Below are 274,722 nucleotides of genomic sequence, written 5' to 3'. Positions count from 1 at the left end.
TCCATTCCCTAATCCTTCCAACCTCCACCCTACCCCCTGCCAAAAGTGAACCCTAGAATTTGGAATACTGTGAAATGTGATGTGTCTACCTCAGACTTTCCTGCAGGTCTTGAAGGGTCTGTAGTAATCAAGATAAATCCTTAAAGTGTGCTGAAGTCAGGAAGGGGACTTCCTCTGAGCACATCTGAGTACCCATTCTCTGACCCCAGAGGAGTTACTAGTGGAACCAGGTCATCACATGTAGTGTTTTTAGACACTCTGGGGCTGTCTGGAATGATTAATATTCAGCTTTGGCAAGAGCCTGAATTTAATAAAAATCGGTGTCTCTTCCTCTCCCCTGCATTTCCCAGGGGCAAGAAGTCAACCAAGCCTGAGACTCAAAATACCCTTGGTTTATGCTCTGACATTGAGCCCACCCTTGACGGTCTAGAAATCTGGACAGCACAGTTTAGGAGGGGGTTGAGACCTATCAGGGTATACAGCCTGAGGCAGTGGACACTAGCTCCAATCTGACCCAAGCTCTTCCCAAAGTCAGAAGGAAGCATAACTCCAGATATGGAGGGACCTATTTCCAACAAAGGTCTCTCCCTGATATAGAAACCCCCAATTCACTGGTGCTAATGGGAAGTATATCTGCTTTCTGGTAAGTAAGAATCTGTCTATAGGTATTCCTGGCTTCTTAAGCACATGCAGTTCCAAGACACCTACTGTCAGTTTGGGGATGTGGGAGAACAGAATACTGGCCACCCTCCCTGCAAAATTTATTAGGTAGACATTGAGCACTGCTGTGCAGCTAAAATAGCCCTTTACTGCCCTGAGTTCAGAGAAAACGGCAGTAGTCGAAGGGACTTCTGCTTGAAAACCAAGGAGAAACACCATAGAGGTATAGGTGTGGCCATCATCAGCTCCGAAAGTTGGGCAATGACCTTATCCTTGGATTTCTATCTTGGAAATGGGATGAGGTATTTACCCAGAAGCCAACATAAGCAAACTTTCACCCAGAGGTTAAACAGTCTGGTAAATATGTTAACAGGATAGTGGGAGAATCTGCCCAACTTGAATATGAAGAGTAGACGGGAATGTTTAACCCTATATTTTATTTCTGCCAATACACAGAACAAGGTTGGCAGGGAACCTACGGACGAATCCCTTTCACTCCGGGGAGAGAAGCAGCTACCCCATAAGCCCTGTAGTTTTTTTGAAATTTCAGAAACTCAGAGTGCCTTACAGGCCTTGAGGCCTTCTCCAGCCTGCCAGCCTATGCTTTGTGCCTGAGCCTCAAACTTTGGTGCTTAGCTGCTAAACTTGTAAGTGGGCTGGGGCCTCATGGAGAGAGACACCTGGTGGTGGCTGACTTGGGGCTTTTGGATTCCAGCCGGTTCAGACCTCTGGTTGATCCTAACTTCCCAGCACATCATACAACCTGAGTCAAAAGTCAGACAGCACCCTCTGCAAAGGACTAAAGTTAGACTTGGCCAAGCAGCTTCTGGCCTTAGTGGTCTCCTTTGTTGTTATTGTTGCTATTGTGTTTTAAGATAAGGTCTTTCTGTTTAGCCTTAGCTGTCCTGGAACTAATTATGTAGACCAAATTGGCCTCGAACTCACAGATATCCACCTGCTTCTGCTTTCCGAGTGCTGGGATTAAAGGTGTGCATCACTTGTCCAGTTCCTGGGAGTCTTATTTATGAGAGGCTGGTGGAGTGCATCAAAGAGACATGGCCGCATATATGCACCAAGCTCGCATATATACACAGGCACACGTATGTGTTCATAAGCAAACATATGATGTGGGATTCCCCTCTGTATGCTGTGAATGTTTTATTACCATTGGTTAATAAAGAAGCTGTTTCAGCAATGGCTTAGAGTAAAGCCAGGCAGGAAATATGAACAGAGATATATAGAAAGAGTAGGCGGAGCCAAAGAGACGCCATGTAGCTGCCGAAGGAGGACACGCTGGAACCTTACTACAGCCTCATGGCAATACACAGATTAATAGACATGAGCTAATTTAAGATATAAGAGTTAGTTAATTGAGCGGCCAGGAAACGAATGAGCAGCCTCTGCTTACAAACATAGACTCATGCACATATATATACATATGTACACCTAGCACACACATTGACACAGACAAGCATGTACACAGATACACAGACACATAGGTATACATGTGTAGATAGACACTTAGGCACACACAGGTATAAATGTGTGCACACACATGACTAGTGCATTCACCTTTATAGCACCCTCCCCTGCTGTTTTCATGGGTTCTTGCTGCCACACATGTGGGTGTCTGTCCAACCTCAGCGTCCTCTAGGGCTGAAGACACCTCCCAGGTGATGCTGCCTCTTTTGACTGTTTGTAGATCTGAAGTCGTTGTAACAGAGGGATGGTCTTAGCTACACAGGACAGAGATCTGGGCCTACGTCTACCAGTACCCAATCCCCCTTCTGTTCTTTGGCTCGGGACAATATATGACCAGTCCAGGACACAGTTGGCACTGCTATACCAAGTGGAAGGACAGTCGTCCTTAGAGACACGGTCTGTCTTTGGCCTTCTCTGACCTCCCTGCTGGCTGGCTATGCTCAGACACTCCCTAGAGCAGCACAGCTTCTCTATAACCCTGTTTGCTGACCCTACTTCTTGTTCCTTCCAGACCTGGGCAGTTCATCCTCCCAGATCTTATCCTAGCTCTTTTAACAAGGTCCAGCTTCTCTCCCTAGATTAATACTTGCCCTTTGGTGTAACACCAATATACCTAATACCAACCTGCTTCTGGAATTAGCAACCTGCCCCTAATGGTATTTATGCCAGAGATAGGCCCCCTCTGTCCTTCCCTCTCCCAGAGCTCAGCAGCATTCATAAGGAGATACAGGTTTGTGAACTGGGTGGTAACATACATTCATTCCATTTGCTTCATAGTTTTTTTTTTTTTTGATTTTTCAAGACAGGGTTGTAGCCCTGGCTCTCCTAAAACTTGCTTTCTGTGCCAGGATGGCCTAGAACTCACAGAGACCCACCTGTCTCTGCCTCCTGAGTCCTGGAATTAAAGGTGTGTGCCACCACCCACCACCTGGCTGGTTTATACTTTTTATCTGTCTGCCATGGTAGCACATGGGCACCAGGAAGTAATTTTTCTTCACAAATTAACCTTGCAGCTGTTTCTCTCTATTCGTGCTAGTGCCCCAAAGTCCAGCTTTCTAGAGGAGCTCACCAGGCAGGAACTTTCGGTGAGCCTCTGAGTTCCAAAATATTTAAATTCTTTAGATATTTTATGGATCACATAAACAGAGTTTTCCTCATGTTTCCTGCTGGAGCTATGTTTCTTTCCCCTGGGTAATCGTTGTTTTTCTGAAAAGCTACCTTTCTTCACACACCCAGATTCTTATTTCTGAGACTCATATAAGCATTTTGTTTGTCTGTCTGTCTGTTTGTTTGAGATGGGATCTCACTATGTAGCCCTGGCTATCTGGAAACTCACTATGTAGACCAGGCTGGCTTCAAACTCAGAAGAGATCCGCTTGCCTCTGCTTCCCCAGTTCTGAGAATGAAGGTGTGTGCTACTATGCCCAGCTGCTGTAAGCATTTTATTTTATTTATTCATTCGTTTGTTTGTTTGTTTATTTGTGTTTTGAGACAGAATTTCTCTGTGTTGCCCTGGCTGTCCTTGAACTCACTCTGTAGACCAGATTGGCCTCGAACTCAGAAATTTGCCTGCCTCTGCCTCCCAAGTGCTCCTAAGTGCGTGCGTCATCACTGACCGGCAGCATTTTAAAGTATTGTCTTTTATTTAATTATATGTGCATGTACATGTTTGTGCCAATGTGTATACATGTAGTGTGTGTATACCCCAACACTCATATGGCTGTCAGAGGACAATCTCAGGAGTCAGGTCTCTCTTTCCATCATGTATGTTAGTATTCAGGCATCTGCACTGGCCTGCCCCTGGGGTCCTGACAGGATGCGTCCTCAGCTGTAGTCACTAAGAGCACCTCCTGTGCACATTTGCTATGTTCCCTTGTAAAAGGTGGGCCTTGCCCATCTCCCGTCTCTTTCTCTCTCTTTCTCTTACACCACTCTTGTTCCCTGGGACTTGTCTTTGCCTCTTCTCTCTCCTCTTCCAATAAACCTCCTATGTGAGTCTTGTTGCGTCATGTAACTTCTCTTCGCAGAGTTTTTAAAATCACAACAATATGGGCCCTGTGACTGATTCCAGTCCTCAGGTTTGGGCTGCAGGTGCCTTTATAGGCTGAGCCGTTTTAAAGAGCCAATAGACTCTCATTTCACAAATAGTATCTCCCATGGTCACCATGCAGACTACACTTCAGTAGCCCCTCAAGTTCCTAGGGTTTCTTGATAACTGAGGAAAGGGTTTACTTGGCTTATACTTCAGCACTGGTGTTCATCACCGAAGGAAGTCAGGACAGGAACTCAAATAGGGCAGGATCCTGGAGTCAGGAGCTGATGCAGAGGCCATGGAGAGAAGCTGCTTACTGGCTTGTTTCCCCTGGCCCACTCAACCCACTTTCTTAGAGAACGCAGAGCCATCTGCCCAGGATGTCACCGCCCACCATGGGCAGGGCCCTCTCTCAATGATCACCAAATGAGAAAATGCCCTACAGGTGGATCTCATCGAGACATTTTCTCAACTGAGGTTCCTTCCTCTCTGATGACTCTAACTTGTGTCAAGTTGACACACAAAACCATCCAGTACATAATGAAAGAATATCTCAATAACTTAGTAAAGAAAATATGATCATCTCACCCAATGCAGAAAAAGCTTTGACTAGGGACTATAGAGAAATGGCTCCGTGGTTAAAAGTGTATACTGCTTTTGCAGAGAACCAAAGTTTGATTCCCAGCACCTATATTGAACAGCTCACAACTGTCTATAATTTTAGCCCCAGGGTGTCCAATTCCTCCGGGCTCTGAGGGCACCAACACTCACATGCACATACCAATACACAGACACATAAGACATGAGGTCTCTAGAGGAATACTCAGTGTAGGGGTCCCCAGTGATAATGGTTGCACAAGAGGTGAGTGTGCTTAAGGCTGTGCTTAAAATATCTACTAAAATAGTTTAAACTGAAGGAGGGGGGAAAGTTTAAATTGTACATTCTTTTTATATATAATTTACCATGATGAAAAACTCCAGTATTAAAGAAGCCAAGCGTACTGCTAGGTGTGATAGTGCATGGCTTCAATCCCAGCCCTCTGGATGCAGAGCCGGGGGGATATCCGTGTAGAGACCAGTCTGTTTACATAGTGAGTTCCACACCAGCTGGTTCTACACAGTAAGACCCCATCTCAAAGAAAAGGAGGAGGAGGAGGAGGAGGAGGAGGAAGAGGAAGAGGAGGAGGAAGAAGAGGAAGAGGAAGAGGAAGAAGAAGAAGAAGAAGAAGAAGAAGAAGAAGAAGAAGAAGAAGAAGAAGAAGAAGAAGAAGAAGAAGAAGAAGAAGAAGAAGAAAAAGAAGCCGGGCGGTGGTGGCGCACGCCTTTAATCCCAGCACTCGGGAGGCAGAGGCAGGCAGATCTCTGTGAGTTCGAGACCAGCCTGGTCTACAGAGCTAGTTCCAGGACAGGCTCCAAAGCCACAGAGAAACCCTGTCTCGAAAAACCAAAAAAAAAAAGAAGAAGAAAAAGAAAAAGAAGAAGGAAGAAGCCACTACAAGACATAAAATGTAAGAAAAAAAAAAGACATAAAATGTTCCACAGTGTGATTCCATTTATATATCTAGACCAGGTAAATCAGTACAAAGTCTCCTTTGGTATGGTAACATTGTAACATATTCATAGATATGAATAATTTGCATTGGTGTAAATCTTTATTTATTGATACAAGTTTAAGGTCAATTTTGTTTTAGTGATAGATGTAGTGGTGGCTCCCAGGCTGGCGAATGCAGTAAACACCACTGAAATGTGCACTTTAAAATAGTTAGTTTTATGTAAATTTCACATCCTCTTTTTTAGAATTTATTTTTTTTGAGACAAGGGCTTATTCTGTATCCCAGGCTGGCCTTAGATTTTATGTCCTTGGCTTCAGCCTCTTAAACGCAGGGATTACAGGCCTATGCCACCAAACTCAACCTTACCTCAATTTTTTAATAGAAAAAAAACCACAATAATAAAAATGGATAGTATCATTCAATGTCAGCATTAAACAATTAAAAAATAGAATTCTCAGTAGAATGAATACTTTAAAGTATCTATCTAATATTTAACTTTCGTGAGTACATATCACATCTATCCAAATCTTTAAAATTCAAGGCGTCTCCAGTCTCTGGAAATATGAAATACCATTGGAAACCTAGATCCTACAACTCAGTGTGACATCCACAGAATTACTCAAAACTGCATTTGGAATTTTTCAGGAACTAAATAAACTTGCCCTAAAAAATTACAAACTTATGAAATAAGAAGGTGTAAATAAAGCCAGTCATGGTGCATACACCTTTATTCTAGCACTTGGGAGGCAGAGGCAGGACATGATAGAAGCGGAGAACTATCTACATTCTGCAAATTGTCCTCTGACCTCCACATGCACATCATGGCACACACATACTAAGATACACACACGCACATGCACACGCATGTGCACACACACACACTAAATCAATGTAATAAAAATAATTTAAATGTGATTGAAGTTGGCTGTCTACGACCAATGAGAGTTCCACAATTCCATAGAAAAGAGGAAAAACTAGCAAGAGGTCGTGAGGGCATTTTCATGAAAGGGTGCCCCTGAACTTGGAACTGTCATGAATAGAGGCCCAGAATCAGTCGTTGGAGACACGAAAATAAAAGGCCAATAAAGGCTTAGATCACCCATCAATTGGTAAGGCCAAGCACTGTTGCTTGTCTGGGCTGTGGGGATCATGAGCAATGTAGGCAGGAGAGTCTGAGAGACACAACATAACAGGTCAAGCGCCCCTGCAAAACCTTATACTAGACAGTGTCCCAGCACATGAGTTGGCAATAACTCAGAGGTCATACGGGTGCTAAGTGAGCAAGGGGAAGATGGAAGGGAAACAGGGTTAGTGTCCACACCTAAAGCGATCCTTGTTGGCAGTCCACAGGGAACAGAGCACAGGAGTACCAGAGCAGGCAAGCAAACCCCCTCCCAAGGTAGAAGAAAGACTATCTGAGAACCCCTGGCACGTTTCCCAGAGGGACCCTATCCATGGACTACTTCTCCATGCAAGTGGCCACAGGGACCACGGCAGCCACATGCAGTCTCCTACTTGTCTAGCTGCAAAGTCCTGAGGTCATCATAACCTTTAGACTCCCACCAGGGCACAGCAAGAGGAGCTCAGACTGATAGATAGCTCAGAGCCTTAGAGGGTGGGTAAGGCATGGCCTGGAGGCCCAATACAAGCCTGAACATTGGATAAGAAGGGAACTAACCTTCCTGGAGTAGACCCTTGAGTGCCCACTACTGAGACTGAATGTAGTGGCTGTAAAAGTTGGCTAAGGAGTGCAGAGTGGTTCTCGACAAGGCAAGTTCTGTAATACAAAGATCTTTAAAAGTCGCAGGACATCTCACCGGGTTAGGGGCCAAATGGGGTGAGTGACCACACAACCAGTAGTGCATGCAGAAATGTGTGGAGGAGGGTGTTTCCACTCCTACCAGGAAACACAAACCTATCCTGGAAAAGGGAGTTGTCCCCTACCCCCACAGTGTTCTCAGTTTTTCTTCAAGGAGAGCTGCTGCCCTTGAATCGAAAGCGGTCAGGGTTCAGCAGCCAAGGCTAGATACCAGCAGGATGTGTAAGCCCCCAGGACTGCTTTCTTCTGATCTTTTCCTGTTGTTCATTTTGCTGTTTCTTCAAGACAGGCTTTCTTCATTATTACAAGTCTCCACTTCTCAATGAAAGCCCCTTGGCATTCCTGTGTCAATGAACATTATACACAAACCCTGTTTTTTCTCAGAGCAGAAGTTAAAAATTATTCAACGCAAAATTCCTGGGCCGTGGAGCAGCAGCAGTTGTACCAGGCAAAGGTTTCCACCACATTCCGTCGGGCCAGGCTGTGATAAGACAGCCCCGCTAGCCCACAAGGCACCTGAATCCCCAAGGACCAGGTAGGACTGAGACTCCACTGGAGTCTGTGGGGGAACTGGGAACAATAATCTGTGGATTGTAGTAACTTCTGTGCTTCCGAATGGTACCAAGGCCCTGCCCTGAAAGCTTTTCTTCCTGGCCCTGTTTGTAGATGTCAGTGTGGTCCGATGTCGGGGGGTGTTTTCCAGGGCATGGACTCAAGTCCATGTGAGCAGAGGTTCCTTCTGCAGAGGGCAATGGGGTCTTCTAGAAAGCTACAGCCACTTCCAGTGTGATTTAGGAGTGGGGATGAAGATCAGACTGTGATCTTGGATTATTTGGAAAGAGCCTGGCTATTTGGACAGTAAAGGATTATGTCTCTCTCACTCAAAGCCCTGGCCTGAGAAAGTTTCATAGAAAAACCATGAAGTAATTCTTTAGTTCCTAGGAGAAGTTAGCGGTCTTGAAACACTTGAGGTTTGTTTTATGGATCTTAAACTTCCTGTGAGAAAAGACGGTTGTGAAGATCCTCACCTGGTCCAATAGCATCCAGCCTCTACCTGGTACCCAGAGAGGAGTGCTTATGATCTATCTACTCCACTAACCAGGTCACACACGTACTTAACCTGGCCTTTAATCACAGGATCTGCGGAAAGCTAGGGTAAGATTGGGCGTCCCAGGTTTTCTCTATTAAAGTCGAAATTCAGACTAGCAGGGATCCAAAAGTCCAGGGTATTTCAAGAGTGGACGGCTCTTGGCCTCACATGCAAGGCTTCTGGGCACTGTGCCAGGAAGGTGGCATAGGGAGGCCAATGAACATGGGAAATTGAACCTCGTGAGCATACACCATAATGGGGAAACCCAGACAATATCAGCTAACAAGACAAGGTGAAGTGTAGAATGTGCAGCGTCCACTGTTAAAGAGTGGGGAAGGCGATTTAGAGACGCATCCCCAGAAAAAAGAACAGTTGTTCTCGGCCACGTTTCAGCAGGCCAAAGTCAGAGGTTATGGAAGCATTATTTCACCACTCTTGGGCCTCAGAGAGTTCACCAAAATAACTTTTACTTTCATTTTCTATTAGTATTATATGTGAATGTTGCTTGAGACAAAAATTCTGTAAGACTTAGACAAACACTTTCTCAGCCACACCCTATGCCTACCACAACTTCAGTGGGATTCACCGCCGCTTGCTCTGACAGGAGTAAAAGGTGCTACCCACTGACGTCAGCTGGGTGGGAGCGTGTTTGCCTTTCTCTTACCTCCTGTCTTGGCACTGAACACTTGAGTTTTCTATCTTTCCCATACTTATTCTAGGAGTTCAGTTAAACGGTTTTGTGACAACGAGATCTGCATTCAAGGGGCCTTTGGCTCCTGATACTTGTTCTAACCTGAACCCTTGTGCTATTTCCCATAGGGTTAATAATTGCCTTTCTCTTCCTTGCTTGCTTAATTTTAGTTTTCTCTGATCAAATTACTAATTCGTCTGTGCTGGGCCTTTCTGGGGAGAATTTCAGCCTGATCCTCCTGTGCCTGGGGTGGGGTTGGCACCCTCAGATGGCCTCGGATCTTCATCCTGAGGAACCCCCTTTCCTCCCTCGTCAGACTCCCTCGATCTGGAGCTCACATTTCTTGTGTTGTTCTTTGTCAAAGTGCCACAAAGTCCTTCTGTAGTAAGGATATCTTACTGTAGAAGTAAGATATAGGAAAAGTGTGGCTTTGAGGGTGCTATTCCATAATCTTTTTTTTTTTTTTGGTTTTTCGAGACAGGGTTTCTCTGTGGCTTTGGAGCCTGTCCTGGAACTAGGTCTTGTAGACCAGGCTGGTCTCGAACTCACAGAGATCCGCCTGCCTCTGCCTCCCAAGTGCTGGGATTAAAGGCGTGCACCACCACCGCCCAGCTACTATTCCATAATCTTATTACGATGATAGTTGTGCTGGGCCATCTGTGGCTGTGAACATTCTCCTGGTGTTCTCCAGGTCCTCTGTGGACACAGGCAATGACATTTTAATCCCTGGTTTTTAAATGAAACTTGGTTTTTGTTTTTTCCTCTGGAGTTTCTGGGGACTTTTCTTTTGTCGATATGGTTCTGACATTTCACAAATATGAAACTTCACATGGGTTAACTCTCTCCTCCCTTCTGCTAGGTGCCCAGCGGCTCCTCCAGCTTGTAATTCCCCATGCTCAGTTTCAGGTGTTTGTATTTTCTTGGTTGTTATTTGCTCTTTTTTTTTTTTTGATGTTTTTCGAAACAGGGTTTCTCTGTGGCTTTGGAGCCTCTCCTGGAACTAGCTATGTAGACCAGGCTGGTCTCGAACTCACAGAGATCCGCCTGCCTCTGCCTCCCGAGTGCTGGGATTAAAGGCGTGCGCCACCACCGCCCAGCTTGCTCTTATTTTTTAAACATTTATTTGTTTGTTTATTTGTGAGTGCATATGTACGGGCATGCATGTAAAGAGTGAAGGACCCTGTAGAGTATGTTCTTTCCACCACACGTGTCCCAGAGATTAAATTCAGATTGTCAGTCTTGGTGCCAGATGACTTATCTGGTGAGCCATCTTGCCAGCTCTGTCTGTTGGGGAGTGGGGCACCAAGTCTCACAAAGCCCAGGCTGGCCTTGAATTGAATACATAGCCAAGACTAGTCTTGAATTTGTGATCCTCCTGTCTACCTCCCAAATGCTGGAATGATAGGCTCACAGCACCACACCTGGCCTAGAGGGGTTTCCCTCTAGGAAACAGAGGGCCAATCTACCCCAAGGTTGTGAACCTTTGGTATCAGGGCCGATCCTATTAAGAGGAGCCCAGAATGCCTCATTTCACTTTTGTTGTGTCTGCTGACCAAAAGGAGAAGGAGCAAAGCAGTTTTTGCCGGAGATTCTGTTCAGGAAGGCCATCTGGTTTATCAGCCAAGAGTTGAGTGTTTGTAGACCTCAGTGTAGACCTTGGCTCCACCAGGAGCTCCCACAGTTGTCCTGGTAAGGTTTTCCAGGTCGGGTAAAGGTGGCCAGGCACCATGAGACCATGAGGACATCTCTGTAGCGTCCCATAGTGTCTGTTAGGAAGATGAGTGAGTGCCTTCAGCGTTAGTTGGGTATGTCTTAGCTGGAGCTGCCGTCTGTTAGGAAGATGAGTGAGTGCCTTCAGCGTTGGTTGGGTATGTCTTAGCTGGAGCTGCCGTCTGTTAGGAAGATGAGTGAGTGCCTTCAGCGTTGGTTGGGTATGTCTTAGCTGGAGCTGCTGTAACAGAACACCATACACTGGGGACTTAAGGAATAGTAGGTTGTTTCCTCATAGTCCTGGGAGCTACGAGCTGAGACCAAGACAGGGCTGTTTTCTAGGCCTCTCTTCCTGGTACATTTTCAAGTGTATGCACATGGTTTTCTTTTCTGTACCGGCCTTTCTGTGGTGTTTGTGTGGATGTTCCAATCTCTCTGAGGATCCCATTCAGACTAGCCAAGGGCTTCTCTGAGACCTCATCCTCCAACACACTCACATTCAGAGGTCCTGGGGCTGTGGCTAGGGCTGGTCAGTCTGCTAACCCTGATGTATTCTTCCCAATAGGCATTTTCTCATGGATGGATGTCACCTTTGCTGGCTGACCACTTCGAGACACCTGTCCAGCCTTATAGAGATCTATCTCCTCCAGCGTCCTTAGCTTTCCTGGGAAAGGAAGTCACTTCCAATCTTACATTTTAATATTTCACTTCCTCCTTCGTATGATTAAGCTATGGCCTTGAACCCAGCTACACAAAGTAGCCTGGCTGGCTGGGGTGTATGTGTGCTAAACTTTCTTTCCAAAGATAGCAAGAGCTTTGGTGCACACACACAACTCAATCTATTAATAGTTAGCTCCTGAGTTCCTATCTGGCCTGGATGTGGCAAATTTCTTGGGGTTTGCCCTTGTGGATGGGGAAAGGCGTATCCTAGAAGGTAGAATCTGGTTTTTGTTTTATGTGTCACCCTGGCTGGCTTGTAACTCACAATGTATACCAGGTTGTTTTGGAACTCACAGAAATCTATCCGTCTCTGCAACTGGAGCTAAAGGTGTGAGCTACTGCCCCACGTTGTCTTTCTTGGAAAAGGTGTTTTATTAATCTGTTCCACTTACTGAGTACTTGACACTGATGTCAGGGAAACTAAAATGTTCTCCCAAGAAACAATGCAAATAGTATAATGTGTGAAATGCCAGTGTCTCCTGCCCCCCTGCCCTCCTTTCCAAGGTCCCAACTATTTATCTCTTCATCCCCACCCCACTGAGCACAGCAGAGCAGACCTCGGCACTGTGCCCCTTCAAACTACCTTCTGTTGTCCTGTGAGGACAATGGATTTGTCCCTCAGACCCCAGAAGAGACGACCTTAAAGGGCATAACCACATAGCCCTTCAGCAGGTGCAATGCCTTCTGGGGGTCGCTTGTGTGCTGGTCTAGTATTATAGTCTCCACAAAGCCTCAGTAAAGCTATGTAACAAAGAAACTAGAACTCCATGAAGGATCCTAGCAGAAATAAATTTCTTACAGCCAAAAGCCACGTGGAACAGATACAGGAAAGACCCCAGGGTCCCCCACAGGTGCCTAAAACCAGACCACATAGAGTACTTGAAGGGAAGGAAACATCCAAAGAGGGCCTCTTGAGAGGCAGTATTCTGACAGAACTAGCTCCAGGAAGGAATGTTAGAGCTGGATGGTGAATGAAGGCAAGGTGAAGGGAGCATTGGGTGGGAAGGGGTCTTCTGAGACTTAGGAGAACAGGATGGAGGGTGGGAGTCTGCTTTACTAGTCTATGGTTGGCGATAACTGTAGCTGGAACCTTTACTGCAGAACTTTTAGCTGGTCAGTTTAACAGAAGCCTTCTCTCTGAATGAGTCCCTGAACCCCCTAGGCCTTGGGCCATCCAGGAGTCTGAGCCCAGGTCAGAGAGCAGGTTATTCCTATCTAGTCACTGCTACCTTGGATTCCTCTCCTGCCTCATCCTTACCTAGCCCTAGGTTATCTGAGAAGCCCCTAGATCCTCCTGCTCTTCTCACCGGGGGTCCAGTCACATGCTAGCTACCACCTTTCCCAGGATCTATCCATGCACACTCTTGCTCAGTGGTCTTGATTGACTGTGATTCTTACTTCATAAATGTTGTAGGAGGCCGCTTACTGGTTCCTGGCTGCCCAGCCCCAAAATAATCACACAGAAACTATATTATTTAAAACACTGCTTGGCCCATTAGCTCTAGCTTCTTATTGGCTAACTCTTACATCTTAATTTAACCCATTTCTATTAATCTGTGTATCGCCATGTGGCTGTGGCTTACTGGCTAAAGTTCCAGCATCTGTGTCCAGCAGGGCCACATGGCTTCTCTCTGACTCTGCCCTTCTTTCAGCATTACAGTCTGTCTTCCCCGCCTACCTAAGATCTGCCCTGCTATAGGTCCAAAGCAGTTTCATTATTCATTAATCGTAATCACAGCATACAGAGGGAAATCCCACATCACATAAAGGCCTGAACAAGTTTGTGTGGGTACAATGCCCTGAATTCTGTGTCTTTCTGTTCCTTGTTCCATGTTATTACCCTGGGTCACCTTGCTACACCTCCAGCTCCTTCCAAATCAGCAGCAGCAAGGTAGCATATGAAGCTACCATCCACTCATAGAGAAGACACCCATGACATAGGTTCCCATAAGGCCCTGCAGGAAGCCAGATGGTGGTATTGCAAGCCTTTAATCCTAGCACTTGGAAGGCAGAGACAGGCAGATCTCTATGAGTTCAAGGCCAGCCTGGTCTACAAAACAAGTTCCAGGACAGGCTCCAAAGCTACAGAGAAACCCTGTCTTAAGGGGAAAAAATACCCAGGAGATCCGGGCGGTGGTGGCGCATGCCTTTAATCCCAGCACTCGGGAGGCAGAGGCAGGTGGATCTCTGTGAGTTCAAGACCAGCCTGGTCTACAAGAGCTAGTTCCAGGACAGGCTCCAAAACCACAGAGAAACCCTGTCTCGAAAAACCAAAAAAAAAAAAAAAAAATACCCAGGAGGAAGTGACTGGCTTTTTGGAGTTCTTCTTAAATCAATGGCTTCATTCCCCTGACTGACCTGTATCTTAGCTTCAAATGACTTCCGTCTCTATTACTTGATACTTTCAAGTCATCTACTTGGTGGTCCTCCCTCCCAAAGTGGGTGTCCCCACAAGAGCCTCTACCCTCCCAAGGTCACTTTCTCTCCCCCTGACTGTTCTGCTAACTAGGCCAGAGGTTGCTGGCATTCTGAGGTGCTAAGTGCTTTGGATCCGGATTACATACACACATACACATATATCCACTTAGGAGGTCTTACCACCTCCCTAGGGAGTAGGGGTCAGGGTAGTCCCAAAAGTGCTGATAGATCACAGATTTCCACAGTGCAGGTTCTTATACTAGGCTCTTCTTGATCGGACACTGTCGATGTCTCATGCGTCCGAGCCTTCTGGAATTCTAACTGTGAAATGTGGGGTTATTGGTTATTTTTCATCCCTATCCATACCTTTTCTGTTGGCAGCTTTCATCCAGGTAACACTGCACAAGGACCAGATTTCTCAAAGCCCTGACTTCTAGAAATTTGGGGCTTATATTAAAAAAAAAAATCCTATCCTTTTGTTTCTTTTTGTTTCATTTTATTTCGGCATTGCTAGGGATTGAGCCCAGTGCGAGGCAAGCATTCTACCATAACCCCGGCCCTCAGTTTTGAATTTTGAAATTAAAAATGATTTCCTCCATCCAGGGGTCTGAGCCCAGGTCAGAGAGCTGGTCCTAGTGTTGTGTATGTAGCCTCTGGCTGCCTGATGATGCTGATGCCCGATACAGAGAGCCAGCAAGGCCAAGGGGAGGCAGTTGTCCACCAGTCTCTTAGCACCCTGGGGGACCCATGGGGGTGAGGGGCTGCTCAATCCTCTGCCTGTGGTGTAGAGCAGGTTTCAAAGGGTGAGCAAACTCTAAGAATCCTAGTGGGGTAGACTGCTTGCAGACTCATGAGGGACTTAGCCAGGATGTCTGTCCAATGACCTTGCCTTGGGGAGACCCTCAAAGTTCACACCAGAAGGATAGGCTAGGGCTGATGGGTTTTAGGAGAAAGCAGAAGCTACCGTGTGCAAGGTCAGAGAGCATGGGAGGTCAAGGATATTCTGACTGAAGGGGAGAAGGGTTTTAAAAGTCTGGAACTAAGCGGGGAATCTATCTGCAACCAAGTACCTGATGGCTCAGCTCATCCTGTCACTCTTTGGACAGAAAAAAGGAAAAAAAACACCAAGGTGGGTGGGTGGGGATGGAGGGCAGGCTGAGCAGTGAGCAGGTGGTCTCCCAGGCCCTCGCCGGGTCTGAAAGTAAGAGACTAATGAAAGAGGCCCCAGGACTGGAAGGGGCTGGTTGATACACACAGAAACCTGCCCGAAAAAGTAGGGTCTTGAGTAATGAATATTAAAATTCTCTAAGGTGAGAGCGGCAAAGAGCGCCAGTTGTTGGGTCAGGCGCCTGCGTGGCTGAAGGATCTGGCCACTCCCTGGGGTGGATTCTTATTTTGGTTGCACTCACTCAATCCAGTTCGCCTTCATTTGTCCGAGTTAATTGGACACAGGTGGGGATCTCAAGCAAACAAAGAAAGGCGCCGTCTCCTGGCTACGGAACCCTTACTCGCTGGCGCGGGCAGAAGCTGGTTAGCAGCCAGGAGACAGTCTAGAAACCCACCAGTGCTCGGCCAAGACTTGGCCACTCCCCATCTGTGGAGACCCCACAACCCTGTGCACAACAGTGAAAGAGCAGGCAATTGAGCGTGGGGCCGGAAGGGGTAGGGTGGCTAGCGGCCCCGGGCCTCCTTATTCGGTCAGGGTGCACCTGTTCAAGCCTCCCTAGCCCCGCCCAATCCTCGGTTTGCTGCTGATAATGGGTGGGGGTGCTCGGGAGCGCGGTCGCCTTCCGCTCCTCTGAATTTAGTTCGAGTTGGCTGGGAGCCACCTTTGCAGGAGGAAACCAGAAACGCCAGGTGCGCCTGACAAGACTGCCCCGCCTGCGGGGCCGTGGGCTGGTCTCTGTTAGGGGCCAGCCCTGGAGGGAGGGGCAGCGTTCTCTCTGGTGCACAGTGACCCTCACAAAGGTCTTCAGAGCTTGTGGCTCTGTTGGGAAAGAATAGAGACTAGCTAGGGGTCTTGGATTCCCGGCAGAAACAAGCGAGTGCCCTCCCGGAATTTGGAAGCCATGCAAGACCCTCTGTTGGTTCTGAAGTCACCTCAACCCTAGGAGCAGTTACTGGGCACAGTCACCAGTAGACTCACCCTTGCTGCACTCTGGTTCCCAAGGGTACAGCCCTCCCAGCTTCTCAGACAGTCGGTCTGGTCGACTACTGAGCTATTGTGGGGACTCCCCAACAGAGGTTTGGGGGTGTCTTCAACCCCACTTCACCTACCTCATGGCACACCCTTAGAGTGGTACCGCCTGTTTCTGCCACCCTTCAGGAGTGAGAGTCGCCCCAACTAGCTCCTGACCTGAAGAAAGGAGGGGCTCATGATGGGGGTCCCTGCCCTCAAGGGAACAGAAAGGCAGGCTCCCTTTTCTGGGGACTCCTCCTGTCCTTTTCCTGTTCTGGGCATTAGCCACCGGGTTCTTCCTGCACATGTTCACAGAACACATGTACACTTGCATACATAATCATGCATACTCAGACATAAACACCCTCCCTATGGCGAGTGTGTACGTGATCTGCAGTCTGAGTCAAGTGATATCACTTTAAAAACTCTGTCTCAGCACAGGTTCTCACAACTCACTTCCTGGTGCACCCTCCTTTGTGGGCTTTCTGCCTCCTGCTGGCCTAGGGCAAAGTCCTTGGAGCTCAGGAAAGGGCTAGGACAGCCACACAAACAAAAATCCAGGGGACAAGACTTTGTTTTCCTGTGATCCCTACAGGTCTGGGGGCCTCTTGGCCTGCCACTGACCTGTTCCAGTTGGAGGATTTGCCAATGTTTTCTTATTTCACCAGCTCTGCTTTCTCTAACGTGAGCTGGCAGGCTAGTGGAAACCCCTGGCAAGGCCCCATTCCTCCAGGAAACCCTCCAAGATTGCTTTCTGTATACCCAGGCAGTGAATATTAGCAATTTTATTCATTCCTGAGGACACAGAACTAGAGCAAGGATAGGAAATGGAGTGGGAGGTCAGCAAGAAGCTGCTGGAGGCCTTAGACGTAAATGCTGCAGCTGTGCATGTAGAAAGCCCTTTCCAGCCAGCCAGGGCTACTCAGAGAAACTCTGTGTCGGGGAGAGGAGGAAGCTGGGGGAGCCCTTCCAGGAACACAGAGAGGGTGGCCTCCTTACCTATAGCCAGCTCTCTGATATGTAGGTGTGGTTTCCAGGGTCTATGGAATGTGGAAAACTTTGCAGCAATTCAAAGGAAGATCTTTTATCCTAACAGACTGTGTTCTCCCTGAGCCCTGGTTGGAATGGCTGTGTCCTTCTGGGTGCACAGGAACCCTCACAAAGATCTTCAGAGCGTGTGACCCTGTTGGGGACCGATAGAGACTAGCTAGGGGCCTTGGATCCCCAGCAGGAGCAAGGGATAGCCTTCCCGGAATTTAGAACAAGCATCTGTTGGTTCTGAAGTCATCTCAACCCTAGGAGCAATTTCTGGGCATAGGGTGGTGCTTTACCAGTAGACTCCCCCTCATTTCATGGTGGCTCCCATGGGTGGGGCCCAAAACCCTCCCAGCTTACTGTTTAGTTGGCTTGATCAGATCACTGAACTATATAGTAGGGACTCCCAGGCAGAGGAAAAGGCGTCTAGTTCTGGGCTTTTTAGTGTTGAAATGTCTTCTGTAGGAGCTGGGAATGAAGGCCAGTGCTAGAAATTCTTGACAAACTCTAGGCCCTGGGTTCTGTCCCCACACCCAAAGACATCCTCTGCTGTTAGTACATGATGACATTGTTTGTTTGGTGTGTATAGTGTGATGTGTGCACATGTGTGTGTGAGCATATGAAAGCCAGAGGCTGACATTGGATCTCTTCAATTTCACTCTCAACAAACATCATAGTCTCACCCATTTAACTAAGCTGGTGATCTCCAGGGATTCTCTTGTTTCTGCCTCCCCCAGCCATGGGATTACAGACACATGCCTCAGTACCCAGCTTATTCGTGGGTACTGGGAATCTATCATCACAGTTATGTGGCAAACACTTTATTGAGCCATCTCCCCAGTACTGATGATTGCATTTGTAATGTGTTTTCTAGCAAATAAATAATGCCGGTTCAAATCCAGAAATAGCTGAGCGTTGTGGCACCTGCCTTTAATGCCATTGATCCCAGCATTTGAGAGTCAGAAACAAGACTATCTCTGTCAATTCCAGGGCAGCCTGGTCTATATAGTAAGTTCAAGGCCATCTGGGGCTACATAGTAAAACCCTGTCTCAAAACAAAACAGTAACCACAACAAAAATCCAGAAGCAGTAAGTTTGTGTCTCAGTTTTAGACAGCTTGCAAGCTCAAGCTCCCATGCTCTCCCCCACCACATATGTGTGTGTGTGTGTTGTTGTTTGGTGGTATGTACCAAACTAAGGGTTTTGCATATGTTAGGCAGGTGGCAGGCTCTTTGATGCACAACTACATCCTCAATTCCAGGTCTGTGGTTTCGAGAGAAAGGGCAAACAACTGTGTTCAATGTAAGGTAGTGAGCAACAGACACCTGGAGGGCAAGAGGAAGCCCTGCCTCAGTCTCCGGATCAGAAACTTATTTGCTCTGTTTTGAGGTGTGTCCCATTTCTGTTCCCAGCTGGTACAATCATAGACGATCTTTGATCTGAGCCATCCTGCTGGGCAAGGTTTATCAAAGCCTTGTTTAGAAATTTGTGTTAGTTTACCTGAGCTAATGGGAGTTCACCAGCTCCAGCTGGACAGGGAAGGAACCAGCATAGGACCAAACTAGACCCTCTGAATGTGGTGACAGTTGTATGACTGGGGCAGACTGAGGGGCCACTGGCAGTGGCACCAGGATTTGTCCCTACTGCTTGTATTGGCTTTTTGGGAACCCATTCTCTTTGGATGGACGCCTTGCTCAGCCTCGATAGAGTAGGGAGGGCCTTGGACCTTCCCCAAAGCAATGTGCCTTAACTTCTCTGAGGAGTGGATGGGGGTAGGGGAGGGGAGAAAGTGGAGGAAATGGGAGGAGGGGAGGGAGTGGGGACTGGGATTGGTTTGTAAAATGAAAAAAGATAGTTTTCTTTTTTAAAAAAATAAAAGAAAAAAATAAATTTGTGTTAAAGGGACATTTTAACTTTGGACACCTGCTGCTTCAATTGCTCAGAGTAGCTTTTTGCTTCTTACTCCCCACTTTACCTAGGGATTTCTCTTAGAAAAGGAAGAAGAAAGGAGAAAAGTATGGGTACCCCAAATGGCCCTTCTAGAAGCCTATATATAGGTGTTTTCTTGGTACAGATGCTGTGACCCTTTAATATAGTTCCTCGTGTCGTAGTGACCCCTAACCATAAAATTATTTTCATTGCTACTTCATAACTATAATTTTGCTACTGTTATGAATCGTAATGTAGATATCTATGCTTTCCAATGGTCTTAGGCAACCCCTGTGGAAGGGTTGTTCAACCTCAAAAGGGTTGAGACCCACGGGCTGAGAGCCAGGGCCCTAGAACAAACTTAGTTTTACCCTGGGTCCAGGCTACTGTATTAAAGAAGATCTTTAAGACTCCACCTCATGCTTCCTCCAGGGAACCTTCCATTGCACACCTTAGAATTGTCTCTACTGACTGCTAAGCTCTGTGAACCCCGAGTTCCTCCTTAGACACTGAGCCCTTCCTGAATAGATATGTGTTGTAATAAGGAGGGCTGCTTGTTTCGTTCCCAGCTGCTCAGCCTCGAAATAATCACACAGAAACTATATTATTTAAAACACTGCTTGGCCCATTAACTCTAACTTCTTATTGGCTAACACTTACATCTTAATTTAACCCATTTCTAGTAATCTGTGTTTACAGCCATGTGGCTGTGGCTTACCAGCTAAAGTTCCCAGTGTCTGTCTCTAGCAGGGCTACATGGCTTCTCCCTAACTCTGCCTCCTCTCTCTCAGCATTTAGTTTAGTTTTCCCGCCTATCTACCCTATCAGGCCAAACCAGTTTCTTTATTAACCAATGGTATTCATAGCATACAGAGGGGAATCCCACATCAGGTATGGTTTTTACTTTCAAGTGGTAGGTGGCTATCCCAGGCGTCCTGGGGAGAAGAGCACAGAAAGTATCACTTTGTGAAGATGATAAAGCCTGTAGGTCAGCAAGTGGACCCATCACTATCTTGTGCCTTTCATAATTCTGTTTCCCCTTCTCTGTCATCATTTAACAATAAAAGGAAGCAGCAAGCTAGAGCTAATGAGTAGGCACCCTACATACAGGTGTAGCTGCCTGTGTATAAACACAAGAATGTATGTCTTCACATTTACCAGTATGTACACAGTCATGTTCTCATGGTTATATTCTAGCACATACACACATTCTGCCATAAACCTGTTTACACACTCAAGTGCCTGCTCTCTCCATTCTTGAGAGCTGTCTCTACTACTTCCCCTGGGGTGCACACCAGGCTGCCATGACTTGGACCCCATGTTCTGTCTTTCTTGTGTCTTCAAACTTCAAAATGAGACTTCTTCCACCCGGTGACTGTAAAGTCACTGCCTCTCTTCCTGTTTCTCCCTCTTTATTGGACTTACAGTCCGATGCTCAATGTTCACACATAGTTTGAACAAAGGTGGCCTCATGATAGGGGGTCAGAGGGTTCTTCTCTCCACACACACTGGTTTCTCGAGATTCTTCCCCAACATTGTCTTGCTCTTTGGAGACACAGTTCTGTTGTTACTATAACATGGATCACAAGGCTGGCTTAGGATCTTCATTACCAGACGGCTCTGATTCCGTTAAACTTTGGGGTTTCCTATGGAACCCTCTTTCTTGGCCCTCCCAGACCATAGGATAAACCATGAGCAGGCACAGGTCTTCCTAGACAAGAAAGGCCCATGGGATGAAAAAAACAGTAGCAAGAACTATCTACACTTTTACTGTAGGAAGATGAGAATCGCAGGGGGTTCAGGGTCCCCTGGCTAGACACAAAAAGCCTTAATTGTATGTACTGTGACCTGTTCCTAGGACAGACTCAGCCCATAGAGATAGAGGCCGAAAAGTGTTGAGGCTGAGGGACACAAGGTGTTTTTCCCGGGTGATTAAAATGCCCTAGAAATAGATCTGGTTGTTACTGAAATGCTATGAATGTAGAAGTGTAATGAATTGTCCCCCTAAAATGGTTAATCTTATGTCATGTGAATTTAATTAGAGACAAACTCTACTGCAAAACACAGAAACTCATTCTCCCACCCCACAGGTCTCAGTCTGGGATCTAGGTGCAGTATGAAACTCCTCAAGCACCTGGCTCAAGTTCCCACACCAACAGTTTTTGCTGGTTAAGTTGCTTCAACTCTAAACCCTAGCCCTCCACCCAACCCTATCACCCTAGGCTTGATTCCTGTACTTGTCTGAGTAGTTGGCAGAGCAAAGCAGTCTTTTGTCTGATAGAAGGAAGCCAGTGAGTTGCCCATTCTGCTCCTGCACTCTGAAAAACAAGCCTTCTTGATGCTGGGGAGTTGCAGCCCCTGAGCACAATTAGACACCAAAAGCAAATGTGGAAATGGGTGGTGATTTTCTAACTCCGCCCATCCCTGGAGGCCTGGGTCTCTGTCTCCATGACACTTTCCTCTGGAGACCAATTACCAGCTGGAGACCCAGAGGTCTTGTTAAGAATCCAGAATTGTTGGGGGTGGGGGTGGGGAGTGGGGGATGGACCACAATCAAGTTAGAAAAAAATGACTGATTTAAGGCTCTGGGTGGCTGGGTGCCTGAAGGAACTGAGGGGCCTCACTTGGCCCACTGCCAGGAGCAAGGGGCCCAAAGGTGGGCAAAATAATTTTGTATGAGAGCCTTCCTTCTGCTTGGCCATAGCCCACAGTGGCCTCCTTTCTGTGCAGGGGTTGCATCAGACATTGCCCTAGGGGCCGAGCTAGAGGCTTAGGGAGTGCTGGTCTAGCTCTGTCACTAGGCACAGGGCTTTGGCTTTAAGTTGGGGCACCTGCTTAGTTTCCCCAGTTTGGCTACAGGAGGAGGCCTCAGCCTCTGGGGCTTGGGACCCTGCCTCCTGTGGGGTTTCTGGATGGTTCTGCCTCCCTCCTCTGCAACGCGATTTGAAAAGAGAGTTCTAACACAAAGCAGAGTTACTCTGGCTTCTCTGTCAGGTCTTCCAAAGCTCACACAACAGGAGCTAGTGTCTTTCATCTACCTGTACTAGCCCCAACCCCTACATCTGCTCCACCAGGGATCTGACTATAAAAAAACCCTCCCTATACCATCACAGGGACACCTTAGCTTCTGCTCAGCCTGGGCCTCCAGAAACCCCTCTCCTATTCTACTCCAGAAGTGTATCGACTCCAAGGGTACCTGGCACTTCTAGGCCCTGCCTCCCTCTTCCTCAGAAGTCATCCACCATGCTGACCCTCTAGGCTAGTGCCTCAGATCTTCCCAGATCCTGACCCATGAGAGAAGATGTCTTTACTCCTCTGGAAATGAAGACCGGCATGACCCATGGTGACTGACCTACCTGACCTCAGTTTGACTCCCGTCTGACCTCAGTGAGGCCTCACATGCCCCATGTTGTACCAATTACCTAGGACCTGGAATAAATATTCTAATCTGTACCTACAGCCTGCAGAGGCACCAAGGCGGAGTACTTCAAAGGCATAAGGAGAGTGGTGGAGGCGCTGGGATACCTGAGTTATAGGGAGTTAGTCACGGTGAGGAAGGGGTGGTACCGAGGGGAGGAATGGTTAGAGGGTAGGCCAGAAGAGCGGTTAGGTGCCAAGAGTTGCTGCATTGCTGCCACCTTCAATAAACACCCAGAGCTTCAGTAGGCTTGGGTAAAAGTGTCAGTGTGAATTTGGGAGCTTAGGAGTCCAGCAGAAGGATAGGCCAAGGTGTCTATTGCCCTCAACTAGTTAGTGCCTTGAGTACCTCCTGAGAGTTTGTAACTGGCACTGCCCTGGTTCTTTCTCCAGGAAGTCAACAGATCTCTGCTGCAGACATTTGACATAGGGTGTTAGGAGTCAGTGTGGTCACTAGGAAGCCATACAAAGAAAAGCAGGTACCAGGAGGCTCTATGCCCCAGCTAAGCAAGGCTTCCTGTTGACTCAAAGCAATAGGGCTGAGGGTAGTGAGGGCTAGCATACTGGCCTCCCTCCCTAAGCCTAGAGGTTTCATTGCAGGCCATAGTGTCCCATAGGACTGCCTGCCCACAGAGAGGGACCCCTATTATCAATTGGTTGGCTCTAACCTGGGCTCAAGAACCCATACCTTTCTCCTGAATCTAAGAATTTTCAAATTAAATGCTAATGCTGGTTCCAGGTGCTGCTTTTAGATGCAAATCTGCTCCCTGTACCGATGCTGTGCCCTGACAAAGCTTGGGTTTGAGGTAGAGCCAGAGGTGGGTGGGGAAAGCCAGACTCCAACAGCTGTGTCTGGATTCTCTGCAACTCTCTGTGTGGCAGTGCTACCAGAGTATAGACACCAGGAGATACAGTGTTTAGCACTCCCCATTGGTATACAGAGCTAGCCTTTCTGTATACTGATTGACACTGGCCAGATATGCCCACAGGATCTGGCCTCAGAAGTAAAGATAGGTCTCCTCTTCCAGCTCTGATCAAAACCTGAACAGCTTCCTACACTCTCAGGAGAAGTCTCAGCATCAAAGCTATTTGTTTGCATTTATTTATTTATGGTATTTTTTTTTTTAGATAAGAAGGTTTCAATATTTTGCCCAAGCTCGTGCCCAGCTCTTTGGTTCAAGGCATTCCACTGCCTCAGCTTCCTGAACATCTTGGTATATAAGCATGCACAACCACATCCAGCTCAAAGCCGCTTTTTGTTGTTGTGTTTCATTTTGAGGCCAAACTAACATCAAACTCACTCTCCTCAGTGCTAAGACTACAGACCAATAAGTCAGGCACGGCAGTACACAGCTGTAATCCTAGTATTTTATAGGTGGAGGCAGGGAGATCAAGAGTTCAAAGTCATCCTTAGCTACTTCCAGAGAGCAAGGCTGGTTTGAACTACATGAGACCCTGTCTCAAGATAAAAAAAGCAAAATCAGAGCCAATAAAAGATTGGCCTTGAATATGTTGTTGTTTTTTACAGCAACTTAGAGACGGGATCTGGTACGAGTCCCAGGTGAATTCAAAGCTGACACGGGTCCACCCGGAAGTAAACTCAGTTGTAGGAATCATTCTCTTTGGTGGGAGCCCTGAGTTGTAACTTTATGAGCACTCCTCCCAGGCTCCAATTTCTTAGTCCCACCTTGACTCCTGGCTACTCCAAATTAGCACAAAGCCCAGCCTGGCCTGGACCCATCTTGGGCCATGCACATAACTGCTCTGTAAGTACCACTTGAATTTAGGATGAAACTCAGTAGGAGGTCAAGAAACCCTGGAGGTCAGAGGCAGAAGGGTGGGACCAGATAGAGGTCAAGCTCTGAGCAGGGCTCCCCAAGCCAGACCCAAATAGGAAGTGGCCTGCCTATCCACTTCCCCTCCCTTCCCAGAGTCTCTCATGCCCTCCTCCACAAAGTCTACCCAAAGCTCTCCTGTGGAGGTCATCTGCTCTCAACGTGGCGATCCTGCCGAGTAATCACCCTAGCATCTTCTCTCATTCAACTGAAAGGCAACTTGACCTCCAACTGCTCAGAGACACCTTCATAGGGGCCACCACTCCCATTCCTCTCTCAGACTCCACATCCTCAGATTTGTGCCTTCCAGAAGTCTAGCTAACCTAAGGTGAGGAGTTAGGAGGGGAGGAGGCTGAGCTGAAGCCTGCTGAGACTGATTTGCCTCAGATTTCCATAGCTGTCTTGGTTCCACCAGCTGGGATTTCTCTACCCAGCTCCTCTTCTATTCCAAGCCCCAGAGAATTAGCCTCTCTGGAGGTCTGTTTCTTGCAAGTAGGTTTCAGGTGCCATGAGTCAGTTGAGCTTCAGGGCTGCTTGCTCAGAGTGATTACTAAGAGCCCATGATGCCAAGATCCCTGGAATTTTATATGAAGGGTCCTTGAGTTTCACTGAGTTTGGTATAGAGTTTGCTATAAAGGGTTTAGTCCAGAGGCATCTTGGATCCCAAACTTCACACTCATGTTCAAGAACCTAGCTGGCTGACTGTGATTGTCATCAATACCAGGCACTGAAGGACACACTAAAACACCATCTGAAAGCTGGTCCCTGTGCAGGGGAAAATAGTTTAACAGCAAATCCTTTTTTAAAAAAGGATGTGTTTATTTTTAGTCTGTGTTTATGTGCCTGCTTGTTTGTACGTCTACCATGTATGAGCAGGTGCCCAAGGAGGCCAGGAGAAGGCTCTCTTCCTTCAGCTCTCCAGATCCCATAGTTTCTTCTGTCTTCCTTGCAGTGCCATTACCTGCTTCCCAACCAAATGCTGGGATCCTTTACAGTACAGTACATCGTGAATGGACCTCAGTTCCTACTATCGATAGGAACCATCCAATGTGCAGCCTACTAACCACCAGGACCTCCTTTGCCCCATCAGAACCCACAGGAAGTCTGAGCTGAGACCTCTTAGCTGCCAGGCCAAAGGTGCCCAAATTTCCTCTTTCTGTGGTACTGGCATCCCATTGCAAATTATCTTCCATGGGGAGGCTTAGGAAAGCTGTGAGCCTGTGGCCAAGTGGACATCAGAAGCTGATTGGCTGGACTGAGAAGTCTGGATAGCTGACCACAGGCTGGGCCCCTGGAAAGCCGGACGGAGTTATGGAGAATTAAAGTGGATTTCAATGAACTGAGAAGAAATAAGTATACAGTCTTGTGTCAGGCAAATGCAGCAGAAGGCTGTGTCTAAGTGAATGTAGGGTTTCATCCTGTAGGTTCTTAGTTTTCTATTCATAGTTTCCTAAGATTTCAAATGATGCTATGGTTAGTATCACAACCCTCAGGGCGACCTGGGGAATGCACAGGAGAGTAGAGGTCTCAGACCGAGAGGGTAGCTATGTCAAGGCTGAGACAGACTGCAGGGCCTGGTTCAGTATCAACAGTCTGTTTTTGATCCTTGGACTGGCCCTGAAGCATGGATCACCAGAGGTGGAGGGAGGTAGCTCAAGATTTACTCAGGAGAGCAGGTGGGGACCCTTGCTCTTGGCTCCTCTGTTCTGTGTTGAGCCTAAGACCACATGATATACAAGCTCTAAGATGACTCAGCAGGGCTGTGTAGGGACCTTGTGTTAACAGGATGACCTTAAACCTTCATGCCCTGTATTTTCCATGGTCAAAGGGTCTTTGGGCCCTTGAGTGGATGGGCAGAGCAGCAGGAGACAAATGCATGGATAAAAAGTTTAACAAAGGCAGATCCTCTATGCAGCATCTGTGACTGGGCCACTTCCCAGATATGTCCACCTGTTAGTTCCTAACTCTTAGGAAAGAGCAGTATGTTGAGAAGGAAACACCAACATTCCCTAGAGCAATAGGAGAGCTCAGAGGCCCCCTCCCCCATGAGGCAGAGGGCCAGAGGCTGAGGTAACAGAGTTGGATCCACCTGGTTTAAGCTCCACGGTACGGGGTGCTGGCTTTAAGAGAGGCCCTACTTAGGGTTGGTCGGGTAGTTCTTAGCACCCACCCATATCTGCCCCAGGTGTTGGTGTGCAAGTTAGAAGAGCCAAAAGTCAATGAGACGGTTTCTAACTCACAAGGAAGAGAAGCCAGAAATGGACAAGCTGGCAGCTGTCTCTGAGCACATGACAGAGTCAGGGAACCTTGGAGCCTGCCCTGCCTGAGAGAATCCTAGCCTGAATGGAGACTCCAGGGCCTTCCTTTTCCCTGCCAGGTTGTCCCAAAGGGAAGGTGAGCCCCCAGCAGGACTTGGGACCCCTCCTCAGCTTGTTCTGGGTGCTGGCAAGGCTGGCAAACATGCAGGAAGTAGCCTGACTGCCAGCACAATAGGCCTTTGTTGTGTCTGCCCCACCCAAGGAGGCCTCAGCCAGGCCAGGGCTGAGGGACTGGGGGCTGGGTTCCTTCAGGCCAACTCCACCACCAGTCAGTCACTGATGTGGGGGTTTCTGCCACAGCTCTCAGACCAGCCCTTCGTCTGAGGAAGCCACAAAGGGGGAGCAGCCATGCCTCCCAGATCCCTAGAGAGCTTCCTTAAATACTCCTACCCATTATCCCTCTCCTGCTGCCATAGTAATGGTGCCCTGCCCAGCAGGTGGGCCAGACAGAACCTTTGTCATGTTTCACAGAGATTCTGACACCCAGTGCAGCTGGCATAAGACTGGCCTTGTGTGTTGTATGGAATGGCTCAACTAACTAGCTAGGCCGCAGTAGCTCTGCCCATTGTACCCCACATCCACTGACCTCCTCAATAGGAGGAATACACAGAAAGAGAACTCTACCGAGTCTGAGAACTGCTCTGAGAGACTTGGGGCAGATGTGAGTCCCAAGCCTTCCTCCCTATGCTTTTTCACATGGCACATGGTGGATCCTGCTACAGCTCAGACTGCCCATCCATTCAGGTGCTCAGAGCTGGCCATCAACACCTAGGCATCAGCAAGGTAGTAGGACCATTATTTTTTAAGATGGGAAAAGGATAGACGGGCCTTAGCTTACTGGATTCTCCCATGATGCTAGATCTGAACATTGATGATTACCCTCGGCTCCATCACTTCAAGCAGGAAGCTCTGCAGTGGGATGTCCTGAGGTGATCAGTTTTTTTTGTTGTTTGTTTGTTTTTGTTTTTTTCTCAAAACCCTGTGATACGATGTAGCAACCTTGCCTTCTCTAGACCAGTTGACTAGATATGATGTAGCAACCTTGCCTCCTCTAGACCAGTTGACTAGATAAGATGTAGCAACCTTGCCTTCCCTAGACCAGTTGACTAGATATGATGTAGCAACCTTGCCTTCTCTAGACCAGTTGACTAGATATGATGTAGCAACCTTGCCTTCTCTAGACCAGTTGACTAGATAAGATGTAGCAACCTTGCCTTTGCTAGACCAGTTGACTAGCACAGACACAGACGGCTCTGGTCATTTTATTCTATTTAGATATAAAGAAGGACAAGAGAACCATGAGTTCTACAGGAACAAGAAGCCAGTGGTTTCCAGGTGTTGGCACACACCTTTAATCCCAGCATTTGGAAGGCAGAGGCAAGTGGATCTCTGTGACTTAGAGGCCATCCTGGTCTACAGAGCTAGTTCTAGGACAGCCAAGGCTGTTACATGTGAAATGTTGTCTCAAAAAACACAAAAACAAAAACAAAACAAACAAAAAGCCAATCCAGACTTCTTAAGACAAACCAAGGAAAATATTTAAAGATAACTTTATTCCCTGGGAATAGTCACATCCAGGATCACCAGCCATTGAGTATAATTTCTGTGAAGGGCCCAGGCTAGAACAGACTATTTCCATCAGGGACCAAGAAAGCTAGAGGAATATCTGTAGAGGCTTTCATGCAGAGAGTTCCATCCCACCGCTCTGGCAGCTCCCTCGTAGAGCTGTTTTATTGCATCTCTGGTGAAAAACTGGTTGTCTCTCTACTTTGAGGCCAAGAGAGCCAACTACCCAGAGGTTTCTGAGTTTGTGTGGAAGGTGCTGACTCCCTGACAATGGATGTGAGAGGGAGCTGTGAAGACCTGAGCTTACAACCTGAGAGTTTTTTCCCTAATTCTCCGCCTGTGTAGAACTGCGATCTCTTGCCATCCTGGAAACGGAAAGAGTGGGAGGTTACACTAGATTTTCAGCATCCTGACCAAGGACAGACTGCATGTGTCTGTTAATCTTGGTAGCACACAGCTCCTAATGACTGTGGAAAGAACATTTATTCAGGACCCCACCCAGAGATAGATCCAGATGCCTGAGTACATGAGCAGGGATGGGGTGCATCTATCAAACTTTCTCCTTTTCATTTAGTCCTTTCAATCTCATCAGAAGATATCTATGTGTTCATATGACATTTAGGGTGCTCACCTATCCTGTGCCAACTTGAGACAGAGGGATATGTACCACAGCTCAGAGCTATTGGATTCAACAAGGACATGCCCCAGCAATGTCTTCAATAGACTTTAACTGGAGCATCTGACCAGAGATCAGAGCTTTTAGAGCTGAGCCCATAATAAAGTGGGACTCAGGGCTGCAGCCCACAGACACAGCAGGAGCATCTGGGGTTCAGGTTAGTATTTTAGTATTTATACTCTGTCACTGAGCCTGGGTAGTATAGCACTCCCTATATCAGAGACTAAGCTATGTAGATATAGCCTGGAAGGTCTTTACCTCAGGGTCCTGGCCTGATCCCAATCATATCCTAGGGCTCTGTGGATAGTGGCTGCCCTTATTGTTCCTGAGAGGTCTTTGTGTCTACCCATAATCTCAGCCCATCTCACCAGGCCAGTCTGGGATGACTGAGAGTCCTGTCAGGCAAGGGCAGGTAAACCTGAGTCAGGAAGTTAGCAAGGAACAGCCCTCTTGTTCCCGGGCCTATTGGCAAACATCCTTGGGTTTGGGGTCAGAAGGAAACGCTTTAGTCTTCCCAGAACACAGGTGCCAAGTATCCAAGAGCATCCTGACCCCATTCTTGTTCTCCAAACACAAATACTCAGGTTGTAAGCTCAGGTCCTCACATCAGGGTAAGCGAGGGTCCTGATAACTGAGAAGGAACATGCCTTCCACAGTCTGAAGAAGTGGGATTTAGGAAGTCAGAGGTCACTCATGCTGCATGGACAGCTTTTCTAGAATGGGAGAGAAATGTAGGCCAGGCTGTGACACTCCTATCCCCAGCATTACCCTTTGGTTGGGGTAGGCTGAGCTCAAGCGAGATGTCAAACCAGGCTGTCTAGGACAGATAGTAGACAGAATCATTGGTGTAAGTGGCTAGCCTGGTCCAGTGAAGGGCAATGCCCTAGCTCCAACATTTGGTGCTGGCAGCTACTACCTGACTTAGGCTATCCTCCCTGGCCACATTATCCCTGGAGAACAGTTTGCACCTGAAGGTTATACACAGGACAGAGCCAACAAACCTTACAAAGCTCCCTCTCCTCCTAGACATAGACAGATACTGAGTATCAGGGCTCAGGAGACAGTTCCTTCATAATTACGAGTTTCCAGCAGAGCGGCTGAGTTCGTTATGGAAAATAGTTGGGCCTCCTGGGATCTCTCTGCTGGTTTGCCTAATTGCTGGGGTCGTTTGTCGTTTCATTATAGGCCCTTCCCCTGAGAGTCCAAGAAACAAACATGTCTGGTAGAGTCATGGGGAACTCTCAGAAAGGGACTTAATGGTTTCATCCCTAGACTACACTGAGGTCAAACCCTCCCAGCCCCAGAACCAGAGACCATATGCCCTGCTAAGTTCTAACAAGAAACCTTGCACCTCTAGTCTGATGATTGTTGTTTTTGTTTTTTGAGACAGAGTTTCTTTGTGTAGCCCTGGCTGTCCTGTCCTGATGCTTTGTAGATCAGGCTGACCTTGAATCCAGAGATCTGCTTGCCTCTGTCTTCAGATTGCTGGGTTTAAAGGCATGAGCCACCATGCCTGGCACTAAAGATTCTATAGTCAGTGTCTGATCCAAATTAGGGTGCTTGGGGCTGCAACAGCTTTTGTACCAGGCTAGTTCTACTTCAAAGAAGGGTCTAGGAACACCTATGACCCCAGTATTTGTGTCGGTGGAGTTCTAAGGCAACCTGCTTATAGACAGGGGCTGGGAGAAAGCAGGTCCTTCAAGCTCTGGTCAGTAGTATATAATGAGATCCAGCCAGATATAGTAGCCACAGTTGAGTGTTGGGGCCTTGTGAGGTCTAGTGCATATATACAATATATGACCCCTACCTTTCCCCCCTTCTAAGGCAACCTACAATGCCTATGGATTTGGAAAATAGCTCCTGCCTACGGCTACTGCTGTGGCCTAGGCTTTAGTCATCAAGCTGCCCGTGCACCATGCCAGCCAGGCCCCACAGGGGCCTCCCTACCCTGGTTTTTGTTCAACCTGGGCTTGGCGGGCAAGGTGGGGGCAGGAATGTGTGGGCCTACCGCCCCCTTGCCTGCGTCACCAGAGCTGCCTCCCTCTCGTCCTATCGGAGCCCAGGGGACACACCTGTTGGGGGCCAGGAGCAGAGATTGGCTGGCCGGGAACAGACACCTGCATGGGGCGGGGTGAGGAGCTACATGTAAGGCGAGCCCAGGCCGCACTGTCCTTCCCCTTCCTGGCTGCGAGCTGTTTCTTTCCTCCCCATTGTCCCTGGATTGTCGGCCTGTGCCAGTCCACCGTGCAACCTAGTTTTCTTTGTGTTTGAGACTCACCTGAAGGGGAGACAGTCATTCTTTCCTGTGACTCCCCAGCTACAACGCCTGAGGCTGAATCCTGGCCGAGGGAAAGTTTGGGTTGACGCCAAAGCTGGGCGCCCAGCTCTATCCACCACCACGGCTGACAGGTATATGGGGTGGTGAATGCCTAGGCCTCTCCATATCCTTTATAAATCTCGGTTTACTTCCCACCTGGAGGGTCCTAGGCACAGGCACAGTGCTACTTCACTACTGGGGGTGGAGCGGCTTGCAGCTCTGCTCGGCAGCCAGCGGAGGATCCTGTCAGGAACCTGTTGGGGCAGGTAGGGGCGGCAGGCGGGAGGCCAGACAGGCCCGAGAATACCACTCTGTAGGGAGAGGTTGGAGGGCCCCTAAGTGACATGGCTGGATGAATGGTGGTGACAGATCTGCGGCTCGCAGATCAGCCTCTGTCTAGTGAGTTTCTGTGAATCGGTGGATGCAGAACAGAGCAGGCTTCCTTCCCAAAGAAGGAAGTGTCTCCTTCAGCCATGCCACAGCCGGGATTCAGATGTGGAGCCATCTTGGGCTAGGCTTGGGCACCTCCAGGGGTCCACAGGCTGCATCTTTATACCAGGTGGGTTCAAGCACCTGGGGGGCAGAAGGCAGACTCCTGCCATTCCTGGAAATAGATCCTTCTGGAATGTTCTTTCATAAAGCAGCCACTGCTGTTCCTGAGGTACTTTTTCCACCATGGTAGGCTGCCGCCTCAGAGGTGGGTACAGGGAAGGGTGCGGCTGGCGGGTATGAGAACCTCATCTCTGTTGTTGGGTTTCTGCGCCGGGAAGGGCTTGCTTTGCCAGCAGCCATGACCCGTGGTAAGAGATTGACTGAGACATTTAGGTTGGTGGCGATGTAAGATCAGAATTGGTCACTCTTAGACTCGGCTTTTTCTCGCTTGTTCATTTCTGGAGTGCCAAACAAAGCCGGGACCACACTGAAGGAGACAGAACAGGTTTTTCAAACCATTACTCAGGATCAAGGCCAAAGTCCATTTTTAAAATTTTTTTTTTTAACTTTAATGCCAAATAGCACGGCAGCCATGAATAGCCCATATAGGCGCCTGGTTTGAGGAACATTTAGCCTGTGCTATGGCATCCAGGCGTGCTCAGCTTTGAGTTTGTACCCAGACGGCCAGCTCTCTGAGTTTAAACTTAGGAGATAATAATGTTGAAGGGAAGTAAGGTTAATTTTCTTTAGACATAATATCGAGTATGTTGTTTTAACTGTTCTTGAACAAAATCCATAGAATGGTGAACATTTTAAGCCTTTTTTAGGCTGAGCATCCAGGAAAGCAGCACAGCTTTGTTTTGTTTTTCTGGTAACCCAGATAAAACGTTGGACCAATTGGCAGATTGTTGAATTAAACAAAATGTTTTGCATTTATGAAAATGCAAATGCGCCATAAAATATGGGTGGAGTCCTTTGTTAATTTTCAGGCACCTTGGTAATTTGCAAATACTTTATTTGCAAAAATCAGTTTGTCAGGATGTTCTCAGTGTGTTTAGGATCGCGTGAATGCTAGGAAGTTTTCCACTGCAGGAACTTGGCACTCAGGTGCAATGGACTTGAAGGGTTTGCTATACGACTGAGAAGGCTGGGGGACAATGCTGACCGCTGTGTGGACGAAATGGCGGCTTTGCCTTGAAGACACGTAGTTCCAACAGACGCTAAGAAGTAGCCTGAGTGTAGCCAAGACGAGCCTTTCCTGCCCCCGCCCCCCACAGCTACTGGCGTCTAAGTTTGGCTGATCTGCTGCAGGAGAGGTTGAATTTCAGAGCTTTGTTCTCTGGCCTCACCATTGATTAAGGCCCGTTGGGCGAGTTAACCAGAGACTCACTTTTTCACACTGGGATTGCATTCCTCTGCCACAAATCCCTAAACTTCTCTGTTCTTGCAGGTGGGGACAAAGGCAACCTGGAAAGGGGGTGGGATGTTTGCTGCAGAAGAGGCTTGGTGGCCCTGGGCTTCTTGATCCATTTCTCAATTTTCCTAAACTGAACCTAGTAGATGCTGATAACTAACTAGCTGTGGGGAGCATGATCTGAACCCCACTTCCCAGTTACAGCTGACCAGCTAGGTACCACACAGGGCTCCAAATAGTTTTAGCTTTTCGTTTCTTGACCTGTGGCTACAGTTCTGTCCTATTCTTGACTATCCCTTAGGACCCCTTGTTGAATAAAGCAGGGCCTCCCCCACACTCAGTGGTGCTTTGATACCAGGACACCCATTCCCAACTCACGACTTTTAGCATCTGTTCAGCCTTTAAGTTTCGCTGGACGCTCTGCATTTTGGGCGATGTCACACACGCACATACACATGCACACGCACACCCCACTGCTGTCTGGGCACCTGTCTCTGTACCTCTCAACCTGCTAGGCAAGAACAGGATTCAGTGCACAGAGGATGACTTGTCCATTTGGCTTATGGCCTGGCCAGCTTCATACTTGGCAGGGTCCCTAGCCTTTCATGTTCCCTGAAATGTGTTCCCACTGAGTAGTCAAAGACACGGGGGCACCACGCTCATTGTTAAATATCGTTCTGTTTTCCCAGTGTCTTTGACCAAACCAGAAGGGGGAAAAGGCAACACCCTTGACTCTCACCCTCATCCTGCTCCTACTCTCTTCCCCTTGTGACTCAGCAGCCACAAGAGCAACTGAAATCCACTTGGTTCTCTTGGTTTCCTAAAGAGAAAGAAAGAAAGAAAGAAAGAAAGAAAGAAAGAAAGAAAGAAAGAGGGAGAGAGGGAGGGAGAGAAAAGGAAGGAAGGGAGGGAGGGAGGGAGGGAGGGAGGGAGGGAGGGAGGGAGGGAAAAATAAATCCTCTTGCAACACTGATTTTTTTATGAGTCTGGTAGGATGGAGCTAAAAAAGCTCAGGAAAAGGGAAGCGTATCTGGGAGGTGTTTGAGAGCACAGGAAGCCTGGAAGTGAGATAGATACTTAGGACAGTTATCTCGAACTTTGAGAAATGTTGACTTTGGGGAGAGGAGCTGGAGAACCAGCAGCTGCCTGGAGGCAGTGAGGCCTTTGTTGTGACCCAAGGAATCAGTTCAGGGCCTGAGTCACCTGTATGGCCTTTGTGATGGAAGATACCAGAAGAATGTGAGAAGCTGCTTTGGCAGGCTCTCCAAACTTGGAAATACTTGTGTAAAGACAGAGATGGGATGAGGGGAGGCATAGACTGGATCTCTTTCAATCCCAAGAGTCCCTAGGGCAGATGCTCAGTCTCCTGGCTCTAAGTGGGGATTACAGACTTAGTCCTTAGCAACAGGAGGGTCAAAGAACACACCTATTCTAAACACCCCTATGCAGCTTGGCATTGCAGGCCTGTGGGTGTGATCGTTGTGTTTCTGTTGGGGATGCTGTTCCCATGTGCTTAAAGTGTCAGACCCCAGACCATCAGACAACAAATACCACCACCTGGTCCCTCATCCCAGTACCCTTCTTGGGCCCTGAGAAAGGCTGGACAGGAAAGTAAACAATGTCCTGGAGACAGAGGCCAATTGTCCAGTAGCTGAACCTCAAAATACGCCGTGGACCCTGATGAGACTGGTCCTGATGTTTAGGCTGTTCGCTGGTGGGTATACTTAGATGGAGAACCCATCCATGATCTGATCCTAACCCGGCCCTTGGTCACATGGAACTCTAGCCTGCCTCCTAGATCTGTGGGGGTGTCAACCTCTGGAAGAGACTCTTTGGCCCTCCCAAGTTCTCACCTTGGCCCCAAGCTAGTCCACTGTAGGCCACCATTTGTGACCGAGGCAGACAGAGGCCCCAGGGTTCATGAAACCCCATCCTAATTGTTTCCCATCACATTTCTCAGATTCTACTTCATGCTGTTTGGAGTTGGAAGGTGCTACAGGGTCAGCCCCTCTCTGACCTCCAGAACAAAGGGCGTTCTACTGTTGTCCTGGGGGGGCCCTGCCCATGGAACCTAGTCCTCTTCAACTCCCTGCCGGGCGGCCTCCATATCCAACTTGGGCAGCCGTGGCCATCTTACTGGGCAGCATTGGATAGTGTCTGATCTCTAATACTGCCTGGTAATGATGGTGGCGGAGCCCTGCGTGCAGCAATGGGGCCGCCTCCTGATCCCAGCCCCCAGGGGCTCTAGTTCCACACCTCATCTACCCTGCCCAGGATAGGGCTACGGGGCAGAAAGTTAACCTTGGCCATAGGGATTTTAGGGAGATCTTTCCCTAACCAGGCACCTCTGAGAGGCTCTTTGTGTCCTGAGATGAGGGGTTCACTATCATTGCCCTGGAGGTGCCCCCTCCCAGTGCTCTGGGGGCGAGGACACTCAGGTACCAGGGTCCTGCCTACAACACCCAGGCAGGTGCTGCCACCACACCTAGCAGGTGTGGGCTGGGTAGAACTGTAACAAAGCCTCTAACTAAAGCCCAACCTTGGCTCAGAGGGCCTCATGCCAAAATTTGCCTCACCTAGATCTGAGAGATGTGTGCTGACCCCTAGTGGGGCTACTTAGGCCTGGGTTGCCTTCCCTTCCTGCATCAAGTGGGCACTGACCTATAGACCAACAGCACCTCTAACATGGGTATCGACCCAGTGTGTCACAGTCCCCTTGCTTTGACAAACCAGACAGTATGAGTCAAGGTCAGCCTCTCTCTGCTGGCCTGCCCCAGTGCAAATATAATGCCTAGTTGTTCATGGCATCAGGTCTCTACTGGTCCTCCCTGAGGGTGGAAACCGCAAATCCTACTCTGCGCCTTCCTGCCAAAGCTCACCTGGGTCTCTGTGGGCATCTTACCGGACAGTGCTGGATTTTTTGGCTTGACTCTAACACTGTCTGGTAACGATGTTCAAAGGTGACCCACCACTCGCCGAAGACAGTCTGATGATGCTCTTGCCCTAGCTCCTGGACTCCAGATAGGTCAAGGCTAAGGATGTGCTGGGCTTGCAATGGGCCTGGTTCAGGTCTATAGCTCAGCAGTCAATGGAGGCTGGACTCTGCCCCAAGTGGGAATCCTTGTCTATTACTTGGGGCAAGGGCTGGTTTCACCATGCCAGGGGTCCTGGGGTAGAGGTAGCTTGACACTTATTCCTAGAGCAGCTATGCCCATCTTTGCCAACTCCCCTGTTGGCTAGATTTGGGGGTTCATTGATTCCTAGAGAGACTGTTGGGGTTGGTCAGGATGCTGGGCGAAACAAGGAGGCACGGTGGACGGCACTGTTTGCTTAAGGACTCTTAACCGTCAGGTGCCTATGGGACTAGTGGGCAAGGGCAAGTTCAGGGACCTGAGCCTCGCACAGCATTGTGATGTCACCAGCTGGTTCCTGATTAAAGACAAAGAATCTCCATTCCTTCCCAGTCCAGAAGAAGAACTTTGCCCCCAAACTCGAATCCAGGATTACTTCTTATCTTTCTTTATTTGAAGCCAGAGTACAGGGCCAGGGAACCCCACCCAGCATGAGACCAGGTGCCTCTCCCTGGGGAGAGGGGGTAGGAGTGGGGGTCTGTTTCAAGCCTCGATGTTACTCATTAACCGGAACCATTCAGAACACCAAAGAGGGCTGTGATGAGCATTTGCCAAATAAGAACAAGAAGTGAACAGATGACTCCCCTGGTGCACCCACAGATTCACACGCTGGGGGACCAGGCACTGGGCTGGGGCCTGGTAAGAAAGTCCTCAGAGTAACCCCAGGTCCTAGGGGGACCCAGCCACCCCCATAAATAGCCCTTGGATCAGCTCTGCAGAAAGGTGAGGGACCAGAGCAGTCAGGGACCGCACCCCACCCCACTTTCCCTTCGCAGGTACTGGATCAGAATTGACTGCCCAGATGGGAAGGCCCTTGCACAGTCCACTGCCTGCTGATGGATGTCTTACCAGACATGGTTAGATCTGGAAGCCTCTGTCTAATACTGTCTGGTAATGCCGTCCATCCATGGCCTTATCGCCGCTGGAGACGACATCCTCACCTCCTCAAGGCCACTGGAAAGAGAGCAAGGCCTGAGTGCGTTAGCACAACTGTCCAGGGCTGGGGCCATCACGCCCTTAGCCAAAGAGACCACAGTCTGAGCCTACAGGCCCCCTGGGCCTGACTACCTCCCTCCAACCCAGCCACAGAAGATGTATAACAAAGATGTGAGACCCCGAGGCCTCTGTGTCTGTCCTTTTCAGGAGTAGTCAGTGGAGTAGCTGTAGTCAGCCAGCACCTGCAGATTCTGCAGTACCTGTACTGTCAACACTGGCGTGCAGCCAGAGAAGACCCAAAGCCTTGGTTCTCAGTCCCCTCCCCGATGTCTCAGGTCACGGGGCCCAGGAGAACAGAAACGACTCTAATCACTGCCGAAATCCAGAGTGGAGAATAGGGGTACTGCCCAGGTGCCAGACCAGGTGAACGTGACCCTGTCCAGGGAATGTGTGGAAGGCTGCAGAGTCCTGCATTGCCATCTGCTCATGAGCCCTCTCTCTGCAGGCCACCTCCAGTTTTTAGGATCAGAGAGCCATCTTCAACCTAACTCTGGGTGCTGAATACCCCAATTTTAAAGACCCAGCTCCCCTAGCCCCGAGAATTTTCAAAAGGCTCTTTCTAAAACTGTCACTTCAGAATAATTCCCAACTCTTACATCATTTACTGAATGAGCAGCATGTATTTTGCTGTGATAAGAACTAGAACTGGCCAGGTGGTGGTGGCACACACCTTTAATCCCAGCACTTGGAAGGTAGAGACAGGCAGATTTCTGTGAGCACAAAGCCAGACTGTTCTACAAAGTGAGTTCCAGGACAGTCAGTACTATTGTACAAAGAAACCCTGTCTCAAAAAAAAAAAAAAACAAAAACCTCTTCTCAGACCCCACATAAACGTCCTTTACCTTGGCGCCTCGACTCATGCAAACCTGAAGCTGGCTAATACAGCCTGAGTCCAGCGCAGCTGACTCCTGCCCTCTAGAAAGGACCCAACATGTTCTTACAGGGTTCTTAGTACTGGTCAGCCCATTCTCTCCAGAGAATCATTATATGGAAATTGAGCTTCACCTCCCACAAAGCTTGCTGTACCCCAAGTGAGTAACTGGACCCTGCATTGAAGGTTGTTTCTATGTGGTTGAGGGGTTGTCTGTCTGTTGTGCTCCCTGTGATGGACAGTCTCCTTATTGTCCTCTCTCTAAGCATTGTAAACAAAAGGCAGGGAAAAAAATCTCTGTAAGACAATAAATTTTATGCTTTGTGAAATTATACTTTGATCATCTCATTTTAACCATACAAAACATTGTCAAGCAGCTTTGCAAAGGACCAGGCTGAGGAAACGGATTCCAATGGTCTGTGCTCCCACCGGAGAGAAGGCCTGCAGAAGTGACAAATAGGGCTCACTATACCCCACCATACACAAGCTGGCTCTGGTATGCAACATATATGCCAAAACATACCAAGGTCCAGTGATCCCTGGAAATGGGGCTTGTATCCCAGCCAAGAGTCGGCATTGGAGTGAGAAGTGGGTGTTGTTGTTTTGTGCAGTGCCAAGCCCAGGGTCTCATGAATGTAAAGCAATTATTCTACCACTGAAGTGAGAATTGGAAGTGCCCTTCACACCCCAGGGTCAGTGACTTCTGGCTACTTCTCCAGAGCCTCTCCAGGATTGGGTGTGCTACCTGCTCAGGCTGGGGACCACAAGCCCCAATAACTCAGCCCAGGTCTCGGCAGAAGTGCTATGTGTGCCAACACACCTGCAGCCCACCCTACTAATCTGGGGCAGAGGAGTTTCTTGGGCCAGCTCTGGGCTGACCACAAAGACTCCTGTCCCCAGCACAGCATAGGAAGGGCAGGATCCGTGACAGTAAGCAGTCCCACAAATAATGACATCTCATGGGGGCCACTCCTATTCCCACAGGAGTCTGGGCACAGCTGGGAGAAGATGCCCTGCCAGTTATGCCTAGCACAACCTCCTGCTCCCGCAGCTTAGACCGGGGAAGAGACCCCAAAGGAAGAGCCATATTAATAGAGCCTAGGGGTGGGTGCACAGCCTCTAAGGGGATGATGGAGCCGCTTAGCATGGGCAGAACCACAAAGAAACCTGAAAGCGAGGAGGGCTAGAGGGTAGCCTAAAACAACAGAAGTTGTTTTTCAAAATTTCCAAAATTCACCTCACCAAGGCCCTAAGGGGAGCCCCCATGTTTCCTCTTAGTTCACAGGTCCTGTGGCTTAGGACAAGATGATTCTCCCGAGATTCTAACTCAATTACATCTGTACAGACCTTTCTTTAGAAAATAGTCATGTCCATGGGCTCCAAGACACAAGATATGGTTTTGTATTTTGGAAGCACCATATATCCCATCAAACGCTGTAACCCTTACAAGACTCTGAACATGTGTGGTTCATATGGACCTCAGGAGGAAACTACAAATTGGCGCCAAGAACCAATGTGAGCCATGCTTGGTGTCAGAGCCTAGATTACTAGGTCTGGATTAAGGAGTCCCTGTGAATGCTCAGGATGATGCTGGAAGAATTCACGAGAGGATGCACAAAGAGGATGGTTCAGACATAAGGGGGGGGATGTCTATGCCTGACCCCTATTTATCCCCAGCATCCCCCCAGCCTCCTCAGACCAGTTTGACTTCCCTTCTGAAACTCTTGCTTTGCCCCCTCAGCTCACACAATGGCCCCTTTCACCATCCACCTGAAACTCTTGTTTACCTCTGGGCAGCTGCTGAATCATAGTTCCTGGGTAACAGTTGCCTGGAGACAGTTGCCAGGTCACCACTGTTGTATCCCAGCAAAGGGTTCCTAAGACCTTGCAGAGCAGGTAAGAGACACTGGCTGGTCACCAGCTGAGGGTCCTGACCAGGGCTGAGGCTGAGTGCTTGCCCTCCTGTACCCTGGTTATTTGCCCTTCCCAGAAGTAGACAAACAGGAGAGAGGACTGGCCAGAGACTGGGCAGCTTGGCTGAGCTCAGTCCTCTGCCGAGGCCACTCTCTCTCCAAACCCCAGTGTTTTAGCCAAGAGAGGAATGTCTTGTGGGGTGGGGCTGACCCATGTGGGTAACTCAAGCTCTGGGGAGGGCTGGGAGCCCTCAGGATGAGCTCTTTGCCTAGAGCCATGTCTGTCTCCCCAGAACTGACCCCTCAGAAGGGCCACCTCCTGAGATCCACAGAGAACGCATCCCCAGACAGTGAGCGCTGCTCGGGAGGCACCAGCCCTTCAGAAAATGTCAGCACCTTCTCAGAGCCCTGTGTTGCCAAACGTTGTGTCTGGGGAAAACTTCAGCAGAACACTGATGTGGTCATTTTCTTGGCCGTCTTCTTCAGGTTTAAACGCATCTCCTGCCCATTGTACCGGGGTGTGATTTCCTGCCGGTCTTTTTATCTGACCAGGTAAAATAGTTTATTTTAAATTTATTATAAAGACTCGAAGCTTCTGTCTAGCTCCTCACCTGGAGCTTTCCCCAAGACCCAGAACCACATGATTTGTTCCACTATTGAACAGCTTGCTTTCTGAAGTAGTAACTGACGCTCTTACTGTGAAACTTCCTTTCTGGATTCTGGGTCTGACCCTGAGAGAGACTCTGGAACGCACTAGACAGGGGCAGCTGCTGGCAGCGTCCCAGCTTAGATGCTGCCCTTCCTCTCTCGGGTAGACATTCCTACTCACCCAGTAGGGGTTTTAAGGAAAGTTTTTGTCATTTTGTGGGGGTTTTATTTGTTTATTCTTTTTTTTTTTTTTTTTTTTTTTTTTTTTTTGGTTTTTCGAGACAGGGTTTCTCTGTGGTTTTGGAGCCTGTCCTGGAACTAGCTCTGTAGACCAGGCTGGTCTCGAACTCACAGAGATCCGCCTACCTCTGCCTCCCGAGTGCTGGGATTAAAGGCGTGCGCCACCATCGCCCGGCTTGTTTATTCATTTTTGAAAGAAGCTCAGGCTGGTTTCCCACTTCCCTAGGTTCCTGGAGTTGGCACTCCAACGTGTGCCCTCCTCAAAGGGTAGAGGGCTCTGGTTGATCACAGGGCAACCCCGCCCTAACTCCAAATCATATGTCCAACTTCTTTTCTTTCCTAGTCTCTCAACAAGCTACAATGTTGAGTCTCTGTGGGTTTGTATTTGGTTTGATCCTTTTGGCCCTGTCCTCAGTTCTTTCTGGACAATTTCCTGGACTTAATTCTGACCTTTGTGTTTCATGTTTAATTCTCACAGGCTCCTTCCTATCCTGTTAGAATTCAGCACCTTTTTAGGAAACAGTATCTCTCCCACTCCCAAATACATTCTAGAAGAGAGTTAGAGTCCTTCAGTTTCCACATTCTTCTTCCTGTGTGAGTCTGTATGCTCCTCTTGTTCATACCTAGAAGACCTCCTAAGATCTCCCTGGGGTCAGGCAGCCTCTTATGCTGTAGACAATACTGGACACCAGTGTCTTAAGGTCCCATTTCCATAGCAGGTCCCCATGGCTCTGGGTTCTGGAAACGCACTGGAGTGCATAGGACTTCCCCAGTGATTGCAGACTGCACACCCACACCTCCTACCTCAGCCTCTTCCTGGAAGCTTTTCTAAGTGGGAATGGGTCTCCAGACACCCTGGATTCCCCCATTTGCAGTCTACCCTCTACAGAAGTATAAGGTTCTCTATCCAGGCTTTCTCTCCACCTTACCTACAGAACTTTTTGAAAATTTTTTCCTGTCTTGTCAGCTCAGGGGGCATGGAATTGGTAGACAACTTTCATCTGGTTGCTGTCCTTGGCTTTTCTTTGCTGTCAGTCACTCTATAGCCACAGACCTGTTTCCTCTTTAGAGCTGACCTTCTCCTATCCAAGGGCAGCAACTTGTCTTCCCCTCCCAGTCACAAGACTCTGTGTGCTGTCTCCTCACTCACTCCTGACCAACAAACTGGGTTTATTTCCTTAATGTGGGGCACAAAGATTCATCTAGGAATAGATTTTAAATGCCCTAAAATGTTCTAAGTATGGAAAATAGAGGAAAACGGCCTCGTCCAGGGCAGGAGTGGCAGGGAAAGAAAGGTGATGGTGGCTTTAAACAGGTTGTGTGATAGAACCAGGACTGAGCACCTGGGTAGCCATAACTGGTAGGAATTTTGATCCAGGCTAGGAGCCTTTTTGCCCTTCAAGCCTGCAGATGGGACACCTTACCAACAGCAAGACTGATGGGCACCCTATTTGCAGAAGACACAGAGGCCACACTCGTCGAGGTCGGGGCCGTCTCAACCGAAGAAGACTCACCCGGCGGAGACGGAATGCAAAGATGGCCTTGCACCGGAGGCCTCATGGCCATCACAGAGGTGGAAGTGAGCCACAAGCTGAAGGCACAGCCCAGGACATGGGGAGTCAGCCTTCCCCAGGCAGGGTGGGCCCAGCTGTCTGCCCCATCCGAGGGCTGGGATCTCAAGCTTCTCGAAGACCCCGAAGGGGTGTAGGGACTACATCTTCCTCAAAGGCTCATCGCCCTAGTGCCCTCAAGCCTGCAACACGCAGTCGTACAAGATTCATCCACTGCCGGGGTAAGCCCCCTCGGACACATGTCAGCTCCAAGAGACCCAAACGGTCCAGGATCCGTCGATGCCACACTCGGGCACCAGGTGAATGCAGAGTATCCCTGAGACTGGTTCCACATACTCTCAAGTCAGGACCTCCAGGGACAGCATTTTATAGGAAGGGAACTAGGCTTACACCAGGCCATGTCCAGTCAGCCAGCCAGGCTCTGAGAGAAGCTAGCAGGGGACAACATATAGGGACACTATGCTCAAGAATCTGCAGGTTCTACCTGTCCATGCCATTACAGGGAGCACTCCCTACCCCAACTCCACTTAGTGCAGCCTCTCATCTCTCCTGGTTGATCATAGACCCTTGGGTCACCCATGATGTCATCATAGACATTGTGACCCCTGCCCTCTGGAGACATACATCCCCACATCATGTCTGTAAGGGCTCCTGCCTCACACTCCAGCCCACTCCCTGCATGGAGCCGGCCCTGCTGGTAAGGAGGGTGGAGGTGGGGGTCACTCTTTTCATCCCCTCTGTAGTCTCTACACTACCTGGACTCTGTGTAATTTAAGGCTGGTGGAAACTGCCTCCTTTCACGGGTGCAATGACCCTCAGACCCCTCAGGCAGGTCTGTGTTGGGCCAAAGAGAGGTCCAGAGGGGTTGGGTTAGTTCCCAGCAGTTTCTGGCAGTGGCTGGGCTTGGGCAGATAGAGTGGGTACCTCCCCATTCCTCCACCTGACAGCACTGATCTCCAGGCTGGACCCATGAGAAACGGATGGCGAGCAGTGTCGAGGAGGGGCTCCGGCCTGAGCTAAGTGAGCTGGACCAAGATGCAGGTGGGGCCTCTGGCAGCTGGGAGGGGCAGGAAAAACCCCACTGAGCCAGAAGCCTGAGGCCTCTGACCACCTACCTGCCCACAGACCTCCTGGAGGAAGAAGAAGCCGCCAGATTCCCTTTGACCTCCCTGGAGGGGCTCTTTCTGGAAGGGGACAAGCAGCCCAGTCCAGGTCAGGGCCCTTTCTTTTACATCGGAGGCACCAACGGAGCATCAATGTGAGTGGACTTTGGGCAGCCCTGGTCTGCCTTCCGACCCCTGGTGTGGACTTAGCCCACGATGCTGCTATGGGGTGACCACTCCTGCCCTGTCTTCCTCAGACAACCGCAGCCGCCCCCCCAGTTACTAACGCCTTTTACCCCACAGAATCAGCAACTACTGTGAGAACAAGGGCTGGCAACGCACACAGGACAGCCGCTGTGAGGATTACAAGCTGAAGTGGTGTGAGATCAAGTCCAGGGACAACTACTGCAGCTTCCGGGAAGGTAGGGGACACCCTGAGGAAGCGGATGTGGCAGAGCAGCTTCAAGGCACCACCCACACAATCCTTTCTGTCCTGCCAGGCCAGCAGCTGCTGTTCCAGCTCCCCAACAATAAGCTGCTTACCACCAAGATCGGGTTGCTCAGTGCCCTGCGGGAGCATGGACGCACTTTGAGCAAAGCCAGGTTGCTGCCCAGTGCCCAATCCAAGTGAGCCCACCCCGCCCAACCCCAGGGGCGCACCCACTTCTACCTCCATCTTTAGGACCATTTTCCCCATTCTGTAAACTTTCCTCAGCAACCACTCTCCTTTCAATGTTCCTCCCCTCTCCCCGCTGGTCTACCAATCTGCTTCTCCTCCAGCACATGCCCACCATCCTTTGCTCAGATATCTTTGCTCTCTGCCCACAACAGCCACCCATGGACGTCCCTCTGCACTTATCCATTGCTCCACCCACTTAGCCAACATTTTGCTCCCACTCATTCTTATCCGCTCGGCCATATCCATCTGGTTTCCTCTAACCCTACCAAGCTGAACCTCAATGGTTCACTGATTACCTCCCCAGCCATTTACTCACCCAAATGTTTACTTAGAGATCTATCTTCTCATTCAACCAACTGCTCACTGTCAGCCCCCGAAGGTAGCGTTTAAACACAGCCATCTATAACACCATCTAGACATCTGTGTCTCCAGCTGTCTACTTCTTACTAACTTTGATCAGCAACTCGTCTGCCCGCCTACCCCCAGACCCATCTATACTCTCACTCTGCATATCCACCCACATCTACAAACATGCTGGAGGTAACTACTCAGACCAGGACGTATGTCCCTTTGGGAAAAGGATGTATCAGCCCTTGGGAGCTTACATGGCCCAGCCCAGGATGCCTTGGGCCACAGGGGTAGATAGCTGAGAGAGACCAGAACTGAGTTATCATAAAAGGCAGTTTGGGAGCTCAGATACATACTATGATTCTATGCCAGGCACAGTCTTGGCATTGGAAATCAACCCACATAGAAGAGAGCAATGGGGAGAGAGAAAGCAAGGAGATGGAATGGAGGAGCCACAGTGGGGCTAGCAGCCAGAGGCTGGCTGCCGCAGAGAAGCTGAGAGTATGAGACACATAAAAGGATATTCTGCAAGGACACGGTGTGAACAGAGGCCTTGCAAAGGAAATAGCTGGGGGACACCTGGTAGCCCCTTCCAGCTAGCCTACAGGTCAAACTACCAGATCACTGGCCAAGTTGAAGTCGGAGGACAGCCCTCCCATGTCTTCACCCCCCTGCTCTCCCAAGGGTTCTAAAAATGGACGAGTTTTTCCCAGAGACCTATCGGCTGGACATCAGGGACGAGAGACAGACTTTCTTCACGCTTTTTGATGGTGAGAGGCCCCTGGGTAGGGCCAGGCACTCTAAAAGGGTAGCCAAGATGAGGTTCGGAGCCCAGCAGGGTGGGCAGAGGGTTGGGCAAGGCCAGACCTGGAAAAAGTGGAATAGTTCTTGAGAGGAAAAGTGAAGCCAGGGCTTGGGACTTGGTGTTAAGCGGTTGGAAAAAGAGGGTGGTGGTAGCCTTAGTTAGGGGTAGGGGTGTGGCAGGGCCATAACCAGATTATGGGTATGATTAAGGTGAGACAAAGGAACCGCCCTCTAAACTGGGGCGAGGTAGCGAAATCAGGGTAGGACAAGGGTTGAAGCCAGTTGGAGCTGGTCGAAGTGGTCAGGGCTGAGGGGGCGGGGTAAAGAAAGGGAAGGTCAAGGCTGGGGTGTGGTCAGGGCCAGGGCAGGGTGAGGGATGGGAGGTGCAAGGAGCACTCAGGGCCAGAGGCTCAGGGGTTACTCCCTGCAGAAACCGAGATTTGGATCTGCAAGCCCACGGCCTCCAACCAGGGAAAGGGCATCTTTCTGATCAGGAGCCAGGAGGAGGCTGCTGCCCTGCAGGCCAAGACCCAGAGCATTGAGGACGACCCCATCTACCGCAAGATGCCCTTCCGTGCACCTCAGGCGCGGGTGGTGCAGAGGTGTGGGCGTGGATGCCAGGAAGGGCCTGGGTCCCAGACTAGTTGGTGCCTGGTGGTAGGAAACAGTGCTGCGGAGAAGCCCTCGGCCATTGTAGGCTGTAGCATCCAAACAACTTGCCTCCACATCTAGCCCTACAGCCTGCGCAGAGGAGGTGCCACGTTTTAGCTGGGGTGGCAGATAAGACTGCCCCTAAACACAGGCTCACTGGAGTGGGGGGGGGGGGCTCGTCAAGGAGGGTTTGGTCCCTATGTCCTCTGTCCTGTATCTGTCTTCCCTACTCTCCAGCCCAGCTACAACCTATCTGCAACACAGAGCTGACCAAGGGCCCATCTGCCTACAGTGGGGTCCAGATGCTCAGTTTCACATAGGACTAGGAGGGAAAATTCAGATCACCCTTAGAAAGGTCCCAGTAGTGCCTTACCCTCTGCCAGTATTTACCCTTTCTCTGGCCATGGCTGCTACTTGCTGCCTTGTTCCCCTTCTATAGGGCCCCCCCAAACACGCTCTCCCTACCTTAAGTCTTGAAGATCTGAAGACTATATGGAACACCCTCTCCCTTCCAAAGCCATTCACCGTTCAGGATCCAGAGTCAGCCTTCCTCCTCCAGATGGCCCTCCCCGCCACAAGGGCCCAATCTGCTCCCATAAACTTCCTAAGGGAGCTACACTTTAAGGTGGCCAGACACTTGCAGTAGATAGAAATTTGGTTATGAGGCCCTCTTCCCAATTCCTCTGACCAGTTCAAATTCGGAAATGTCCTCTGATCATGGACAACGTTCAGCTAGCTGTCATGTCTAGGACAGGAGGGAGGCAATGAGAAAATGGTTCTTGTGGGGATGACAGTTCTAGGCCAGCTGACCAAGCCACTCAGTCCCAGGTGCCCCTTATGGTACCCCCTAGATATATCCAGAACCCGTTGCTACTAGATGGGAAGAAGTTTGATGTGCGCTCCTACCTGCTCATCGCCTGTACCATGCCCTACATGGTCTTTTTTGGCCATGGCTATGCCCGCCTCACCCTCAGCCTGTATGACCCTCATTCCAGGGACCTCGGTGGTCACTTGACCAATCAGGTAAGAAACCCCTTATGGATAAAGCCCCTTTTCTATAGGCGTGGATGAGCTTAGAGAAACACTCTGATTGCTTGGGAGCACAGAGGAAGGGTCTGCCTGCCCAGGGTTGAGAGTGACTTAGTAGCCTTTGTCTAGCTTTTACCCCAACAGAGACTCAGGTGTCCTACAGAAGGACCTTAGAGCCAAAGGTAGAATGGGAGTCTCAAACAAGAGGTCCCTTGTTTAGGGTCTGTGGGGATTTTACGACTAGGAGGTGTGTGTGTGAGCATCTCAGAAGCACTTGTCATGGGAGACAGGAATGGAGCTTCTGTGAAGGTCAGAAGGTTAGGATAAAGCATCCATAGAGTGGTCTCTTCGGAGAGTGACCTCTAGGCTCTGCTTTTGCTGTAGTTCATGCAGAAGAAGAGTCCACTGTACATGCTTCTGAAAGAAGGCACTGTGTGGAGCATGGAGCACCTCAACCGATACATCAATGACAAGTTTAGAAAGACCAAGGGCCTCCCCAGAGACTGGGTCTTCACCACCTTCACGGTCAGTCTGGCTTCGAGTGGGGAATCTGTGTCCATGTTGCCCTTGGGTTGGGCGAGGCGCGTGGCTTTTCATGAGTCATTGAAGCTTATGTAGTTGTAGTAAAGTCATGTCTAATTGTTCTAGGTGTCATTTTCTTTTTTTTTTTTTTTTTGGTGTTTCGAGACAGGGTTTCTCTGTGGCTTTGGAGCCTGTCCTGGAACTAGCTCTGTAGACCAGGCTAGTCTCGAACTCACAGAGATCCACCTACCTCTGCCTCCCGAGTGCTGGGATTAAAGGCGTTCTAGGTGTCATTTTCAATATCACGTTGAAGAGGCAAAAGTAGACGTCCTTGTATTTCTTCTGATTTGAGGGAAAGTCTCACAAATTCCCTTCTCTCCCTAGTGTACTAAGTATTTTTTAAGAGTAAGATGCTGAGTAATATAAAATGCTGTTCCTATACTGATTAAGATGATCATGTATTATTTTTCCAACATTCTATTTGTGTGTATTGCATCGATTAACTTTCACTGCTCTTATGTATCCGGAATAAATTCTAGGTGGTAGTGGTATGTGATAATTCTAATATGCTTTTGAGTTTGATTTTATTGTATTTAAGTATTTTTGTGTCTGTGCTCATAAGTAATGCTGACCTATAGCTTTTCTTTAGTATTTTATCTGATTTTGATGTGAAAATGTATCATTTCCCTTTACTTGATGTCTTGATGTTTTATTCTGGCTCATAATTTTAGAAGTTTGAGGTCCATGATCAAATTGATGAAGAGGTGAGCAGGCTCTGACACATTCGCACCTGTGATGGTCTGCCCTGCTCAAACCTGAGAAACTGTAGTTGGAAATCCACAAAACTATGAAGCAAAAAGTCCTTACTCTTTGAAAGTAATTCTCTCAGGTATTTGTTATAATGAAAAAAACAAAAACAAAAAATTGGCACACCCTGTGAAGTAGCCTGGACTTTTCGTTGGAGCGAAGGTTTGTCATTAACACTGGTTTCCCATCACCCCTCAGTCTCACTTGGTTGATGTCGATTAAGATTTTCTATTGTTTGTTTTTAAATTTTGATATTTATTAGTTTTTCTGGTGATTTTTTTTGCAGTTCTCCTTGCTTATATAATATATTTAGTGCACAGATATTTACAGTGTTTCCTTAAATTCATTTTACTATGCTGGGCATGGTGGTGCACACCTTTCATCCCAATTAGGAGGCAGAGGCAAACATCTCTGTGAGTTCTAAGCCAGTCCAATCTATATGGCTTCAGGCCAATAAGGTCTACTGGGGGACAAAGGAAAAGGAGAGGAGAGAGAAGGATAAGGAGGAAGAGAAAGAAAGGGAGAGAGAAAGAAAGAAAGAAAGAAAGAAAGAAAGAAAGAAAGAAAGGGAGAAAGAAGAAAGGAAGGAAGAAAAAAAAGAAAGAAAGAGAAAGGAAATCAAGAAGAAGGAAGGAAAAGAAAGAAAAAGCCAGGAGCCAGGTGGGGTAGCACAATGCCTGTAATCCTACAATTTGGGAGTCAGAAGCAGGAGTTTCAATGACTCAACATATATTTAGCTACACAGAGAATTCAAAGATAGCCTGGTTTATATGAGATCCTGACTCAAACAAAACAAAACGCAGAGGACTAGGGTTATGCTCCGTGGTAGAGCATTTACTTAGCATGTACAAGAGCTCTGGGCTCTAACCTACCACACAAAAAATGAATGAACACTTTTTATCCCAATATATGTTGTATCTTTAAAATGTTCTTTGGAGGCTAGGGAGCTTGATCTGTGGTCAAGAGCACTTTATCTACAAGCATGAGTTAGAATCTCCAATATCCATGTAAAAAGCCGTATGTAGCTGTGCATGCCTGTGACCCAGCACTGAAGAGTGGAGGCAGTTAGAACCTGAGAGCTTGCTGGCTAGCCAGCCTAGCTGAAAAGGTAAGGTCCTAGTCTAGTGAGAAGCCCTGTCTCCAGGCAATAAGACATAGACTGATAAAGGAAGACACCCTAGGCTGCGCAGCCAAGGTCCAGAGAGCACACTCTGGAAGCATAGGCACAGGCATGCACTTTGGCACACTCACATGCACATACCACACACATTGTAATTCACACACAGGCAGGCACACATGCACACGCACATTCCTGCGCGTTTGAAAAGATCATATAACCCACTGTTCATTAGAAGGTTCTGTAAAGGTCTGTGGAGTCTAGGTTTTTGTTTTTTGTTTTGTTGTTGTTGTTTTGTTTTGTTTTGAAAGTCTCAATATGTAGCCTTGACTAGCCTGGAACTTATTATGTAGACCAGACTGGCTTCAAACCAGTAAGAGATAAGAGATTCGCCTACCTTTGCCTCCTGAGTGCTAGGATTAAAGGCATAGGCTACCACATTCAATGTTAAATACATTTTTAACATCCTTTTTGGGGTGCAGAGGAAGGTCACCGCCAAAGGATGACTTTCAGTAGCTCTTCCTCCACCATGTGGGTCCTGGGACGAAACTTGTGGTTAGGCTTGGCATCAAGCACCCTTGCTAGAGAAGCCACCTTACCTGCCCTTGTTTTATACATTATTGTATGTGTGTGAGTGCAGGCAAACACGTGCCGTGGTGAGAATGTTGAGGTCAGAGGGCAGCATCTTTCTTCCTCTGTGGGACCTGGGGACTGAGCTCATGTCCTGAGGCTGGTGTGACAAGTGTCCTTACCCACTGAGCCATCTTGTTGTCCACTGTGTGTGTGTGTGTGTGTGTGTGTGGTGTGATGTTGTATGTGCTGAGGCCACAGCAGGTTCTAGGAATCAAACTCAGGTCACCAGGCTTGCACAGCAAGCACCTTCATTGACTGAGCCATCTTACCAGTCCTGTGCAACCATTTGTTCATAGTATTGGTCAAGTCTTCTGCTTTTTAACCATCTATGTATGTAGTCCAATCGTTATCTATCTATCTATCTATCTATCTATCTATCTATCTATCTATCTATCTATCATCTCTATCTATCTATCATCTATCTATCTCTATCATCTATCATCTATGTACCTATTTATCTACCTATCTATTATTTATTTTGTCTTTTTGCAACAAGGTTTCTCTGTGTAGCCCTGGCTGTCCTGAAACTCACTCTGTAGACCAGGTTTGCTTCAAATTCACAGGAATCCACCTGCCTCTGCTTCCCAAGTGCTGGGATTGAAGATGCTGGCCTTCACTGCCTGGCACTGCTATTTTCTGTGTCTCATATGTCTTCTGTTTACTTCCCCAACTACCACCTCTTATTGGAGCAGATATATGCTTTCTAGTGTGTCTTTTAGTTGTAATCTTATTGTTTTCTTAGTGGTTGTATTTGAGATTACCATTAACATCTTAGTCATAATTATTCTGATTCACATAGTTAATTTCAATAACATAGAAAAACATGGTTCCTATTTTATAGCTCTATTCTCTATTGTGCTGACTTTAGATCTACTTCATTCAGTTGCCTTTTTAGGAAAATCAATTTCCGGTGGAAAAAAAACAGATATGCTGTCTTTTACTTAACGTAGTCACCTTTACTAGGGTTCTTATTTTTATTTCTTCATGCGAGTTCAAGTTACTGTTAGAAAGACTACAGGGCAGGCATGCCTCTGCTTTTCCTTATGTGGAAATGTCTTTTTGTTTATATGATTTTTGAGACTGGGTCTCACCGTGTAGACCAGGCTGGCCTCAAACTCACTGAGATCTGCCTGCCTCTGCCTCTTGAGTGCTGGTATTAAAGGTGTGGGAATGTCTTAATTTTTTCATTAAAAAAGAGATTTTAAAATGTTTATGTGTTTGAGTGCCTGCATGTATGTATGGGTACTACATATGTGCCTGGTGCTCACAGAAGCCAGAAGATGGCTTTGGATCCCTTGGGACTGGAGTGAGAGGAGACTGTGGACAGCCTTATGTGGACTCTGGAAACCTAAATGGGTCCTTTGCAAGAACAGTCAAGTGTTCTTAACAGCTGAGCCATTTCTCCAGTTCCTAATTTCCCTATTCTTGAAGTATGATTTTGTTGGGTAAACAAATCCTTTTTACTATTTGTATGTGCTGTGCATGTATGTGATGTCTGTACATGTAGCGCATGCATGTGGAGGCCTGTAGCAGATGCCTTGTGTCTGTCCTCGGTCACTCTCCACCTTTATTTTTGGGACAGGGTCTCTTATAAGAGAATCTGCCTGTATCACCACCAAGGACTAGGGCCACAGGCATGCAGTTGCCATGTTTGGCTATTTATATATTCTAGGGCACCGAAATCAGTCTGTGCTTGTACAGTAGATGGCACTTGACCAACTAAACATTTTTCTTTTTAGCCTCTGTAGATAGAATTCTTGGTTGGCAGTTTTTCCTTTTAGTGTTTGGAATATATCATTCCATTCGGGCCTCATGGTTTCTGATGAGAAAGTGACTATTAATCTTATTGAGTATCCCTTTTATGTGATGAATAGGTTCTCTCTTGCTAATTTCAACATTCTCTGTCTTTTTTATGATTTTTGTGTGTGCATGTGTGTCTGTGTATATGTTCATGCCTGTGGGTATGTGTGTGCAATTTTGGAGGTCAGAGGTCAACTTCAGGTGCTGTTCCCCAGATGGCATCCTCATTGTTAAAGACAGAGTCATGTCTTCGTTGAGTTGAAGTTTACTGAATCTGTTTGTCTCTGCTGTCCCAGCACAAGGGCTGCAAATAAGGAACCATCACACCAGCGAACATGGGTTCCGACTGAACTCAAGTCCTCATGCTTGTTAGCCTGGGCTTTGCTGACTGGGCTGCCTCCCAAGCCCCCTCTATCTTTTGAAAGTCTGCTTATGATTGTTGTTGTATGAACGGCGGGGCTGTGTCCCGCCACCCGGCTAGCTTTACCCGAAATAATTACACGGAAACTGTATTCTTTTAAACACCGCTTGGCCCATTAGTTCCAGCCTCTTATTGGCTAGCTCTTACATATTGATCTAACCCATTTCTAATATTCTGTGTAGCCCACGAGGTGGCTTACCAGGGAAGATCTTAACCTGCGTCTGTCTGGAGTGGGAGAATCATGGCGACTGCCTGACTCGGCTTCTTTCTCCCAGCCTTCTGTTCTGTTTTCTCTGCCTACCTAAGGGTTGGCCTATCAAATGGGCCTAGGCAGTTTCTTTATTAATAAGAAATCACTCCCACATCATATGATATGATAAGTCTATTAATTTATTCTTCTTAGACTTAATTGAACCATTTAAATTTAGAGATTAATGTTTTACATCAAATTTAGGAACCTTTCTGTCATTTCTTACAATTCCTTGCCCCTTTCCTTTCTTTCTGGGGTTCTCAGTACCTATACCTGCTGGGTTGATTCCTCTCCCCAAGCTTCTAACTAAAGCAACCTGAAGTACTATAATGTTCTCTGTTCTACCAGGGTTTTGTGTGTTCTAGCTGTCTCTCTGCTACGAGTTCTAATTTTCTTCACTTTTGTATCTCCTGGTACCTGCCTCACAGTATGGTTTTGCTGAATGTGTTCCTGTGAGCCTGTAACTCTGAGCATGTGAAAATGTGGGCAGTCAGAGCTACGCGGGTGAGAGGTGACTTCACCTGGGTCAACCCGCCACAGCCAGGATCTCTCCCTGCTTTGCCCACAGAAGCGGATGCAGCAGATCATGGCCCATTGCTTCCTGGCGGTCAAGTCCAAGCTGGAATGCAAGCTGGGTTACTTTGATCTCATTGGCTGTGATTTCCTGATTGATGAGAACTTCAAGGTGCTGTCTTGGGAAGATGAGGTCTGGTAGGCTGGCACAAGGAGGTAGGGCCCATCTGTACAATGACCGCGTAAGCAGGCCCAATGGGTGGGCTCAGCCCTAAAGACGGATGTGTCATAAAGCTCTCCTCCTACTGGAAATGAGCAGCCCTCAAGAGCAGTCTTAACTCCTTGAGCAAACATGGGGAAGAAAGCCATGGAAAGAAACAATCTGCCCAGAATCACATAGCTTGATAGGGACCAGAGAACAATCTTCTTACTGGCCAACTGGGCTGTGGGTGGATTAGGGATGCTGACCGCTGTCTGCCGCAGGTGTGGCTGCTGGAGATGAACTCCAATCCTGCCCTACATACCAACTGTGAAGTCCTGAAGGCGGTGATCCCTGGAGTGGTTATGGAGACTTTGGGTGAGCTCTGGGCAGCCCCTTGTCACAGCATTCCCATCTGCTTCTTTGTCCAGTTCTGGGTAACCCATCCAGCTTGCCTCCAAGTTCAGACTCTACAAGTCTGGTTTCCCAAGACCCCATAATCTGCAAAGCCCCCCAAGCCCTCTTTCTGCTCCAACGTCTCTGTCACCTGACCCACCTACGTCTAACCCTTCACGGACATGCTGGAGAAGTTGCCCTGCTCCAAACTGCCCTCTCACTCACCTTGTCCTCCTCACAGATCTAGCTCTTGAGACCTGCCAAAAGAGCTTGCATTGTCAGAAGATGCTGCCTCTGCTGTCACAGCGTCGCTTCGTGCTCCTTTACAACGGCGAGACTACGGACGTGTGGCCGCGCTTGGGGGGCTCGCGCCCCCTTGCCCGCCTGCCGCCGCCACCGCCACCGCCGCCGCTGCCTCCCAGGCCCTCCAGTGAGGCAGCGTCCTCTACACTGTCCTCAGCACGTGCCACAGCAGACCGTCCTGGAGCACGCAAGCCGGTGCCTTCCAGGGCTGCTCCCATATGCGCCTTCCACAAATCGCGGCTGCCTGACTCCAGCGGAGGGTCCAGAGGGGAGTCCGAGCCCTCTCTTTGTTCTGGATCCCCAGAAAACAGCAGGGACGCGACTGGGGAGCCCTCCCTGGGGCCGTCCGAGGAAGAGCGCGAGGAGGAACAGAGGAGCGCGAGCCACCGGGGCTCCTAGCCGCCACAAGCAACCAGCAACCCTGCTCGCGGCCGTGCCCTCTCCGGGACCTATAAAAGCTACTTTGTGACAAATGCGGCCTCCAGAAGCCGGTCCCACCTGGGCGCCCCAAGCCCTTCTGTCACCCTCCTCTCTTTGCTCCTCGGTTGTCGTTAGCGGAAGGAGAGGGAGCTGCATGCAGAATGGGAGTGCATCCTTCAGAAAGGGAAAAACTTCACTGACCTGTTTTTCCTTCTATGGGGCAGCCCACCAAATCCTGGGTTCCCACTTATTGCTCTTTCTCATCCTGTAAGATCCTCCTGAAACTCCATGGCCTTCACGACCTCTTCAGCCTGGCATTGGGACTCACCCTCTGTTCCCTGGAGTCCCCAGGAAAGGTCTCGGATGCCCATGGAACTCTGGAAGTCCTATCCTACCTCATTACTATTCTGGAGCAGTACCGGGATTCATTCTCATCCTGCCCACCATCTTTCTTCTGGCCTTTCAGACACTGTGGAACAGGGTCTACAGCCTCCTTCCCCACAAGGGCCTGGAGTTTGTCAGGGATGGGAGAGGTACAGAGGAGTTGGCCAAGACAGGGCAGTTCCCAGGAGAAGAAAGACAGACATTAAGCTGACATTCGTGATTGCTCTCCCTCCTCCCCTGCCACCCCCTGCAATAGTCATGTTCCTAGTTAGCGTGGAGGTTTGAAAGGAGACCTCTGATCACCTCACATTTTACACCAAAGTGGCCAGAATCCTGCCTTTAAGTCCCTGCAGCCAACTCCTGTCCCCTTAAGTTACCCCACCCCTACAAAACTCCAAAGACAACCTCCTACCAACTTGCAAAAGGACCTGCTCAGCTTGAATACTCTCTTGCATATCCTCTTCCTTGTTTTCCCTTCTGACCTTTAATTGGTCCCAAACATCAGGCTTAGCTCCATCACACGGGAGAAATGCCAGACAGGTCCCTGTTCTTTATTGAAGCAAAATCCCTCGGGAGGTAAGGGATCTTTCCTTGCACAACAGTCTAAACTGAGGCAGTTTCTAAGATGCAATGCCTGGCCACCAGTAGAGGGCTCTGTCAGCATACAGGGAAGTTCCCTTCCAGAAACTCCTCACAGTTGAACAACTGAGGCTCAGATCCCAAGGAAATTATAGAGACCCTACTTTAGCTTGTGAGCATCTCACACCTCTGCACACTCCCCACAGCCCTTCTCCATCCAGACTGCTTGCTCCACCCCAGATGCTCCAGTCTTGCTGTGGCCTAGGGCATGAGGTACAAGGTGTAGTACAAGCACACTTTTGTCTGTCGGTGACCAAGCCCAGCATCTTCTGTAACAGTCCAGGAAAAGCCTGTCCCTGGTCAGAGGGTCTCTGGTCTATTGGCTCTGAAGCCCACTGAAGCTAAGAAAATGGAAACCCAGCCTCCCCAGAGCTTAAGTGCACGTCTCGGTGAATCTACACCTGTTCCTGGGGTCAAGGTCACATTTTTGTTGGCAGCCATGGTGCTACTAGCCATGCCCCTTGGGGCCACCTGTCACTACATTCTCAACTTGTGCCTCCTCCAAGACTTAGGTTTCCCATAGCCTCTCCCCCTCCTCACAGTTCCCTGACCAAGTCAGAGCTGTATCCCCATCACTGGCGTGACAAATATTTCTGCTCTCAGCACCACATGGAGCTGCAGCCCTGCCCCTCCCCGGGGGGGGGGGTCATCTCATGTCAGTACGGGTGACAAAGCTCTCAGGAGGAAGATGCTTCCTCTGCTGTTGTGGGGACATGGAACCTCTACTGAGACCATGATGTAACAAATACTCGTTGGCAGTAGCCTGTCCTGCTGTGCCAACCACAGGCTCCCCAAGGGCTTGGGCTGTCTGCTACCCTTCATTCCTGGCAGCTGCAGAGCATGTCAAAGAAGAAGGGTTTCAGGGACCTCCTGCTGCTTACTCATTCCACGGGAATGATAAGCGATGGCCCCATCAACCTCCTCCAGGTCCTCCTCAACTCTTCACAGCCCACATGCAAGTCCCCCAGAGCCCTGAGCTCAGGACCTCATCAGACTCTGGGGAGAGAGGGGCTGTGGGGCATCTGAGCACCTGGCCACTTGGCAGCTTCAAGGTATTCTCTGATATTCAAACAATATGACAGGACTGGGGGTTAAGGAGCTGAATGATGGCATCAACTCTGGGCTGGCCCTGCAGAGCAACCGATTGCCACTGGGGTTGGTCACCCAAGAACGGGGCTCCTGACAGCTGAATATATCCTCCCTTCTAATCACTCCCTGTTCTCCTGAGAGAATCCTGAGACCCTCCTGCTGAAAGTGTCAAGAGTTTCCTTCAGAAGATGTGGGGAATTGAGCTACTCACAGCTCTGACCCAAGCACCCTGTGCCTTCTGTTGTCCCTGCAGTCAGACCTTTACTGCACACACGTGTGCACGCACATGCACACACACGCACACGCACGCACGCATAGGGTCTGGAACTTTCTGCATATTTTAGCTTCGGTCAGACAATAGTGGAACATCCTACATACCTACCCACTCTAGCCCCCCCCCATCTAAAAAGGGGCCCGAACAGATAGCCTGGTCTTCAGAAAGTCACCCTAATTCATGGAGCTTCTTGGGAAGATAGGGTAGGTAAGGGATGGATGTCTACCTTCTTTCTCCATTCAGCTGCTTCCCATAGGGGCTAGTGGCTGTATAAGGGACAGTCCCTGAAATGTGAGCCCAGCCCAATAGAAGACCTAGATGTAGAGGTACTACCTGGTCATGCCTCGGTAGCTAGGAGCAGTCATTACCCACCTGCCCCCCAAGGTCTCTGGACTGCTGTCTGGAGCTGGGGGAGGGGTTGTCGAGTTGTAAAAAGGAAGCGACCTCTCACTTTCCATGATACAGGTCCTTCTCTCAAGCTGGGGCACGTCTCACACTGAATAAAGTGTGGGCTCTCAGCAAGCGAGAGGGTGGAGGCTGGGCAGGAGTCACAGCTGTGGCCGGAAGCATTTCTGGGAACTGGGCCTGAGCGCTAGCTCTTTATCTGAGAACAAAACTTAAGAAATCAAGGCCAAGGGGTGTGTGTGTGCTGTGGTTTTCCGGAAGAAATGGAGAGTGGCTACTGTGGGGTAGGGGTTTCTGGGAATTGCAGTGAAACCTCCCTCCTGCTAGTCTAAGCCTAGCAGAGACACACCTCAGCTGCTGTGGCTGCCAGACTCTGCAAGTGGGTAAATGCCGTCCCTACTTCAGAAGGCAGGGTCTGGAATGGTCTCTGCTGGGGTGGCAGGAGGCTTCTGCAGCAGAGTCTTTTCAGCCTATCCTCTTCTCCACGTTTCTAGTACTCCTGGATTTTACACGCACCTGTTTGCAGTCATGGACTCTGTCCCTAATTGACTACAAACTCTCAGCCCTGGGGAACTGAACAGACCCTGCACAGCTCACGGGTTCTTGTGGAAATCCCCACATCTAACAGGCTGGCACAGTTCATCTTATGCCCCTGAGGTGAACATGAGAGGAATTGGGGGCGTTGCTGACTGCAGGGCAAGGGTACATGGGAGACTACCGCATACCTCACCCCACCCTGCATAATCTCCCGCCATCTCTATCACACCCATCAGTTACCCACGGAGGAGTTTCCAGAAGATAGTAGTCTGCACACGTCATGCTATTTGGGGATGCCCCCACCTGTGGCAGTTCCAGGGGAAGGCAGGACTGCCTATTGCTCAGAATCTAGGGGTGTGGTGTGATAGGCAAGCTAGGAGATGCCCCCAGCCTCCACCTCCCTTCCCAGGCTTACTCTAGACTTTGCAGATTGTGCCTGACTCCTAACCCACCCAAAAGGGGACAGAAGAGGCAGCTCCAGGCAATGAGGGTGCTGGTACATCCCCAAGAGACTTCATGTGGCCCTGAGCGCTGTGCGTTCTGATCCCAATGTCCTCCACTTCCATGGCAATTTTTCCATCTCCTCCTCCAGTCTCTTCCAGGTGCCTGTGTGTTGATGGGGCTGTTAGCATCAGAAGTTGCAGATACATCCCCCCACAATCCCAATTTACCTGCTGTGAGATAAAAGACAGACAGGAGACATTAAGTGGAAGGAGGAACAAGTAAGTGCCCAGGTGTGCAGATGCCTTAAGGGTGCTGTTACAATTCCTTCCCTCAGGCCTGCCACTCCCTGCATATCCATTCCAGGGTGGCCTTATTGAGTGTAGCTCTGGCTGTCCTGGTTACTTTGTAGACTATGCTGGCCTCGGACTCCCAAGATGGGCCTGCCTCTGCCTCCCGAGTGCTGGGATTAAAGATATGTGTCACTACACCTTGCTCTTACTGAATCTTTCTATGAGCAGCCCCTACAACTGCCAAGAGGCAGGAGAGATGTTTTGCTCGGAGGGCCTCAGAGCCAAAACTATGCACTGTGCACTCCAGAGAATTTGCCTCGTGCCAGGAAATGCTGATATGGAAACTGGCTAAAGCCTGATTTTTAAAGTCCTAAAGTGCCATCCAACCCAGTCTCCCAGGCATCCCAAAGGGCAGTATCCCGAAGACTACAGGCTCAGTACATGGTTGCCTAATATGGAACAGACAGAGGTGAGGGGAAGTGGTTCGGACAAGAAGCCAAGAGGAGGACTGGAGAGCTGGCTCAGCACCTGCTGCTCTCTCACGCCTGCGTTCAGTTCTTAGCACCTATGTGGTAGCTCACAACTATCAACTCCTGCTCCAGAGAGTTATACACGATGCAAAGAAACTTACGGAGGAATAAATAAAAAATAGAAGATGAAGCAAAGAAGGCAGGTATTCAGTATAGATTACCTCCTTCCAAAAGCCTCTCTAGTCTGATGGTCCCTCCTGAGGATTTGTGGCCAAGATTAACCTTGCCTTGTGCACCCACAACTACCACCCCAGAGAGAGCCCTGAGGGCAGGCTTCGGATGCCCCTCCCTTGAAAGATCATTCTAAAAGTCTTTATTACATTTTTGTAGACGCGTGTGTGCTTGTGTGGACACTCACAGGCATGTGGCATAGCGTACATTTGGAAGTCAGAGGACAACTTGTCAGGGTTGACAGATTCTATCATGTGGGGTCAAACTCATCAGGCTTAGAGGCAGGAGCCTTTGCCAAGATATTTCACTAGACCATCCTTTCCATTCTACGCCCTGGAAGTGACCATGGGCACAGGATGACAAGGGGTGTCCTCAAATGCAGCCCTGGGAACCTTACTTTCCTCTGTCCCTAGAACACAGTCACTCAGGTTACTAGAAAAATATTTATTGAAAACCACTTGTACAAGGTCTTGTCCTGAACACTCAGTGCTCTCTCTTGGAGAGCCTAAAGACCCCACTCCAACAGAGCTGACAAAAGAGGAAGGCAGCCACAGGACCCAAGTGGAGTCACTACTCTCTTCACCCCATCATCTTACACCCACTTCCACCATCGAGGGGAGCAGGGCCAGGCCCAGGGAAGGATGCACAGCAGAGCCCTTGCTCTCACCAAGGGTAGGTCTGGGCAAGTCTTAGAGGGTCTGGCTTGGAGTACAGAGGAAGAAGAGCCCTCATGGCCACCGGTCTCCCAGACGATTCTTTTCCTCCGTTTGCTCCCCACGCTCCTCCTCGGGGAACTGAAAGCTGCAAGCATCCTCAGCTGGTGGAAACTGCACCTCCAAGAGTGGCTGCGTCTCTGCAGTAAAAATGTGGTCAGCAAGTAGCCTGAGATGCATGTTCCCCTTCCCAGGGACACAACTGACCTCGGGCATATATGTGCTGCCTCCTCAGCTGCCATATGTGCAGGCAGAGCTGGACTATGATTAAGAAGAGAATGCAAACAGTCGTGGCCAGAAGGATGACAGCCAAATGACCATGTCGTTCAGTGGGCAGTGGTTCCGGGATGCACACAGCATTGTGAGTCTTGTTCCCAGGGAATATGGTGAGAAATCCAAACTGGGTACAGCTGGACACAGACACAGACACTGTCAGGCTTGGCTACCCAAGCAGTCACACTGGGACCGTTGGCCTCTGAGACGTTTGGGAGATGAATGGGGGCCTTTGAGGGTTTACAAGGGAGGGGTGGGAGAGGCTTCCTCAAGAGTGGGCCTAGGCTACTCATCCAGGACTTACTCTGCCCAAGGTCTGCAGCGGCCCTCACGGCCTGCGGAGAAGGTGCCCATGGCACAGTCAACACACTCGAAGCCAAACTTAATATTCCCTGTGGATAGACAGACAGACTATAAGGACTACTGAGGTTAAAGAAGAAGGAGTCAGCACGCTGGAGGCAGAGGCAGGCGGATCTCTGTGAGTTCGAGGCCAGCCTTGTCTACAAGAGCTAGTTCCAGGACAGAGAAACCCTGTCTCAAAAAAACAAAACAAACAAGCAAAAAAAGTCAGACTAGGGTCTATCAATCCACCGGATCTAATGTCTGCAGGACTAGAGGCTGGACAAGCAGTACTATGTACACCTATTCCAGAACTAGAATGATACATTGGTCCCTATGAAGATGGATAGGATTGGTGGAAAGACCTGGCCATAGTCAGAGTCATAGTCTGAGAGCAGACCAGCACCTGGGCAGTCCTCACAGCCTCTCACAGCCAGCCCTGAGAAGATAGCAACACCCTCATTATGATGGAAAATCCCAGGCTAATAGGAAGAATGGCTCAGGTACTCTGAGACCACTTGGCCCACCTATCCCTTCTAGAATCTAGAATGCAGATCCCTGTCTACCCAGAGTATATACCCATGCGCCCTGTAGGTGTAAGCATTCTTACATGCCTACACATGCTCACTGGGCATCCCTACCAGCTTGGCTCTAGATTAAACTCGTGGTTAGCTTGGGGATATCTCCCAGGGACGTACCATGAGGCTGCACCTTCTGGCCTGGTTGGCAGGGGTAGTGCTTGCAGGTCTTGCACTGAGGGTCTTCACAGTGGTACTCCGGCATGACACATATACAATCTCCTTCAGGACAGGTCTCCTTGTCTTGGCAAGAATAAGAGCCTCAGGAACTAGGCAGAGTTTCCCTCTTCAGAGCTCCTACTGGTCCTTCAAGTTCTTAGGGTGCTAGGCCTCCATCCTCAGTCAACCCCAGTGCAAGATCCTAGGCTTTGTCCAGCTCAGTGTTCCATCTTAGATGGCTGACCGCTAATATACATACCGCCCACTGTTCTGAAGTTATGGCTTCATACGTCCCATTTCATATGGGAGTCACCTGGGGCTTTCTAAGGTCCCTGGGCCCATGCTGCCTCAGGGTACTAGGAACACCTCAGCAGCTGCAGTCACTGCTGTCCACATTTCTTTCACAGACACATGGGTCCCCAGAGCTGCCTCTTTCTATATCAGAGGGATGGGGTTGAAGTGCTAAGATATTTTTCTTTGAGGGGTCTTCAGACTGCTCTACACGTTCTAGGTAACATAAACACTGGATAGGGCAGAGGACAATGTTGGGGCACCAACCCAGACAGAGCTAAGGTTTGACCCACCCAGCAGACCCTGAGATGGTCCTCTTTCCCAGATCCCTCTTGAAGAAGAAGTTTCCAGCCCCTGCTCCCACACTTCTGGTCTTGAGCAAGTGACTCATATGGACCCTCTACCTCCTTCTCAGTTCCAGACTCATGGTTCCAGACTCAGAAAGTCTTCCTACCCACCCTCCCTGTGTGAGAGCTGGGCAGGGCACTGGTGCACATCCTGGCTCCTGCTCCCCTCCTTGTCTTACCTGGAGCACACCGATTGCAACACCGTGTGTTGTTGCCAGTCCCACGCTGGAAGCTGCCAGGGCCACAGCTAGGCTCCTCAACCAGGCTCTGATGACCTAGGTCCAGCACCCAAATCAGTGAGACTCCACACACCATAGCCCATGCTCCCATAGTGTTTCTCCTGGGTCTTCTTCCTGTGGGTTGATTTTTAGTAGTCCCCAACCTGCTCCAGCATGCTTTGTCCCGCCCCTGCCTCAGTCCCCACCCCTCAGATTGGGCTCCAGACCAGCTCCACCTCCATCTTCCGGCAGGCATGTGGTGTTTGTAAAGGCCTCTGTAAAGTGTGCAACAAAGTCATATCATCTTCCTTGACACCTCCTGAACCCCAGCGAGCCTCTTCCAACTCCAGCAGACACACCCAGAACAGGCTACATTCACACAGGCTGCTTGTGGGTACCCTTTATTGTGTAAAACTCCTCCTTTCCACCCCAGAGAGCCAGTGAGGGGAGCCCAGAGCTTATATGCCTTTCAGAGAAAGTCGCCATAAGCTGGGCATTCCTAGAAGGCGCCTGAAGCCAAGAACAGTATGTCCTGCCCAGATCCAGCCTGGAAGTTCCAGCTTGGATCTCTTGGCTGTCTCTGGAGCCACTTTTGTTCACCTCCTCACACAATTCTAGATAACAAGGACTCCCTGATGGAGCCTTCTGGGCCTCTTCCTCATAGGGAGACTGTATTGTCTTTCTGAGCCTCATTTTCCTCGTGCAGTCACTAGCAGGTTCTGGAACCCTGCCTCTACAGGGAAGCCTTTCTGGATTGTTCAGCCCTACTTCCCACATCTTCCAGCTGAACCTAAGTGCAGGGAAACATGGTGAGGACTTTGGGGAGTGTTGGAGGTGAATATGGGCATCTCTGAATTTGTGGGTACCCACAAATGGAAGGTGTGGAGACCTCTGTGATTGTTGACACCCTTTTAAGATGCTGTTGGAGGAGGCTGAGGAAGTAGGAGATGTTACAAGTTACCAGCTGTGCAACTCCTACTGTTCTCCAGCCTCAGGTGTGTCAGCCTCCTGAGAGGCAGCTCTGGTCACTGCAGGGGTGGGGGAGGGGACTCTGGGTAGTCCACTCTGGGCCAGCCTTAGCAGAACCTCTCCTTCGAGAAACAGCTCCAGGCCAAGGAAGTGGGTCTGAGTCCAAGGGCAGAAGGGAAAGCGTGCCTTGGCTCCACATAAAGATACTGAGGGCAGTATTGCCTATGCTCCTAACCATTTAAAAAAATTACGGGAGCGCTCACTTTAGAAGCACATATACAGAAACTGGAACAATACAAAAATTAACATAGCCCCTGTGTAAGGATGACAGAAAAATCTGTGAATCATTCCATATTTGGGGCTGGACATAGTGGGACACACCTTTATTATGGCACTCAGGAGGCAGAGGCAGGTGGCTCTCTAAGTTTGAGGTCAGCCTGGACTATATAGTGAATAGGACAGCCAGAGTTATGGAGAGAGACCCTATCTCAAACAAACAAAAATCTAGAAGGTCAGTCATGACCACGCCTTCATAGTATTACCCCAAGCCTGGTGAGTTCACGGTATACACATGGAATCCCCTGCCAGCCATGATATTCTCACACTGGGGATCCCTGTTCTCTAGGCAATGGCCTCTTCCACGGGGGAAAGATAACAAAGCACTCACCTCCAAAACACTGCCATGCATTGTACCTTGAAGGTGTCCCTTGGGAATTTTTGCCTTGGTGTTGTATCCGAGCTCAGCCATGGGCAAGGTCTGCTTGACAGAGACTTGCAAGGCTACAAGCTGCTAATGAGCTTCATAGAGGTTCTTTCCAGGAGACAACCACACACAGATCACAAAGATAAAAAGACACAGGTCATATACCTAGGGAGATGTTTTCATGCAGATGACATCAGTAAATGTCAGCACCTATGTCAGACTTCCTGTCCTACCCACTTCTAGGTACCCACTGCAAGGAACTGCCAAGAACAAGCAGCTTCCATAACCAGACAGTGGGCAGAGGTGATTTTATCTGCTCGCTGCTATCTCCTTTATTTTATGTGCAGCTCCTTGTGTTTGTATTTCCATGTGGTTTGTTTCACAGGACTCGGTGAGGATGTTCCAGGCGGCAGAGGGTCCTGGCCGTTTGACCCTGTGGGGAACTCCCAGACTGAGATGGGGAGAGCAGCACAGGTAGTTGGGGAGTTTTTGAGATGAGGGGGGATAGAGAATATACTTTGGGATAGCATCAGAATGAAGAGAAAATAAACCCAGTATCTGTGCCAGTGAGGTCATGGGTATGTAACCCAGGAAGGGACCCAAGGAGCCCCCAAATGAGCAGGAGACCACATGAAAACTGGAGACCTGTGTCCAGTAAGGAGGGGGCATAGATATGGCCTGCCTAGACTGAGAATAAAACCTCTTTCCTATCAGCTCTAACCTCCCAAGCCCCATAGCATTCTTCCTCCCCACCCCTCCTCTCTAGGATGAACTTCTCTATGGGATGGGGGCTGCCAATTGGCCTATGGTTCCATCCCCTGGCTTCAGGTGTGGTTGGTTGTACAAGAACCCAGTGAAGGGCATTTAGTAGTTCAGTGGGTGTTTCCTTTGGCTGCGGGCAGCTGGATGTTGTCAGAGAATGGAGAGAGATGGGAAGGGAACCAGGATCAGAGATAGTTTTATCCAGCCAACCCATGGGGGTCTCAGTGACTTGGGCTATAAGTAATAGGGTGCCCCACCATGCAGATGAAGATCATCATATCTGGTCTGGAGGTGGTGGCGCACACCTTTTATGCCAGGACTTGGGAGGAAGAGGCAGGCGGATCTCTGAGTTCAAGGCCATCCTGATCTACAGAGTGAGTTCCAGAATAACCGGGGCTACACAGAGAAACCCTATCTCAAAACACAAAGAAACAAAAATACTATATCCGACCACAAGCAGATCAAGTAAAAGATGGGAGAGGTAACAAGGTGTTACTTTAATGCCAGGCCGGTGGCCTTGTGGTGGCAAAGGGTAGGAAACAAGGAAACAGTTATCTTTATAGCTCCTTATTGTTCCTATGCCTCCTCAAAGTGCAGCTGACACAGCCTGGCACCACCCCCTGCACCAGGATGTCTGGTGACTCCTTTCTTCTTTGGGGTTTTTTCTTTTCTTTTTTCTTTTTCTTCCTTTTTTTTTTTTTTTACTTTTATTTGAGACAGGGTCTCACTATGTAGCTCTGATCGACCTGGAACTTGCTATGTGGATTAGGCTGGCCTCGAACTCACAGAGATCCTCCTGCTTCTGCCTTCTCAATGTTGGGATTAAAGGCATACACCACCAAGCTTTGCCATCTAGTGACTTTTAACATCTATCACATGACACCAGTTTGGGCTCTCTGGTTTCACTTGCATGATCAGGCATGACCGCTTGACTATCTTCAAGAGCAGTTTGGCACCTTCTGCCTGGAGTTCATTGAGCTTTTGAGTCCCTGTGCTCTTTGAGCAACACAGCCGTTGCCGCTCCCAGAACTCCTTGTAGTAGAGCGCAGCATAAGACCCTGGGTCTTCAAAGTGTCCATATTCTTGTCAGAGAACATTTGTTTCTAGAGGAATAATCTCAAGACAGGCGAGGTTTGGCTCAAGAAGCAGACCACTTTTCCAACACAGCTGGCTGATTGGCTGCTACATGGAGCCATAGCCACCCATGTCCAGAGATTCTAAGGTAGGACCTAGGTAGTGCACAAGGACCACCAAACACTTCTCACCATCCATGTGGCTGGAGAGAAAGGATAACTCTGAGTTATCTGCCTGAGTCACAGAGGTCAAAAGGGGCACAATGGTTCATGAGCCCCTCTGGTGATCAGGATACTCAAGCTGTTTGCCAGAGCGCTTTCCTTTTGGCTAAGACTCTTAGGTCCCCTTAGAGCAGTGGTTCTCAACCTGTGAGCTGTGACCCCTTTGGTGAAACTCTGTCTCCAAAAACATTTACATTACAATTCATAGCAGTAACAAAATTACAGTTATGAAGTAGCAACAAAAATAATTTTATGGTGGGGGGGTCACTACAACACTAGGGTTGAAGCGTTAGGAAGGTTAAAAGCCGCTGCCTTGAAGCACAGACTCTGGACTGCTCACCAAGCTGCCAGTTGGCTCCCCTAGTACCATCCCCTTGGCACTTTATACCTCCCGTACTTCATACCCCTGTTCACACTGGAGAACACATGACTAAGTGTGAGTCTCTGAGCAGACCTTCACCTTGGCCTAAGACTCTTCCCCCACCAGAAGAGGATGCAACCTCAGCCCCCTAGTGCCAGTCACAGACTCACAGTTGCTAGCATGTTTATTGGTGGTACCACCAGGCAGGCAGTATGCATAGCATACATAGGAGAGCCCAAAGCCAGCCCGGCACCTAGAACGGTGTGGAGGGTACTGGCAGGCACCAGGATATAGGCTGTCCATGCTCCATCAAACCCATTCCTGAGGTGCTGTTCAGATTTTGGCCAGAGTAAAGTGTGTGTCAGCTTGTTCCTCCTGGATGGGGATCCTGAAGCTGTTTCCCCCTAGGAGAAGCAAAGAAGGAAGAAGCAGTGAGGAGATATATCTCATCCCTCTAGGAAGCAAGCTTTATTAAGTCCACAGCGGGTACTCACAGTAGGGTTTGGGAGCATCAGGCAACCTCCAAGCCCTTCGGAGAAGGTACAAGGCCAGCAGAACAGTCAAGGGAGCCAGCAGGCCCAGGCCTAGGCCTAGGAAACCAGTAAATACTGGGCCTATAAGGAGAGTCTAACTGAGTGAACTCACTCTCCCTCACCTCCTCTCCCCTCCCTTCACTGGGCCAGTGTCCCTTACCCCTAGGAGCCACCTGGGTGGATGTAGAGAACAACTGAGAAGTCCTGGGCCAGACTGTGGTGGACTGGACAGTGGTTGGCGTGACTGTAGAGCCCTGGGTCTCCCAGAGCACTGTGGCTGGGAGGCTTCTGTCCTCACAGACTGCGTCCAAGCTGGGACTGGCTGGGTGCCGGGTCTGTTTCCCAGATAGGGTGCAGCTGTGGGGTGAGGGTGTCCATTAGCTAGAGACAATGGTGGAAGTTGCACTGGGTCATCCTCAACTCTGCCAAGTCCTCCACCCCAAGCCATACATCTGTGTCTGTTTCTGTCCATCCCTGTCCTGCTTCTACATGAAGTTCTGCGCTCTCAAAACCCGCCCGGTACTTCTCCACCCCTCTGAAGAACCACAACTTGAGAGCAAACATGTTTCTACAGCCTGGACTAGAATCTCACATGTCCCCACTCCACTTCCAGGGCTCCCCACAGGGGCTGTGTTGAAGGGAAGATGTCAGAAGATCCCCTGGTCCGTGGATTTCTATTCTTTGAACTGGTCCGTCACATAGTCATCTAGGCACCAGCTCTTAAATGCCCAAACCTTTCTGATTCCATCCCTTCTACACCCCCAGTCCTCAGTGTTCCAGCCAGCCACAATACTCACTTAGTCCAGGGCTTGCAGGCCTGGTTGTTGCCTGGAGAAAAGTGACCAGGAGGACAGGGGACACAGTCTGCAGCAAAGACATAAGTCAACTCTCTGATGCTACTAAGGTGGGCCCTAGATGTTGAGGCTTCTGGAGGCGGGGCCTGAAGTGGGGGACAGTGTTAAGGCTCACTCTCCAGTGCCAGTGCATGGGAATCTTGGTCTCTGCAAGCTCCTTCCTTCCCATGTGCCTCCCACTGGCACTGACCCAAGTCTTGACATGACCCAATGGGAGAGGGGCTTTTGGCCAAGACTAGATGGCTGGGGGAAGTAACAATGTACCAAGTGGGAACACGGCTTGTTTTTATACTATTATCATGAAGGGCATCAACACACATGGATCCTGACCACCTCGCACACACCGGCCATGGACAGACATGAACCTGCCTGGTGTAGGAGGCCACCCTGAGGCTCACCAACTCCAAGTTTGTGGCTGCTGTCTTGCCGGGGCTGGGTGCCTGGCTTGCACTGGCAGACAGTATCCTGAGTCGGTGTGCAATTCTGCTTGAGTTCACTCCCACTTCCTAGGGAAGATGAAATAGAGACTGTGAATGCGGCTTAACTAGCCCTGACCAACGCACAAGGCAGGGTAAAATGGACTTGCCATCCCCAGTGGCGCAGGAACAAAGTTGAAGCTGAGGGAACTCTGCAGCCTGACTTCAGGCTTCTTCTCTCCTAAGACCCTCTCTCTGGCTACTCTGTTCTTCCTGGTCATAAAGCCCTGTAGAAAGCTACTGAGCTAGCACAGGGCAGCTGTGGCCTCCCTTTTCTACCCTTCCCCAACCTGTCTCCAGCCTAGAGCATCTGAATCAGAAAGGTACTCTCAACATCCACATCGGGCCTTACCCACTAGGACAGCTTGGGCAAGGCCCAGTTCCAAGAGGCCCTGGCTGAGCCTTCACCGCAGAGGACAGAAGTGTCCCCTGAGAAATTCCCTGGCTACTAAGGAACCCTTAGTGAACAGGATTCATCATGGCTTGGAGTTAGTTCTGAAATCATATGGGAAATATGGGCACCCATTGATGTAGCTGCTTCCTTGCTGGGCTGGACAGTGAGTCAGGGTAGGAGGAGCTCACGTTGGTTGCACTGTGTACACTGCTTGCAGCTTTCATAATTGACTGCCTCGTTGTAGAAGCCAGGTTCACACGGGTGGCATACAGTGTCCCTGTTGGCATCACAGCGGCTCACCATACCGTTGCCTGGAGTGGAGCCCAAAAAGTTAAACAGGTCAGCTAAGGCCCAGGACGGTGGAGACACAGCACCCTGACTCCTACAGAACCAGCCTTTTGGTTGGCTGTCTCAGACCTGGGAGCATCATCTGCTATCACCTGAATTCACTTACCCGTCCCGCCCCCTAGAATATCTCTACCTGTGTCTCCATCATTGTCCCCCAACAATCATCCCTCCCCCACTCCGCCACTACATCCCAAAGCAGAGCCGCTCACCTGGCTGGCACTCATGACAGCACCTGTGACCACTGGGGTATGTATCTTCAACACAGTTGAGCCTGAATGAAACCCCAAGTGTGAGTCCCAGGAGCAGAAGTGCTGTGGGCTGCTGGACCCACACATACATCCTTGTCTGGGCTCTGCCTTCACAGGAGTCTGGGGTTTTTCCTTGCAGGATGTGGCTATAAGGGCTATGGGGGAGGGGCGAGAGGAGTAGGCGGAGAGGCGGGAAGATAAGTGAGCATGTGTTCCAGTGTGTATGGCACAGGTGTAGAGTCCCGTAACGAGCTAGTGTTTGGGGCCACTGGGGTGAAGGGAGGTGCAGATACCCAACATACACATATGGAGGCACACAGAGAAACACATGCACACAGGCATTTTAAAAAAGGATTTTATTTTTAATTATGTGTTTTTTTCTTTTTTTGGGGGGGGCATATGTATATGGTAAGTATAAAACCCAAGGAGGTCAGAAGAGCTAGAGTTATAGGAAGTTGTGAGCCACCAGCGTGAAAACTAGGAACCGAACTTGGGTCCTCTGCAGGAACACTTGCTTTTACCACTGCGCATGGTACTTCACTCCTTTAATCCCAGCTCCGCCTCGTTCACACAGTAAATAAATTTCCAGGACAGGCAGTACTACATAAGAGAGACCTTGTCTCAAAAACAAAAACAACCAAAAGAGCAGTACAAGCTTAACTATTAAGTCATCTCTCCAGTGTGAACAGACTTTATTTCTTTTCTTTCTCCCCTTTCCCCCTTTTTTGTAGTACTGGGAACCTAAATTCTCTTACTTGCTAGGCAAGTGTTCTACTTCTACATCCATAGCCTTTTTCATGTTTTATTTTGAACAGTTTTACTAGGTTGTCCAGGCTGACATTTGAATTTATTCTGTAGCCCATGTTTCAATCTTTTCTTTCCTTCTTCCCTGCCCTCTCTTTCTTAATTTCAAGATTTAGTGCCAGGCAGTGGTGACGCACTTCTTTAATCCCAGCACTCAGGAGGTCTACAGAACAAGTTCCAGGACAACCAGTGCTATAGAGAAACCCTGTCTTGAAAAAACCAAAACAAAACAAAACAAAAAAGAAAAAGATTTAGTTCGAGACAGGGCTTCTCTGTAGCTTTGGTGCTCTTGTAGACCAGGCTGGCCTCAAACTCATAGAGATCTGCCTGCCTCTGCCTCCCGAGTGTTCGGATTAAAGGCGTGCGCCACCACCGCCCTGCCAAAAAGATTTAGTTTATTTTTAATTGTGTATAAGTGTGTATGTAGGAAATGTATGAACGTGGTACTGGCACCCAAAGAGGTCAGGTGTCTGATCCCCTGGAGCTGGAGTTATAGGCAGTTGTGAGCTTCCTGATATGGATATCAGGAACCAAATTTGGGTTCTGGCCTTGAACTTCTCATCCCTCATTCCCATCTCCCAAATGCTGGGATTACAGGTGTGTCACAGGCTCAACGGGCTTTCTTTTCTTACATAAAAACTACTGCACTGAAGGAGGAAATGGGTTAACTGGGAGGCACTGTCCTTATCATACACAAACTGTGACATGGCATAATTCTCAAATTAACTGGAAAGTTCCATGCTAGCTATGCATGTGGTGCACACCTGTAATCCCAGTCTTCAGGAAAGGCATGATGACTGCAAATTCCAGGCCAGTCTGGATTATAGATGAAGTCTGTTTTGTTTTTAGGTTTAAAAAAAGAAAGGTGCAGGGATAGTCCTGCTGCAGAACGAGACACCAGCCTGGGGCTGGAAATCCCCCACCCAAGATCATACGTGAAAGCAAAAGTCCCCAGCTCTCTTATGGAAACTTATAATGTGGAAGGTCGGGCTGGGCTAGCAAACAGGTGGAAGAAGCCAGAGTAGGCCAGACAGTGAAGGTCCTGGAGAGGAATCCTCGGGGCATCCTGGGCAGCACTCCCAGTCCTTCCCTAAGGAGAAAGGAAGGTAAATCTCACATTTGACACACTGTCTCTCCTGAGGTCAGGTAACACTAAGGTGGTCCTTCCTCCCCTCAGAACTCTGCTGTCCTTGGCTGTTAGACCTGGACAAGGGGCTTAGCATCGCACACAGGTAACCAGAGGTGCAGAGAAGACTAGATGTGCCCTGTATTCCTAGGGACTCCCTACAGAGGATCTGTACAGGACAGCAGGCCCCTTCTGCTTGGACCACACTGAAACTGAGTAGCTTCCATGTAACTGAGAAGATCACGGGCAGTGGCTGGTCTCACTGTGTCTCCTAATCACTACAGGGGAAACAGCTCTGGGATAAGGCACTAGGGGCTACAGTGGGGCCCTACTCGCCCCCTCAGGGCAACAAGGGACCTAAAGCAACTCCCAACAGGCTGCTGCCCCTTGAGTACCAGACTGGAAGCCATCAGACTCTCTAAAAGACCCGGTGCTTGCCAGGGGAGCACTACACCTTCATCTCAGCTGTGACACTCCAGGCCAAGGCCGTGAGCAGGAGCAGGAGGGTGATGAAGTCTGATAGTCTGCCGAGAAGTCCCTATTCCAAAGCAGTGTGTCCTACTCTTTGGGATACTCAGAGGCTGGGATCTGCTTGTGCACATGATCATTCTAAGTACTGAAGTCTCGTCTTTGCCTAGAAACAAGCTCAGGTACAACCACACTCCAATGACTATGAGGAAACTTTCTGGTAAGCCACAGCTTCGTGGCGATACACAGATTAATAGAAATGGGTTAATTTAAGATGTAAGAGCTAGTTAATAAGAAGCCTGAGCTAATAGGTCAAACAGTGTTGTAATCAATAAAGTTTCTGTGATAACCAACAAGCAGTCTTTGTTTACACACCACACAGAAGTAGGTTCCTATGTCATCAGGGTCATCTAGAGCAGGCCTAGGATTGTGACGAGCTATCAGCTGTCCTGACAAGCCCGCTCTGCCCCTGTTTAATACCAAGACAATGGCCCTGAGCACCAAAACAGATCTTCAAAAACACTGGCCCAGAACTTTGACCAGCTCAGACTCCATTGCTGATCCCAACCGCAAGGCCCAACTTGATCCCACACAGCCTTTCCCATGCATGAAACTCCATTACTCTTTCATGTCTTGCTTTCAGGTCCTGTTTTCACTTCTACCATGAGGAGAATCCATGTCTACTGAAAGCTAGACACCCATTTAATCAGTGTCCACCTCAAAGGTGTCTAGTGTAAACTACCTAGCCACGTTTTCTTTTTTCATCTAAAGAATGACAATGTATTGCTGGGCATTGGTGGCACATGCCTTTAATTTCAGCATTTGGGAAGTAGAGGCAGGTGGATCTCTGGATTCCAGAAAAGCCAGGGCTACATAAAGAAACCCTGTCTTGAAAAATAAACAAGAAAGCAAGCAAAAAGAAGAGGTGAGAAGAAGGTAATTCTATTTTTAAGGAATGATTCTTGTGATGACAAATATCTGCACTTTCTCATAGGGTGAGATAGGATCCTGCAAGGTTCAAGAGTTTGAGGAAGATCCCGCCCCAATGACCTACCAGACCTTACCAAGGAGGTAGCACCTGCAGAACTGTACGGCTGATTAATTCCAGAGAAATGTGATCTACTTTATGTTAATCTTTCAGTTTTCAAGGAAATTGCAAGAGTTGCATTTATTCCCCACAGTGTGGTGAGCCCACGGAGGGGCCCAGCCCAGAGCTCCTGGACCTGACGTGTAAAGCACCCTCAACTGAACCAACCACTCCAAGCAATTCTCAGAAGTAGAATGTAGCAATTGAGAGAGATTTAGCAAGCCAACGCAGCTCAGCCCATGACTGGTACAGAAGGGCTGCTGCCTCAGACACATGCTGGAGAGGACACATAGCCTAGTAAGCACATCTTTAATACGTCTGGGCCATGCTATGGCAGAAGCTGAACCAGAGCATATGGACACAGCAGAAGAAAGGAGGTTCTGGGACAGCACTTTTAGGGGTCATGGTAGCCCCCAGACACAGAGTAGGTAGCATTTCAAACCCACCCTGGGACCCAGTCAACCACAGGTCTCACTAGACCACAGGCCCCTTGAGGTGTAGGAAGGGTCAGACAGGAGACTGGCAGCCTGGCTCCGGCTGAGGGGCATGCTCAGAACTCCTCATGCACGTTGCGGGCATAGTCCATCAGCTTGCTGCCAGTGAAGAACTCGCTATACTTGAGGATCTCCTCAGGTTCCAGGTGGTGGTTCTGGTTCTCATCAGCAATGGCGATCATCTGCTTGGCTTCATTGAGGGCATTGTATTCGTTCATGGGGTCCATGTAGTTCTGTGAGATCCAGACATAAGTCAGCGGCCTATACCTGGCACCCTATCAACAGGGAGGCCCTGTGCTAGCCCAGAGGTCACTTCAGAAGTGGGGCTAGTATGTGCTTCCCATTCTGGTTCCATGCAAAAGGGGCCTTAGGAGTCCCTAACACAGAGTGGAGGATGTAGCTCTGAGATGGAACAATTATTTAGCATGGAATTCATCCTGAGCACCAAATCGAATTTCCAGATGCCTTCCACAGACTAGGGTGTTGCTTTCTAGAGGCTACAGGTTTCACAAGACTTTCCTATCTCTTGAATGCGAGTACTAATGCTGATGCCCCCGCCCCCCAATCTCATCATCATGTCAGCAAGCCCCCTTTTCTCTGGGACCTCACTATAGGATGAACCCACAGCCCCCAAACCCACACCCTTGCTCACCTCCAGCTCCTCCATGGTCACAATCCCATCATGGTTGGAATCAATCAGTTCCTCAAACTCTTTCTTCCTGTCTTTCACCCAATTGTCATCAATGTCTTGGCCTTGCTGGTTCTCAACAGTGCCCACGGGCAACGAGATGAATTCAGGCAGAGACAGCTGCTTATCGCCATCCTGGTCTGTAGATAAGGGTGGGGAGAGGTGGTGTTCAGCTTGGGCTTTACCTAAAACACCTCCTCAGAAACCAAAACAGGATAAGCCCCCCCCTACCCTGAAGCGCGGTGTCCCTTTCAGCAGTGCAGTGCTCCTAGCCCACTGGTCACCCTCAGGTCCAGAACAGTGTCACAGTGGGTGACAGGCCTTACCCAAGTCCCGAACAATCTCCTTCACCATGAACTTGAGCATGCCCCGGCTGTGCTCAGGGTGAAGGAATGAAAGGAACTCATCCTCAGTCAGCAGCAGGTCTGCAGGCGGATTGTCTGCCTGGTACCAGCGACCTTTGAGGTTCTCAAGGACTTCCTGTGCTGTGAGAGGCAGATTAGTGACTATTAGGCATGCTGGACACTAACGCAAGCACCCACAAGGTTTTACTTGAACTTAAGACGGTCGTCATCTTCTGGGCTCAAGACTAAGGGTGCTAGCCCACCACCCAGAAGAGTCTGGCCCTTGGGAGGAGACAAACAGGACCCCCGGACACTGCCCAAGCCGCCTTCCCTGCACGCTCCAAGTTGTTTATTCCTCATCAGAAACGGAAATTTCACCGAGACTGAGGCTGACTCACCCTTATTGACGTCTATAGGAACAAAGGTGTCATTTTTGTTCCTCTGTACGTTTTTATGTGCATTATCATTCGGAGAGTATAGAATGCAAAAAACCCAGTTTCTAGAAATGACTGCAGCAGTGAGCAAAGCTTCCCATGAACTCTAGAAATGATTGCCTATGCATCCTCTAATGTCTCCCATGTTCCCAGGGCAGAAATCAATTTTCCTCCATGTGGGATTCAAGACAGTCAGTGACTATGTACCATTGCCTATGCATCCTCTAATATCTCCCATGTTCCCAGGGCAGAAATCAATCTTTCTCCATCTGGGACTCAACAGTCAGTGACTATGTACCATTGCCTAGGCTTCCAAGTTGCGCAGCTCCAGGAACCCTAAGAATCGTTGCCTGAGTCTGACTCTGGCCACATCCTGACTGTAGCAGCCCCTCTATTAACCATTAAGTGCCTGGTCACCACAGACAGGCCAAATGGCCAAATGCACGGTATTTCCTGTGTTAATCTAACCTGACTAACAGGACTCACTTAAAAAATGATGGGGAGGGAGCTGGAGAGATGGCTCAGAGGTTAAGAGCATTGCCTGCTCTTTCAAAGGTCCTGAGTTCAATTCCCAGCAACCACATGGTGGCTCACAACCATCTGTAATGAGGTCTGGTGCCCTCTTCTGGCCTGCAGGTATACAGACAGATAGAATATTGTACACATAATAAATAAATAAATATTAAAAAAAATAATGGGGAATGGGATACATTGGCTCAGCCCTGTAGTCCCAGCTGCTTGGGAGGCTGAAGCAGGCAGCTCATTTGAATGATTATCTCATAAAGTAAAAATAAAGACAAAAAAGTGGTAGAAGGCAGACTTCTCTGCCAAGACTCCCACCATGCACTGAGGGAGACCTACTAGCATTATACAAAAGAGATTATAAAGCATAGGCCTCTCCTCTAGGATACTATCAAGGGCTTAGATCACCTCAGTCAAAGGCCCTTCAGTGGGTTGAGGACAGGATGTGAATACACAGGCTTTAACTGTTTTAATGATGAGTGTCCCTCACCGTCTAGGGCACTTGAATACATGATCCCAGTAATGCTACCTGGAGAGGTTTAGGAGGTGAGGCCTTGTTGGAGAAAGTACATTCCGAGGGGCAGGCTCTGAGTGCTTACAGTCTCTCACTTCCAACTCATGTGCCCTACTTCACGCTTGCAGTTCAAGATGTAAGCTTTTGGCTTCTTGCTCCTGCCACCATTCTGGACTCTAACCCTCTGGAACCATAAGTTTTTTGGTCATGGTACTCTATCACAGCAACAGAAAAGACTAATAGAGAAGTTGGCACCAGACAGAAGAGTGTTGCTGTAAAGAATCTGACCTGCTGGTTTTGAAGAATGAGAAGATCAGGGAATTTTGGACTCAGAAAGTGTGTGAATGCTATAAGCAGAGCTTACAGGGCCATGACAGTAGGAACCTGGAAGATGGTAGTGCTAGGAGCAAGGCTGTCTGTACAGGCCTAGCTCAAGAGGTTTCAAAGGGAAACAATATTAACAACTGGGCTAGAGGGCATTCTGGTAATATTTTGGCAAATAACCTGGCTGCCTTTTGCCAGATTTTACCCAAAGCTAAATTTAAAAGTAATGAAATAGAAGTTGAAGAGATTGTCCGGTGATTAAGAGCATGGATTACCTTTGCAGAGGACCCAGGTTCAATTCCTAGCATCCATATGGTACAATGGGGTAATCCTTTTGTATGATGTGAATATGTATTACTCTCATTGGTTAATAAAGCAAGCTGATTGGCCTATAGAAAGGCAGAATAAGGCTAGGCAGAACAGTCACACTGAAAATGTTAGGGGAAAGAAGAGAGGAGTCAGAGAGTGCCAGTTGTCACTAGCCACATGGCATACACAAATCAACAGAAACGGGTTACCTTAAATGCAAGAGCTAGTTAGTAAGAGCTTAAGCTATGGGCCGAGCATTTATATTCATATATTCAGCCTCTGAGTCGGTTATTTGGGACTGGGCAATCAGGACGGAGAAAACTCTGTTTACATATGGCGCCCAATGTGGGGTGGGGATCTACATAAGACCTGAGAAAGCTTTAAAAAGTATCTAAATAAAAACACAGCCACACTGGGCTTCCTAGTCTCTCATGCTGGCCACGTTACAGAGACACATCTCCAGACAACTGCCCTCGAGATGGAGCTGGCCACCAACCTCCATGAGCAAAGTGGCATAGTAGATGTCATAATCTCTCACAGGCCGCAGTGGAGAAAGGTGTCTCTCGGCTGCTGTCTTCAGACCTGGGCTGTGAGTGCCAGCTCGCTGCATGATGGATTTGAGGTTTTGTTCTCACAGACATAAAAGATTACAGATACACAGTAAGGACAGATTCAGGCAGAAAGAACCTCTAAAGGAGTTACAGTGCATTTAAAAATATATGTAGGCTTGGGAGAGAAAAGAAAAAGGGTAGAGAAGGTCCTTTAAAAAATGAAGTAGGGCTGGAGAGATGGCTCAGAGGTTAAGAGCATGCCTGCTCTTCCAAAGGTCCTGAGTTCAATTCCCAGCAACCACATGGTGGCTCACAACCATCTGTAAGGAGGTCTGGTGCCCTCTTCTGGCCTGCAAGCATACACACAGACAGAATATTGTATACATAATAAATAAATATAAAAAAAATTTAAAAAATAATTGAGTAATGGGCAGGGTGGTGGTGGCGCACGCCTTTAATCCCAGCACTCGGGAGGCAGAGGCCTCTGTGAGTTCGAGGCCAGCCTGGTCTAGAAGAGCTAGTTCCAGGACAGGAACCAAAAGCTACAGAAAAACCCTGTCTTGAAAATAAAAAAAATAAAAAATAAAAAAGTAAAGGGGCTGGAGAGATGGAGAGATGGCTTGGTGGTTAAGAGCACTGACTGCTCACCCATATGGCAGCTCACAACTATCTGTAAAAAAAAGTTTCAGGGGATCTGACACCTTCACGCCAATGCACATAAAATAAAGTTAAATAAATAATAAAAAAATTCTTTAAAAAATTTTGGCTGGCCGGGTGGTGGTGGCACACGCCTTTAATCCCAGCACTCGGGAGGCAGAGGCAGGCGGATCTCTGTGAGTTCGAGACCAGCCTGGTCTACAAGAGCTAGTTGCAGGACAGGCTCCAAAGCTACAGAGAAACCCTGTCTCGAAAAACCAAAAAAAAAAAAAAAAAAAAAAAAAATTTGGCTGCTAAGAGACCTTGGATTATGAAAACTGCTATATTAACCAATCCTATATATTTTTAAATTATTTTGAGTTCAAAATTTAAGTCAAAAGATGTGTTACTTTGGGGGAGAGGTTATGCTTTTGTTTCCATAGGAAATGAGAAGCTATGAAGTCACTCTAGGTTAAGAAAAATCAAATTTGAAAAAAAAAAAAAGAAAAATTAAGTTTGATTGAGAAAGACCCCCTGAAATCCTGACTACAGACTTGGAAAATAAACCGAGAGCAACTACAAGACACATGATGTGTATTTTACCTGCTCAACATATAACCAAAAAAGCATCTATGGCTCATTTGTGTACAATACACAGTCTATACGTACATTAATACAGACATGCATGTCACCTTTAAAAGTTTATGTATTTTTGGAACAAGTGGACCAGACAGCAATAAAAACGGCCCAGATGATCCAGCATCCAGAACAGCTTCAAGGCTGCTGAGATGCTCCATCCTCACACAACACCCCAGTCAGGACTGAACAATCATCCTCATTTTCTCAGGGTCACCATTACCAGTGCCCTCAATCAATAAGAAGTCTGGAAAACTATGCCCACTCTCCCAAAATATTGGTTATAAATGTTTGTTTTCATTTAAGGGGGTTTGTGTACAAACTGTTATTGGTCTTGTGGTGAGCCCACAAGTATTATACAGCAAATGTACAGCTGACAGATCATCAGACGATCACGGTCAGTGTACACATGCACTCCATCTGGAGAGCCCATTCTACAGAGCTGTGGGGGCATCTGTCCTTTGGATAAGTCACTGTCGGTTCTGTAAAATCTTGTGAGATCATGACGTTTCTCCCTCTTATAATATCCCAACAGTGTATCAGTGCATAAACCTGACTTTTCATTTTCCTGTAGGGCAACCAGATACCTCCCCCCACACCATGAAGCCATGGTGTGAAAAGGATTCGGACAGGCCCTTGTTCTCATGGCCAAAATCCACATAAAAATATTCCCCCGCAAACCGTCTTTATTGATAGTGGTCACTGAGGTCTTCTGCTGACTTATCAGGCTACTAATACTCTGTATTACCCTTCACTTTGGTCTCAACTAACACAGGATCATAACCCAGGAGATTAACTGCTTATACAGGAAAAAGGCCTGAGTCTCTAAAACTAGCTTCAGAGGGAAAAAATTCTCACCTGGGCACCCTGCTGGAGTCAAAAGCAGGGTCCCCAGAAGAGACTCCTAACTGAACCAGTTAGATGCTAATGCAAATCAAGCCCACAGGTCAGTATAGCTACCAAGGCTGTGCTCTCAGCAACAGGGGGACCTCTCAGCCATGACCCCTCTGAGATGTAAAGAGCTCCTTGCCAGACCCACCAGTTTCTTATGACTGTGAAAGTGCATGCTTGATACTCTTGTCACTGCCTATGGAATTGTTAACTTGTCTGTAAGCCTATATAAACTGAAAGCTTTGTGGAGATCACTCCTTTTTACCCTTTTCTACCCTTAGCTTTACCTTTGCCCTTATCCCTTACTCTCACCCTTATGTCTGATGCCCTGCTCTTAGCCCTTATGCTCATCTCCCCTAAGGAATAAAAACCTTTAGGAAAAGCGTGCCTAAGTCATCAGTTCATTCTCCCCTCAGATCCCATTCCCAAGCCAGTCCTGACTTGTCAGAGAAGTCCTACCCTGAACCCTGAGCGAGTGCTGAGGCTGGAACTCAGAGCTCCCGATAGGTCATAGTCAAGAAAAGACTAAATAAAAAAAAATTAAATTCAAAATCTCTTTCTAAAAGAAGAAACGGGGATATGATAGATATGATATAAAAATGTGGGGAAAAGGGTAGATTATTGAATCTACTTTAATCAAAAAACCAACTGTTAATCTCAAAATATTTTACATTGGTATAGATTTTGGTTTATTGATACGAATTTAAAGTTAATTTTGTTATACTGTATATATATTTCTACTCTTGCTTAAGATATTGTGTTTATACAGTTCATTTAAAAATGTAATATAGCCGGGTAGTGGTGACACACATCTTTAATCCCAGCACTCCGGAGACAGATACAGGTGGATCTCTGTGAGTTCGAGGCCAACCTGGTCTACAAGAGATAGTTCCAGGATAGGCTCCAAAACTACAGAGAAACCCTGTCTCAAAAAAACCAAAACTATATAATTAAGAAACACAGATTAATAGTCATCTGTAGTTGTCAAACAGAGTCAGTTAGGTTTTCTAGGTATACAAAGATATTTCAGATATATAGGTAATCATCAAGCACTTCAAAGACCTGCAGATTATGGCATTTAAAGTGCTTTAATAACTTGGACTTTTCACAATAGTGAGACACGTCTGCTCCTGGCAGCACCAGTTCACTTCAGAGAAGATGAAGGACATCAAAGAAACTCCATATGGAGTCTGTTTTCTTTAAGGCAAAAGCTAGCCACGTGGGCAAAGAGACTGCTCTTGTCTCAACTGCGGAGAGTTACTGTCCAAACTGGGGCAGCAGGACACAAAAAAGGTAACTGCCGAACTCTGCCAACATAAGGTAGGACAGTCCTTCAAAATCCCATGCTTCACAGAAAAGTCTGTCAGCTATGTTCCAACATAACAGAGAAACTTTGGATGACTGTCCAGGCAACGAGATGTCCCGTTCTCAGGTAACATTTCATCCTTCTGGGGTCTTTAGTTTTTTTTGTTTGAGGCAGGGTTTCTCTGTGTTTCCCTGGCTGCCCTGGAATAGATCAGGCTGGCCTCGAACTCATAGAGATCCACCGGCCCTTGCCTCCCAAATGCTGGGATTTAAGGTGCATGCCACCATGCCCAGCCCCTTTTGGGGTCTTTAATGGAGTTAAAGACTAGATATTCATAGTTATAATTTTTCTTAGTTATAACCAAAGGTCAATAAATAAGATATAAAACTTTAGGCTTGCCAAGATAAGATAGATAATAAAATAATTCTTAATAACTATTTTTGTTGTATATAACCTTACTATGCTAAAGTTAAAACTTTTCTTTTTAATTAGACAAAAAGGGGGAAGTTCTATGGGATAATCCTGCTGTATGATGTGAATATGTAGGCTAGGCAGAAAAGCCAAACTGAGCCGAGCGGTGGTGGAGCACGCCTGTAATCCCAGCACTCGGGAGGCAGAGGCAGGCGGATCTCTGTGAGTTCGAGACCAGCCTGGTCTACAAGAGCTAGTTCCAGAACAGGCTCCAAAGCTACAGAGAAACCCTGTCTCGAAAAACCAAAAAGAAAAAAAAAAAAGAGAAAAGCCAAACTGAAAATGTTGGAGAAAAAAGGGAAGAGTCAGAGAGATGCCAACCAGCTGCCAGGGAAGCAAGATGCTAGAGGACAGGTAAAACCATAAGCCATGTAGCAATACACAGGTAAACAGAAACAATATAATTTAAATGTAAGAGCTAGTTCATAATAAGCCTGAGCCACTGGCCGAGTATTTATATTCATATATTCAATCTCTGAGTCAGTCATGGGACTAGGCAGTCAGGACAGGAAGGCTCCATTCACAATATGGCAGCTCACAACTGCCTGCAACTCCTCTTCTAGCTCTCTTGAGCACCAAGAATGCACAGGTGCATATACATATATGCAGGCAAAACACTCATACATTAAAAAAAAAGTAATGGACTAATTAGTTTTCATAGAGTTTTTTGTTTGCTTTATTTTTTCAAGAAAGGATTTCTTTGTGTAACAGCTCTGGCTGTCCTGGAAATCACTTTGTAGACCAGGCTGGCTTCAAACTCACAGAGCTCTTCCTGCCTGTCTCCTAAGTGCTGTGATTAAAGATGTGTGTCACCATTGCCCAGCTTGGTGGAGATTTTAAGACAGGAAAATATTGAATCTGTGGTGTAGTTACTATACAAGTCTACAATGAAAAAGAACAAGTGGGGAAGAAATATAAAATGTAGTTTGGAGAAGAAGAGAAAGAACTAAGAAACTTAATGTCACAGCCAAGACATATACTGGAAGAGCTTGTAACTTGTTAAAGAGACTAGTGTCATTAAAGAGAGGCCTAATCTGCACTGGAACAAAGGGACTGGTGTCCGTAGTGGGAAAACCCCACTCAGCTAAGCTTCTAACTTATAAAGGGAAAAGGCCTAAGAAACTTTCTGCTCCTAGAAAGAGAAAATGAAAACTATTACTAATGCGGTTCAAGGGGGAACCATTCCAGGCTGGCAGCTGAACTTTGCAGTGTTAACCACATGGTACTTTAGCAACATAAGAGTCCAAGAGTGAAGAAGTGATGGAGTCTTCCTCTATACTCGCAGAAAGTTGCTGAAGCCAGGCAGCTTACGGCAGGGAGGTCCTTGCATGAAGGCCGAGAGGCCACTGAGTGAAATGTAAAAGTGAAACCTGGGTTGTAGTAGACACCCCAAGATGTTGACAATGCCAGACCTGTGGGGTGTCTGCCAAGGAGAGTTGCATACAAGCAGTTACACCAACCCAAGAGAGAGACATGTATGCTGCAGGCAGGAAAGCAGGAGGGACAGCATTATCTAAACCCTCTGATACTGGACATGGAGTTATAAGATTTGGTATCTGCCTTGCAGGATTTCAGTTTTACTTTGGTTCAGTATTTTTCACTATGCCCCCCTCCTGACTTTTGGAATAGTAATGTATATTCTGTACCATTAGATGTTAGAAGTATATAATTTGCTTTTTCTCAATTTTACAAGGCATTACAATCAACAGATTGCCTTGTGTCTCAGAAGAGATTCTGGACTTTTATGCAGTTCCCTATGGGTGTTAAGAGCACCTTGCTTGTAAAAAATGGGATTCATGTGACATTTCAGCTGATCTTGTTCAGTCAGCCCAGAAGAGAATGTGTGCTGGGACAGCCTATCTCCCGAGACCGTCTGTCTCACTGGGTACATAATTTCAGGAAGGAGTTCAGACCCATAGTCCCCAACACCCTCAACCCATCCGTATAAAGAGTTACAGCCAGCTTTTTCCTTTGGCAGACCCCTCGATTTGCCACACGAGAAAGGCTGCCTCTCATATTAATAAACATATATCATCCACTGAAGGTCAGACCCTGATTCTTTTCTGCCTTCTGTCCCTTTACCCTGCCTCAAAATCTAACAATGGGGAACTGGGCACAGAAGTGCACACTTTTAATCCTAGGGAGGCAGAAGAAGGTGGATCTCTGGGAGTTCGAGGCCAGCCATAGCTTGAGAGGCCCTCCTTGCTTAGTAAGCCTTCCTAGAGACCTTGAAAGATATACAGAAAGGTGCCCTGTGGTTTAGTCTTTGCCAAAATGCTTATGTGAAACACTGCAGCATCCTCCAAGTATCCCTCACCTCCTCCACATCCATGACATCTTTAGAATCCCACTCTGAGGGCTGGAGAGACAGCAAGGAGATAAAGACCACTGGTTGTTCTTCCAGAGGTCCTGAGTTCAATTCCTAGCAAGCACATGGTGGCTCACAACCATCTGTAATGAGATCTGGTGCCTTCTTATGGCCTGCAGGCATAAATGCAGACAGAATACTGTATATATAATGAATAAAAAAAATCTTAAAAAGAAAAAAAAAGAATTGTTTTTTGTTGTTGTTGTTGTTTTTGGTTTTTCAAAACAGGGTTTCTCCGTGTAGCCCTGACTGTCCAGGAACTCAGCAATCCAACTGCTTCTTGCCTTCCAAGTGTTGGGGCAAAAGGCATGCGCCACCACTGCCTGGCAGCTTTTTTTAATTATTTTAGATTTTATGAGTATAAATGTTTTGCCTGCATGTATGTGTATGTACCACATATGTGCCTGGTACCCTGGGTATCAAGATTCCCTTGCAACCAAAGTTACAGGTGGTTGTGAGCCACCATGTGGGTGTGGGGAATCGAACCCAGATCCACTGCAAAAGCAACAAACCCTCTTAAGCACTGAGCCAACTCTCCAGTTCCTGCCACCTTAAGATTTTTAAATAATCAACGGAATCGTAAGTTACTGTACATGAAAGATAAAGAAACAAAAATCATATAAAAAAAAGCTGTTTTCCTGTACGTGATGGTTTTTTTTATGAACACAGTTTGTTATGCGTACACATCAAAGCTGCTTTCCTGAAGAAGTCTTGGTGTTCTGTCTCTTTATCAGAACCTCAATCTTATGGTGTGGTCACGAGACTATGGGGCTGGGAAGTATACATAAGGTAGGTAGTGATTTTAATGAGAAGTGCCCCCCCCCATAGTCTAGGGTTTACAATCCTCAGTTGAAGTCACTGTTTGGGAAGGTCTAGGAGTAGAGGCCTTTCTAGAAGTAAATCACTGGGAGTGGGCTTTTGAGTCTTGCCTACTTCCAGTTCACTCTGTTTTACGCTTGTAGTTTAAGATGTGAGTTCTCAGCTTCCTGCTCCTGCCGCCATACTTCCTTCCTGCTGCTGGTATGGACTCTAACCCTCTGGAACCATAGGCCCAAATAAAGTCTAAGTTGCCTTTGGTAGTGTTTTAGCACAACAAAAACGTAGCTAATACACAGGCTCAAGAGAGTCAGATGTGGCTGAGTAGGGACCTCAGGCATGGAGATCTTTGATAGTGTAAGATCTAAACACCTCCAACTAAGTCATGAGGGCAGATCAAGCTCAGAGACACAGGAGTGGCGACATGTTTCACTCAGGATAGACACAAAGAGGCCAGAGTCAGACTACATTCCAAAGAAGTCACAGAGGTGAGGGTACCAAACACCCTGTAGTTCTGAAAGGTATCTTCAAAACAACCTGGACAGGCATATACTAGCCTCACTACAAGAAAAGGACGAGGACCTTCAAGAACCTCCAGCAGTCACCATGAAATGAAGGACAAGTAATGGAAACATAAAACAGAATAAAGGAGAGGAAAATCAGATAATCTCTTTGGGAGGGATTCTCCCAAATTCTACTTAGCCATGTAGAATTCCTCTCACCAACAATACTAGTACTGTGGAAACTAAGGCAGGAAAACTACTTTAAGTGCAAGGCTCTAACCTTCGGTGTGAGATCTTGCCAAAAAACAAAAACAAAAATGCTGGGCAGAAGCAGGCAGATCTCTGAGGTCAGCCTTTTCTACAATTCAAGTTCCTGGACAGTCATGGCTACACAAAAAAACCTTGTTTTGAAAAACAAAAAACAAATAAGCAAAACAACAATTTAAAAAAAAAAAAGGAAGAGGAAAAAATAGAAAAAAAAGGACAGAACTAAAATACTGGTCATCGTGGTAGTCAGTGTACGTGATCATGTGATCACGGCAGTAAAGGTTTCCAGCAGCTGTGCTGCTAGAAAGGCGTGAGGAGCTACTCTGTAGACCCTGGCCGCTATTGAGGTCAGCTGCACAAACAAACTGAGGAGGAAGAGCACAGGTGTGCAATGTGTACATCCGCCAAGAACTATATATAATGTGTCCAGCCCAGAAGTGGCAGCATTGGGAGTAAAAGGACCCGAGTCCTTACCCTCCACAGGCCAGATAAGGGCTGTAAATGAATCACCAGGAAATGAGGTGAAGGGGAAAAGGTCCAGGACTGGAGGCCGTAACAAGTAAGGTTCTTTAGTTATGCGTTATAAACCAGCCATCCAGACTTCCCTTCCTGACAAGCGCCCCTGAGGGCTTCCTATTACTCCCAGCTTCCTCTGAGTCCTGCTCCATGTCCCCAAGACCAGCACGTCTGCCCTCCAAGCCAGACTGTCCACATCTCCGTCTGGAAGTGATGTCACTCTTGAGGTCCCAGGGCACTGCTGAATGTTGTGGCTGTCACTGCCCAGCTCTGGTGTCTCAAGGCCTTGACAAAGGCTGCTCCCTCAACTAAAGTCTCTCTTACTCCCTGCCTCTACTTTAAAACACCAAACCCCAAGTTTCAAGCCAAGGTAGAGTCAGCCCCCAATTCTTAGCCAGTCCACCCAGGCCAGCAGTGACCCAGGATCCAGCACTTACTCTCCTCATCCACTTTGAGCTCTTCATGGTTCCTGATGGCGTCAGCAATTTCCTTCTCATTGTGGCCTTTGCTTGCCAAAAACTTCACTTTATATTCATCCCAGGACACACGGCCTAAAAAGAGATCACCCCGTCAATATACTTGACAAAGAAAGTTGGTCATGAAAAAAGTTATTTTAGGACATCTGCTAAAAATCCTTTGGCCACAGGCAGCCAGAGGGCAGAGGGTACAAACTCCTCTGTGCTGACTGCCTAGTACTAGGGGAGGCTGAAGACATATGCAGCTCCAGATATCTTGCCAGGGTGGCATTCGGGGCAGAGCAACCAGTATCCAGCTCTCAGCTTCGGTCGGTACCCTGTATCTCCTTCCTCACCAGCAGAGTCAACTCATACTTTTATCCCCCAGGGCCAAGAGAGATACTGGCAGGCAGCACATGGCATGGGAACCAGGGAGGCATCACAAACTTTTAAAAACTACTGGGTTTGTTGGCTTCTTGAGTAGGAGTAGTCTCAGTCTGTAGCCCAGACTAGCCCTGAACTCTTAGATTCCTGTTTCAGTCTCCTGAGCACTGAGACTGTTAACTAGGATCCGGCATTACTTTTAAATTAAAATACTTGGGTCACAGCTAAGGAAATGGCTGGGAAGTAAAGCATTTCCTGTGTAAGCATGAAGACCAGAATTTGAATCCTAACATCTATGTAAAAGCTGGGTGGATGTGGAGGTCCATCTATAATCCCAGCAGAGAGGCAGAGACAGGGAATCCCTGCATAAACTGGCTAGTTAGGCTAATAGAATCAGTGAGCTCTGGACTCAAAACACCCAATGCTAATTTCATTTCAGCCTTCACTGGCATACGCACGTATGCGCCCACCCCCACACAAGAATACACACACATCAGAATTTCACAAAGAAACCACTTAGGTCCGTGTGGTACCTGCTGTGCCCTTTGGTTTCAACAGGCACACAGCTACTGTCAGAAGCTAACTCATGCCTTGAGCATTCCAACTCTTCTGTCCCTTGGCCTGGGGACATCTTCAGGTCCTTCCCATAAGGCTGGGGTATCCTGGCTGACTCCACCCACTTCCCCTAGCTCTGCCACTTGGCTCACTGTACCGTCACCATCGGGGTCCACAGCCCTAAAGTGTAGTTTGTTTTCCTTCACAGCCTCCTGGAAGTGCTCTGCTGTTTTCTCCATAATCCAGTGCTGCATCTCCTTGGCGCTGATCCTCCGGTCGGTGTTCACATCTACCCTAGGAGCAGGTAATGGTAAGCATCAGACCAGGCTCTAGGACCTTCAACTAAGAGGCAAATGCTGCTAGTTCCGGGAACTCCACAGGGCTGTGAACCTGCCACAAAGAGCGGCTCTTCTCATTTGGAAGTGTCATAGAAAACCCAGAGGCTGGAGCTCACTAGGGGCCACCAAAGAAGACCAGGGGCCGTCAAAAAGACTGTAGGGGAGCAGTTAAGTCAGGAGCTGCTATTTGAGGACAGAATAAATCATCATCGGGAACAAACTCTCTCCCACTGGAGGTACAATGGGCAGAATCATAACCCTTCACTTAATCATTCATTAATAACTATTCATTAATTTATTAACAACCCATTTAATTAATTAATTAGGTTTGTCAGGGCAGGGTTTTTCTGTGTAGCCCTAGCTGTCCTGGAACTCACTCCGTAGAACAGGCTGGCCTCGAACTCACAGAGATCCACCTGCCTCTGCACCCCAAGTGCTGGAATTAAAGGCACTACCATAACAAGCTTATAACCCTTCTAATCATAGCACAGTCTTCATACTTTACATAAACACCTTTACATGCAACCAACGTATAGCAAAGCCCTTTGGGAAAACTGATATTTTGTCCAAGGACAGAACCAAGGTCTTGGTGAGAGAGACCTTGGGACTTGGGGAGAGATTGTAGGAATCCCTAAACACAGTTAGTAGAGGAAATGTCAGGAAGAGTCTGTGTCAGGGTCAGTGAAATGGTACAGTCTCTGTGAGGAAAAACACTTGCTACCAAGCCTGACAATCTCCTCATACACACACACACACACACACACACACACACACACACACACACACACACACAGCAAATAAGTAAGTAAATAAACAAATATGGACAGTCCTTATATGATGTGGGATTCACCTCTGTATGCTGTGAATATATTTTATTACCATTAGTTAATAAAGAAGCTGCTTTGGCCTATAGCAGGGCAGGAAACCCAAGCAGAGATGGAAGAGGAAAGAAGGAAAGACGCCATGCAGCTGCCAAAGAAGACGTCAAAACCTTGCCAGTAAGCCACAGCCTGGTGGCAATACACAGATTAATGGAAATGGGTTAATTCAAGATAGAAGAGCTAGCTAGGAATATGCCTGAGCCATTGGCCAGTGTTGTAATCAATATAGCTTTTGTGCGATTATTCGGGTCATGGTAGGTGGGAAATGAAAGCCCAGTCTCTGTTTACACTTATGAGCTAAGCTACTATGAAGTTCAGTTCAGTCTGCCCATCTGAACCCTAACTTGGAAAGATACAACTTTTCTTCTGTCTTTCTTTTGGATGCTCAGAATCTAAGTATGCTTTTGCTGATCCTTTGGGTTCCCATACTCTTTCTCTAAAGCACCTTACCTGCCTACTATGTGGCTGTCTGTTACCACGTGGTGCACCTCCTTGCCAGTAACTCAAAAGGCATGGCATCTTTCCTTCTCTCTTGTCTTCAGTCAACTGCTGAGACTTACAGCTTGCCTTCCCTGGGTTATTTTTCTTTTAGACTCTAATAAAATTGTCATCCATCTTCAAAAAATAAGTAAATGCAAAACTCAGTAAGAAAAGTAGGGGGTAAATGCTGCAATTTACCATATTTCAGTGTACATTTCTACCTCTGATCAAGATACTTATACACTGTTTACATTTGGAGGTCATTGTCCTCATTTATTGCACAGTTGTTTATTGTCTAAGTCTTTAAGTTAAATAGGTATTAAGAATTGAATAGATCAATAGTCATCTATGTTTGTCATACTTATCAGGTTCTTTAGATACTTATCAGGTTCTTTAGATACATAGAGATAATATTCTGTATGGATAGATAATCTTCAACCTCTTCAAAGAGCTGTAGAAAATGACATTTAAATAACTTAGAGTTCTGTTCTGTTGAAGTGAGACACAATCGCTCCTGGCAACACCGATCTATTTCCAAGAGAATGTTGAGCACCGAAGACACTCCACTTGGAGCTTGTCTTCTTCTTGGCAAAACTGGCCTTTGGGCAAGGAACTGCCCATACGTCAACCACTGACAAAATACATAGTATCCGGAAATGGATAAGCAGGACCGTCAAATCTTGCCAAGACAGGGTAAGATGGTTTTGAAAATTTTCTTGCCTTTGAAAATAGTCTGTCAGTTATTCTAGGCCTTAGCCAAAGTTGGTTGCCTCAATGTTGCAAATGAGACTTTGGGTAATTGCCCAGGTAGCCAGTTGTCTCTGTGATTTGTTGCATGTTTTGGAAGTTGCTTAACTGCACTTCCTAATCACTCAGGTAACATTATTTCCCTTCTTGGATCTTCGATGAGGTTGAAAACTAGGTAAGTGTAGTTACTTTCCTCTCATGTCTTGGCCAAGTTATTATACAAGACTTAAGCTAGTTAGAATAGGATATTTGTTCTTATTGTATATAATTTTGTATTAGGTTTAGAACTCTCTTAGTTAAACAAAAGGGGGAGGTGCTGCGGGAAGGTTTACAGCTAGTAACTACCCGTGTACTGAGGCGTGGCCTCATAGACTATTTACCCGGATATGGAAGCACGTCCATCCATCCTGTCTCTTGTCCCCCTGGTTCCCACTTGGCTAGTTCAGGTTGTTTTGGATCTCATCTCCATCTGCCTTCAAGCAGAGAATCCTGGTTTTGTAAGTTTTCCCCCTAAATAAATAACTGTCTATCTCCCAGTTCTGAGCCAGTGTGTGATTTCTTTTAAGTGCCCAATATCTCTGCCCATCAGGTAAAAGGCAGACACGGTTGCAGAAACCTTTCTCCTAGCACTGAGAAAGCAGAGATAAAGCGGATGTGATGGTGTGGTGTATATCTTTAGTCCCAGGGTTTGGGAGGCAGAGGCCAGCCTGGTCTACACAGTGAGCTCCAGGATAGTCAGGGCTACATAATAGAGAGACCCTGTCTTAAAACACACACACACAAAGCAAGCAAGCAAGCACACAGAAGCAAGAGGATCACTTGTGAGTCCAAGGCTAGCCAGGGATACACAGTAAGGTTTTATCTCAGAAAATAGAAAGGGAGGAGAGAGGGAGGCAGGAAGGGAGGAAAGGCACAAGAGCCTGTGTCCTCCTCCCCTCATCAGCTCTTGACCTATTATAGGTGTGTCAGATCTTTTTCCTGACAGCCCAGGGCCATTCCTACTCTACCTTGAACTATTATAACCTGCTGAGACCACTCCACTTTCCACTTGGCCTGACTTTATGTTTTTCAATTGATAAACCTATAGTTGGAACAGTAATGCACAGAATCCATGAGAGGGGGAGTGGGGGCAGAGGTCTACCTGTCCTGAGGTCTTTCTGGCCATGAGGACCTGAACATCAGTGTTGGCCCTACAAGTCCATCAAAGTACAAGGTGCTAAACAGAGCAGTGGTTCTCAACCTTCCTAATTCTGTGACCTTTCAACACAGTTCCTCATGTTGTGGTGAGCACCAACCATGAAATTACTTTTGTTGTTATCTCACAATTGTAATTTTGTTACTGTTAGAATCATAATATCAATATCTGTATTTTCCAACGGTCTTAGGCAACCCCCATGAAAGCGCCATTAGATCCCAAAGGGCTGGTGACCCACACGTTGAGAACCACTGTGCTAGAGGACCAGCTTATGACAAAGGGATTATCATCTCAAATGCTGTATCCTTCAACACACACTCATAGGGGACTCATGAGACACCTACTTGGAAAAGATGACCATCAGCTTCCTCCGGCTTCTTCTTGGCTCTGAGTCCTCATCAAACCCATCCATGTCCTTCCCCAGGAAAACTTCCTGGTGGAAGTCCCTGTTCAGGTGTCCGTCCATCTCCAGTTTCACCCCATTCAAATGGTCTGGGGGTAGGATCTCATTTTCCTCCCTGTTGGTCGCTCTTTCCCGGGTGGATGAGTGGTTGGCTGGTCTGGCAGCTGCATCCATCAGGAGGACAAGGCCCAAGAGCCAGAGGCCATGAGCAGCCAGACCACAGAGGGAACTCTGCCTGGACGTCATCGCCACCAGTCAGACCATGCGACTCCTGCAAGGTGTGAACCAGAAGTAGCAGTAAGGAAGAAAGGGAAACCACAGATCAAACTAGAGCCTGGGGTACGAAAGTTCTGAGTTACTAGCACTGCCAAGAAAGCCGAAGGCTGAGGGCAGGCTCAACCTGACAAAGACAAACCAGGCCAGGTGATGATGACACATCCCAGCACCTGGTGACTCTATGAGTTTGAGGTCGGCCTGGTTTACAGATCAAGTTTCAGGACAGCCAGGGCTACACAGAGAAAATATGCTACACAGAGAAAGAACATATTTATTTTATAACATGATTTAATAATCAGGATCAACCACATATTCAAGCAGGATATGATGGCATTCACCTTTAATCCCAGAACACAGGAGATAGTCACAGGTAGAACTTTGAGTTCAAGGCCAGTCTGGCCTACAGTGCTCTGAGCTAGCCATGGATAAACAGAAAGATTCTGCCTCAAAAATTCGTGCATATGGTGCTGGTATTGGTAGCTCAGTCCTGGGGGTTGATCCCCAGCACCACAGAAAAAGATGAAGAGGAAAAAAGGAAAAAAGAAAGGCAACAGGTGGTATTTTTACTTTTTAAAAAGAAACTGGAGGGATGTAACAGGAATGTTCTTTGGGCCACCAACCAGCTCCCAAATAAAGACAGAGAGACTTATTATCAATTAAGAATGCTCAGCCTTAGCATAGGCTTCTCCCACCAGCCCTTTTTAACTTAGTTTAACTTGTTTCTATTCATCTACATTTGGCTCAGGGCTTTTTACCTTTCTTTCATTCTGTATGTCCCACTGTGCTGCTTCCTCTGACCCCTGGCATCTCCCTGTTGTCTTTCTTTCTCCTGGATCCTAAATTCCTCCTCCCACTTCATCTCCCTGCCTGGAAGTTCCACCTATACTTCCTCCCTTGCTATTGGCCATTCAGCTTTTTATTAGACCAATCAAGTGCCTTAGGCAGGCAAGGTAAAACAGCAACACATCTTTACATAATTAAACAAATATTCAGCAACAGAGGAAGGCACTTGGCCAGGCTGAAGTCCCAACTCAGTTGTCACCACTTCCAGATGCTGATCTAGTCAGTATGTCACCTCTACATATCAACAGTACAACCTGCCAACAACACAGCAAGGCAAAACTGACCCCCTCCCTCCCTGGTTACTATTACAATGTTTAGTAGATAGCTGTGGTCACACACTCTCCAGAGCTTGGCTAAGTCTTCTGATCTCTTTGTGTCTGTTTCTTACTAATCACCCCCTACTTTCCACCTCAGTGTTTTGTGTGGAGTGGGGGCACACACTGTGTGCCGAACAACTGAAAACCAGTCATCAGCAAACACCTGCACCAACCCAACAGAGACTACACACATACATCCACACGTGTGCCTCCATCAACATGTATCACTTAGGAAACGCTAGGAAAGCTGAAATGTCCGTGAAGTCTTATTTTACCAGAACGTGGAAAACGCATTTACTTCTTCCCAGTCTATCTTCCTGCCAATTTGCTGGCCTTCCGGGTGCAGCCTGGTCCCACCTATGTGCAGTAGCTGTCTCCTGTTCTGCCCCTTGAAAGGACCTTGTCAGACTTAGCTTCTTTTTCCCAACACTGCCAAGCTATTAGAACCTAAAAGACATTCAATCAATGTTGTCTTCAGAGACACTAAATACTACTCAAAAGCATAGAGTAAATCCATTGGAACAGTACTTAAGATGTGCCCTGGGAAGTACAGCCTACCAAGAGCCAGGAGCTAAAGGAGACTGTTGTCACCCAAGGCAAGGAGCCCCGAGATATGGTTCTATTCCTGATGTCTCTACTCTTCTGGCCATGGAAACACCAGAACCAACACAACTTCCCCGGGTGTTAATTATACTTTGCTCCTTGAAGAACAAAGTTCTCAATTCTAACTATTCTGATAAACTATGTGGAACAGTCACTTATATATCATACATAAAAAGCAACCCAAAACAACCAGGACTCCATCAACTGACTTCCTCATACTGGTTCAGTTTTTTCCTTGCCAATGCTAGGCAAGAGTCCCCACTACTACCCCACAATGGTTATTTATCTTAATGCAAAAGTTTGCAGTATAGCTAAGCAAGTTGGGCAGCTGCTCTCTTCCTCCCCACCTAACCTGAAATCCCTAAATCAGGATTTCAAGGAGCTTCATCTTGTCATAGTCCCTATACAAATCAGCTCTCAGCAAGTGGTCAACAGAGAAGCTACTAAGACCTTCAGAGGTGACAACGGTACCTCCTGACCTGGCATCAACAGCAGTCCAGTGACACATATATCAAAGTAAGTCACAACTGTTCTATTTTATGATTAGCTGTTAATCTCTGTCTGGGCCTAATTTATAAGTTAAATGTTGCTGTAACTATAAACCTGAGTTTCCGATTTCAGGAACCCACAGAGTGGTTGGAGGAATATTTGTACTTCTTTGCCATCCTTACATACATTACAACTCTGATGAAACCAGGCATTTTTGTTGTTGTTGTTTGCTTGCTTTTGTTTTTGTTTGGGACAGGGTCTCACTATTGAGCCTTGTTTGGCTAGGAACTTGCCAAGTAGAGCAGGCTGGACTTGAAAGTGTTGTGCAAACTTCCTGCCCGTTGGGATTACAGGCAAGAGGATCAGAGTTCAAGGCCAGCAGCCTCAGCTAAATTCCAGCCAATCTGAGCTATGTGAGACCCGTCTCAAAACTCACAATAACAACAGCAAAAAGGAAAAAAAAAATCAAAAGAAAAAAAGACCATCACAATCTAAAAAACAGCTACATAATCTAAAACCGTCCAAAGGCTGTTGGAGGACTGGTGTCTTGGCCCAGTTAGTAGAGTATTTGCCCCGCATTTGTAAGGTCCTGGATTCGATCTCCTCCAGCAACACAAAATAAGGATGTAAATAAAAATAAATAAAAGCTCTGTCAATTTAGGAACTGCACTCAATAGTACCAAACAGAGCTACCACCAAAGCCGGGCCAGGTATGAAGGTTTTAGCACAGGCCTTCAATTTCCAACTCGTAGAACTAGAACTCATGGCGCACATTTTACCGAAGACAAAACCGGGATAGAGATGCTGGAACACAAGCTGAGGTCACAACGCCAGCCGGTAACACAGCCCGAGCCTCAGTCCCCCGCGGCTCCGTGAGTTCCGGAATAAGCAGGCGGGCAAGAGGGCGGGCGCACTCATAACAGGGCGACGGCGGGGTCAATCGGGATCAGACCCAAAGCGACCCGAACGGTGGACGCGTGGCCTTCCAAGCCCGCCCCTCACAAAGCAGCTTCAGGGACCCCTCACTCACCCCCGGCTTTCTGGAGCGCCGGGTCTAGGGAGCGCAGCTGGGCGCCCGCAAAGTCTTACGCGGACCTAGATTCAGGCCGCCGCCATCTTTCTTCCGGGAAGGGGCGAGTAAGACAACCGGGAACCGTGAGAGCGGGCACGGCCTCTGGAGCGAATCTCGGAGGCGCCATCTTTATTATGGGCGGAAGCAGCCTCCGAGAACCAACCAATAAAGCTGGCGCGCGAAGTCACGTGCCACGCATCCTTGACCCAGGCCTCGCCTTCCACGCCGCCCCGGCTGTCAGATTCAGGCACCCAGTAAGCGGGTTTCTCGGGGCTCCTCCTACCGCTACCAGGGCGAGCCCGCTACGCGGGTCTCCGAGCAGCGCAGGCGCCTTCCAGCCTCCGCGCTTGCGCACTCGGCGACCTCCCGCCCGCACCATGAAGGTACTCCGGCGGGCTTGGCGGCACCGGGTGGTGCTGGCCCTGAGCGGCCTGGCGTTTTGCAGCACCACGCTGTTGTATTTGGCGCGCTGTGCATCCGAGGGCGAGACGCCCGCAGCCGCCGGAGCCGCTCAGCCCCGCGCTAAGGCCTTCCTGGCGGTGCTAGTGGCTAGTGCGCCCCGCGCGGTGGAGCGTCGCAGCGCGGTGCGCAGCACGTGGCTGGCACAGGGGAGGCGCGGCGGCCCCAAGGACGTGTGGGCGCGCTTTGCTGTGGGCACCAGCGGCCTGGGCTCAGAGGAGCGGCGCACGCTGGAGCTCGAGCAAGCACAGCACGGGGACCTGCTGCTGCTGCCCTCCCTGCGCGACGCCTACGAGAACCTCACGGCCAAGGTCCTGGCCATGTTGACTTGGCTGGACGAGCACGTAGACTTCGAGTTCGTGCTCAAGGCGGATGACGACTCCTTTGCGCGCCTGGACGCCCTACTGGCAGAGCTACGCGCACGTGAGCCTGCACGCCGCCGTCGCCTCTACTGGGGCTTCTTTTCTGGGCGCGGGCGAGTCAAGCCCGGAGGTCGCTGGCGAGAAGCTGCCTGGCAACTCTGCGACTACTACCTGCCCTATGCTCTGGGCGGTGGGTACATCCTGTCATCGGACCTGGTGCATTACCTGCGCCTCAGCCGGGAATACCTGCGTGCATGGCACAGTGAAGATGTATCGCTGGGTGCTTGGCTGGCACCCGTGGATGTGCAGCGGGAACACGACCCGCGCTTCGACACAGAGTACAAATCACGGGGCTGCAGCAATCAGTACCTGGTGACACACAAACAGAGCCCGGAGGACATGCTGGAGAAGCAACAGATGCTGCTTCATGAGGGCCGATTGTGCAAGCAAGAGGTGCAATTGCGCCTCTCCTATGTCTATGATTGGTCAGCACCACCCTCCCAGTGCTGCCAGCGCAAGGAGGGCATTCCCTGATGTCACTGCATGTGCTAGGGCCTCTCCGGACCCAGGTCAAGCTGCCTGGACAATCTGGCCAATTGTCTGGGGTGAGCCTGGTTAATGCAATTACTGTTGAGGCCTTGGGACCTCAGTTCATTTACTGATGGCCAGAGGCAGCTAACAACATCTAGTCCGTTCCTTGGAGGGTATGCTCATTCGTGGTCTTGTGTAAGGCCTGCCCAGGGGTTGTATGGGTTTGTACATTGCATATGCACCCCACACACACCCCAGTGTAATGCCACCTATCAGCCATCTGGGGTGTGAGTGCAGGGGGCCTTCGCCCTTGATGAGTTTATAGTACTGCATTCTGTCCCTACTTGCGATGTGCAGCTCACTGCGCTTTTTCGCAGACTGTTGGATTCATCTGTGTATTGCCATCAAAGTGTTACTTGCCAAAATTGTCATTGTATCGTTTGGACAAAGTTCCATTCTGTTGTGTCTCCTGTTATGTACAAGTCTGAGATTTGACTTGATTTTCAAGTCAGCTAGCTTAGAGAGTATTTTGTCTCTGAAGATAGTTTGGTAAATGTAATTCCGTTTGCTTGAAAACTATTTATAAATATTGTAAATTTGTGTAGATAAGATTTTTAAGTTGAAAGCTTAACTTGTGTGGTGGTGCACAACTTTAATCCCAGCACTCAGGAGGCAGAGACAGTTAGGTCTCTGAGTTCAAGGCCAGCCTGCTCTGCGGAGAGAGCTCCAGGACAGTCAGGCCTACACAGAAAAACCCTGTCTCAACCTCCACACCACCCCCCAAAAATAATTTGAGTATGTGCAAGTCTTAATTTTTTTTAACTTTTTAAGAAAAATACTTTAATGTCAAAACTTGTATCTGTGTATTAATCTATCGACACCCTGAGTGGCCAACCAGTTGCTGGGCATATTTAAAACAGAAAATTATTTCAACTGTCCATTTCTCTTTCAGGTCTCCTAATAAGTCCCTTTGTTTTTGTTTTTCTGAATAGACCACTTTTAAGGCTTTTCAGAGAGCATGAGCTTATGACTTTAAGGCACTTGGCAACTAGGATGTCCACACAAAGTTTGTCTTTCAGATATGCTTGGTTTGTTCACACAAACATTCCTAACAATATCTAAGTTAAGGCAGAAGCAGGTGGATCTCTGGGAGTTCAAGGCCAATTTGGTCTGCCTATTGAGGAAACCTGTCTCAAAAAAGAAAAGAAAAAAACCCAGACGTCTCACCAAGCTGGGACCAGTTGTTTGGGCAGAAATGCTGCTGCAGGTTCCACTGAGGAATCTCCAGTGAATACATTTCTGAAGCGTGCTTGCTTGACCGCTGCCCACTGTGCCGTCCCGTCCTTCAGTTGTGGTAGACAGAGGATGGCACCAGTCAAAGTCCAGGAGATCCTTGAGAGCGTAAGCCAATGGCCAGCACTAACAGGCAGGCTTGAGGGGTCAAGCACCAGAGGTCACTGAGGCCAGGACCACAAAGAGAGTCTCGAGTCCTCTTGGTGTCAACACGAACTATAGAAGCCTCTCACAGGAACTGTGCGATCCTAGAGACCATTTCCAGACTTCTGATTTTTGTATCATTTCACTGGGTAGCCGCTTTGGACTAAGGGGTCATTGGCATACCATCCCCAGCTTGGGGTTATCTCATTAGCATATCACGACCTGTCCTGAATTAGGCTTGTATGTGGACTGCCAGGGGGCTTGCTTCTGAGGCCTGGGTCTTATCAAAGCTATCTGATGGCAAACTCAAACATATTATTTCAAGCTCCTATCTTTATAGTATGGGATCAAGTTTTGTGGCCTGTAAGGGTCAGATTAGGAGGCCTAATACACTTTCTGTAGTGATCCTGAAGAAGGGATGAGCTGGCCTGTCTAGACATTGTTCTTGTCTGTAAGATGCAATGGGGCTTAAAGGGGTCATGCCCTCTGTGGCAGCGTGAATAAGCCTGACCCACAAAGGTCCATAGGGAGTGGCACTATGAGGAGTTGTGGCCTTCTTGGAGAAGGTGTGACTTTGTTGGAGGAGGTGTGTCACGGGGGGGGGTGGAGGGGGGAGGACTTTGAGATTTCAGGAGCTCAAGCCAGTTCACTTCCTGCTGCCTGCAGATCAAGATGTAGAACTCTCAGCTACCTCTCCAGCACCCTGTCTGCCTGCATGCCACCATGCTTCCTGTCATGATGACAATGGACTAAACCTCTTAACTGTAAGCCAGCTCCAATTAAATGTTTTCCTTTATAAGAGTTGGTGTGGCCATGATGTCTCTTCACAGCAGTAAAACCCCTAAGACATCCTCACAAGACTGGTGGCTTCCTAGAGATGATGATAGCAGGACCAAGACTCATACCAACCATTTTCTCATGGGATGTTTCACCTGAACTTGGAATTGCTTGAGGATTGGTTAAATCTCTGTCCTTCAGATGAAGAGATGAGCTTGAAGGGCCATGAAGAGACTGAACAACACGGAGGGCCATGTGGCCATAGGTGACCAGGACCCAAGCTAAGTGCTCCAGATGACTGCACAGAAAACATGACACAGGTCCCAAAATAAAGGGTAAAAAGTCTATAGACTCTATGTAGGCTGTAGAGATGATTCAGTCAATAAAGTGCTTTCCACATAATTATGAAAACCAGAGTTTGACCTCTACCCCTAGCACTCATGTAAAAAGCCAGGTGTAGCTGTGGGCTTGTAACCCCATATGAGGGGAGGCAGAAATAAGAATGCTCCTGAGTCTTACTGGCCAGCCAGGCTACAAGTGATCCCTGGGTACCAGTATCAGACCCTCTCTCAAAACCAAAACAAGGTAGGCAGCTCCTGAGAAATACTCAAAGTTGACCTCTCTCTAGGCTCCATGCGTATGTGCACAAGCATGCGTGCACACACACAAATACTCATTTTTTTGCTAACCCTTCAGGGTGTTGTGTGATACTAGTCCAAGAACATAGACATCACCATGTCCATTAGGCACCACGAGGAAACATGAAAGAGATGAGCCCATGAAACAGCAAAGCCTTTAATAAATATCCACACAAGTGTGGTCGCTGATCCATCAGGGCTGTAGAACAAGGACTCTTGTTTCTCCTGGAAGCCCCGGGCAGGAGCAGAAGCAGAGTTTCTAAGCATAAAACCATGAACAGACCCAGAAATACAATTATCACATGTACTCACTCGTAAGTGGTTTTTAAACATAAAGCAAAGAAAACCAGCCCACAAGTCACAATCCCAGATAACCTAGACAGCAATGAGGACTCTAAGAGAGACATACATGGATCTAATCTACATGGGAAGTAGAATAAGACGGGGAGCATGGGGACTTTGGGAGAACATTGAAGCGGGGTGAGGGGAGGCAAGAAGGGGAGCAGAGAAAAATGTAGAGCTCAATAAATATCAATTTAAAAAAAAACCATGAACACCTATTGCCAACTCATAGTTACAATTTTCCACTGGTCAGGATTCAAAGATTAGGGGCTTTCCCTGTGTGTTCCGTCATTGTCAACTGACACAGAATGTAACCTTTTTAGTCCAGCCAATCAGATTCATTTGTTCTTTCTGTTGTCAGGAACAGATACAATGTTTTAGAGAATTAAGCATGCATGATAACTACTTCTGTTGCGTAAGGAGTTGGTCAGTTATTGGAGACTTCCCGCTCTACTATAAAACATAGAGGTAGTTTAACAAGTTGGAGAGCTCCTTTTCCAAGCATAGTTAAGTTGGTCTAAGAGCTGCCACCACCTCCTGACCACCAACTCCGTTGGTCTCTGCCTCTTTATCTCCTTTAAGTGACTCAGCCTGTCTGAGACAGTTTTTCTACAGTCCTTATAACTTGCATATGCTTGGGGAATGTAAGTGTTACAGCTCTAAGGGGAAAGGTTTCCCCAATGGAAGTGTTATAGCTCTGCTCAGGCAAGGGGAAGGTTTCCCCACCACAAGTGATATAGCTCTGCTGGGAAAGGTATCCTGACCATCAGGAGCCAAGAAATACCACAAAGTCATTCTGCACAACAAACTTCACACAAGAGATTTATTTGGAGGGAAAAACACAGGAGGGTGGCTGCCTCTGCTTGGATGAGCCAAAGATGATTTTTGTTTTATGTTTGAACAGGTAAAATATATACCACCTGTCTTTTAGTTTTTCTAGTTTATTTCTTTATGTTTATTTTTTAGGGAGTCACCACCAATTAAATCTGATCTCTGTTAATCTGGAAAGAACCCATAGCCTTTCATTTTCTGTGGAAACAAAAGCATAACCTCTGTCCCAACACAACACATTTTCTGACTTCCATTTTGAAGTTAAGACATTTTTGAAATATATAGGTTGGTTTAATTTAGCAGTTTCCATATCCAATGTCTCTCCACAGCTATTGTTTTTTGTACACATAGCATTTAAAATTTTAAAGTTAATAAGGCACCATATAGGATCCAGACTCCATGTGTATATTCCCATCCTTATGTGGCTTATTCTTTTTATATTACTTTATTTGTTCTTTAAAGACTTTGCTCTATTATTTATAAACTATTTACTTTTTATAACTGTTTATACCCATTTTTTTCTTTCTTACATCTATGCACATTTTTTAAACACACTAACCTGTTTAGAGGGTTTTTTTTTTCCCAACTGGATCAGGAATTACTGTGCATCAGTAAGCTTTCCTGTCTGCATGAGAAAAACCTTAAATCCACCATGTGGCTTAGCTCTTGGTGCACTGGAGACTCACGCACCCAGGCAGCTTCCAGGAGATGTATTTCTGTATCAGAGCTGGCATGAAAAACAGAAGACTAGGAAGTCACATTGGGCTCCGTTTTTGTGTGTTTAGAATCTTTTAAAAGATTTCTCAGGTCTTATGTGGATATATGTTGCTGGATGTTGGTTGCTATTTGTAAGAAGATTTTTCTGTCCCACCTGCCAGCTCCCAAATAACCACACAGAGACTTATTATTAATTATGAAAGCTTGATCTAGCTGGGCAGTGGTGGTGCAGCTCTTTAATCCCAGCACTCGAGAGGCAGAGGCAGGCGGATCTCTGTGAGTTCGAGGCCAGCCTGGTCTACAAGAGCTAGTCCCAGGACAGGCTCCAAAGCTACAGAGAAACCCTGTCTTGGGGGGGGGGGACTCGGTCTATAGCTTAGGCTTCTTCCTCCCTTTCTCCCTTCCTTGCTTCCTTTCTTCCTTCTTTCCTCTCTTTCTTCCTTTCCTTCTGTCCTTCTTTCTTTCTTTCTTTCTTTCATCTATCCATGTTTCTTTATTCTTCTCTCTTCAACCCACCATTTCTCATTGTTCCCACCCTTACCAATATTTCCAGTTATATATATCCTATTTTGGAGGTGTCTTTTTTATTGTTTTTATTGAGCTATACATTTTTCTGCACTTCCCTCCCTTCACCCCCTCTCCCCTTCTACCTTCTCTCATAGTTCACATGCTCCGAATTTACTCAGAAGATTTTGTCTTTTTCTCCTTCCTATTTAGATCTTAGGGTCTTCTTTGTTGTCTAGGTTCTCTGGGGTTGTGGATTGTAAGTTAGTTTTTCTTATATTTTGTCTTTCTGGGTCTGAGTTACCTCACTCAATATGGTTTTTTTTTCTACATCTATCCACTTACCAGCAAATTTCGAGATGTCACTATTTTTTACCTCTGAGTAGTACTCCACTGTGTAAATTTATCCATTCTTTGGTTGAGGGGCATCTAGGTTCTGGATATTACAAATAATGCTGTTTATGAACATAGTTGAGCACATATCCTTGTGGTATAAATGAGCTTCCTTTGGGTATATACCCAAAAATAGCATTGCTGGGTCTTGAGGTAGATTGTTTCCTAATTTTCTGAAAAATCACCATACTGATTTTCAAAGGGGCTGTACAAGTTTGCATTCCCACCAGCAATGCAGGAATGTTCCCCTTACCTCACATCCTCTCCAGCATAAGCTGTCATTAGTGTTTTTCATCTTGGCCATTCTGACAGATGTAAGATGGAATCTCAGAGTTGTTCTGATTTGCATTTCTCTGATAAGGGTGCTGAACATTTTCTTAGGTGTCTTTCAGTCATTTGAGATTCTTCTGTTGAGAGTTCTTTTTTTAGGTCTGTACCCCATTTTTTATTGAATTATTTGTTCTTTTGATGTCAAGTTTCTCCAGTTCTTTGTATATTGGAGATCAGTCCTCTGATGTGGGGTTGATGAAGATCTTTTCCATTCTGTAGGCTGTTAGGCTTGCTTCTAACTAGCGCTTATAACTTAAATTAGCCTATTTCTATTATTTTACTTTCTGCCTTGTAGCTTTATTACCTTTACTCTGAACTGCTCCTGCTGCTTCCCTGCTCCCTCTGTGTCTGGCTGGTGACTTCTTCTCCCCAGTGTCCTATGTGCCTAAAATTCTGTAATTGGCCATTTTTATTAAACCAATCAGAAGGCACCTTGACAAAGACACATCTTCACAGTGTACAAAAAGCTTAACCACCCAGCACTTGGGAGGCAGAGGCAGGCGGATCTCTGTGAGTTCGAGACCAGCCTGGTCTACAAGAGCTAGTTCCAGGACAGGCTCCAAAACCACAGAGAAACCCTGTCTCAAAAACAAAACAAAACAAAACAAAACAAAAAAAAAAAAAAAAACCTTAACCAATTTCCTTGCTGTAAGTCCCTTGAGGCATGAAAGTGGCCAGGCCACTCCCCTGAGAATCTTCAATCACTAGGTTCTACCCACAGAACACTCTAACTGCTCTAATAGCCAGACCCAGCCCCCACCCTACAGAGTAAAAAGTCCAAGCTCGGGACTTGAAATCCCACCATTTCCTGCTCTGGAAAGTCCCCACACAGAAGAAATTCTATATAAACCCTGTCTTCTGCTCAGCTCTCCGCTGCTTTTCACCCATGCAGAGGCAATCACTTTCCTGAGTTTTTCCCTCCCAATAAATCTCTTGTGTGAGGATTGTTGTGCAGTGTGATTTTTGTGGTATTCCTTGACTTTCTAGTCCCAGGATACCTTTCCCCTCAGAGCTGTAACACTTACACTTGCAGGGTGCAATGTTTCATCTCCTTTCAGAACATTCTGTGTTTTAAAGAGCTCCCCTCCAAATTGAATGTTATAAATCAGAGGAAACTGTTTAAGTGTTGCAGATCAGATGAAAAGGTATTCTGGCAGTTGGGAGCCAAGGAATACCACAAAGTCATTATATGCAAGCATCACAGTACAGCTCTGTTTTGGAGAAAGTTTCCACAATACAAGTGTAACAACAACTCTGCTCCAGTGGGGAAAGGTTTTCCCAGAGAAAGTGTTACAGCTCTGCTCCACTGTTGTTACAGCTGGACTCTGCCCTGGCAAAAATGCCACACTTCACAACAAACCTCAATCAAGAGACTTATTAGGAGGGAAAAATACAGGAGGGTAGCTGCCTTTGCTAGCGTGAGAAGCAGCAGCAAACTGAATACAGAATACTTAACCACTGAGCTCTTAACCACTGAGCCATCTCTCCAGCCCAACATGCTCAATTTTCAGTGATGACAACTTCTACCACTGCGCAAACAAATGATCCAAAACACTTTTATATCTAAACTTGCTCTTTCTTCCTCTATTTCTTCTTATTTACACTTGTCTGGGGTAACTCTTACATACAGATGTTTATCGTCCAAGAGGGACCCCCCCCCCCACCTCTAACCAACAGCCTGTCCTAACAGGGCCTGGAAATTGCCCAGTATCAAGTTGGATGCATGGTACCAATGAGAGGTAAAGAGCAGAGTAGCAAAATGTAGATTAATAGAAACAGGTTAATTTAAATTACAAGAGCTAGTTGAAAACAAGTCTAAGCTAAGGTCAAGTTTTCATAATTAATAATAAGTTTCTGTGTCATTATTTGGAGGTTCAAAGAAAATCTGACAAGAAAGCTTGTTACATTTGGTGTCCAATGTGGAGGCCTGGTTCATATATCCAAACTTAGGGTCTGAGAAAGCTGAACAAATCCCCAGGGATGGAGTCTGCTGCTTCTGGCATAGAGGCGTGACTCCTTTAAGAGGCCCAGCTGTGCATCTGAGCACTTGAATGGCACACTATTAGACAGAATGGGAGATTAGTTAGAAACACCTGCCTCAGCATAGGCTCAGAACCTTCCCAGAGCTGGGGCAGATATACGTGGCTCCAGGCCAGGGCCTGTAGGCATAAGACTCAGCTCTCACAGACCTGAAGAGGTTGGAGCCATGTGCTAAGTGGAGCCACAAGCAAAAAGTCAGGTCCAGACTGAGAAAACCTCTGAACAGGTACAGTATGCTTGAAAATGTGCTTAGATGCTGAAGAAAGACAAGAAAATGGGTGTAGATAGTCAAAGAAAAGTAAATAAATAGTTTGAAAAAATAAAGTCTTTGAAGAGAGAATACAGTAGTGTAAGGAGAATAACTCATGTACACTTGGGAAATATTATAATGCAGCCTGTCTGGATCCTATATAGTGATTTGTTGACTCTGAATTTTTTAATGCAGCTGCTGAGAGATATTGGATTATGGAAAAAACTACTAAATTAAGCTAGCCTATACATTTTAAAGATGTCTTAAGAGTGGAAGTCAGGAAATGTGTTGGGGGAGGGGTCATGCTTTTGTTTCTACAAAAAACAAAAAGCTATGTATTTCTTCATAATTAATAAGGAACAGATTTGACCAGGGGAGAACTCCTGAAAATCTTGGCTGCAGATATGAAGAAAGAAATAAAGAAAGACTACAAGACAGGTGACACACACACACACACACATACACGTATACATCTGATCCCTCTACAGCTCTGAGACTGGAGGAGACATGATAAATCTTGTTAGCTACAGAATCCTCATGATTTATAATTACATCCCACCTTTTCATATGGCATGGCTTGAGATTTATATTACAATCTGGTTATACAGTCCAAACTTATAAAGTTGACAGATGTCTTTTACCTGCTCAAGCATAGAAAAGAGAACCATCTTTAGCTTATTTGTGCACACCAGAGATTACATACTCGTGTTAAAGCAGATGTTACCTTTAAAAGGGTTCATGTTTTCAAAACAAAAGGACCAGACATCAATGAAGACAGGACAAGTAGCACTGATGATCCAGCCTCTCAGAATGCCTCTGTTGCAAGCTGTTAGATGAGATGGTCCAGCCTCATAGACTTCTTGATTTAGGACTTCAGGTAAGCTCTGCACTTTCCCATCACACCAAGACGGGACAACAGTTAGCTCTCCCAGGACTTGACCGTTATCTTAATTTTCTCAGGGTCCCCTAAAGATGCTGTCACCTCCAGACAACAGGAAGTAATTTTAAGAACACAATGTCCACATTCTCAAGAGGTGGGGTGGGTGGAATTCGGTCATACAGAATATGGTCTCTGTCAGTTCTATAGATAGGTCTGCTCCTGGAAGCACCAATTCTTCTCTCTCTCTCTCTCTCTCTTTCTCTCTCTCTCTCTCTCTCTCTCTTTTTTTTTTTTTTTAAAAAAAAGCTATTGTTATAAAGTATTTAAGATAATTTAAAAATATAGTTTAGTAGTTAGTCATCTATAACAATCAAACTTGTAGTCATGTTAGGTATGTTTTCAGGGTCAAACAGATATATTTTAGATAGGTAGATGATCTTCAAATACTTCAGAGACATACAGAATATGGCATTTATGATGTTTTCATAACATAAGGCTTTTCATGACAGTGAGACAGGTCTGCTCCTGGCAGCACCAATCTACTTAAAAATAAAAAAAAAAGATGGGCATCGAAGAACCTCTATATGGAGTTTACGTTCACCAAGGCAAAGTTAGCCTCTGGGCAAGAAACTTCCCTTGCCTCAACTGCTGAGAGTATGTGTGTAAACTGGACAAAAGAAGGCAACCAAATTTTGCCAAGAAAAGATAGGACAGTTCTTCAAAATTCTTGCTTCACAGAAAAGTCTGTCAGATATCCGAGGTCAGTAGGCTACGGATGGATTCCCCAATGTTGCAGAGGAACCTTAGGTGACTGCCCAAGCAGTTAGCTGTCTCTGTCAGTTCTATAGTTAGGAAAATTGTTTGCTTTGCACTTCCTGTTTACTCAGGTAATATCATATCCTTATCAGGTCTTTGATGGGAGTGAAGACTAGATGTTTATACCATGTTCTTTGTTACCAAATTCAGAAAAGAAACTTACAAGAGAGATGTTTATAAGGTTGAGAAATATAAAAGCTTAAATTGTTTATCTTAGAAAATGTTTTAGGGTCTAAAATGAAATTTTTAGGTTGGTAATACAAGTTATGATATAAAGTGATTTAGCTATAAAACTCTGGGCTCACCAAGATAGGATAGATAATAGAGTAGTTTCTCTGAATTTGCCAAATATAAGGAGACTGGACATTGTAAATGTAATCCTTACTTGCTAATTGTTCTTATTGTATACGGTTCTACTGTTAGAGTTAAAACCTTTCCTTTTTATTTAAACAAAAAGGGGGAAATGTTGTGGGATATTCATACACTGTGAAGATGTGTCATTGTGTTTGGCTTACTAAAAGATGAACAGCCAATAGCTAGGCAGGAGAGATTAGCTGGAACTTCCAGGCAGAGAGAGAAACTGAGATGATGAATCCAGGTGCATGGATTTTGCCCACAAGATGCAGAACAAGTTGGATAAATGGTATTGATGAGAGGTAAAAAGCCACATAGCAAAATACAGATTAATAGAAAGAGGTTAATTTAAGTTATAAGAACTAGTTGAAAACTAGGCTAAGCTAGGTTCAAGCTTCCATAATTAGTAGTAATTCTCCGTGTCATTATTTGGCAGGCCAAAGAAAATCCAATGAGTTTTAGAGATGGGGATTGGTGGAATTTCAAGTTCTAAGTTTGGGCTTTTTTACTCTGTAGGATGAGGGCTGGGTTTGGCCATTAGAGTAGATAAGAATGTTCTGTGGTTAGAGGACCTCAGGGGAGGGGCCTGGCCACTTGTTTGCTTTATGGGGTTTACAGTGCCTTCTCCACCTGAGAGCCCAGTTCATTCAACACCAGCATTTCTACGTCTCTATCTTTACTTCATTCCTTCTCTCCATTCCTAGCCAGGTCCAGTCCCTGGAGCAGAGCAAGGATTTGCCATTCCTTCTTGAGCTGGTAAGACAAGGGAAGTTGAGAAAGGAGGTGAAATAACAGGACGTTAAAAGGAAGGTAAGTGGTGCCAGAGAAACTTCCAGGAATCCAGCTAAGACCCCGAGGAAAAGTGGAGAGGGTGCCTGAACTGGCCATCTACCATAATCAGATTGGTGACCACCCTAATTGTCATCACAGACCCATTATCAAGTAACTGATGGAAGCAGAGGAAGAGATGCATAGCCAAGCAATGGGCCGAGCTCTGAGATCCTCCTAAAAAAAGGAAGGAGGGATTGTGCAAACCAGGGGGGTTAAGGAACCCACAAAGACAGCTGACCTAAGATCATGGGAACACATGGACTCTGAACCAACAGTTAGGGAACCTGCATGGGACCAACCTAGGCCCTCTACATGTGTATGACAGTTGTGTAGCTTGGTCTGTTTGTAAGCAGTGAGATCAGGACCTGTCCCTGGCACTTAGCTGGCTTTTGGGAACCTTATTCTCCATGCTGCATCTCCTTGCCCAGCCTTTATACAGGGAGAGGGGTTCAGTCCTACCTCAACTTGATAAGCCATGCTATATTCAAGCCCATGGGAGGCCTGCCCCTTTCTGAATAGAGACAAGGAGGAATGGGTGGATGGAGAGGTGGGTAGATGGGAGTCAGGGGGAGCAGATGGGAGGAGAGGAGGGAGGGTAAACTGGATGTATGTAAAATAAAGGGGAAAATGCTAATTTTAAAAAGGAGGTGAAATATTCCACCCTGCAACAAAGACAGGGAATGTTCTAAGGGGAAGTAAACACTTCATCCTGCAGGGAACTCTGGGAAGCTCAGGATGAGAAGAACTCAAGGGTTTCAGGAAGTTTCTGAAACGGACTAGATTCAGTTGGCTCCTCTCTTGCCAAGCAAGCATAAGGAGCAAGGATGCTGACCTTTAAAGATACCTTTAAAGAAGCTGAGCTACCTGGAAGAGTCGCAAATCAAATGGCCTGAAAGGAACACTAACTTGTTGAGCTACCTGCATGCTGTGGAGTATACTCCAGGTTCCCAGCTTGTTACGCATGCTAGAAGAGGCTTTCAGTGATACAGCCGCCTTTGATCCATTTCTGCTCCAGTAAATAACCCCAATGAAACCCACTGGTTCATCAAGCTGGACTTTGGTGGTATCCTTCCTTCTATCTGGGTGAATAAACATTCACTTACATCTTCCCAGGAAGTGCCACACAATACCAGGCTTGGACATTCTTCACCCTTAGGTGAACACAGAGCTTTTTGAGAAGTCAGAGGTTCTGTCATGTGTCTCCTTCTTTCTGGGACTCTTTTGCCCTGGCAGCCCATTTTCTGGAGAAAACTACCTTCCCTGCGTCTCACTTTCAGCTCTGTCCCTCAAGTGCTCACCAGTCCCTGGCTCTGACATCTCTCAGTCACCATCACCCCCTGCTACATTGTACATCCTACTGAAATAATTATTCCTGGATCCCTGCCTGTCTTACTTAGGGTCAGTACTGCTTTGATGAAACACCATGACCAAAAAGCAAGTTGAAAATAAAGTAATTTGAATGATAATGGCCTCATAGGATCATAAGGACTAATTATCGGGAGGCTTGGCCTTTTTGGAACATGTTACTGGAGGAAGTGTGTCACTGGGGGCAGGCTTTGAGGACTCAGAAGTTCCAGCCAGTCTCTTCCTGCTGCCTTGGATTCCAGATGTAGAACTCTCAGCTACCTCTCCAGCAACATGCACACCTGCATGTCATCATGTTTCCCATCACAATGACAATGGATTAAACCTCTGAACTGTAAGCCAGCCCCGATTAAATGTTTTCCTTTGTAAGAGTTGCCTTGTTATAGTGTCTCTTCATAGCAATTGAAACCCCAAGGCAGGGAGGAGAAGGTTTATCTGGCTTACACTTCCTTAACACTATTCATCATCAGAGGAAGTCGAAACAGGAACTCAAACAGAACAGGTACCTGGAAGCAGGAGGTGGTAGAGGCCATGGAGGGGAGATGCTTACTGGCTTGCTCCCATGGCTTGCTCAGCCTGCTTCCTTATAAAATCCAGGACCACCAGTCCAGGGATGGCATCACCCACAATGGGCTGGGCCCTCCTCCATCAATCACTAATTAAGAAAATGCCTTACAGCCTGATCTTATGGAAGCAACGTCTCAACTGAAGTTCCCTCCTTTTCAGTGACTCTAACTTGTGTGAAGCTGACATCAAACTAGTTAGCACACTATCTCATCATAGGCACGCTCTAGGGTTGCTCCCATGGGTCTCCCACATACACACACCCCTTGAAATTTCCCGTGGCAGGTGAGGGAGGCATGAAAATGAGTGGCTAGAACCAGAGTCCTTAGGGGAAGCAAGGGATGGCAAGTGTCAAAGTACCCAGAAGATCTGGCCCATCTGAGCCTCATCCATGGCTCATCTCCTAGTTCGCCTCAGGCCCCTGCATAAGGTGTGACCATCAACAAGACTTGTAGTGTGGCCTTAGCAGTATTCCCGTGGACTATAGTACCCTTCTCTGATGGAGTTATAAAGGAAAAATACTGTTTTGGGCCTTTCCAACAACACTGTGTCGCTCATCTCAGCCAAACTTGCTTTGGTAATGAATGCTGCTCCAGGTTGGGGAGAAGCCAGGAGTTGCGGTGTGTGGCCCTATCAGTCAGCTTCATACTGTAGAATAAATACTTTAGGTAGCCACTGCTTTTCCGAGGCCAGGCCTGGTGCAACAGCAGGCCAAATGAGCCTACATCAAACTCTGCCTTTCCACTGAGCCAGGATCTGACCATGCTCGGTGACCCAAGAAGAAGGAAACCTAAGAGGCAGCTGTTCCTTCCTCTGGCGTCTGAGGGTCTCAAGCTGGCCCGGCCTTTACTGTTGGCTGTTCCTACAGCCTCCCACTTCTGATCCTGAGAGGAGATGAGGGATGGCCAGTGATAGCTCGAGTCCCTGTGGTGGTGGCAGGTCACTCTTGCCCCCCAGCATACCAGATGCGCCCTACTCCAGCCCTGGCAGCCCTGCACTAGAGGAAGAATCCTGAACCCCCTGTAAATGCGTTGAAGAGTTGGACATCAGTGTTCCTGTGGCCAGGACAGGCCTAGGGGATGCCACTATGACCTCTGGGCCACTAGGGAGGTGTCTGGAAAGGCCAGGAGGTGATTGGAGCTTTAGGGGATTGTACTGCTTAGGAGAGATACTTCAGTGGCAGAAATGGCTCCTACACTTGGCTTCCTGTTTACTCCAGTTCTGGCTGCCACCTATCACCAGGTCTCAGCAGGGTTGGCTTAGGGATGTGCTGCTGGGCTGGGGCTGCATGCTTGCATGCTGACTATTGCAAAACTGATGTTATCTCCTGGAAGAACCTGTGAGTCACTGCCCCAGAGCAAGGGGCTGTGCCCCAAATTCTCTCAAACAAAGACCCTTTGTCCCTAAACCCTCCCATCCAGGCCCACATGAACAACCACCAGACATACAGGCAGACAGACGTGCCAATAGAGGTAGCCAGCACAGGTAGAATTAAGACTGTTTTCCATCCCTGAGTGTGTTTCTCGGCCCACCTGCCTCAGCTCTCAGAACTAAGCTATGGAAGATCTGGGGCTGGCTGCAGGAGGTCCCTTCAACAAGGCCCTGAAAGAATAGGGCCATAAGGTCTTAGAGCCCACAGTGACCTCAACTGGGAACCCACGGGCAGAATGGCCACACCCAGTCAGTGAGCAGTGGCCCCCATAATCTTGTGTTCTGCTCTAAGATGCAGTTTGCCTTGGATTCTTCAGTTTGTCTGAGACCAATGCTCTGGGGGCAAGACAGAGTCCACACAAGGCTCTCCCAGTGCTACCCAAGGACCTTCTTCCCAGGCCAGGAGTGAGGTGGGAAGCCTCAAACACCAGGGATGTGCTCACAGTAAGCTAGTGTGAGACCCTGAGCAGCCACGCATCCCATCTTGGAATCCCTAGCTGACCGTGGCAGGACTAACGCCACTGGGTCTTACCCAATGACCAGATCTATGTTCACTCCTGAGTCTGACCACTTGCCTGGAGAGAGCTCCAGTCATCTGGACACCATCCCCATGCCTACTTGGTAGAGGTCTAGTCGATCTGGCTCCTCCTGGATCCAGGGAAGGAGTACCTCCAGAGAGACTCCCCACATGCCAGCCAGGTGCCCTTGGCTCTCTGCAGAATATATAAACTGGACTGCTTCCAAACTTAGGGGGCCCAGCAGGTGGCAAGTTACCCAAGGGGCCCTTAGAGTAGACCCACTCAAAAGCCAAGCCTGCCTGGCTATACATATAAGGTCAGTATGAGCAGGCCTCTTCTGTATGTTGAACCCCCCAAAGCAGAGCACAGGGTGGGTATATGTGGGGACTGGAACCATCAAAGCTATGCAACACCTAAAACATAGGTCCTAGAGCCTAAGCCTTGTTCATGGCCAGAGCCCCTGTCTCTGCCTACCCCTTCCAACTCTTAGCCTGAGATGCACCCTAAGAGGACTCTCCAGCCACCCTGGGCATGAGAACCACATTCTTATTTGTGCTTAAGCCCAGGACAGGATGCCAAGGATACAAAACAACGTACTTCCAACACCAGAGTGGACACTGATCCTAGGAGGGCTGGCCAGGTCTAACCAGGCTATGACCCAAGATCAAATTCAGAAAGGTTTCGGATCAAGCACTTCCATGGATATGACTTTCCAGGACAGTCAGGAGCCCTTTGCAGTGGCTCATACCCCAGCTCCAAGTCCCAGCATGGCAGGCACAAGTGTCAGACTGAGCTTGTGGGAAGTCAGCCTACCAAAGGGGCTAGCAAGGCCAGCCAGCACCTCTAGCTGCTCTAAAACAATGGCTTGGGATCAGGAGCAAACCAAGGCTGCCCAGCACAGCTATGCCCATGCTTTCTTTGTCCTCAGACAAAGATGGGACATATCTAGACGCTCGGGCCATTTCATAAACCAGTTCAAAATGGGAGAATGTAGAAAATAAATTACCTTCCCCTGAGCTCTCCCCACTCTTGAGACCCTCAAGGTAGCCCCCACCTGAATATCATAGCAGTTGCAGATGGTCTGTCTTCCATAGCATGCCATGCTCAGGCTGGGCAGCCATGCTAGGTTGTCTTCCCTGTATCTCTGAGATATCAGAGCCTAGTACCATGTGAATCTTGAGAAAACCATATGGTACAGCTGGGTACAAGCCTGGCTGCTTGTCTTTTGGGCAGGTTGCATGGGATTTTCTGTCCACGTTGGAGCCTTCCACTAATCCCGAGACACCCACTCAGTTGCTCTTGGGCCCCCAGCCGCTGGGGCTCATCTGGAGACAGCACATTCCAAGGAAATTACAGGTAAGTGGCTAATGACCTCCGATTAGGGGCAGGAATGGGGAGAAAGAGCAGACAGACAGACGCAGGTGGAGTCAGGCGCAGAGACAAGGCCCACCCTGATCCTGGCCACCTGCCCAGGCATTGCTCTGTGGAGCTGGCCCCCGATCAGTGTCTCCTCATCTCTCATCTCCATCCGTCTCTTTGTGGGGCCCTAAGTTCCATTCTGTGAGTCTCCATCCTGGGCATCACAGACCCTGCAGCAGCCAACAAGACCAAAGGACAAAGCTGTGAGACCTTTACCTTGGGCAGGGAGGCCCTATATGTGGTTCAGGAGAGCCTGTCTGGTGCTGCCCACCATGCTGGGTGGTTGGCTTCGAGCCTCAGTCTGATCTGCACAAGGTAATAGCTGCTATTAGTGGAACAGAGAAATTACAGGCCTAGCCATGCAGAGAAGCAGCCCCTGAAAACCCTAATAATGTAAATGAGATGTTTATGGATCTGCAGAGGGGTAGATATCCAAACCATACTTCTGTCCCATCCCCTTCCTAGTCCCTCCTTTGCCTCTCACAGAACCTTGGCCCTTAGTATCAGTATCTCCACTGATATGCCCTGAAAGGTCACTCTGTGTGCAAACTATCTCCCTGCCATAGATGGAGGCCCTGCTCCTCCTGGGATGAGAATGCATGGATGTCCCAGTCCAACGGGCTGGGGCTCTGGAAGGAAAACTAGAGAGCTCCGGTTCTTGGTCCAGCAGGTAGGCTGCCTAACAAGGTTACAGAGAGCAGGAAAAAAAGAGGGCTCCCGAAACCCGGATATTTCAATCTGACCTGGACTCTCAAGCCTGTCGGGATCTCGGTAATTGGCAAGTGGGAGGACAGTCACTCCTTCCACACTTGGGCCCCTTTCTATTTACTCAGTAGACCCTGCTTATGCTCCGTGTGGACCCTAGCAGGCTTTGCACCATCCCCCATCAAAGCAGAAGGCACAGAAGCTAGGTCATGTGAAAAACAGACCTCTCCAGACAGCCCCCGCCCCTGACGCCACATGAGGGTTGGGAGTGAGGGTCTGGAAGAAAGGTGGGGATGGGTCAGTGGCCAAGCCTATTACCACACAGACTGGCGCCACCCACACCACCTCCGTGCCTGGCTTGATCTGCCTCACTGCCCAGCAAGACCCCAAGGAAGGGCCCTCCTATGGTACCTCAAGGACAGTCAAGGCCTTGGGTGAGAGATTGCCCACAGACCTGTGAGCAGACTCCTCATCTCTCAGTCGTATACTTCCCTTTGGGAGGTCATTCCTCGGCCAGGGAAACTCTCCCCTGCTCAGTCTTGAAGACAGAATGCTGATGGCCTGAGAAGGTTTTGTCTTGAGAAAGTCAGGAGCTGGAAGCACCACCTTCTGATGGCCCAGGTGCCAACTAGAGATGCTATCTTGGAAGCTCAACAAGCTGGGACACCCTGACACTAATTTATATTCTTTGACAGGAGTTTGCCAGAGCCAAAGTAGTGCAGGGATAGAGGGATCTCATTAATCACTGACTCCTACCTTGAGGACTGCAGTGGACAGGCTGCTAGGTCTGCCCTGCACACCATCTGTGGGCTCTGATCTTTAGGGAGTGGTGGCCTTCACTGAGTAAAGTGAAAGTGGCAAGAAAGGGAACTCCTGCCTTAGCCTGGACAGGCTTCCCTACCCCAAACTTTGTCTTAATCACACTTGGGTTTGCAGGTGCTCTCCAACACGGCACACCTAAGAAGTGGGCAGTCTTGTATGCTGCTTATATAGCCTTGCTCCCGTCAGCAACCCCAACAGTTTGTGGGCCCCTCCTCATAGGGTGCAGGCCTCACAGGGCCCTTGTGCTGACTAGTTTTTGGTTTTTTCCTTTTTGTTTTTGTCAACTTGACAAAGGCTAGAGTTAAATAAGAGAAACTCGATTGAGAAAATGTCTCCATAAGATTGGCCCGGCCACATATGGTGGCACACACCTTTAGTCCCAACACTTGGGAGGCAAAGGCAGGCAGATCTCTCTGAATTTCAGGTCAGCTGGTTCTACACAGAGTTGGGGGACAGCCAGGGCTACACAGAGAAGTCCTGCCTTTAAAAAAAAAAAAGCAGGCTGAGCAAACCGCGAGGAACAAGTCAACCAGCAGCACTCTTCCTGCCTCAAGTTTCTGCCCCGGCTTCCCTCAGTGATGGAGTGTGTGGTCTGAGACTTTTATGTTGAAATAGACCCTTTCCTCTTCAACTTTCTTTTGGTTATAGTGTTTCATCACAGCAATCGATGCCCTAAGACAGAAATTGGTACTGTGAGTGATATTCTGTTTGAGAGACCTGACTATGTGTTTTAGGAAAGACTGTGGAAGGACTTTGGAACTTGGGGCTAGAAAAGCCATTGAGTGCCCTGAGCTTAGTGAGCTACCGTAACTTACAGATGATGGAGATGTCTGGCTTGTAAAGTTTCAGAGGGAAGTCTGAACATCCCTTAAGCCTACTTATCAGAGCTATTTGCTATTTTGAATTAAGAATCTGTGGTCTGGTCAGCTAGGGCTGTTATCTTTCCTCACTGGGATAACTGACACAGGTCAGCTGGGGCTAAAGGATCAGCTGTGATTAAGAGACCACATTACTGAGGGAAAACCTTTCTGAAAGTATTTCCTCAGGGTCGGCACACAGAAGCTCTGATCCCAGAAGCAGCCAAGTCTAGCAGGTGAACTTGGTAATATATAAGAGTTTCGCCAGGTGATATTGGTTATGAAGGCATGAAGGCCGGGCACCCTGAAAGGTCAGGAGAGGCCACTGGTGAAAATGCAGCCTCAGGACTGAAGGGGTCATGAGAGGTTGAGGATTGGAACATGCAGCTGCCCGGAGAGCCCAGGAGAGGCTGCTAATGAGGTACAGCCCAGCTCCAGCAGAGAACCCAGCATTCGGGAGACACCAGGGCCACAGGATAATCACCACGGGTAGCAACAGGTGTGGAGGCCAGCCTGAGCCTGTGAAACAAGCCACGTGTGCTAAGGATGGCAAAACCAGAAGGGGACTTGCCAAGACCCTTCACAGATATGAAGCACTGAACTTTTTATACTCTTGGACTTTGCTTTGACTGTACCCTAGTTCTTTTCTCTTGAAATAACAAAGTATTTAACTTGCTTTTTGATTTTACAGAAACCCACAATTATGAGGTCTTGAGTATTTTAGAGAAATTTTGAACTCTTTTTAAAAAATGTATACAGTGTTCTGCCAGCATGGATGCCTACACACCAGAAGAGGGTACCAGATCTCATTATGGGTGGTTGTGAGCCACCATGTGGTTGCTGGGAATTGAACTCAGGACCTCTGGAAGAGCAGTCAGTGCTCTTAACCTCTGAACCACCTCTCCAGTCCCCCAAAAATTTGAACTTTAAAAGAGACTTTGAATTTTTGTTTTGTTTTTTGAGACAGGGTTTCTCTGTGTATCCCTGGCTGTCCTCAAACTCAGAGATCACCTGTCTCTGCCTCAAGGTCAACTCAGTCTCCAGCTCACGAAGATTTGCTGGCTTCCCCCATCTTCCCGCTCACTGGCTGGAAATCTGTCTAGAGACCTTGTGAGGGGTTTCACTCTGGTCCCTCTTTGTGGCTACACTCCGCTCTGGGATCGCATTCCGACAATCTCCTGCTTGCTGTACATCTCCCGTACCAACACAATAACCAGACAGCACCCAGAGTGATGGAGAAATCCGGAGCTCTTTATTGTCATGACAATTATTAATTGGGGAGCAGTCCTTTGTAGTTCTTCCTCAATCATCGTGTCTTCAGCTCCCCTACATACCCAAAAGCAGTCCAGAGAAACTGGAGCTGTTCTGGATGGTGAGGACGGCCCCAGAACTGTTGTCCACGAACACGGAGACATACTGTCCAGACTGAAGACATTACAGTGGGCATCGTTACAAGCGGGTGGCCCCAGCCCAGAGGTTTACCCATCCATGGGGATAGCATTTGGAGCCAATACTCCCGCCCACACAGATCTAAATCCTCCTGAACAGGCAGCACCCTCCTGGGCACAAGGGTTCACAGGTCCTGAGCAACTACTTGCACAAGGCTGTAAGACCCTCCCAGGCTAGAAGCCCACCCGCCTGTTCCCTGAGCCTACACCCTTACCTGTAGCTGCAACAGCCCCTGAACCTGCACTGTGAAGACCCTGCTGTTGCTCTCCAGGCCTGATACAGCCTCCAGGGACCTAGGCATAGCACCAAAGGGCAACAGTGTAGGGGCCACTGGCCCATGGTGCTCATATACCCCTCAAGGTGGCTACTTTTGATCTCAGTCCAAGGACAGACCCCAGAGGACCACTGTGGGCAGCAGGACTCACGTGTGTTGATGACACAGGGACTCAATACAGATGAGGACACGGATAGTGTCCCGGGTACGCAACCGGCCTCTGCCCTGTAGCTCACTGTGGTCTGTGGAGAGAGCGGTAGATGGGGGGCCTTCTGGACACTGCCTAGAACAGACTCAAGTGTCTGCCGGGGGGAGGGACCCATCACCCATACTGCACACACAAGCTGGCTCACCAATGTGCAGGGTGGCAGAAAACTGGAAGATGGCAGAGACTGGTGCTGTGAATCGGCCCAAGGCCAGGCTCAGGCCAGATCCCCGCAGGAAGGCACCCTGGGCAGTAGGCTGTAGAGATTGGGAGGTCACTGGCTGGATTTCAGGGCCTGGACCCTCACTATAAATACTCTAGCCAAGGGAAGTAGCTATAGCTCAACTCCATATGGGTCTTTTCTGAGCCGCGTTCTCTTTGTGGAAAGGACAGGCCTGATCTGTGTGTCTACACCCATGTGGGCCTTAGAGCAACGGTTCTAGGTTCCAGGGAGTAAACAGGACCCCAAAAGCTATCATAGGAAGTGGCAACTCTAGGCCCCACTTCTGACTTAGTATAAGGTGAGGAACATTCAGACTCCTAACTGGCACGTGTCCAGTGGTGTCTGAGGGCCCATCTTGCCAGTAGGTGCCCACCCCTATAACCCATCTCCTTGGTTTAGAATCCCCAAAGATGAAAGGACTACTTTGGCCCAGGCCCCACTCACGGTCTGGAATCCTTGCAGCTCCACCAGTGTCTTCTTGTCCACCAGCACAGGACCTTTCAAGCGGCAGTGGAAGGCCTCAACCACCAGCTGATGGCTGGGTTCTTGGGGTAACAATGTATCTGGTAGCCCTGAGAATCGAAGTTTCGTGGCCTCTGTGGGGAGGGCCACTGTGGGTCAGGCCCCTTCTAGCCCTGAAAGAGCCTCCTGGCTTCTGAAAGAGGTAGGGTGCAGGACACAGTCTTACCTTTCAGCATCTCCTGAAATTCCTGCAGCAGGACCTCTGGGGTGACTTCCATACCAGGGGAACCAGGGGGACCAGGAGGGCCAGGGGGTCCCGGGGGCCCTGGGAGACCCGAGAGGCCTCGCTAGAAGAGGTAACAAAGTGAATCTAAGTAGGACCACTAGTCACCCCTTTCCCTGGGCTTAGAACTTGAAGGGAACCCACAAAGACAGCTTCCACAGCAGCTCAGGGGCTTACCGACTTCTTATTCCGGCTACGGCACCGTTTCCTAGTGGTCCCATCATCTGGCCGGCGGACAAAGTTCAGCCATGTCATGTGGGCATCTGAGAGTTCAGGTCCAGAGACCTCTGGTGGCTGAAAATCCAGAGGAGCAAGGCTAGTGTATTGACTACCAGGCCCTTGGTCTCTGTCCTGACATACTCCAAAGATATTTATGAACGACAGGTTAGTAGGGGAGAATTTGGGTACACAATAAGATGTCACAGCATAACTCAAGCCACAGTCTGAAGAGACTATCCCTGGTGATCAAAATCTGGATGTCCCCATGGGTAGGGGATGGGGGAAGGCAAGGTGAGGTTTGCTGCCTCTGAAAAAGCAAGAACCTGATGTTAGGAAGGACAAACACTGCTTCCCCCTTTGGTGCCACCCAGGGACAGAGGCAAGAACATCTAAATACACCACAATTCTCTACCCAGATCTGACCCCCTGGAACTTACAAGGGCAAAGGCTACAGGGAGATGTGGAACAAGACCACCCCCAGCACAAACCTATCTAATGAGGACTACTTAGGACTGCAGGAACTCCCACATAAGGGGCCACACTCTCCCTTTTGCTTGCCCAGGAACCAGCGTATGGCTTACACTCCCTCAGTTCTGCTTAGCCTAGTTGGAAAATGGGCCCTTAGGCTTGAGATGGGTTGATGTGGGCTGAGAGGCAACCAGAGAGACACCCTAGGAAGGAGAGATGCAAGGGTCAAAGATTCAGAGCCAGAAGGTTCCTGTTTGAGTAATGGCTGTTTCCCTTCCTGTCCTGGAGGCCCCTAGGATGGCAGCAGTAGAGGCTTTGAGACTAATGCTCAGGAGAGATCCCTGTCCCTAGAGGACTCAAAGGACAGGGCACGTTCTTGCATGCAAGAAGCCCCAGCAGATGGGACTACCACAGGACCCCTGGAAAGCACAGGGGACAGGCTGGTCAGGCTGCTGCCTGTATCAGGTGCCTCATTTACCAGTCTGCCTAAAGTCCTTCCCCCACCCTCACCTGAAACGGCAATTATACCTAATGGCATCCGATTACTGAAAAGCATCCTGAGGCTTCAAACAGTTAACTGTAGCCCCACCAGGCATGGTAGAGGGGGCTCCCCACAGGCCAGCCTTTGTGCTGTCTGCAGCAAACTCTAAGCCAGGACCAGCAGTCAAGGTCTCAGGCAGTGCTCAGGTTCTTCCCCAGGGAGAACAGGAGCAGAGCTGTTGAGGTAGGGGATAGTCTAAGCTTTGAAGCTGTACTAATGAGCCCACATGCGCCCCAGCACGCACCTACCTTGAAGAAGCCTGGCAATCCCTCGCGGTTGGGTGTGGTGATATTAGGGGACTCCACACGAATGGCCAGCTGCCGTGACCCCGCTCCTGCAGTCTGCAGCCAGAGGAGGGCTGCTGTGGCCCAAGCCCAGGCCCACATGGCTCGGTTTCCACAGGCAAAGGCTTACGGATAGGAGGCCGGGCCAGTGTTCTCATGGGGGCGGCCGCATTCAAAGCCCCTGCGCGGGGGCGAGGCCCAAAAACGAGCCCGGCTGCCGCTGGTGCACGTCTGCAGGATGAGCCAGAGCGCAGCAGAGAGCTACTGTCTCCACCAACCTCCCCTCCTGCATAGTACCCTTGCCGGTGCCCCACCACCAAATGAGCCCTCCCTCCTTTCTAAGCCTCTCAGGCTGCAAGGGGAGGGTTCACACAAGGCTCATCCACTGCCTGGAAGGCGGGGCAGGGCAAGGGCGGGACCCCCGTGACCAGTGATTCAATCACCCCTTTTAAAGAAGTAGGGAGGAGCAGGGCTGCATCTCCCCTGCACAAGCAGTTCCCTGGTCTCTTTTCAGCAAGATTTTTATTTAGTTAAGCTAGAGGTGGGGTAGGAGTGCTGTCAGCATCAACGCTGTGGCATCTTTCATACCTTCAGGGCTCACTGTGATTCCCAAGTGATTCATTCACTTTAGGAAGCTTTCTACAAATCTCCCAAACCTCCTCACACACCCCTCATTCACCAGATGCAGCCCCTACTCTAAACCTGCAACACAGGGCACTGGAGGAGAGCATCTCCACCACCTGGTTGCCTGCCCCTCCCAGCCAGTGATCCTCCTCTACTTCCATGAGGCCTACCAGGCTGATCTCTGCAAAAGCAGAGCAAGTAGAGGCTGCTGGTCTAATTTGTCTACACCAGTCACGGGGTGAACCTCTACCGTCTGTCCCCAGGCCTCTCTCCTAAGTTAGCACAGGCACAGGTCATCTGACTAGTGGAATTTCCCCCTCTAGTACGTGTGATACAGTGGCAGGTTCCCAGAGGAAGAGGTCTTCTGAATCACCTTCAGGCTGCAAGTTGGTTAGCTGAGGCCAAGCCAAGTCAATGGTACCTTCGCCTCAGTGACTATGAGGTAGTGGCCCTTTTGAGACTCGGCCAGGATTCCCAAGAGCCAGTTGACCTCCCACTGGTAAAAGCTGTGGCTAAGAGCAGTCACAGCCAGTGGATCTAACTGCTCTATAAAGAAACAGGAGCTGCATCCCCAACACACACTGGTTCCAGTGGGTTTGGGTCCTGGTAATCAGAACAGAATGTTCTAGAAGAGAGCCCCCTCAACTCCCACACCAAAAAAAAAAAAAAAAAAAGGCGAAAGGTGGCCAAGCAAGCAAACCCAGCTCCAGGCCACACCCAGTCAGAGAAGCCTCACAAAGCTAGGGTTTACAGCTCCCAGGCAAATCGTCCTCCCCAGGAACAGCAGAGGTTAATCCTGAAGTGTTGCACACACACACTGTCAATGCCTCGAGCCCTCAAAAGTGCCGCTGGCCCTCATATTTATTGGTGAGATTACTCTGGATGATGAGGAAGGACCAGCATTCGAACCTGCTGATGACCCATACCTAGTATATACCTGTATGTCAAGGAAGACAGCTCTCCTGGTTCACCTATACCCTGGTGGCCTAACCCTTCTCAGTGTGACTGGTAATGGGATTCCCCAACTCTGCCTTGCAGTTTATAAGCAGGTAGGCTAGGAGGCACGACTTGGCCTATCACAGGGATACCACAGTAAGGACTTCCTTGGAAAATAACCAAAAGTATTCTACTTTGGTTTACAAAGACCCTGACCAAGATGACCAAAGCAACTTCTGGCTCTCAACCCCCAAGCCCTGGAGAAAACAGCTTGACAGGAACCCACCGGCTCACTACACAAGGAGACTCCACCCTCCTACCCATTCTCTACAAACCCTGGAGAAAACAGCTTGACAGGAACCCACCGGCTCACTACACAAGGAGACTGCGCCCTCCTGCCCATTCTCTAACGACATGTCCAAAGGTCAGCCAGGCCTATAATCCCAGTACCTAGGAGGCGGCCTCTGCTACATAGTAAATTCAGGCCAGCCTGAGCTACATGAAACCCTATTAAAAAAGAAATTCCCAAAGGTTACCTGGGAATTGTTTTTTTCTCAGGAGAGGAACAAGAGATAGCAGAGCTGAGCTGTTTCCTCCCAAGGTATGGCTCCCTAAATATCAACAGGATGTGAGCTTTAGGAGAGGCTTTTCACCTGTACCAGGATCTAATGGAAGGCAGTCCAGAATGCCAACTTGCCTCTCCAGTGACTACTGCCAAGAAGGGCAACACACAAACAAGGCTAGACATGCTTGATCCAATGGAATAAAGGCCATCTTTTATTTGGGGTCAGTGCAGGAACTCACTGTGGATACAGGGTCCTCTAGCACTCAAAGGAGCTGGGAGAAGGGCAAAGTCTTGGGGCTAATCTATCAAGCCTTCTCAGCAGGAGCCTGCTACACTGAGTGCGACACCTTGTGGTCAGAGATAGGCTGACTTCTTACTTCTACTTTAAGAACAGCACTAAGATTTTCTTTCATTCTGGGCTGCCAAGAACTGAGATTTCAGCCAAAGAGCGGTGGCGCCAGATCTCTGAGCTTGAGGGCAGCCTGGTCTACAGAGTGAATTCCAGGACAGCCAGGGCTACACAAAGAAACCCTGTCTCAGAAATAAATAATAATAAAATTAAGATTTCACACACAGACAACACTACATGTTAAGTAAACTAACATTCTGCCTTATAAGAACTTCAGGAAACAAGGCAACTTTGGAACTGATGTTAAACAGTTACCCAGGTGCAACAGAGTACTACACAGCCAGGGAAGAACTGAGATCTAGTGCTAAAGGAAGTTCAAGTCTACAGGGCTCCACCTACTGCCACCACGCCATGCATAGACACATCTCAGCCAATAGCCGCAGGTTTCACAGGCCCAGGCCCAGGCCCAGCCATGGATTATCAATCCACCTTTTGGCAACAGCGACATACCCCTCCCCCAAGCCAGGTGTTACTCTTGCTCAGTCTGCCAGGGAAGAACATTAACACTGGTAGCATAGCGTTTAAGAATGAAGGTATAACTAAAACCTTTTCAGCAGAGGGCATATACTAATCGCAAATTACAGAACTAAACCAAAACGATCACGCAGGTTACACTTCAGCTTCACCACTGGTCTCTAAAATGAGGTTGGTTTAGGAGTCTCTTTGGGTCCCCTGGTGACGGCTGATGTCCTATACAATGTCACTGCCTCCATCTGGTCCCTTACAGATGTCAGCTTTCCATACAACTACTGCAGATACATTAAACACAAACATTAAAAAGGTAAGATGTTGGCCATAAGGGAGAGTCAAGCGTCTACGGCAAGAAGGGACAGGTATTAAGGCTGACAGTAATACCAGGACCATCCCCCACCGGCCCAAGCCTTCACTGGAGTCCTCAGCCACTGTTTGTGGTCAGGGAGAGCAAGCTGACTCTTCTACCTTAACAACAGCACAAGCATTTTCTAAAAGTTTTTCCCATTCATATGCAGAGTTTTACAATGAGGCCAAATCACTTCTCTCCTAGACCCCAACTAGGGCTGTTACCCCACTCAGCCCCACTGGAGGTTTGCAGCACTGGCCCCATCATGAAGCCTTCAGCTCCTCCACTAAGAACACACACAGAGTATTTATTCGATAGGCATTAAAGTTTTATATTTTTTAAGTGACGAAATCTAATAAAATGGAAAACAAAACAAAAAAACCAGGTTTACTAAACAGGTCCAAAAGACAACACAGGAGATAAGCAATAAAACCAAAGCGTGAGTGGCCCTTGTCCACATCAGCCTCTGGAGGGAGGTAAGAATCTCCAATCTCCATATCACACATTTTGGTTTTTGCTTTCTTTTTAAGGTTTTTAAAAAGTGAAGCCCAGGAGTCCAGCAGGCCATCCTGTGCTCAGCAGCATGTCCATTCCGCCTGCACCAAGCTCTGGCCCCTGCGTCCCTCAGCAGCAACTGTCAACTGCGGCTCTTGAGCCTCACTCCTGTGCTATGCTTCTCAGCACATACTTGACCGTGTAGGCAAAGGCCGCAAACCCAACTATAACAAACAAGTTCGCCAAAGCGCCGCCCAAGAGTCCATGATGCCTGTTGGCCTGTGGGAGCCCAGCGAGGTTCGGGCCGGCAGCAGGTGCATGCCCATTGAGGAGCTGGATCCCGTTCTGGCCACGGTGCATCTCCCCATCAGGAACCACGTCTGGCAAGGGAAGGTTCTGGGGCCTGCTACTTAGTTCATCTTGTGCTTTCTGTTTCTGTTTAATTTCCTGAGAGAAAAACACAAGAACCCTCAGTTGTCTTAACAAACCTATTCCTTTGGGAGCAGCACTCGAGTTTTTATGAACCCAGAGTTACCACCCAAAACACAGGTCTGCATTCCCCTGCAGCAGATCCTAACCCAATAGAGGACAGTTCCTAGTCCCAACTTTACAGGTGAAAAAAAAACCAAGATATCAAAATTACTATTCTGTGCCTGCACCAGGAGTAACAATGAGCCATCAAGTATTACACCACTGTCCAGCCTGGTGCTTCTGCTCACTGTCATGGTCTCAACTCCAGGCCAAATCAGGAAACACTTATCTCCACATGGCATAGTACATACCCACGTGGATCACCTGAGGGACGGCCGCTGATTGGCAACTTTCATGCCTCTGTAAGGACAGACTCAGTCCCCAACACTTACACATCTCTCTGGGCCTCTCCCATCCCTGGGCTCTGTCTATCCTACACTGTAAGGTCCTGGAGAAGAGCCAGCTCTGTCACCCAAAAATGTGGAGGCTATCAACACAGACCCCTCTATGTCCTGCAACAACATGGAGGGCTGCAATTTCTCTACGTCTACAGGGAAACAGCAGTAGGCACATAGACTCAGATTTTCTTTGGAAACAATTAAATCATAAGTGTTTTAACATAGGGGAAGACAAAAACTGAGTTCCAACTTTTGCTTTCTTACCTCCACAACTTCAGGAAATAATTCACAAAAGACTTTATCTTTTAAATTAAACACTAAACTCTGTGCTGCCAGCTGTCTTTTCTAGGAAGAAAGAGAAAGGAAATATCAGCCAGAAAGCTAATTTTAATTTTTCTGTTGTTTTGTTTTTTGAGGCAGGATTTTTCTGTGTAGTCCTGGCTGTCCTGTAACTCACTCTGTAGACCAGGCTATCCTCAAACCCAGAGATCCACCTGCCTCTGCCTCCCAAGAGCTGGGATTAAAGGCGTGCGCCACTACTGCCTAGCTAATTTTAATTTAAAAAAAGTAGTAGTAGTTCTTGCTGGGCATTGTATGCCTTTAATCCTAGAAGAGGTAGGTGGATCTCTCTGAGTTTGAGGCCAGCCTGGTCGACAAAGGGAGTTCCAGGATAGCCAGAGTAGTTACATGGAGAAGCCCTGTCTGGGGGTAAAAAAATAAATAAAATAAAATTCTTAGAAAAGAGATAGATATGATGGTGCACACCTGTGATCCCAGAATTCAGGAGACTGAGGTAAGAGGATCATTACAAGCCGGGCGGTGGTGGCGCACGCCTTTAATCCCAGGACTTGGGAGGCAGAGGAGGATCTTTGTGAGTTCGAGGCCAGCCTGGTCTAAAAGAGCTATTTCCAGGACAGGCACCAAAAACTACAGAGAAACCCTGTCTCGAAAATCCAAAAAAAAAAAAAAAAAAAAAAAGGTCACTACAGATTCAGTAACAGCCTGCCCTACACAGTGAGTTCCAGACCACCATATGCTAAGAATGAGACCCTAATGGCAAACAAAACCTCAAAACAGACTCCTGCAGAGCCAAGGATTATAGAAAGCATCCAAAATGCCTTCTCCTCTCAAAAACTATGTCTTATGAAGGCTTATATATCTTTTTGTTATCAATTAACATCACACGATCATGATTCCTATCATCTAAACAGAGAACTGAAATGAGCCCCTTCAAGTCTTACAAAGTCTCCTGAGTGTCAGGGATTCTTAGTATGGACAAAAGCAGAGCTGGAGACAGAGATGGGCAGTGAGGCCATGGGCCATGTTCTAAGGCAGCCAAAGGAGAACTTTCTACAATGTGGCCAGGAACAGGGCAGAACCAGGATGAGAGATTGGAGGCCACGGTGCCACAAGGCCCCAGGCGAGGTGCTGCCACACCTCACCGTGAAGTCCGATGTCTCTATGCTGCCCAGGGTTGGGCCCTTCTCCACCATGAAGCTCAGAAGCCCTGTTAAAATGGTGGAGACAGACCACGCCGGATTCCATGTGTCTGGGTGGAAATCTGTGATGGAGAGACACAGCCTGAAAGAAAACGACTTTTGTAAGGAAGAATGTACATTTCCTATGACCACAGACAGCTCAAAGCACTGCATCACCAGGAAGCTTACCTTGTGTTGCACTTAAACCTTCCATTGGGGGTTATCATGTAAATACTTGGAGGTTTAAATGGAAATTCTCTGGGAAAAATTAGTTTTCCATGATAATAGCCACCTATATCAAAAGAAAAATAGGCTTATTAGCCTTGTCAAGAGCCAGTGTGACTGCTTCTCAACTCTCACCACCTTATCCAGTTCCCAGCTCTCTCCATGCTGACTCACAGACTCAACCCACTACCACAGCCTGCCCCCCAGCTTCTGACTCTCCGTCCATTACAACTGTGCCCACAGGAGTCTGTAACGATCACTTGCCCCACTACAGCTACAGAACACCCCTTCTCTCTCCAGACTCTTCATGTTCCTCCCTTACTGAGAACTGAGACTCCTCCACTGTTTCATTTGGTTCCTAGCAAATATATTCCTAGCACCAGCATTTGTGTGCAGGAAGAAAAAAAGACCCACTTGCATTTCAAAGAAAAGGGTCACATGAATAGATGTCAGGCATGAGCTGGGTGAAAGAGGAATCTATATGATATAACATAGTGCAAATTATATAGGAAAACAGCAAGCTACTGGACATCAGTTAACTACTTGCGTTAAAGAACACATAAATGAGCTGGGCATGGTGATGCACACCTTTAATCCCAGCATTTGGGAGGCAGAGGCAGGTGGATCTCTATGAGCTTCAGGCTAGCCTGGTCTACAAAGCAAGTTCTCAAACAAACAAACAAAAAAAAAAGCCAAAAACAAAAAACAAAACAAAACGCATAAATGAAGGCTAGAGAGATGGATCAACATTTAGGAGCCTGCTACACAAACATGAAGAGTTTGGATTCTAGAACCCATGAAACAAGATGGTCCCATGCATGGCTACAACTCTAACAATGAGGGTGAGGATACTGGAGCTTGTTGGCTGCAAGTCCAGGTTCACTGCTTCAACGGAACAGGGACACCTGACACCCTCCTCTAGCTTAGCACACATATGTGCACACCCCTACTCCCACCCTCACTGAAATATGATTCTTTGTGTATAAATACACATTATTGATTGATTGGTCGTGCTGGGGATTAGACCTAGGGCCTTGCACATGCTAAGCACTCTACCACTGATCTCTATCCCTAATTCCAAGACACAGGTTAAAAAATACTCATTGTGGACAGGTCTCACCTCAAAGCATTAAGATATGCCTGCTAGAGGAATGCTTTTACCAAAATGACTACAGCAAGACAGACCCTCTCCCCTGCAACCAAAGTCAGTTCTTGCCATGGAACACAATCAGCAAAAGGCTCCTCTACAAACCTAACCAACAGCACAGAGAGAAGTCTATGATGAATGGGCCACAAGTATAACCTTGGCCAAAGTCCAGGGACAGAAACCCAGACAACAAAGCAGATCTATACTATTTTGTCAGGCTTTGTTTCCCTACTGGTTTGTGCTCTGCCCACATCGACTGACCTGGTGATATGCACTGTTTCTGGGCTCTACATCATGCTCTACCATCTGTTTTCCTGCACCACTGCTTGCTCCTCACTGCTAGACCCACATAATGTACGGGGAAAAAGTGGCTCTTCCACTTAATTCTTCTTTCAAAACATTTTTATTTTTTTGGAATCTACTTTAGGTCCTCTGTCCTTTCATGTAAATTTTAGAGTGAGTCCTAACATTCCTAAAACACAAATAAGATCACATTAAATCCACAATTAGTGGTAAATTAGCAAACTTTCCACAGGAAGTCATGTTTTTACTCTTAGGATGGGTGTGTCCAAGAGTACTAGGAACAGGACAGTCACCGAGCTCAAAATGAGGAGCTGCAGAGGAGCCATTAGAAAGGCCAGGATACCTCACACATAAAGAGGAAGAGCACAGGAAGTGGCCATCAACAGTACCATATACTAGAGGATAAAAACTAAGGACTAGCTGGTTGGTGGTGGTGCACGCCTTTAACTCTGTGAGTTTGAGGCCAGCCTGGTCTACAGAGTGAGTTCCAGGACAGGCTCCAAAGTTTTACAGAGAAACCCTGTCTCGAAATACAAAAACAAAAACAACAACAAAAAAGAAACAAACAAACAAACAAAAGACTGAGGAAATCCCTTAGGCAAGACAATTTAGAGGATTCCTTATAGACTCTTGGAGAATATTATCTACAGCTACCAATGGTTAAGTCTGATTGAGTAGCGACAGCTGAAGAGAGGCAGTAAAGAGGGGATGACAAGGGCTCAGTAAATCGGCAGCCTGAGGGACAGGACCCACAGAACAACACAGAAAAGGATAAGGAGATGGAAGAACAGAGGACACCAGCATTAATGGATAAGACACTAGAGTTATAGGTTAGGAAATAGGAACAGCTGAAAGCAAAGTGACAAGATCAGGGTTAAGTCTCCAAGACTCTGCTCATATACCCTTCAGGGCGACACTCTTCTTTCCCCGTGTCCAGTCCATCCATTCCACATCAACAAACCTTGGCTGACCGAGTGCTAGGTAAGGTCTTGTCACACAGTGTTCAAATGCTCACAATTTAAAAACAGAATGGAGAGGTTCAGAACTTAGGAGCACCTATTGCCTTTGCAGAGGCCTTGAGGCTTGTTTCCAAGCATCCATACGGCTACTGGAACTGTCTGTAACTCTAGCTACAGAGGATCCAACACCTCTATTGACCTCTACAAGCTCCTACATACACATATTTAAAAATTCAAAACAACAGCCAGGCTTTAGTGGTGCATGCATTTAATCCCAGCACTCGGGAGCCAAAGGCAGGTGGATTTCTGTGAATGTAAGGTCAGCCTGATCTACAGAGCAAGTTTCAGGACAGGCTCCAAAGCTACACAGATAAACCCTAGTCTCAAAAAAACAAACAAAACTTAAAAACAAATACCAAAAACCAAAATAACTTCAAAACTTAAAATAATTCAAGCACATCAAACACACAAAGTGTTTTCATATTATTTTTACCAATTGTTTGGAAGCCCATCTTTCACATCTGTTAGGGACTAACCAAAAGAAGTATCAAGGGCTCTTCAAGACAAATAGCCTGTATGCCTCCCCTATTTCACCTACACCCTGCTGCTCTAAGGCTCAGACAAGTTTCTGGTGTTTGGCACTGCAAACACCATCATCATGACATGCACACACATTTATCTCCACCCCGCCCCCATAGACCCTGCACTCATTATCCAAAACAAATCAACCCAAAACTTAGGATCCCTGGGTCAAAGGAAAACCTGTTAAAAAAAGTATCACTCAGGGCTGGAGAGATGGCTCAGTGGTTAAGAACACTGGCTGTTCTTCCAGAGGACATGAGTTCAATTCCCAGCACCCACATGGTGGCTCACAGTCATCTGTAAGAAGAGGTCTGACCCCCTCTTCTGTAGGCACCAGGCACACATGTGGTACACAGACATATAGGTAAGCAAATACCCATATACACAAAATAAAATAAAATAAAAAGTCTTTTTTTTTTTTTTTTTGGTTTTTTTCGAGACAGGGTTTCTCTGTGGTTTTGGAGCCTGTCCTGGAACTAGCTCTTGTAGGCCAGGCTGGTCTCGAACTCACAGAGATCCGCCTGCCTCTGCCTCCCAAGTGCTGGGATTAAAGGCGTGCGCCACCACCGCCCGGCCAAAATAAAAAGTCTTTTCCCCATCTCTAATCAACATAAGAGGCTGGGGAAATGCAGGTGATTAATTACAAACAGTCCAGAAATACCAAAATGAACAAATATTTCTAGGACTTACAGAAATACTAGAATGAGGTTCAGGTAAATCTGATTTAACTACTATATATCCAAACAGAAAGACTTATTTACATTGACAGGAATGATTCATGTGTTTTTCTACTCACCTTCATAAGGAGTCATCTCAGGACCTCGGACAACATAATGCCTGAGAGAGAGAAGCAAATTACTGGATGTGTAAACCACATAACTCCCTAAAACTATAAAGTTCTCACAAAAGGCTTTACACTGATGTTTGGGGTAATACCCACCACTCTAAACAAAAATGGGACAGACACACACATCATGGCTCATGCTAAATCCTTCTCTCCTAGGAGTTTGGTGTTTCACTGGGTGGCAGGCACAGGAGCCTAATGGCCACTCAAACAGAGACTGGCACCAAGTGTCTGACTGTCCAAGCTCACTGTTGGGAGCTAAGGGTGCTCTGAGCAAACACCCAGCGCCAGGAATCTAGTTGCTTCTTTCTGCATTCCTGTTCACTTCACCTCATCTACCGCTTCCCTTTGATGCTTTTGGGTTTTTTCATTCTAGCAGATCTTAAGTGAGAGCCGGTGAGGTGGACTAGCGGGTAAAGCACACACCACCAATCAGACGACCTGAGTTCAGTCCTAGGATCCCCTATGGTGGAAGAAAAGAGCTGACTCCCAAAACTGTCTTCTGACCTCCGCATATACGTGGTGGCACACATGCACCCACTCCACAAACACAAAAAACATAATTAAAAAAAAAAACATTAAGCCGGGCGGTGGTGGCGCACGCCTTTAATCCCAGCACTCGGGAGGCAGAGGCAGGCGGATCTCTGTGAGTTCGAGACCAGCCTGGTCTACAGAGCTAGTTCCAGGACAGGCTCCAAAGCCACAGAGAAACCCTGTCTCGAAAAATCAAAAAAAAAAAAAAAACAAAAAAAACAAAAAAAACCATTAATTTCAATCTCAAGCAAGTCCTTCCTAGAACATCATCAAATCAAAGGGTGAACCTAGAGCCCTCTAACCAGCACATAATAAAGGAGTTTCCCACAAACCGGGAAAAGGTAAGCAAGCCCCTCAATGAAACTAGTCCCCAAACCAGCCAACTATATCCTAAGGACCACATCTGACTTTCACTGGAACAGGGTTAATTCTGACGCCACCAAAGAGGCCTCTCATGTATTTCTTCTGTTAACAACTTCCAATCTGCAAAATACTTTTTATTTTTAATTCAGGAAAATCTTCTCAAGATTTTGAAACCTCTAAAAGTATTAATGTTTTTGTTTTTCAAGACAGGGTTTCTGTGTAGCCCTGGTTGTCCTCAAACTCATAGATCTACCTGCCTCTGCCTCCCGAGTGCTGGGATTAAAGACATGTGCTACCACTGCCCAGCAGGAATACAGAATCTTACCATTCAAGAATATTTGAAGGGAGGGGCTCAGCACAGATGTAAGGCACCGGGTCTTTCTTAATTCGAAGGTAGTCCTGTTTCAACCTTTGTGTTGCTGTTGTTGGAGCTCTCTTATTGCTGTTATTGCTCATCTATTCAAAAGAAAAAGAAAAGCCATCTCTATTTACAGAGAACAGAAGAACATAGATGACCACTTCTGCTTCCTTCCTGCAGCCCACCAACCACACCCTCCCCCAGTCTCTTCTTTGTACCCCTACTACCATCACCACTTTCATTTATGCAACATACCAAGTGTCCAATACAGACGTAAGGTAGAAAGAACCATGAAGCTGCATTTTATCCTCAAAGAATTTACAGACTGATTCACTCAAGTGGGATCTGGGTAGGCATGAAGTCAGGCTGCACCGGCTCCAAAGAGCAACTCTTCATGTCCTTTAACTCTGCTCACCAACACCTCAGTAGTGGGCATTTCACAACAGGAAAGAAACGGGCCCTCTCCTGGCTTCGAAGCCTGTTTTTTATCATTGCTCACAAGTAACACCAGTGGGAACAAAGAAATGATGTGATGCTTTCAGAGAATTAGATACATGTACTAGGCAGAAGAGAAGGCAAGTTCAGGGGAGCACACTGGTTACCATGTCAGGCAGGAGCTCAAACACAGCGAAGGACAAAGAACAAGATTAGCCAGAGAGACAAAGCCAAATTTCCAGAATCCCAAGAGTTTTAGACTCCAGCCCTAGGGTATACATGGTGGTTTGCGTAAGAATGGCCCCCACAGGCCCACTGCAAGTGGCACTATTAGCAGGTGTGGCCTTGCTGGAGGAAGTGGATCACTGCGGGGACAAGCTTTAAGTCTCAGATGCTCAAGCTAGGCCTAGAGAGGCATTCCCTTCTGCTGCCTGTGGATATAGATGTAGAACTCTCAGCTCCTTCTCCAGCACCATGTCTGTCTGCACGCCACCATGTTTCCCACCATGACAATAGACAAAACCTCTGAAACTGTAAGCCAGCCCCAATTAAATGTTTTGTTTAAAAGAGTCATCATGGTCATAGGGTCTCTTCACAGCAATAGAAACCCTAAGATAGTAGGTCAGGAACTTCTACTAGTAAGGTCTCTCTGGGGCCTCAACACAAGGCAGCAGTGAAGGACACACAGGCAGTGAGACCACAACAATGCTAAGAAGGGACTAGGGCTTTTGAGATGTCTCAGTGAGCAGGTAAAGGTGCATGCCAAACAAGACTGATGATGGCGTTCTGCTGTGTGATGATGCTCTTGTACACTGCAATGATTTGGCACTGGATTGCCCCCCCCATTGGTTTAATAAAATGCTGACTGGCCAGTAGCCATGCAAAAAGTATAGGTGGAAGAAGCAGATTAGAATTCTGGGAAGAGGAAAAGCAGAGATGCAGTCACAAGTCAGAGACAGAGGAAGCAAGATGAGAATGCCATACTGAGAAAAGATACCAAGTCACATGGCTAAACATAGACAAGAATTATAGGTTAATTTAAGTTGTAAGAGCTAGTTATTTTTTTCTTTTGGTTTTTCAAGACAGGGTTTCTCTGTAGCTTTGGGGCCTGTCCTGGAACTCACTCTGTAGACCAGGCTGGCCTTGAACTCACAGAGATCTGCCTGCCTTTGCCTCCTGAGTGTTGGAATTAAAGGCATGTGCCACCACTGCCCAGCTAAGAGCTAGTTAATAAAAAGCCTGAGCTAACAGGCCAAACAGTTTATAATTAATATAAGCCTCTGGGTGTTTCTTGGGACTGAATAGGCTGCGAGACCCAGCAGGACAAAAACTTACATCTAGAGTTTGATCATCAGAATCCAGATAGTGGAAGAAAAAGAACTATCTGCTTCAAGATGTCCTCTGACCTTCACAAACAAGCCCACATACATGCACACTCATGCACAAGCATGCATGCGTCCACAAACAATAAATATATATAACATAAAAACTTTTACACATCACAGCACTTGGGAAGCGAAAGCAGGTAAAACTCTTCAGTTTGAAGCCAGCCCAGTCTACATAGTGAGACTCTGTCTCAGAAAAAAAAAGAACTGAATGAGGGATTCAGACCACTTAGCTCTACTCCAGAAGGAGGCAGTGATGGAGGGAATAGTGTTTCCACTGCCAGAGGTGTCAGAAGAGCTCCTACTTGTTCTCTTTTCTCATGATTTAAGACAGAAACAAACACACTAACACAATCTACAACTAAAAATAAAGTCTGAATACTACTAGTCTAAAATACAATTGAGGGGCCACTTGGGGATATACAAATTAGAGAGGAGATAACAGGCTGGTGATATGGTTCAGTGGATAAAGATACTTGTTGCCAAGTTTGATGACCTGAATTCAATTCCCAGGACCTGTATGACAGGAGAGAACTATTACACGCTGTTCTCTGACCTGCATGCACAGGCTGCAGCATACACCTCCCCACTACCAAACATAAATAAATATATTTATTTTAAGTTCAGATGAAAAAAGCAGGAAATGAGCTTGGCTACAAAAAGAGCAAGCTGGACATGGGCAGTTACAGATGGCCATATCTTGTGATACTAAAAATCCAGGTTTGCCCAGCACAGCCTCCACTTCTTCCTACCGCTATCCCTAAACCATTTCAGAGTGCTGTCTGGTCACTTCAACCATGACCTAGACATCAGCAAACATCAAACATCAAAGCTGTGATCTCCCCATTCTGACCTTCCAAACTAGATAAATCTAAAGTCAACCCTATCCTAGTCTTGTATGACTATTCATAGCAGACAGCCACACGTTCTTTCACTCTCTTCAGTATTTGCATACTACTTGAGAGTTATCGACTTTTAGCCCTTTGGCCTGGCTAATTTCTTGGTAGACACAATCACCTCAGACCTCTGCATTTGCCTCCTCTACGAGTATTAATACCTCAGGACAACCAGGGCTTGGTATGTACTTACTCTCTACCCTCAGGGCCTGCAGAGGGATAGTTCAGCCAGGGTATCCACCACAATCCTCTCATGTGGCTTCTCATTTGGGGAAGTGGGGGATGAACCCTAGTCCACGTTTTACTTGTTCACTTCCTTCCAATTCCAACAACCATAATGCAGAAACACATTACTTTCCTGTCAACCACAAAAACCGCCAATCTCTTCACACTTCAGCTCATCGTGTGCACCAACTCAAGGCAGCTTAACCATCCACTCCCCACCAGAGACAGCACAGAACGGCAGCAGCTTCTTTATCTGCCACACCCCTAGACAGCCCATCTAGACCCAGCTCTCAGCACCTGAGACAGCCCAACCTTCACAGCCCAGTTTGGACTGGTAGGAAACACACCTACATCCATCAGGGTCCTCACTGACTTCCCTAGTCAAATAAACACCTCCTTGTCTGTTGTCAACCACACAACCACACCACCACCACCACCACCACCACCACCCCCATGGTCTAAGAGTATAGTGCACAGAACCTTTCTGGCAGAATCAAGGGCTTTTGCCTGATGCTTCCAAGAATGCTCACACCAGGAACAAGGTTACAGTCCAGCATGGCCAAGAAATGCTTCCAGAAAGCATTGTCCCCAAGTTCTTGGCTTCAGAAGCCATGTGGGCCAGAGAGCTCAACTTGCCCAGCACCTAGTAAGAAACAAAGCAATAGCCAATGATCCACAAGCAGAACCACAAGACTTGTTCTTTCTCTTATGTTCACCCTTGAAGTTAATACTCCAACAATATACAAAATTATTTCAGTGGGTAATTCCAAAACAACTGATTTAGATTCAGCTAAGTGATCAGATAGGATGCATAACCAAAGTCAGTGGACACACAGGAAACTAGCAAGGTTAGTTGCGCCAGGCTACAAATGTAACTCAGTTGGTTAAGTGCTTGCCTAGCATGCATGAAGCCCTGTGTTTGATTCCTGCACCACAATAAACAGGGCATGGTGGTGCACACCTGTACTCCCACAACTGGACAGGTAGAGGTAAAGAATCGTAAGTTCAAAGTCAGCCTAGGCTATATAGCTTAGAATACCATAAGATCCTGTCTCTTAAAAAAGAAAAAAAGTCAGGTGTGGTAACACACATCTTTAATCCTGGCACTTGGGAGGCATAGACTGGCAGATCTCTGTGAGTTTGAGGCCAGCCTGATCTACAGAGTGAGGTCCAGGATAGCCAGAGCTACTAAAAATAAATAAATATCAAAACCAAAACTGAAAACCAATCCTATCTAGTCAGTCACAAGACCAAGGTCCCTCTCATACTTGTGGGGTTTTTTTGTTTTTGGTTTCAGGGGACGCTGAGACAAGGTCTCACTGTATTGCTCTGGCTGTCCTGTCCTGGAATTCACCTTGTAGACCAGACTGGCCTCAAGCTTGAAGATTCCCCCTGCCTCTGCTCCCTCAAGCGTTGATATTAACCGAATGTGTCACTATGACTGGTTTAAACTTTTTTTTCTTTGCCTTTTCAGCACTGGAAATTAACCTCACAGGAGCAAGGGAGGCAAGAGTTCTATCACTGAGCTGCATGCCCAGCTTCAAACTTGCTTTTAGACACAAAATCATACTTATGACTCCTACTAACTATGACTAACTACTCCTCCTTTATCTCATTCAGAACAACACTTTCTTTCGTGATTCTCCTAAGGGACTGCAGGTGACAGGAAGCAGCCAGTCACTAGCAAGGTAAGTCTTTTTGCTCCCACATCACTGTGTCTCTTGGACAACTCTCCCACACCAGTACAGACAGGTCAGGCGGTGGTGTGGAATGAGACCTTGGCCTGACACACCCAAGGCCAGGCCAGGGTTTCCAGGGAGCCAGGGGCTCACAGCAGCAGCCCAACTGCCACTTTCCCACACACACCTGAGAGGGGGCTGACACTGAGTTCAGGAACACAGGGATGTGCAGCCGAATGAGTGCGAGTTCTAGCACCTAGACCTAGCTCTGCTGGAAGCTCATACACAGGACTTTCCAATTAAATAAAATCCTAACATTCTTTTTCTTTTTTTTTTTGCTTAAGCTAAATTATTTCACACGCCTGGAATGAATAAAGCCTTGTACCACTGCTTACAAAAAAGGCTACTTTTCTGCACTTGTTAGCTTACAATAAGGCCTTGCCTTATCTCTTCCTAGCTGTCTATCTGGGTCGGAGAACTGGACTAAGCGATTAGGAGGCGAGGTCATCGGTTGAGGGTCTGCAGTTGGTGAAAGTAAACAGTCCCCACTGCCCTCACCCCGCCGCACAGGGCAGGGTCTCTTGTTCGGAGCCCAAGTCCCACTCTTATTTTCCCGTGTTCTGTTACTTCCAAGGGCATAACGGTGGCCACGCTCGCTTCTGTTGGGGTTTACTAAGCAAGTCTGAGGTTCTAACGGCTGCCACTCCACCGCTCGAACTTCCCGGAAACGCTTTTAAAGATCGACCCAGGCTACTCCTGGAAGTATTTATTCCGAGTGCTCCAACCAACAGGCCTCTCCGTAGGAGATGGTGCCGCGTGGCAAACCCCATCTCTTCCCTGCCCAAGGCACCAACCCCCAGCCGGGAACCCCAGGGCGCCCTCAGTCACCGACCTCGGGTCCGCGAAGGGACGCTCCGGTCCGGGTCGGGGCACAGCAGGCGACGTAACGAACCGGACCCGCCGTGCGGAGTCCCCCGAGTCCCCGCCCGCCGCTGCGGCCGGCTCCGGCGGGGCGAACGAGCGGGCCCGAGGACCCGCGCAGCCCGCGAGCGAGCGCCCAGCACCTCTCCCTGAGGCCGCCGCCGCGTTCAGCTTCGCCGTGGTCGACGCCAGAGCAGGGTGCGGAAGAGTGGGGGCCGTTCTGGGAGCCGCACCCGCACTGGGACTCGGCCCCACCGCACCTGCCGCAGCTTCTCGGCTGCTACCGCCGCTCGGCTTCCAAGATGGCCGCTCGAGGAGGGGGGGTGGCCGGGGCGCCGCTTCCGCTTCCGGTGCGCCGTTTGCGAGGGGAAGCGCTTCTCTAGGCAGCTCGGTGAAGGGCTCTACTGTCCGTCCCCGGGTGTCCCGGGCGTCTCCTCTCTGTCTGGGAGTAAGTACGTCCCGCCGCTGCGCAAAGGGTTGCTGGCGCGTGCGCACTGGGAAATAGCTGGGACGGGGCGGGGCGAGGGGTGGGGGCAGGGCGAGGGGTGGGGCGGGGCGAGGGGTGGGGGCGGGGCGAGGGGTGGGGGCGGGGCCGAGGCGGGGACGGACGTGGCTCCTTTCTGTCTCAGAGACTTGGGCTGGTTTCCTGTCTCATCCAGGACGCTCCCTGGACAGGATACTGGCTGGCTGGCACCCCAGGAACAATAAATGGCTGCAGGAATCCCCGCAGTGCTCCCGTCCCCCAAATCTCGGGCCAGTCCGGGACGGGGACCTGTGAGTTCACCACGATCTGAGACTGCCACCGGTCACCTTCTGCGTGAGGATCCACTCGTCTGCTCTTAACGCCAGGGTTCCGGGCTTAAAAGTCATCCCGCTTGCTCTCGCTACCCCTCTAGCCCTGAAGATCCTTGTGTACAGCGCAACTCATGGTCACAGGCAGAGCCACCCCGCGACAGCCTCCTAGCCCTGAGGACAGCCGTCCTCGTAAAAAATAGTTCCTGTGTTTTTGTACCAAGCTTTCCATCCAGCTCATGAATACCGTCATTATGCTCGAGGACATTTCTCTAAGACATGTTTTCCTCTCCCACGGTCTCCTTCCTGGCCCAGGGGAGGGGAGGTGTCACAGCTTGGTCACTTAGCCAGATTATCTGGCTGGGGCTGAGGCATGAGACTGCCAGTGAGAATGTTCTGGATACAAGTTCGGATCCTGGCAGCTGGAGAAGCTAGGTAAAGAGGCTGATAGATGTCCAGACTTCCTAGTCCCTCATGCTCACCTTCCTGCCTCACCATTGCATTCCTGGGATGCTCAAGTTTGTTCCTAGGTTGGTGACATATTTGTCACACACATCCCATGTTCTTGACCCAGCACCTTCCCATTCCATTTGCTTGTGAACCCAGTGTGTGTAGGTTCCAGGAAACCAAGCTGGATATGGCAAGTGTTGGGACTCCACCTTGCAGGGCAAGGAAGGGCTGGGATCTGGAGAAAAGGACCTAGATGGTCTCACATCCTCTTTGGTCACTTGAGAAGGAGCTGAAGACTGGACTAAGTGTCCAGTCCTTGGGGTGTCCTCAAGCTGTTCCAGGGATGCAAGTTTGGGCTGCGAAGAAGCAGCAGTCATTGGCAGTGCCTGGCCAACCAGATATGTAGGGCAGAACTGCTGTTCAACTTTAAGGTCTTGTCCTTCACCGCGACCCTAACTGCTCCTGGGCATCCGCAGTGGGCTCACTGATTATTGACAATGGGTGGCTGAGATTCAGCACCATGAGTCCAGTAGTGGCCATTGATTCACAGGTCAGGTGGTAGATGAGCCCACCCACCTGAGTTGTGATCTGGGCTGCTGCAGCTCTGGAGAGTTATCTTTGGGAGATCCGTGGCTTCTCCCACTGTCAGACTCAGAAAGCACATCAGCACAGACTGCCTCTTCCTTCCCCAAGGTTCTGTGGTCCCTAATCAAGGTAATTTAAGCCACTTTTGTTGTTTTGTAGACAAGCCTGTCATGCATTTTCTTAATTTGTGAGTGATGTGGGAGGGCCTAGGCCATTGTGGGTGGGTTCACCCCTGGGCTGGTGGTCCTCGGTTCTATAAGAAAGATGCTGGGCAGAGTGATGATTGCCTTTAATCCCAGCACTTGGGAGGCAGAGGCAGGTAGATCTGAGTTCCAGGCCAGCCTACAGAGTCAGAGTGAGGTCCAAGACAGCCAGGGTTACTCAGAGAAACCTTATCTGAACAAAGAAAGAGAAAGCTGAGCAAGCCGTAAGGAGCAAAGCAGTAAGCAGAATCTTCTGTGGCCTCTGCATCAGCTCCTGCCTCCAGGTTCCTGTCCAGTTTGAGTTCCTGCCCTGACTTCCTTCAGTGATGAACAGTGATGTGGAAGTGTATACCAAATAAGTCCTCTAGTTGTGGTTTGAATAGCAATGACCCCATAGGTTCATATATTTGAATGATTGGTCACTAGGGAGTGGCACTATTAGGAGGTGTGTCCTTGTTGGGGTAGATGTGACTTAGTTGGAAAAAGTGTGTCACTGGGGGTGGACTTTGGGTTTTCAAATGTTCAAGCCAGACCCAGTGTCTTTCTGTATGTCTCTCTGTTTCTGTCTCTGTCTCTGTCTCTCTCTCTTCCTGCTGCCTGCCAATCCAGATGTAGAATTCTTGGCTCCTTCTCCAGCACCACGTCTGCCTGCATACCGCCATTACTGTGGTCATGGTGTCTCATCACAGCAATAAAAACTCTAACTAGGACACCTTTCCTCACCAAATTGCTTTTTTTTTCCTGGTGTTTCATTACAGTCATAGTAACCCTAAAATAATTCGAATGCAAACAACAGCCAGAGTTTGGGCCGTAGCTATTCTCCGACCCGCTTGTTCTTGTTGGAAGCACTAACATACCTACCAGGGTAGCGTGACTACCTAGTGTTCTCAATCACCCGAGTCATCTCTCCAACCCCTTTCGGTATCTCTCAAAAAGTAGTTAGTGAATAGTGACCACAGGGGCCTCTTGTCGATCGATAAGAGGGGACATTCTTATGCTACTCCAGCCTGCCTCCCCTTCACAGGACCAGGAGCACCTAGGGAAGCGAGTGTGGGACAGGCCAAGAAGAAGGAAAGACACATACTCTGAGGCCCAGATCAAGTGTAAAACATGAAGCTGAACTTCATGGTGCCAGAACATTAGCTGTTCCTTCAGGCTTTCCCAGGTAGGCGTGGAAAGGGGCTGAATTAGAGGCCAGTCAGTGTTCCTTCATTCTTCTCCTCCTCCCTCCCTCCCTCCCTCCCTCCCTCCCTCCCTCCCTCCCTCCCCCCTCCCTCCCTCCTTTCCTGTCTGTTTGTCTGTCTATCTATCTATCTATCTATCTATCTATCTATCTATCTATCTATCTATCTATCTGCCTTCCTTTCTTCCTTTTTCCAGCCCCAGAAATACTGGGAGATATGAGTTACTCTAGTTCAGACAACTTAACCCAGGCTCTTCTCCTGCTGCTGAATGTCCATTCCCACTCCTCCCAAGGAACACTGCTTAGGTGTGGGATGTCACTGCCCACAGTACTATCTGCCTGGTCTGTTCCTGCCAGAACCTAATTAAGTCAGTATCCTAGGGGATGCCACTCCTGGGTGCCCTGGGGGTGCTCTGCTGGCAGCTTGTGCTTCTATTAAAGCAGTATTGGAGCTACCCAGTCACCATGGCAGTGCCCATGCACTCTGAGTGCTAACTCTCCCCATCTGTCACTCTATGCGACATGAACCCACACTGGTGGAGGTCTGGGTATTGTCAGTCTTGGGTATGGGCTCCCTAACATTTATTTCAGCCTGGGATGTCTTCCTGGGTTTGGTCTCAGATGATACCTCATGATGTAATTTCTCCTAATCCCTGTACCTAGTCAGGACTTCTCAGATCTCTCAGTGTCACTGCTAAAGGAACAACCAGACACTACTAGGAGCCCAGGCTTATGAGGTAAAAGGGAATTTTATAGGTCAGTCGTAAGCTCGGTTGTAGGGCACCTCAGGAAGAAGGGCCAAGTAGAATTCCAGGTAAGGAGTGGCTATGAGCCTGTCATGAGGACATGTGACCCTAGAAACTGCCAGGCTGGGGACTTGACCTCAACTCTGAAGTTATGAGAGTCAACGGGTCCAGCTTCTAAAAAAATTCTTCTCTCTTTTTAGAAGGGGAACAGACTTCTGTCTTCATTGGACACACAGGGACACTGAAGTCACATAGTGCTGGATCACCCTGATCCATGTCATGGGGAACCCTACAATGATCTACCCTGCCTCCAGAACAAATGCCATGCCCCAACATCTGAAAGTACGTGATGCATTTGCCTGGGAGAACATCTATGCTCTCACAAATTCAACCTTAGTGAGGGCTGGGACTCAAGGAGGTGAGGGTGCTGGCATGCTGCTGTGCTTCAGCAGGCTTTTCTAGCAAGGAGAAACAGTGGGCTGTGTCTGACCTAACCCTGTGTACCCTCGGTGTGATAGTATCAGTGACGACTGCGTCTACTGTGAATGCTCCTCAGGTATACCGGCTGGTCAGGAATGGTATCATTTCTACTACACGGACATCTCGGTCCTATTCCCCTCTGCCTGGGAGTGACCTGGTGACCACTTTGTCTTGTCCTGTCACTGTGACAGTGAGGATGGCTGCGATGGGTAAGCAGGGAATGATTGGTGGGCTGCCCCCCTCTATCCCATCAGCAGAGTGGCCTTATCCTGGGGTCAGGAGTTAGCTGTCCAAGGCTGGCTACAGACAACTCATTGCACAACAGACAGGCCATGGCCCCTCAGGGCACACATGCCAGGGTAGAAAGTCCCACCACCAGACCTGTGGTAACTGCTGTACCACAGGTACAGGGTGCTGGGCTGCAGGGCCCCTGCCACCATAAATGGTGAGTGCTAATCCCCAGCAGACATCTGGACGTAAATATAAAGTGAGTTGGGCAGGTGTCCTCAACATCTCTTTCTTGGCTTCCCCAGGGATCAGCCTAGTCCTCGGGGATAAAAGGCAAGATCATCTCCTTCTTGGAAGGATTTCAGACCTTGGAGACTGGAATCAAGGACATGGTTCACAACTACATGCACCCTTCTAGAATGCAGTGGCTTCGGTTTCTGACCAGGGACACAGAATACCATTGGAATTTGAGAGGTAAGCAAGGTTATTGGGCTTCCTGTCCAACCCAGGCACTGGGGTAAGGCAGGGCCTCAAGATGCAGTGAGCAGAATTGAAGCCCCTTTTCCCCAAGACAAGGTGCATTGGCTTGGAAGTCCCTTTGGCCTCTGCATGGATGGTGCTAAGGGCATAGATACTGAACTGCTGTATAACACCCCAGACCTCATGTAGGTGAATGGGTGGCAAAGAGAGTCCCTGAACCGTGTGTGGGTAGGGCCCACAGCTTAAGGTCTTGCTGTCTCTTCAGGCATGCCTGGTGGCCTGCTTCAGCAGCTTGTGATGGAGATCTGCTCCAGCTAGAGCCCAGCTCTGCAGCCACAAATGACACCCAGCCTGGGGTGAGCCTGTCATCTCCTTTGGGATTGCTGGAGGTCTCTGAGGCAGTGACTCCTAATGGGCCCTCTCTTAACAACCCCTCAGGTCACTGCTCCTATCCAGCCTACCATGACCTGGAAACCCAACCCACTGGTTTTCTTGTATTTCCCACTGCCCTGGGCCTTGCAGGCCGGAGAGGATAATGGAATTGGAAGTTAGGCATTAGTTCCCCAAAGCCCTACAGGATGACCACTGGTCCCCTCCCTCCCAGGGTGTCTTTTTTTTATTTATTAAAAATTTCCCCCTCTTCCCATTTCCCTCCCCCTCCCTTTCCAGTCCTAAGAGAAGTCAGGGTGCCCTGCCCTGTGGTGTCTTTGTACAGATTCTTTGCAGGAACCTCCAGGTAACCTTCAGCCAAGTCTACTGTGAGTCTCAAGGAGCATGTGGGGCTGGTGCTGAAGCAGGGAGCGTGTAGCTCTGCAAGTCCCTGTGCTGTGCTGTGCTGTGCTCAGAGAGTAAGAGACCCATGGAGCTAAGGCTAGAGCAAGAACCGGAGGTGGGCGCACCCCCCAGGGACACATCCTGCCTCTCTTCTGCCAACCTCCTTATACTTCTGCTACCCTTGAAGCAGTGTGGTCAAGGTGAACATTCTCTATCAGGAGCTTAAATACCATATTGTGGATGAAGCAACAGTATACTCTGAATGGTTAGAGAGACATAGGACGAGGGCTGGGTAGAGGCAGTCCCCTCCACATTCCTGTGTATAGGTGGGATACAGGAGTTCCTGCTGGACTTACTGCCCATCTGCCCATAGGTTCCACAGCCGTTGTGCCATGGGCAGCCTCTGGAGACTGTGGTTCAGCGTATCTGTCTTGTCCCTGCTGGAGCTGCTACTGGATGTCACTGCCCTTGCCCGGCTTCTACTGGGTTTTCATTGGCTCTGCTGGGGGAACCTGTCCTAGCTGGGAGTCAATACTGCTTCAGGCAGTCCCACACCATATCAGAGGCCAGCCAGAGACCTCCACCCCAAGCTTCAGGGGATGATGCCAGAGGCCCAGAAGGAGATAACCCCACAGAGATGCTCTCAGGGTCTTTGGGGGAAGTTTCAGTGTAAGAATTCGGCTAAATTCCAGGCCCTTGAGATTTTGTTTGTTTTTCAAGAAACGATTTCTCTGTAGCCCTGGCTATCCTGATACTTGCTCCTCCGTATAGACCAAGCTGGCCTCGAACCCTAGATCCACCTGCCTCTGCCTCCCAAGTGCTAGGATTAGAGGAATGTGCCACCGCTGCCTAACTGATTTTTGAGACAGAGTTTCTCTGTGTAGTCCTGGAATGAGATATGTAGACCAGACTGGCCTCAAACTCCAAGATTCCCCTACCTCTGCCCCCCAAGTTCTGGGATTAAAGGCATGCACCACCATCCCTGGCACTATCTTGAGATCTTGACAACTGAAGTAACCCCAACAGAGCTATCTGATCCCTCGGTCTAATGTTGGGAGCTGTAGTAGCAGTGAGCTCCCTAGTTGCCCAGAGTGTACCAGACTAGCCATTTGAGGATCCAGAAAGCAGTACCATCTGACCTATGCAGAAACCAAGTATATCCAACACACTAGGGACTCTCTACCCACCTATCCCACCAGGCAGTGGCCTATTGGGTTGAAGGGGATCCCAAGACATGGCTGGGTAGTATCCCCTCTCTAGACTCCTGGACTCTGGATATGGGCATGCGTGTAGAGGTACTTCTACACAGTGGAATCTATTTGGTTGTCACATTTGTCTGTGCGTGTTTCTGACACATGTCTATATACATACATATATACACACATACATACACATGTGTATATGAATGTGTGTGTATATATGTATATACGCATATCAGACAGTGCCTGTACTGGTTTTAAGGTAGCCTATAGGTAAGCAGGAATAAAGGTAAATCCAAGCCAAGACACCCACTGACCTTGGGCTGCTCTACAGTAATGTCAGCCGTTCCCTCTACTGTCTTATGCATAGATGTGTCTCCCCAGTCACCTATGTCAGAGTGAGCTGCAAACCTCAGAGTCTAACTCAATGCCGCCTTGAAATGGAGCGCAGCAAACACACTGCAGTGAGGGACACTGGGGGCAGATCGGGGACACAGTCTAATTCAGAGAAGGACAGAGAGGAGAGGCCAGGGAACAGGGGCTAAGGATGTCAGGTGTCAGTTTTTCCCAAAGCACCAGGCCCCTGGTGGCTGGGTTATATCCTCTTGGGAAGGGGCAACGTTGCGACTCCGCTTCAGGCTGCTCCCAGACAAACCTTCAGCTGAGAAAGAGCCAAGCAAGGCTTGATACAGCAACGAGCAGGCAGTGGATGCAAGCGGCAGAGGTTTATTAAGTGAGAGTGATCAGAGCAGGAAGGAAGTGGGATCCTGCCAGCCCCGAGGTGGCAGGGTAGGTGGTGGGCAGAGCTCAAGCAGGAGGAAGAAGCCGATTCTGCTCTTTAGGGCCGCAGCCATCAAGCAAGGGAGTCAGAGGCCCTGATCCAGTGCCTACCTTACTGCCCATGGATGCTCCCAGGACAGTATTTGCATAGTGACCTAGCCAAGGGCTCCATAGTATGCAGAAGGGCCCAGCCTCTATCCTGGAACTCCTCCAGAGAAAAGGAAATTGAAGGCATTGGTGGGCCCCCCAAAGAAGGGACCACTGGACTTATCAGAGGCCCAGCCCAAGGACTGAAGCTTGGGGTCGGGGCAGGGGACATCTATGTGGGCCTCTCCAGCCGCAGGAAGAGCTGGGATCAGGATGGTCCTTGAGAGTCCACAGAAAAAAAGACGCAGACAAAGTCAGAATGAGGTCGCTGTAGAAAATCCTCTCAGTCAGTAACAAAGGACATTGGGCACACGGTGGAAAGTGCCAGTTGCTTTAGTTAGGCGTGGGCTCTGGCCCAGGTAAACCAGACAGTGCCTCTGGAGAAGGCAGGGATGGAGTTAGGCCCTCAGGCACCAGGACCCAAGTGGCCAGCCACGTGGCCTTGGGACGCCTGCGTCCAGCCTGGGTGGAAGGCCTGGGCCAAAGTTCCACCTCCCAGCACCGTCAAAGCCCGACCTGGATGCTGGGGTCACTGAGCGAGGTACTCAGGTTGATTCCCTGGGTGGGCTGCCAACTCCTGCCAGAGAAGGTGCTGGTGGCCAGCCACCAGCCCCAGGCTGGAGGGAGGGCTCTGGGGGTATGTAGGAAGGACCTAGCTAGCAGGTCAGTGTTCTGGGGCAGTAAACATAGGGGCACAAGGTGAACTAGGCCCTGAGGGCAGAGGGGTATAAGGTGACATGGACCTCAAGAGTGGTTTGTCCCATGGACAGCCCAGACCCCTGAAGAAAGGACCACCTGAAGACAGAGGTTCCCCAGGTGAGATGAGGGGCAACAGATGATGCAGCACCCCATCCCCCAAAAGTGGGGCTTCAAAAAATTCAGTGCTTGGGTCCCTGTCCTCTGGCTGAGCATTAAAGTTGCCAGAAGGAGGGACGAGCAGGAAAGTGGGGACTCCAGAAATGCCAAGGTACTGGGCTGTAGGGATGGGCCCACAGTTGTCACAGGCAGGGCTGTGGCTAGATGAGGGGCTAGGGTCTTCAGGGACATGCAGGACTTCTGGGCCGGGTAGGCTGGGGTCAAAGTAGGGGTCCCTCAGCTGCCCGGCCTGCCAGGCCCTAGCTTTCCTCCAAGTGGAGGCCAATGAACTCCTGGATGCACCTGCGGTACTGCAGCTCGGTAGGACTGCTTCCTGGCAGGGGGCCTGGCTGGCCAGGGGCTGCCTCAGCTTCTCTCATCTCCTCAGCCATGCGGGCCAGGCGGAGTCTGGGGGTGGGGAACAGTGTGAGGTGACTCTGTCCCCATGTAGTCGGTGTCCCTTTGACAGTGACTACATCCCCAGGACCCTGCCCGACTCACAGTGTGACAATGTCAGCGTTCGCTGCTTGAATTGCAATGGTCAGCGGATCCTGCTGCTCCTGGTCCAGGGCATGCTGGTCAGCCCCCCGCTTCAGGAATAGACAGACCTGGCTGAGGGTAGAGGAGCTTATTGAGAAGGCCCCAAGGCGAGGGGATACTGGTAGCACGAGAGAGACCCATGGAACTCACCCAGTGCGGCCCAAGAGTGTAGCATGGTGCAAGGGTGCCCGGCCAAGGCTGTCTCTTTGGTTCACATCAGCCCCATTTTGCAGAAGGAACTCGCAGACAATCAAGGAACCCTAGGGATCCAGGGAAATCACACTGACCTCCTGCCATGAGCACCCCCAAAACAGGACCAAGCCTGTCTCTTGAACAACAGAATGCACGTGTAGGCATGCAGTCTTGTGTGCAGACGCCCGCCTGTGCTCACCCCTAACACAGCTTGTACCAGTGGCGTCTTGCCCTCATCTGCTGCATCAGCCCAGTTGACTTCAGCTCCGTGGGCCAGTGCTGCAGCCAGTGCAGGGAGATCGCGAGTCCGTGCTGCTTGGTGTGCCAGTAGCCCAGGGTGCAGTTCACGCACATCTGCCAGGCTCCAGGCCTCCGAGTCTCCATCTGCCTCACTGTTGGACTCCTCAGACTCAGCACCCTCTGCGGGAGGGCACAGGATAGGGAGCTGAGGCTCTCAAAGGTGCTAGGATGATGGGCTATATGGAGGCAGGGAGACACCTACCTTCCTCGGTGACACTGTCCACCACAGAACCTGTGCCGAAGGCCAGGACATCTGAACTGCCATCAGAGCTGCCTCCAAGACCACTGTCACTGCTTAGACCTGCAGGACCACAGGAAGGGAATCTTTAGCACTGGGGGGTCCCAGAACACGGGAAGAAAGCTGGAGCCCGACCCACCCTTCAGTGGATTCTCCCCTTCAGGAGCAGGACTAGCCCTTACTAGGGAACACCAGGGGATATTGCCCAGGCTGAAAGGAAAGGAAAGGAAACCAAACAATAGCTCAGAGGGACAGGGGGAGCCCTCTATGTCCAGTACAACCCCGAGTGCCCCCTCCCAACCCTCTAGGCTTTAAGGTCTTCACCCTGAAGTCACAGATTGGGCAGCAAAGGAAGGAGCCTGAGAGCCTGGCTTACAGCCAGTACTACAGCGCCATCTGCTGTCATCATTCAATCTCATTCGTGCAGGAACATAATTGTTCCCTACCTACATTCACATCTGTGTGCATAGACCGACCCCACACTTCACACTATTTTTCCTGAGTCTTACAAACGTACCCAGGCTGACCTTGAACTCACTATGTAGCATAGGATGGCCTTGAATGCATTACAATCCTCCTGCCTCTGCCTGTGCGTGCTAGGGTTATAGGTATAAACCATCATTCCTGGCTTCCACATGGTACTCTTGACAGTTGTGTTCTCAGGCCTAGGTTGGTGGTCAAGATAACTCCAGCCCAATGGTTCTCAACTTTCCTAATGTTGCAATCCTTTAATACAATTCCTCATATTGTAGGGATCCCCAACCATAGAATTATCTTGTTGCTATTTCATAATTGTAATTTTGCTACTGTTATGCATTGTAATGTAAATATCTTATATGCAGGATATCTGATATGCAACCCCAAAAAGGGGTCAAGACCCACAGGTTGCGGGGACTGGAGAGATGGCTCAGTGGTTAAGAGCACTAACTGCTCTTCCAGAGGACCTGAGTTCAATTCCCAGCAACCACATGGTGGCTCACAACCATCTGTAATGAGATCTGGCGCCCTCCTCTGGCATACATGTAGGCAGAGTGTTGTATACATAATAAATAAATAAATCTTAAAAAAAAAAAGACCCACAGGTTGAGAACTGCTCTCTAGACCCTTTGGATATTTTTCCAGTCTTTTTTTTTAATTTATTTATTTATTAAGGATTTCTGCCTCCTCCCCACCACCGCCTCCCATTTCCCTCCCCCTTATTTTTCCAGTCTTAACCCTTCTGTGGCATCACCACCCTGTCCCAGTCTCTTCTTCAGGTTCTTAAGCAGGTATCATCCACATTGTCCACACTCCAGAGGAGCCTCAACTGGGGTGTGGCTCTTGAGGGACACAGAGAACATGGGAAGGGAATCTGTCCCAGCACTCACTGCGTGGACCAGCCCCAGCAGCCCCTGCATCAAAGTAGGAGAAGAGGGAGTCCAGCTCATCTGGGCAGAAGAGGGAGTCTCGGCGGAACTTGCGCTCCACAGTGCCAGCTGCAGGAAACAAGGCACATGTTCAGATGGAGAAACAGAGACCTGGGATGGGAAGGCCTCGGGTTATTTAGAGTCAGTCGGAGCTCTGAGGTGCTCCTATAAAGCCCTGCCTCCAGCCTACCCAACCCCACTGTAATAGAGGGTTGGTGGCTCCCCCCAGGGCTGCATCGAGCCTGTTCCCAAACCTGCCCAAGTACATGAGCTCAGGTGCAGCTGCTGGCAGCCCTCCCACCTGAGGACAAAGCAGCGATGGAGGGCAGGACAGGCTCAAGCCGGACCTTGCGGCGGGTAGTAGGGGCGTGGGGGGAGCTTTGAGGGCGCTGGCACTTCTGTGCCCTCCAGCGTCTTGGGGCTTCTCGGGTTGGTGCAGAGGTCAGCTTCCTCAGAAACTTCTTTTCAACATATTTGTCCTTAATCCATGCCTCTTTGTCCTGTCTGGACCAGAGGTGAACATGAGACAGCATCCATAGGCTGGGGCTCCCATGGCCGAGCTGGCTGTCCCCACCTTACCTGGAACTGCTGGCTGTGGGTTTTCTAATGCCTGGGCCCTCACACTGGGCCTCATAGATCTGGTTCATGGTACTATTTCCAAGCTCACACATCAGCTGTGGGATGCAGTGTATGTGGATGTTAGTCCAAGTTCAAAGACCTAGATCCCACCCCTGCCTCTCTAAGGCTCCAGTGGGCTTCGTCTTCAGGAGCCCTTTCACATACCTTTAGCAGCTCTGGCTCCCAGGAATCCAGTGTCAGGGACCGTACCTTAGAGCAGTGAACACCCAAGCTCCTGGAAAGAAAGGGATAGAGATGGACAGAGGCATGACTATCCAGAACCTCAGTCAGCCCTGTCTAGCCAGAGTCGAGAAGGACTACCTGTGGATGCCGGAGCACTCAATACAGAGCAGCACACCCAGGTTGATGCTGGCCCAGCGAGGGTCTGGCTGGCCACAGTCGCCACACTGGCTGTTGCCAGCCACGCTCTGAACACGCTGTAGCACGCTCTCGCCCTTGACTCCACGTTCCCGAGAGTCCGTGGTGGAATCAATGCTGCTTGTTGACGGTGATGCTGTGCGGTCCAGCCTCTGGTGAATGGTGGGAGGAGCCACTCAGCCCTTCAGGAGCTTGTCTCAACTCCCCAGAAGAACCCCAGTTAAGAAGAGTCAGCATAGACTGGGGCCCCTCAAACACAATTTCTGCATGCGTGTACACGTGCAAACACTGCACATGCACACACTAGCTGCACAGGCATGAACGTAGCCTACAGGACTGTTCTGGGGACACACAGATAGGCACAGGTGGGAGGAGAGAAGCAGCGCACCTCACTATAGCAGCTGTCTGGACTTTCCCGGTAGGCAGAGGCAATGCTGGCCTGCACAGCTTGAACCCAAGCCTGTCTCAGCTTCTCAGAGTCAGCCTGTAGCATACAGCTCCTACAGGGAGGAGCTGGTCAGCCTGGGTAAGCAGGGCTTTCCCCGACCCTTCCCGGGACTGGGCTTCCTCACTTGGTAGGTGACACAACTTCAAAGCAGAACCTCCGCTCAATGTCCTCACACGGCTTCACGGAGCATAGACGCAGGTCGTCAACCACCACAGTCAGCGCATCCTGTCGGCGGTACAAGCTTACTACTCTCATGTCCACCTTCTCCTTTATCTTAGACTCAAGCAGTGTGTTTCTAACTCCCTGCTCCCCTGACCTTTTGCACTTTGGTGCCTGTCTGGGTCCTCAGCCCTGTGCCAACATCCACTAAGGAGCCCAACCCATAGTCTAGATGGGAAGGAGTCTGGCCAAGGGTGGCCCTGTCCCCCAGCACACCTTGAGTTTCTTCTGGTAGACCAGCTGGCTGTTCTGAATGGAGAACCATCGTCTAGGTGAAGAAAAAGGGGAGACAAGCGGTTAGGCAGAGCTAGCTCCATGGCTACTCCACCCTCAGCCCTGCCTGAGAGGGGTCCTTACCGGTTCCACGTCTTGAAGGCATTGCTGGCTCTCTTAAAGAGGTAGCCCTCCATTACCACGCCACTTGGTGCATCCACATCAAACTCCACTTTTGGCTCATCGTAGGAAAAGTCCTAAGGGTAGAGCTGGCCCTCGGGCAGTGCCCATCCTTGAAGGGTCCCACCCCCTCTCAGGCATCCCCCAAAGTAAAGCTAAGGTGAGGCACATGCTTGGGGAACCTCTGCCCGCCACAATTTCCTGACCAAGCAAGGCCCTTTGTCTAAAGACCCTACGGGAAGATCCCTTGTGTTCACAGCTGGTCCTGAGTACTCCGGCCCCCACGACTAGGCTTGCAGAAACAAGCAGGCTATGATCAGGAAGGAAACTGCACTCCCTGTCTACCCCCCACCCCATCCTGAGTGTTTCATGCACTTCGCCAGCTGGGCCTTCTCCAGCTGCCTGACAGAGCTCCATTCAGAAGCCAGAGAGCCTTGGGTGTCCTGTGTGTCCTGCTCTCTGCCAGGCCAGGCCAGCAGAGAGCCTTGGGTGTCTGTGTGTCCTGCTGTCTGCCAGGCCAGGCCAGTAGAGAGCCTTGGGTGTCTGTGTATCCTGTCATCTGACAGGCCAGGCCAGCAGAGAGCCTTGGGTGTCTGTGTGTCCTGCTGTCTACCAGGCCAGGCCAGTAGAGGGAAGAAGGCCTTACCACCTGCTCTCGGCCTGAGCAGGGGAAGGAAGACACACTGCCACCACTCCTGTAGGAGGACTGGCCAGATTCATCTTGCTGGTGCTACCAACTAGCTGGCCTACAGGCTCCTCCCAAAGGGCAGCAGGAGCACTGAGATGGGGAGGTGTACTCAGTGTTAAAAGACCCCAGAAAGAGAGCATCTGAATAGCTCCATGAGTCTATCCCAGAGTGCAACTCTCTTACCTGCAGCAGTGTCTGAGGTCCAAGCAGGAGGGAGGAGAAAAGAGAAGAAAAAGGGAGATCCAGTGAATGATGACGCTGTTCCCCAACACTGCCAGGCTCTTTTATCCCACCTGCAACCAATCTCTGCCCGGGGGTGGGGGGATGATGGATGGGACCACTGTCCAGCAGTTGAGCAAAGGCTCCAGAAGGAACCCATGATTAGTTATAGGGGTACCCACAGCCTCTAAGGCAGTGGTTCTCAATCTGTGGGTCATTACCCCTTTGGAGGTTGTATATCCTGCTTATCAGATATTTACATTACAGTTTACAACAGTAGCAAAATTACAGTTACGAAGTAGCAACAAAATAACTTTGTGGTTGAGAGTGAGCCATAAACACGAGGAAGGTTGAGAACCACTGTTCTAAGGAGTGAAGTTCCAGGTCCCAGCTCTGGCCCTTCCGTACATATATCAGGCTCACTCTATCAGAGAGTCAGCCTGCAGCAGACATCTTTGTCGGGAGGTGCTGGTCAGTCTGGGTAAGCTGGGCTTTCCCCAGCTTAAAGACTGCGCCCCTCCCTCTGCTGCAGACTAAGACAGCAATTGTTAAAGGCCTACTGGGTAATAAATGGACAGTCTTGGGACGAGGGGTGGAGTTGGTGGATGTATCTACTGGAGACCCAGGTCAGAGCTGTGGAGTGGTGATGAGGGAGTAACGCCCTTGACTGACATCCCTGCCTGTTCAGGGAGAGAGGGCTGCAGTGCCTCACCCGTTGCTGAATGGCAGCATGCTTGCGTTCCATCTCACGCTTCTCCACGGCAGAGTCGATCACAAGCTGGTCCAGCTGTGGGGAGGGCATCACAGAAAGGCAGTAGACCCCTTCCCAAGACCTGAACCAGGAGCCCCCCCAAAAGCTCAGACCCCGAGTCACTCGTGTAGGCTCACCTCGGATGCCAGCTTCTTCATATAGGGGTCCAGCTGGTGGAGAAGACTGTATCCCTGCTGGAAGAAACTGTACTGGGCATGCATAAAAGACAGCATCTGTAGGTGAGAGCAGAGCCCAAGTGAGGCCCGGATCCCGTCGTTCAAACCTTGCCCATGGGTACCTCCCCACACACGCACTCACAGAATCTAAGATCTCAAACTTCTTCTTGGCCTGGAGGACGTTGATCTGGCAGAGGAAGAGCAAGCAGACGAGGTGTCAGAGCCCAGAAGCCCATGGTCATCTATCTGGACTGCTTATAGTTCTAAGACCCCCAGGTAGTTTTTAGGTCTCTGTATGTTATTAGCTCCATCTTCCCCTGGGTCCAGTCTTTCCCCTTGTCTGAATATGAGGTCGCATCTGGATGAAACCAAGAATCATCATCCTTGCTCATATCCCTAGAGGTTTCCTGTATAAGGTCAAGGCATTCACCCCCTACTGCTTACCCTGCCTCCAGGCCTTTGCAGGATATCATCCCTACCCACGGGAGAAGATACACCTCTGTTGCCCCACAGCTAACCTGGAGCACGTAGTCCAACGCCAAGTGGCGGAAGCACTTCCGGGTGAGAGTGAGGGCACCTGTGGCCTCCTCTACTTCATGGGGCCGGTGCCTTGGGGCTTGGGCATTCCTCACCAAGGACAACTCCATGTCCTCCCGCACTTTGTCAAACTGCTTCTTTGTCTCTTTGAACTTGCGCACATCCCTAGGTGCCAGCCGATACGGGTGCCAAGAATCAGAGGTCAGAATGAGAGTGAGTGCACAGTAAATTTCAGATATCCTGGGACCCCCCACTGGCTCCTGAGAAGGATCTTTTTTCTTAACTCCCTATCCGGGACTCTGTCTTATTTTTCCCTCCCTCTTCTCCGACCTAGGACCTCCAAACCTTCACAAGTTTACTCTACATCCTGATACAGCCTAGACCCCAAGCTTATCCCCGCCTCCAGACCCATGTGGCAAATGTCAGCCTAGGGTACGAGGATAAACTGCTTCCTCCACCCTGTCCCATCTGCCCCATCTCCTAGCCTTTGCCCCTGTAGGTTGAACCTCCTGTAAGAGGGCAAAGCCCTCTCACAGCCTGAAGCCTTGGCCAAGGACCTGCTGCCCTTCTTATTTTATCCGGAAGATGGAATATGGAAGTCAGCATCCACCATGGCGCTTGGCTATAGGGCTAGGAGTTTGGCTGGTGGCTCTGGTCACTCACTCTTTGACAAAGTTGTGGAGCTGCTGCCGCACCGACCTCTGGGCCTGGTCAAACAGGATCTGGGATGGAGGCAGGGTGGGGGTTATTAGGGTCACTGTTGACTGACAGGATAAAGACAAAGTCCAGTCCCCTACCAGGTGAGAACTGGGATCCCTGCCCATCTCTTTCTGGGCCCCAGTGCCCTCTACAAAGGACACTAGCTACGGAGCTTGTCATGTACCAGGGGGGCCTCTTGGGAGCCAGGGGTAACAGCTGTAGCCACCTGCTCATCTTTCCACCTGGCTCTTCGCCAGTCTGGAGGTCAATATGATGGCAGGCAGGCCTCTAAACTCCACCCTCACCATCTGCATGGGCTACTTCAGGCCCACTGCTATCAGCAAGAAGGACTCAGTCAGAGCAGAGAGTTCCGGTAGGTCCTGGCCTGGGCAAGGTGGTAGCTGACTGCTGGTAACCCTCCATACATACCCCTGACCCACAGGGAGGAGGGATGAGCCAAGCCAGGGGTAGAGAGACAGACTAGCAGCTGCAAGGATGAGCCATCCCAAGCTGGTTTATGTCTGAGCTTTTCCTGGTCTGGCCAAGTAGGAACCCCTGTTTAGTCTGAGACTCTGACTCCCAGGCCATGGTTTACCCCGACTCCACTGAGACTTGGCCTGTTCTTTTTGTCTATTCACATTAGTACTGGGGCTTTATGAGTCTACCAAGCCCTGCCTGGAAGGCAGTGAGGCTGTCACCCAGAAATAAGTTGGACCAGGGCCAGGGGTAAGCTCTGCCCAGCTTTGGAGAGAGAAGAAACTATCAAGGTTTCCTCACCTCAAGACACTGCTGCCCTCAGGTTTGAACTGTGTGCTGCCTCCTCTGCCCCAGGATTTAGTCTAGCCACAGCCAAAGACAGAGCAGTTCCCCTGGAAATATCCCTCACATTGCAGTGACTCATAGACTTGGAGTGGCTACGATTTCCTTAGATTAAACGAGCGGAACATAGCCTTTCTCACTCAGGGCCACCAGTTCAACGCCCTGAGAGCCAGTCAGCTTTGCTCTGGTCTAGGTAGGGTCTTCAGGAAAGGAAGTGAGGTGTGAACTCAGATGGAAGCGGAGACCCCACCTGCCCCTTGGAGCTCACCGTGTGATAGTTGACCATCTCCTGCAGGCTGTCTCCAAACCTCTGCAGGCATTCCTGAAGAAAAGCATGGGGAAGACCACACTGAGGTGAGCAGTGGGGCTGAGGCCATACTAAGCTGTATATGTAGCATCTCCTTCAAGTCCATAAAGACTCCTCCCTGCCCACGGGTTAGGTGTACCGAAGCAGAGTGCAGACACCCAGTGTTCGTGATCCAGACACCCTTTGGGGGGCTTCCTCCCCTCCCCCAGCCCCATCTTGGCCCCTCACCGAAATGACGGTGTCACCCTGGCACTGCAGGGACAGGTCTCGGACGCCGCTCACGAAGAGCCTGTTGGTGGTAACATAAGCCTTGCCAGCTTCGATCATGCCGCTGCACAGTTTGACCAGCTGCAAGTGGTACAGAGTGGGCAGGATGAGGGCTTGAGAGTTTCTCTAAGCTGGTCACTCAGATCGGCCACAAGGCCAGGCCATACAGGATACACTTCCAGCCATGGGCAGCCAAAATTCAGTTCAGGCCCATTAGCATCCAGACATAGCTGCCTGCTGAGCCTCAGCTCTGGACTGAAGAAACCACAGCAGAGCATACAGGGCTAGAGTATGGCCCCACAGGGTCAGAGGGTCAGGCAGCACATAGCCCCTGCCTCCCCAGCTGTGATGCTTGCTCCTTTCCCCCTTCCCTTCCTTATCCTTGGCCCCTACCCCAGTCACACTAGGCACAGCAAGGACAGCAGCTGTATCCCAACCAATAGGCATCTCCAACATAGGCAGATATATAGACTGGGCTTGAAGTGGGCCAATAATGTTGGGCCCTTTATGGACCACCAGGTCTGTCTCTTACCTTGTCCAGTTTAGCTTCGATCTCAACCACATCAGTTTCTACCTCATCAATGGTTGCCCTACAACAAGAATTGGGCAGTTAGGTCAACTGGAGTTTCATCTCCTGTTGCGTCTCCCCAGGGGTTTTGCTGCCAGAAGGGGGCTCCAGGAAACTGAGACTGAGAGGGGCAAGCACCTGCCTGATGGACAGAACTGGGACCCAGGTCCAATACTTTGGAGCTACCCAGAGTCCACCAGACAGGCTGAAGCCACCTAGCCATATCACATGGGCTATCATGTGTCTCTCTCTCTCTCTCTCTCTCTCTCTCTCTCTCTCTCTCTCTCACACACACACACACACACACACACACACATACACACACACACACCCTACAGTAAGCAAGCATAGCTGTGATGTTGGTGCCCATGACAGTCCTCTCTGGGGGGCTCAGAGTTGAACTTGGATACCACTTGGATAGCCAGCCCCTCCTCAACTGAAAAGAGTCTGTCCCCTCACTTCTTTGGCCCAGCTCCAGGCCACTTTGGCCTGCAGCTAAATGACACTAAGGAAGACTGGTTCTGAACCAACAGCTAAAGGACAACTCCTCAAACCAGCAAGGGACAGGCCTTCCATCTCCCTCAACCTCAAGACTCCATCTAGCTCAGTTCAGCCAGCAGGAGAGGTTCTTTAGAACCCATTCCCACCAATCCAGCCTGATAAAAAAAGATATGCCCTGGGGAGGGAGGAGTTAATGGTGACATCACCAGGAGAAGCCAGGGAGAATCCCGGAAGCCAAAGACAGATGGACCAGTCACGTGACCCCCCCCCAAACTCCAACTTGGGAACAGGAAATAAGGAAATAAGGGCAGGCTCCCAGCAGTCCCCACCTCAAACAATCAGCTCAGCTGGTGAGCTATGCCCTTCTGGCCTGTGTGGGAACATAATAGGCCAAGGGTTTAGACAGACCACTGACTTGGGGTGGGCTACCAGAGGGGACATATAGCCATATAGTTTTGCAGCTCCTTACCCCTTTCTGCCCTACTCTCTAGAAGGATAAAGAGAAAGATCTGTTCTAGGGTTTCTCCTGAGTAAAGGGCTTGAGAAACACACAGGACATAATTCAGTGTGGCCTCAATTAGGACCCTCAAAGGGTCTGGGCATCAGCCTCATCCCTTCTTGAGGGATAAGGCACCATGAATCCTAAAGCAGAGAAGAGGCAAGAATAGAGCTGCAGCAGCTGATTAAATCGTTGGCAGCATGCCTCCAAAGGATACCCCATGGCCTGCCCTGCTTAGGGAAAATGCCCTTTAGCTATGAGCCTAACACAGGCCACTACAGGAGGCTCTGGTCCAGAAGGCTGGCTACTATGGGAGTCAGAAGTTCCCAGAACACAGATGTAACTATCTGCATAGGAGAGCACAATTCAGGACACCCCCAAGCAGGCCCGACAGCCCAGACAGCTGCATGGAGAATTGCAGCTGGCCAGGGAGCCAGGAACTGGGAGGAGCTGCACCAGGAGCTGACATATGTACTCCCAGGGACGTGGGAACATGGTGGGCACTTAGCAGAGGCTCAGGGAGCCAGCACTCTGTCCTAGGAGTCTCTCAGCACTCCCTTGCTCAGCCAAGGACCTGAGGCATCCTCCTCCTGCCCTATGCCTGTCTGGCCAGCCAGGGACTTCCTCAGCAGCTTAGAGGTTGGGGAGGAGCCCCCTCACCAAAGCCATGACTCAGCGCTTGAAGCCCCACCCAGGGCAGGGCTTGCAACCAAGGCTGGGCGGCTTCTCTTCCGGGGCTCCCCTGCACCCCCACCCACAGCTTCAGGGACTATGAGACATTCCTAAGGCTGCTGTCATAAGCCCTTATCCTAGGCTAAGAGCCCCAAAACAAAATTCCCACCATTTCCAGGTTAGGGTCTAGGCTTCACCTCACTTCCACATCCTTCTGCCAGGCGCACCCTGCCCTACCTAAAGGTTCTTGGCCAGAAAGATCAAGTTATAACCTTAGTAACACCTTAGAGTAGACAAGGTACTCTTCAAATCCATCAAATCACAGCCCACCCAAAACCACCGAGCCAGGTTTCCATGGCACCAGAACCAAAGTCCAGAAAGTCATCTCCCACAACACCCCCTACACATGCACCAAAAGAAGCGATGTTAAGCCTAGCCAGCTGCCACACCTACTGCAGCCCACAAGTCCAACTGGCTGGCTATAGCAGAGAAACCCCAGAAGTGAATGGATTTCTGCTAAGGCCCAAACCCCTCCACAAGGCAGAGTGGAGCCAGAGCTTCTCAGAAAGGGGTCAGGGGGCTTCAGCTGAGGCCAAGTGCCTAACACTGAGGCCTTGGCCATGCTTCCTATCAGGCCTGGATACAGAATTGTGGGGTATCTGAGTCACTCGATCATTCAGCGATAGAAAATAGGAACGCAGAGATGAAGATTGCTTCAAGTTCCCTGCCTACAGTCAGCGGACACTCTTGGCTAACTAATGCACCAAGGCTCCTGAGGTGTTTCTTGTTGACTCTCTTGCATGGTGGTTTTGAAAAGAGCTGAACTGCATGTACAAATGTGGTCAAGCACATATGTGCAAAGGCACACATACATATTTATACGTAAATATGCATGCATGCACGCATGTAGTAGCACTGGGCACACAGACATGTGTGTTCCATGTACACGGTGAACACATGTGCATGGGCATATGCACCCATGTTAAAACACACACCTGCATGGCAAACATGGTTCGTGAATCCACAGAGAGGTGGCACACGCACATACATGTGTGCACCCTCACCAGGCTATGTGTATGCATCAAGCACACCAACCCCGTGTTGCAGCTCACCTACACATTCATGTGCATGGTCTGGCACCTCCTCAAAGGAGGGGCAGAGTGGCAGAACATGTTCCCCTGTGTATATGCACACACAGAGGTAGGGGACCTCATGAAGGTATACAATTTCAAACGACACACAGGAGGTACTCCATTACTGTTTGCCAAATGTCAACCAATGAAACAGATGTATATCTGTGTGGCCATGTGGTTCACACAGACGTGCACGACTGTATGTCCAGAAACAATAAAAGAAACAAACTCATAAGTGAACAAGGTCCATACCCTCCCACCTAAGCCTGACTTCCTCGTCCCCACAACCCCCACCCCTCCAGGAGCCCGGGTCACTCATACCACCCTTCTTCACTTTCACCAGGGTGTCCATCTCAGGCTCTGATTGCTCCAGCTGGCTGCACCCATACACTGCTCTGGACATATGGGCCAAGACAGAAACCAGGGACAGGCGAAGCAGGGCGCTAGACAATCCTAGCCAGAACTGGACTACAGGGCCCACGGGGAGCTCAGTACTAGTGACATACGAAAGCACAAACACAAAGGAGAGTGGACGGTTCTAGAGGTGGCACTGAACGCAAATGCCCGGTGGTACACGGCTGCCCAAGGCAGTCAGAGCACTCACCCCCCGCGCGGGAGGTGATCAGCACAGACAGGGGCGTCTTTTGTTCCGGTCCCCCGAGGCCGGAGGCGGAGCTGCGCGGCTTGGGGACCGCGACTCCGGCTCCGGCAGGTTTATCCAGGCCAGGTCTTCTGCTCCGTCCAGGTGGACTCGGACCGGTCACGATGCTGGGCATCCCTTCCCCGCCCCCGGCACAAAGGCGGCTCCCCATCCCTGACCGTGCCCTATCCCAGGCCCACAGCACACCTAAAGCGCGGCGAGTCCTTGATGCATTCCTCGAACTCTACCGTCATGGCTGCGGCGAGCGGCGCTCACTGAACCGAGGACCACGACGCGTCGAGCGGCATCCCCGGCCAGTGGACGGTCCGTCGCGCCCGCGCAGCGCTCCGCGCCCGCCCGCCCGCCCGCCTCGGAATGAGGCCGGCGCGCCGCTGCCCCGCCCCGCCTGTCACCGCCGGGGAGCGTCGCCAAAGTCCGCCGCCGTCTGCACCACCCGCTGTCACCTCCAGGGAGCGTCGCTAAATGCGCCGCTGCACCCCGTTGCCTGTCACCGTCCTCTGTCCTCAGCCACCGGGGTCAAGCAGCTGGGCCGGCCGCGGCGGTTAGGATTCGGAGAGGTCGGCCCGGCTGCGAGAAAGGGAAGGGCGCGGTTGTCTCACTTCGGGCATCCCTGTCTTGGTTAAACTCAGGAAATTTACAAAACAACATTTGGGAGCGCTTGGTCAGAACGCGGAGACAGACACATTCCGGGAGGACGGGACGGTGGCGGGGAGATCGGGAGTGAAGGGGTGAACAAATTAAGGAGGACACTCGTGCTGAAACAACCCGTCGCCGCGCCCAGTGAGGCAGAGGACAGTGAGCCCCTTCGGGCCCGGAGGACGGCACTTCGCACCCGCTCCCTAAGCTTGGCCCCGCCTCCGTTGCTCGGTCCCGGAGGCCGGGCGGGGTGAGCCGAGTGAGTGCGCAGGCGCCTCGCGGCGGGGCAGGGCGGACCGCGGGCCACGTGCAACCGCCCCGCCCACCAGCTACTCCACCATGGGTTCCTGCGGGACTGTGGGTCCTGTGCGCGCGCGCTACCTCGTGTTCTTCCAGTATTTGGGCACGGACTTCAAGTACGTTTCCCTGTCATCACCTTCAGTGTCTCCACTCGGGCTCGCAGGAGGTTCGCGAGACGCCCGTAGGGGCCGAGACTCCAGGCGGGACAGCTCCCGCAGACGCTACCGATAACTCCCTGCTGTATCTCTCCGCAGTGGGGTCGCGGCCGTGAGGGGTAACCATCGCGCTGTTGGGGTGCAGAACTTCCTGGAGGTGAGCTGTTTTTTCTTGGGGACAATGGGGGGAGAAGCAGCCGACAGCCCCAATCCCGGCCCGCACCCACTCCTGCATGCCCGCACCCTGTCCCTGCAGGAGGCCGCCAAGCGCCTGAACTCCGTTGAGCCCATCAGGTTTACTATCTCCAGCCGCACTGATGCCGGAGTGCATGCCCTGAGCAACGCGGCGCACCTGGACATCTGTCGCCGCTCAGGCCTGCCGCCTTACTCCCCGGAGGTCGTGACCCAGGCCCTCAACACCCACCTGAAGCACCGCGACATTCGGTGAGCCGGGGATTGAGTATGGTTCTGGTCTTTATTCTTTACTAATGTACCTCACACCCCACTGTGAGGAAGTCTGAGGTCCAGAGCGACGTTGTATTCTGGGCAACTTAGAGGTGAGTGGGAGATTTCCCGGGATGAGCCAGATCTGTTTGCCACAGCGTACTGAAGGCCTTCCGAGTGCCCAATGACTTCCATGCTCGCCGTGCAGCCACCTCCAGAACCTACCTATACCGTCTGGCCACGGGCTGCTCCTGGCCTGATCAGCTGCCCGTGTTTGAGCAGAATGTATGCTGGGCTCTCCAGACAAAGTGAGTGAACCAAGAACGGTAAGAAATGGTTCACCAGCATCTGGCTGGGCCCTCCTCGATGCTTATCTGCCTCTGCAGGTGCCTGGATGTGGCTGCCATGCAGGAGGCTGCCCAGCACCTCGTCGGGACACATGATTTCAGTGCTTTCCAGTCTGCCGGCAGCCCAACCACAAATCCCGTGCGCACACTACGAAGAGTCTCTGTGTCTTCTGGTCCAGCCAGCCTATTTGCCCTCCCCCAGGAGAGCAGGTGAGAAGTGTGCTTTGCACTATTGTCTGCTGCTGGTCTAGAGGCCACCAGGGTTAAATTAGACCTCATAATAATCCCATAAAAGTGGGATGATGCCCTGGGTGGTGGTGGTGCACTCCTTTGATCCCAGCACTTGGGAGGCAGAGGCAGGCTGATCTCTGTGAATTAGAGGCCAGCTCCATTTACAGATCTAGTTCCTAGACAGCCAGAGCTACAAAGAGAAACCCTGTCTTGAAAAAAACAAAACAGTAAAAACAGCAGGCTGATGCTAAACTGGTATACTGGTCATCCATAAGGCCTAGAGGGTGGAAGGTGCTGGCCACTTAAGAGATGAACCAGTAGCTTTCCTGTCTGGCTGGGTCTGAGGACCCTGCCATGCCCACAGCTCTCTATAGCAGATGGATTTGGCAGTCATTGAAAAGGTTTCATTGGAGTAGTAGTTCCAGTCTAATTTGACAGACTGCATAAGTTCTCTGCCTCAAGCACTGCCTAGTGGACTTCCCACCGGGAACCAACTGCTGACCTTGAGAACGCTGCAGCTAAAGCCAGCCCCCAGGGGAGGGTTCCTGTCCTACCTCCACACCCATACTGTGGCCTTTCCACATGAAGGAAATCTCAAAGCAATTACTGTCTCCTGTGCACAGGCTGATGACTGTTACATAGTTGTCTGCTTATATAGACTCCAGGAAAAGTCGTGCAATACCCACTCGATCTCTGGAACTGGTGGTCAACTAGGCAAGAACCCACGCTGGATGGATGAGCCTTTAAACCAGAACTTCAATCTTTATCTTGCCTGAGGCCACATGTTGGGCTAGGATGGCTGGGGCTGGCCTGTAGCTTGGACATCAAAGCCCTCTGTGTTCCTAGGAAGCTGCAGTTCTGGACGCTGGAGTTTGAAAGCCAGTCTTTCCTGTATCGACAGGTAGGCTGTACTAGACCCTCCCAAGGTGCATCAGATAGACACCTGTGACCATCTCAGCTCTCTGCTGCAGGTACGGAGGATGACAGCTGTGCTGGTGGCTGTGGGGCAAGGGACTCTGACACCTACACAGGTGAAAGCCATTCTGGAGAGTCAAGATCCCTTGGGCAAGTATCAGACTCGAGTTGCCCCTGCCCGTGGCTTGTTCTTGAAGTCAGTGCTATATGATGATTTCGGTAAGAGGGGATGGGATGGGAAAGACCTGGGTCCTCACTGAGGGGAGGGGCCTTTTAGAGGCAGTCAGACCCCCCTCCCCCCACCGTACTAGATGAGAATCCAAGCACCTAGTGGGGAAATCAGTGACAGTGGGAGAAAGGACTTCATTTGGGGACCAGTGACCAAAAAGCGTGGTGGCCTGGGTTGGGTGGTCCACAGGTGGGGTCTCTGGTTACAACTGTAGGAGTTCTGCTCTGACCGAGGGTCTATCTATAGGTCCTACATCCTGAGTCCTGTAAGGTCCAATGTGGAAACCAGCTGACTGTACCCTCAGTGGAGGTGAAGAGCCATACAGCAGCCTTACTCAGTGTTTACTGCACTCAGAAGAGACTAACCCACAGCTCTGTGGGGCTCTGGTAGTCCTGCCTACCTTCCTGCAGCTCCCACCTCCCCAGTCTTTCCACCATGGACATCACTTTGTCACTAATGATGGGGTGCCAGGCAGGAAACAGCTGCAAGCACCCAAGTAGCTTCTGTTTTCCTGGGAGCCCCATCCTCTAGGGATAAGGGAGTAGGAATAAAAGGCATAGAGTAAAAAAGGCCTGTTTATTACTGTAGCCAGCCTGTGACTCTGATCTTGGCCCTAGGACAGAATCTGTCTCAGGGCACCCACTTCCTAAAGCCAAAGTCCTGTTCCTTCTGCTGGGCAAACAGGAGACAGAGTGGTGGGTTACTGAGGTTGCAGGTCAGCTGGGCGCCTGGGGAAGGCCATTCTTGAGCAGTGCTGTGAGGAAGCTTCCCAGCTCTTCATCCTAGAAGAAAGGAAGCACAGTTACCCACGGACAGCCTAATGCCAAGGAAGTGAGGCCCCAGGCAAACCACTGACACCCATCCTTACCTGGTAGGTCCAGGAGACCAATAGCACCTTAGTACCAGGGTCCTCCGAGTGAGCAGCAGCCTGGATAAGAATGGACTCCACAGTCACAGAGCCATCAGGGAGGTGCTGTACACAGTGGTCCTTGAGGGTGCTGTAGAGAGGCATAGTAAGATCCCTGCCTCACCCTGCCTGTAGGGGTGGGGGCAAGGCCAGGGCGCACCTCTTGAGGTGACTGTACACACGTAGGGCTGTTTCTTGTTCTTTGCGTGTGTCCTGGAGGTGCACACGACAGGTAAAGCGCAGTTGGTGCTCAGCCAGGCCCAACTCTTTGAGGGCTTGCTCTGAGGATACCAGCCGGAAACTCTGTGGGGCAAGGGCAAGCTGGTCAGAGGAAGTAATGAATGCTACCCCCCCATCACTCTTTACACACTTACACTGTCTTTCATAATTAGTGTGCCATGCAAGAGCCGAGGCTTTTTGGCCTCAGGGAGCAGTCCTGTGAGGAAAGGAATACTGCAGTCAACACAAGCACCAATCACCTGCCTCCCTCGGCCCGTGTCCCAGTCTCCCCTTCATACCCTGCACCATCTCCCGCTTCAGCAGCCCCAGGGAGATGCCTACAGGAATGCTGGGGCTTGTGGGCAGCGTCACTGTCTCGCCATTGGCTGGCATGTAGCAGCTGACTCCTGAGGAGAGTGATACAGAGTCTCAGTCTAGGCTGGCAGCCTTGCCTGTACCATCCCACAGGCCATCCCTGCCCACCAGCTGCCTACGAAATTCCTGCTCAATCTTCTGCCTCAAGAACTCCATCTTCTTGGCCTCGCCATGCACCAGCAGCACACTCTCCGGCTCTGCTTGTCCCACCAGTTGCATGATACCCTTGGCATCAGCGTGGGCACTGAATGACATGTATTCCACTTGCATCTTTACTTCCAGCTGTGGTGTCACAAGATGCAGGCAGTTAGCAGCAGCAGTAAAAGCCTGGGAGCCTTGCTGAGCCCAGGACAGGGAGGTACTCACCACCTGACGCCCTTCCATCTCCAGTTTTCGTTGCCCACTAAGGATCTTGTGGCCCACAGTGCCTTGCACACAGTAGCCAGGCATGATGACCTGAAAGCAGAGGTGGCCTCCCAACATAAACATTTCCTCTTGGGACAACCCCTGACCTGAATACTCAGTCTGGGCTGCTGCTGGTAGAACACAGCAGCAGCAAAGTCATTATGGGATTAAAAAACAAAGTTCAAGGGCCAGTCCTTCTGTACTCCAGTTCCCTAAGACAAGCCCCATCCACTCTGGGAATTGGCCCCAAGCCCTCACCATGTTCTTCTCATTTCCTGCCCACTTTCGGAAGATCTGCAGAGATTGGCCAGCATGCAGCATCCCAGGTGTGGCAAACACAACCTGCAGGATTGACAAGGGTCAGAAGAGTAGACCTTTCCTCCCAGGGCTGCAATAAGCACCAGGTTATTTCAGGAAAGAGGCTCTTTCCTGAAACCCCACGGGCAGGGATCCTTGAAGGCCAGATGAGGAAAAGCTGCATTGGTAGGGCCTTACCATGGGACCTGGGTTGTCAGCAAATGTCCGGTCAAAGGCTTTGATGTGCTTAAATTCAAACATGTTCCTCTGGACAAAAGTCTTACGTATCTTCTGGTTGGTCCAGGTGATGAAGAGCTTATAGTAGTGGTTGGCCTTCTCTGTCAGGCCCGTAGAGAAGTAGATGGGCACCTTCAGGTTCATGCGTTCCCTGTGTGTCCACCAGCCCAGTCAGTGCAGGGAGGACAGAGTTAGCCTGCAACTTGTAGCCCTGTGCCTTCGACTGCTATGGCCAGGGCTGAGTTCAATGTCCCTTGAACTGAACCCTGTGCTGTCTCTACCCTGATGACCACCAGGCCAGACCTCTCAGCTTATATCCTATAAAACAAACATGGGAGTGGAAGGGGTCCCCAGAGCTCATGTAAGGAGATCAGTAGTCTATCCAGTGACAAATACAGCCCACAGCTAATGGTTCAAATGTGATGTCCCAGTACATGCACAGTTCCACCCAGGACAGCAGGGCAAACAGTACTGTATCCTGGACATACAGTACCCAGTGGTAGTCACTGCTGCCTTGACTTCTCCACAGTTCCACTGTGCCTGGCAGTAAGAGGAATCGTCTATGCAGAGCCTGTTCCATGCCTTCCTGCCCACCCTGGAATATTCCTGTTTGTACCTACCAGAAGGTCTCCAGCAGGATGCACAGCTCTTGTGCCCGGCCCAGTGCAAACACAGGGATCAGCACCTGAGGGCAGGTGAGGCTGATTCAGGTGGGAGCCACTGGCCACACTACCCTTCCCTGAACACAGCAAGTAGCAAGATGCTCACTATATACACCCTTGCTGGCAGGCTGAATGACAGCGTTCAGATAGCATTACTGCAAAGGGATAGCCAGACATTTAAGAACTACAGGGTTTTACACACACACACACATGCCACACGTAGAGACAGCAGGAACTATGAGAGGCTCCTGAACAGCCGTTCATGGGATACAAACATGAGGGAATAGAAGACTCTGGAATCTGTCATCTCAGCACCAAATAAACAGTAACCCCCACACCCAGAGACCCTGACCACACGGAGAGCAGTAAAGCCTGCTGGAGACCATACTGTGTGGCCAGAGCAGGCACACACCCAGAGTTGGCTACAGTCAGTACCTTTCCACCACGCTCCACAGTCTCATGAACTTTCTTCAGGAAATCTCGCTCTCTGCAGCGTTTGGAATCCCGGATAGTTGTGGCATACGTGGATTCTGTGATTAGCAAGTTGGGGCGACACTTGTCAATCCATGCAGCCCTACAACAGAGATAGAAATAGGCATAGTGGGTTGCTCATGGCTGCAGAACTGGAAGCAAAGTGGACTGTAGCCCCAACACAGCACATCTCTAGATCACCGTGACATGAGCCCTCTACACGGCCCGTCAAACATCGTGACAGCATACTCTTAGGGAGACAACAGGAGAAAAGAGTCTCTAGCCCAGATTTCCACAGGTACTTCCATAATGCATGGGAGGACCACGGAGGTGCTGAGCATTTAAATGCCCACTATGATGCCTCTTAGATTCCAGGAAGTTCCCACGGGGTGAAAGACAGGCCTACTCACCCCAAATGCCGGTCTGGGGTCATGTTATAATCACCCTGGCAAAGAAAATGACAATGAGGAAGGTGTCTTTCTACCCCAGCAGCTTCACTCAAGCCAAGTACTTATACTGACCGTGTAGACCACAGACTCTGAGCCCACTTTAATCTGGAACATGGCTGCCCCCAGTACATGGCCTGCATAGTATGCTTTGATTTCCAGTTCATCATCCACCTGCAGAAGAAAAAATGGTCTCAGGCCTGCAAGGCAGGGAGGAAGCAGGAAGTAGATGATTACCTTAAGCCTATCAGTCCATTCCAGGTTCTCACAAGAAGTCTGGGGCTTAACCAAAAGCAACTACTCCTAGGGGTGGTAGCACAGTAAAAACAAAACCAGGTAAGTAAGGATCTAGAAGCCACTCCTCAACTAGACTAAGTATAGATAAAGCCACAAACACTACAAAAAAGAAATTCTAAAACTAGGAACTACAGTAACCCAAATTAATTCAGTAGGTATGCACACCTTTAATACCAACACTTGGGAAGCAGAGGCAGGTAGATCATGGCCAGCCTGGTCTACAAAGCGAGTTCCAGGACAGCCAGTGCTACACAGAGGAACCCTGTCTTAAAAAACAAACAAACAACAACAACAAAAAAAACCCAACAACAACAACAAAAAAAAAAAACCAACAAAAAAATTCAATAGGTCGAGATGGGTATTGTGGTACAAGCCTGTAATCCCAGCACTCTGAAAGCTAGGCAGGATAGTATGAGTTCAAGGCCAGTCTGAACTACACAGCAAAGTCCTACCTCAAAGAAAGAAAAGAACTGAAATAGGATTTAAAACAGTGAATAAAGTCAAGAGAATAAATGACTAAAATGTTGAGGAACTGCACATGGTTGCATACTATTGTTATCTCAGTTCTTGAGTTCTTGGAAGGCTGAAGCAGGAGGATGGAGAGTTTGAAGTCAGCCTGGGCTGTGCAGTGAGACTGCTTCAAGAAAACCTTTTTTTTTAATCCAGTATGAAGCATAACACAAAGAGGGCAATGGAAGATTACAGTGAAAAGATCTAAAGTTAAGTTACTCAGAGCCCAGGAACACAGGCAGCAAGAATCAGATATCAAGCTCCTGTACTATGCCAGAAAGTGGACTCAGTTTGTCCTGCATTTCAAAGCTGGTGGGGAGTGTCTTTTTTGTATTTGTGGAAGAGGCAGTAAAACCATGAGATGTCACAGCATAAACTGCAGGGTGGCTGAAGAGTAGACTGACCAAGGTCCATCACAGCACAACCTGCCAAGGCCAAGGGAAAGCAGCCTAAACAAAAGGAGCAGAGAGTATCCCAAATGATACGGGTAAGATAACTATCATCCTGGAACTCTGCATCTCATGAAAAATGATCATGGAAGAGCTTCAGGGAAGACAAGACCACAGGAAGCAGAAGAAAGGGGGCTATGTTGGAGGGCATGTTCTGAACATTCCCTCCAGATTGAAACATTTGCTCCAGGAAAGATGAGCAGGCTCAGAGCCTCGGGGGGTAAAGAGGAGGTAATGAAGGATCACATTCTAAAAGAAGACAAACTTGGAAGAGTCTTTAAACTCCCCACCAACAGTGTAAATGGGAGTCAATAGTTGCTGGAATTAGAGACTCACACTTTAATCCCAGCACTCGGGAGACAGGGATAGATAGCACGTCTCTAACTTCCAGCCAGTGTTTTTGGGGTACCGGCCCTCAGGGCATGTGGAAGCTGACAAGCTGGAAGAGGCTGCTTGCTCTCTTGCTCTGGCTCTTGTTTGGCATGAGGGGAGACCGGGAACGGTGGAGAGACAGCATGGGATCAGCGGCGGTTTAGTCTTTCTCTGTATTTTGTGAGTTAATAAATCAGTTTTATTTACCTCTGTGTGTTCACACATTACCGGTCTACATAGAGAGTTCCAAGACAGACAGGACTACATAGAGACACCCTGTATCAAAGAACAAACAGACAAACAAAAACAAAAAAACACAGAAATCCCAGATGGATGAAAGAACAGAACCCAGTTTCTAAAATTCCAGCTGGCCAGCCCTCCAAAGGTGAAGCTGCCTGGCCCTCAGCAGCATGCAGCTAGCCAGGCGGGTAGCAGGAACGCAGCCCGCAGCTCCATCAACAGCCCCCCATAATAAAAACTCTATTAAAAAGTTTATCTACCTACCTATCTGCTTCCCCACCTAATATCCTGGTTGCATTTTTTTTGTCAACTTGACCTGAGCTAGTCATCTGAAAACCCTGTTTCAAAAAACCATGTGGGTGCTGGGAATCAAACCCAGGTTCTGTGGAAGATCAGCCAGTGCTCTCTTACACTGAACCTTCTCTCTAACCCCACCATGCACTTGACTAATGACTGAAGTGGGATGGGTCAGCCCACTACGGGTAGTGCCACTCCTGGGTTGTATTAAGAAAACAGGCAGCCAGGCAATGGCGGCACATACCTTTAATCAGAGCACTCCAGAGACAGGGGGATCTCTGTGAGTTTGAGGTCAGCCTGGTCTACAAAGTGAGTTCCAGGACAGGCTCCAAAGCTACAGAGAAACCCTGTCTCAAAAAAAAGGATGGATGGTAACATATAGAGCAAACAAAAATTCTAATAAGAAACAGACAAATCCACAATTTCTGGAGAATTTTGCTAAATTAAACCAGTCAACCAGTCACTTGACCCATACATATATTACCGTCTGGTACTGGGTACTCAACCAGACAGGTCCATCTTGTCCTGTCTCTGCCTCCTTATCAAATGACAGGCCAAGATATCCAACGAGCTGCATACACCTCAGATCCCCCCTTGGGAGGGGAGAGGACAGGCTGGCTTATGGAACATTGCTTGGGCAGAGCCAGGTGGGAAAAAGCCTTGATCACATAGCTCTGTGCACAGACATACAGACACACCACATATATGGCTAGACACTCGCCCATTGCTGTGTCTTGGTGACAGAACAGTGAGTTGAGGTGGCCTGGGACCAAGGCCCTACGGCCTTTCAGACTACATGGAGAAAGGGCCAGGGATCCTGACCTGAACCGTCTGGTGCAGGTGAACGGCTACCACCTTCTTCATACAATCTTTGATCATCTGAGAAGTGAAGAAATTTGCCTCGCCCTTCTTGTCCACTGCGATCTTGCGGTAGTCTTCCAACAGGATGGGGCAGATGGCCTGGGTGGGGTGGGTCATATAGATGGGCCCATCATAGCCCACCATCTCACTGAAGTAAGGCAGTGCCCCACAGTGGTCCAGGTGGAAATGGCTGGGGGAATGCGACACTAGTCAGCCTGGAGCCGCTCTCCCAGCCAGCCCACTTCTCAGCCCTGTGCTCATGGTCCACTCATTGACCTAACACAGATCACTATCATAAGATCTAAGATATATATCACTATCATATAGATCACTATCGTAAGTACAAGAGTCAGAAATGAATAAAGCACAAAATCTACAGTGTCCCAAATGAGCAGTCTAAACACCCAGCAAAGCAATATGAAAATTAGTAATTAAACCTGAATCGGAATAGGCATGGTGTACATGTATGTAATCTGAGCATTGGGAAGTGTAGGCAGCAGTAGGAGTTCAAGCCAGCCTCTGCTACAGGAGACTCTGCCTTAAAACAACAATAACAAAAAAAGCAGTCAGGTAGCGGTGGTGCACACCTTTAATCCCAGAACTCAGGAGGCAGAGGCAGGCAGATCTCTGTGAGTTTGAGCCCAGCCTGGTCTACACAGCAAGTCCCAGGGCAGCCAATGCTATACAGAGAAACCCTGTCTCAAAAACAAAAACAAAGCAGCCAGGCAGTGGTGGTACAGGCCTTTAATCCTAACACTTGGGAGAGCTCTCAGTTTGAGGCCAGCCTGGCCTACATAGTGAGATCTGGGACAGCTGGAGCTAGTGAGACCATCTTAAAAACAAATCTTAAATAAATAAATCAATCAGGTGTTGGCAATTGAAACAAACAATAACAAAGGGTTGGGAGATCACTCAGTTGGTAAAGTGTCTGCCTCATAAACAAAGGACCTGAGTTTGATTCCTAGCACCCATATAAAAAGCACATGTGCTTACACTACCAGTGCTGGGGAGGTGAAGGCAGGTACATCCCTAGGGCTTGCTGGCAGCATTCCTGACCTAATTAGTGAACTCAGGTCTAGTAAGAGAGATTATCTCAAAAAAACAAACAAACAAACCCCACAAGGGCTAGCCAGGCATGGTGGTGCACACCTTTAATCCCAGAACCCAGGAGGCAGATCTCTGAGTTTGAAGCCAGCCTTGTCTACATAGAGAGTTCCAGGACAATTAGGGCTGACACACAGAAAAACCCTGTCTTGGGAAAAGAAGAAAAAACAAAAACAAAAAACAAAACCACAGGGGGAAATAACACGTGAGATTGTCTCTAGCCTCCTATAAATACATACACAAACACACCATCTGAATCAGACAGCGACAAGTTGGTAAGTAAATAAAAGGCAGGCCAGCAAACACCACACAAGGAAAAGGGCGACTATCTGTCCTAGTGGAGGCAAGAGAGAACTGAGTCAGCTCAGGGCAAAGCCTGGGAATACCCTTCCAGAAAGAGTGGGCCCGTCAACCCAAAGCAGGCAGGTAGTGAGTGATCCATGTCTAGAAGGGACCAAACACTAGAGCCTGAGTTACCAGGACACAGCTTACCAAGTCAGGCTGCTGTAGGCCAAAGGACACCCTGGCTAATGGCTGCAGGGTGGGTGTTGAGAGGGAAGCACTACAGTCAGAGGGCCCACTCGACTATGAGTGACAACAGGGACTGCGGAAGGGATGGGCCCGGGAGCACCTGGCAGTCATCTAGACAGACATGAATATGGGAGCCCAGGAGGATAGAAAGATGTCTACCCTTGCTTAGCTCTACCAGAAAGAGGTAGTAGCAATCAGGGGCTAGGACATCAGTAACAGACAGTAAGCAACAGGAATTAGCACTCTTGTGACAGCAAAAGAAACAAGAGAAAACAAAGCTTGGGAAACCAGAGTTAGAGGCTGGAAGGGGAGCAGAGCAGAAATATAGCAGATGTACTTAGCTAGTCAAACGGGAGGAACTAGTGAGAGGGTGTGATCACGGCTGCCGGGTGCTGCTGGGAAAAAGTCTCATGGGGTCTTCTAGGCCCCACACTTGGAAGGTGAAGGGCGCATCTTGGCACTGGCTACCCCGGCTAGGTCTGTACTTCCTAGGCTTTAATTCATGAGACTCAAGGGCACAGACTGCATGCACAATCACCTTCCTGGCTCTGAGGCAATAACGGCCACTTTGCAGAGTGAGCCACAGTGCAGCTTGGCTATTAGCTCTACAATAGGGTATAAGGAAGGACATCACAATCCTGAAGAACCTACCTGATGATTACGCAGTCTAGAAAGTCAGTCAGCCGGCCACTCTGGGTGATGTAGGAAAAGTCTGGGAATCGCCTCTGATGAGACAAGAGAAGAGTTGGAACACAGCAGGCTACCCAGGGTCTCCACAAAGCAGGAGTGATGCACCCCAGGGAGTGACCCCAGCAAACCCTTACATCAGTGGGTTTACTACTGGCTATTTGTAACCTTGTGGAAAGGTCAAGCTACTAGCTGACCTCACAAACAAACAGCAAGTAGTTAAGCCCAAAAGATCTCAGCTGGCCCTACTTTTCAAGCATCATGTGACAGGGTCACCTGTCCCCACCCAGCATAGGTATATCTGTCCAGCAATGCCCCCACTGCCCACCTGCTCCATTTGTCCCCACTCTAAGGTCCCAGGAGTCACACGGCTAGCTAGAACATGACTAGAAAGTAGGTTGTGGCCCTTGCTGCCCTCTGAACCCCCCAAAGTACTCACATCATCATTGTAGCCCATGTGCATCCCACAGTCCAACATGACATTCTTGCCGGAAATGGAGACCAAGATGCAGCTGCGGCCCACATCCTGGCCAGCCCCTGCTCAAGAAGGGCAGGTAAGAGACAAGGCCAATGTCCCTCCCTCTTTTTCCCCAAGTTTCCTTCCCACACTATTGAAAGGACTGACCCCAACTGAACTCTGCAGGCCCTAACACACATGGAAACAGGCCCTTTCCCACGCAGGTACGGGGACCGTACAGTGGGGAGATACTCCCTTCACCACACTTTTCTGCACAGCTCAAAGCTCTAACAAACCACTAGCAGAACAGTAAGCACTGGCTGTGGTCCCCAACACTGAACAGAAGCAGCCACTACTCTGTGGAATATCACCGCTGTTTCCCCAGACCTTAGTCCAGGCTGCAAATCAATGAGACTTTCTTCTCTTGCATTTCTTCCTGAAGAGGCTGAGGCCTGGATCCTGAGTTTTAGTGTTGCATGGGGCCATACCCATAGGGCCTCAGTCCAGTCATAAAGAATCATGACTCTGACCAATAACTGGCCCCGGCACAGACAGCCCACTTTAGTCAGTGGGTAGCATAGGCCCCACACCACTGATCCCCTAGCTCAGCCTCAATGGGAGTTCCTCCCATGGTCTTGATGACTAAGTAACCTTCCCAACCATTCAGCCCACGATCCTGACCACACTGGACACAGCTATCTCCCCCACTTAGTTGTTATCTCCTTCGAATCTGGGTTCATAAGGAAAGATAAGATCCAAGTCTCAATAGGGGTCTGAGAACAACTGATAGTCTTGTTCCCATCTTGGATCCTAGAGTCTCCATCTGCCGACTTCAGGCACCAAGCGCTATCAGTACCACAAACATCAGCCATGGTCCAGTCTGTTTTCCTTTTGTAGCCAGCCACAATGAGGCTGGGGAGGAGTTGGTCTCAGGTTCTCCTGCAGGCCCATTTCTACCTCCTCAAGATGTGTAACCCCTGAGGGAAAGATCTCCCCCCCCCCACCAAGACAGGGTTTCTCTGTAGCTTTGGAGCCTGTCCTGGAACTAGCTCTTATAGACCAGGTTGGTGTCAAACTCAGAGAGATCTGCCTGTCTCTGCCTCCCGAGTGCTGTGATTAAAGGCATGCGCCACCACCGCCCTGCTGAGGGAAAGATCTTAGGGTCCCTCCCCTTAATACCTCCAGCCCTGAAGTTGTCCTAGGCCCTGAGGCCCTTGAAACATTTATAGCAGGGGAATGGCTGCCCCCTTACAGGGAAAACCTGACACCACAGGAATCCACAGTCACACAAAGAATGCTGCCAGAATATGCTTTTTGGAATTATAAAGCCCGGTTCTTGGGCATTGGCAAATGTTCTTCCCAAAGCCACTTATGATTCCAGGAAAGAACAGACGCCTATACTGCAGAGATGTCAGGCATCGGAAGAGACAAAACTGAGAAGAAAACAACGGATACTACCTTGTCCGTACATCTCTGCACAGTGCAGACTTACATCCTAGGGGAACGAGGCAATTAAGCATGGAGTATTTTAGGTGGAGATTAAACAACTATGCCAAAAATGTCATAACTGTGGCAGGAAACAAAATAAAAATTTCCCAGTGGGGGGCAGGAGTCAGGGAGCCGGGTCTATGAATATGCTTGATCTTGTCTGATCATGTAATCTAGTTAGTACTTAGATGGGATGGGGTAGTCAGGATGAGAGGTTGGTCCTGATGAGGTCCTAATGATGCAGCGAATTGGGGAGACGAAGTTCTAACCAAGATGACCTAGGGATATGGATCATAGAATGAGCAGGTGCTTCCAGCACCCTGGCAACACATGCATGAAGAAAAGCCCAAGGACATTCAGGGAGGTTCTGGAATCCCAGGTTTCAAATGGTTGTTTCCTCTTACACATCATACATTGCTGTTAAGACTTTTAGGAGCCTAGGTTTTTATTTTCTACGATGAACAAACATACTTTCTAAAATTCGGGATAAACCAGACACAAAGACTGAACTGAAGGGTGATAGCAAGCAACCTGGGCACCATAAGCAGGTCGGGGAGGTGAAAAGAAATTCAAAAGTGAGAAGAAGCCCGAGCGCAGGAGTCTTGAAGCAGCAATACACACGCAGAACAGAAAAATCTCCGGACGAGTTCTGGGGCTGAATTTAACACCACTGACAAGCTAAATACAAAGGCAATCAATGCCTGCCCGAGACCCATTTCACCTCACAGCCACCTTGAGCTTCAGGGTCTCCTTTACGTCTCGCCGCTAGAAGCCTAAGTCAGAAGCTGGGCCTCCGTAACTAATATCGGACCCTAGGACCAGAAATCAACCCCATCTCTCCAACCCCGAGACAGGCAGACATTGGGCGCACAGCTGATGGAGGGCTGATGGCTGGCTGTATTGCTAGACTGCTATGTGGGGACCGGCCCGACTCGCCGGACGCCGCAGAAAACGATCAGACCTGGACTCACCCAAGGGCGTGACTCTTATTTCAGGCATCGTTCCCACAGTCCGCGTGCACCGCCCGCAGGGAGGCCTTAGAGCTCCGCGAGCGCGGCTCGGCGTCCACAACAGGCAGCCGCGACTCCCACACACACACACTGCGCAGGCGCAACCGACAAGACGCCGGCTTCCTGTCCTCGCGCCGGAAACGCGGGCCGGTCCGTCGGGTTCTAATTGGACGACCAGCAACCAATTGGGATGGCGCGGCAGCGAAGGGCGGGGTAGGGGCTGAGCCCCTGGGGCTGCAACTCAGCACTTGTGCCCAACCGCAGTCTTCGAGCTGCCTCCTAACAGGCTGCGGGCGTGGGACAAGCATGGGGACGCCTACCTGACACGATCCAGGCCGCGGAGTGCATCTCCATAGACAGCCGGAAGGGACTCTCAAAGACTTGGCTCCCACAGCAGCCTCATTGTAGCTTTCGTCAACCCTCTCCATCACCGGCCTCGGTCCCCCGCCACAGGAACCCGACCCAGGTGAGATTTGCGGGCCTCTCTGAACGGCCCTAGCTCCCTACTACTCCTGGGTGTGTTTGCTGTGTGCTTGTTTATGGGGCCTCCTGCCGGGCTATCCACCCTATCTAGCTTAGATGTGCCCTGCTTCACCTTCCGGAAACTGATGAGTCTCCCTCCCTTCCTGTTCTTTCCAATGTACCACGGACAGCTCTAAGGGGCTACCTGGCTTCTGATATAGGCTCTGGGCAAGAAGGCCTGGCTGTAGGATTGTTAGATGACCAAGAGATGAACTGTAGGGCGCCTCAAAGACTGTCTGCTCAGTGGGCAGTGCAGACGCTAAGAGAGGGGTGTGTGGCAAGACTCTGGCTGTCGCCATCTTTCTAAGGCTGTCCCTGACACCTGAACACAAGGTGAGTCCATTTCCGGGCTCAGGGTCTGGAACTTGTGCCGGGCATCCAGTCCAACCCATGGGGCCATATCACCGCTCTGACAGCCTCGCTCATGGACCGGGAGACATGCAGACCACATTCCCAGAACTGAAGGACTGAGTCATAGGACTGTGTGAAGGAAAAAAAAAACTTGCACACAGATACCCCTGATAAGGATGGGGGTTTTTTGCTTTGTTTTGTTTGCGGGGAGTGGGGGGCTGATGGTACAGCGGTTAGGGCAGGGATCCAGCACTAAGGGACATAGGAACAGCCAGAACTGGTGGTGAGTATTCATGCAGGACGTAGGTGAGATGCGACCATGTCTCACAGGGCTGGTCCTAGACACCAAGACAAGGTTCTTAGGGTACGAGGGAAGGTGGAGGCTGGATGCTTGGAGTTATCCATTCAAAGTATGAGCACAAAAGGAGCATGGGGCACAGGCTTGTAGTTCTAGCTACTCAGGAAGCAGGAAGATTGAAAGTTAAAGGCCTAGTCAGGTGTGGTAACACATGCTTTTAATCCCAGCACTTGGGAGGCAGAAGCAGGCAGATCTGGATTCAAGGCCAGCCTGATCTACACAGTGAGGTCCAGGACAGCCAGGCTAAAATAAAATAAAAGATTAAAAAAAGTAAGTTAAAGGCTTGCTTGCTTAGGTTATTCCCTGCCCAGCATACAAGAAGCTCTTAAGCTCAGTCCCCACACCTGAAGATAAATGTGGGAACTATAATGTTTGTGGGGTGACTATAAAAATGCCTGCAGAATCCAGAGCCCCGCCTTACCTTAAGGCCTCTGTCCTGGATCCCTTTCAGAATGTTCTCTGAAGCTGGTGGGAGGACTGAGAGCAATCCTTCAGGTGTGGTAAGACCTTTGCCCGAGCTACCCTGTTGTTTAGGGATTGCATACCATTTCAAGAGCAGGAGCGTCCATCTGCCTGTCTAGCAGATGCCAGCCCACAGCCTCCGCTTTAATTTGGGGACTAAAACCTTGATCAAGGGAAGGAAAGCCCTGTTCAGCCACCCTTCCCACTCTCCACGGGGAAGAATCGCTTTTTTGGAGTCCCAGTTTTTGTTTTGGTACAACTTCCCACCAGAATGCTGCCCTGATATGGTGAAGTCCAGGTGTGGCTAGGAGGACTATGCCTACCTTTTGGAAACATTCCTCTAATGTGTGGAACAGGTGCTCTAGGAAGAGAAGAAACAGAAAAGCAAGAAGCAGTAGGAGCTGCAAACAGTGTGGCCACGGAGTCTCAGGTCAGGAACTGACCAAATTACTAGCTGAAGGGCAAGGAACAGCTATGTCAAGATCTGTGGGTACAGGATCCATCAAGGGCACAACAAGGTCAGATTGGCTTACAGGAGAGCTTTCAGCTCCTGAGGAAGGCACTCAGGTAAAGGGGTGATTCTCAGCAAGCCGTTTCAGCACCTCACTTCTTTCAAGTCTTCCCAACCCCTTCTTGAGAAAATGAGCCACGCTGAGATAGGCCAGCATGATGACTACACATTCTGTGTAAAACTATTTCAGCTCAATAGAAGATGGGTGACCCAGAGTCAGATTTCAACCTCAAAGTCGTCCTGATCAGCTTCAAGCAGTGTCTTACTGAAGATGGACAAGTGCTGCTGGACCATTACATCACCAGCTGGAAGGGGCTAGTCAGGTGCGTTTCCACGTGGAACCCCTGCATCCCACAGGGCACAGGGACGTGGGCACAGTTAGCAGACAGTTTCCATAGCCTTCCTGCCCCGGCCTCCAGACACATCCAAGGTAAGGTCTCCTGCACTACAGGCTGGTTGGCCCTCTAGGTAGGGCCTCACACTTATACTTCCTTGCACAGGTTTCTGAACAGCCTGGGTGCCGTCTTCTCATTCATCTCCAAGGACGTGGTCTCAAAGCTGCAGATAATGGAAGGTCTGAGGAACAGCCCACAGTATGAGCACTACACCAGCTTACAGTCCATGGTCGCCTACGAGGTGGGCAACAAGCTGATAGACCTAGATCGCCACTCGCGGCCCCGATACCCTAACTCGGGCTGCCGGACTGTGCTGCGCCTGCACCGTGCTCTGCGCTGGCTGCAGCTGTTCCTCGAAGGCCTGCGCACCAGTCCTGAGGATGCTCGTACCTCCACGCTCTGCAGTGATGCCTATAACACCACATTGGCTGCCTATCACTCATGGCTCATACGTCAAGCTGTCACTGTGGCCTTCTGCGCCCTGCCCACACGCAAGGTCTTCCTCGAGGCCATGAATGTGGGCTCCCCTGAGCAAGCAGTGGAGATGCTGGGAGAGGCCCTACCCTTCATTGAGAATGTGTATGACATCTCCCAGAAGCTCTACGCTGAGCACTCCCTGCTAGACCTGCCCTAAGGGTGCTTCCCCTACTCAGAACTGGGCTTGGGCAACCTGGGGCCTCTCCCACAGCAGTGCTTTCTGGATGCTGCTGTCCCTCTGAAAGCTGGGCTTGTCGAGGGCCACGGGCTGTGAAGAGAAAGGCAGCGGCAGCTGAGCCAAGTGAGGTGGGTGGTAGCTGTGCTCTTGGTCCAGGACAAGACCATTGAACTCCATTTTCGTCCTCTGCTTCAGTTATGTGTGTGTTCAGTCAGGCCTCATTGAAGTTGGATGGCCCATGGAGATGATGGGGGAGGAGGGCCGTGTTCTACCTCCCATGTGTGGGATCTGGAGGTTCTGTCTCCCCCACAGTCAATATGCCCGGCTGGTGCGTAACCTACCTAAGACATGGCATCCGTGCCAGACACACAGCCCTGGGCCTGCATGCCTGGGTCCCCTTCATATTCCAGAAGCTGTCCTTGGGTAAGATGAGGCTCCTTTGGCAGTGACGTGAATACCAAAGACCCCTTTCCTTGCCGTTCACCTGCCTCCTTGTTAGCCTCTCTGAGTATTAAACAGGCCCTTGTCTCCTTGGACATGGAAACCATTAAAACTGCTAGCTGAGACTTCCCCTGGAAAGCGTGCTCCTGTCAGTGCAGCCTGCTTCACAGCTTCTGCAATAAGTATCAGCCTTCAGAAGGTGGCCTCCCCCAAGACTCTAAAATAAAATGTCAGTACGAATTGGCCAAACTACACCGCTCTCTAGCCAGCTTGCTGCTCCTGTCACCATGGTACTCAGGTGACTTAGATAGGACATGACTTGTAGAAGGGGTTAGGCCCCCTTGTCTAGCTGACAGATGGCCATACCCAGCATGGTTGACACCCAGTGCATAAGACCCTAACCTCTCTCTCCCACGGGGTCTTAATGTTAAACCCTAGGACAGTGTCCCCAGTGTAGGTGATGTCTATAAATGCAAGCTTTAGGACCTACCCCTTTCCTCAAGAACTATGATATATGTAGTACTTACAACATAAATAAATTACACCTACATGATTGGGTATGGCATTCTAGGATGGGTCACAGGTGTGCCAGGTGCCTGATTACATGGGGAAGAACCTAAAAGTACCTACCCATACGGGTGGGGAGGGAGTTAACCCTAGGGACCAGACGGACTGAGGGCTCAAAGGGCAATGTGAACCAGGAAAGCATGGAACATGTCTAGCCAGCAGCCAGAACCACAGAAACTGCCATGCATTTGTCCTTGGTGTATCTTAGCTTGATCACACACATACGCTGAGATCTGTATTATCTCCATTTTACAGGCAAGAACAGAAACACTTGGGTCATTCACCTTGAGGGGCTAGACTGAGAAAGGTCTGTGTGACAAAGCTGGAGAAAACTAGAGCTACTTTCTACACGATAGCCACCTAAATAGCGGGTACATGATGAGTGGTGTCTTCCTGGTACTCCACCGTACCCAACTCATCTGCTTAGGCTGTGTGTTTTCCAGCTATGTCTAAGAACCTGAGACCACACAGTGCTAGCCAAAGCTGATGACTTCCAGAGACTGAGGCTGGAGAGGTGGCTCAGTGGTTAAGAGCACTGGCTGCTCTTCCAGAGGACCTATGTTCATCTCCCAGCACCCACATGGCGGCTCATAGCTGTCTGCAATTACAGTTTCAGGGGATTCAGCACTCTCACACAGACGCATATGTAGGTAAACACCAATGCAAATGAATCATCAAAAAGATTTCAAGAGACTGGCCAGAAAAGAAGGATATAATAGCAGATATATGTGTCACATACAGATTCATAGTGTACATGTGCTTTGTGGACATCCTCACAGGGCAGCAGGGAAATGCAAAGGTAATTTCCATAACATCTGCTGGATGCCATACGACATTGAGATTACCCAGGCACCTATTCAAACAAGAATCAACAGCCTCCCCCATGTTCGGATGCCGGAAACCTGCTGTGTTAGCAATAGCTCCCTCACACCCAGACTAAGTGGGGATATCTTAGCTAGGGTTACTATTCTGGGATGAAACACTATGACCAAGGCAACTTGGGAAGGAAAGGGTTTATTTAAAAGGCTTACACTTCACTTTCACCTCACCATTCATCGAAGGAAGTCAGGGTAGGAACCTGGAGGCAGAAACTGATGCAGGGGCCATGGAGGGGTGCTGCTTACTGGCTTGCTCAGCCTGCTTTCTTAAAGAATCCAGGACCACCAGCCCAAGGATGACACCACCTACAGTGAGCTGGTCCTCCCCCCAACAATTGCTAATTGAGAAAATGCTCTCAAGCCAGATTATATGGAGGAATTGATGCTCCTTCCTTTCAGCTTGTGTCAAACTGACATAAAACTAGCCAGAAGAAGGGAAGCGTCTAAGAAGGACCCACTGACTGCATACAGACACACACCTGGCCCTAGCAGCTGCAGGAACCTATTTGTTTATGGCCTCTTCTCATTTTCATGGGCCAGCTGTGAGCACTCTGCTGCGGGAGGTATCTACATGCCTGCCAAAGCAGGAGTGCTTACTCCAAGGATCAGCAGAAAGGGCGAGGGTCTCTACAGCTCTCAGAACCCCAGCAGGAAAGCTGGGACCCCCAGTGAGTCTGCCCCAGGACCGAGGCAGGTTAGTACACCCAGGAAACTCAGCTCCAGCTCTCCCTACCCCACCTGAAGGTTGGGGCCCTGGCTAACCAGCTGTCTACTGTCATTGTTGAGGGGCTTCCTCTGCAGCCCCTGCCTATTGACAGTACTGCCTCAAGTCAGAAGCCAGAAGATAAAATGTGTCTCTGTGCCTACAAGTATAAGCCTAGTGCCACCCTTATTCCAGTCAAGGGAAACCCTGGGACCCTGAATGCTTGCTTCTCCACCTTCCCCTTTACAGTCTGTGCGGCTGCTCTAGGAAAGAAGGGCACCGAGGGGCTTGGGCATAGGCAAGTGACAAGAGCACAGTCGGTGGTCACAGTTGGCATGCTGGGGCTCTCTTGGACAGACAGCGCATTAATGCTATGAAGATGAGTCCAGTATGCACAAACTATCAGGTCTGAGCTATTGAGCATATCACCGGAGCCCCTTGGGGGCTTGGCAGCCAAGCACATAAGTTTTGCTAAACAAATTCTCTGCTCTCTCCCCCTGGACTCAGTATATCTGGGGCTCCAGCACACCCCACAGTCTCTACTGGAAGTCTCTACCTACCATGCCACACCTGGTTGTTCTGTGCCTCAGCCTGGCTGCTCTCCCGGGCCTTGGGATGGGGGCCTCCTTGTGCTTGGCACAGCAATTCAAAGCTAAAGGGGACTACATACTTGGTGGGCTATTTCCCCTGGGCTTAACTGAGGAGGACACACTCCACCAGAGAACACAACCCAATAGCATCTTGTGCACCAGGTATGGAGGCTAGTAGCTGAGGTGGGGGTGGGCTTAAGGCTTGGCAGCCATGGGTCTGTGGTACTCCCAAGCTGGGGGTAAGGTGGTGAGCACCTGCAATCCCATGTGGCTTCAGGTTCTCACCCCTTGGTCTGTTTCTGGTCATGGCTATGAAGATGGCTGTGGAGGAGATCAACAATGGATCTGCCTTGCTCCCTGGGTTGCGCCTGGGTTATGACCTATTTGACACATGCTCGGAGCCGGTAGTCACCATGAAGCCCAGTCTCATGTTCATGGCAAAGGTGGGCAGTCACAGCATTGCTGCCTACTGCAACTACACACAGTACCAGCCGCGTGTGCTGGCTGTCATTGGGCCCCACTCGTCAGAGCTTGCCCTGATTACAGGCAAGTTCTTCAGCTTCTTCCTCATGCCACAGGTGAGCCCGCACCCTTTGCCTCCCCTCAACCAACTGTGTCCTTGAGCTCTCACAGCAGGAGGTGCTTCTCCATCACCACAGGTCAGCTACAGTGCCAGCATGGATCGGCTCAGTGACCGGGAAACATTCCCATCCTTCTTCCGCACAGTGCCCAATGACCGTGTGCAGCTGCAGGCTGTTGTGGCTCTGCTGCTGAATTTCAGCTGGAACTGGGTGGCTGCCTTAGGTAGTGATGATGACTATGGTCGGGAAGGTCTGAGCATCTTCTCTAGCCTGGCCAATCCACGAGGTATCTGTATCGCCCACGAGGGCCTGGTGCCACTGCACGCCACCAGTAATCAACAGCTGGGCAAGGTGTTTGATGTACTACAACAAGTGAACCAAAGCAACGTGCAAGTGGTGGTGCTGTTTGCCTCCCCCCGTGCTGTCTACTCCCTTTTTAGCTACGGCATCCGTCAGGGCCTCTCACCCAAGGTATGGGTGGCTAGTGAGTCCTGGCTGACCTCTGACATGGTCACGACACTACCCAATGTTGCCCATGTGGGCACTGTACTTGGGTTTCTGCAGCGAGGTGCCGAGCTGCCGGAATTCTCCCATTATGTGGAGACCCACCTTGCCCTGGCTGCCGACCCAACATTCTGTGCCTCACTGAATGCTGAACTGGACCTGGAGGAGGGGGTGATGGGACAACGCTGTCCACAGTGTGAGCACGTCAGGCTGCAGAACCTGACATCTGGACTGCTGCAGAACCTATCAACAGGGCAGTTGCACCACCAGATTTTTGCAACCTATGCAGCTGTGTACAGTGTGGCCCAGGCCCTTCACAACACCCTACAGTGCAATGCCTCAAGTTGCCCCGCATCGGAGCCTGTTCAACCCTGGCAGGTGAGGGTAGGGTTTTTGCTGGGTCTATGTCTGTTCATTCAGGAATACTGAACCAACAGGCAGAGAGAGCTAAATCCTGTCTTAACTGGAGAGGCTCATGGGTCAGCCTTACCCCCACCCCAACCCACAGCTCCTGGAGAACATGTACAACATGAGTTTCCGTGCTCGGAACCTGACACTGCAGTTTGACGATAAAGGGAACGTAGACATGGAGTATGACCTGAAGATGTGGGTGTGGCAGAGCCCTACACCTGTGCTGCACACCGTGGGAACCTTCAATGGCACCCTTCAGCTGCAGCACTCCGAGATGTACTGGCCAGGGAACCAGGTAAGGACAAGATAGGAGGAAGCCATGGTGGGTATAGGCTTGGGGTTGTCTGTGCTAGCCAAGGGAGCCTAACCCAAAGCTCCATGTCCAGGTGCCAGTGTCCCAGTGCTCCCGGCAGTGCAAAGAAGGCCAGGTGCGCAGAGTAAAGGGCTTCCATTCCTGCTGCTATGACTGTGAGGACTGCAAAGCAGGCAGCTACCAGAAGCATCCAGGTGAGCCTCCTTCCCTAGACAGTCCACACAGCTGAGCTGGGGGCAGAGGCCTGGCAAGGGCCTCCCCTCCAGGCTAATGCTGAAGGCAAGCGCCTGTCGGGGGCTGGGCTGGGGAATTCTGTCTCCCATCACCAGACCCTACGTCGCTTTTTTTCTTTCTTTTACTATAGATGACTTCGCCTGTACTCCATGTAATCAGGATGAGTGGTCCCCAGAGAAAAGCACAGGCTGCTTACCTCGTAGGCCTAAATTCCTGGCTTGGGGAGAACCAACTGTGTTGTTACTACTCCTGCTGCTTTGCCTGGTGCTAGGCCTAGCACTCGCCTCCCTGGGGCTTTTCATCCACCACTGGGACAGCCCTCTTGTTCAGGCCTCAGGTGGGTCACGGTTCTGCTTTGGCCTGGTCTGCCTAGGCCTCTTCTGCCTCAGTGTCCTTCTATTCCCAGGACGGCCAAGCCCTGCCAGCTGCCTTGCTCAACAGCCACTGGCTCACCTTCCTCTCACAGGCTGCCTAAGCACACTCTTCCTGCAAGCAGCGGAGATCTTTGTGGAATCTGAGCTGCCACTGAGCTGGGCAAACTGGCTATGCAGCTGCCTTCGGGGACCCTGGGCTTGGCTGGTGGTACTGCTGGCCATTCTTGTGGAGGCAGCACTATGTGCCTGGTACCTGACATCTTTCCCACCAGAGATGGTGACAGACTGGGTGGTGCTGCCCACAGAGGTTCTGGAGCATTGCCGCACGCGTTCCTGGGTCAGCCTAGGCTTGGTACACATCACCAATGCAATGCTGGCCTTCCTCTGCTTCCTGGGCACTTTCTTAGTACAGAGCCAGCCTGGCCGCTACAACCGTGCCCGTGGTCTCACCTTCGCCATGCTAGCTTATTTCATCATCTGGGTCTCTTTTGTGCCCCTCCTGGCCAATGTGCAGGTGACTTATCAGCCAGCTGTGCAGATGGGTGCCATTCTGTTCTGTGCCCTGGGCATCCTGGCCACCTTCCACCTACCCAAATGTTATGTGCTTCTGTGGCTGCCAAAGCTCAACACCCAGGAGTTCTTCCTGGGAGGAGGCCCCAAGGAGGCAGCAGATGGGAGCAACAGTGGGGGTGACAGTTCAGGGGCACAGTGAGTGAACCCTGACCCAGTGACCTCTCCTTTAGTAAGCCCAGCCGACAACCCCCAGATAGTACCTCAACCTGAGACTTGAGCCGCTTAACTACAGACTGACTCCAAGTCATCCACTGACCTTAGTCCCGCAGTGACCCCCTCCTCAGACCTGCAGTGTGCAAGATGGATCCTATAATCCCACCTGTTCCCCAAAGGCAAGATCATCCTTGATCCTGTTACGCCCTACCTAAGGTCTGCCCAGGTGACTGAGATCCATTATCTTAGAAGCAGCCCACAGAGTGTTCTTTGGGACTCCATAGCCATGTCTTGATTTTAAAAATAACCCAAGCAGACCCTGGGAGGCGAGAACATACTGCTTTCTTGAACATGCCCAGCCTAGGGCCCTCAGCACCTTGATCAGGCATCCTGGAAACAGAAGGCTGGGCATATGTAATGTGCTGGAACAAAACAAGAAAGCCAGCAGGCAGAGGGCACTCAAGAGGTAGGCAGACAACATCCAGCCTCCTCTTCCCTTCCTGATCTAGACCTAAGCCGGTAGGAAAGAACCAAGTCACTACTAGCACCTTGGACAGAGCATAAGCAAGGGTCAGGGTCAGCACCATGGCCAGCACCAGCCACCCAGGACCCCTGGAGTCCTCCTGGTACCAAGGACAGAAAAGTTGCCTCCAAGACCCCTGGATCCCTGTTACTGGCCAGCACCAGAGACAGAGTCACATGACCAAGTGGGAAGAGACTCCAGGCAGGCTCAGAACTGAGTCAGTTCTGGAATGGCCCCGACACCTGAATACGGAAGCAGCTTAGCTGGAGAAAAGAGAAGCAGGCCACACATTAATCCCATAAAATTAAACGCTTTTTAGTGTTTAAAATAGCATTTACACAGAAGCAGCATTTACACAAAAGCAGCATTTACACGTGAACTACCCAGCTGCTCAGACTTCGACACGGTATCTACAGTGCAGATGTGTGGGGCTACCATGCCAAGATGGCAGTGGCACATGCTGGTGGACAGCCACCAGGGTAGCAATGACAGGACAGGACCCCATCTCTGTAGCTATTGTGTGCGCTATCACCGTGTAAAGGTGCCTGGCCTCTCTCGTCTCCTGTACTAAGCATCCTCCACGTACTCCCAGTACAAACTGTTGTCATGGGCTGAGTACCAAGCGGGGGGAAAGGGACATGCACCTGCCCCCATTGGGTAACCAGCTGCCACCCTCAGAGCAGGCAGGCTAGCAATAAATAAATAAGTTAGACCCCACGTAGGCAGCCAGAGAGGTTTAAAGGCTCTGTCTAACCCCTCAAGAACCCTCCCTTGGCCTGACAGATGAGGCCCATGAACTCAATGAGAGTCAGTCTGGGCCACTGTGCACAGTTCTGGGAGAATTGAGGGGGGGGGCGTGCACAGAGCCCAAGAGAGTCTTTCTTATCCTAAATGGAGGTCATTTCCAAAAAAGGAACCAGGAGGTGGTCCCTGAGACTTGTGCTGAGGACCTAAAGACAGACATCTCCTCACAAGACTCTACTTGAGCTGCACCACACAGCAGGCAGGATGCCAAGTCCATATCCTAGTATGGCTGCTGCTCTCAGCCCTTCCTCTGCAGCCTGCTCCCTCTGCCCTGGCCCAGACCCCGCAGCTGATCTATCCTTGCTGGCCACCACTAAGGCAAGTCCACAGAGATCCTGGCACAGCAGGACCACAGACTCTTGCCACAGGCAGCACTGAAAACTCTGGTTGATGGTCACATAATGTCCACAAAGAACTCACAGGGGTTTCCCATGGCCTTTTGGAAGGACTGGCGGCTACCTGTAAGTTCTGGAGGAACAGCAGCCAGCTCCCGGACAGGTGGCCCTCCAGGTGGCCCGCCCACTACTGCATAGGCCTTTGTCAGGGGGTGAAGTGGGGGGAGCCCTGGGGCAACAGCTGAGGCCTGACTTCGAGGGCTACTGCCACGGCTAAGCTGGCTGACAGGACGCTCCCACCAGCCAGTGCTACCAGACCCACTTGGTGCTGTGTGATCTGATTCGCTGCCGCTGCCCCCAGCTCCGGCTGCCCGGCGCTCCTCTCGGCCTGGGGTCCGATGGCTGCTCCTTGTGGACCCACTGCTCTTGCTTCCTGGGAGAAGGGAAGGGACCACAGAGTCAGCACTAGGCCTGGCCATTTCCAGGACCACCAGCTGCTCCCAGACAGCCAGGGCAGAACCTGGTGAGCCTGGGGTAGTAGGGGAATGGCAGCCATGCAGATACCAGGAGCAGATGAGAGGCAAGGAGCTAGGGGCAGTTGCAGACAGGAGGGATAATGAGGGCCAGCTTGGCACCCCAAACCTAACCCCAATGCTTGAACCAAGGTTGATTTTGATGTTACAGCTGAGAAACTGAGACACCAGTGAAGGCCCTGTGTGCCCGGCATTCCCATTAGCCATCCTGGGATCACCACCCGAAGACCCACTGACCACCCAACCCCAGGGCCCTGGTCAGCTAATTTTCTTAGCTTCTGTCCTGAAAGTGGTGGGAACCTGAGAACACGTGCTGGCTGGGGACATGCTGAGAGGGACACAGGGGGACCTGGCTTACCGGCCCGAGGGTCCACTCTGCTAGTCCTTCAGTCTAAGGCTTGCTCAGCACAAAGCAAGGGATAGCACAAGTCACACACCAGTCCAGTGCTCACCAATGGTCAACTAGGACTATTGTGGGCCAAGCTGAGCTTGGGTGCATGCAAGGGCCTATCCAGGGTCAGTAGTCACTCAACAGCTTCCCCTAGGGCATTGCCACCCTCCGGCCCAACCTCTCCTTTCTCCCATCCTATGTTCTCAAAGATGACTGTCTTAAGTTTTTTTCCAGACCCTGTAGAATGGCTGCTGTGCCCCCACTCTGCCTAAGGCTCTACTTCAGCGCACCTCCTCCTCAGGGACACCCACCCTCCCTAAGATGATACACTCTCATGGCACTCTGCTGGGCTACAGGTACCACAACTGATAAAGCCCATGCCTTCCTTAGCTTGGGGCCTTAAGAGTAAGAGTAACCCTACTCGATGCCCTTGGCTACTCTCGCCCTCATTCTTGCCACATCATCTCCTGGCCTCTTGCCTCTGCCACCTGGAATACCAGGCCTGTTCCCACCAGGCAGTCTTCCTAGTCCCAAAGGCCTCTACCCACAGAACCAAAGTGAGTCCCCACATCAGCCCCCTCCCTGCCCCACACTGACTCCTGAAATGGGACCCACCAGGACCCAAACACACAGCAGGAGCACAGAGGACAGCAGCAAGGCCAGGCAGAGCCAGGGAGTGGGAGTGGAGGAGGGGCTGGCATGACTCTCACCTTCACTCTGCTGACTCCCGGCACTGCCACTGCCGTAGCTGAAGCCAGGGTCCTGGTAAGCAGGCGGGAAGCAGGGCGGGGGCCCTGGGTACTGGTAGGGGTAGCCTTGACCCAAAGGCCAGGGCACAGATGGGTGGGGCAGTGGGGCCAGTGTGTCCTGATCTGAGGCTCCACTGGAGCCACTGTTGAGGTTCAGGGATGCAAGGTCTGGCAGGAAGGGAGGGATGGGTAAGCGAGGGCAAATGGATGAGCCCCACAAAAAACCCCACCCAGTGACTCCCCTACTCACTACTGCACAGGTCCCCAAAGACATAGTAGCATTGCTCAGAGAAGGTGATCTTGTTGACCGTGTGCCGCAAGAAGCCGTGCTTCAGCATGCTGCTGGCATACTTCCTCGCCTCCCTGCGTTCTTTGAAGCCCTCCACGTGTGTGTACAGCCAGTCCACCACGTCCGCCCCTGGCCACAGGCCCATGAAAGTCAGGGTAGCTGAGTCCTGGGAAGCCTCACCAGAAAGAACAGACTGGGCCCTTCCCATACAGCCAGGGACTCACCAATGACAGCATTGGCAATAGTGATCTTAAGCCACATACGGTCCCGGATCTCCAGCCCTGAGTCCGGCAGCTGCATGACCCGGACAATGGCACTCATGTCGCTCTTCACAGTCAGTGGAGCCTCCTCCAGCTCTGCAAGGCACCGTTCTCTGAGCCCAGGCAGGCAACCAGCACGCAGGGGCTGAGCTCCGTGAGGTTGGGAGCAGGGGACAGGATCAAACATTTATCTCCCACTCTTAAGTGGTATCTCATCAAGATGTGAGCTGAAACTGGGATATTCTCCCAGTCCCACAGTCCAAGACTTCTGGGCAAGCCAGTCCCTTTCCCTCCCCCAGGGACACCTTCCTGGGGAGCTCAAGCTGTTAGTTATGTTAGGCAGCAGGAAAGCAAGGCGGAGGCTACCATGTGTCCTCCCAATCCGCAACACAGGCCTGGCGGATCCTTCAGTGCATCCAGATGGCCAGTATGGCTGGGCTATGAGATATGTACACGTATCCTGGTGTACACATTTGTGAAGGTGTTGGGGGCAGACACATTATATACAATGGGCCCCAGGAAGAGCTCTGGTGAACCCTTGTCCTTCAGCCTCAGTTTCCTGCCGGGGCTCGTGTAAGCTGCCACTTACGTGGGGCGCCAGGCACTGAGCTGGTTAGTGAGGAAGAGCTGGTGCGAGTGATGGCACTGGAGCAGGGACTCGTACCATAGCGGGGCAGAGCACCCGTCAGCGCTGCTGTGTGGGACAGCCAGGCGGCCGGGTCGATAGGTCGCACTGGGTCAGCTGCACAGTTACCGCATGGCAACAGATGACAGATGATAGAGGCAGAGAAGAAAGACCCTTCAGACTGGGCCTAGGAACCCTACCCTACCCCACCCCTCCATGGGGTCACTAACCCCTTGGGATGGTGAAGTAGCTCCGAGGGGTTGGGTCCCAGCACTTGGCCACCGTGAGGCTGATGGGCCTGTATGTAAAGTTCGGCAGATCACATGGGTGAGGCCCACACAACCCCTCCCATCCCATGCCCTTCCCATCCCCACACGGATCCCCCCTCACCCCGTCTGGGATACGATCTCCCGAAGTACCCGCACAGCGTCATCGTTGCTCATGTTCTCAAAGTTGACATCATTTACCTGCGGGGTTTGTGGGGTCAGGGAGTGGTGGTGGGAGGGGGTGCATCTTACCCCCACAGTCCCCACATGGCTCCCACCTGCAGCAGCATGTCGCCTGGCTCAATGCGGCCATCAGCAGCCACAGCCCCGCCCTTCATGATGGATCCGATGTAGATGCCGCCATCACCCCGGTCGTTGCTCTGGCCCACGATGCTGATGCCCAGGAAGTGGTGCCTCTCTGCAGGAGGGGCCGTGAGCAGGCCCCAAAGGCTCCTAGGCTTGCACCCACCCCCACCAAGCACCCACCAGCCCAGAAGGCCTCACCCATGTTGAGAGTGACGGTGATGATGTTCAGGGACATGGTGGAGTCGGTGATGCTGCTGAAGGAGGATGCCTGTGAAGGGACCCAATGAGGGGCTGTGTGCACACCATCGGAGCAGACACCCCACCCACCTGCTGCCTACCCGGTCTGTCTGCCTCAAGCGCTGCTTCCGCCGCCGACATTTGTGCTTGCGAATTAGCCGAGAGGAGGTGCTCTGCTCTGTAGAGCTACTCAGCCTGGAGCAGGAGACCAGAGGCGGGAACGAGAACCAGAAGTCAGATAAGCACGAGGCACAAATACGCACAGCCAGCCAGCACTCACAGGCATGAATCTCTCCAGCACACACAGACATATGCACATGCCACCTACCGGCTTGTGTTGTCCTCTTCATCTGAGTCAATAAAGCTGCTAGATTCAAGCTCACTGCTCAGTACGGTGGATGCACTATCTGGAGGCAGTCCCAGATCCCGTCGCCGGTCCCCCCTCGGATGCCCGTTGGTCCGGGCAGCTGTAGGGACAGTGGGGTGGGAGCTGATTGTGGGACTTCAGTCAGCAGTCACAGAATGAGGATGGCCTGTGCATTTCAAGCTTAATGCAGGGACTCTGAGGCCACAGAGGGTAGAAATACCAAGTTGGGATCTCTACCAAGCGATACCAAAGGAAGTTTGGGGTCCAGATCTGGGCAGGCACAGCCACAGTACCCTCATCACGGTTTCGACGTCGGGCGCGCTCCCGCCGATGACTGACCATAGACTCTGTGCCTGTCTCGTTGTCCATCCCATCACGGCTACTGGCAACATTTGGACTGCACAGATGAGAAGCAGGTAGAATTGGGCAGACCAAGTTGCTGGGAGCCAGTATCTCAAATGTTTCCTAGTCCCCAACCCACCACATAGGACCCCAATTCTAGAAGGTCCCTCCATCCAGCTGGAGTCCCTTCCTCTGTTCTCAGCTTCACCCTTCCCAGGTGGGTCTTGGGTAGCAAGTACCCAGCAGTGGCAGGTTTCCGCCCTGCTAGGGGCCTTACTGGAAGGAGGGGGGCCTGGAGTCCCCAATGCCGCCTGTCCTCTCAAGGGGTGGGGGCAGGTCCGTGTGGCTGTCAGTGCCCTGGGACCCTGCATCCGAGTGAGCGCCCTCAGCCAGGACCAGCTGTGGAGGGAGAGTGAGGCCTTGGATGCTCATCTGCTTCACGACCACCCCCACAGATACCCAGGGCAGATGACAGCCACCACCCTACCTTTGTCCAGTTACCCGCATCATTCTTGTGGGGCCACCCCTAGACTCACCCAGGAAACCACCCGGCCATTGAAGCAGGGCAACTTGGCATTGTCATCGAAGATCTCCTCCTTCACCACCCTATAGGCAAACAAGACCCTGAGGTTACCTCACCTCAGACCACCAAGAACACTATGACATCTCCTACCCTTGGGCCCGGCAATGGGGTACCTGCCAGGCCACAGATGTTATAACTGAGGGTTTACATAATGCATTCTACTTTTAGCAACTCTGTTGCTCTCCATTGGCCGCAGGCAGCGGACCCTCAGCACTGGGGTAGACAGATGTAAAGGGGTCACGGAAGGGCAGGCTAGGACTCCTGCTCACTTCCAGATCAGCCTCTAGCCCTAAACAAGGTTAAGAGTTCCTGAGAAAGACCCTAATTCTTCGGCTTCCTTGGCCCCAGGATTTCCCTCAGACCTGTCTCTAGTTATAGATTTCTGGCATGGGGACCCAACAGTTGCCTCACCACAACATATAACACTGGAGGCTCCTTTGGGGCCTGTTCTCAGCCTCCTTATTTTAGGGAGTAGCCCTACCCATCCAGGTGCCTGGGACAGCCTATGGTCCACTAGCTTCTGTGCTCATCAGCCCAGCACACACCCTCCGCCCGCCACTCTGGAACAGTCATAAGCTCTAGTCAGTAGGATGTGCATCTCATGGGACCCCGAAGTTCCTTCCACATCCTCCAGCCAAGAGCAGGGCCTCAACCACAGCAAGGCACAAAGACTCCCTTGTACAGACGTGAGAGAGCCCAAGGATATCAGCTCCTGCTGCCCTCAAAGTTGTCTCCCAAACAGAAAGAGTGTGCCCCACGCACAGCATTAGTCCCAACTCTCAGAGGAGAAGGTTGGTTTCTATCTGGGGAAGGGCATTCAGGGACAGAGCTAACCAGTCCATGGCTGTATCTGACCACACCCATCCCTGCTTGTCTTAATGCTGAACTAAAAAAGAGCCAGCCTCACCTAAGCAGGACACAAAGGGTCAGGGAATGAGGACTGGGAAGGAAGCCAGAAAGCCTGGGGTCAGTGTTCAAAAGGCATGATCGGCAGCCGGACAGGTCAGAAGGGGCAGCTGTGAAGGAACAGGCCTCCACCTACATCCTCAGGCCCTAGATTCCCAGCCCCTCACCCTCATCCCAGTGCTCAGCTCCACCCAGCACAGTGGGATTTTCCACACCCAAAACTTGAGTTCAATGGAGTTGGGAAACCAGACTGGTCCTGAAAGTGCACCTGGCAGGAAACAGGCTTGTGGCTTAATGGGCCCAATGCCAGGGGCAGGGCCACCTCTGCCTACTACTCTAGGTCCCCTGGTCAGCAGTAGGTTGTAGGAAGCCCTAGCAGATCAACTTCCCATCCTCTCCAGGGGACACTTGCTGGGTAGAGACCTAGGGCTGCGGGGATGGCAGAGGCAGGGCAGCCTGAAAGTGAAAGTGAATTCGGACCACTTTTCTAGTCTCCACTACTTCCCTGTGCCTACGAGCTCTAAACTAACAATGCAGGACCCAACAGCAGATACAATCGCTCCTCAGAACCCCTAATGTCTGCTGCCACCAATCACAAGTCACAGCTCTGGGGCTGGCTCCACTTACAAGCCTGAGCCAAGGCAGCCACAAGAGAGGCTGTCATCACAGGAAGACCTGGGCTGCCCAGGGTGGGGTGAAGTTTCTCTTGAGGATGGCAGGGCTCTGCCTGTGGTAGCTGATGGACCAGGGCCTGCAGAAAGCCTGCTATCTCTGAGTAACATGACAGCAAGAGACACCCAGACAGAAATCCTTACCTTAGCCCCCAACCTCAGCCCCAGTGGACCCATCAACAGCCTTCCTTTCCCCTGCCACACCCAAGTTTTAACCCTCTCTGACTCACACATGAAGAGACATATGAGCAACTTCTATCACCACAGTAGGGCCTACCTGGATCCCCAGCAAACACTGTGTCCCATCCTGAGCAGCTAGAGCCTAGTCAGCCAGACCCTTAAGGCTACATGGCCAGCTTGAAGTCTTTGTGCCTTCCAATTCCCACCAAGACACTCTTCTCCATACCTTCCCAGCCTGAGCAACCCAAGTTCTGCTTTCTGCCTAGTGGTCAGGTCAAGAAGAAATGAGAGGCTGGCACTTGCCCCAGATCCCACAGATAACCCTGGTCCTTCCCCACTCTGGGCGAGGCAAGGGGTAAACATCAAAATGCCCACGGTAGAGACAGGCACCACAGGTATGTGATGCTGCCCACACTACAGAATAGCCGCCTGGGCACTCTATAACAAGAACAGACGAGGCACAGTCAAACCTCTGTACCATCCTGAGCCTTGAGTGCCTAACCTCTCGGGAGGAAAACTGACCTCGGTGTGTCTCCACTGACTCTCTGTACTCAGGACATTCCTGCAGGCATTTTGCCATAACCTCAGAATTCCTAGACAGATCCTTACGGTCACTGGGCTCTGCCTGTCACCCCCAGAGACCTACCCCAAGGAGGAATCTGCTCTAAGGTAGGATCTTTGGTGCCCAGCACAGCTTGGCCAAAAAGGACCTACGGTTCCTGGAGGTCACAATAACACATAGACAAACTCTAGTGACACAGCCCTGAGATAGCCTCTTTCCAGTTCCCATACACACAGCCAGCCAACACTGGCAGAGCAGGCAGGCATAGGCCATGGTGATACCTTGAGCTTCAGGGGTTATATGCATGTCACTGGGAACGAGGATCCAACTCCTGCCAAGTATTGGTGTGGACTGGGCTCATGGCCTAAGGAGTCTTACTACCCATGGCCTTGAACTGACCATCGCTGGCCACTCTGCTAATAACCCATCCCATGAGCACTGAGCCCCAGAACATGGAGCCCCTCCCACAGGTCAGGGAATGCATTACCATTACCTAGACTCTCACAAACAAACACTAGAGAAGACACAGAACACAGAGAGTCTAAATCGCTAACCCCAGGCAGCCCTACCAGGCACAGGGAGCCCTCACAACATCTGCAAACAGGCAGCGGATCCTAGAGCCCATGGGCTCCCAGCCCTTACCCTTGCCTGCCTCTCCCCAGCTCAGGTACCTCTAACTCAGAGATCGAAATGCTGGGGCCACTGTCAGGCAGATGAGCTCAATATCATACCAGGCAAGCTGGCAACAGCAATACATTCCTAGGAGCAGGGACCAAGAGCCAAATGAACTCACTCCGCTGCCATAGACCAGACCCTCCATTGTCACCAGATCAAGCACCAGACACTTGCACAGGACCCACCAGAAGCCTAGAAGTCCGGCTACTAAACCTTGGTGGTTCAGAGTCAGAACAACCACAAGCTGCCCAAGTAGGCATGAAACAAAGACCTTTACCTTATTGGCTAGAGATACCTGTTAGGAATTGAACCCTGCCAGGGCAGACTCTCTTTGGTTTGGAAGGGGGGCAGACAACCTAGACTCATGAGGACACTCCTCACAGACTCTATTCTGAGGCCACCTGCCCAGCTCAGCTACCCCTGCTGAGCTTCCCTCTCCCAACATTAAGCTACTTTATCCCAGTATCCTTGGAGTTCTGTAGGTAGCACTCAGGCAGGGAAATGAGGAATGCAGTTGTGTGGGGGGAGGGGCTGCCTTTCCAGGCTCCCAAGGCCACTGTGTTGCCAGAGTTCCAGGTCACAGTCAGGATGAGGCCTATGGATGAGTTGTTTGTGTCTTTGTGTCCTCCTAGCCCAGACTCTTCCTCTTAGCTGCTCTGCCTCCTAGTCCTTCTACACATCCAGGACACCCAACTTGTACCTCTGAGCTCTCTGCTAGCTGGCTCTGTACCACATACCCCAGCCACTCCCAATGCACCCAAAGGAACTCCTGCTTCAGTCCCCAGACCTGCAGCCCCACCTCCTCCACAGTGAGGGCACCCGCAGGTCCTCCTGCACTTGAACAAGCTCAGTCGGGACCCGTGTGAGCTGATGCTGGGTTACTACACTTAGCACACCCTACCCAACATGGATATCGGAGCAGAGGAATGGGTACCCTCAAGAGACACCCAGAACATACAGCAGAAAACAACCCAGGTCTGGGTCTGTCTGCTCCTACCACTCATACCCCAGGAGCAGACAGAACATTTGTGACTTTGGTGATAAATTTAATCCAGAGATGCCCTGTCCCTATGGGCAGAGACCACAGAGGTGGCCCAGCCAGGAGAGCTGGGGAGGCCCAATCTCCAGAGCACAACCCTCCAGCCTCCAGGCAGATGGGGAGCACCAGCCTTCAAGTTGTGGGGGACACACTCCCCTCTGCTTTTTTTCTAGGTGGTTGGGGCACAGGGAATGGGTATGCAAGAGACTTCAGTTGTCCAAACCAGCTTTAGCCCTGCCTAGATGCACAGGGTCAGAGAGAGGTCCCTGCCCAGGGACCCTGCAACCACGGAACCCAGGAAACAGTCTCAATGTCAAAGCCCTAAGATGCAGCCACACAAGGGCACCAAGCACACCTGCTCCACCCACAGGGCCTGAGCATGCATGTCCCTGCCTTGAGCCCTGCCAAGCCACGGACTCAGGTTTCTGTGGTTGTGCCCTGTCAGACCTCTGTTAAACTGCCAGTCCCTGGCTCACTGTCCCAGAGGCCCAGCTCAGCTCAAGTAGGAAGTCCCTTTCCTGAGACAGCCGCCACATCAGTGCAGCTAGGAAACACACTCACTACCTTAGAAGCCGGCTCGAGTCAGAATACTCCCAGGAACGCAAATGCTGTGTGTGGTTCAGAAAGGACAGAGGCACAGGAGCCTGGAACTGAGGGGGCAGGCTACTGTGACCCTTGACCTCTGTCTTGACACGGGGACTTTAGAGGGGCTACAAGGAGTCTGTTTTCAGGCTTCAGAAACTTTTCTAAGCTCTAAAAAACAGATGGGTGCCTATGACTCACCCATTCCAAACTACTCAATTTCAACTGGAGGATCCACTGGGAGCCACAAACCTCCAACCCTTCCCCTCGATTCCAGCCCCCATAAACTGCACACCCTCCTGGGCAGCCATGAGCCCTGGGTCTCCACCCACAGAGGAGGGAATGCAACAGGCTCTGTGCTTGACCGGAGATAAGGGGGACGGGTGGCTTTGAGGGTGGCCTTCAGCACCCAACCTGGACCAGCTGGGCACAGGGGCATCACTGGATGACGGTCAGGAAGCCTGGGCCCTCGCCTGTCCACCAAACAGCACTCTGTGGCCTACCTAGAGGGTAGTCAAGGACTCGGATCCCCAGCTCGCCACGGACAGGTGAGTACACACACCAAGGGTCACCAAGACTCTACCTACACCTGCTGTCGAAGCGCGGCAGGGTGACGGTCGCCGGGGGCGCTCTCTGACGTCCCCAGACCCGTGAGCCCTGTCCGCGCAGACAGGTGCCAGCCCGTGCCCGCGCCGGGGGGGCCCGGGCAGTCACCGCACACGCGCGGGAAAGGGCCAGCACTCCCGCCCAGGCCGCGCGGCCCACTGACCCGAAGTCCTGGTCCATAGACTTGAAGAAGAATTTGTAGGCGTGCACCGGCCGGTTGCTGAGCACGTTCTTGAAGTCAGCCAGCGTGACGCGCTCCGGAGCCACGGGCAGCTTGACCAGGTACGGCGTCTCTTCCTCGTCCATGTGGTAGATGATCTTGGTCTCCGCCATGGCGCGGCAGCGGCGACGCGGAACCCGCGCAGCGTCAGGGCCCGGCTCACCTCTCGGACGCGGGGCGCCCTCCCAAACCGCCGGCCCGCGCCCCGCCCGGCCGCCCCGCGGCCCCTGTGCGCGCCCGCCCCGCCCGGTCCCGGCTCGCACCCGTTCCCCGCCTGTTGTCCCGCGGCCCGCGGCCGCCCATCCGCTGCCAGCCCCGGAGCGGGCGCGAGGAAAAGCAGCTCCGAGGGTTACTGCCGCCCACCGCCCCCTCGGGCTGCTCCAAGAACCGCCTGGTGGGGTTGAGCCCGCGGCCACCGGAGGGCGCGCCAGAGCCGGTGACGTCACTGGACGCCTGCAGCGCGAGCGGGGCGGGGCTACGCACGCGCAGGTCGGGTTCGGGGCGGGGCGGGGCTGCGGCTGGCTCACGGGCGGGGTAACCGGGACGGGACCCGGCGGGTTCTGGAAGCCTAGCTGGTTTGCAGTACGATAGGGCAGAACTCTGAGTTCTCCTCTCGCCAGGAGCCGAAAGCCCTGCGCTCCCAATAGGCAGAAATCCGTGCGGCGTCTGGGTCTGGGATGTGTGTGCAAATGGGCACACTCAGCCCCAGGAAGGCAGAGGAACCCTGAAGAGGTTGCACCCTTTGAGCCAATAAGATCTGCCAGGGAGCAGAGGAGAGTCGTCCTGCTGGGGTGGTCTGGTTCTCCCGACCCAATCCCAGTGCCCGGAATCCGGAGGCGCTGGCCACTCTGGAGGCTTCCGGTCGCTCCACAAGAAACTGAAGATACCTGTGTCTAGCCCTAGACAGCGAGAACCTTACTGCGCCCCATGCTAATGCCGAACTCAGTTCTTATGCCTATTGCCTTATTGGATTTCCCAAGAAACTTAAATGAGTAAATACTAGTGGGGACACAGATGTGTGCACAGAGATGTCCAGGCGAGGCCCAGGCTGCGACTGAAGCCAAAGGGATTTTTGCCTTGGACATTGTAGAAAAAAAAAAAAAAAGAAGGTGTCCTCCCCAGGCCCAGGAAGACGGGGATGCCCCTCTCATCCTGTAGAGTTGAGCCACTTACTGCCTTGCTAGCCTGAAGCTACTTTAGGCCTACTCCAAGATGACCTAAAGTCCTTCGCCAGCCAGTAAGAAGAGTAGAATAATGCACAGGATACTGGTCAGTGATGGAGACAAGGGGTGCCTATTGTAACCTGGGACCATTCACAGACACTATGCCAGCACAAGGAAAGACCCCGCCGCTGGGACAGAAGGCAGTGGATGCATACTAAAGGCCTCTGAAGTCAGCCTAGGCAGAGTCCTTGGGAGTAATCCCTTACTCCACAGGGGCCTGCTACCCTGGGAACCCTTTTCCCAGCAGTTGGTCCTCTTCTTTGAATCTCTACAGAAGTAACCTGAAGGAGCCAGGCAAAATGGCTTCAGCGGGTCTGCTCAAGGGAGAAGGAAAACAGTTCTATTCTGGGGTGCACCTCAGGCTAGACACACGATACTGCCAATCTATTTATTGGTCAGTAGCACTCATAATCAAGGGTCCCCACTGCCCAGCTGCTCTTGTTCCCACCTGACACCCCAAATTATAGGAGGAACTAGAAGCCAGAGGCCTGGTAGGAGTCATGGTACTCATGTTGATGCTGATAGGGGCAGGTTGGGTCACTGTGGAAGAGGTGGGTGTGAGGCCAGAACCTGTGCCATTCTAGGAGGGGTCTTCTCTAGTGGCGGTGTGACCACTGATGGGACCAGAGGCCACTAGCGTGAGGTATTTCCTCAAGCCACACCCCAACAGGTCACTGAGGTCCTTGTGGGTGATTGCCATCCCTTCCTGTCCTCACTGTTCTTGGGAGAGCATTGGAGGGGAGCAAGAGTTAATAGGAACAAAAAGATGGCTCAGCTACTTAAGGTGCCCACTGCTAAGTCTGATGACTTGAGTGTGAACCCCAGGACCCACATAGTGTAGGCTGAAGACCACCTGAGGAAGGAGAGGATAGATTTCTGCGAGTCATCCTCTGACCCCCATGTTCATACCATTCATCTATCTACAAACATTCACACAATGTAGATGAAAAGAAACGATAAAGCAGGATATGACAACATGTGCTTTAATCCAGTCCCAGCACTAGGGAAGCAGACGCAGATGGATCTCTGTGAGTTCCAGACCAGGCTATATAGTGAGACCTTGTCTCAAAACAAACATCTGGGCCTCCATGAGCACTGTGCGCACATGTGGTACACAGACAGACATACAAGCAAGCAAAACACCTATATACATAAAATAATAAATTTTTAAAAATTTAAGATATATATATATATATATAATTTATTTTATGTGCAATGGTGTTTTGACTGCATGTATGTCTGTGTAAGGGTATTGGGTACAATGGAACTGGAGTTACAGAAAGTTATGAACTGCCACGTGGGTGCTGGGAATTGAGCCTGGGTCCTCTGGAAGAGCAGTCGTTGTTTCTAAATGCTGAGCCAAATGTATACAGCATTCCTTCCATGTATGCCTGCAGGCCAGAAGAGGGCACCAGACCCCATTACAAATGGTTGTGAACCACCATATGGTTGCTGGAAATTAAACTCAGGCCCTTTGGAAGAACAGGCAATGCTCTTAACCTCTGAGCCATCTCTCCAGCCCCTAGCTTTAATTTTTTTAATTTTTTAAAAAGATTGAGGGGGCACTCGGGAGGCAGAGGCAGGCGGATCTCTGTGAGTTCGAGACCAGCCTGGTCTACAGAGCTAGTTCCAGGACAGGCTCCAAAGCCACAGAGAAACCCTGTCTCGAAAACAAAAACAAAAACAAAAAAAAAAAAGATTGAGGGGGGCAGCTGGAAAGGTGACTCAGAGGTTAAGAGCACTGGCTTCTCTTCCAAAGGTCCCGAGTTCAATTCCTAGCAACCACATGGTGGTTCACAAACATCTATAATGAGATCTGCTGCCCTCTTCTGGCCTGCAGACATGTGTGCAGACAGAGCACTGGGTACAAAAGAAAGAAAGAAAGAAAGAAAGAAAGAAAGAAAGAAAGAAAGAAAGAAAGAAATTTTTTAAAGCATTCATTTTTTTATTCGTTTAAGTAATTCCACAGTAAATCATTCTTAACAATAACATTCTAATAATTTCTTTTTTTGTTTGTTTTTGAGGAAAGAAATTTTTATGAGAGAGAGAGAGAGGAAAGGATCATGTGTCCTCTCTTAGCTGCTTTTCTTTTTTTTTCTTCTTTATAGATTTATTTATTTATTTATTAAGTATACAGTGGTCTGCCTGCCTGCATGCCTGCAGGCTAGAAGAGGGAACAAGATCTCATTACAGATGGTTGTGAGTCACCATGTGGTTGCTGGGAATTGAACTCAGGAACTTTGGAAGAGCAGGCAGTGCTCTTAACCTCTGAGTCATCTCTCCAGCCCTCTTAGCTGCTTTTCTACCTCTGCTTCTACTGAGGTCCCACAGCCAGTGCCCAGTCATGATTAGTCCCAGGAGACCAGTACCTGAAAACCAATACCTGCTCCTGTTGGCCAAGCGCTGCCTCTTGGGGCTCTTTCTGCCCAAATCTCCTCAGACCTGTATCCTTGGAGAGCCTGCCTGTCTATCTTTGTTCTTCTTTTTACTCCATCTTAGCATCTGCTTCTCAAAGGACTGGGCCAACACCATTTCCTTCTATGTCCTATCTCCCCCTCTGCCATTGTATACTCCCCTGTCTTTCCTGTCCACACAGGACTTGGAAAAGGGATTGAAAGTCCTTCGCCATGAAAAACGGGTTCTTGTGTCACAGGATATCTGATCCTAGGAGAACTTAGTCATAGAGCTTCCACTCAAGGGGGTAGGGAAGGATAGCAGAACTCATGTGAAGGTTATGAGCACCCTGGGGGTTCCCAAGACCCGGATAAGTCCTCCCTGAACAGAAGGGGAACAGCAGGGCCAAGACTGAGAATCAGATGTGTTCTTTATTATGACATGAAAACTTCCCCAGTAGGAGCTGCTTGGTGTGGCAGCGCAGGCCACTCGGAACCTTCTCCCCCATCTTCAGCCAAAGCAGAGGACAAGTAGAGCCCCAGCAAAGGGGGATGTGGAGCCCAAGAGCCACACGGTACTCAGTAACTGCTGGTGCGACTCTTGGAAGGGATCTGAAGCAGAACAGGGGCAATGGGCCAGCTCCAAGTGGAGGGTCCGTGACTCAGAACATGTGACAGCAGGGCTCTGAGTGATGCATAGGCGTAGTACAGTCCAGAAAGTTCCTAGGGGCTCCCCAAGACAATGGTTAACATGTTGAACAGTGACTAGGAGTTTAAATGTCTTCCTGACCCTAGCAGGAAGAAGCCACGAGAGACTGTGCATTTAGTGGACGTTGTGTCAAAGTTGGGAGTACAGGTGACTGAAAGGCAGCAACCATACTATACCAGCGTCTCGAGGGAACCCACAGTTGCTCACCAAGGTGAGGGTGATCAGCAACCATACTATACCAGCGTCTCGAGGGAACCCACAGTTGTGCACCAAGGTGAGGGGTGATTCTTGGAAGAACAAAGTGCAGGCAGCTGCTCGGCCAAATTCAGGCCAAGTTTCTACGAAAGCGGGACCAGCCGCCAAGAAGAAGCCGGGAGTGCCACAGGAGGGTCAGGGAGACATCCTTTGGTATAGAGCTGCTGGCCCAGCCAGAAGCTCAGGATCCTTTTATTTGCAGTACTCCTTCCTGAACTCTGGAAGCCAAGAAAATGGCTAGTATCTGCTCTCTGTTCCTTAGCCCCAGTGGGAAAGTCAGGGAAGATATTTGGCGTGACTTCCCAAAGCCTTCTCAGAGAAGATAGTAGGAGTCTCCTATCTACAGGGTCCTGTAGAGTCATGTGTGGGATGGGGTGTTGGGTTCTCCCTTAACTGCTCACCTTTATCCAGATCCACATTCTTGGCAGGCAGGGGACTGTGGGCCAGCTCAGCCCTCTCCTTCAGGATGTTGTTTTTGTAATCTGGTTAGAAGAAAAGAGTTAAGTCCCATCCAAAAATGTACTTCTCCTGGACCCTTGTGGCCCTCACTCCTACCTAGCTGGATGTCCTCAGTCCTATAAGGGGCTTGGTCCCTTGTGGCCGCAGCAAACTCCATCATGTTCACATCCTTCCTAAAGGGAGATGGCAGGTTAGGAGGCCAGGGCAGGGCAGGTCCGGGAGAAGGCTTGGGCAAGCAAACTCACCCCTTGGATTTCCCAGCATTTTTGTCCGAGGTCTCGCATCCTGTGAAGAGAGGAGTATTTAGTCAGTCTCACTATCCTCCCTTAACCTGGGCCCCTCTGTTCCAAGGGTCCCACCTCACCTCCGCGGTGACGATGGCGTGTCGCCAGGACTACAGTGATGAGCAGCAAGATGAAGAGCAGCAGGGTGGCCAACACATAGCCCAATTGCTGGAAGAAGTGTGCGTGGCTCTCTGGGACAATGACGTTGATGACGCTGTGGCCTCGGGATCTACTTACCAGTGTGGGATCTACAGATAAGTAGCAAGCATCAGAAATCTTATGTATGGCATGCTGTGCGTGGTGGCGCATGCTTTAAATCCCAGCACTCAGCTGACAGAGGCAGGCGGATCTCTGTGAGCTCGAGACCAGCCTGGTCTACAAGAGCTAGTTCTAGGACAGGCTCCAAAGCAACAGAGAAACCCTGTCTCAAAACACACACACACACACACACACACACAAAAGCAAAGAGAGAGAGAGAGAGAGAGAGAGAGAGAGAGAGAGAGAGAGAGAGAGAGAGGAGAAAGAAACTCTCCGCGGTACCCTCAGCACCCTAGGTCGGTCACACTAGGGCCCCTTCTTGGGGCCAGCAGGCTACAACACACCTGGGCTAGGAGCAGTGTTGTGGCCAGACCCATTACCGGGAGAGGCAGGAGCAGGTGGCTCAAAGGCAGCCTCAGTGACCTGTAGGTGGAAGACTCTGCGCTCGTGCAGGCCGCAGTAGTGGTGGTGCAGGTGGCAAGAATAGATGCCCTCATCAGCCGGCTCGAGCGCATCTATGCGTAGGGAGAAGTCGCCGCGTGCAAAAGCGTCGGCGTTTACTGCCACGCGATCACGCAGGAAGGATGGTCCGTAGGCGCGGCGCTCGCCAGATGCGTACAGGTCAAGCAGGCGGTCAGCTCGGTCGTGCGACACCCCAGGCAGCTGTCGGTCCCAATGCACCACCTGCTGCGCCTCCTCTAAGTGGCGGTCCGTCCACAAGTGCGCACGGTTCACGCAAGTCAGCAGTGCCGGCGCGCCGCGGGTCACCACCATCACTTCCTTCTCGCCGTCCCAGTACGCGCGAGCTAACAGGGCTGAGGACGCATTGAGAGAGGCAGCCAGATCACGGCACGGTAGAAGTGAGGAAGGGGAAAGACCGGCTGCGGCAGGGATGGGAGTAGCAAAGGAGGGTGAGGGGCGCACTCACGATCGTCGGTGACTTCGAGGCGCACGGCCAGGCTCTCGTAGAGGTGACAGTAGTGGTGGTGCAAGTTGCAGGTATACACCCCTTCGTCTCCCTCCTCCACAGCTGCTCCCCAGAAGATAACCTCAGCGTGTGGGACCCATCCTCCTCCATAGTCCCTCCCCTAAAATGGTTCTGTCCCCTGCATGGCCCCGCCCCTCCGAGTTTCCACCCTTTCACAGGCCTCGCCTCGTCTAAGGTATGTGTCCGCCCCCCTGCCAAGGTTTCAACTCTTGCCAAAGTTTCAGCCCCACCACGGTTCCACAGCGTACCACGGATGAGCAGTGAGAAGTTGCCGTCGTGGAAGGCAGAAGGCGACAGCAGCAGGCGGCCGTGGTCGCGCGGCTCGTACACGCGCTGTTCACCCGCCGAGTACATATCCACGAGTCGGCGCCCTTGGCTGCCCGGGACGCCGCTGAGGTCCCAGTGGACCACGCGCTGGCGGTCGTGCAGCCGGTCTTGGGTCCACACCATGCGCGGGCTCTGGCAGCGCAGCACCGCCTGGGTCCCAGCTGCCCAGCTCACCACGGACTCGGACACCACAGAGCTGCTGGCTGCTGCGGTACCTGAGGACCCTTGTCAGGAAGGAGGAGTCAGCGGCAGAATGGGTTGGGTGAGAAGGGGACCCTAAAGGGGCCTGGCCCAGAGCTGTGTAGGGGATACTAACCTGAGTACAGAAGGACAGCGGGGCCTGTAGGAGAGGAGGAATAAAGCTGTCGGCATTCTTCGCCTTTGATCCCAGGACCCACAAGCTGGAAGGCCACTTGACTTGGGGCCTCCTGGCATTGTGTTGCCATGATGCCCACTTAACCAGTTCTGGCAGGAAGCTGCAGGTTACACCCTTAGTGTCACATTCCTGGCTATACTGACAGCTTTGCTAAGTGAGAAATCAGACACCTGGCCGTGAGCTGCAGGGAACTGCTCTAGCATGGCACCGGGACAACCAGCAGTAATATCTGCGTCTGTGCCGGACCTTTAGGACCCAGTCAGACTCAGTCATCCATAGTCCTGTCCTACACCCCTTCCAGGCGGTACTGCGGTGCCAGTCTGGACCCCTGCTACAGTCCCAACAGGTAACACAGAGAGCAAATCCCGATCTGCCACCACTGGCCCCAGAGATTGCTGTGGGAAGTGGCGTAAGAGCCAAAGTTCTAGGGAAAATGTGCCTGGTCAGCAGGCCAGAGTGGGCAGGCCTGGGGGCCCTGAGGAAGGGGTTGGAGCAGACTCTGTGAGTCCCTTAGCTGTCAGCCCCACTAACTCCCCTCCCCACATCTGGGAGGACTGCGCCCTGAGCAGCTGACCCTGAAGTCACACAGCGGGCGCAGGAAGCACCCTTGGCTACATCCTCCCCATTTGGGCCCTCTGGGATTTCTGTGAGAGTACATGAAGGTTTCATGAATTGAAGGTGAACTGCTGTTTTGAGGCACCCAGCCCAGTCTCTTTGCTTTGATGAGTGTTCCCTACTCCTCCCAGCCTCAACACAGACAGCTCATCCACTCACTGTCCCATGCCCAGTCCCACCCTCTCTCACACTCACTCTGAAGAAGCACCAGTTTCCACAGCAAGACACAGGACAGTCGTTCCATGGCTCCTGCAGGGACCGCGCTGTGCTTTGTCTTACTCGGCTCTAAGTCTCCAGAAAAACAGCCGACCCCCTCCCTGCCAGCACCCGCTGACATCACGGAGCTGTGGGCCGGGTCTGTGTCCCGCCCACTGCGCCGCTCTACTGCTTGGCCTCCCCCAACCTCAGCTGGCCTGTAGTGTCGCAGCCACCCCGTCCAGGCCCAGAAGGTGGGAGGGTCCGAGTAGATGCTCTCGGCCAGTCGCTGGTCAGTCCTGGGGAGGGGCAGATGAAGAGGCCTGAGTGTGAGGATTCCTGAGGCCATGTGGGTGCCAAGCATCTGGTAAACTTTCTGAACTGCAGCAGAACTCGTGTCTGGATGTGCATGGTCTGCATCCTCTCCCATGTCATTAGCCAGGCCAGGGAACCCGGGCTGTTTTCTCCATTCTTATATTCTCCCTGCCAGATCAGGCGGTTCTTCCAGCTCCAATTCAGATGAGGGTGATTTTACTATGCCCTTCCCTGGCACCATGGTGGGCTACCTGGGGACAACACGATGGCACTATGGGTACCGTTATCTTTTAGGATCGACAACAACTAATCATCCAGGCAGGCACAGTGGCCCACACCTTTAATTCTAGCACTTGGGAGGCAGAGGCAGGTGGATCTCTATGAGTTTGAAGCCAACCTGGTCCTCCTAGTGAATTCCAGAGCAATCATGGCTACACACAGTGAGACCCTGTCTCAAACAAAACGAAGAACAGCCAACCAGGGAGATGACTGGTAGGACATCTGGACACCGAGGACAGAGTGCCCGTGAGGTCAGATTTTCCTCATGGCCTGATGATGGGGGCTGTCCACATTCATAAGGCAAACCCAGTCCTGAAACTAGGACTGGATTACTATGATCTGGGAAACCTCCACTTGGAGGAAAGGGGAGTGGAACGCTCCCAACAGAAAGCATAAATTTGAAACCCTGGGAAAACAAAGTCATATAAACAAATGGGAAATAACAGAGCAGCACTGTGTACCAGCCCACTCCTACTAGTTAAGCAAACCTCAGAACAAGAAAGGAAAAGAATCCAAAAGACCTCAGAAGCCCTTAAGCAGGCTAAGCCACTTCTTTAGATAGTAATCGGTACAGGCCCTATCCCTGGGGGCTGGGGTGGGGACCCCAAGTCCTCAGACAAGCCAGAACCTCAGCCTAGCTGGCTCTTGGAGAGGAGGGGGAAACAGGGAGGACCAGCAGTGAGGTTATAGAAAGTCTCTCAGGACTTAAGGGAGCCACCCAGGATCTGGGCCAGGCAGAGCACGAAGTTGGCCCCCAGCTCTTCCCTGGGCCTTTTATTCTGGAAAAACAAGTCCCACCCAGCAGGCCATCTCCCAATCCTCCTGTTCTGGCCTTCCCTTCTGTTTTTCTAAGTGGTGTTGATATCTGTCTCTACCCCACACTCTGGGGGATTGACTTCTGATGTATCTGTCTCCCCTCCCCACTCTCCCATGGTTGTCCCAGGCTGTCCTGTTTCTCTCCACGGAGGCAGAGTATTCAGGAATTGATGGAAGGACACAGGGGTGGCCCAGGCCTAGGAGGAGTCTGGGGCACCTGTTCTACACCTCGGCTCAGATCTTCCCTGTGCAGACTCCTGGCCTCAGGGCTCCACTTGAGGTTTGGGGAACTCTCAAACTACAAATCCCAATAGCTTACTTCCAGGTCACAGGCCAGATGCTGGTATCTATGGGAGCCTTGAGCCCACACGGGAACAGATGACCCTTGGCCAACACCTTCTTCCCCCATCCTATCCTCTACTGTAGGCCAGAGGAGCCTAGATGGACAGCAGAAGTCTGTTTGCCCTCCTCCCAGCCCCCACCACCACATCCTTAAGCAGGAAATAACCACAGACAAGAACTGGAGCCAAGCAGGCAGCCTGGGCTGCTAACCAAGCCACCTGCCCCTCCCACAGCCAAAGGCCTGAGCCACTCCAGCTCCTTCCCAGTCTGTACTGTGGAGCCCCCAGCTCCCTGCCCCTTGTTTCCCAGTCCCACCTACAATCTTTGTCCCTCTAGAAAAAGAACAGACCAGGACAAAGCAAAACCACGGACCTCATAGTACTTTGGCCAAGCCTCAGCCAACCCAGAACCCTAGACCTATCTCCCTTTCTTTTAGGGGTGTGGCCAGCCAAGGGGTATCAGCCAGCCCACTAGGCACAAAGACTAAGAATCTGATGCTGGCTCCTATTCTTGGTGACTCGGACATTCCAGGCAGCCCGGCTCATTGGGAAGAAAAACCACAGAACCAGAGATTCAGTCAGCCTCGGCTCCCCCGCCACAGGCTTCTTGTGGTCCCGAGGAATATATTCAGACCAGACACAGGCACAAACCGAGAGCTGCTTATGCATCCACTGTTGCTCGTCATAAAGACCCATATCGGTCTTCATTTATCCAGCATTACTGTACACCCACCGTGTGCCAAGCACTCAAGATTCGGTGCTGAACTAGATGGATGTACCAGTCTGCCCTGTGGACAGACCAGCACACTTATCTTTTATAATCTATTAATTAGTTAATTGATTAATTAATTTAAGACATAGCCCTGGCTGCCATGGAACTCACTATATAAACCAGACTAGACCCGAACCTACAGAGATCCACCTGCCTCTGCACACCAAGTGCTAGGATGATACATACTGCACACCTCCAGTTTATGATCATTTACAAATATTTATATGTGGAGGCTGGAGAGATGGCTCAGCGGTTAAGAGCACTGGATGTTCTTCCAGAGATCTGAGTTCAATTCCCAGCAACCACATGGTGGCTCACAACCATCTGTAATGAGATATGGCGCCATCTTCTGGCCTGCAGGCATACTGCAGACCAAACACTATATACATAATAAATACATCTAAAAATTATGTATTTTTTGTGTATGGGTATCTCACCTGCACGACTGTGTACTACCTGAAGTGCACTCTGAGGCCAGAAGAGGGCATCAGATCCTCTGGAACTGGAGCTACAAGTAGTAGCCACCTTTAGGGGCTGGGAATTAAACCTGGGTTCTCTGTAAGAGAAACCAGGTCTCTTAACCACTAGGTCATCTCTCCAGCCCCTGATGATCACTTCTAAATGACAGAGGTGGGATGGGCATGGTGGCACATGCCTCGTACCACAGCGTTCAAGAGGTGAGGCAGGAGGATCACCATCAGTAAGAACCTGTTTTAAAATAAATGTAACAAAAACAAGTCTGGGCCATCTGACTAGATTGGCCTGATGGCACACAAAATTACTAAAGTGGTTTTTAGAACTGCCTCAGACAGACAAGACCTGGAGAAAACGGTCCCTATCAAATCCTCACGGTGAGTAAAAGTCCAAGAATTCCCAAAACTATGGCCATTTGGGGTCTGCACCATGGAGGCCTCTGTGTAAGTGTGAGTGTGAGCAGCACAGTCAGATGCACACTAGATTAGGCTGCATAACATTAAAAAGTGAAAGAATGTCCCGCCAGGTGGTGGTGGCACACACCTTTAATCCCAGCACTCAGGAGGCAGAGGCAGGTCGATCTCTGAGAATTTGAGCCCAGCCTGGTCTACAGAGCAAGTTCCAGGACAGGCTCCAAAGCTACACAGAGAAACCCTGTCTCCAAAAACTAAAGAAAAAAAATGAGAGAATGTCCCTGCTCTAGTGGCAAAGCCACCAGAACAGGTACAGGGAGCTAGTCCCTCCAATCCAGGGGAGCAGCTCCCTAGAACTAAGAATCCCACTGGGCCCGGCAGTGGTGGCACATGCCTTTAATCCCAGCACTCGAGAGGCAGAGACAGGAAGATCTCTGTGACTCTGAGGTCAGCCTGGTCTGCAGAACAAGTTCCAGGACAAGCCCCAAAGCTACAAAGAAACCCTGTCTGCACGGGGTGGGCAACAGGCCTAAGGGTGGCCTTTGGGAGCTGAGATAGTCCTAGACCACAGCCAAGACAAAAATGTCTTCATTCCTACAGCGTGGAGGAAGCAGATTCTGTAGGCGGTTTAGAAGTGGGCCACCAGTCTTTGGAGATTCTCTGACATCAAGCTTTTGAGACTTTTGAGCAGGGCTAGACCATGGAGCTCTGATGTAATAGATGTGACTTTTTACACAGCAGCAAGGAACCAACCCAACTCCATGGTAGCACTGTTCATTTCATAAAGAATGATTCGCCGGTGTCCATAGCCCCTGGTTTCTCAGTAAGGGCTGGGTATGATGTATGATGGGGGCCAACAAGGACAAACTGATGGGCCAGAAGTCCATCTGGATCTGTGTGGACCCCTCATGTCCAAGAGGTGGGGGATATGGTCCTGGTGCACTCAGACCATAACAACCACCATTCTACCCTCAGCCTGGTGAGAGAGATTTCTGTGAAGCAGTTGAAACCAAGCCCTTGCACATCAAAGCAGGCAGTTCACCACAAACTGTACCCTTGGAATGTGTTCTGAGTTCTGACCCACTTTCTAGAAATAGTCACTTGCATGTCTGTTGGTTCTCCTAGGGTCCAGAGGGTTTGTCCCACTGTGCTTCCTACACCGCAGGCAGAGTGCGCTGTGGACCCCGTTCTAAAGGCCTGGTTATGTCTTTGGGAGGGAATGCCAGTTACTAGGGCTCTGTTATCCTGGAGAGATCCAGAAGCCACTGGGAGAGAATCGACACAGTAAGAACCTGGGACTATAAAAACGAAACATAGAAATGTTATTTAACAGACCATTCTATACTTCTTTGTTGTTATTTTGTTTTGTTTTAATTATTTTTAAAGAGATTTATTTATTATATATACAGGGTTTAGACATGCAGAGCACCAAATCTCATTACAGACGGTTGTGAGCCACTATGTGGGTGCTGGGCACTATGTGGGTGCTGGGAATTAAACTCAGAACCTCTGGAAGAGCAATCAGTGCTCTTAACCTCCAAGTCATCTCTCCAGCCTCTTGTTTTTTGAGACGGGTTTTTCTCTGTGTAACAGTGCTGGCTGTCCTTTGTAGATCACTGTGTAGATCAGGTTGGCCTCAAACTCACAGAGATCTGTCTGCCTCTGCCTCCCAAGTGCTGGCATTAAAGGTGTGTGCAACTGTGCCTGCCTGAGTGAGATGCTGTTATTTATGCTCAAGACCAAAGGTTCCACCAGTTAAGACAGTCCCTGCTATTACCCAGTAGTTTCTGCCTTAGTTTCCTCTGCCCTGTAAGCCAGTGAGGTCAGCGGATGGTGCGCCAGCATTGAGTGCAGGCAACTATGCTTCCACTGCCTCCTGCTGCGAAATATATATCCACACGGAATCGCCAGATGTTTTAAAAACGTTTATTTATATGGGCGTTTTGTCTGCATGTGTGTATGTGCACCCCATGTATGCCTGGTGCCTGTGGAGGCCACAAGAGGGTGGCAGATCTCCTGGAATGGAATTACAGACCTTTGTGAGGCACCATGTGGGCACTGGGAATTGGACTGAGGTCCTCTGGAAGAGCAGCCAGTGTTCTTCACTGCCAAGCCATCTCTCCAGTCCCCATTAGTTGTGTTATTGTTGTGTCAGGTATGATGGCATACACATTTAATCCCTGCACACAGGAGGCAAATCCAGCCTGGTTCGCATAGTCGGTGACAAAGCAGCCAAAGTTACAAACAAAAAGCAAAAATCCAGGCTCGGTGACACAAGCCTAGCATTTGGGAGTATGAGGCAAATCTTTGTGAGCTGGAGGGCAGCCTGGACCACATGGCAGGTTATTTTCTTGGCATTATAGATTGAACTTCAAACATGTTCCAAAAGCACTTGAATACCGACACCCCACCAATCCATCAATTTGTTTTATTTGTGTGTATGCGGTGATGTCTATGTCATGCTGTACACGTCACAATGTCCATGCGATCAGAGAGAACTGTGGGGTCTGGGAATGGAACTCAGATTTTCAGCGTTGGTGATAAGCACCTTCACCTTGTGAGCTGTCTTGCTGGCACAGTCCATCAATTTTAAAGTAGAGGACAACATTTGAGAACTGTTATTTTCCCACCATGGGTAAGTTCCAGGGATCATTAGACTCGTATGGCAAGCATTTTACCCACTATGTCGTCCATCTCTGCCGCCTGCCCGCCCTGAGACGGGGTCTTGCTATGCTGTGTGACACTGACTGGCCTGGCCTTTGCTGTGTAGACCAGGATAGTCTTGAATTTCAGGTGATTCTCCTGCCACTGCCTACCGAGTGCTGGAATTACAATTATGTGCCACAATGCCCAGCCCCAAATCTTTGTTGTTTTTGAGACAGGGTCTCTCTATGTCATCTTGGATGGAACTCATATGTGGTGGCACAAACCATTAATAACAGCACTTGGAAAGCAGAGGTAGGCGATCTCTGTGGGTTCAAGGCCAGCCTGGGCTAAAACCCTGTCTCAAAAAACAAAGCCAAAAAAAAGATAGGGTCTCTTCTAAGCAGTTTGGCCTTGAACTTCCTCTTTTGTTTGTTTGGGGCTTGTTTTGTTTCGGTTTGGTTTTTGAGACGTGGCTTCTCTGTGTAGACCTGGCTGTCCTGGAACTGACTCTGTAGACCAGGCTGTCCCAGAACTCAGAGATCTACCTGTCTCTGAGTGCTAGGATTAAAGGCTTGTACCATCACACTGGACACTGAAGTTCTACTCCATCCCTTGAGTACTGAGTCTCAGATCCATGGTTTTGTGTTTGTCTGGCAAGCACCTACCAACTGATCCACACCTTCAGCCTGTACTGGAGTTTGCTGTGCTAGGGATCAGTACTGTTCCTCCAAACCCCAAGCTGACAGTTTATAAGACCCATCCCTCCCTAGGGTTCTTGACCTGAGACCCTGTAGCCCTACACTTAGGACTGATCAGTTCTGCTAGGGAAAGTAGATTGAAGGAAAAAAAAATCCAGGCAACTGCTGTGGAATTTGGAATATTACTTTAACTATAGAAAGGTGTATTGCATTTATTTGCTATGTAAAGATGTGTTGCTATTTCACCTTGCCTGCCTAAGGCACCTGATTGATATAATAAAAAGCTGAACAGCCAATAGCTAAGCAGTAGTGGGGTAGCCGGGCTGGCAGGTGGAGAGAATAAGGAGGAGGAATCTAGGCTCGGGGCAGGGAGGAAGAAAAAGGGGGATGTCATGGGTTGGGATATTGCTCTTGTACACTGTAAAGATTTGTCACTCATATTGGTTTAATAAAACGGTGATTGGCCAATAGCCAGGCAGGCATTATAGGCAGGGCTACCAGACTAGGAGAATTCTGGGAAGAGAAAAAGCAGAGACGCAGTTGCCAGCCAGACGCAGGGGAAGCAAGCGGAGAATGCCTTGCTGAGAAAAAGTACCAAGCAACATGGCTAAATAGAAATAAGAATTATGGGTTAATTTAAGTTGTAAGAGCTAGTTAGTAATAAGCCTGAGCAATAGGCCAAATAGTTTACAATTAATATAAGCCTCTGTGTGTTTATTTGGGACTGAATGGCTGTGGGATTGGGCAGGCAGAAACTTCCATCTATAATAGCAGATGCTAGCCAGCCATGGAAGAAGCAGGGAAATAGAACACATAGAACAAAAGGTAAAAAACCCTAAGGCAAAACAGATGAAGAAAAACAGGCTAAATCATGAGCTAAGGCTGATCATTCATAACTAATAAAAGTTTCCAGCCGGGCAGTGGTGGCACACACTTTTAATCCCAGCACTCGGGAGGCAGAGGCAGGCGGATCTCTGGGAGTTCGAAGCCAGCCTGGTCTACAAGAGCTAGTTCCAGGGCAGGCACCAAAGCTACAGAGAAACCCTGTCTCGAAAAACCAAAAAAAAAAAAAAAAAAAAAGTTTCCGTGTCATTTGAGGGCTGGTGGTCAAAGAAAGCCTGCTACAGCCATCAACCTAAGTCCTAGACAAAGGTCTATTTTCTCACCTTCTATCCCTAATCCTTGTCCTTGCCAGGACAGCCCAAGCCATGGACTAACTCAATGGGACCATCCTCCTAGTTCTACTCTATATAGAGCATATTGTCCTTGCCAGTCACATACTTAGCTGACAGTGGGAAGTAAAACCCACGGGAAGGTCAGACTTGCTTCAAACAACTGTATGGTGCCCTACACTGGAGCGTCTGAGTTGGCAGTGCCCTGACCAAAGTCCCTTAGCAGAGCTAGGAATTTGTGTATGTGGAGACCTGCACATTCACTAGTTAGGAGACACATTAGGTACTCAAATATACTCTCTGTGCAGGCATGTGTTGGGGATAAAGTCACAAAAGGCCACCCCGAGGTAGCTATAAGCTTTTAGTCTTGGTACAAAAGATAGGATACCCACCATGGGCTAAAGACTACTCTTAGCAACATTGACCTGGCTGGAATATAAACCCTGACTATGTTAGGAGAGACCAGGTTGACCAGTTAGGAGCAGAACCAAATCACAGGCCTTCCTTCACAGCATCTTCCCAGACAGGAAGATATCAGAAAGGGCTATGCATTCCAAAAGGCAGAAGGCAGGGAGGAGGCCTTACAGGAAAGGATGGCCACTTGTGGCCTTGGAGGAGCTGCAAAGATAAAAATATAACCCTCAAATTGTCTGCTGAGATCTCAAATGTGTAAAGTCTTCCAAAGCATGGGCATGGTGGAGATTGGACACGGCTGACTCCCACATCGACACCAGCATAGGCAACAAGAAACCACCCTCAGATTCACTCAGAAACACTGGTGGAATCGTGTGGTAGTGTATTCCTGTCATGTTGGAGTCCAGCAATAACTGTTGTCTCTAATCCCCATTCTAACAACCAAAAACATCTCCAGATATGATTCAGGCAATATTAGGAACCACTGCCCAGCTTGGCAGTGGTGGTGCACGCTTTTAAGCACTTGGGAGGCAGAGGCAGGTGGATCTCTGTGAGTTCGAGGTCAATCTGGTCTACAAGATCGAGTTCCAGGACAGCTAGGGCTGTTACACAGAGAAACCCTGTGGTGGTGGTGGGGATCCACTGCCCTTGGGCCAAACATTGTGTGGCATGGCTTTAACCTCAGTACTCAGGAGCCAGAATCAGATGGATCTCTGAATTTGAGGCCAGCCAGGTCTACATAGTGAGTCCCAGGACAGCTATTAGAGACCCTGTCTCAAAACACACACACACACACACACACACACACACACACACACACACACCAATCAAAAAGCCATTATTTTGTAGGAACCATGAGGTGAAGTAGCCAGGGCCTCTTTTTTTTCTATAGCTGACATATTGGGTGGAAGCTCGCATGGTAGCTGAACCACCTGGGTCTCCTTCCCTACAGGCCTCTCTGCTAAGGATCTGGAAGCTTAGATCCAGTGAAACAAAACCCCATTTCTCCTCTAAAAGGAAGTGTGGGGTGAGCCACAGGGCAGCCCTTGGGCAGGGCTGGAAGGAAATACCAGAAGCAGCTGTGGATAGCCAAAATTGCCAGCAGAAGGCAGGGGCTGCAGGGTTTAACTTGGCCAGAACTGGCTCAAAGAGGGCATGTTCCCCTTCACCAAGGTTCAATCTTGGAGGCCCTGGCCCTAGCACCCCTGTTCCACTGCCCACAGGAAGCCGGATTCAGGAAGAATATCACAGCTGGAGTCCTGAAAGGAGCTTTTAGCCAGCTGCTCTGGTCCTTTGCCAGGGTCTATGGGATGCCAAGAGTCTGACTACTGCCCCCTTATGGTCACTAGTAGAACAGCTACATTAGAGGTTTTTAGCACTCTGTCCAATCACTTTCAGCAGAGACCGCAAGACCCATTTGGGACCATGTCTTCACTGATTGACGTTGTGTTAGGCAGGGGCCCATCTGTGTAATAATGGACTTTTGGTTTTCAGTACCATCTACCCTAGATTGGTTAGCTCTGACGTCAGATGTCAGAGATCAGAGTAGCCGAGGAGGACGGCTGCACAATCCAGGTTCCCCTGCTTATACCCAAGGCCATGGTCCCTCCAGGCTTTCGCTATTCGGAGTATACATGCCTCCCCATGCAGGGATATTGGAATCTTCAGAGTCTACTTCAACCTCAGACTCTAAACAGCATCTTCCTCAGTAAGCCCTCAGCACTGAACTTACCAAAACACACTGTTCAGGTAACCAACCTGATTAGTGCCCCCAACCACACCGAGGACTCGAGGACACAGCAGAAGCTGAGGAGCCAAAAAGAGGCTGGAGCATCCGGGAAAGCTGGTACCCATGCCAATACCCTGTCCTCCTGGCCAGACAATACCATCCTGGCCAACAGGGCAACTTTAAAGGGCTCATCACCTATACGGGACCATGGGCTTATCTGGGAAACCTGGCCTTTTCTGCTTCTCTATTTTACCCTCTCAAACCATCTCTTACTTTATAATCTAAACACCACTCCCCCTAGGCCAGCTCCCCTCGGCTCCAATGCCACCCAGACCATTCTACTGCCAGTATTCACACTGAGGTCCACCTCCCTGGAGCTGTTCACAGTGATCCCAAGGCTGTCATTTCAGAAGGTACAAATTAGTCAGACTGGAGGATAAGGACCAGTTGGGATACAGGCAACCATTAGGTACCCTAGTCTCTGGGTTTCTATGCTGGAAGTCTGTTTCTACCACAAGAGAGCTCACACCAGACCAAAGATGCCTAGAGCCAGCCCGGAATAACTGAGTCCTTCCAACATTTATTATAACGGGTCAGCAGCAGCCAGAGGGCCAGAGGGATGGGACTCCAGACTCATTTGTTCTTCATGTAGATCTTTGGGGTCTGCCAGCTCTCGGGGGCTTCCTTCAGGCCTGCCTTCAGCCAGATGCGCTTCAACTCTTTCTCAAACTTGATCTGTGAGGGCAGAGGGGAAAATCGACACATTCTCAGCAAAGCCAGGCACTCTCTACCACGGCCAATCTAGGTCCACAGGAGGGGCCATATTCACCTGCTTCCTCTTCAGACGTCCCTCCCGGACTTTACGCCGCTGAAACCGCGTCCTCTTGATCAGCTTACGGTACTTGTGGTGGTTCATCTTCCGTCTTCGGATCTTCAGCACATTTTTGCACTGCATTGGAGTGGCGTCCCTGACGCCCTGCTTGGCTTCCTCCTCCTCCTGGCTGGGTGGACACTTGTGGAATCGGGAGGGAACCACAGTCATTGGGACCCCAACATCCAGTTTGGGCAACAGGTATCTGGCGGTCAGCCAGCTCTCTAGAGGACTGATGGACATCTTCCTGGGGACCAGGAACTCCTCAAGCTCCAACTGAGCCCCCTTACCAGGAAGGGATGCGGCCCGAGTTAAGCTTGCAGACTGCAAACTGTACAGGGGTCGAAAAGCATGGCTGCCGGTCACCCCGGAGCTAGGCCAGGAACGACGGAAACCTGGGAGAAACAACAGTCGCTACTGGTGAGACCACACCGTATTAGAGCACCACTACTACCCAGGCTCGGGTAACATGTACCCCCAAACCGGGGAGACCTGGACCTTACTCCAGTCTAAAGCTGTGATGTACCCCTCATATTACACTGAAGTTCGCAGGGAAAAGTCTGTGAACAGGATCCCTCTTCCACAGCAAGTTAAGACTGCTGAGGGCAAGCTGGGCTGCTCTGATTCTCATCCCAACCCAGGCGTGGGCTCCGCGTCCACGGGGGCCTCTTACCTGCCCAGGGAACAGCCCTGACCAGCTGTGAAGTCAGGCGCGCAAGGAACATGGTGGGGGGATGGCCAGGCCACAGATGCTCAGAGCTAGAACACAGGTACCGGCTGAGGTCAAGCGGAGGCGGGGGGTTGTGCCTGTGCCGTCAGCCGCCACCGACCGGCCAGGTCGCATGCTTCACAGACCCCACCACCCTGGATGCCCCTGACCAGCCATGAGGCATCTTCCAACGTCGCTCTCAGGTAAATTCCAGTCTCCTTATCTGCATCAACGTGATCCCCGCAAGCCGTTCACCCCACTACTTATGCTCGGGCACCCGAACCCCACAGCGCGGAACCCACAAGAACGCACCGAACAGAACCAGGGCAGCAGCTACCCGCGGGCTCCCATCTCTGAAGCTCTTTCAAACTTCCGACCCGCAGACCCAACCCCGGAAGTTACTGCCGACCATCGGGCCACGGACCGTAAGGACTTCCGGTGCGTAAGCTGGGGACGGGTTCCGCCCCAGGGCGATCCTATCCGGCGCCCTCTGGCGCCCGACTCGGCGTCGACGCGTTTCCCGGGCGCCTGCTAGCAATTCCTCCCAGTTCTCCAGCAGCACGTCAGTTCCGGGCAAGAAAGCCACCGAAGCCCTACGTCCGTCCGCAATCCCCGATGGTGCTCTCTGCGCACGCGTGACCTCTAGCAGTGTTTTTGTTGCTTCCGTCTCGTCTCTCCCGGGCCCGCAGGACCGCGGAATCGACGTAAGGCAGCAACGAAAGCGTTTGGAGCTGCTGTTAGGGCTGGAGATGGTTTAGGAACAGCCCTGTGGCGTATGATGGGGGTCAGATAATACTCGCAGGACTTGGTGCTGTTCCTGAACATACTGCCCCATCCCTTTAATTTGACAGCCGTTTCTCCCCACCAATCTCAAGTAAGGTCCTAAATCCTCTATGGATCTTTCCTAAACCAAACAAGCCCCAATAGTGTACTTTGGTTTTGGGGGGAGGGTAGGGCTCTCACGTTATTTTTCCAGACAGGGTTTCTCAGTGTAGCAGACTCCTGGTTGTCCTTGAACTCGCTCTGTAGACGGGTCTGGCCTCAAACTCACAGAGCTCCACCTGCCTCTGCCTCCTGTTAGCTCACACGTTTACTTTTTACCCAAAAACCTAAGGCAGCCTCTGTGGAATATGGGTGCTGCTTCCCACAGCAAGAGTCTAGCATTCCATACACCTTCCTCACCCAGAAAGGCTGGTTGGCCCTGATGGACCGGACACCTGCTTTAGGAAAGGTTTGTGTAAGACTCAAGAACTCCCCAAGTGTGTCTTCCCCAGGTACTAACCTAGCAACAGTTAGTGGTAGGATCACAATAAACCAATGAGAACAGAAAAGGCCAGTTCTAGTCCCAGGTCAGTAACTGAGGTCAGGAGGCGATGCCTGAGATAGGAAGGTTTAGTCATTTCTGATGGTGTTGAGGGAGAGGAGGCACTGTGCACACACATGCCACAGCTCACATGCGGAGGTCAGAGGATAACCTTGTCGAGTCTGCTCTCTTCTTCCACCTCTATGTGGATTCCAGGGATCTGATTCAGGTTGTCAGCTTGTGTGGCAAGCACTGAACCCACTGAGCCATACGCTGCACTAACCCAGACAGGTCACAGCCTTTTCCCTGCCTGGGTTTACCCTCTAGACTCCAGCCTTCATCTTGGGTGCATCCACACCTCAACATGGTCAACTGTTTATCTCCCACACTCTATCTAATTAGATGAAAATGGAAGACCTAACCAAGGATCCATTGGAGAGGTGATCATGTTGAGAACAATCCAGATGAGGACAGTGCCTCCTAGGGGTCAGGGACCAATAGGAGAAAGGGCAAGATCAATCCGACCATCCTTCCCCAATCCGATGTGGGATGTCCTTCTGTATATGTGTTGCTCTTATTGGTTAATGAATAAAGCTGCCCTGGCCTATGGCAGGGCAAGAATATAGCCAGGCTGGAAAAGATCTAGAGAGTAGGCAGAGTCAAAGAAATGCCAAGCAAGAGGTAGCAAAACCACAAGCCTCGTGGTAAAATATAAATGAATAGAAACGGGTTAAGATGTGAAGTTAGTTAATAAGAAGCCAGAGCTAACATGCTAAATAGCATTGTAATTAATATAGTTTCTGTGTGATTATAGGGTCTGGGCGGCTGGGAAACGAACAAGCAGTCTCTGCTTATAAAACTGGTCCTCGTTGGAGATGGTGATGGCGCAAACCTTTAATCTGAACACTCAGGAGGCAGAGGCAGGTGGATTGCTGTGAGTTTGAGGCCAGCCTGGTCTACAGGACAGGCACTAAGTTACAGAGAAACCCTGTCTCAAATCAAAACAAAAAATACTCTGGTCTTCAGGGAGGTGAGAAATGCCAGACTTTTAAGATCCCTAAGCCTCAACAGGCCGTAGGCCAAAACAGAAGGGGCCAGGTCAGGTGGCTGCTTGGTCATGGTGGCATTGAAATATGGGCACATACCTGTGGTACTGTGAGATTGTACTGTTGGGATGAGCCAACTGGAACTACAAAGATCAATTCTTCACAAAAACCTGAAGAAAAAGCACTGGTGGTATTGAAGTTAAGAGCACCTCCTTCTCTTCTATAGGATTTTAGTTTGTTCCCAACACCCAGATCATGTAGATCACAGTGTGTCTTCAATGGCAGCACTCAGCAAGCAGAGGAAGGTGATCTCTAAGTTCTAGGTCAACTTGGTCCACAAAGCAAAACCCTGTCTAAAACAAAAATCACTGATAGAAGATTTTAGGGGAGGGTGTGTGTGTTTGTTTTCTTTTAGAGGATAGAAGAGATTTAAGAATGTGAGTGGCCAAAGGCAGGTCCATAGTAGGGCCTGCCTGTATTACAGTGGTTAAGAGCACTGACTGCTCTTCCTGAGGACCCAGGTTCCATTCCCAGCACCCATATGGCAGCTCACAAGTATCTGTAACTCTAGTTCCAGGAGACCCGGCACCCATGGCAAAGTATCAAAGCACCGGGGCTGGAGAGATGGCTCAGTGGTTAAGAGCATTGCCTGCTCTTCCAAAGGTCTTGAGTTCAATTCCCAGCAACCACATGGTGGCTCACAACCATCTGTAATAAGGTCTGGTGCCCTCTTCTGGCCTTCGGCATACACACAGATAGACTATTGTATACATAATAAATAATAAATAGCTGGGCGGTAGTGGTGCACGCCTTTAATCCCAGCACTTGGGAGGCAGAGGCAGGTGGCTCTCTGTGAGTTCGAGACCAGCCTGGTCTACAAGAGCTAGTTCCAGGACAGGCTCCAAAACCACAGAAAAACCCTGTCTCGAAAAACCAAAATAAGTAATTTTTTTTTTAAAGTGTTTGTTCTTTAAAAAAAAAATATCAAAGCACTGTAGTCAGAGACTGCTCATTTGTTTCCTGGCCACCAAGACCCAAATAATCACACAGAAACTATACTAATTATAATACTGTTTGGCTTATTAGCTCAGGCTTCTTATCAACTAACTCTTACATCTTAAATTAAACCATTTCTATAAATCTGTGTATCACCACGAGGCTGTGGCCTACTGATAAGTTTCCAGTGGGGCATCCCCCTGACTCTGCCTTCTCTCTAATATCTTTTCCAACCTGGCTACATTCTGCCCTGCCATAGGCCAAAGTACCTTTTTTATTAACCAATGGTAATAAAACACATTTGCAGCATACAGAGGGGAATTCCACATTAAAGCACATAAAGTTAAATTAGAAAAATTAAAAAGTAAAACAAAAAAAAAAAACCCAAACAAACAAAACAACGAGCCCTAGTATCAGGGCGCAAAAGCCCCAGCCTATATCTTTTTTTGGTGGGTAAGGACGGGGTTCAAGATAGGTTATTTTGAGGGGGGTTTCTCTGTAGCTTTGGAGTCTGTCCTAAAACTAGCTCTGGTAGACAAGGCTGGCCTCAAACTCAGAGGTCTGCCTGTCTATTTTTTTTAAGATTTATTTATTTATTATGTATACAGCGTTCTGCATGCCTGTATGCCAGAAGAGGGCATCAGATCTCATTATAGGTACCTGGGAGGCATCATGTGGTTGCTGGGAATTGAACTCAGGACCTCTGGAAGAATAACTAGTGCTCTTAACCTCTGAGCCATCTCTGCAGCCCTAGAAACCCCTTCTTAATTAAACTTAAGGGAAATGTTCTAAAACAAAACATACTATTATGTGGTTTTTCTTACTATTATGTAAGATCTACATGTTACTCGAATATTTTTTTTTAAAGATTTTATTTATTAAGTATACAATACAGTGTGCTGCCTCCATGTATGCCTGCACACCAGAAGAGGGCACCAGATCTCATTGTAGATGGTTGTGAGCCACCATGTGGTTTGCTGGGAATTGAACTCAGGACATCTGGAAGAACAGTCAGCATCCTTAACCCCTGAGCCATCTCTCCAGCCCATTACTCGAATATTATACATGATAAAAAAGCTCAACAGTGTCTCCTGCATCAAATAAAGTGACCAACACACAACAGCATCACTGTGCCTGAACCACAGGATTCTTTTTGTTTTTTATATACTCTTTTAAGTAGAGGTGGGTCAATGAGAACAGAATTCTGAGAAGGAGGAAGCCCATTCCTCCCCAGTCCTGTCCAGACATCGAAGAAGCAAGATGTGGCCTGCCCTGCTGAATAAATTACGGAGCCACATGGCTAACACAGATAAGAATAAAAAAAATAAAATACTCTTTTAAGATTTATTTATTATGAGTCGGGCGGTGGTGGCGCATGCCTTTAATCCCAGCACTCGGGAGGCAGAGGCAGGCGGATCTCTGTGAGTTCGAGACCAGCCTGGTCTACAGAGCTAGTTCCAGGACAGGCTCCAAAGCCACAGAGAAACCCTGTCTCGGAAAAAAAAAAAAAAAGATTTATTTATTATGTATATAGGCTTTGCCTATATATCTGCAGGCCAGAAGAGGGCACCAGATCTCATTATAGACGTTTGTGGTTGCTGGGAATTGAACTTAGGACCTTTGGAAGAACAGTCAGTGTTCATAACCGCTGAGCCATCTCTCCAGTAGCAGGAGGATTCTTGATGAAGAGTATATAAACAAGGCAACAGTGGCTTCTGTACCCTATGTTATGTTACATGGATTCCCTTAGAGCAGTGATTCTTAACCTTCTTAATGCTTCCTAAATTCCCTTTAATACATACAATTCCTCACATTATGGTGATCCCCAATCAAAACTATTTTTATTGCTACTCCAATGGTCTTGGGTGACCCCCATGAAAGGGTTGTTTCACCCCAAAGGGGTTGCAACCAAGAGGTTGAGAATCACTGCCTTAGAGGGAGGGAAGGGTTGATCATACCACCCTCAGATAGGGGCTACCAGGATGAACTGTTTTCTCTTGTCAAGGACCCAAAATACCTTGCTGAACCTATACTGGTCCCAATGGTCACCATGACCTAGGTGCCACTGTAGTAGAGTTGACCCACAGGCTAGTTGTGAAGTGACAGGGAACCAGGAAGCTGGCCTGAGCAGGATTTGACTAGCCCCAACAACGCTACTCAGACAAAGTATATGCAGGCTACCAGGATGTGCTGAATAGGCCTGCTCATTTTTACCTGTTTCACTGTCCACAGAGGTTCAGATCTCAGCTCTGAACCCATGAGCCCTATTCTTGGCCGTCCCTGTACTTAAATACAAACCGTAAGCTCTGATACACCATGACCCTAGCCTGAAGCCCTTCAGCTGTACACTGATGTCACCTCTCCCCTCCTGGTGCACTCCAGAAAACATCCTTTCATCTCTAAGGGTAGATGGTTTCAGGAAGGCACAGAGCTTAATACAAAATCCAATCCTTTAATGAGAACTGGGACATACAGTCGTGTTTCCCCTGGAAGCTCAGCTGGCAGTGCACAGTTGCACACACTCACTCCTGTCACCCCGAGTGCACAGCTGCACACACTCCCACCACCCCAGGCGCGCACACTAGAAAACAAGCAGGTAACAGCCCACGTCTTACACCCCAAGTGTCCTGAGAATTGTTTATTCAACCTCATAAAATTTCTCTAGAGCTGGTGGCCTGCACTCAGCATTGCACAGATAAAAATATAAGACTTTCAACACAGACCTAAATACCTTCACATTTTAAAAATCAGAATTCTCTATACAAGTGTTAAGCTAACAGAATTCAAATTCTGAGTTTTCATATATAGCTTTCACTTGTATTAAGCACATGTTTATTTACAACGCAAATAGAGAATAAGGGGCTATTAAGGCCATTTCCTCATTGTGAAACACTGGAAAGTATGTACACAAGTATAACCTAATATAGGCAAACATGTGAAAAATCATCTTTCTTGGCTTTACGTAATTGAGTATCGGTTTAGGAGTGAAGCGACAGCTCATCAATAGCACCAAGCCACGCCAATGGGGACGAGTGCCTCTGCTGTTTCATCCAGTTACCTGAAGATCTGCAGCTGAGGTGCACCTCCAACTGGGACAGGCGCGCAGCACTCCCCAGGCCAGCCTCAAGTGCACCTTGTTCGCCGTCCTATCAGTTAAATTCACCTCAAGGTCCAATTGAAAACACTTCCAAAAAACACCATGCTACAAGGCCACTGAAGCCAAGGTGTGCCCAACAGGGAGGGACCAGGGCAGCCACCAGGAAATCCATCTCACCTCCGGTGTCTGCTGTGTCCAGGGTGGTCCCGCTCATAGCGATGGCCTGTGCGCTCGTAGGACCTTGAGCGCTCCCGTCTCTGATCTCTGTAGTAATGACTTTTCTTCTTGTATTTTCCAGAATTGTCTGTCCGCTCTCGTGACCGGCTTCGAGAACGAGAGGAGCTCCGGCTACGAGACTTGTGTGGCTTCTGGGTGAGGTACTTGCAGTCCTTTGCTTTCCGGGAGGCCCTCACTTCTGAGCCTTTGTAGGGAGCACCACGGTGCACCTGCCTTGGAGGAGAGTCACTGCGGCTCCGAGAACGACTCTGTGACTTGGACCCACCCGAGGTAGAGCCACTGTCACTTTTCCTGTGAAGAGAAAAACATGCTTGTGATCCTAGCCAAGCCTTACCTAACAAAGGAGGAGCTGGCAAAGGGGCTCGTTTTGTTTTGTGTCACGTTTTGAAACAGGCTTTCTCTGTGTACCCTGGCTATCTTGCCTTGCAGACCACTCTGTAGACCAAGCTGGCCTCAAACTCACCTATCTGACTGCCTCTTTCTCCCAATGGCTGGGATTAAAGGCATGTACCACTACCACTTGGCCACAAAGAATCTTAAATTCAGAGAAAGAAGAACCACATCAGGTTAGGAGCCCCTGTCCCACTGGGTGTGACGGCACACTCCTGTAATGCCCGAACTTGGGAGGCAGCTTGCTCTACAGAGCAAGTTCCAGGACAGCTAGGGTTACACAGAAAAAAACCCTGTTTCAAATAAAATAATAATAGTAATAGTAAAGAGCCAGTGCCTACATTATTGCAGGAGACATCTATATGTGCCCTCCTACTATCCTAAGAAAACACCAGGTTAGAGTCTCATGGGCAAGCACCAGGCACACACCTTCTCTTCGGAGAAGCAGACCGGGACGGGGATCTTGAGTAGCTCTGTTCACGGCTCCTGCTTTGACTGCGACTCTCGTGCCCTTTGGGCAAGCTGCACACAGAACAGAGTAGTTAGAGACCTGCAATATTTTTAGCCTCCACTGTCTACCTAGGCAGACATGAGCATCTTACCCATTCACAGGGCTGTCTGCCTTGGCTTTCTTTGGGCCCTCCACTTTCCGTTTGGCGTTCTTCACAGAGAGAGGGGAAGACTTGTTTCCTTTACCTTCTTTAGGGGATTCTACTGAACCTAACAAGAAATTAAAACCATAATCAGAAATTTCTTCAAATAAGAAAAAATCCTATCTTGAAACACAAAAGTCAAAATAAATATACTAGCAAAGCAAGACAAGACCATTTGTAACTAACTAACTAACTACCCTGGAGCCCAGAATGAAAATACACAAGACACAGTCAGGCCTTCTGTTCAGACCTATTTTGCCCAGGGACGAGGGAATGAGTACCATATTCTATGTTCTAACAATATAATCATAGACTCTAAATTTAAAAATTTAGCTGGGGGGGGGGCTGGAGAGATGGCTCAGAGGTTAAAGAGCACTGGCTGCTCTTCCAGAGATCCTGAGTTCAATTCCCAGCAACCACATGGTGGCTCACAACCATCTATAATGAGATCCAGTGCCCTCTTCTGTCGTGCAGGTATACATGGAAGCAGAATGTTGTATACATAATAAATAAATCTTTAAAAAAAAATTTATCTGGGTAGGGGTGGTGCGTGCCTTTAATCCTAGTACTCAGGAGACAGGGCAGCCTGGTCCACAAAGTTTGTTTCAGAACAGCTGGACAGTCAGAGCTGTTACAGAGAAACTGTGTGTGTGTGTGTATGAGAGAGAGAGAGAGAGAGAGAGAGAGAGAGAGGGAGGGAGGGAGGGAGGGAGGGAGGGAGGGAGGGAGGGAAAACAAGTCAACTTGGTAGATATGGTTAAGAAAAACAAACGAATTAAAAACAAACAAACAGCATTTCAGAAAGGCTGTCCATATTTCTTTTTATTTTATTTTTGGTTTTTTTAGACAGGGTCTCTCTGTATAGCTTTGGAGCCTGTCCTGGAACTCGCTCTGTAAATCAGGCTGGCAAATTCACAGATCCACCTGGCTCTGTCTCCTGAGTGTTGGGATTAAAGGTGTGCAACACCACTTTCCAGACATATCTCTTAATATGAAAACAATCCTTGGGGCCGCTCTGACTTATTTTTAAGGACCACTAACAGATTGCTAGGGATTCCAGTGCCAGAGTACTGTTGAGATAAGCTGCAATCAACTCCAGGAGATATCTCACAGGCAATACCACATATCCCCAAACCAAAAGTCAGGTTACAAACCGCTCCCTTGTGAGGAATAAACTCTCAACACTCACCCAGCTTGGAAGCAGGTGAGAACCCTGCAGCACTGTCCAGAACTGGAGCACTCCCTGGTAGCAGCCCCCTCGCTCGTGCCTTGGCCTCTTCAATGGCATGCTTTCTCTTCTCCACCTCACTTTCTAGGTGTGTCAAATCAACCTGAAAAAGGCAGAATCATCCATCCATTCAGAACCAAATGCTTCTGGCCAAACACAAGCAATTCATCCATACAAAAACACAGAGGAACCTTTTTCCGTGTATAAAGCTGCAGGATTTTAAAGCAGATTTCTTGAATTTCTTCTTCAGTTGCTCCAAACAAAAGAAACCAATGCGGACGATTGGGTAAAGGGATCTGTGAACACATAAGTAATCATGTCACTTGCTTTCCTTAAGAACTCCAAGGCCAGGTATGGTGGTGCATACCCACACCTTTAATCCTACCACTCAGGAGCAGAGACTGGATCTCTGTAAGTTTGAAGACAGCCCTATCTAAAAAACAAAACAAAACAACAACAACAAAAAAAACCCACCACTACTACCACCCTCACCAAAACACTTCAAGGCCAACAAGATTCTTAGGGTAACACCTAAAATGGCCTGCCAGTTTAGCAAGAAACTCTTCTGCAAATGAACCTAGTTTGACAAACACATTAACATTTACCAGAGGCTGGAGAAAGGTCTAGAGTCTAGATTAAAACCTAGAGAGTCGCACACTTACCTCCAGTGTCCGGGCAGCGAGGTAGATACAGGCACAAGCAATGCTCTCAGGCTGGAACCGCACGAAGACATCTGTGCGAAGGCTGTCATTCATGTAGTTCCTGAAAAGAAGACCAGGAAGACTGTAGTGCTGTGGGCAACTGTGCCACCACCTGCCACCAAAGGTTGATATTCCTAAGGGTTCTACACTAGGGCTGAGCTGGGTACTCTGGGAATCTCCAGAGATACCTGGGGCATTCTGAATACATGAAAGAAAGAAATCACTGGGGGAAAAAAGCTGGCTGAATGTCAAACAATACGTGTTGCTATGAACGAGAACCGACTTTAACTTTACTTTTCCTTCTCTATTTGGCCTGCTATCATGCAAAGCACAATGCTTGGAAAGAAAATGCTACTTGGTAGTTAAAATGTAGTCGATTAAAGAAATCTAAATGCTCAAAATCCATAGTGCAGAGAAACATGCAAACTCAAATGAGCAGGCTGAGCATGAGCCTCGAAACTGCGAGACAAGCTGTCCTGTGTTCCTTTTCTTCAGGCAGCACTTGTGGCCCGGTCCTTCTCCAGATGACTGAGCCACAGCTCCAGTGAGGGAGTCCACTTGGAAAAGGGAAAGGCCCTTGGGTGCAGTTCAGATGCATGGGCTCAACACCCAAGGGAATCCTCTTCTCGGTCTTATCAAAGAACGTTTCCAAACTGTCCCATTTCAACAAGGAGTCTTAAAATGAACATTCATAAAAATCAGACAAAAGCAACAAAACACTAAAAGTGGCAACAAAGTACACTTAAAAATGCTATAATACTTTAGAAAATATATGTAAGTACAAAACTTCACATTTTTAGAAAAGTTCTAAAAATTGGCTAACTTTTTACATTTTCTTTATATTCCTTTAAAATTTATAGATTATAACCAAATGGAATACTAGCTTTATCAACATTGCAAAAAACAATGAGAAAACATGTGAAGAGGTTATATTATACGCTGCCCAACATATCCAATAATGGCACAGCATACCCTAACGCCAGGCTGTACCTCATGAGATTCAATTGCCCCACCCAGTACCTTTGTCCTAAAACCTCAGAGAAGGTAACATTCAAACCCATTCTGACATTTTAAACAACAAATTCTACAGATGTCTATGAGAGGCAGCTGGCCCTGGAAGCATTAACTCTACACATCAGAAGTCAGAAAGATAGCTGCACTGTCCATCTCTCAGGAGCCATTCTGTGGCTAAACAGCGTAAACATTAACAAATATTACAAATAACTTTATTACTGATAAGGAATTTTTAGTATTCAAATATATTAACCCATTATTTTAAGTTCTAAAAACAAGTGAAATCCTTTAAATGTGTATTTAAACTTAATGCTACATTAGAAATAAATTACAATAGTTTAACTTAAAGATGCATACCTTTACTGGAATAAATCCTACTTAAGCTGCTGAAAAGAGCAACTGTAGGACTTGGGAGAAATAATGAAAAGATCCAATAACAGCCTGAATTTCACCATGCCAATTTGTCACTTCAGTTCTTACTGCTTTCTGTACATATTTTTTTAATATTATTTATTGTGTATACAGTGTTCTGTCTGCATATATGCCTGCAGGCCAGAAGAGGGCAGCAGATCACAATACAGATGGTTGTGAGCCACCATGTAGTTGCTGGGAACTGAACTCAGGACCTCTGGAAGAGCAGTCAGTACTCTTAACCACTGAGCCATCTCTCCAGCCCCACATATATATATATATTTTTTTTAAAAAGAAAGGTATTGCATCTTTATTGTACAGGTACAGCAATTTTAAAAGAACAAAATTCAAGTCAAGACAATTATCAACTCTAATTGATACAATTACCAAGCACGACAGGATTAACAAGAAGCACAATCGTCAGAGAACCACAAGCAGCAGTCGGCCATGACTATACTATCAGGTACGCATACCACCAGTCTAGAGCCAGCCTTCGGTGGAGAGCCTGCACTGGATTGGCTGAAGACGGCCGCTGTCCCTGCACCAAAGCGCTTGGACAGCAGAGGAGAAGTCTTAGTCACTTACCCTCAGAGGCTACCCTTTGATTGAAAGAGTACAGAAAAGAAAAGTCAAAACAGGTTCTCTATAAAGCATGTCATAGCACCAGACAATTCAGTCAGCAATATGACCCCATAGACTTAATTCTGTGGGGAAAATACCCCAACACCTAACTGTTACTTCAGGCTTCATTCTAGCATATGCCTGCTAAAACCAACCCGGGACTGCATCAAAAGCCTTTCCCTTCCCTCAGTTCCCTGGAAACAATAGCACTGATTTTGTGATTGGAGCGACCACCTAAGAACATTCCTACACCCAGCTGGCAAACCCCAGAGGGAAGTGTACGGACTACTCTCATGGGGTGGGAACATTGGAAATACAGGGGCAGGGATGGATGGGCCACCTACCGTTAAGACTGTCCCTGTCATTTTGGGGGAGGCACTGAGACAATTCCAGACCATAACCAAGTCATGGGATGACAACCCACTGCCCAGGTGCCTCAAGTAATACATTCCTGAACTGCCCTTGCTGGTCTCATAAAACAAGGAAAATCAACTCACCATGCAGTCTGGACCAGGTGTTGGTTACGCTCACACTCTAACACCTGAAGGTACATAACGATTATCTGGAAGATATGGGTCAGGCAGTTATTAACAAAAACTCGGAGAGCATGGAACTCAGATCTTGGTGTCCATGCAGCAAAAGAACCTCAAGCTATACCCCAGGGAGCTCCTGGTGATGTCCGGCAGACAGCTCAACTTTTAGGATGTGCTTGCTACGTGCTTTTATAGTTGGGCAGAGTGCATATGTGAAGACCAATCTGCACCTGTGGCATGGAAGGCCTTGTTTTCCATGTGGCTCATTTTCATTCTTGCTGACAAAACCTTTCCACCAGAGAGAGTTGCCTGCACTATACATCCCTGTACCCCAGTAGCCAACTTGCACAAAACATGAAAATACATTAAACACATTAAGAAAAGCACTTAAAATATTTAGTTGAGAATTTATCAAGAATCTAATGTCAGAAACTCAAATAAGCAAGAGAAGACGACAAGGCCAGAGAAGTAAACACGAACTTTTGCTACCCAAGTGCCAAAATTACAGTGTGCTCTACTGAACTCAGCTAAACCTGAAGCTTTCAAGTTTCAGTTTAGCTACACTAGATAAGACACTCATGGAACAATCTAATAAATTCACTTCTAGTCAGCACATATTATAGACTACTTGGTTCATTTTGAAATAAAAGAATTCAGAATTCTTCTGTTCTTCCAAAGGAGATATTAAAGCTATTTCTAAAGTAACTTTTTAAAAAAAGATTTATTATTATGTATACAGTATTCCATCCACATATCAGAAGGCACCAGATCTCATTACACATTGTGAGCCACCATGCGGTTGCTGGGAATTGAACTCAAAACCTCTGGAAGAGCAGATTGCTGGTTCCATCTCTCCAGATCCTCCAAAGTAACTTTTAAAAGTTTGCTCTTAAGTGCTAAGGAGAAAGCTCAATCAGTAAAGTGCCTGCCTCACAATCACTAGAATCCATATACGAATGTTGGGTATGGAGCACACAGAGGAAGTCAGCTGAAGCATGGCTTAGGTGGCTGCAGATGCCAAGCTGAACCCACCTTGTGAGGATGCTTCACATGGACACAGAAGCCCAGCTCCTTGAGAACGCGTCTCTCTGCCTTTATAATCTGGTTTTTTAAATTAACATACTCTTGATCCAGCACCAGAGGCACAGGTTTCCTGCAAAGACAAAGCATATGCTCTGTAGAAAATTCTTTCAGATTCCACCAAGCGATAAGTGCTGCGGGACCGGAAGCCTACAAGTTCACTTCCTTCGCAAAGTTGCAAAACAGTCCTCCAACCCCAATTCTAACCTATGTATTCTTTATTTTTCACCTGAAAGACCCTAAGTATACTTTATTACTAACCTGCCCCTTGTCTCTACACAGTTTTCTAGAATATCAACACACCTCCTGAATATGGTGGAGGATCTCAGGATCTTTGCACAAGGGCTATATAACATGTCAGATTCAAGAAAAAAAGATCAACCTTTCTGGTTGGATGGGAAATTACAGAACCAATAAAGCACAATAAAGTCGCCCCTCAGTATACACTAGAGCTGGTTCCATGACTACTTTCACCTACTCGAATACCTATGAATGCTCAAGTTTCTTATACGAAATGGTGACATATCCCCATAGCACTTACAGACAGCCTCCACATGTTTCAAATCACTTGGGCACTTTATGATACCTAGTACAATATAAATGCTATACACATATAGTTCCGGTACTGTTGTAAGGAATAGTGACACCCAAGAGTTTCAATCCAAGGCTGGTTGAACTCTTGAGTGAGAAAGCTGCAGATACAGATGACAGACTATTGAAAAAGATACCAGGTTGTAGCTGGGTGTGGTGATGTATGCCTTTCTTTGATCTCAGAGACAGGTGGATCTCTAGATCAGCCAGGTATACAGAGAAACCCTGTCTCAAAAACCCAAACCAAACCAAAGAGACCAGGTTGTGTTTTAAAGGGGTTTCTGTTAAGCTGGGCATCGTGGTACATTTCTCTAACTCCAGCACTCTGGGGACAGAGACAGGCCACCTGAGAGAGGAAAGCCTAGTCTGGCCAAGCCAACTAAGGCCACACAGCAAGACTCTGGTTTAGAAAAGAGCAGAACAAAACAAAAACTAAAGGGCTTCTGTGAACAAGAACAGGAAGTCTGGGATATGGTCCATGACTGGGGACAAGTCAGCTGCCTCCCTCTACGTCTACCATGTGGGACCTGGGCATCAAATGCAGGTCCCAGGCTTGGCAGCAGCTCATTTACCCACCAAAGCATCTCATCAACCCTGCGTATATATTCTTTAAAATTTATACTGTTTGTGTGGTTTATGGGTTGTGCCTGTGGAGGACAAAGGACAACTTGTGGAAGTCAATTCTCTCCTAACCTGTTGATCCCAGAGCTGAATGCAGGACAAGAACCTACTGAGCCACTGCTTTGGGTTTTACCTGTTTTTGAGACAGGATCTTCTTATGTCGTGTGTTCTTCTGTGATAGGGTCTTACATATTCCAGGTTGATTTAAATTCATTATGTAGTTGACGACAGATGACCGTGAACTCCTGATCCTATTTCTAACTCTTACTCACCAGGATTTGTTCCAAGGGTGGGTTGGGTTTTGTTTGTTGTTTTGCTAGACAGGGTTTCTTTGTGTAGCCCAGGCTGTCTTGCAACCAGTTCTGTAGACCAGGCTGACCTCAAACTCAAGACATCCTCCTGCCTCTGTCTCCTGAGTGCCATGATTAAAGGCATGCGCCACCATGCCAGCTCTCCATGGGTGCTTTAAAAAGCAGTACTTTGGAGAGAAGCATGCTCATGTATCTGAACATAAGGGGAGATTGGGAAGGAACTGCTGAGAGGAGAACCCAGCTGCATCTACATTTCCAGGCCATTTAACTACACGGCAAGGTCAGATATCAAAAAAGACCATCCCAAGGGGCATTCTGCTACAACTTAGGAATGTTTCTGGCAAGGAGGCCAGGAATGCTGACAAACACAACACAATGCTGGGACAGCTCTCTTAACGAAGAATCACTAGCTTAGACACTGTCAGCACGAAGGGTGAGATCCACTGGTCTGGGGCTTGGTGATTCTGAGTAACGAACCACAGAGCAGACAGGACAACAGGGTGGCATTCCAGCAGGGCTAGAACAGCCAATTATCCTATCACCGTGCTCCCCCACCACTGCCCCCATGGTATGGGGCACTTAGGAACAAACTACTGCGAATCCACGGGTTGGTATCAGGTTGGTATAACAGACAGACATTTGACAGCTCTGGAAAGGACTCACTTTTTCTCTCTGAGATGCCGAAGGCGATGGAATACATTGATGACATCCCTGATTCGTCTTGGAGCCTCTTCTATTTTGGAAGCCAGGTGAACACAAGCCATGGACACATGCTGAAACGTACATTGGGACACGGGTGTTTTTCCCCAACCTGAGGACCTTCCGGGGTGTTAAAAACTATTAGGAGCAAACAGAAGGTACAGAGACAGGCCTCCAGGGAGAACGGTATAAAGTTTGCAGGACAGTATTCAGTTCACTAAGTAAGTAGTGGGCACAACAGGCCAGCTTTCCTCCCAATCCATTTCTCTGATAAAACAGAGAGAAGCCTACCTCCATGGAATGTTTCACGAAGGACTTCGTGTAAAAGAACCGCTGGAACAACACCTGCCCTGTAGCCATGGCCACCTAGGGATGGAGAAGATTCCATCACTTTTGAAGGCAGAACTCAACCCAGCTCAAGCGTCCAGTGTAGTTCCTTCCCCCAGGACAAATACCCACGACAGATCCCACTTCCCCAGAGAACTTCTGTCTCGCGGGGCGGTCCTGGGGTTTGTAAAAGGGCCTTGGCCCGAGGGCGTGGGGGAGGGGAAGCCCGGGCGCGGGCCGCACTCGGAGCGGGTCAGCGGCCAGGTCGGAGGCACGGAGTCGGGATTACGTCAAGGCTGCGGTGCGGGTCGGGCTCCGACCTCGGCCCGGTCCCGGGACATGGGCCAAGCCGACAACAAAGGGCCGGCCGGCACTCTCGACCGCCGGCGGACGGTTACCTACTACGCTCGCGGCCGCGCCCTTACCTGCGGCAGGCGGAGCAGGATGCCGGCTGCCTGGATGAGCTCGCAGCCCACCACGCGGAGGCCGGTCTCCGTGTCGCTGTCGAGACCGCTCGACATGGACGGCGTGAAGCGCAGCTTGTCGTCGGGCAGCAGGCAGTTCTCCAGGGTGATGAGCACGCCCGAGTAGAGCCTGTCACCGATCAGCACCCCCTGCGACCCTGGGGTGGCTCCCCCCGAGCCGGAAGCCCCGGCCGCCAACGCGGGGGCCGCCAGCACCGAAGCCCCGGCCGCCGCCGCCGCCATTTTGTGCCGCCGATTCTTTTTCGGGCCCTTCCCGGAGGGCGGCTCCTCGCGACCAGCCCGGCCGTCCCGCCTCCGCCTCCGCCCATTGGCTGTGCGTCAGCGCCGCCTCGTCCCCATTGGCCGCACGGCCTGTTCTTCTGTATCGCGTCAGCTGCTGACGCCGGAAATGGCCTCGGGTGGGGCTGCTCGTTACCCACTCGGCTCCGCGGCCTGGGCGGACTCGGAAGCGGTCGGTCCGGAAGAGATTGCGGTGCTGCTGCCGCGGGAACCGGGGTTCTAGAAGGGAGTCTTTCCGTGGGGACCGGGGCAGGACGGCTTCGTCCCCACAGTTGCACGCGCTCAGCATCACAGCGCGGTTTAGCCCAGGGGCTTTAGTTCTCAACCCTTCCTGCTGGCTTCTGCTCGGCTGCAGCTGCAGGGGGGATCTGTCCGCATGGAAAGTGCAGGTTAAAGAACTGGAAAGATAGGCTTAGCTGTTAAGAGCACTGGCTGCGAGGATGAGACTGATGCGGTGGAGGGGACAGTAGTAAATGGTGTCACCCACACAGGTGCTGGAAAACGGTCAACTGGATCAGGAGCAGCCGCAGCCCCTCTCCATGGCCAGGGCATCCCAGAACAGCAGCACGGATCCTTGCCTACAGAGCCCTCTGACTCACCTAGTGACAGCAAAGCTCCATGATGATACCTCTGCAATAGAAGGTCATGGTGACTGCCCCTAGGTAGTGATGTGTGGCCTTTGGGCTGGTGGAAATATCCTCTCCTCTGGTAGGTGACTTGCTTCTGGCCCAGGCAGGATAAAACACTTGGACTCTTCTTGCAGCAGTAAAAACATGGAATCGCACGTAGTAGAGAGCTTAAAAAATTAAAGGCCGTGCTTACAGCTCAAAACGAAGCCTTAAGCTGCACAGCGTTGTGAAGTGATTAGTTTCCCTTTCAACAAAGCTCATGGAGGCTCTGAAATACATCTCTGACAGGCCGTCTTCTCTAGGACCTAGGGGCAGCATACCCCATTAATACCATGGAGCTGACAGGGTCTGTTGAGGTGCCTCTCACTCCCCTTGGAGTTTGCTTTTGTTGTATTGAAGATAACCAAGCCGCTGGAGAGTGGGTGCTAGGGCCCTGGAGGCACTCTTGGGAAACTCAGTCACTCTGTCCACTTCACCTCAGAAGCAGCTTGCCTGACAACTGATTAGATTGTTCTAGAAGATGTGCCCTACCCTGCTGGACCAAAGTTATTGGTCATGTGGGACAAATTCATTAGGTCCCCTCCCCAAGCATGTCTATCATCAGCTGTAAGGACTACTGAGAGATTGTCAGACAAACGGGCTGCCTGGAAAAGACTCCCCAGGTTGTTGAACTGCCTGTAAGCTGTGCAGTGCACCCCAGTCTTCATGAGTCTCCCTCATGTCATGGTGGGGTTTGGTGACAGAGCTGTGAGTCATTTCTGCTCCCATACGGAACCCAGTAAACTCACTGGCTCACCATTGGACTTTAGTAGTGTCTACAATTTGGTCCTACCATACTGTCCCCACAAAGCAGACTAAAAAATGGCCTGATAAGATTTTACTATAACAGAGAACAAAGTAAATCACGGTCAGGGTCTCCTGGGTTGTTTCCAGGAAATGGCTCTAGTAAGATCAAATGTGGACCAAGTCATGGGAGGCAAACAGTGGATACCACAATGACGGTAAGGGAGTGCAAACTGCAGAACCTGATAGAGGCAGGAGAGAACAAGAGGGAGCCTCACACATTATCCCCTGCAGGAGGAGGAGCGACAGAGTCTGCATTATACAGCAGAATCAGAGCTGCTGAGGTGCTGCTCTAATGCACAATGTATTCCTGAACCTTACAGAGCAGTCTCCTTAAAACACCTAGCAGGAGGATAGAAGTTTGGAAGACCCCTTTAAAGCTGACCCGCCCTTTCAGGCTGAGACCAAGAGCATCACATTCCTGATATTAGGACATATTCCCCTGATCTGAACCCAACTGGGAACATGGAAAGAGACAGGAAGCCAGGTGGTGGCGGCACACGCCTTAAATCCCAGCACTCGGGAGGCAGAGGCAGGCAGATCTTTGTGAGTTTGAAGCCAGCCTGGTCTACAAGAGCTAGCTCCAGGACAGGTCCCAGAGCAACAGAGAAACCCTGTCTGGCTCAACAGCTGAACCACTGGGCACATGCCATATATATAAGCAAAAAACCAAAAGAGGTTAATATCAATCCTGTTTACAGTAAGTTTACAGACTCTGGGGTACTTAAGGAAGACCAGAAAATGGTCATTTCCGAAACCTGGTATAGAATCCCTGCTTATAGGAAAAGCAGCATGTAAAGCTGAATCCTACTATTCCCACGTAACAGCCTCTCCCATAATAGGCAGTCAATGCAAGTACATGGGTACTTCAGAGGCTTTATGCATCTAAAGGTGTTTGTCTGATGCCAGAAAATAACTCACAAGATGAACACTGCAAAGGCTTTATTTGTACAATCTTTACATGATAGTTTTGGGAATATATCACTGAGTAAAAAACTTTTCTCTCAGGCCTGTTGCTAAAATATAAATAAATACAAATCAGACTTACTGGTGACTAGACAGTCCTTTTGCTCCTATCTTATAACAATTTCCACAGCACTACAGTCTTCAGTGGTACTGTACCACTCTGGAAAAGATGCCCTCTGGCTCCTTTCCATCCCCCAGAGCTGCAGCAAATCCTTCCTGCTGCCTCCTCTTAGCCAAAGCTGCCAAAGACTTAAAAGTCTTTGGTTCATAGATGGCCAGGTCCACAAGTACCTTCCTGTTGAGCTCCACCTGGCACTGGGAAGAAAAAGAACCACAGCGTGTAGTAAGCATCAGAAACCATTTGAGAAAGCTAGGTATGGTGGTGCACGCCTTCAATTCCAGCCCTGTGGAGGCAGAGGCAGGCAGATCTCTGTGCATTCCAGGCTAGCCAAAGACTATGTAGTGAGACCTTATCAAAAAACAACAAAAGACAACAGAAATTACTTCAGTAGAATACAGGAGATCCCACATGGGAACAGACAGGAGGATGCAGCCACAAGACCTCTAGTGAGTCTAGCGTAGCTAGCACTACTCTACTGGTGTGGAACAGTTGGGAACTGTGGGATAGGCAGAGCAAGAACATCTTGCCTGTAAAACATAGTAGGACACTGTAGGACAATGTGAGTAGGGACAAGGAAGGGTCTTGTAGAGGCTGTGACAAAGAAGAACCAGCTGAAGCCCAGGGCCCATAATTAGGGTCAGAGGTCACTTATGCACTAAGACTTCTGGCCTGGGCTAATCCTTTACTGTAATTCAGAAATATAAGCTCATTAAGACTACTGGGCCAGCAGAAGCAGGTGAGTTCACTGGCACTGAAGGACACCAGAAATAGATGCAGTACACAGACATACATGCAGGCAAAATAATTTAAAACAAAACCTCAAACTCAAAAGTTAAAATTAGTTTAATAGCCTTTTTCTTTCATACAGAAACATCCAAACTGGCGACTGTTGCAGGATATTTGATCACACTGTGTGAGAATGTGTCTCTGTCCTTCCTTTCCTGCCTAAGGCACCTTCTGATTGATTTAATAAAGAGCTGAATGGCCAAAAGTTAGGCAGGAGAGACTGGGCAGAACTTCCAGGCAGAGAGAGGAACTCTGGGAAGAGACACGGAGGAAGTAGGATGTACCGTATGGATGAGAGGTAACTAGCCATGTGGCAGAATGTAGATTAATATAAACAGACTAACTTAAGTTTTAAAGAGCTAGCTGGGAATAAGCCTAAACTAAGGTCAAGTTTTCATAATTAGAAAAAAAAGTCTCCATGTCATTATTTAGGAGCTGGTGGTTCAAAGAAAGACTTGTTACACTTGGCACCCCACAATGGGAACCAAAATGTTTTTTTCATCAGCACAACGGCTGCCCCTGAATCTACTGCTGTTTCAGCCAGTAATTGTGGCTGTACAGTTACTGGGCCACTTATCAGACAGCAGACTGGTGGGACTTTTATGTCCACTGACTCCACCTCCTGCTGCCACCACCAAATGTCGTTTTTCACCAAATCTCTATCGGTCTATTTATCAATAAAACTCAGGAGTCAGAGGTTAGGGTGAAAACCTGCTAGCTCAGAGGGGTTAAGAAGCAACTGGCTGGCCTTCCAGCATTTCAGAAATAGAGCACTCTGCTCTACCAAACCAAAAAGCACTGCCACACTCAAAGTCCCTCCCTGCTACTTCCAGTACGTCTCTCCATCCGTCTTCCAGACGCCCTCTGACTTTCTGATTACTTTCTGTCAACTAGTTGCTGGCTCTTCCTCCTGACCCAAGGTTGATTTTATTTAATTAATGCAAACGCAAATTCAGGATTCGCAGTGTGACTGAATATCCCAAAACAGTCAACTGTATGACATGCTCTATTTACAATGTGCTGAAATATCAGCAAGGCAAGGGAAAAGCAGGCATGTTTCCAGAACCCCAGAGAGACAACAGATAGTTCAGGGTGCAGGCCTAACAACACTCATGTCTGCCCATGGACATCTGATGGGGTGATTCCTTCAAATGCTCAACACCTCAACAAGGCCCTCAACTTACCTTAATTAAGTTGACCATGAATGCTGGGTACTGTAAGCCATGTTCCTGGGAGGCAGCTGAAATTCGATTAATCCAGAGCTGGAATTAAAATAGATCAAAGACCTCAACATAAAGCCAGCCATACTGAACCTCATAGAAGAGAAAGTGGGAAGTACACTTGAACACATCGGCACAGGGAACCACTTCCTAAATATAACCCCAGGAACACAGACACTGAGAGAAACAATAAATGGGACCTCCTGAAACTGAAAAGCTGCTGTTAAGCAAAGGACAGAGTGAACAAGACAAAACGACAGCCTACAGAATGGGAAAAGATCTTCACTAACCCCACATCAGACAGAGGTCTAATCTCTAAAATATACAAAGAACTCAAGAAATTGGTCACCAAAAGAACAAATAATCCAATAATAAAAAAAATGGAGTACAGACCTAAACAGAGAACTCTCAATAGAGGAGTCTAAAATAGCTGAAAGACACTTAAGGAAATGCTCAACATCCTTAGTCATCAGAGAAATGCAAATCAAAACAACCCTGAGATTCCATCTTACACCTGTAAGAATGGCCAAGATCAAAAACACTGATGACAACTTATGCTGGATAGGTTGTGGGGAAAAGGGAACACTCCTGCATTACTGGTGGGAATGCAAGCTAGTACAGTCCCTTTGGATGTCAGTGTGGCAATTTCTCAGAAAATTAGGAAATAACCTTCCTCAAGACCTAGTAATACCACTTTTGGGTATATATTCAAAGGATGCTCAATCGTGCCACAAGGACATGTGCTCAACTATGTTCATAGCAGCATTGTTATAGCCAGAACCTGGAAACAACCTAAATACCCCTTGACCGAAGAATGAATAAGGAAAATGTGGTAATTCACACAATGGAGTACTACACAAAAGAAAAAAAATAATGGCATCTTGAAATTTGCAGGCAAATGGAGCTAGAAAACATCATTTTGAGTGAGGTAATCCAGACCCAGAAAGACAATTATCATATGTACTCACTCATAAGTGGTTTTTAAACATAAAGCAAAAAAATTCAGCCTACAGATCACAATCCCAGAGAACCAAGATAACAAGGAAGACACTAAGAGACATACATAGATCTAATCTACTTGGGAAGTAGAAAAAGACAAGATCTCCCGAGTAAATTGAGAGCATGGGGACCTTGGGAGAGAGTTGAAGGGGAAGGAAGAAGCAGGGAGGGGAACAGAGAAAAATGAAGAGCTCAATAAAAATTAATTTAAAAAATAGATGTTTGATATTGATTGATTTCTAAGACATCCAGAGCTACACAGTGGGACCCTGTCTCAAAAAAACAAAACATTACCAAAAGAAAAAAAAATGGTGGTGGTGGTGGTCCAAGCCTTTAATCCCAGCAGTCAGGACAGCCAGGGTTACACAGAAAAAAATCTTGTCTTGAAGAAAGAAAAAAAAAAAGTAAAGCAATAATTTCCTTTAAAAATGACACGCGAAAGCCGGGCGGTGGTGGCGCACGCCTTTAATCCCAGCACTCGGGAGGCAGAGGCAGGTGGATCTCTATGAGTTCTAGGCCAGCCTGGTCTACAAGAGATAGTTCCAGGACAGGAACCAAAAAGCTACGGAGAAACCCTGTCTCGAAAATCCAAAAAAAAAAAAAAAAGACACGCGAACTAGGATGATACTGTATGCCTGATTTCTGGCAAAGCCAGGAGGAACAACTTCAAGCCTGAGGCCAGCCTGGTCTATACAGTGAGTTTCAGGGTGGGTAGGGCTATATGACAAGATTCTGTCTCAAAAACAAAACAAACAAACAAATAAAAAGACAGGCAGACAGGCAAAAGGCTAGACCTGGTAGTAGGCCTGTGACCCCAGCTCCCAGGAGACCTGACAAATGATTGCAAAGCTGGGCTATAGAATGAGTTCAAGTCCAGTCTGGGAAGTCAGTGCTCTATGATACCATGTTCAGACCCCAGTTAGAGACCTCATCTCAAAACAAAACAAACCCCAGGTGGATGGCCTTTGAGGAACGACACTTGAGACTGACCTTTACACAACACACCTGCACATGAAACCGGCTGGGGACACAGAGATGGCTCATGTTACTGTGCAGTCCTGATGACCTGAACTCAATCCCTGGAACTCAAGTAAAAAAGCTGGATGTGGGGCTGGAGAGATGGCTCAGCGGTTAAGAGAACTGGCTGTTCTTCCAGAGGACCTAGGTTCAGTTCCCAGCACCCACACAGCAGCTTACAACTGCCAACACCCTCACACAGACATGCGTGCCGGCAAAATACCAATGCATATAAAATTAAAAAAAAAAAAAGGCTGGATGTTGTAGCATCCATCTATAATCCTAGCACTCCTACGGTTAGGCCGGCTAGCTTAGAGTACAGGGTATAGCACAATCAGCAAGGCAGATCCTGCCTCAATAAGGCAAAAGGCTAGAACGGTTAACCCCTAACCTCCACATCCATGCATGTGCATGAGTACATGCACACACAGAGAACCCATGACTAGCATGCTCAAAGCCCTGGTTATTCAATCCCAAGCACATGCAAGGAAGTTGCCAGTGCAAACTATGTACGTGTACCAATAAAACAAAGATTGAGATTCTCTGGCAGACAGAAGAACATAGCAAACTCTATGGAACGGGGAGAGAATCCTTCAAGGATCTGGCTGATTATATCAGGAGACTCTGTGCCAGGCACAGGCAAACACCTTAACATCTGGGAAGACACAAGAATCTAAAGAGACCCTGGCCTGGAGACCGCAATGTTAGGTTTCTTCAGCTAACTGGTACGTGCCTCTGTTCTTACACATTAAATATCAGCGGGTTGTTGTTTGTTTGTTTTGCAGGGTGAGAGTGATCTTTTAATCATTTTTTTTTTCACACAAAGGTACAGTAGTTCCTAAAGTTCTCAAGTTTGAGCCCGCATCAGAATCCCAGGGTGACCATGAGACTGTCCCAGGCCCTAAGACCCTCCACACTGGCAGCAAATGCTCACTTTTCATATAAATGAACACTCCCATATTTTCACAACACTGCAGCACAAATCACCAGATCCTGGGGCAATACCACCCTACTCCAAAGGCTGGTGCATCTGAGAATGAACAGGAACCCAAATCAACATTATCCAGACTGTGAACACAGCCATCATGATGTACCCACATTCAGGTTGGGGGGGGTCCTTTAATTTTTTTTTTATTTGTATAAATATGGGTGTGTCATGTGTGAAAAAATGTGTATATGGGTGCCCATGGAGACCAGGAGTCAGATCCCCTGCAGTTAGAAGTATGGGCAATTGTGAGCTGCCTCGTGTGGGTGCTGTGAACAGAACTCGGATGATACAGAAGACCAGCGAGTCCTGCAGCCATCTCTCCAGCCTTAGGGAGCACTTTCTGACTCTCAAGGTCAGAAACAATCTATCATATGGCCCTGCTGACTTACTCATAGGTACTTGTAAGAGCTACAAGCTAGGCTCCAAGTACAGCTCTCAAACTGCAAAAGAACAAACAAAACAAAACAACACCCTTTGAAGGGATGCTAGTAGGTCCGAGCAAAACAAATATGGCTCTGGCAGGCCTTGCTATTCCCTCTTCCTTGATAAAAATCGTTAGATTACATTCCTAAAGCTAGCCTTTATTTGGCCACTTCCTCCTCCTGAGGCTGACTACCAAGGTCCAGCTATCCAAGTATTGAATTCCTGCAAAAGCCCCCTGTGGCTACCCTGATTAACCTGTCCAAATAAAATTAAACACCCCATCCTAACAGGAGGCTTCCTCTTTCACCTTTATAAACTGTTATTTGTCGTTTCTTCCCTATCCATGGCAGCTCTTTGTCCCTACGGGTTAAGCATTCCTCGCCCTTCTCCCAGTCCTCTAGCTCCTGTCTTTGTCCCTTTTCCCAGCCCTTTTGTCTAGGGCTGTCTTGTGCCAATGCCGGTCCTTTCGCCCTTCACACAGCTTCTGTGCAAGGTGAGGGAAACGCCAAGGGACTGAAGGCCAAGCTCCCGAAATCGGGTGTGGAGGAGGGCCTAGCTCTAGGGGAGATGAAGGACAAGCTCGGGGGTCGGGGTGGGACCCCCAGGGACGGTGCTTACGGTTCTCAGGTTCCGCTTCTTCAGTCTGCGGGCCTGCGTGCTCTTCACGAAGGCTCTGGTCACCGCCCTGACCGCCAGCCGGTAGCAGCGGTTCTTCCTTCCCCTAAAATGCTGGACGACGAAAAAGAAAGAAGGGTGTCCGGATGGTAGCGCACCGCCTTGCCCGCGCCCCAGGGGATCCCGGCACGCGCACTCACCCGAGCATACTTCAGCACCTCCTGGACCCGCCAGAACCGGTCTGTGAGGCGGTTCCGTAGCCACAGCCGCGTTGTAAGGAACACCATTCTGGGTTCCCGCGACCCGAGCGGCTGCCATAAGCATTTCCGGGTCAACGGGCAGAGAGGCCGGCCCGGCCGGGTGTGCGCGCGCACAGTCTTCCGGGACGCCTCTAGGCTCGCTCCCCGAGTTCCGTTGTGCGTGGCGGTCCGCAAGCAGGGGGAGCAGCAGAACGGACCGGATGCATGGAGCTGATGTCACGGCCTGGAAGGACCAAGGCGGCGGGGCTGAGGAGGACGGGAAGGGCAGCTGCGGACGGAAATCAGATTTGCAGAAACGAAAGAACCGTCGGTGGCCTGCTCTTGTGTGGGCTTCAGTTAGTTGTCCCTAAATGAGTGACAGAAATCAAATCAAGGCAGCCTCATTCTAAAAGCAGCTAATCTAGTTTTGCTTATTTGTTTAATTTTTTGGGTTTTTTTCGAGGCAGGATTACTTTGTGTAACAGTTTGTCCTGGAGCTCGCTTTGGAGACCATGCTGACCTCGAACTCTTGGAGCTCCGACTGCCTCGGCCTCCCGAGTGCTGGGGTTAAAGGCCTGCGCAACCACACCCCGGTTTGGCAGCTCGTCTGAGTCGCAGGCCCAGATGAGCAAAGGTATCTACTGTTCTCGAGATGTGCCTACGGGATGAAAGCTAACCCCTGTGGGTATAGAAACCCACGTTCCAGGAAATGGAGGGCTCCCAGAGCCGGGTAGGGGAAAAAAAAAAAACCATGCTATAGGGAGATGAAGGCCAAACAGCTCTGACTGACTTAACAAGAAGTTGGCTACCATCTTTTGTTCCTTTTAGTTCTGGATTCTCTGACCTCTTGGAACTTTTCAGAGACTTACTTGAACAAGCACCCTTTCACCTGATCCCATCAACTAATCAAAATTCCACATACATATTCAAATTAAGGCAGCTCATTTTCGAGACACCCCCACACTGCTACTGGGACCGGCTTCTCTGTAAACGTCGCTTGCCTGCCCTTCGACAGTCCTTGCTTCTCGTTCTTTTCAGTTGTGAGACAGAATCAGTGTGACTCAAAAAACTGACGACTAGCTGCATATGGTGGCGTCCCAAGCACTCGAGATGCAGAAGCAGGAAAACCAACCCTCAAAAAAACTAAAACAAACAACAAAAGTAAACAAAAAAAATTAATGTATGTATTTATTTTTGTTGAGGGGAGGCCTATGGAAGTCAGTGGGAGAAAACAATCTCAAGTGTTGCAGAAAGGCAAACACAAACAAAGGGAAAGTAATTTGGTAAGAATTTTTATTTTTTTTTTTTGCAAAAGAAGAAAATCTAGAGTTTAGAAAGACCCAGAGTTGAATGAGGAACTTGTTAAGGTCAGGGAACAAGAACAAAGCAGCCCAATTATTATTAGCTGACGGGCCTTTCTTGCTAGGGCTGGTTAATGATCAAAGGTAGTAGTGATTAATTACTTACCCGTTCCTGCCCTCAATCTCCTGGTGAAAGAAGCTATTGTTGAGTGGATATGCACCCTAAAGATTTAAAATAGAGCTGAGTGATTCTTTTTCATATATAAAAGTTTAGATTTGTGATTCCTTTAAGATTTCTAATAAGATTACCTTTCAAGATAAATAAGAAAGTGATTGACCCTTTCTTTGTAACCATAAAACACAGTCTGTTAGCAATAGAATATCTGGCTTGCTTGCACACTGTTAATCTATAACAAATTGCTTGGGTATGGATGAATGTACATGGGTCCTTGGGATAATTTGCTTTTCACCTGTAATATGTAAAATGTTTAATCATGTAAGGGATACAGAAAACATTCTGTTTTTCTCCTTGTATTCATTGTAGTCATTCACTTGGAAAACAGAATGTAACCACATTGTAATTTTTTATACTGCCTGGAAGATTTTGCTGGGGTTATAAAATGTAAGAGAGAGAATAGAGAGAGAGTTAAAATGAGTTAGAAGGAAAACATCAAGAACGAGAGAAGGAAATCACCAGGAATATGAAGACCAGAAGAACACAGAAGAGTCAACAAGGAAACCATCCATACAAAGTGAGTGTCTTTTTCCCTGACCCCTCAGATAGAAAAGTCTAATGTGCTGACTCTAGATTCCCTTTGAGCCCTGCCCTGCTGGAAGCTGGTCCCCCAGGCAACACGTCATTCCGTCCACATTTGGTTGGCGTTCTACTTAAAGAAGAGTTTTCTGAGCTGAACTCATTGGGTTTACACCTGTGGCTCTAGTGCTCAGGAGTCCAAGACAGGAGGTTTGTAATGGTTTCTGACAGCCTGGAACATCAAATAAAACCCTGTCTGAAAACAGTGAAAACTAAAACAACAAACAACAAACTTCCGTAAGTGTTGTACTAAATGCCTTTATTCCCAGCACTTGGGAGGCAGATGCAGCCTGATCTCTGTGAATTAAGGGTCAGCCTGGTCCCAGGAGAGCCAGGGCTACCCAGAGAGACCCTGTCTCAAAAAAAAAAAAGTGTGCCTCACCACACCCAGCTTATTGAAACTTTTCTCATGACAGAACAAAGAAAGCCACAAATCAAAACACTTTCTAAAAAATCACTGGTGGAAATACCAGAAAGGTGTTTACAGCAGATGGGCAAAGCTCTCCCATAAGCCCCAGGGAGCATACATCCATAAACTGGACTGTGTGTTCCAAAACTACGAGCTGCACATCTCTTCTTTCAAGCATCTTATCACAGAGATGAGGAAAGAAACTAGTGTGAAGGACAAATACAAACAGAACATCCCCCGCATACAGTGCAAGTAAGGGGGGAGCCCTGTGGCCCACAGACCAAAGAGAAACCATGAGGTTTTAATCAAATCTGTTGTCAACTCGACCCTTATGTGGAGGAGGCTGGAGCTGAGTAGTTATACTCCTGAGGACAGAGACCAGTGTCTTCTTTCTCCAACAATTCTCATGTTTAGCCAAGCAGTGGTGGCCTTTAATCCCAGCACTGGGGAGGCAGAGGCAGGCAGACCTCTGTGAGTTCAAGGCCAACCTGGTCTACAAGAGCTAGTTCCAGGACAGGTGGCCTCTATCGAGAAGGAGGATTCAGGATTTTTCTTGTCCTGTTTTGCCCAAAAAGTCTCGGCCTCACCCAAGGAAGCTCAGGGACACTGGGGCTGTGACTCTGTGACTCCTAGTGAAGCAGCAGGTTAGTGCCACCAACAACCACCATGAATTTACTCCAGACATGCAGAGAATCATAAGGAAAAAAAGACCCACCCCTTTAATGATGATTTCTGGCTAACACACACAGAGACACCACCCTTGAGCAGAAATTCTTTGCAGCTTATGTAGATTTTGATCTATAACATTTCACATATACTGTGATCTGTAAATCCTGCTTAGGTTCCAGCACGAAGGTACACTTTGAGCATGTTTTACATGAACCAGAAACTGCAAGTGTGGCCATTTGAACAAATAAGAGATTTACATGGCAAAAATGTTGACCAATGTTGTTCTTTTTTATGTTCTTAACAAGGGATATCTTTTTGTTTTGTTTTTCGAGACCAGGTTTCTCTGTAGTTTTGGTGCCTCATGTAGACAAGGTTGGCCCCAAACTCACAGAGCTCTGCTTGCCTCTGCCTCCCAAGTGCTGGGATTAAAGGTGTGCACCACCACCTCCCAGCTAACCAAGGATATGTTACTTGCCTGGAAGAATTACAATCCTTTTGATATGGGAATATAACCTAATGGGTAGCAGTTTTTTATTGTTGTTGGTTATTTTGGTTTGGTTTTTGTTTTTCTAGACAGGGTTTTTCTGTGCAACAGCCCTGGTTGTCCTAGAACTTGATCTGTAGGCTAGGCTGGTTTTGAATTCACAGAGACCCACCTGCCTCTGTCTCCCAAGTGCTGGGATTAAAGGTGTGCGCCACCATGGCCCAGTTGTGAACAAACTCAACCAAAAGATATCCTCCATAATCCTAAACTCTTAATTTTGTTAGAAGTACAGCTCTAATTTCTCATCTCTCTGTAGTTTTTTAAGAAGTTTGTTTAGTAAATGAAATCAGGCAGTGCCTGGGGCAGGCACCCTATAGGGTCTGGGCCATTTCACCCCACTGTGTCCTCAAGGTAGAGTTGGCTCCTCGGCTTAGCAAAAGCTCTATGGTTGTTCTGTGGTCACACTCCACAGCAAGGTGCAGAGGGGTCTTGCGGAGCCAGCCGGCAGCGTTGACCTGTGCACCCCTGTCCAGGAGATAGCTGACAACTTCTATGTGGCCTCTCCGGGCAGCGTAGTGCAGGGGCGTGAGACCCAGCGAGTCCTGAGAATCCACCTCTATGCCCTTGGCCACCAGCAGCTGTATAACAGGTAGGTGTCCACCAGAGGCAGCCCTGTGGAGTGCGGAGCAGTTGTTCCTGTCCGTGATACGTGGGTCTGCGCCATGGTCCAGCAGAACCACCACATCCTGGAAAAGGAAAGAAAGAAGAGAGAAAGAGCCCATCACCCTGGTTTAGAGGGCCTGGTGTTTGCCTGGCCCAAATCCCTACAGCCTCTTTTTTCTTTTAGGAATGAATGGATGAAATCTGAGGCAGCCTCAGATTCTTGGATCAAATTCAACGCTGTGCAAAGGCTGTGTAACAACCCCTGGTGCTCCCTGTGCCCCACTGCTCTTGAGCTTCAGCCAAATACTTAAATAAATGATTGTTGCCAGGCATGGTGGCCCACACTAATCCCAGCACCCAGGAGTCAGAGGCTGGAGGATCTATGTGAGTGCAAGATCAAGTCGGTCTACATAGAGAGCTTCAGGCCAGCTAAGGCGACATAGCAAATTGCTGTTTCAGGAAAACTTAAGTATTCACCCAATTCATTGCTATGAGCCACCAGAACAAAGTGGGGTTGGCAGGTGTGGGAGGGTCCAACTGGGAGCCTACTCACCTCCTAACCCCTCCACCCTGCCCACCAGTGCTTCAGCATCTTTCTGCCTTGTTCCTCTCCTCCCTCAGAGCTTATGGAAGTAAGTGTAGAGAACCAAGCTCTTGGGATTCCGGCACAGTCACTGCAGGTGAAGGCTGGACCTACTTGGTGGTGGCCTAGGCCAGCTGCCAGGCCAAGCGCGGTGACTCCCGTGCTGTCCAGGGCATCCACCTTTGCCCCCAGTGCCAGGAGAAGCCGCAAGGCTGATGCACTTCCAGCTACCGCTGACACCAGCAGAGCGCTGTCCAGGTCTAGGCTGCCTCCAACAGTCAACAGCTCTAGTATAGGCAGTCGCCCGCATGCTGCAGCCCAGTGTGTGGCGGTCCAACCTCTTAAGTCCTTCACGGCAGGGTCTGAACCTGGTGCGGCCAGAAGGCTTGTAACCAGTAGCGTGTGGCCCAGCGCAGCTGCCCAGTGGAGGGGCGTGAGACCCGTTTGAGAGCATGCCACCGCCGAGGCCCCACGCTGCAGCAATAGTTCCGCCACCTTTGAGTGTCCGTGCCAAGCAGCCTCGTGCAACGGTGTGCGCCCTGTGTGATCAACTGCGTCTGCCAGGGACCCACGCTGCAACAGTAGGCGTACAAGGGGCACGTGGCCTCGCATCACAGCCAGATGGAGCGGAGTCCGACCTGCGTGATCCCTGTGGGGTGTGAAATACGTGAGGGTGCTTCCTACCGGGTCAGCCCCAGTCGGAGAAAGTCTGGAGCTACTCATGCGGCTTACCTCTCCTCCACACTGGCACCTTGCCTGAGCAGCTGTATCACCAGGCTGGGAGCACCCTGCCACACTGCCTGGAACAGAGTACTCCAGGCTTGGGAGGTAAGAGGTTTCTCTGTCTTGTCTGCCGGAGCCGCCTCCCAAATCAGCTCCATCCACTGCAGTTCCTGCTCCAGCCTGCTGGAATCCATCTGGGAAGAGCATCCACCCTGAGGCCTCCTGTTGGTTCACCCTACCTGTCCCAGGTCACCACCCGACTAGGGGGACTCAGATACCTCTTAGCCTTCTGAAGGGCCTTGGCTCCCAATTACCTCCAGAGGGAACTGGGGCAGGAGCCTGAGGGTTCTCCCTATTATTTCTAGGCTAGCTTCAATCTGGTGACCCTCCTCAGAAGTTTTTTTCTTGCAGGTTGAGAGGTGGGTGCTACTCCTGGGAGGCTAGATTGAAGTTAGGAGTGGGCAAAGATCTGTTGCTTTCTTATGGGCCATGCTGTGGTCACCTGATACTGTTTATTTAGTAATTTGAAGGGAGTCTATGCCTGCCAGGGAGCAAGCAGCCTCTGCCTGAGCACTCTTGTCCCCTAGCAGGCTATTAAAGCTCTTGGCCACACTCCCAGGAACAAAAGCCAGGACAGGTTGGGAAGGACAAGCAGGAACATGCCTTGGATGGCAGCACCTCCTTCCTACCTTCCTCCAAGTAACACAAACTTTGATATGTTCTGACTTGCCCCCCCACCCCCGGCACCCTGCGATCGACCTGCCCCCACCCCATCCTGGGGCTGGAACCACCTCTCCTCCTAGCTTCAGACAGGGTTGGGGAGTGGACCCTGTAAGGTTCTATCGTTCTTCCCAATAAGATGCTCAGAAAGAGAGAAAGGTTCACCACTGACATCTGAACGGTGGGGTTGGAAGCTCCTGGAGAACCAGTTAAGACAGGCTAGTGCAGGCCATGAGACGGAAGGAATGTCAGCTAGCAAGGATATTTCTGGGACAGGGGATGCTAAGAACCCATGTCTAGAGGTAGAAAGGAGACCCTGAAGGAACAAGGCTTCCATGTGGATACTCGACTTTGGGCCTAGGACAGAGAGGGCAGGGTCTTACTACATAGCCTTAGCTAGTCTAGAACTCATTATGTACATCATAAAGATCCACCTGCCTCTGTCTCCCAAGTGCCTCTGAAGACACCTGCACTCATGTGAACATGCCCACATATAAACACATGCACATAATAAAAAAAAATACCAGGAGCTAGAGAGATGGCTCACACTTAAGAACTTGCTGCTCTTATATAGGACCAGGGTGAGATTCCCAGCAGCTACATGGTGGCTCACAACCCATTCGTAACTCCAGCTCCAGGGGATCTGACACCTCTTCTGTGAGCACCAGGCATGCACATGGTGCATATTCATCCATGGAACCAAAATACTCACACATATCAAATAAATAAGTCATTAAGACATTTAAAACAAAATATCAGTCAGACATGATGATGCATACTTTTTGGTTGTTGTTTTCAATACAGGGTTTCTCTGTATATCCCTTGCTGTCTAGAACTTGCTTTTTTTTTCTTTTTTTCTAGAACTTGCTTTGTAGACCAAGTTGGCCTCAGACTTAGGGATCCACCTACCTCTGCTTCTCGAATGCTGAATTTAAAGGTGTAGGCCATTATGCCTAACTATTTTTAATCTCAGCACTCAGGAGGCAGAGGCAGGTGTATCTGTATGAGTTCAAGACCATCCTGGTCCACATATTGAGTTCTAGGCTAGCCAGCAAGGGCTATGCAGTGAGGTGAAGACTAAAATAAATAAACAAATATATTTGAGACAGGGTTTCTCTGTAGCTTTGGAGCCAGTCCTGGAGCTAGCTTTTGTAGATCATGCTAGCCTCGAACTCACAGAGATCCACCTGTCTCTGCCTCCTGAGTGCTGAGATTAAAGGCGTGTGCCACCACCACCCGGCGAACAAATATATTTTTAAAAAAAAATTTTTGAACAAATATATTTTATGTATTTATTTTTTTAATATTTATTTATTTATTATGTATACAATATTCTGTCTGTGTGTATGTCTGCAGGCCAGAAGAAGGCACTAGACCTCATTATAGATGGTTGTGAGCCACCATGTGGTTGCCGGGAATTGAATTTAGGACCTTTGGAAGAGCAGGCAGTGCTCTAAACCACTGAGCCATCTCTCCAGCCCCAAATATATTTATTTTTAATTACAAGAGTGTGGGCACAGTAAGGAGATAATTTACAACACTTAAGATTTTTTGGATGTGTTTATTTTCCTTTATGAGTATGAACATTTTGCTGGAATGTATATATGTGTAGTACATGCATGCCTGGTGCCTACAGAAGTCAGAAGAGGGCACCAGACCCTCTGGAACTGTAGTTACAGAAACTTATGAGCCAACATGTGGACGCTGAGAATGGAACCTGGGTCCTCTACAAGAGCAGCAAGTGCACTTAACCAATGAGCCAACTCTCCAGCCCCTGCAACACTGTTTAAAAATACTTTTATTTTTCTTATTTTAGTTGTATGCTTGTGGTGTGTATGTGTGTGCAAGTGTGCATATAGATATATGAATATGTGGGCAGGAAATCAGAGGCATCAGAGCCTCACGGAGCTGGAGTTACGAATAGTTGTGGGCTGTCTGAAGCAGGTGCTGGCACCGAACGTAGGTCGTTCTACAAGGACAATATGCGTCTTGAACCTCTGAGCTATCGGCACCTTACAATACTCTTTACTCCAGATTCACTACCCAAATACACAAACAGCCAAGGTCACAGCTGGCTGTGACAGGCATGCCAGTGAAAGCAAGCTGCCTTTTGTGGAGCATATCAAACGCCACCTGGAAAGCTGTCCAGGATCGGAAGATATTCCAAGGAAAGTTGGAAGTGACAAAGCCCACTGGAAGAAATGGCACAGAAGGGGAAACATTAGCTCCCCTTAAGGGTCAATAGCTTATGTAAATAGGGCTTAAATGCTGTCCGCTGTGTGCTTCCAGTGTGAAGGCATCTTAGCAATATTGGGGGTTAGTGGCTGGAGCTTTCGGTGGATTACATGTTCTCACCATCTGAAAAGCCTGTTGCATGCTCCCACGATGGACTGGATTCAGTGCAGAGTAACTGAGTGGCTGCTCATCAGGTAACAGCTATCTGCCAGGTACTACAGTAAGCACTAACCTCTGAACCACTCCACAGCAGGGAGTCACCTGGTGGCTTCACCTTTTTTTTAATGATTTTTTTTGTTTTTATTTTATGTGCATTGTTGTTTTGCCTGTATGTATGTCTGTGTGAGGCTGGATGCCCTGGAACTGGAGCTACAGACAGCTGTGAGCTGCCATGTGGGTGCCAAGAATTGAACCCAGGTCTTCTGGAAGAGCAGCCAGTGTCCTTAAGTACCGAGTCCTCTCTCCAATCCTATGGTGTTTTCATCTTATACTGACAACAAAGAGGGGTCTACTTGTTAGAAAAGGGGAATTGTGGGGACTGGGGCTAGGAAATGAGTTAGCGGTTTGTCCCTAGAGGGGATTGCGGGGACTGGGGCTAGAAAATGAGTTAACGGTTTGTCCCTAGATGGCAGCTATTAAAGGACATTTGTCATAGCCAGGATCTGTGAAATGGAGCCATTGTTTGGGAGAACTGGAAGCTGGGGAAGGGCGGGCTGTGAGGAAGGAGGGCCATAGTGCTCAGATAGGGATAGCTGGGTAAGACCTAACCAGAGCACTCAGGAGCTGCCTTCATTTGCCTGGCAAAGAGGCCCAACAAGGTAGTGGGGGAAACTGTGACAGGGGTGTAGCCCTGGAGACAGATATCTGGTGCTAGACTAAACAGGACAGCAGTCCACTATCTGGTGTCTAGGATCTAGATGTGAACTGAACCGGGGGGAGGGGAAAGGATCACTAGTCTGGGCTTGGCGGTGGGAGCTAGTCCTACCGCCTACTGCTGTGATCTTAGGGAAAGCATCCTTCAAGGTCCACGGCCAGGACATGAGTGAGCAGCAGGAGAGGGAGACAGAAGAGGATGAAGGAGGTACTTCAGACACAGCGCCCATGCTGCCCCGAAGAAGGCCTACTGACTACCGTATCCCAGTCCTGATATGCCCGGGGTGGCCCATCCTGACCACCGAAGGCCTCAGGACCCTGCTGCTGCCTGGCCGGGCTCTGGTTGGGTTCCTGTGCCATCTGCTGCTACCCGGGACAGTCTTCCTGCTGGTGTTGCTGCCAGCTGCTGCCATTGTCTACCTGGGATTCCTGTGCCACTCAAGGGTGAGCATTGGCTAGTCCCTGGGGGGTGGGAGTCCTGTAGAGGTTCAAGTCCCTGGGATCGAAGGTGAATCGACCCCCTTCCAGCCCTGCCCCTTTGTATGCAGAGATGTATGTGTCCTCTTCTGTAACCTCCTCTTCTGCCAACACCCCTACCAGCTGCAGACAAAGAAAAGCTTTTGTTTGTTACTCAGGAACAGCTGTCTTGCCTGTCCCAGGCCTCTTTGCTTTGTACCAGTAGGCACCAGGGCCTGGTCTGTGAGGTCGAAGTGAAGATAGGAAAATAAATTGTCAAATTTCACCTATACTCAGTGCCTCTCCACTCTTCCCCCAAACCCTCTTGACCTGGTCTGGGCTTCCCCACCTGTGGAGAGGACTATGGCTTGATCTATATATAGATGGCCCCTATATTCCTTTCTGTGGCTTCCGGTGTGGGAAAGAAATGACGCTAGCTGGTGAAGAGGCAGCTGGGGGTAAGGGCCGTGGGAAAGAGCACTGATGGGGACAGAAAAGCTGGGTTGGGAGCGCCAGGGAAGTTCTTGGAGCCTTTCCTTCAGCCCTACCTGGGCCATTTATAGTCTGGGTTCCAGATCTCCCCCAAAAAGACTTCAACACTGCTTGGCTCACAGCAACCAGAACTCAGGCCAACTCTCTTTGTTGTATTCTGGCAATTTCTGTCCTCCAAGCCCCACTTCGCTCTCCAGGCCCCGCCCCTTGTCTCTCTGGACTCTGCTGCAATCTCTAGGCTCTGCTTGGTCCTCCCCTCCAGACCTCGGACCCTGGTCCTTCCTCACGACTGCACCACCCTGGTGCATCCTGGTCCGACCCCACGCCTCCACTGTCCGCAGGTTCATCCAGCCCCGGGTCCACGGTGCCGAGCGCTGCTCTCCGATCGCGGCTCTGCCGCGCTCATCGTGTTCGGATTCCTCTCCCTGCCGCCTCTCCTGGTGCTCGCCTCCGCCGCCCGCTCCCTCCTGGTCCGGCGACTACGCCCTGTCCTGCCTACCCCGGCGAGGGCCCCCGAACCGCGCCGCCCACAGAGATGCAGCGAAGAGGAGCTGGCGGGCGGCCGCCCTGACGAAGAGAAACAACTTTGTGCCTGGGTCTGATGCCTCAGAGACGTCTCCGTGTCGAGAGCCTCCACTTGACTCCCAGAAAGTGGGCGGACGAATGGAGCGGCCGCCTCTGGCCTCGGAGCGCAGTGCTCGAAGTCGCCAGGAGATGGCAACCGGGTCCCTTGGACCGGGTTGGTGCTTCTCTCTCAGAGGAGGGAAGTGGTCCTCTGAGAAGGTGCCATGGTTTGCTCCCTTACCAAGCCAATGCATTTCACTCCTACCTGTGGTCAGCAGCCAGCTTTGCGGATATCTATGTCTCCCAAAACCAAGCTAGTCCTAGAAGCTCCAGTGTGATCAGTAGCAACCAGACTTCATAACTTACCTTGAGACTCAGGAGTCATCTTGAGTCTCAAGGTCGGCCCATGGCCCAGGACAACGGCTCAATTGTGTCTATAGTCAAACATTTACTAGGTAAGGTTTTGTCCACACTTAGTCTGCGACCAGGATTAGTGGCTCAGTAAGTCCACGGTCAGCACTCTGTTTATAGTGTGTGGTTTTTTTTAATATATAATTTATTTTATGTTCAGTGATGTTTCTTGTGTAAGGGTGTCCCAAGCCCTGGAACTGGAGTTACAGACAAGTGTGAGTCTCAGTGTGGGAACTGAGACTTGAACATGCGTTGTTTGGAAGACCAGACAGTGCTCTTAGCTGCTGGGCCATCTCTGCAGCCCCTAGTACTCAGCTTGTATTCGGAATCAGGTATCAATGTATACCCAGAACTGGGGCTCCACCTCTGACCAGGGTTCTTTCTTTTGAGACAGGCAGCAGGAAAAGAGCTCAATTTACAATGTGAGAATTTTCGCTTGTTTGTTTTGTTTCTTTGTGGTTTTGGTGCCTGTCCTGGAACTAACTCTTGTAGACCAGGCTGGCCTTGAACTCACAGAGATCCACCTGCCTCTGCCTCCAGAGAGCTGGGATTGATGGCATGAGCCACCACCAACTGGCTACAATGTGAGAAATTTTAAGATTTATCTTTGCATTTGACACGCTACAGCTTTACTAACAAGTTCCTATGTATGGGTAAATTACCATCCTTCTTCCACTCCTCCTCCCTGTCTCCCATCTCCTCTTCTTCCTCCTCCTTTCTCCTCCTCTTCTTCTTCCTCCTTTCATGTCTTCATACATACTAGTACTAAAATATCTTATTTAATTTTTCAGTGATCCTAAGAAAGAATTCCAAACCTTATACTTGTTAGGCAAGCACTCTACCACTGAGCTATATCCTCAGCTCGGGACATGCTTTTTAAAAATTTTTTGACTTTTTAAAAATTATTTATTTATTTATTATATACACAGTGTTCAGCCTCCATGCCTGCAGGCCAGAAGAGATTACAGATGGTTGTGAGCCACCATGTGGGTTGCTGGGAATTGAATTCAGGACCTTCAGAAGAGCAGTCAGTGCTCTTAACCACTGAGCCATCTCTCCAGCCCCTTGGTTGGTTTTTTGAGACAGGGTTTTTCTGTGTAGGCTGGCCTCAAACTGAGAGATCTGTGGTGCCTCTGCCTCCTGAGTGCTGCAAATAAAGGCATGCACCACCACACCCAGCTAATAAGTTTTTTTGTTTTTCTTTTCTTTTCTAGACAAGGTTTCTTTGAGTAACTCTGGCTATTCTGGAACTAGATATGTAGACCAGGCTGGCCTCGAACTCACAGAGATCCACCTGCCTCTGCCTCCTGAGTGCTGGGATTAAAGGTGTGTGCCACCACTTCTCAGCTAAGATTTACTATTATTATTTTTTAACTTTTTATTGATTCGTTGTGAATTTCACATCACGCGCTCAGTTCCCATTCATTTCCCCATCCCTTCCGTATCTATACCTCCTGCCCTTGCAACCTCCCCACCCCCAATAAAATAATTTTTTTTTTGGTATAAAATAAAATTTAAAAGAAAAAAAACAACTCGTCATGGGAGCTGTAGTGTGTCACAGTGAGTCACACAGTGTGCCCTTTAGTTCATCCATCTTTGCTCGCAAGTCTTCACTGCAGTGAGTCACCGGTCTAGTTTATGGCCTCTGACTTCTGCTACACTATTAGTACTGGGCCCTCACTGAGACTCCTCTTGGAGATCCTGTTGTTACCCTGTATCATGGAGACCCTGCAGCTTCGAATCTGCAGGACTAACTTTTTCACATGTTCTAGCTGTTCACAGAAGGGGTGGATGTTGGGGTGGGCCAACTCACAGCCCTGGTTCTGGGCCTGGGTGGCAGATGGCCAGCTCTCCCTCATCCTCACCACCACGTCACCCTCTCCAGCACTGCCTCAGCTAGCTCACCCACACCCGTACCACCAGGGCCGGCTCTACCGTGCTGCCCAGGCGAGTTGAAGGGGCCACCCTCCCTCCTGAGCGCTGCAGTTGATGAGGGGCAAAGTCAGCTTTCCTGCTCCCATGCTGCAGGTGACAGGGGCAGAGGGGAGGGTGGAGGGAGGGGTGAAAGGCATCTCTCCTTCTCCCATGCTACCACATGACAGATGCGGTGACCATGGGGCCAGCTCACCCCCTCTGGACCAGTTCATCTGTGCCCGCTCTAGACAACAGGGTCAGCTCTGCTGTGCTGCCCAGGCGAGGTACAGGACCCACTCTCCAGAGAGCTGCAGCCAGTGAGGTGCAGGGCCCACTCTCCCTGGTGCTGCTGCCTGTGAGGGGCAAGGCCAACTCTGTGCAGCTTTTGGATATTAACGTGGTCCCAGGCGGCAGTCCAGACCAGGGACATACACATGGCCTTTGGTGGGCCGTGGACATCGACACAGACCCCTGCTGCTGCATGGCCATGACCATGGCCCTCAGTGGCAGCATGAACCGAGACTCACCGTGGTCTCTGGTGATTTTGCAGGCTACTCACCTCAGGCTGTTTCTCTCCACCTTCACGTCTTCAGATCCACCTCTCTTCATAGTACTCAAACCGTTCTTCTCTTTCCCATCTCTCTGCCCCACACTTGCTCGGCACAGTGGCTTGGGCTGTGGGCGGGGTCTCTAGGACGGTAAGACTGTAGTTCAACACAGACCTGTCCAGTTAGTAGCAAGTGCCTTAACCCCCTGAGCCATCTAACTGGTTCTTTGGTTTGGGGTTTTGTAAAGTTTAATTTAGGGGGGGTAGTGGAGCTTTTGAGATATATATGTTCTTATAAGCCTAGCAATATATTAAAACATGTTTATTATAATTTACCTGGAATCTAGTTATAACAGACTTTTTAAAATTTTTAACTTTTATGGATCTATGTAATCCAGGCTGGTCTAGAATTTATGATCCTCCTGCCTTTGCTTCTCATGTACTGGAATTATAGGAATATGTTATTATGCCCAGACCTAAATATTTCTTTTCTTCTTTTTTTTTTTTTTTTGTTTTTCGAGACAGGGTTTCTCTGTGGTTTTGGAGCCTGTCCTGGAACTAGCTCTTGTAGACCAGGCTGGTCTCGAACTCACAGAGATCCTCCTGCCTCTGCCTCCCGAGTGCTGGGATTAAAGGCGTGCGCCACCACCGCCCGGCTACCTAAATATTTCTTAAAGGATCCAGCACACTATTTTGCCAGTGTGGCTCAGCCTGTAACCAGCACAGCCAGAGCTCAGCCTACGGTCTGGATCAAGCTGATTTTGTGGCTGCGGGCATAGCCCAGCGTGTGGCTGGCTCAGGTCTATTGAGTGTCTTGTGTGTCTCAGGGTTTTCAACCTTCATGTGTGTCCAGATTTGATTCCTTTCCTGAGCAGACAGAGTGACAGAGTCAGCTGGTCGCCAAACTGCCCAGGAGTGCTTCCTCTGGAATGAAGCCGTCTTCCTTCTCCTCCTGCCAGGAACTAGTCTGGCCACCCCCAGAGGTTGAAGATGAAGACTCTCCTGGGAAACCCTTGGCTGAGGTTTGGATCTGCCTGGCCCCAAAACCATCAAAACAACAGCTGGGCCTGGTGGGGGTGGGGAGGAGACTGCAGAGATCAACTCCTAAGCTGAAGTGACTGCTGGCTGGGTGAGGAACTCCGTCACAGCAGCTGTCTGGGACATTCCATTTCTGAAAGGTGTTCCCCAGCTTCTCAAGCCCATCTTGAGGCCTTGGGCGTCCTCCAGGTGGCCCTGGGAAAGTCTAAAGGAGGCTAGTGGGATGACCTACTTTAGCCCGGTCTTTCAGATTTTCTTGTTATTTAATTTAATTTGATTTTTCCGGGCATTTCCCAAAGGAACTCTGTGTGCAGGGCATGATGGTTTACACCTGCAATCTCAGCACTAGGGAGGCTGAGGCAGAAGAGCTGCTGTGAGTTTGAGGCCGGCCTGGGCTACAAAATAAGACTGTTGACAAAAAAAAGAAAACACCATTGCTCTGTGAATGGTGCTGGGTGTAGCAGGGTGTAGTGTGGTGTTTACGTGAGGCAAAGAGATGACCTAGGTTCCATTCACACAGCATCACACACACAAGAAGAAGAAGAATGCTGTGGAGACTGTATGAGGCCTGCAGAAGGGTCTAGGGTCTGTATTTATCTGTGAAGAATAGGGCTATGCCAGCCGGTAGAGCAGACAACCTGGCTCACCACACAGCAGGCACAGGTCTGGGGTCATTGTTCCTTCGGGGGCCCTTCCATTTCCACCACCACATGAACAGGTCGTGCCTAGGATCCTCGTGTCTAGACTCTAGCCTGAAAGTCCAGAGCAGCCTCTTTGTTCTAAGGGCCTTTATCTCCCCATCAATAAACTCCCACGTGGGTTTGCTGCACGGTGTGACTCATTTCTTGCCACCGCTGCTAAACAACTCTTCTCTCCAGTTCCTCAGGGCTACAGATAAGCTGCAAGGTGGGAATGCTTGCTCCTTTCCAGTAACTGTGGGCCTGCCTTATAAAAGGGAGCCTGGGTGGTGTATGCACACATGTATGGCTGTGTCCTGCCTATATTCCTCTTATCTTTGGGTGAGAGCATCACCACAGGTGAAGAGACTGGGCACAGGGAGATTCCCACCTTCCTTAAACCATGTATTCATTCACAAAGTATTTGCAGACACACCCTCAGACAGTACCAGCCAGGAGGGGCCCTGGGTTTAGCCAGTTTCCTTCATCCAGCTTTAGGTCTGGGCTTAAACTCTAGCCTTGCTCTCCTTCCAGACGTGGGTTGGGCTTTGGTAGAGGCAGGAACTGAGCCCTGGAGTGAGGGGGTTGGGGGTGTTGAGTAGGAACAGGCAGAACTGGTGCTGGCCCTGAGAGTGGAAGCCACTCCCCCTTCTTTTAGGTCCCCACTGCTGGAAGATTCCCTTTCAAGGCTATCTGGACCCTCCTCAGGATGGGACAGGAAACCTGGGTCACCTCTTACAGAAGCAATCCAGCCAGGACCCAAATCTGGGGGTCCCACGTCAGGATGGATCATTACTGGCCAGCTAGCGGCACATTTGGGGCTTGCAGCCCATCTCTGAGACTGTTTTTCTAGGAGCATGGAATCAGCTGTCCTTGACTTCCACACCCTCCAAGCTTCTCCTGGTACTCAGAGTCGCATCATCCTCCCTGTGGTCTGAAGGCCACACAGCCTGGCGTGCTTCCCGTGTCCTAGCCCAAGCAGCCTGCCACATACACGTGTTCCTACCCACAGTCCCCCAGCTCTTGGCATTTGCCGTTGCCTCTGCCTTCTCGTAGCTCCTACCACGGGGTCTCCATCTCACACAATTATACCCTTTTCAGGGAAAATAAGCAGCCCTGTGTATTAGTTACTTTTGTGTATCTGTGACCACAATAGTACAACTGACAGGAACAACTTAAGATTTGCTTCAGCTCAAAGTCTCAAAAGGTTTCAGTTCGTCATGGTAGGGAAGGCAGGGCAAAGTCGTTCAGACCATAGCAATGAAAGGTACTTCCTATCACAGCAGACCAGGAAGCAGCAACATGAGCCAGTAACTGGTCTTTAACCCTCAAAAACCTTCCCATAGTTAGGCACAGACTCCTAAAGGCTCACAGACTCCTAAAGCTTCATGAACTTCAAAAAACTAACTAGGGCCGGGCGGTGGTGGCGCACGCCTTTAATCCCAGCACTCGGGAGGCAGAGGCAGGTGGATCTCTGGGAGTTCGAGGCCAGCCTGGTCTACAAGAGCTAGTTCCAGGACAGGCACCAAAAGCTACAGAGAAACCCTGTCTCGAAAAATTAAAAAAAAAAAAAAACAACAACCAAAAAAAAAAACTAACTAGGGAACAAGTGTTAAAAACATGAGTCTGGGGACCATTGCAGATTCAAATCATAACAACACCCTTCACCATTGGGCAGTGGTGGCACATGTCTTTAATCCCAGCACTCGGGAGGCAGAAGCAGGCGGATATCAGTGAGTTCCAGGACAGCCAGGACTGTTTCACAGAGAAACCCTGTCTTGAAAACAAACAAACAAACAAGCAAGCAAACAAATAATTAGATAACACCCTGCGTCTCTGCTAACATGGGTCTTTCCTGCTGAGTCCTCACTTTGCAGCAGGACTTGGAGCACGGGGTTTGGCCCCGTGCCTGTGTCTTCAGTGCAGAGACTGGGGGATGGACTGGTAAATAAAGGGGTCATTTGCATGCACCCTATGCTCAGGCTGCTCACCAAGCCATTTGTCTTCCCTGATGCTCTAGCTGCAAGGGAAGTAGATTGGGGTCAGCTCTGATCCCTGAGGGTAAAACAGGACCCGAGGTCTACAGACCCAATCCTCAGACTCAGGTTCTGGAACTTGCACCACCAGAGCTGGTCTAAAAGAAAGTAAAATAGATAGCAGGAAGGAGCTGAGATCCCTGACACTCTTGGCTGCGCCTTGACTGCTGCGAGATGGGGCCATAGGGTTCAGGCTCAGCCCATTCCGCTGCCCCAGGCCTCCAAGAGCTGGTCCCACCATTTCCTGCTTCTGTGTTCTGGTGTGTGCTTGGGTTTTCATGCTAGACTCAAATTACATGACAAGTGGGAAGGTGGTGGTACCCACCTTTAACCCCAGCACTCGAGAGGCAGAGGCAGGCAGATCTCTGAGTTAGAAGCCAGCCTGGTCTACAGAGCCAGCTCTACAGCAGCCAAGGCTACACAAAGAAATACTGTCTCAAAAGAAAGAAAGAAAGAAAGAGAGAGAGAGAGAGAGAGAGAGAGAGAGAGAGAGAGAGAGAGAAAGAAAGGAGACATTTCAGAGCAGTTCAGTCTGGTGGAAGTGGGAGAAGTCCCCCCGCCCGGCACCCATCCTAGTTATAGCCAGAGCCATCTGAAAAGGAAGTCTCAGTTGAGGGATCCTCGGATCAGACTGGTTTGTAGGGGATTATTTTGTGTGTTAATTGTTGTAGGAGGACCAAAGCCATTACCTGAGCGAGTGGTCCTGGGCTATATAAGAAAGCTAGCCAAGCATGAGTCAGTGAGGAAGTCCACAGTGTTCCTCCGTGAAAAAAACAAAACACAAAAATATGACAAACAACAGCTCATAGTTCGGGTGGTGAGGCAGGGGTTAGGGCAGGCAGCTCTGTCCTTCTGTGGGGTCAAGGGTCGGGTCAGAGGCCCTAGGAGCTGCCCTTTTCCCTGGGGTTGAGCATGACCACAGCCATCTGTGGACAAAAGGCCCTTCTTCTCTGCAGAAGCCTGACTGTGGGAGGAAAGGAACATTCCCTAGGGTCCTTGGTTGAAAGCAGGGGCACTGTGCTAAGGGCAGTGTCTCTAGACTTCAGGAAACCCCTCCACCTGCCTGCAGACAGACAGGGCAGGCCGACTGCTCCAGGAAGTCAAGCACAGGGACTCCCTGTTTCCAGCCAAAGCCATTGTTGCGGAATAGAATTAGCATCAAGGGCTGTCCTTGACAGGAACAGGCAGGGGCAGTCCCTGGGGGCCGAGGACTGAGGGTTAAAGGTCACCCTGGCCTGGCCCATCTTTGCCTGTGACCACATTTCTGCCCGTTCCCCTACCCTGAGCCTATCTCCCTTTAGAGAAAAGGCTTCTGAACTATTTGTCTTTCCTTTGGTAGGCCTCAAGCCCAGCCCTGAACATGACCATTGCACCCCTGGCTGACCCCTACTCCCTAGGATGTCTGAATGTCTTCCAGAGGTGGGGACCACTGCGAGACAAAAGGACAGGCTTTTTCTGGTGGCTGATGGGGGGGGGGGGGATGATGGGAAGGGGTGTCCCAAGGAATCTGGCAGCAGGAGCAATTCAGCCTGAGCTCAAGTCAGGCAGGTAGCCCAGCCTGGACTGGGCTGGGTGGAGACTAGGCCGCCTGTGCCCTCTCCATCTGATGGTGAGGCCAGAAGAAGGAGGGCAGCTGCTTCCTCAAGGGCCAGTGTCACAGCCAAGATCTGCTCACTTTTTCCAGAAGGAATGGAAACAGGGCAGGCTGAGGTGTGTCTATAGGCCTGAGGGCTATGAACCTCTGCTTTCTCTAAGACCCAGGTCCCCAGCAGAGTAAGGGTTAGATGAAATGATTCTGCTGGACACCCTCCCCGCAACCCCCAAGTCCTTTGCTTGTTCACAGTGCCATCTCCACAGCAACCTTGTGTTTTGAGAGCCGGGAGTTAGCTGGTGGCCCCTGTGAGGCACACTCTTTGAGAGACCCACACACACTGCTCCCGTCCTCAAGGCTCAGGCAGAAGCATCAAGCACTTTCTGGTCCATTCAGAGGCCTGAGGTCTGTGGAACGAAGCCAACACCCACTGCCAAGATTCCCGGCAAGCGGGTGGGGGACGGCGGCCACACATAGCTCTTACTTGTTCCTGCAGCAAGCCGCTCAGGCTCAGCTGTATGCTTCCTTTTTTAGGCAAAGCCAAACTCAGGCACAGTCCTCAAGGCCCCCACAGCGTCTCACCTGCCAGAAACGGAGGAAGGAAAACCATTGAATCCCATCCGTCCTCCCAGCTGAGCATCCTCTTGCTGAGAGTGGGAAGGGAGGGGACATCCTGCCAGACACCCCCCCATCATGTGTGCCTCCATCCTGATCACTATCGTTACTCCACAGCGAAGAATCTCAGGAGGGCACCAGACGTGCAGCCCCCTCCCCTGCCCCCATCCCTCTCCCCACTGGTTTTTTGATACATGGTTTCTCTGTGTAACAGTCTTTACTGTCTGGAACTAGCTCTTGTAGACCAGGCTGGCAAGCAGCCTTCTCTAAGGGCTCAGTATCCTGTGGAGAACCACACTTTGGTCTGAGTTTTGGTATTGACTGCAGGCCCAGCTCTGGATCATCAGTGGGTCTCTGGTCCCGCTGAGGTCTGGCTAGGGCGTAGCCAGTGTATAGGGAAGCAATAGGCCTTTATGGTCACACTGGATAGCTTCTGACTGTCTGGCTTATGTATTTTCCTCCAAGAATTCGGGTGAGAGTGCTGGCAAGGCGGGGCTTTTCATTCTTTAAGAAGCTTCTTAAATCCTCTTGAAACAGTGTCTCTACTGGTCAGTCTTCGGAGAAACCCGGCTGCTCACCCAGCTGGGTCCTTGTTGGTTGAGGGGAGGTTGCTTCTTTGTATAGCCCCACTTCTAAGACTCTCTCGGTTCTGACTTCAGGCGTTTTGCAGATCAGAAGCTGTGAGGGGAGAGGAGAGAGGTGAAGAATATGGACGACACATTATCACAGCCTAAAGAAGAGAGATGGGAATGTTAGCGCATGCCCACATGTATATTCTTTTGTGGCTGTTGCTTGTCACCGCAAGTCTGGGACCGCTGGGGCACGCACCGCTGTGCAGTCCGTGCAGATTGGTCTTTGAGCGCGCGCGACAGAGTGCACGCGCCTCCCACGCAGGGGCGTGGCCAAGGGAGCGGGTGTGGCTTCTAAGAGGTGGGTGGGCCTGCCTTGCTTGCGGTAGGATGGCAAGTTAGCTGCCAGCTGCGATCAAGAGCCCGCCACTCCATGCGCGATGCTGTTCTGGACTGCGCTCAGCCTGGCTTTGAGTTTGCGGCTGGCACTGGCGCGGAGCGGCGTGGAGAGCAGTAAGTGTGGTGGAACCCGGATTCCAATTCCTGACAAACCCATCGGCCGCTGCCCACGCGGGTCATGACTGTCCAGGTGCAGCCGCGGGACAAGTGGGCGGAAAGGCCGGGGAAGAGGGTGGGGCACATGGCAGCACCTCAACCACCTGCGGTGGGCGCTCCCAGGCGCTCGGTGACTCAACTGAGCCGGTGCTGGACACAGAGTGCGGAGGCCACGGTCTGCCCCGCCCCGCCCCGCCCCTCAGGCCTGGATAGTGGAGTAAGATATTTGAGAGGCACTCCCTGCCTCAGTTTCCTTACCTTTGAAAAGTTTCTCACCAGAAAGGGGGTAAGAAGATTGGAATGTCCCCACAAGGAGAGGCAATCCCCAAAGCCAGGGCTGGAATCCTGAGAGCCCCTGCCTACTTGAGACTTAGTGATGGAAGGTCTCATCAGTACTTTCAGTACTGATCAGTGTCTACCGGACTGGAAGAAAAAGGGGTAAAAGGGGAGGCTCACTAGATAATGGTTGGTCCCTCAGGCTGTTTCGGAGAGGAATATCCTGCTTTCTTGGCACAAATGAAACAGAATGGGGGACAGAGGAGGGGAGGTGTCATCTGTTACTGGGGTGACGATTCCGACCTGGCAGTCAGATGGGTGGGGAGGGCTGGCTGTGCACTGGTTCATCTTCCCCATCCCTTCACTTTTGCTCGCCTATCCTGCCTTGTTGTCTCTGTTGCTGGGCATGCTCAGAGCCCATTGCTTTACCTGGAAACTGACTACCTAGCTTTAACTCCACCCTGGAGGTAGCCCTTCTGAAAACAGCCTAATAGCCACAATGCATGTGGCTCAGGGCCCTGCAGGAGACCTAGGCCTGAACCCTCGGCTCCACCTGCACGCAGGGTCTATTGGGGAGAGTGTCAGCACCCACATAAGGAACAAGAGGGCAGCCCACGGTGCCCTAGGTACACAGCTATTGTACAGCCAGGAGCTATTGTTGGCTTATAGCACCATTCTGGGGGTTCTACTACCAGTATCTTTGGACAGAGGCAATCATATGCTTAGGGAAAGTTCAGGCCTTTGAAGGTGGCTCTGCCCCGGGCATGGGGCTGTATGGGGGGGGGTTACCACCTAGACTGAACCCTTTGTCTTTTCCTCCAGGTGCCACAGCGTCAGCCCCTCAGGGGGACCTGTTGTTCCTGTTGGACAGCTCAGCCAGCGTGTCACACTATGAATTCTCCAGAGTTCGGGAATTCGTGGGGCAGCTGGTGTCTGCAATGCCTTTTGGCCCCGGGGCTGTGCGTGCTAGCCTGGTGCATGTGGGCAGTCGGCCGCACACAGAGTTTACTTTCGACCAGTACAGCTCAGGCCAGGCTGTACAGGATGCTGTACGTGTGGCGTCCCAACGTATGGGTGACACCAATACAGGCTTGGCACTGGCTTATGCCAAAGAGCAACTGTTTGCCGAAGCAGCAGGTGCCCGGCCAGGGGTTCCCAAAGTCCTGGTGTGGGTGACCGATGGAGGCTCCAGTGATCCCGTAGGGCCCCCTATGCAGGATCTCAAGGACCTGGGTGTCACCGTCTTCATCGTCAGCACTGGCCGGGGCAACCTGTTGGAGCTGTCGGCGGCTGCCTCAGCTCCTGCTGAGAAGCACCTGCACTTTGTGGATGTGGATGACCTTCAGATCATCGCTCCAGAACTTCGGGGCTCCATCACTGGTAGGTGGGGAGAGCCAGGGCCTCCCTGGCTGACAGCTGGCTGCAGACTTCAGGGGAAACTCATGAGCCAGATGCCCTTGTAGATGCAGCAGTGAGGAGGTGACCCACGTGTTTTCTGCACACTGTCCAGGAACATAGTCCTTCTGGGTGCCTTCATGTACCCTGTCACCTGGGCGATAAAGAGACTGTGGCAGGTCGGAGTCACCACTTCAAGATGTGACTCTCTGGCATATGTAAGACCAATAAACTGAGGGTTACTCTGGGTGGGGGGGTGTGGATAAGAGGTCCAAGGCTTCCCCAGGGATCTCTCTGACATCATGTGCCCGTGTGTGTGTGTGTTAGGACCAAGTGGCTTGCCAGGCCCACCATTCCCAGAGAAAGGAGAGTCAAGTAGTCAGGGATCGTCTCCTGCTGTTTTTCTTTCACTTGTGTTTATTGTAGGAACTGCTGGGGAAGCCAGAACAGGGAAGACACTGTAGGAGCTTAGCACTGGCTTTCTTCTGGACCTCATACATCTGACCTCCCAAAGAGAAGGGGTAGAGACTAAGGGGCTGCTGGCTGGCTTAGCTGTCATAGGCACTGAAAAATGCTATCACTCCAAGGTAGCCCTCTTACCAAGTCTCTTTCTGTGGGTTAACCAGGGTTAATCATCTACACTGAACAGGAATGGGTTTATCTGTGGGTTGGAAAAGGGTGAAAGGTCTGCCTCAAGAGATTCCCTAGGGACATCACCTGGTAACCCCTGGGCCAAGAGGCCCAGATGAACCTGGAGAGGGCAGAAGGAGAAAAGGCTGACATCAGAGATAAATATTAGGGTGGGGAACTTGTAGCTAAGGTCAGAATCTGAGTGGGAGGCTGAACAGGAAAGTGGGTGCCCAGCTGACCAAACTTAGCACCCAGTATCAGCAAGGAAGAAAGCCAAGATCTGGATGGGTTTACCCAGCCTTACCTGCATACTAGTCAGACGGCTGACAATGTTTGTTGTCACGAGCCCTGAAGCTCGTTCTGGGGTCCCCCTTTCCACTCTCTTATAGAGGAAGGGTCCCACCCTCTCTCTAACCTTAGGTCTGGCTGCTCCTGGGGTTATCACATTTCCACTGTTCCTGGGCCACTAACATGTAGTCTCACATCTCCTGACTGCAGGCTCTGATCTGTTTCCCTCCTGCACAGCTGTTTAGAATATGATTCACAACAGATTTGTGCTGAGCACTCAGCTTGGGGGACAGGTCCTCTGATGTGGGATGTCCTTCTGTATATGTGTTGCTTTATTGGTTGATGAATAAAGCTGCTTCAGCCAATGGCAGAAAATCTGAACAGACATATGGGGAGACAGTAGGCGGAGTCGGGGAGACACCATGTAGCTGCCAAAGGTGACAGATGCCGGACGTTAGGCCGCAGCCTCATGGCGATATATAGATGAATAGATATGGGTTAATTCAAGATGTAAGAACTAGCAAAGAATACAACCAAGCTATTGGCCAAATAATATTGTAAATAATATGATTTTTGGGTGATTATTTGGGTCTGAGCAGCTGGGAAATGAACAAGCAGTCTCTGCCTACAAATGGTGCCCAATGTTGGGCACCAGAAACTATATTAGCTCAGGCTTCTTATTAACTAACTCTTACATCTTAAATTAACCCATTTCTATTAACCTGTGTATCACCACAAGGCTGTGGCTTACCAGTAAAGGTTCCAGGGTGTCTGTCTCCTTCGGCAGCTACATGGTGTCTTCCTGACTCTGCCTATCTTTCCCTCTATCTCTGTTCAGATTTCCCACTTGGCTATATTCTTCCCTGTCATAGGCCAAAGCAGCTTTATTCATCAACCAATAAAGCAACACATATACAGAAGGACCTCCCACATCAGTCCTGTGTTCTCAGATAATACCGTAGACCTTGTCACCTTTGAGAGACCTTCATCCAGCTTGTTTTTCTGTGAGGAGTAGCCCCTATATTGTACAGGTCAGGTCTGATGATGAAGTAGGCAGAGAAGTTTATGATGTGACCAGGAGCTGGGGACTGTCCTTCCACAAGCCCAGTTAGAGTTTTACAGTCATTAGCACCTGTGGGTGGTGAATACCCACCTGGCGCCCACCTCTCCTTGGTAGAAGGCCCCACCAGTCTTACCAGGGCCCCAATCTTCGGGTCCCCTAGGGATCAGTGAGAGCCCCACTCTGTGACAAGGAGAACATTTCCTTTTCCTGACCCCAGCACTACACCATCCTTAGATGCGATGCAGCCACAGCAGCTTCGTGCCTCAGAGATTCTGTCCAATGGTTTCCGCCTGTCCTGGCCGCCCCTGTTGACTGCGGACTCTGGTTATTACGTGCTGGAGCTGGTGCCCAGTGACAAACTGTCAGCCGCAAGACGCCAACAGCTGCCAGGGAATGCCACCAGCTGGATCTGGACCGACCTCAATCCAGACACGGATTATGAAGTAGCGCTGCTGCCCGAGTCCAACGTGCACCCTCTGCGGCCCCAGTACGTGCGAGTACGCACGCTGCAAGGTGAAGCTGGGGGATCTCATGGGCGGGCAGGGTGGCATGCGAGGGGCGCCCCTCCAACCAACCACTCTCTTCCTCCGCAGAGGAGGTCGGGCCGGAACGCATCGTCATCTCGCATACCAGACCACGCAGCCTCCGCGTAAGCTGGGCCCCCGCGCTCGGCCCGGACTCCGCTCTCGGCTACCATATCCAGCTCGGGCCTCTGCCATGCGGCTCCCTGCAGCGCGTGGAGGTGCCCGCTGGCCAAAACAGCACCACCATCCAAGGCCTGACTCCCGGCACCGTTTACCTGGTGACTGTGACTGCCGCCTTCCGCTCTGGCCGCGAGAGGGCGCTCTCCGCTAAGGCTTGTACGGCCTCGGGCGAGCGGACCCGCGCCCCGCAGTCGGTGCGGCCGGAGGCCAGACCGCCCGAGCCGTGATCGACCTGCCCCGTCCACCCGAGGGTCCCTCTTCCCTAGCCCAGTGAGGGAGGCTCCGCCGCTGCCGAAGCCGAGGTTTTTCTCGGGGGTGGGATGGGGTGGGGTGGGGGGAGATAGGGTGCCGGTCCTGCTTTTCCCTAGTGGTCACGCTGGGTAGCTGGGTACCGTCCTCGCCTGACTCCCGGGAACCCTGCGGCGACCCTGGTAGCCGCAGGTGCAATGGCAATCATCTCCGGTTGTATCACCTGTGTATCACCACAAGGCTGTGGCTTTGAGCACACAGTGGTCTTTCGGCGGCATTTGGCGGGGAGATGGACAGTGTCAGAGGGCAGGTTGAAGACGTAAGACCCAGGACGAGCATGCGCGAGAGAAGGGACACAGGGTCTCCTACCTGCGCCAGAGGCCGGGCCCTCTGCTGGTGAGGACGGCACATGGCTTGGAGGAGAGCCCAGGACCATCCGGGTCCTGCTTGTGCCTAGAAAGTGGGTGGAAAGAAAGAGAGGAGAGGCTGGTGCAGGCAGGATTCTCAAAGGCTTCGGAAGGTTCGGGAGGGGTCTTGGGAGGCTGATGTTGTCAAGCGGTTTTCACTAGGGTCCTCTGCCAGCCTGGAGGCCAGTACCTGTCAGGGACACTGGCCCTGCCTTCCTGCCCAGGACTTACGCTAGACCCCACTATCAGTGCCTGGGATGCAGTCTTTTCTTCGCAGGAATGGGATGAGACCTTGGCATCTAGAATCGTGGGAATAGGAGATCTCCTGCTATGACAGGCTCTAAGGGAGGCTAGTGTAGGGAACTTCACAGGGGCCAGGAACAAACAACATTCCCCAGGATAGGTTCATTCCAAGGGCTCTGCAACAGCTAACCCCAACGTGTCATGCTAGTTGGCTAGCTCCTGTCCTCACCTGCCACCCTAGGGCTTCTGACAGAAGCTAAGGGTGGTTCCCCTCGAGTCCCTACGCAGGCAGAGCCCTTCTTCCCAGAATCATTTGCCCCAACCCAAGCTTACTTCATCTTCCCCACTAACTACCCAAACTCTAAAATACAGTTATAAACTGTGCCTGCAGTCTCATTAAAATGCTTTAATTTTCGAGCCGGGCAGTGGTGGTGCACACCATTAGTCCAAGCTCTCGGGAGGCAGAGGCAAGTGGATCTCTGAGTTCAAGGCCAGCCTGGTCTACAGAGCAAGTTCCAGGACAGACGAAACAGAGAAACTCTGTCTTGAAAAGAAAAAAAGTTTTCCACCAAAACTCTCCCCAGCTGTGTGCGTGTGTGGGCAGCATGAAAGGTCGGCTGTACAGGGTTTGTTGTGTCTGGAGAGGAAGGGAGGCAGGCATCTTTCAGCCTGCGGTCCCTCTGCGTTCCTGTCATCTGTGTACCAGGACCTCACTTCTGCAGCCCAGGATCTACTGTTGGAGTAGTCCAGAGTAGTTCAAGTTGCTGCCGTTACAACTCAGGACAGGGGGCTTGGCTTAACTGGGCCGTCCCCATTACCACCTGTGGTCTTCTGCCCACTGCCCAGCCCTCCCCTTACATATCCTCCTTGGAGAGCGGAAGGGGTGGGCTGTGGGTCCCTACGCTGTGTCTGAGCCCAGGCTTTCTCCTGAGAACTTGATTTACCACCATTTCCCAAGAACCTGAGGGAGCATCGTTGGGCTCACCCTGACATCCGAAGGAGCACTGCCCATGCAGTGGACAAGCAGTCAGGAGAGGCCACAGGGTCTCCGACCTGTGCCAACGGCTGGGCCCTCTGGTGGTGAGGGCTCCACGTGGCTTGGAGGGAGAGCCCAGGACCAGAATGGTCCTGCGTGTGCATAGAAAGCGGGAGGTGGCTGTGTTTGTGATTATGGCTTTAGAGACAGTGCCCTAGCCTGATGGTGGTGGTGGTAGTGGGGATGGGTTCCCTCTCCAGGAAGCCTGTGCACACACCTAGAGGCTTCACACCCACGTACTTAACCTGAGTGCTGAGAGATTTCTCTGACCTCACTTCTCAGTGCAGGGTCTGAGGCTCTCAGCATTCAGGACAAAGATTCAGGTTGGGCATGTGGGCCCCACAGCCCCCTAAAACACACAAGATCCTCAAGCAGTTGGTGTTTCTCATTCTGTCCTCTCGGAGTCTATCAGCCACTGGAGGAAGCCGTTTCCCTTCCACACTGAGTCCCAGGGCCCGGTTTACACAACACTGAGTAGGTGGCAGGAGAGTACCAGAGGGTCATTTCTTAGTGGTTATGTAGCTTCCGTTGATAGCTAAAACTCATAAGACTCCGAGTGACCGAGCTCACTTACAATATACTTACTCTCCTGGGAAAGTAGAATGGGCAGGAGCCGTATATCTGATAGCCAGAGTCCACTCCCCACAGATCCTCGGCATAAGCTCATGTGGACCTAATGCCAGCACCATCATTTTCAGGTGGTGGAGGGGAAAGCCTGTGCCCCCCCCCCACCTACCACAGAATGTTTCTGCTTGGGTCCCTTGCATACAAGCATCTTTATTTGCAGAACCATATTGACAGTCCCGGCTAACAATTTAGTGGATGAGATTTTCCTGTGAGTTGTTTGCCGCACACACTACCCTCTGCCCTGTGCTTCCTCTGTCTCCAGCTCTGTTCTCTCCGTGTCCAGGATGATGAGCAGTGGCTGATGCCACCCAAAACTTAACATACGTGCCGAGAGTGGTTACTCTGTTCCTCAGTAGGTGCCAGGACACCAGAAAGGGCTGTTCTGTGGTTGCTCCTGGTTGAGATGCACGGGAAATGGAGTATCTAGGAGGCTGGTGGGGTGGGACTAAGAATATGCTGGATACATGAGGAGACCTCCGGGGAAGGCTGCTGCGAGTGCTGGCACCCATGCACTTGTGCCGCAGAGAAGCTGAAAGTTGAGACACATAAAAGAATATTCTGCGCCAGGCGGTGGTGGCGCACGCCTTTAATCCCAGCACTCGGGAGGCAGAGGCAGGCGGATCTCTGGGAGTTCGAGGCCAGCCTGGTCTACTAGAGCTAGTTCCAGGACAACCTGGGCTACACAGAGAAACCCTGTCTCAAAAACCAAAACAACAACAAAAACCCAAAGGCAGGGAAAGGCTCTTGCTTTGGCAGCACATACACTAAAATTGGAACAACGTGAAGATTAGCATGACACAAATTCTTGAAGCACTCCATATTTTTAAAATTAAAAAAGAAGGGGCTGGAGAGATGGCTTAGAGCTTACAGATGGTTGAGTACCAAGTATGGTGCCCAGCACTCACACTGGGCAGCTCACAATCCAGTGAAATCCAGTTTCTTCCCTCATGAGCGCCTGCACTCGTCCGTGCACACTCACATACAGATACACACACACACACACTCATCCGCGCACACTCACATACAGATACACAACACACACACACACACTCGTCCGTGCACACTCACATACAGATACACACACACACACTCGTCCGTGCACACTCACATAGATACACACACACACTCATCCGCACACACTCACATACACACACACTCGTCCGTGCACACTCACATACAGATACACACACACACACTCATCCGTGCACACTCACATACAGATATACACATACACTCGTCCATGCACACTCACATACAGATATACACACACACTCGTCCGTGCACACTCACATACAGATACACACACACACACACACACTCGTCCGTGCACACTCACATACAGATACACACACATACACTCGTCCGTGCACACTCACATACAGATACACACACATACACTCGTCCGCGCACACTCACATACAGATACACACACATACACTCGTCTGCGCACACTCACATAGATACACACACACACACACTCGTCCGTGCACACTCACATACAGATACACATACACACACACTCGTCCGTGCACACTCACATACAGATATACACACACTCGTCCGCGCACACTCACATACAGATATACACACATACACATAGTTAGAAATGAAATAGATTGCGGCTGGAGAAATGGCTCTGCAGTTAAAATCACTTGCTGCTCTTGCCGAGTACCTGGGTTCGGTTCCTAGCACCCATGTCTGGCCACTCACAACTACCTGCAACTCCCATTACACGAGATCTAACACAATCTTCTGTCCTCCTTGGTACCTGTATACACAGAGTACATACAAACGCCCACAAACACGTAACTGTGTAAAATAAAAGTAAAAAAAAAATTTGTTTTTAAAAATTTATTTAGTCTTTCCTTCTGCCATTCTCTCTGAGGTCCCTCTCTGTCTCTCTGGTTCTTCTTCCCTTCCTGTCCCCTTTATCTTAAATAAACTCCACACTCACGCTCTAAAAAAATAAAAATAAAAAAAATTATTTATTTTTGATATAGGGTCTCTCTAGGTAGTCCTGGCTGTCCTGGAGCTCAAAATGTAGACCAGCCTGACCTTGAACTTATAGAGATCCACCTGCTTGTACCAGTTCTGGGATTAAAGGCAAATGCAACCAAGACTAGCTTAAGACCATTTCTTAAAACATTTATTTATTTATACAGTGTTCTGTCTGCATGTATGCCTGCAGGCCAGAAGAGGGCACCAGAGCTCATTACAGATGGCTGTGTGCCAAAAAAGTGGTTGCTGGGAACTGAACTCAGGACCTTTGGAAGAGCAGGCAGTGCTCTTAAACCTCTGAGCCATCTCTCCAGCCACATTACAATTTTTTTTTTGGGGGACAAGCTTTCTCTGTATAGCCCTGGCTGTCCTGGAACTTACTCTGTAGACCAGGGTGCCCTCAAACTCAGACATCTGCCTGCTTCTGCATCCTGAGAGCTGGGATTAAAGGCGTAGGACACCATGCCAGGCTTAAAACAATTTTTTAAAACAGAAAAAAAAGGGGGGGGGCAGAGGCAGGCAGAGCTTGGAGTTGGAGGTCAGCCTGGTCTAAAGAACTAGTTCTAGGACAGCCAGGGCTACCCAGAGAAATCCTATCTCAGAGAGAGAGTGACAGACAGACAGAGAGAGAGAGAGAGAGAGACAGACAGAGAGAGGGGGGGAGAGAGGAGAGGAGGGAAGGAAGGAGAGGAGGGAAGGGGAGGAGAGTGGGAGGAGAGAAAGAGAGAGAGAGAGAGAGAGAGAGAGAGAGAGAGAGAGAGAGAGAGAGAGCCATTTAATGTCATATTTTCCCTTGGAAGGTAGTGTGGTGAGATAGGAGTACCAGACAGAATCATAGGACCCTGGCCAGCTTCCAGATGGGCGCAGGACCCATTTGAAACAAGGTGTCGCGGGTGGTGTGAAATTCTGGGCAGAAGTAGGGCAAGAATAATCACCAACTGTTCCTATCACAAAAGCCAGCTAGTTCGTTGCAATTAAATATAGCCTTGCAACCAGAGAGCTTTTTGTTTTTTTTTTTGTTTTTTTTTTTCTTCTTTTTTTCTTTTTCTTTCGAGACAGGGTTTCTCTGTGGCTTTGGAGCCTGTCCTGGAACTAGCTCTGTAGACCAGGCTGGTCTCGAACTCACAGAGATCCACCTGCCTCTGCCTCCCGAGTGCTGGGATTAAAGGCGTGCGCCACCACCGCCCGGCAACCAGAGAGCTTTTTAAAGATGTAACCCCCGGGGCCTGGAGGGACGACTCAGTGGTTAAGAGCACTTGCTGCTCTTGCAGAAGATCTGAATTAAGTCCCAGCACTCACAGCAGGCAGCTCACGGCTGTCTCTAACTCTAGCCTAAAGGAAACGACATCTCCAGCATCAACGGGAGCCTGTACTCACACACACAAACCCCTACTCACAACTGAAAATAATAAAATATAAAAGAGATCTTCATCCAAATTAAAATAACAAAATAAAGAAAAGGAAGCCTGCTGGGAGCCATCCCCGGCAGTGGGCAGGACCCAGTCCAGGATGTAAAGAGTTGGTGAGGGAAGGAAGTGAGCCAGGCCATGACGGTCGGGAGACTCTAGCAGCCTGACTGACTGGCGGCCAGAGCACTTCTTTATTTATAAAGAATTTAGTAAGCAGGGATACGTTCACGTTGTTCCGAAACATTGATCATACCATTTTTGGTTTTGGACATGTGTTTTACTTCCTTTTGCTCATATTTTAGTCATCACTGATAAACTGTGACAGAACAGAGTTATCATTTCCAATCATTTTCCAAGTTTTGACATCATTGATAAACAGTTATTATTTTTACTCAGTTACCCCATAACCATATTTTTAAGGATCTAGAGGCATATGACAAGCTGTTCTCAGGCCGGTTGCTTCTGTGGCTACAAGGACATTTGACCAAAACCATCTTCAAGCCATCCCAGGCACGCCGCCATGTTCCAAGCTGTGTATTATTAACTCTTAATGGTCAGAGTGCCCAAGAAATATCCTCAGGCCCAAACTGCTGCAGTTATTATTCAAATTCTGGCATAAACAATGTTTATATTTTATGTCTTTATAGAATACTTTTATCATCTTTCTACCTCATTCATTGCCCGTCAGTATAAGTCTCTATTAGGACAGAGGTAACCTCAGCTAATCTAGCTATAAGAGGTATATCAGCTATATCATCACCTGAGTGTACAGTCTGAAGATGCTTACTCTGAACTGTGGCCAACTCCTCTAGCCCACTGAATCGTGTCGATCTTTTTAAGTTGACTTTGTTTTGATTATCTTGTTCCTAAGTAGGAACAGGGACAGATGTTTCAAAAATGTCTCATAGAGACCTCTCGTTTCTTTATGTTTGTCACAACCGCCAAGGCGTAACAAAGACCTTCAAGTAGATACGGATATCTCCCTAAAGTGGGGGAATAGTATGCTTAGGATTGTCCTGGGGAAACTTGGAAATAGCATTCCTGGGAGAAGGCATAAATGATTTATAAGACATTTTTATTAATCCAATATTTCTAAAGACCCCCAAATATGCAACAGAGGTCTGTGGTTCCCCTCCTCTCCTCCCCACTCCAGCAGGTGGCAGCAGCCTGCCTGAGATGCCGCAGGAAGGAACTGGAGTCCATGTAAGTGTAAGTGTGTAATTCACAGTCCTGTCCTGCAGAGGCTGGAGCCATGAGCTGCCTGGGGCTTCACCTCCGACTGTCAGATCAGCCACATCTGCCACCAAGGCTTCTTAGCTCTTCACAGACAATTCCCAAGGGGCCCACCAAGAACTCAAAGGCACACTGGTGGCCATGGACTTGAAAAAGGTAGAGAACCTCTGAATGTCAGGATCAAGGTGACCCCACATGACCCTGGGTTATGTAGGTCAATGGAGTGAACTTTGGGGTCTCAGTGGGGACTCTCAGCTGGGCAGTCTGCAGGTTCACCTTACCAGAGGGGCTGATTTGAGGTCAGCATAAGCAGGTAACTATTTACTTAAATACAACTCTCAATATGAGTTATTTCAGCTAATAAGAAAGCTTGGGTTTAGTACTCTTAATGTCAGCCAGCCAACTTCCCTGCTACCTGAGATAGGTTGCTATGCAAGCCAGACTTGTCCTGTTTTCTAGATCTCTGCCTCATTCTCCCGAGTGTGGGGATTATAGGCATATGCCACCATCCCAGCTCAATCTCTCTGAGTCAGTTACCAAAGTCTTGACACAATGATCGGCTGTTTTCTCTCTCTCCTCCTCTCTTTTCTTCAGTATAGAGTCTTGCTATATTGCTCAGGTTAACCTAACTCCTGGGTTAAGTGGTCTAACACTTCAAAACTATATTTCATTTTAATAGTGTGTGTGTCCATGTCCTGTGTGGGTTTGTACATGGACCTGTGAGGTGAGAGGCTTCAGATCCCTTAGGGCTGGAGTTACAGGCAGTTGTGAGATCCCTCATGTTGTTGCTGGGAACAATACTGAGTCCCCTAGAACAGCAGTACATACCCTTAACCACCAGGTCATCTCTCCAGCCCCACACTTTTTAAAAATAAAAATAGTTAAGATGCAGAATTTTATAAAAGATATGAGCTTACCAAAGGCAGCCAGAGACTGAAAGGTGTGTGCCCTCTCAAACTTTGATCCAAGCTCAAATGTGAATGCTATGAGATGTGGTTTGTCCATAAACAACAACAAAAATAATAAACAAAACAAAAAAAAACCTTTTATGGTCACTGAGTGATGTCTGATTGTTGCTGGGACACTCATTTGGTTTTGTTGGGGGACAAGGATTACAGGCAGAATAATCTTAGAATTTTAAAACTTCATATGGGTGGTGGCGGCGGCCTATGCCTTTAATCCCAGCATTTAGGAGGCAGAGGCAGGCAGATCTCTGAGTTCAAGCCCAGTCTGGTCTTCAGAGCAAGTTCCAGGACAGTCAGAATTACACAAAGAAACCTTGTCTCAAAAAACCAAAAATAAATAAATTTTAAAAATTTAAATTTTTCTACTGTTCTCACTCAGTTACAATTGTCTTCTAAGTGGAGAAATCAGTCCATACACTTCCGTGCATGCAACCAGTTTTAACACAGAAAGCTGGGACTAAGACACTGACTTTGGAGAATATGGTGACTTTCTTCAGTGACAACTGCCCTCTGTTCATGCTAACTTCCTCCTACCCAAAGGTTAGGTCAGCCAGCCCAAGTCCAGAGCAGGAAGGCGGCTTAGCAGGTTCTCAAGAAGCACTCAAAGGGCAAACGACCAGAACCCAAGGGTCTGCTAGGCTTTCTGGCTTGTACTGCAAAACATAACGCGAAGTGGTCGCACGGGTTGCTACGAC

The 274,722-nt window shown here is 49.5% G+C and overlaps 20 protein-coding genes and 1 non-coding gene across 37 annotated transcripts; 9 read left to right on the top strand and 12 right to left on the bottom strand.

Annotated features, from left to right (window-relative positions):
* Positions 1 to 42,628: 42,628 nt before the first annotated feature.
* Positions 42,629 to 54,755, top strand: Ttll10 (tubulin tyrosine ligase like 10). Its single transcript, XM_075945724.1, has 12 exons — positions 42,629 to 42,962; positions 43,624 to 43,704; positions 43,789 to 43,921; positions 44,070 to 44,188; positions 44,267 to 44,393; positions 45,478 to 45,563; positions 46,028 to 46,199; positions 47,100 to 47,271; positions 47,662 to 47,802; positions 53,396 to 53,512; positions 53,824 to 53,917; positions 54,177 to 54,755. Exons 1-12 carry the CDS (start codon positions 42,629 to 42,631, stop codon positions 54,635 to 54,637), a joined length of 2,037 nt encoding a protein of 678 aa, XP_075801839.1. The 3' UTR covers positions 54,638 to 54,755.
* Positions 54,756 to 58,508: 3,753 nt separating this feature from the next.
* Tnfrsf18 (TNF receptor superfamily member 18) lies at positions 58,509 to 65,682 on the bottom strand. Of its 2 annotated transcripts, XR_012907462.1 has the most exons (7): positions 63,976 to 65,682; positions 62,301 to 62,474; positions 61,445 to 61,567; positions 60,712 to 60,799; positions 60,342 to 60,544; positions 60,089 to 60,274; positions 58,509 to 58,592 (listed from the first exon to the last, which is right to left on the bottom strand). XR_012907462.1 is itself a non-coding variant. In XM_075945726.1 (6 exons), exons 2-6 carry the CDS (start codon positions 62,449 to 62,451, stop codon positions 60,150 to 60,152), a joined length of 690 nt encoding a protein of 229 aa, XP_075801841.1. In that variant the 5' UTR covers positions 62,452 to 62,474; positions 63,976 to 65,682; the 3' UTR covers positions 60,053 to 60,149. The 2 variants fall into 2 exon arrangements, 1 of the variants encoding a protein (XP_075801841.1); XM_075945726.1 differs by lacking the exon at positions 58,509 to 58,592 and having other exon boundaries at positions 60,053 to 60,274.
* Positions 63,564 to 63,667, top strand: LOC142834563 (U6 spliceosomal RNA). The gene has a single exon (XR_012907643.1). It is a non-coding gene; the product is annotated as a U6 spliceosomal RNA (small nuclear RNA).
* Positions 65,683 to 66,595: 913 nt separating the features above from the next.
* Tnfrsf4 (TNF receptor superfamily member 4) lies at positions 66,596 to 69,385 on the bottom strand. Its single transcript, XM_075945725.1, has 7 exons — positions 69,244 to 69,385; positions 68,875 to 68,997; positions 68,215 to 68,322; positions 67,760 to 67,826; positions 67,123 to 67,319; positions 66,924 to 67,043; positions 66,596 to 66,833 (listed from the first exon to the last, which is right to left on the bottom strand). Exons 1-7 carry the CDS (start codon positions 69,371 to 69,373, stop codon positions 66,763 to 66,765), a joined length of 816 nt encoding a protein of 271 aa, XP_075801840.1. The 5' UTR covers positions 69,374 to 69,385; the 3' UTR covers positions 66,596 to 66,762.
* A 3,672-nt stretch (positions 69,386 to 73,057) lies between these two features.
* On the bottom strand, positions 73,058 to 94,651 carry Sdf4 (stromal cell derived factor 4). 3 transcript variants are annotated; one of them, XM_075946787.1, is made up of 7 exons: positions 94,354 to 94,651; positions 90,737 to 91,066; positions 86,909 to 87,045; positions 85,795 to 85,908; positions 74,276 to 74,434; positions 73,914 to 74,089; positions 73,058 to 73,494 (listed from the first exon to the last, which is right to left on the bottom strand). In XM_075946787.1, the coding sequence occupies exons 2-7, from the start codon at positions 91,039 to 91,041 to the stop codon at positions 73,318 to 73,320; spliced, it is 1,068 nt and encodes a 355-aa protein (XP_075802902.1). In that variant the 5' UTR covers positions 91,042 to 91,066; positions 94,354 to 94,651; the 3' UTR covers positions 73,058 to 73,317. The 3 variants fall into 3 exon arrangements, with proteins under 3 accessions (XP_075802902.1, XP_075802903.1, XP_075802904.1); XM_075946788.1 differs by having other exon boundaries at positions 94,103 to 94,462; XM_075946789.1 differs by lacking the exon at positions 94,354 to 94,651 and adding an exon at positions 94,096 to 94,204.
* B3galt6 (beta-1,3-galactosyltransferase 6) lies at positions 94,519 to 97,974 on the top strand. Its single transcript, XM_075946786.1, has one exon. It carries the CDS (start codon positions 94,530 to 94,532, stop codon positions 95,748 to 95,750), a length of 1,221 nt encoding a protein of 406 aa, XP_075802901.1. The 5' UTR covers positions 94,519 to 94,529; the 3' UTR covers positions 95,751 to 97,974.
* A 17,824-nt stretch (positions 97,975 to 115,798) lies between these two features.
* Positions 115,799 to 122,539, bottom strand: C1qtnf12 (C1q and TNF related 12). 2 transcript variants are annotated; one of them, XM_075946995.1, is made up of 8 exons: positions 118,941 to 122,539; positions 117,642 to 117,758; positions 117,408 to 117,528; positions 117,164 to 117,315; positions 116,645 to 116,753; positions 116,443 to 116,533; positions 116,232 to 116,310; positions 115,799 to 115,993 (listed from the first exon to the last, which is right to left on the bottom strand). In XM_075946995.1, the coding sequence occupies exons 1-8, from the start codon at positions 119,076 to 119,078 to the stop codon at positions 115,895 to 115,897; spliced, it is 906 nt and encodes a 301-aa protein (XP_075803110.1). In that variant the 5' UTR covers positions 119,079 to 122,539; the 3' UTR covers positions 115,799 to 115,894. The 2 variants fall into 2 exon arrangements, with proteins under 2 accessions (XP_075803110.1, XP_075803112.1); XM_075946997.1 differs by having other exon boundaries at positions 117,164 to 117,291.
* A 97-nt stretch (positions 122,540 to 122,636) lies between these two features.
* Positions 122,637 to 136,137, bottom strand: Ube2j2 (ubiquitin conjugating enzyme E2 J2). 2 transcript variants are annotated; one of them, XM_075947001.1, is made up of 8 exons: positions 136,000 to 136,137; positions 133,909 to 134,071; positions 130,455 to 130,585; positions 129,185 to 129,225; positions 125,362 to 125,464; positions 125,137 to 125,275; positions 123,959 to 124,039; positions 122,637 to 123,272 (listed from the first exon to the last, which is right to left on the bottom strand). In XM_075947001.1, the coding sequence occupies exons 3-8, from the start codon at positions 130,583 to 130,585 to the stop codon at positions 122,988 to 122,990; spliced, it is 780 nt and encodes a 259-aa protein (XP_075803116.1). In that variant the 5' UTR covers positions 133,909 to 134,071; positions 136,000 to 136,137; the 3' UTR covers positions 122,637 to 122,987. The 2 variants fall into 2 exon arrangements, with proteins under 2 accessions (XP_075803116.1, XP_075803115.1); XM_075947000.1 differs by lacking the exon at positions 133,909 to 134,071 and having other exon boundaries at positions 136,000 to 136,133.
* A 1,653-nt stretch (positions 136,138 to 137,790) lies between these two features.
* Positions 137,791 to 143,723, top strand: Scnn1d (sodium channel epithelial 1 subunit delta). The gene is given in 5 exon segments (XM_075944640.1): positions 137,791 to 137,820; positions 139,548 to 139,729; positions 140,506 to 140,619; positions 142,137 to 142,214; positions 142,332 to 143,723. Coding segments are annotated over 5 exon segments (543 nt in total). The 3' UTR covers positions 142,471 to 143,723.
* Positions 143,724 to 143,858: 135 nt separating this feature from the next.
* Acap3 (ArfGAP with coiled-coil, ankyrin repeat and PH domains 3) lies at positions 143,859 to 158,636 on the bottom strand. The gene is made up of 24 exons (XM_075947002.1): positions 158,346 to 158,636; positions 154,658 to 154,715; positions 154,087 to 154,206; positions 153,820 to 153,873; positions 152,697 to 152,755; positions 152,015 to 152,198; positions 151,639 to 151,683; positions 151,458 to 151,553; positions 151,282 to 151,356; positions 150,534 to 150,545; positions 149,627 to 149,739; positions 149,486 to 149,537; positions 149,175 to 149,275; positions 148,991 to 149,102; positions 148,546 to 148,754; positions 148,390 to 148,459; positions 148,186 to 148,280; positions 147,908 to 148,110; positions 147,568 to 147,675; positions 146,165 to 146,263; positions 145,862 to 146,082; positions 145,621 to 145,730; positions 145,432 to 145,542; positions 143,859 to 145,338 (listed from the first exon to the last, which is right to left on the bottom strand). The coding sequence occupies exons 1-24, from the start codon at positions 158,390 to 158,392 to the stop codon at positions 145,191 to 145,193; spliced, it is 2,502 nt and encodes an 833-aa protein (XP_075803117.1). The 5' UTR covers positions 158,393 to 158,636; the 3' UTR covers positions 143,859 to 145,190.
* Positions 158,637 to 158,691: 55 nt separating this feature from the next.
* On the top strand, positions 158,692 to 161,992 carry Pusl1 (pseudouridine synthase like 1). Of its 2 annotated transcripts, XM_075946998.1 has the most exons (8): positions 158,989 to 159,211; positions 159,350 to 159,407; positions 159,507 to 159,694; positions 159,853 to 160,002; positions 160,081 to 160,251; positions 161,119 to 161,173; positions 161,244 to 161,406; positions 161,663 to 161,992. In XM_075946998.1, exons 1-8 carry the CDS (start codon positions 159,135 to 159,137, stop codon positions 161,674 to 161,676), a joined length of 876 nt encoding a protein of 291 aa, XP_075803113.1. In that variant the 5' UTR covers positions 158,989 to 159,134; the 3' UTR covers positions 161,677 to 161,992. The 2 variants fall into 2 exon arrangements, with proteins under 2 accessions (XP_075803114.1, XP_075803113.1); XM_075946999.1 differs by lacking the exons at positions 161,119 to 161,173; positions 161,244 to 161,406; positions 161,663 to 161,992 and adding an exon at positions 160,931 to 161,106 and having other exon boundaries at positions 158,692 to 159,211.
* Positions 161,974 to 173,830, bottom strand: Ints11 (integrator complex subunit 11). Its single transcript, XM_075946994.1, has 17 exons — positions 173,700 to 173,830; positions 171,223 to 171,320; positions 170,748 to 170,821; positions 168,423 to 168,651; positions 165,511 to 165,609; positions 165,400 to 165,434; positions 164,954 to 165,092; positions 164,477 to 164,541; positions 163,818 to 164,007; positions 163,581 to 163,664; positions 163,284 to 163,373; positions 163,037 to 163,199; positions 162,842 to 162,949; positions 162,698 to 162,759; positions 162,484 to 162,626; positions 162,285 to 162,414; positions 161,974 to 162,198 (listed from the first exon to the last, which is right to left on the bottom strand). The coding sequence occupies exons 1-17, from the start codon at positions 173,725 to 173,727 to the stop codon at positions 162,133 to 162,135; spliced, it is 1,803 nt and encodes a 600-aa protein (XP_075803109.1). The 5' UTR covers positions 173,728 to 173,830; the 3' UTR covers positions 161,974 to 162,132.
* Positions 173,831 to 173,926: 96 nt separating this feature from the next.
* Positions 173,927 to 177,168, top strand: Cptp (ceramide-1-phosphate transfer protein). 2 transcript variants are annotated; one of them, XM_075946677.1, is made up of 4 exons: positions 173,930 to 174,204; positions 174,392 to 174,593; positions 176,133 to 176,265; positions 176,443 to 177,168. In XM_075946677.1, the coding sequence occupies exons 3-4, from the start codon at positions 176,144 to 176,146 to the stop codon at positions 176,969 to 176,971; spliced, it is 651 nt and encodes a 216-aa protein (XP_075802792.1). In that variant the 5' UTR covers positions 173,930 to 174,204; positions 174,392 to 174,593; positions 176,133 to 176,143; the 3' UTR covers positions 176,972 to 177,168. The 2 variants fall into 2 exon arrangements, with proteins under 2 accessions (XP_075802791.1, XP_075802792.1); XM_075946676.1 differs by lacking the exon at positions 174,392 to 174,593 and having other exon boundaries at positions 173,927 to 174,204.
* A 541-nt stretch (positions 177,169 to 177,709) lies between these two features.
* Positions 177,710 to 184,718, top strand: Tas1r3 (taste 1 receptor member 3). The gene is made up of 6 exons (XM_075946670.1): positions 177,710 to 180,333; positions 180,449 to 180,749; positions 180,831 to 181,634; positions 181,765 to 181,962; positions 182,054 to 182,174; positions 182,345 to 184,718. Exons 1-6 carry the CDS (start codon positions 180,143 to 180,145, stop codon positions 183,298 to 183,300), a joined length of 2,571 nt encoding a protein of 856 aa, XP_075802785.1. The 5' UTR covers positions 177,710 to 180,142; the 3' UTR covers positions 183,301 to 184,718.
* Positions 184,132 to 195,792, bottom strand: Dvl1 (dishevelled segment polarity protein 1). 4 transcript variants are annotated; one of them, XM_075946675.1, is made up of 16 exons: positions 195,309 to 195,791; positions 189,878 to 189,947; positions 189,619 to 189,740; positions 189,293 to 189,396; positions 188,961 to 189,099; positions 188,734 to 188,827; positions 188,594 to 188,663; positions 188,368 to 188,507; positions 188,214 to 188,290; positions 188,054 to 188,121; positions 187,788 to 187,940; positions 187,163 to 187,294; positions 186,900 to 187,067; positions 186,611 to 186,817; positions 185,868 to 185,906; positions 184,132 to 185,409 (listed from the first exon to the last, which is right to left on the bottom strand). In XM_075946675.1, the coding sequence occupies exons 1-15, from the start codon at positions 195,476 to 195,478 to the stop codon at positions 185,896 to 185,898; spliced, it is 1,725 nt and encodes a 574-aa protein (XP_075802790.1). In that variant the 5' UTR covers positions 195,479 to 195,791; the 3' UTR covers positions 184,132 to 185,409; positions 185,868 to 185,895. The 4 variants fall into 4 exon arrangements, with proteins under 4 accessions (XP_075802790.1, XP_075802786.1, XP_075802788.1 ...); XM_075946671.1 differs by lacking the exon at positions 185,868 to 185,906 and having other exon boundaries at positions 195,309 to 195,790; XM_075946673.1 differs by lacking the exon at positions 185,868 to 185,906 and having other exon boundaries at positions 187,863 to 187,940; positions 195,309 to 195,790.
* A 3,602-nt stretch (positions 195,793 to 199,394) lies between these two features.
* Mxra8 (matrix remodeling associated 8) lies at positions 199,395 to 203,650 on the bottom strand. Of its 2 annotated transcripts, none has more exons than XM_075945661.1 (10): positions 203,448 to 203,650; positions 202,578 to 202,601; positions 202,183 to 202,476; positions 201,875 to 201,976; positions 201,291 to 201,761; positions 200,769 to 200,936; positions 200,650 to 200,689; positions 200,501 to 200,577; positions 200,347 to 200,427; positions 199,395 to 200,163 (listed from the first exon to the last, which is right to left on the bottom strand). In XM_075945661.1, exons 1-10 carry the CDS (start codon positions 203,587 to 203,589, stop codon positions 200,138 to 200,140), a joined length of 1,425 nt encoding a protein of 474 aa, XP_075801776.1. In that variant the 5' UTR covers positions 203,590 to 203,650; the 3' UTR covers positions 199,395 to 200,137. The 2 variants fall into 2 exon arrangements, with proteins under 2 accessions (XP_075801776.1, XP_075801775.1); XM_075945660.1 differs by having other exon boundaries at positions 202,183 to 202,485; positions 203,448 to 203,648.
* Positions 203,651 to 214,076: 10,426 nt separating this feature from the next.
* Aurkaip1 (aurora kinase A interacting protein 1) lies at positions 214,077 to 215,553 on the bottom strand. 2 transcript variants are annotated; one of them, XM_075946035.1, is made up of 4 exons: positions 215,409 to 215,553; positions 215,061 to 215,146; positions 214,346 to 214,782; positions 214,077 to 214,251 (listed from the first exon to the last, which is right to left on the bottom strand). In XM_075946035.1, the coding sequence occupies exons 2-4, from the start codon at positions 215,110 to 215,112 to the stop codon at positions 214,150 to 214,152; spliced, it is 591 nt and encodes a 196-aa protein (XP_075802150.1). In that variant the 5' UTR covers positions 215,113 to 215,146; positions 215,409 to 215,553; the 3' UTR covers positions 214,077 to 214,149. The 2 variants fall into 2 exon arrangements, with proteins under 2 accessions (XP_075802150.1, XP_075802151.1); XM_075946036.1 differs by lacking the exon at positions 215,409 to 215,553 and having other exon boundaries at positions 215,061 to 215,402.
* A 5,320-nt stretch (positions 215,554 to 220,873) lies between these two features.
* Positions 220,874 to 231,745, bottom strand: Ccnl2 (cyclin L2). 3 transcript variants are annotated; one of them, XM_075946758.1, is made up of 11 exons: positions 231,381 to 231,736; positions 230,920 to 230,994; positions 230,593 to 230,702; positions 228,359 to 228,479; positions 227,291 to 227,355; positions 224,709 to 224,808; positions 224,238 to 224,342; positions 224,008 to 224,149; positions 222,768 to 222,885; positions 222,595 to 222,687; positions 220,874 to 222,066 (listed from the first exon to the last, which is right to left on the bottom strand). In XM_075946758.1, the coding sequence occupies exons 1-11, from the start codon at positions 231,660 to 231,662 to the stop codon at positions 221,712 to 221,714; spliced, it is 1,566 nt and encodes a 521-aa protein (XP_075802873.1). In that variant the 5' UTR covers positions 231,663 to 231,736; the 3' UTR covers positions 220,874 to 221,711. The 3 variants fall into 3 exon arrangements, with proteins under 3 accessions (XP_075802873.1, XP_075802874.1, XP_075802875.1); XM_075946759.1 differs by lacking the exons at positions 227,291 to 227,355; positions 228,359 to 228,479; positions 230,593 to 230,702; positions 230,920 to 230,994; positions 231,381 to 231,736 and adding an exon at positions 226,758 to 226,770 and having other exon boundaries at positions 221,051 to 222,066; XM_075946760.1 differs by lacking the exons at positions 220,874 to 222,066; positions 222,595 to 222,687; positions 222,768 to 222,885; ... (1 more) ...; positions 224,238 to 224,342; positions 224,709 to 224,808 and adding an exon at positions 226,454 to 226,771 and having other exon boundaries at positions 231,381 to 231,745.
* A 2,371-nt stretch (positions 231,746 to 234,116) lies between these two features.
* Positions 234,117 to 240,682, bottom strand: Mrpl20 (mitochondrial ribosomal protein L20). Its single transcript, XM_075946761.1, has 4 exons — positions 240,527 to 240,682; positions 240,330 to 240,440; positions 236,249 to 236,326; positions 234,117 to 234,472 (listed from the first exon to the last, which is right to left on the bottom strand). The coding sequence occupies exons 1-4, from the start codon at positions 240,611 to 240,613 to the stop codon at positions 234,299 to 234,301; spliced, it is 450 nt and encodes a 149-aa protein (XP_075802876.1). The 5' UTR covers positions 240,614 to 240,682; the 3' UTR covers positions 234,117 to 234,298.
* A 5,003-nt stretch (positions 240,683 to 245,685) lies between these two features.
* On the top strand, positions 245,686 to 254,909 carry Tmem278 (transmembrane protein 278). Of its 3 annotated transcripts, none has more exons than XM_075945957.1 (3): positions 245,686 to 246,316; positions 250,190 to 250,483; positions 251,329 to 254,909. In XM_075945957.1, exons 1-3 carry the CDS (start codon positions 246,110 to 246,112, stop codon positions 251,587 to 251,589), a joined length of 762 nt encoding a protein of 253 aa, XP_075802072.1. In that variant the 5' UTR covers positions 245,686 to 246,109; the 3' UTR covers positions 251,590 to 254,909. The 3 variants fall into 3 exon arrangements, with proteins under 3 accessions (XP_075802072.1, XP_075802074.1, XP_075802073.1); XM_075945959.1 differs by lacking the exon at positions 245,686 to 246,316 and adding an exon at positions 249,803 to 249,984; XM_075945958.1 differs by lacking the exon at positions 245,686 to 246,316 and adding an exon at positions 249,803 to 249,984 and having other exon boundaries at positions 250,173 to 250,483.
* A 6,403-nt stretch (positions 254,910 to 261,312) lies between these two features.
* On the top strand, positions 261,313 to 267,143 carry Vwa1 (von Willebrand factor A domain containing 1). Its single transcript, XM_075945376.1, has 4 exons — positions 261,313 to 261,462; positions 262,603 to 263,160; positions 265,391 to 265,669; positions 265,750 to 267,143. The coding sequence occupies exons 1-4, from the start codon at positions 261,390 to 261,392 to the stop codon at positions 266,085 to 266,087; spliced, it is 1,248 nt and encodes a 415-aa protein (XP_075801491.1). The 5' UTR covers positions 261,313 to 261,389; the 3' UTR covers positions 266,088 to 267,143.
* The last annotated feature ends 7,579 nt before the right edge of the window (positions 267,144 to 274,722 follow it).

Source organism: Microtus pennsylvanicus, chromosome 13 (assembly GCF_037038515.1).
Source record: "Microtus pennsylvanicus isolate mMicPen1 chromosome 13, mMicPen1.hap1, whole genome shotgun sequence".
Classification (NCBI taxonomy): domain Eukaryota; kingdom Metazoa; phylum Chordata; class Mammalia; order Rodentia; family Cricetidae; genus Microtus; species Microtus pennsylvanicus.
This window is presented reverse-complemented; position numbering and strand designations above follow the sequence as displayed.

Excerpts from the sequence above, each read along its gene's own strand:
- B3galt6 (XM_075946786.1), top strand. The coding sequence starts at position 94,530 with ATGGGCGGAAGCAGCCTCCGAGAACCAACCAATAAAGCTGGCGCGCGA.
- Acap3 (XM_075947002.1), bottom strand. The coding sequence starts at position 158,392 with ATGACGGTAGAGTTCGAGGAATGCATCAAGGACTCGCCGCGCTTTAG. Across the intron at positions 147,676-147,907 it reads CATCGCTGCTTTGTCCTCAG|CTGGCACTGTGGAGCGCAAG; the intron begins GTGGGAGGGCTG and ends TGTTTCCTGCAG. Across the intron at positions 145,731-145,861 it reads TGGTACAAGCTGTGTTAGGG|GGTTCCTTGATTGTCTGCGA; the intron begins GTGAGCACAGGC and ends CTGGATCCCTAG.
- Vwa1 (XM_075945376.1), top strand. The coding sequence starts at position 261,390 with ATGCTGTTCTGGACTGCGCTCAGCCTGGCTTTGAGTTTGCGGCTGGCA. Across the intron at positions 261,463-262,602 it reads GCGGAGCGGCGTGGAGAGCA|GTGCCACAGCGTCAGCCCCT; the intron begins GTAAGTGTGGTG and ends CTTTTCCTCCAG. Across the intron at positions 263,161-265,390 it reads ACTTCGGGGCTCCATCACTG|ATGCGATGCAGCCACAGCAG; the intron begins GTAGGTGGGGAG and ends CACCATCCTTAG.
- Ttll10 (XM_075945724.1), top strand. The coding sequence starts at position 42,629 with ATGGCCTTGCACCGGAGGCCTCATGGCCATCACAGAGGTGGAAGTGAG. Across the intron at positions 44,394-45,477 it reads CTGCCCAGTGCCCAATCCAA|GGTTCTAAAAATGGACGAGT; the intron begins GTGAGCCCACCC and ends TGCTCTCCCAAG. Across the intron at positions 53,513-53,823 it reads TGATTGATGAGAACTTCAAG|GTGTGGCTGCTGGAGATGAA; the intron begins GTGCTGTCTTGG and ends TGTCTGCCGCAG.
- Cptp (XM_075946676.1), top strand. The coding sequence starts at position 176,144 with ATGGGTGACCCAGAGTCAGATTTCAACCTCAAAGTCGTCCTGATCAGC. Across the intron at positions 176,266-176,442 it reads AGCTGGAAGGGGCTAGTCAG|GTTTCTGAACAGCCTGGGTG; the intron begins GTGCGTTTCCAC and ends TTCCTTGCACAG.
- Tnfrsf18 (XM_075945726.1), bottom strand. The coding sequence starts at position 62,451 with ATGGGAGCATGGGCTATGGTGTGTGGAGTCTCACTGATTTGGGTGCTG. Across the intron at positions 61,568-62,300 it reads TTGCAATCGGTGTGCTCCAG|ACAAGGAGACCTGTCCTGAA; the intron begins GTAAGACAAGGA and ends ATTCTTGCCAAG. Across the intron at positions 60,800-61,444 it reads CCAGAAGGTGCAGCCTCATG|GGAATATTAAGTTTGGCTTC; the intron begins GTACGTCCCTGG and ends GTCTATCCACAG.
- Aurkaip1 (XM_075946035.1), bottom strand. The coding sequence starts at position 215,112 with ATGTTCCTTGCGCGCCTGACTTCACAGCTGGTCAGGGCTGTTCCCTGG. Across the intron at positions 214,783-215,060 it reads CAGGGCTGTTCCCTGGGCAG|GTTTCCGTCGTTCCTGGCCT; the intron begins GTAAGAGGCCCC and ends TGTTTCTCCCAG. Across the intron at positions 214,252-214,345 it reads GACGTCTGAAGAGGAAGCAG|ATCAAGTTTGAGAAAGAGTT; the intron begins GTGAATATGGCC and ends CTGCCCTCACAG.
- Tas1r3 (XM_075946670.1), top strand. The coding sequence starts at position 180,143 with ATGCCACACCTGGTTGTTCTGTGCCTCAGCCTGGCTGCTCTCCCGGGC. Across the intron at positions 180,334-180,448 it reads AATAGCATCTTGTGCACCAG|GTTCTCACCCCTTGGTCTGT; the intron begins GTATGGAGGCTA and ends ATGTGGCTTCAG. Across the intron at positions 180,750-180,830 it reads GCTTCTTCCTCATGCCACAG|GTCAGCTACAGTGCCAGCAT; the intron begins GTGAGCCCGCAC and ends CCATCACCACAG.
- Tmem278 (XM_075945957.1), top strand. The coding sequence starts at position 246,110 with ATGGAGCGGAGTCCGACCTGCGTGATCCCTGTGGGGTGTGAAATACGT. Across the intron at positions 246,317-250,189 it reads GAGTACTCCAGGCTTGGGAG|GTCCACGGCCAGGACATGAG; the intron begins GTAAGAGGTTTC and ends GCATCCTTCAAG. Across the intron at positions 250,484-251,328 it reads GATTCCTGTGCCACTCAAGG|GTTCATCCAGCCCCGGGTCC; the intron begins GTGAGCATTGGC and ends CACTGTCCGCAG.
- C1qtnf12 (XM_075946995.1), bottom strand. The coding sequence starts at position 119,078 with ATGTGGGCCTGGGCTTGGGCCACAGCAGCCCTCCTCTGGCTGCAGACT. Across the intron at positions 117,529-117,641 it reads GTAGCCGGAATAAGAAGTCG|CGAGGCCTCTCGGGTCTCCC; the intron begins GTAAGCCCCTGA and ends TACCTCTTCTAG. Across the intron at positions 117,316-117,407 it reads ATTTCAGGAGATGCTGAAAG|AGGCCACGAAACTTCGATTC; the intron begins GTAAGACTGTGT and ends CCCTCCCCACAG.
- Ints11 (XM_075946994.1), bottom strand. The coding sequence starts at position 173,727 with ATGCCTGAAATAAGAGTCACGCCCTTGG. Across the intron at positions 165,610-168,422 it reads ACCTGCACCAGACGGTTCAG|GTGGATGATGAACTGGAAAT; the intron begins GTCAGGATCCCT and ends TTTCTTCTGCAG. Across the intron at positions 162,415-162,483 it reads GTGTACAGTCACCTCAAGAG|CACCCTCAAGGACCACTGTG; the intron begins GTGCGCCCTGGC and ends GCCTCTCTACAG.
- Ube2j2 (XM_075947001.1), bottom strand. The coding sequence starts at position 130,585 with ATGAGCAATAACAGCAATAAGAGAGCTCCAACAACAGCAACACAAAGG. Across the intron at positions 125,276-125,361 it reads AGGTTTAAGTGCAACACAAG|GCTGTGTCTCTCCATCACAG; the intron begins GTAAGCTTCCTG and ends GTTTTCTTTCAG. Across the intron at positions 124,040-125,136 it reads TAGAGACATCGGACTTCACG|AAAAGACAGCTGGCAGCACA; the intron begins GTGAGGTGTGGC and ends CTTTCTTCCTAG.
- Dvl1 (XM_075946671.1), bottom strand. The coding sequence starts at position 195,478 with ATGGCGGAGACCAAGATCATCTACCACATGGACGAGGAAGAGACGCCG. Across the intron at positions 189,948-195,308 it reads TCTATGGACCAGGACTTCGG|GGTGGTGAAGGAGGAGATCT; the intron begins GTCAGTGGGCCG and ends GTTTGCCTATAG. Across the intron at positions 188,828-188,960 it reads GAAGAGGACAACACAAGCCG|GCTGAGTAGCTCTACAGAGC; the intron begins GTAGGTGGCATG and ends CTCCTGCTCCAG.
- Ccnl2 (XM_075946758.1), bottom strand. The coding sequence starts at position 231,662 with ATGGCGGCGGCGGCGGCCGGGGCTTCGGTGCTGGCGGCCCCCGCGTTG. Across the intron at positions 224,150-224,237 it reads AGCTTTATACACGGAAAAAG|GTTGATTTGACACACCTAGA; the intron begins GTTCCTCTGTGT and ends TGCCTTTTTCAG. Across the intron at positions 222,688-222,767 it reads GCAGACAGCCCTGTGAATGG|CTTGCCCAAAGGGCACGAGA; the intron begins GTAAGATGCTCA and ends TTCTGTGTGCAG.
- Pusl1 (XM_075946998.1), top strand. The coding sequence starts at position 159,135 with ATGGGTTCCTGCGGGACTGTGGGTCCTGTGCGCGCGCGCTACCTCGTG. Across the intron at positions 159,695-159,852 it reads CTGAAGCACCGCGACATTCG|CGTACTGAAGGCCTTCCGAG; the intron begins GTGAGCCGGGGA and ends TGTTTGCCACAG. Across the intron at positions 160,252-161,118 it reads GCCCTCCCCCAGGAGAGCAG|GAAGCTGCAGTTCTGGACGC; the intron begins GTGAGAAGTGTG and ends CTGTGTTCCTAG.
- Mrpl20 (XM_075946761.1), bottom strand. The coding sequence starts at position 240,613 with ATGGTGTTCCTTACAACGCGGCTGTGGCTACGGAACCGCCTCACAGAC. Across the intron at positions 236,327-240,329 it reads AGAAGCGGAACCTGAGAACC|CTCTGGATTAATCGAATTTC; the intron begins GTAAGCACCGTC and ends TTTTAATTCCAG. Across the intron at positions 234,473-236,248 it reads TCATGGTCAACTTAATTAAG|TGCCAGGTGGAGCTCAACAG; the intron begins GTAAGTTGAGGG and ends TTTTCTTCCCAG.
- Mxra8 (XM_075945660.1), bottom strand. The coding sequence starts at position 203,589 with ATGTCAGCGGGTGCTGGCAGGGAGGGGGTCGGCTGTTTTTCTGGAGAC. Across the intron at positions 200,578-200,649 it reads AATGCTGGGAAATCCAAGGG|GAAGGATGTGAACATGATGG; the intron begins GTGAGTTTGCTT and ends ATCTCCCTTTAG. Across the intron at positions 200,164-200,346 it reads GAATGTGGATCTGGATAAAG|AGTTCAGGAAGGAGTACTGC; the intron begins GTGAGCAGTTAA and ends CTTGGCTTCCAG.
- Sdf4 (XM_075946787.1), bottom strand. The coding sequence starts at position 91,041 with ATGACGTCCAGGCAGAGTTCCCTCTGTGGTCTGGCTGCTCATGGCCTC. Across the intron at positions 74,090-74,275 it reads GGAGATTGTTCGGGACTTGG|ACCAGGATGGCGATAAGCAG; the intron begins GTAAGGCCTGTC and ends CCTTATCTACAG. Across the intron at positions 73,495-73,913 it reads TGACCATGGAGGAGCTGGAG|AACTACATGGACCCCATGAA; the intron begins GTGAGCAAGGGT and ends TGGATCTCACAG.
- Tnfrsf4 (XM_075945725.1), bottom strand. The coding sequence starts at position 69,373 with ATGTATGTGTGGGTCCAGCAGCCCACAGCACTTCTGCTCCTGGGACTC. Across the intron at positions 68,998-69,243 it reads CTGTCATGAGTGCCAGCCAG|GCAACGGTATGGTGAGCCGC; the intron begins GTGAGCGGCTCT and ends GCTCCACTCCAG. Across the intron at positions 67,044-67,122 it reads CACCCAGGTGGCTCCTAGGG|GCCCAGTATTTACTGGTTTC; the intron begins GTAAGGGACACT and ends CTCTCCTTATAG.